This window comes from Vigna angularis, chromosome 10, assembly GCF_016808095.1.
Source record: "Vigna angularis cultivar LongXiaoDou No.4 chromosome 10, ASM1680809v1, whole genome shotgun sequence".
NCBI lineage: Eukaryota > Viridiplantae > Streptophyta > Magnoliopsida > Fabales > Fabaceae > Vigna > Vigna angularis.
The window spans coordinates 5,507,672-5,796,029 of record NC_068979.1 but is presented as its reverse complement, the minus strand read 5'-3'; the positions used below and the strand labels follow the sequence as shown (position 1 = coordinate 5,796,029).

Genomic DNA, 288,358 nt, shown 5'->3' with positions numbered 1-288,358 from the left:
CGGCTGCGCTTAGTGTTCATCAACTTGAAACACATGACCAGTGGGAGCAACGCGCACGTAATGCTTACGAACTTTTTGAAAAGGACGGAAACAAGGCCTTAGTCATTGACGAACTAGCTTCGGTATGTTTTATTTGACTACGATGAATTGATGATAGTTTATGCATACATACCTATTTCAAACTTTCGCGGTGTTGCAGTGTGATTTAAATATATTAATTTTCTTCATTCCTCATGATAACGAGTTACATTTACATAAGGCCTAGTTGTTTCTGAATCAAAAAGAACAGCAATTTCAATATCAGTGCAAAAATATAAGGCATAAAACTAGTTTCAGTTGATGTATGTCCATGTTTGCCTTTTTATGACGGGATAATTTGATTTAACTTGGGTTCATTTGAACAGCGATTTAACTTAGTTTTATCTGAATAATAACCAGGTGCTTGGGCTTGGTCCATCTGTCCCTGTTCATGCTGTTCTCCATGATTGGATTCGGCACACTGATGGAAAATTAAGTTTCATTGGGTTTGTCAAACTGTTGCATGGCCCATCTAGAAGTCTTGCAAAAGCTCAATAGAGATCTAAGAAGTTTAGCAAAATGTCCAAGGTTGCTTGATAAACTACGTGATGATCTATCTGGCTTAGAAAATTGCTAAAAGAATCATTACAACCATATCTTCAGGTGGTTTTCTTTTTTCACATTGTGGCTCAGCATATACCTTTATAGAATTATCTCGTTCTTTCACCACTTGAGGCAAACCTGCTACAGGCTATTGTATTTTCCACTGTAAAGTTGTAGTAGTGTATTGAAAGGCTAATCTCTAATCTGTAACTTCTTAGAAGATAAACAATGGAGGTGTGTCATTCTTGTGATCTTAATTTTTTTATTCATTATCAATATTTTGTTTTTATTTGAATAATTCTCTTTTAATTATTAATGTTATTATGCTAAAGAAATACGTAAATATTAATAAAAATTAATAACATAATGGTTAATTATATTAAAAATATAATTAATTATACTTGTGTACATTGTCAGAGCACATTTAAAACGCATCCAAACTCTCTGAACGGACGTCAGGTGTCAAGCGAAGAGAATTGGGAAATCAGATAGTGGAAGACAGGTGTCGGCAGATGAGCGGACGTTCGTTTGACGTGGGAAGCAAAACTGAGTTATGGAAAAAATTCACGTCACACTCTCTGCATGCACCTTCTTCCTCAAACTCGGATAATTTTCATTTCTCCTCCTTCTCTCTAAAAGCTCTCCCTTCTCTCTACCAAATCTCACATTTTCTCTTCTCCGATCACCGTTCAGGCACCGTAGAAGCACTTCCGGCGTCCAGAGCTTCAGTTTGAACCGATCGGTTTCGAGTTCTGAACTGGTAAGTTCTCATTGTCTTTAGACGTTCATTTTCTGGCACATGTAAACCAAGTTCTGGTTGCATGATTTCATCTCGTCTGAGCCATTGTTGGTTTTCTGTTTGGTTTAGTTTTGGAGAATTGTTGAGTGCTGAGGGTAGAAGAAATTTTAGTAGGACGAACCTTAATTCTGCTTCTAGGACGTTCGTTCACGCTCAGAGGTAAGGGAAGCTTATTAATTTAATTTGTATGATTATGTGTAATACATGAACGTTCGTTAAATTGACTGAATTAATATGATATATGATGGTTGATATGCTTGGATTGTATGAAATATGAAAATTGATTATGATATGAATGTATAAAGTTATGAAACTATATGTTAAGAAATGAGTTTGAATATAAATGATTCTGGTATGAAATTTCCCCTATGATAGTGTATGTTCGTCACTGAACGGTCATTGAACGTTCGGTATTTCTAGTAAAATTGGTTAGAATTGGATTCTTTCATTTGGGAAGAATCTTAGTTGAGGACGAGCGTCTTCATTTCGAACTACTTTGCACAAGCGTTCGGCCAAGCATAGTTGTGTCTTGGTATTTTGTGATAAACTTAAGTATATATATGTATGTAATTGTATATTTTAGTTATTTTTAAACACTATTCCAATAGTATCTTAGTATATTTATCAAGCATCTTCTTTATAAGTTTAGTAGCACTTGGTCTTATATCTAGTGTTCGTACTAAGCAAGTGTTTGGTCTTACACCATGCACTCGTTCTAGTTTCTTAAGCTAACTTCATAATAAGAGCGTTCGTTCAAGCCCAATAGGGTTCGCTCACTATAGTGTTCAGTCTTTGACTGGCATTTTGATGGTTATTGGTGTTTAGTTCCTTCAAAGGCTAAGTATATTTATTGACGTTCGGTTTCTTCATGTGAATTCTTCTAAGTATTATTCTTTGAATGTCTTGAAGTGCTGTATCCATTGGTTCCGGCCTAGAGTCTTAGTACTTGGCATGGTCTTTTCAGTGTTCGGTTGGAACTCTCAAGAGTCAGTTCATCTAATTGGCTCACTTTGTAATTAACGTTCGTTCCCTTCGTTCCTGCGATATCTATTGCACTCGGTTTCTTTCTCAACCTGACAGTAAACCTCTTGGTCTTAATTTATTCTGGAACTAGAGACCTCTCAGTCTCACTCCAAGTGTTCGGTCCCGTTCTGAATCAGTGTTGAACGTTCGGTATTTGGGATTCTTATGAATCTTTGTACGAGGTGATAAGTGAGATAATTATTAATGAAAGATGAAGAGAATATGTTATGAACGAAATGAAGTGGATTATGAACGAGAGTTCCGGGGAGGAATGACTCATGTATGAATATTGGAATTGGTAAAGTATGAATGTGGGCATGCTAAGCTGGCGGTTCATCCTGATGTTCCGTGAGTACTCGTCCTCACGTAGAGGAGGGTAGGTTATGTGTGGGAACAGCAGGAGGTCCTAGTCCTTATGGTTAATTTGGACAGATAGGACTAACCTCGGGTGGCAGCTGTTGAGGGTATCCCAGTTACTACATCACCCGGGTGCACAAACGTCGTAGCTACACAGAATTCATACAGTCCGGACAGTCAGTCTAGTATTAAGCTTTGTATGAACGTATGATGAACTATCTTGTTTGTTTGATTTTTGTGAAATGTATGTTTATACATGAATTAAATTACATAAGCTTACCCTGTGTTTCCTGTCTTGTCTTGTTTTGTACGTTCGTCTTTGTCATTGCAATGATCATCTGTGTGGATGTGAGCAGAGGGAGACGAGCTGCTGGAAGAGGCACTGGAGGAAGAAAACCTAGTTAAGGTTGAAGTTAAGACCGAACAGTAGGACGTTCGGTCAGTAGTTTAGTTTTATAGTGAGGTGGTTGTTCGATCACCTTCCCCTTTTGATTTGTATGACTGTCCGGTATTTGGCTTTTTGTAAACCGTTCGGTCAGAAGTGTACCTTGTATAGTTGAATTTTCTCGTACTGCTTTGTAAGGCCGTTCGACCATAACCGTACGCTCTCCTTAGTGTAAGACTGATCTGAATTATTATTGAATGTGGTTATTCTATTATATAGTTTTAAACTGTATTTTTGGAATGTTACATACATATATACATATATGTTTATATTTATAACACAGATTAAAATATAATTTATCATTATATTTTTCATGCAATATTTTTAAAAAAGCTTAACATCTCAATTTTTATAGTTTTTATATGTTTAAATATTTATACAACTTATTTTTCTAATTTTTTTTCGCTTTGTTTTCGTCTTCAGCACAACAGAGACACCGTTTCTCGAAATGTGCTTAAATTTGTGCATGTTTGTTTGGTAGAAGAAGAAAAATAAAAACTTTTTAAATTTTTTTGAGAAGCTAGTACATAATCGTATTTTTTTTTCTTCAAAAAGTCGAACTTTGGACTTCAATATTTTTAAAAAGTAAATAAAATAATAATAGTGCTTAAAATAAATAATGATTAGTTTGTAGTGTAATGCTTTTCGAGAGGATGTGAATAATTTAAAGAGAATTTATAAATAATATAATAATGAGTTATTAGTATTATGTGTTTATATTTAATATAATGATTATATCAATATAATTAATACGATACTGGATTACAAATTGTGATATTGTCTACTCTTTTGTTTCAATTGACTACATAGTATCATCATTTCTCTCACCTGCACTGTACTTACTTAGCTTATAAATGAATGATAAATTTGGAAAAGAAATTTTACTAAAAAAAAATCGAGAAAGAAAAGAAGATTACAACAATAACATCTCAAAAATTGTGTTATAGCTTTTATTGTCTCGGCCTTTGTTAAAAGTTTGAAAAAACATTAAAAGTATATTTGGAAAACATGATTATTATTTTATCTGAGAAGAAAAAATAATGAAAAAGATAACTATTATGGCCTACTCATGCAGACCACCTTATAATTAAATTCGATATATCTGAATTTAAAACAGTTGAATTTAATTCAGTTTTCATATTTGAAATTAAAATTAAATTAGTTTAAACTATCCGATAATAATTTAAATAAGTATAATTTTAAACACATGAAATATGTATATTGTTATGCGTTTGTTATAATAATGGTTAAGAAAAAAAAACATAATATATTGATTAAAAGCCAACAGTTAAAAACGATATTATGGTTAGATCATATTGAATTTATAAAATCGTAAATCGTAATACGAATCATTAATTTTATTTTTTACTACAAAAATGATAAAATTATTAAAATAAAAATAAGTTATTTGTCAATACTTCATTAAAATTAAGTTTACAAAATTAATCAGTTTGTAAACTTCTTATAATCTTAATCATAAGAGTTTTAAGGATGTAACAGAAAAAATATATACTTTACTTTTAAAATTCAGTAGAGGTGAATAGTATAACAAAATAACACCCTTTATTTTTTATTAGATTTTTAATTTTTTTTTTAATTAAAATCACACTATTTATTTTTTATTAGATTTGAATTTTGTTTTAATTAAAATTTCATTTATCTGTTTTTATTTTATTTTATTTTAATTGAAATTTATTAAGAAAAGTTAATGTTAGATGATGTTGCAACTCACAATGTTAATAAGGTAAATTTTTAATTGTGTTAATTTTAACAAGGTTCAACACAAAAATGTGAATTTTAATTATATTTAGTTTTAATTAATATATATAAAAACAAATTTTTAGTTACATTTAATTTTAATTAGGTTTAAGTTTTATTTGAAATGAATATACTAACCAAAGAAGGTAATCAGGTACAGCAAAAGAAAAAAAAAACAATTTAAAATTTTACCATTTTGTTCAACAAATTTACTGATCTTATTATGTTCTGAGTATACCTATGATTTAATTCGTAAATATTATATAAAATCAAACTACAATGATTTTTTAAAACATCATTTAACTATTTTTATAAAAAATTCAAATATGAATTTTTAAATATATATTTTTTTAAATTTCGTATAAAAAAATTGTGAAAGTTCAAAATTCAGTAGTATCAAACTTTGGTGATTTTTTTCCCTGCACCACATTACTGTTAATTGTACTCTATTAAGATTAAGATAAGATACTTTTCCTTATTACACCAAGTCATTAATGTACTTATTCTCGTCATTATCTTTGTCATTTTTTCATTCGGGAAGAAAAAAGAAGAAGAAGAAAATAGAAGTTATTCTGAAAACTATCATTTATGTTTGAAAAATTATTTTAAAATGTTTTTTCTGAAATATTCATTTTGAAATTTATTATATATATTTTATAAAAATTATTATGAACATTGTATTTCAAAATGCATTTCATTATATTCCAAAATATTTGTTCTGGAAATTGTTTTGAAAATTTTAGACACCTTATTCCGAAATATTTCCAGAACAATGATAGTTTCCCAAAGTTAAGGGGGTTTAGTTGGAAATTATGGTGGTGCAGAAGTAAAAAGCCTTGATTAAAATGATGCCCGGGCTCAAAAGCCCAGCCCTGCGTTTTGTTTCTTTCAATTCATTTTTCGTACCTTTCTCATTGTCTTGTCCCAACTTCTACGGGCTTGTCCTGAACGCTATTACACACTTTCAGGAAATGGATCAGATGAGAGGAAAAAACATTGTCATGGTTTCCTCGTCTGAAGAAGAAGAAGGAGTAGAAGAGGAAGATGACGATGATGATGAAGTAGAAGAGGAAGATGAAGATGATGAAGAAGAAGAAAGCGATTTCGATGAAGCATCCGAATCCGAATCCGAATCCGATGACAATGACGTTGATGATTCCTCTCTCTCCGATAAAGTTGTCTCCCTACTTCGAGGTATTAATTTACTAATGGTAACGAAGTTATTAATATCGTGTTCGATCAGTGCCGTTAAATTCTACGTTTTATGTGTGATTTTTCCAGAAGGAAAGGATATTCAATCTTTGAAACTAAAGGAATGCAAGGCTTATCTACGGAATCATGGCCTGAGAATAGCGGGAAATAGAGATATTTGTGTTGCCAGGATAAGGGAGCATTGGAGGTAAGGGTTTCCGATTCGAGAAGCCTATTTGACTATTGAGTTAGAAGCAACTTCAATACACGGAAGTTTCGTATGAAATTACTGACCTAATAATCATTTGTAGTTGTCTTCATTTTCTCATTGTTCTTAGAAAGAAATTTTTTCTTGTGAATGAGTTTTGCTTGATTTTGTCTCAACAGAAGAAATTATGTTTGTCCTACATAGTTCTAAGAAATATTTGTGCCATATCCATTTAAGAGTAATAGAATGATTCTTTCTTTCTGAAGAAGGAAAGGCTTTTTAGTTTTGGTTTTGAGTTTATGTACTTCAAACATTTTGATATCCCAGGTTAAAATACGGAAGTGGATACACGCTCTACCCAAAATCATCCTTTACCATTAATTGTACCGGTAAATTACTCTTTCCTTTTTTGCTATCATTTGCCTAACTTTTATCGTTCTCTGTTAAATACTCGTTTTCTCACTTAACTCAGGTGATGTCTGCACGGGAGATGTTGTACTGTTCAGACAAAAGGTTTATGAAAAGTAATTTGTTTGCACTGGTTACTTTTAATCAATGATTTCTTCCTATCCCTGAATTGTTCCTTTACGACTTAGTTGTACGTTTTACCAGGTTTAGTAAAGTGACTAGGCATGGAAAAATTATAGGAAACAGAACTGTTGCTGGCAGGGTTGTGAAGGAGAGCTATGGTGCAGCTAAACAACAGCATACCTTCACTGTGAGTCTAAAGTTTGCTGCAATTAGTTGGATGCATGAAAAAGAGTTCTGTATTACACTTTGGTCTTTTATTTGGACACCCGTTACTGGATCATATATGCTCTTGTAAAATGGAGCAGTACAATGGCTATCTTGGTTAGTAAAGTAGAGTTCTGGTTTCTCTCTCAAATTTTGTCTTGAGAATTTCTGTTAGCTTTTATATTTAATCTGGTATTTGCGGTGGTACAATTGTTTTGCAAGTCAATAGCCAATTTCTTGTACTTGAGAACGGAGAAACGTAAATAAAAAATAACACAATTGGTTTTGTAGTTGGATGTTATACCTACAAAATTTAGTAGCTACTCTTCAAATTAATATAATTCAAATTCTTCATCTATGTCTTGCAGGTGGAGGTGTTGTGGAGTACTGGGGTTTGGAAATTGCCTCCACTCTCCCCTTTACTCGTAAAGGGACGGAATCTCTACAAACAGAAAACTTACAGACAGGTATCAGCGTGTGCCAACCTTTATCAATGTTATCTCTTTCAAGTTACAGTTTGTTACTTTCATTGTTCTTCATGATATAGAGATGGAAAAATGAAGCTGATAGAATCGAAGTACTTCATGAGAAGCACAGACGCGGTGCAGCAGCGAGATCTAAGAGAGCGTTGAAGAACAAAAAGAGAAGTTGTTTTGCGAATGAATGTAGAGGTAATTTTGGATTTCAGCAGACGGGTTTGTTGCACTATGTTATAGTTTTTCACAGTATTGGTGATAACTTGTCACTCAACTCTTGCTATTATTAGGTTCCAAACGGTCGCATGAAATCCACAATGAAAAACGGTCAAAATCAGGAAGATCCTCTGTAGATAAGGTCAGGCACCAAGATGGCTTCAGAAGAGAAAATAGCTTTCAACCTCGAGCGGCCACTTCATCAACTCCAGTAACACGGAAGGAGAATGCATCCTCAAGAGCGTCCAGATATACTGGGGGAAGTCATCATTCTGATAAATTTGACCGTTACCAAGTTCCAGTTTATCCATCATATGATAGTTATACGCAAAGTACATACCGATATCATGTAAATTCTCAAAGCAGGAACGTGCCAAGCGAATTCTTTTATCACAACAGAGGTCTAATTCCACCTTCCAGGCCTCCTGTTGGTGAATTCACAACTAGATCGCAACACCTGGTATCCAACCATAATCGTCATACCCAGACAAACCTATACGACTTCGAATTGAAGAATTATGGAGGGAGAAAGTACGGTATATGATGTGATCTATTTTTCATTTGGAAGACTCGGACTTAAACCAGTTTGATTTCGCCTTTGAACAGTTTTAGTTCACATCACAGTGGATGGAATTTAAGCCTTTTTTCTGAAACGTTGGGTTTGGGTTAGGATCTTTAGGATGTACAGATACTTCATCATAGTTGCTGAACCGATATACAATCATGTCAAATAAATGATGCTCCTGATATGCTTTTGGATACTTGTTGTAACTAGTGTCGTTGACTTAAAATTCTCTGAAAACTTTCTTCCATATAATTCATATATCAATCCACAAAACTGGATCCAGTTGGCAAATAGGTAGGCACTTAAGTTTGATTCTTGATTGTGTGAAAAATATTTTTTTGGTCGAAAGATTATGCGAAAGTATTGATTTAATATTTGATGGTTTTTAATCATGATTAATTTGATAATAATTAAGTAATATCTTGATGCATTATTTTAAGTAATGTGTTCATATTATACAAAAAGAAAAGAAAAGAATGTTATTAAATAAATTACTTTTAAGTTCTAAACATAGATAGAAATAAGATGTGACAACTAATTCTTTGTATTAAGACATTTTAGTGATTGTTTATAAGTATAAATGTGAAGTTTTTGAGTCGGTCTGTAAATGAGAACGAAAAATTGAATTTATGAAAGTATTCGACTAGCCTATGAAAATTTAGCTTCCGGGAAGCTTTCATTGCATCCACGGGTGGCCAAACATGACCTTGTAAACAAATTAAAGCCAATGCATCAATAACTACGCTAAAGCTTCTGCATCCCCATAAAATTTCATCTCCCACCCCCATCAAAACCTTTCAAAAAATGTTTTCCCTATAGGGATTTAAGGAGATGATTTGGGGGAGATGATTTGAGTGGATTTGAGGGTAATTTTTTTGTTGTTTTTTTGAGTGGATTTGAGGTTAATTGAGAGTGGATTTGGAAGGAAAGTTTGTGAGAATTAGTGTAGGATTTGATTGATGTGATTGATTTTAAAAATTAGTTTAATTGGTAGAAAATATAGATTACCAAATTGCCCTTCTTATAAAAGTATTATAAAATGTTATTTTGTAATGTTATATTTAATTGTAAAAAAGTTTATAAAGAGAAAAAAAATTATTAATAATTGTTAAAAATATTGTTTAAAAATTATAAAAGTTATAATGTAGTAAAATAAATATATTTTAAAATGTTTAGGGAAATTTGAACATAATTTAAGATCTCAAAGTCACATACAAACCAAAATAAAGACATTGAAGTCATGGAATATATTATCGGAAATAAAATGAACTTAATCATCTAAATGGTGAAGAATGGAGTTCACATTTTGATTCAGGTTAGCAAATTGGCGGTTCATGTCTAGGGAAAAGTTTGCCAAGTTATCTTCAATACGTTGTACCCGCACCTGCATTTGTTCCATACCCTGCATCCTATGTCTCAAGTCTTGTACTCCTTCTCACATTTGAGTTATCATGTTAGCATTTGATAGAGGTGGAGGAGGCTGCACAGGGTTTTGATGAGGGTGTGGTTGGTCTTCTTCTTCATCATCATCCAGATCGTGTTGCCAAGCACCGTTGACATAAACAATTTTCATCCTCTTCAAAGAATTGATAGAAAAGTGATGTCGGAAACCCTATTTGAGTGCTGGGATCGGCTGAGACGTCAACTCCACAATATTGCATGATATGTGTGATAAGGACACCGTATGGGAGGGCTGTGTCACTGACCTTGCATTTAAGCATATGCTGCATGATGTGATGAGGCCAATTGATAGGTATATTATTTTTCAGCACCCATATCATAAAAATATCTTCGTGCAATAACCTGACATATCTTCGCGGTCCAAATATGATAAATCTATATGTTCTTCCATCTATATTTACTTAAACAATTACACATACTACAATAAAAATTTAAAATTCATATATTCATTGAATAAAATACAAATATACATTAATACATTCAACTAATGATTATAAAAAAAATTTAATAACATAATACCACAAAAACATTTAATATCTTTCTTATTAACTACTTACATATACGTATAACAAATTAAATTAATATTTCAAATATTAATACGTTAATATATTTAATAAAATACAAATATAAATGAACATAAAATATATGAAATAAATAATCTTATACTTCTAAGGTACACATGTCCATGACTCAATGATTCATTCAAATAATTACAACATACGGCAATATTTTAAAATACTTACCTCTTCAACACGTATATGCACACTTGAAGATGCTTTCACCAACAACTAATCAACCACAGAGGAACCTCTTTCCTATGAAAGCAAGTGAAAAAAAATTGGGTCAATAACTCATACTTCACTCATCACAACTCATTAGTATATGCTTTGATTTTTAACAAAGAAAACCAAAACCGCAATTCATTTCAAATAATGTTAAATACTTACCTCTTCAACACGTTAAACACCTATATGCACTTTCACCAACAACTAAGCAACCACACAGGGAACTCTTTCCTACGAAAGCAACAAAAGAAAAAAAAAAGGTTAATAACTCATACTTCTCCAATCCAACTCATGATACTTTGCTTTCATTTTTAACAAACAAAACCAAAACAACAATTAATTTCATAATTTCATGCAATAGAAAACGATGTTCTTCCTTCACCTCCACCAGATTTGGATCCTTTTGACTACCAAATCTCCACCACCTTCACGCTTCTTGCTCCACCACGATAAACACCGCAATTCCTAGTGAACACCTGCATCACAAACCCACTGTCAGACCATGATAGATCACCCACTACAATCCACTCCTCATATAATCATGGTTGCTTCTCCATCATTGTTTCAACAGAACTCTATCTTCCCTCTCCACCTTCTTATCTGTCACATGGTCTCCGCCACCCTCACCTCCTCCATAACTCCCTACAATGCCAATCAATAACAACCATTACAACATAACTCTTCTTAACCACTGAAATCCACCATGCACCAACGTCTCTCTCCCACTTCGCGCAACAACCACCAACACTCTTCCATCCATTACAGCAGCTCTGGTGCCCTCCACTGACCAACATACACCACTTTACCTTTACTTTCTTCTTTCTGGAAACTGGTTAACATATAACCATATGTCCCCTCAACCCTTTCATGATGCACACTGCCTGAGAACATTGTAACATGCATGTTCCGAATCATCACCCATCCACAACCACCTCTCTGCACCCAGAAAAAGAAGCCCCTGAACACCCAGCTCTTCAAGCCCCTAAACGTGCACAACCATCTCTTGAAGCCCCTCAACAGCCAGCTCATGAAGCCCCTCAACGTGCACAACCATCTCTCTGCACCCAGCTCTTGAAGCCCCTCAACACCCAGATCTTGAAGCCCCTCAACGTGCACCAGGCACCAGTAAGGAAACAACCACCAGGGAAGCTCTGTAATCGGTTACCACTTCACGTAACCGATTACAGAAATGCATGCATTTCTTCAGTTTTCTGTAACCGCAACACCCAGCCTTGTAACCGGTTACGCGGATCTGGTGCACTGTTCACCGTCTTCTCCAACACGCCCTTGGACTTTCTTCATCTTCAACAACCACGTCCTGCATTCCACCAACACGCAGATCGTGCTTCTTCCTCCTCTTATACAACCTGCAAATCAAAACAAACTTAAACCCTATGATAAACCAGTATGTTACTGACCTATGCACTTGCTGTTGTTCTTCTCCGGAAAACCTTCTTCTCTTGTCTGAGCTTACACTGGACAACTATCTCTTTGTACACAGCTTACAACACTGGCAACCAATTTATTAAGCTTGTTACCACTCAATAAATAACATGACCTACCAACAACCAACCACGTTTGAATTCTCACCAACGGGTCAATGGCAATTCTGCACTGTAACTGTGTGGATGCAGGAATCTTTCCTGTTCAATGGCTGTTTGAAGCTTATCAGCTATCAGGAGTAGCTCAGGAATATTTCAGGCCACGCCCCCACGCCAACTTACTTTCTCGTGCATGCACAGTGCAAAAGTAAATACTTCACTGTATTGGATTTGTTTGATACATGTAATCGGTTACCCTTAACCATAATCGATTATGTGGTGCACTGCTTTTGATTTCCACATGATTCAGATTGAAATTTAATATAAAGGTAAGGGCACACTGGACATTTGAGTCAAAATCATCGCAAATCTTCTCACTTTCGTGGGTGATGAAAAAGGGATATATCCTGCAAATCCGTCCGTGCAAATCCTCGCTAATCATCTCAAACGAACAACACGGGTTGCTTAATTCATCGCTCTGTAATTCGCATGAACAGTAAATTCTGTTCATGCGAACACAGCCTAAAAGATGGGTGATTGAGGTGCAAGAAGTAATTGTCCGATAAAAGCTTTGAAAAATCAAAGAAAAATCTGAAATTGACTTATTAATTACTATATTCTAAATAAAATTTGATACTATAATTAAATTTAAAAACATCATTTATTAACACAAGTGATAATGACTTGTATACTTTGGTCAATAATAACACGTAACAATATTGAAGTTATAAAAAATAGTATACTTTTCGAATTATAAATGATTTAAGAAATGTAAATAACAAAAAAAAATTATATGTTAGTTCACCTTTTGGATCCAGTAATAATATACACGCATTAAAAGAGATGTTGATTTCAAATTTTAGACTTGAGAAATAAACAAAAAACGAATGACTAACTTAAACTATTATTTTCATTGCAATCGATTATCTTTAATAAAATAATAAATTATTTTTATAATAAACTTTTTCCGTTTCAATCCTTCTTAAAAATATTAACCATCTTTAATATTACATAAATATCTTTTATTCAAGTATTTTTAATATATTGGTTTCCTTTATTTATTTTCACATGTGAATCATGTAAAAAGATCCAGGAGTTCAGCATCCGGTGTGGTGGTTCTATCCTTTACGTCATCTAATTGATGAAGTAGTAGTTATCAATTCAATATATCACACCGCTTCACTGTCGCGTCTCTCTCTCTCTCCCTCGCTTTTCATTCTTTTCTGGAACTATTCAACAAAAACATAAATAAAGATATTCATATCTTCAATTTTTGTGCCCCTCAAATGTCAATTCATACTACTAAATATGGCAGGACGTGTCAGCAACTGCAACTCCTACCTTCACTTTCCAAAGGAAGGCAATCAGAATAAAAAACAAAAGTATTTATTTATTTATTTTTATCAATTTTACGAATGAATATCATTTTTCTAAAGTTAATTTCATCCCATTACATACACAATGTTAAGTAAATTCTTACAATAAAGTGAATCTTTTTATTTACCTTTTTTTATGTAGTCGGGATTCCATATATTTATATCACAGAAAATCTTATAGAATAGTTTAAAAGATTTTACGTTTCTCTGTCTAGTACGTCTATAATGTGAAATAACAGATTTGCAATCATAAATCGTATAAATCTCCAACTACTGTTTCGGGAGCTAAAATATCCATGTGAAGGTCAAGGAAATACAGAGTATATGTGTTGTAGGATAGAACACGAAGTTATGCTTCTATCCATACAAAACCTTGTTGTCATCCCATTTCCTTTAAACCCCCTTTTCCAATGCTGGGTCCATACAATGTTCCACTCTTTCCAACGCAATAACTTGATCCATTATTATCCACAAATTAACTATTCATTACCCTATACAATCATTGGGTTGTACACCAAAATCATTTCTATATCTAAATTGTTCATTAATAATTAATTTCTTTCTTTCTATCTCACCACACAGAACATAACAGTAAAGATGATTACCTGATGATCATTATAATCAAAGTTTAGTACAGTGCCAAAAGCAAAAGCTTTTCTCAAACTAGAGGAAGAAATGAAACACTGAAATTAGGAAAGGTAAGAGAGGTAAATTGAACAAATTAAACTACACATCTCACAGAAATTGATTGCAAACTACTTAATTTATTGCAAGAGGAAGAAGCTAGAAGAATGTAGCAGTGTTGGAACGCAGATCAATTTCTTGGGTCCAAGCGGTTCTGTCCTGAATGTGCAAGTGCCAATATGTTTGAGCCACGGCGTCTGGGTCCACTGTGCCCTCATCCTCTCCACTGCGTATGCTTATTTCGTCCCCAACCGAACCTGATTTTCTCCGACAATAACTGTACATGTACGTCCACAACATATCAGATTAATCAAACCTTATGCTAACTCTGTAGCATTGATTGAAGAATCGTTGTCGCATGTTTTAGTTAATTCATGCATAGATTGATTCACACCTTAAGACTTTTCCTTTTTAGGGGTTTGTTATGTTGACGCATGCATGCATAAAGATGGGGAAAGTAGGACTTGAATCGGAATCTATTGACCGACGATGAATAACAAAAACGAACCTGGGTGAGGCAACAACACCGTCAATGATTACATGTGCTATGTGCACTCCGTGAGGTTGAAATTCCCTTGCCAAGCATTGTGCCAGCGCTCTCAACGCGAACTTCCCGCAGCCTGTCAACATTCGTCAATTCAATTTATCAAAACCACTGGTTTTGGTGGAGACAGAATAACAATAATCAATTAATGCTTGTTTATTACATAGTTGGGAGTATCCAGGTATGCCATTCAGTGAAGCAGAACAGCCCGTGAAAATGATCGTGCCCTTCCCTCTTTCCACCATCCCCGTCAACACCTGATTCATTCGTTCCACCCATAAATGTTATATCAAACCTAACGAGACTCGTCAATTTGTAGGGAACATTGAATATTTTGTTACTTACTGTAAGTAAATATAGAAAAAAAAAAGGTTAAGGAAGAGAATAATATTATTAGAGAACCTCTTGAGCGCAGTGGAAGGCACCGACGGCGGAAACAGCGACGGAATTTTGAAAAGTGTCGAGATGGATGTTTTGGAAGGAGATGGGGTTGGGAGAGAGGGGTTGGTAATTAGCATTATAGACAAGAACCTCAATGAATCCGAGGGAATGAACTCCTTCGAATGCATCCCTCACGCTTTTGGAATCGGCGCAGTCCACGCGTATCGCAAACACCTGTGCTTTCTCTTCCCTCGCTATTTCCTCCGCCACTCTCGACAATCTACCTGTAAACACACACACGTATATATATATACATATATCTACATCATCACCATACTATTTATACATACGTACATACATACACATGATATAAGCATATAAACGTGCCTAGGTCGCGAGCGAGAATGGCAACAGTGTAGCCATGGTGAGCGAAGTTGCGGGCGATGGAACGACCTAGCTTGGGACCCACGCCAACTATAGCAGCAATGCCTCGGGCGGAGCTAGAGCTCGCGGTGCTTCTGATCATCTTGAACCAATGTTAAGTTACTAATCAAACCAAGAAACGAAAGCTTTCATTTTTGTTTTGAGGTTTAAACAAGATATATATGATTAAGGAGTATGCTTATGGTGTGTCTTTATCCTGAAAAGGAACCGATGCGATGCAGGGTTTGTCGTTTCCAAGAAACTCTTGTACACTGTTATCTTGTAGGTTCTAGCTTATAATAGAGCACGTTACGTTACATTCCTTTATTAGATTTTGAAGGGTGGAGAATTCCATCAGTGGAAAGGAAAGAAAACATGGAGCACTTTAACAGCAGTTATTCAATTCATATGGCCCAAACTATTATTGTGGTTGCAGCTAGTTGGGAGGGCAGAGAGACATGGGACCCTTTAACACATGCCTCTCTCACTCTCTATATGCTTTCTTTTGCTTGGATGCATATCCAATTCAGGACTCATCCTTCTTAAATTTAATGCCTCTTTTTCCAACAATTTTTTATTCCAGAAAGATATACCATATCCATACACTTTTATATTTATCATGTTAACTTTTATAAAGTACTATTTTTTTTTCTTTATCTCACTCTAATAAATTAGTTTTCAAATTATAAAATTAAGATATAAATATGAGTCTCGTGAAATTATTGTATTAGAATAGAACTTGTAAAATAAATCTTAAAAATGGCATCAATAATATGATTTCTCTAAAATAAAATAAAGACTCTTGCCGTGAGTTTATATTTATAATATTTGTGTAATCGATCATTTTTGTTGTTGTAAATTTTAATAAATTCCTCTTGCTTTTCTTGAATTAAATTATGTCAACTTTTTACTGATCATAGTGGAAAAAGAGTTCAATTTGGTATAGTTAGTTTAGTTAAAATTTGGTTTAGCCCAACTTAATTAAAGGTTAAAATTAGTAAATCTAGATAAAAAATCGAGATAAATTGAATTTGGTTGATGGTCGACACAAATCCATCTGGATCAAAAGTTAAAATTATTACGATTTGGGTTGAAGGTTAATTCGTTTTAGGTTAAAGGTTCACTCGGATTGATCTCGTCTGAAATTTGAGACAATCAATCTAAATCGAAATCGAAAGTATAAACCAATCTGGTATGAATTTTGATTCTGGGTTATTTAATTAAAAGTTGAGATAAATTTATTGAGATTGTTTAATAATATAGACCAACTTAAATTGAATGTCTAATAATATATTTTTAAAAATTGATATTTTTTCATGTATAAAAAGAATGTGTCATAAGACTTTTTTTTTGTGAACATTTTAACTCTCTTAGCTTTTTAATGGGAGTTTTTTTTCTTTATTCTGTGAGCTTTTTCATGTATAAAAAGCATTCCGGAATGAGTTTTGTTTTTTCTGCATTTTCTTTCTTCTTCCTGTGCATCGTCTCCCTCTCTTTTCCTTCCTTTGCAGCAGCGTTGCCACTGCAATGATGATGATAGCAGTGGTGGTGTAGTGTGATGCACTGGTGAAGGATGTTTAAAAGGATTTTCCCAATATTATGGGGGTGCATTAGTAATTGTGGGGGTGAAGGAAGCAATAGCCCAACATTGATCCATTGACCATTGTCCTATTCTTAACTGTTTATTTATTTCTTAGTTTTTAAATGAGACCTGGTCGTTGGGTCGCGCTATTTCGCAGTTCCTTACTATTCGATATCCATTTTACAGTTACAAGTTTTTGTTGCTATCATTCCATTCCTTTTCTGAACCCAATCAAAGTCTGCATCCTCTTCTCCATTCGGTATTTTGAACTCTAAACGTAAGGATGAAGTCGTAGTTGGAACGTTGGGGAAGCGTGTCAATGGAGTGGACAACATTGCAGCATCTTGATCTGCGCCATGTTGGTCTTGGCGTGAGACCTTTGCAGCCACATGCTGCTATCTTCCATCCTTATCAGGCACTCGTCGCCGTCGCCATCGGAAACTTCATCGTCGGTGAGTACCTTCCTGTAGTGGCACTCTCTTGTGGTGTTATTGGATTCAGGACCCGAACCTCACTCTGCTTTTAGAATTTGGAAACGCCTACTCATGCGTCTCGGATTACTACTTATAACATGTGAGAAGTAATGCAGCATGGCAAAGTACGAACCATTTCTTTGATGGAAGAATTGGTTAGCTCATTCATAACCTAAAACAACGATATCCAATTTGGTGCTGCATTTAAAGTTATTGTTCACTACAAAGTAAAAAGCCCGTCTAAAATAAGAAAATCCTAACTAAATACCTTTGTTAACCACCGTAACGTAATGCCTGGTAAATATTACTTACTTATGTTGAAGCTTTCATTTGTAAAGGAATGTATTGATGAGAACAATTCTCTTTGTTGATCTATTATATCCGAGTCACTGGTTTCACTGGTTTCACGCACCTTGCTAATTAACCCGTGTGGAGTAGGCCTGCCTTTTTTTTTCTGCTTCATTATTTTCTTTTCGAATTTTTTTTTGCAAATGTGTTCCTAATTAGTCTGTTTCCATGTATGCAGAGTTCGATGCATTAACAGGAAGCAAGATTTCTACTCTTGAAATTGGTGCTCCAGTTGTCCGCATGTTATATAGTCCTACAAGAGCGCATACTGTGATTGCAATTCTCCAGGTTGGACCTACCGGACTTACATTTTGTGCAAATGTGAATTTTCTTTTGTAGTTTCTGGTAATACCTTTAGTATTCAAAATGCTAGCATATGAGGAGATATATTGATTGGAAACTGATTGAAAACTTGATGCTAGGAAATCGGTTAAGGTGGTTTGACATTTACTAAAAAGGCTACTGGAAGTACTAGCGAGGAGTGGAAATTAAATGGATTTTAGTTTTATGAAAAGGGGGAGTGGGAGACCAAATTAAGGTAATGACGGAAATTGTTCCTATAGATCTTGCGATGAATACATCTATGGGAATTTGGTTGAGCTCAATGACAATGTGTGGTCAAATGTCGTCAATTTTGTTTAGTGAGATAAAACTTGCTGTATGGTAACATTATTTTCTAATGCTTCAGTTCTCAAAGGAACTTGTGAAACTTCTTCTCCCAATAAAGTATGGACAGTGGAAGGGTAAAATACAACAAATATTATACGCACGGTTAATGTGTTTCAGCCTATCGTATTGTTCTCCTAAAATCCTAAAATCCGTAAATTTCCAGAAACGTGTTTGTGCTTTTGTATTTTTGGCAAGATATGTATGCAAATCAGGTCCTCATTGGTATATTTAAGGTAATAAGGACAAGATTGTAGGATGTTGCTGAACCATTCACATGGTTAAGTTCAGTTCAGAAAAAGAAACAATTTCAGGAAAAATATTGGAAATTATGTACGTGTGGAATAATTAGCAATAAAATGGACATAAAGGATTTATGTACTTAAGATTTGGACTGCAATTTAGTTGAATTTTCTCCTTTTTTTCCTTCAAAATAAGAAAAAACTTGTTAGTTAAGAAAGTCTTGCTGTAGTAATATTTCTTCTGATTTTAGGGAAACTGAGATGGGCATGTTGTGAGGTTTCACGTGCCGGGATTGTTTGGGAAGATATTTTACTAATTCATTTTTCTATTTAATTATACCTTGATATTTGGTTAGAGTGTCATTCTCCCTTTTTTATTGAAAGGTATTTCTTATGAGCTTGGTGTTATATATTTTGATTTTGATTTTGATAATTTTAGTTAACGAGGAGAGATCATTTATACCAATGTAACTTAATTCAACCATTACATCATCAATAACTTTACATAAAAAGTGATTTTTGTCTGTTCAATTGTTTAATTATAATTTTATATCATATTGATTGTTTATGTCAAAGTTTTTCCATAGTGAACAAGTCTGTTCAATTGTTTAATTATAATTTTATGATTGTTTATGTCAAAATATTTTTCATATTGAACAAGAAAAAGATAATCACATAATTCATATTTTAGTATATTTTTAAAGACAAAATAATCTTTGATGTTTTTTACTTATGTAAAATTTATCTATATGAATGAAGTATCAAATAATTTGAACTAAAATAAGATTTTGTATGCATTATCTTCGTGAAAAGAACGTAAAGGTGAGTTTTAAGAAAACTTGATCCAATTGTATGTTATTGAATGATGCAGTAGTTGATAAAAGTTACATTGGTGTAATTTGATCTCCATCCTTTTGCCCAAAAGTTGCACACATAGATAATCCAATGTAGTGAATTTCTGTGCCATTTGTTGGGTAAATTACATTTTTCTATACTTTCTCGTTTCTCTAACTTTGGAGAATTTTAGTCTTTGTTTTTTCTGAATGTAATGTTCTGAATTCCTGTTTTTATCGGTTTATGTTTTGAGTTGTGACACCAAGATCTTCTGTACTTATTACAACAGTTGATTTTCCATTTGCAGGATTGTACATTACGATCCTGTGATTTTGACTTAGAGCAAACATCTGTACTGCATTCACCAGAGAAGAAGAATGAGCAAATTTATTCTGATACAGAAGTTCATCTGGCATTAAGCCCACGCCAATCTATTGTGTTTTTTGGATTTCATAGACGGATGAGTGTGACAGGTTGGATATCTGGTTTCTCACATGTTAAGTTAGATGTGTTATTGTCTCCAATTTGACTGCTAATATTAATATTTTTGGTCTATATCTGTTTTTGCATAAATGAAGTTGTTGGAACTGTTGAAGGCGGTAGAGCACCCACAAAAATTAAGACAGACCTGAAGAAGCCTATTGTGAATCTTGCTTGTCATCCTCGCCTCCCCGTTCTGGTATTTATTTGAATATATTTTTAATCACTTTTAGCAGGTTCCTGCTATGCATATTTGTGCTTCAATAAAGACTTAGTTTCCAGTCTCTCTTCTAATGATACTTCAGCTCTGTTCTTTTGACTCCGTTGCTTTTCTGTCCTAGTATGTAGCTTATGCAGAAGGTTTGATTCGAGCATATAACATTCACACTTATGCTGTTCATTACACACTTCAAAGTGAGATGACTCCTGACACATTTTATTCTTGATAAGATGGTTTATATTTCTCTTGTGAGTCATATCCTTACTGTTATTTTATTTTGTTTCTTATTCAGTTGACAATACTATAAAGCTTAATGGTGCCGGTGCTTTTGCATTTCACCCAACTCTAGAGTGGATATTTATTGGTGATCGACGTGGTACTCTATTGGCATGGGATGTATCAACTGAGAGACCTAGTATGATTGGATTGTGAGTAACTGTGTCTATGGCTGAGATTTCCCTTTCCTGTAACTTAGAGACCTTGTATCGTGGAAATATTCATGTTTGTCTTGGGTTCTGATGGTTATATTATTTCATATTCAGAACACAAGTTGGATCACAACCAATAACATCAGTTGCTTGGCTAGCCACATTACGGTTACTTGTAACCCTATCAAGGGATGGAAATCTGCAAGTTTGGAAAACACGGGTTGTAGTTAATCCTAACACACCTCCTATGCCGGCAAGTTTTTTTGAGCCTGCTGGTTAGCTAACTTTGACTCTTTAAGCCTCTACTCTGAATTTCACGTTGGTTTTTGACAGCTTGTTTCTCTTGTATCAATTTTCATGCAAACTTTCTAGTGGTCCCGTCCCCCCCTCTTGTAAAATGCTGTAGAATATAGAAGGATAGAGAGAAGGATCATTCCAGCAGTTATCTTGCTTCACTCATTTTACTAAACATGGTTGGCTAATACTTTTGACATTCGATGCAGCAATTGAAGCACTTGATATCCCTCGCATCCTTTCTCAACAGGGTGGAGAAGCTGTGTATCCCTTACCACGAATTAAAGCTTTAGAATTTCATCCAAGATCTAATTTAGCAGCACTCGTATTTGCAGTTGCGTGAAACCCTCCATTATTTTATACCTTCGCCCGTGAATATTGGATTTATGAATTTGTTGTTTATTTTAATAGAACGTAACAAGTGGAGAAACTTCGAAAAATAAGACCACATACAGTAGAGAAAGGAGAAAGAAACTTTATTCAGTTTTGCAAAGTGCACGGGGATCATCAGGTGATTGATTTTTATTTAACTAGAATCTAAAGATCCTTTAGTATTCGAGTTAACAACTGCCAATTTGTGCATCTAATTTGCCATTATAACATCGATATTTGTCTCGGATAGTGATATGTGGTGACCAACCTGAGAAAAACTACAATAGGATAGTTCATAGTGCAATGGCCTCTATTCGTAAATCTTAAGCGCTCTTAAAATAGTTTATGTTTTAGTTCCATAGCTATTGTGATTGTCAGTTTTGGTCTCAGATTTATATCAAGTTATTTTGTTTCCTTACATTTCTATCCTTTGCAATATGGTCGCTACATCCTAATTCCATTTGATGGAGTTAGTTAGTGTGACAGACTGGCATCACAAAGTAGAGTGTAAATGCAATATACAAGCTAAAACACAAAATACTTGTACTACTATAACCTAAAAAGGTACTTTGTTTGTATAGACAAAATTGTCATTATCACTAGGCTTGTATGTGAATTTTTTATTTTTGACACCAATGAACAAGTGAAGAAATGTCTTTTCACTTTGAACAAACTAATGGCTAAATTACTGAATGAAATCAAGATGGAAGGGAGAAAACTTGAATTATTCAATTAGAAATTAGGAGATTAAAATCTTACAATCACAATAGTTTAGAAATTAAAAACATTTTCTGTTTTCTAAGAGAAATCATGTAAGGAGTAACGAGTTTATTGAGTATGACTCATTCTCTTACATTAGACGATGATTTCCTCGACCATTGCATCCTGCTTGGTTTCCACGACCTCCCCTTCTATAAGTAGATACCATTGTCGAAGATTCAGCAAACTTAGGAGTATCTCCACTATTTTTTAGAGTAGGATTGTGAAGAAGCCTTGCTGTTAAAACTTTCCATTTAAGGAATCTCTTCACTGGTAAGAATTTGGCCACGAAGGTGATCAAAATATGGATTCAAACAACAAAGAACCAGTCGAGTAGAGTTTGTTAAGTTTCTTCACCTTTTCTAATGATTTTCCCTCTACAAACGTTTAAGTTCTAATGCAATACAACTGATTGGGATTGATCAATGTATATGATATGATGTCATGAACGGTATGTTTAAGAGAGACCAAATTTTGTGTAGAATCATGCTATCGTTGAATGTTATTAGCAAAAATACTTTGAACCTCCCTCTAAAATGAACAACATGTCTTGAAAGTTTTGAGAGTCTCCAATATATTGTTGGTTATCCAAGTGTGAGTCCAAGTCCCACATTGGATAGAAATGAGAAAGTAGAGCAGTATATAAAGATGAAAGACCCATTAACCCATTACCTTAAGGTTTTGGGTAAAGAGTGGTGTCGATCCCTTATATAGTTGGTTCAGATGTTATTAGTGTTTGTGTCACTCACAGGGTAATCTCCTCCTCGAAAGACCCAACATATATTTGGTTCCATTGACTGCCACAACAACACTACACACAATTTCATTAGGCAAATTCTTCAATTGACACGGTTTAAATTCTATTTCAAGATTATCATGGTATCCTTGACTAGGAACCACAATTCTATAGAGGTAGCTTGTGACAATTAATTCTTACCGTTTAGTTCCAAAAATTGAACAAACTGGGTCTGCAGAAGTCATTTGCAATTTTTTGCTAAAAACATTGTACACCAAGTTTTGCAATTTTTGTCAAAAAAATTCTACTAGAAGGATTGTAATAATTCTTTTTTGTTAAGTATTTGTGGATGTAGTAGGCCTTAAGGTGCAACCTACATTAATTATTGTGTGTTTTTTTATTTCAATTTTATGCTCTTATTTGTGGGTGTGCATCCATAGAAGAGATTATTTTCCTATTGCGGGACTCCCAACCATTGGTTTCATCAGAGTTTTCCAAGTGACCAAAGTGATAGAGGTTCATTTTACAATCAATAAATAAGGTGTTAGAGTTAAGGTGATTAAGAAAATTCAAGGAAGATTCCCACTGGATAAGAAGATAATTCTTTAGGTTGTCTAAGTGTGAAGGTGAACTTTCAAAGATTCAAGAAGGAGGAAGATGGTTCAATTAAGCAAGAAAAGAGAACAAATAGGAATGAATAATAAAGGGCGTGAAACATAAAGGAGAAACAAGAACATTTAGAACATAAAGGAAAATAAAAAAGAAGATAAGAGAAGAGGAAAGGAAGAGGGATGGTGGCATGCCACTTAGGGATGGTCCAACACAAGCTGAGTAGTGGTTGCCACCATTTAAACCAAGGTTTAAGATAAGACTAAAGAGAAGAGAACACTTACAGAATGCACTATAAACCTTACGGTTGAAACATAAGTGTATAATACTCAAATTGTACAACCCTTTACAAGAAGGGAGGAGGTCCCCTTATATAGGCATAGGCGAGGGACCTAGAGGTATATACATCACATTCTAGAAGCTAGGGCTACAAGGACAACGACTGTGCTAGCCTTGGAGGCCAAGTGTGCGCCTATCTACTTCTAGAAGGTCAAAGATAATACATAAGTTTTTGGTAAAACACTAAATGTTTGTCTCACTCCAAGTCATAAATTAGAACTTTTGGTTATTATGTCTATGTATTCTATTTAAGAGCAATTGCTCCTCCATGAATAATATTGGAAATAATATTTTTGACACTAATAGAAAGCATTGGTGCTGACACGTAAAGGCTCAGATCACTAATTGAGTTCAGAAAGAAAACCATTAGCCTAAGCAAAAATTCTTAACATACTCATTTTTGTGTGCATATTTTGCTACTTACTTTTTTTACTGTGTATTGTTAGTCTTTTCAGTTTATTGCCTATATTAGTGTCATACTTGTCATATTAGCATAATAATTGTTGTTTTAATGATGAAGCTCTTTAATGAGATATATGCTAAAGATAGAGATGCTATGCAGCATCTTTTTTAAAAGAAAAATTATCAGCCTTGGGTTCATCTGGAGTGTTAGCAGACCATCAGCTGCAAGCTCAATTACAGGAGCATCATTCGAAAGGGTGAGTTCAAATCTACAACTGAGAAGAGGAAAATATTACTAGTATTATATGGAAAACCTGGTGATTAGAAACCACTGTATATTATGCTGTTCTGACAAGATCCCATTTTTTGTGGTTTTAGTTTTTAGTCTTGAAACTTAACTGGGTACTACTATATTATATTTTGAATTATGAAAATGAGAGAGGAAGAATCTTAGTATTTCCAAAATTTAATTAACTGATTACAACAGGTAGGAGATCAAGTATATGTAGATGTACAAAACCTGACAAATAACTATGAGATAACAGTAGTTACAGAGTACATTTATTACGAATGTGACAAACCCTGACAAATAACTATGAGATAACAGTAGTTATACAAAAATCTGTTTACAGAGTAAACTTTGCTCTAATAGTAATACCGCCCAAGCTCGTGAATGGAACAAGCTGGAGTCAACCACTGCAATGTTGGTCTTAAGAGCTACAAACCGAGTTGGAGTTATATCCTTGATCAAAATATCGACATGTTAATAAGAACGAAGGATATGCACAACTTGCAGTTGTTTGTTTATTATTCTTTTTGCGAACAAAAAGGAGATCCAATTGCATGTGGTTGGTGTGACCATGAAGAATTAGATTATGAGCAAGAAAGCCACATTGCTCATAGTGTCATAGGCTCACTGAACCTTTTGTGATCAATGATTACCCTCATAAGACACATTTGTATGACTTGGGTGCCAATTTTTCAAGGCCTAAGGTAAGGTTATGAAGAAAGTAGGCGGTACTAAAGACACAAGGAGGAAGCATATAAAGATGTGAATGGGGGAAGAGGACAAAATATTCTAGAGGCAGTCTAGAGAGCCAAAGTTATGAAAAAGGTACTTTGATTCTCCAATTCCTTCTTGGTCTCGGTCAGGATAGAAGTAGCCGGTGGCAGGAGATCATTGAATTCATGGAGTGTTGCATGATCTCGCCCAATATAGGCAACCACAGGGCGATGAAAGCATGGTGGGGCTAAAAGAGTCATTAGGTCTTTATATATGCACATAGTTGTGCTACACTCCAAAGCAATTCACAAATTTCATGTGGAAGAAAAACAGGCTCTTATACCAAGTTACATGAGATAAAATAGAGGTTTATTGAGCATAACACTGTATTAGAATACACCACAGAATCATGATGATATAGGCTTAATTCATTCATTAAACATGATTAGAGGATATTTTATTTCCTTTGAATGAGATATTCATATCAAAATATTCTAATTTGATTCTCAACTGTCATCTTTAACCTGAAACACTTACTGTTAGGTTCCCTTCTAAGAACCCTTCACAAACAGTCTAAAAGGCACACAACACATCCACACCCAGAAGAAAGAATGATATATTCTTGTATTGATAGTAAAAGAATACAGAGTATGTGAACTGTGAGAGCTTAACCTCCCCCTCAGGAATGATAAATTCCTGTTAGACTTCTACAAAACAATCAACTAACTATTCACAGCTATTCAGTTAGCTATTTATACAAACGAATACTCACTCCTCCTAACTGCCAAAACAATTAGGTATTTCTAGTTTTATTCCTTCTCTCGTAAACCCTCCAACTCATAACACTTACAGTGAATGATAGAACGATTTGAGGGTAAGGGAACAAAAGACCTAGTACTGTTACTAAGGACAGCATATGTTAAGCTTTAGCAGCTTTCAGCCAAGTGGGATGCATGACCTGTTTGGTAGGTTTAGGTTCCATGAGTGAGTAATAAAGTGAAATGGAGGCAGGGTTTTAACATACCTTGTTTATCTCAAATTTTTCATAATGGACACTGACAGGGAGGGAGACAAATGTGACAAGGAGGTTGAGAATGAAGGGATCTAAAGGATGAAGTGTTGAAATAACGATATGTATAGAAAGAGAGTAAATCGAGGAGAGGAGGGAGATTGGTTGGGAAAGAGATTTGAATAGCGAAACCAAAGCTTTAGTTTTTTCTAATTGATAATCTAATGCATGATAATTCACTGTGTTTAAACTTATTTTGAGGAAACATTTTCTGAGATTAGTCTTAAATTAAGCAATTTGAAGTTTATAATTGTTCAAATTGCTTTACTACTCATTACTTTTGACTCTTTTATCCTATAGTTCGTTATCCAGTACGTGTAATTATTTCCACTTTATAATTATCTTATGTCCTTGTTGATTGTCTACTCTCTTCCTTGCAGCCACAATCATCTCACAATATTAGACATTGCAAGGAAGGCTTTTCTTTACAGTGTATATTTCTTTCTTGTATTTTCTTTTACTTAAATAGATGAATGATGCAATGACATACATGTGACTCTAATGTTTGACCACCAATTTGGATGGATCAAATTTTCTTACAGCCCCGTGTTTAATTTCCTTAGAGTAGTTTATATAATCTTCTCGCTCCTGACCCATATTTTGTACTTGTACATTTGTTCTTATAGCATTTTATGGAAGGCAATACAAAAATTGCTCCAATATCTCGCTTGCCTCTCATCACTGTTCTAAATACCAAGCATCATTTGAAGGACATTCCAGTTGTACAGGCAAGATTCCTTTAACATTTGACTTTGAGATTGATTTGTTTTTCTAGTACATTGTTATTCAATCATCTTATACCATTTATGCATTCCCAGCCATTTCATTTGGAGCTAAATTTCTTCAATAAAGAGAATCCAGTTCTTCACTATCCTGTCAGGGCTTTTTATGTGGATGGACCTAATCTTATGGCATATAATATATTATCTGGATCTGACAGTATCTACAAGAAGCTTTACAATTCGGTAATGTAGAGACTAGAAAGAGTAGTAAGTTAAACAAATACCATATTGTCTTTTTTTCTATAGAATTTATCGTTTGCACAATATTGACAAAATTATATTTCTTATTATTGATTGAGCAGAATTGCATTAGAAAGTTATATTGGTAGAGTTTAGGGAAGATCCTAAACAAATTGAGTACAAAATAAATATAAGGATAAGATAAGGAGTAAAATAAGGGATCATTAAAGGTTATGTTTGAATAATTTCATCTACAAATTACCTAAATCTTTTTTTATCCTTGTATGATATTTAAAATAAAAGCACATAAGTGAATACTCCCTTAAGTTGGTGCATAGATGTCGAACATGACCAACTTGCTTATAAAGATTTCCAAACTAGGTCCAAGCAGTCCTTTTGTTAGAATGTTTGCCGCTTACTGTGAAGTAGAAAGAAATGGCTTGCAAATTTGGTTGGGTCCAGCAAACTATTTTTCCTCTAGAAGATTGTTTTATGTTGTATGATCACTTTCACATTGAACATACATTAGCTTATTAACAAATTAGGCAAACCTCATATACCGAGCCTTAGATAATTGTTTCATTTTGTTTAGATTTCTAAAGACTAGTTTTTGGAACACACTCTTTAAAACACACTGTTATTGGTTAAAATTTTACTGAAAGTTTCAACATCATGGTAGATGTTCATTAAAGAATCTGTAAGTGTGAGACGTACACAATTTTGTGATTTCCAATAAATTTCAATCAAGAGTGTGTTAGAGAGTGTTTTTAACATTTTCTTGTGATTCAACACTTGGAGATGCATTCATGTAGACTTTTCCCTTCAAATCCCCATTTAGAAAGGTGGTATTCACATCTAGTTGTCGTAATAATGATCAATCTATATTGGTAGCATGACAAAAGAACTCTAACGATAAGTCAAATTTTCCATCTTCTCTCCCCTATGGTTATCATCTTGTGAAAGACAGCTTCGTTCCATTCAAGATCTCTTAGAGAAACTTGTATACCTTTAGGAATTTATGTTTTTTTGTCATTTTTTTATATAAAAGCCTTAAAGGAAGGGTACAAGTTTTCAAGTGACTAAATTTGAAATAGGAGGATGTTCTGTTCATGATTTTTTACCCTTTCTATTGGCAATATATTAGGAAGGGTACAAGTTTTCAAGTGACTAAATTTGATTTTTTTATATAAAAGCCTTAAAGGAAGGGTACAAGTTTTTTACCCAAAGTAGTGTATATAATTGGAGGAAAGCTCATTTTACTAGCGGGTTTTGTAGTATTGGTTAGGCTTAAACCAAATTATAAAATGATATAGAGTCGATTGTTGTTGGGCCAATTGGGTCATTTGCAATTTAGTCATTATGGGGTCATCCTAAGAGGGTGAGTTAGAAGGTCCATATCAATTAGTTATATGATCAAAGTACTATAAGTAAAATACAATCCTATTATGACTTGCACAAGGACAATGTGTGGAGAATAGATAAGAACATTATGTCAAGCAGCCAGTAACTCCAATATCTATGATCAATGGGTTTTAGAATTGTATGTTGTACTCAGAAAACCAGTAGAATTTTGTAGCACTAAGAGAAATTTTAGTTGAAAAGAACTTGCACAAGTGTTTTAATTGTTCCTTAGTGAAAGGAAGGGACTTTCCCTTCTACTCCATGTTTTCTCTATTTGAGGCTTAAAATGACCCTTCTCCATTCAGCAGTTGGATTATAATCTGGGAAATACAACTGAAGAAAAGAGCATTGACCACTAATGAGGATGCAACTTTGTCGCCAACAGAATTCATGGAAGACATGGTGGGAAAACATAGGAACAGAGATACCATGCAATTTTAGAAGAAAATGACATTTGTAGTATTGATTGATCAGAATTACATTAGTTATGGAGGAAACTGTCTTGGAGAGATCTTGACCACTCTCATTAGAAAATAAATATAAGGATTAGATTAGGGGGGAAATTAGGAAGAAAAAGAAGGATAGGATTTGAGTAATCAAATCTTGATTGTATCTACCTAAATCTTCTAAAATTCTTATTCGAAATTTTGAAATAAAAGCACATGCAGCTGTTTGACGATTAGTTTATAACTATTTATATTTTACAAGTGAAAACAATATTCAACCTTCTAACGTTCAACAACTTTGTATAGATTCCTCGGGGTGTGGAGTATCAAGCAAAATACTTGATTTACAGTAAAAAACAGCACCTATTTCTTGCGGTTTATGAATTTACTGGTACTACAAATGAAGTTGTACTTTACCGGGAAAACACTGATGCAATGACATCAAACAGTAAAAGCAGCACAGTTAAAGGTATTATTTATACGCATAGAATACGTTTTATTTTCTCTTCCGGAGTTTGGCCATGCATTGTTGCTATAAGTAATTAATTCTAGTAATTGTCTACAGGTTGTGATGCGGCATTTATTGGTCAGAATGAAAATCAGTTTGCTATTCTCGATGATGACAAGACAGGGCTGTCAGTATATACACTACCAGGAGGAGCCTCACAAGAAACAAAGGAAAATGATAAACTTTTTGAAGAAAATCAACCTACAGAAACTAACGATGGTTCAATTCGCGGCCCAACGCCATTTATGTTTGAAACTGAAGTTGATCGTATCTATTCAACTCCTTTAGGTGCTTGAATACATACATATTTACTTCATCACTTTTTGTTTTTGCGTACATTTTGAGTGATGGGGTCCATTGATACTGCAGTAAATCAAATTAATCTTAAAATAAATTACTTCCTATAGGGTGTAATTCTCACAAAACCCCTTTTTGTATTAAAATTTGTATCATATGCATCATGCACATAAAATTTCACATTGAAGAACTTTCGCACTCCGTGAGGAATTCTTGAATATATTTGTAAACCCTACTTTTCAAATAAATGGAAACATATACCATTTCCCAGTAACTTTTTTCTAATTTAACTTCTCTGATATTTTGCCTTCCAAGTTTTTGATAATATTTACTCATCAATGGTTGGATTGGTCAATATAGTTTTGTAGAAAAAATCATCAAGTTTAAATAATATCAAGTCCTAATTAAACTGGCGACGTTTGATCTTTCCCTTACAACCTAACACATTTTTTTCACCATTGCCATTATTTTACTAGTAGTATTAAGTACTGATTTCTTGTTACTGGTCCCAGATTCAACTTTGATGTTTGCTTCTCATGGGAGCCAAATTGGACTAGTAAAGCTCATACAAGGGTACCGCCTTTCCACTTCATCTTCCAAAGGGCATTATATATCAACCACGGGCGAGGGCAAAACGTCACTCAAGTTGAAAAGGAATGAGATTGTACTTCAGGTATCATTCAATAGCGTGCTTATTTAATTATGACTAGAAGTAGTGGTCGTGCACACCTTGTCTGTGCAGTTAAGTGAAAAAACCCAGGGATGAGTGAATTAAAAAAAAGGAGACTAATGGAATTGTGGTTATTTAAATTCCTTCTTTTTTTCGAAAAACAAAATGAACCATAAATTTTAAAGAGTAATTAAATAATAGAATACATGATTCAGTCCAAAGAGAGAAGAAAAAACTCGAAAACTAAATAATAAACTGAAATAAGTTGTGAATTGATAATGAGAAGAGTAATAGAAGGTGATGACATTCAAGCCTTTATATAGGCTTGTAAACTAGTGATAAGACCCCTGAACTCAAGTTGTATATTAGGAGACAGAAGAGAGGTATCACAGTAAGGAGGGAGAATTGGAGCCTAACTAACTGCTGACTTGGCAGTAGTGGCGTAGGGTGTTCAGAAGTTGCTAGAGAGGGAGAAAGTACAAAAAGGAGGTTGTAGTGAGAGAGAAGGGGACTGGAAACTGCCTCTGGGATTAGGAGCAAATTGGGCACTCTCGAATTTGTCCTGTTATCATTTATTTTCTCCTGCTATTTCTAATTTCTAATTGTATTCTCTATTCCCAGTTCTGAATCACATTGATTCTGACGGAAACATCTATTGTTAATGCAAAACTGATTTGTAAAATAAAGATTGTATTTATCTATATAATACTTTGGTCATATCTCTAATCAACGTAAAATCTCTATCAAATTGTTTGCAATTGTGTTCTTCACACACACGTTTCACAAATTGTTTGCAATTGTGTTCTTCACACACGTTTGTCATTTGGGAATAATCGAAGGCGTTTTCTTAGCATTCACAGAGAAAAATAAGGCTCTTTACAGCCAAGCCTCCCCTTTGGTAAAAGTCATTATTACTCATTAGTTTAGGGTTCCTTGTTTGCATAAATAATATTTGTTGAAATAAAAGAGAAAGAGAAACCTGGGCTGAATCTCTAATGTGTTAAGACCGCAAAGAATTTTGCATATATAAATAGAAAAATATAAAGAGATGGTCATAAAATTATATCTAATATTTCCGTTAATACCAAATTATAAATATAATTAATTTTAGATCTCTTAATGATTTAATAAATCATTGAAGTAATGAAGAGCATAAACTTTACCCAAATATTCGGCCATTGTATCATTAACACTCCTAGGAGCGAAAATATCTTAACGCGAAAATATTTAAGATATTTTGACATTGAGTATCATTGGTCTACAACAATTTGACTTGTTCCCAATGTCTCATATTTGTTTCACTGATTAATGAGTAATAGACTTAAGTACAATCCATCATTGAACATCAATTTTCAACCAAGTAGAAAGCTAACTTTTAGCAATGATGGTCACATTCTGATGAAGATGATCAACATAAAGTCAAAGTCTAATGTCCGATGTTGAAATTTCGATCTAATTTGTCAATAAATAGATGCACATGTACATAGTATGGATAGACGGATCATAAGAGCAACATAAGAGGCTACATATAATTGTAGAGACAGAAACTTATCACCGGGAGAGTGAAACAACCTTAAAAAGGTGAAAAAATTCCAATGAACTCCTATCATGATGAAAGTTATAGATAGAGGAAGGAGAGACGAGTCCAATGATGGTGGTCACCGCCGGAGAAGATGTCGGACGCATCGCCACGTGCAGCGGGACACGGAGGCACCGGCGGGGGCTAGGGCAGCACGTGCAAGGGCATTGAAGCTCCGATCACTACGATTTTTGCGGCGTGGTGGTCGCCTAGCCAGGGCGAGCAGAACTGTGGTGTCGCCGGCGGGAGCACAACAGGGAGACCAGACTGGGTAGTGATGGCATAGTGGTGGCAAAGAAACAGACTAGAAAAAAAAAATATTTTCCGGGAAGGCAAGGGGTAAAAGTGACTTCAGATACCATGTTAAAATAAAATAGAGTGATAGGCTGAATCTCTCACCTGGCTAAGCATGTCTGATTATGCATTTATAAATAAGAAAGTGCAAAGAGACTTTATTGAATGATTTTATTATTGTTCTTCTTGGTAATAAATACATGTTTTTTTTTTCAAAATGGGCAGGTTTACTGGCAAGAGACTCTCAGGGGACACGTTGCAGGAATTTTAACAACACATAGAGTACTTATTGTTTCGACAGCACTTGGCATACTTGCAGGAACTTCGACAAATTTTGACAAAGGGCTTCCTTCAATATCCTTCGATTATTTTTTTCTATTAATATCAAGGAACCATTTATTCTAATTAATCATACACTTGATTAATCAGCAAATACGTAAGATGAGGAGGTGAACATAAATTGTATTGTCACTTTTACTTGTAGCCATTACTTCGGTTGAAAACCATTCTCACTCTATTCTCTATAACCACCTTCCCACTTTCCACACCTCCTCAACCAGGCCATAAATTTCATATTTTAGTTGGATATTTTTTTTTTTGTATTAAAGCCTTAACTGATGCCTACTTTAGATCAATCTTATGGATAGGGCCTGCCTTTCTTTTTTCTACTGCCACTGCAATTAGTATACTCGGCTGGGATGGAAAAGTGAGGACTATCTTGTCAACTAGTATGCCTTGTGCAGGTATTATCTGACTGCATGCTTGCATATCACAATATCTTATTCATCTACTTTGTGTGTTCTATTTTGGAAATTAATTTTTTACTTGAGATATGAGGAAAAGATTAATATTTTTCCCTGACAATTTTGTACAGGCTGGATACAGATATATACTAAGTGACTAATTAATTTTAACCTAGTATTTACATGAATGGAGGAATCTTGATATCATAGTTTCAGGAAATGAAATGGAAACTAATTACAGAGAAACAGATTTGTACAAACAAAAACAGAAACAGGGAAAGTTAAGGATTAAATAATACATACTTTAACACTCCTTATGTTGGTGAGTGGACATACTCTTCCTCAAATTGGTGAATGTGAATGGACATCTTTCATTCATATCTCGTAAGTGCACTCTGCCAAGTTCCTTAGTGCATTCTGTCAAATGATACCCAGATGGACATATAATGTTGTTATAAGCCCAATGTCCAGTTTCTCCATATTGAATTGTCAATCCATCTCTATACGTTTTGTTCTACCATGCGGAACTAGATTACACTATGTGAAATGCTATTCAAGTTTTTTTACACTATTTATTTAGTTTACTTCTTGTACAACGATAGTATTGTAGCTCTTTACTTTTTACAGCTGTAGACTCGAACAGAACTGTTGGTTATTTGAAGTGCAGTATATAACACCTCTTTTATAATTTTTTCAGTTGGGTTGAATGTATTTTCGGAGTAGAAATTTTCTCTCAACTATTCTCTAAAATCTAATGAACGCTAATGGCATATTTGTTGACGCAGATAAGTGCCACAGGGACTTCATACTTTAAGATCAAAAATTATTTTCATCCACAAAAACTCATAAACTCCCTGGGATATGACCCAAAATTCTTTCTTGACACTTGATCTTGTTACTACATTTTACTTCTAGCACTTCCAAGAACATATATATTCTGAAGTGAGTCTTTTTATCTGGAGTCAGTCGCATCTCACAACAAATATATATTGACTAATTAATTCTGACCTTACATCTACATAAGAGATGTCTATCATAATTAAAGGAAATTAAATGGAAACTAACTACAGGGAAACAAATCTGTACAAGTAACAAGAGTAACAGGGAAATTAAAAGACTAATTAACTTGTGCTCTTAGATTTCTTTTCTGTGTATTGTCCTAATGATCTATTTTTTATAAATTCCTTATACAGTCTTGGTTGGTGCTTTGAATGATCGATTGTTGCTTGCTAGCCCTACAGAAATAAATCCCAAACAGAAGAGGGGATTTGAGGTCAAAAGCTGTCTTGTTGGTCTTCTTGAGCCTCTTCTTATTGGATTTGCCACAATGCAACAAAGTTTTGAGCAGAAGCTTGACCTATCAGAAATACTGTACCAAATAACATCAAGGTGTCTTTTTCTACCAATTGCTATCAGAAAATTCTGTCTTCTTTCTATATAGGGTAGAATGTTTTAGGCTTTTAACATTTCTTTATTTATATTAAAGCTTTGTAACAACTGACACGGTGTCTTTGTAAATTCTTATTTCAATGAAGGTTTGACAGCTTGCGCATAACACCTAGGTCTCTGGACATCCTTGCTAGAGGTTCTCCAGTTTGTGGAGACTTAGCTGTGTCATTATCTCAATCAGGTCCACAGTTCACCCAAGTAAGTTCTAAAATTATGTCTTGGCTTTTAGTTTTGATCTATTTGATCTTCTAAGGATGTTTATTTTAACATCAGGTGATGCGGGGTGTCTATGCTGTGAAAGCTCTTCGTTTTTCCACTGCTTTGTCAGTTCTAAAAGACGAATTCCTGCGTTCAAGAGATTACCCACAATGTCCTCCTACATCTCATTTATTTCACAGGTTCAGACAGTTGGGTTATTCCTGTATCAGGTTGGTAACGGTTACTGCAAAACTTAAATGAACCTATGATGCTGCCACTGTGACTAATGGAACTGCTGAAATATGATGATTGTATGTTTCGTCATTATTGATTTTCTTTAATTGTAAGCCAATAGTTAAGCTATTATGTACCTAAAATTCTATATTATATGTGAAAACTGTAGATTTTTTTATTAACTTTTTTAGTGGATGCTTTAATTGCTTGACTATACTGTATAGATATGATTTGCAATAGAACCAGGGGATATTTGGGCTTCGATTTGGCACCAAACTAATGCTCCTCCCACCCGATTGATTCATTTTAGGGTAAAGTAGTACCTATAAATAACAACTCCATGTCCGAGCTGGGGATCAATCCCAATCCTTGGTTAAGGAACCCAATTGCAAAACCACTTGTGCCAACAACTTTTGGTCATTGTGATGTCTTCTGATTCGTGTAGTTTACCAACCTAGAGAGAAAAGGCTTGATTATTGAAGTTTTTTGTGGTTGTTGTATATCATTAATAACATACACTTGGCATTCTTCAGATAAACTTCTTCACAAACACTTATAAAAGGATAAAATGAAATAAGTTTCTCCAATAAGCCAAAACCAACTTATGCAAATTTATTTTCTATAGAAGTTCAATTATTAACTTCTCCATAAAATATGGTGCATAAATTGATTTTAGTGTATGGGTGTGAAACTCCATTCACGCTGTCCTTTTCTTTTAAGTACTTGTAGATAAGTTTATGTAACTGTTGAAAAAAACAGTAGTAGGATGTTGGAATTAATTATTCTCTCATTCATACTTTTGAAACAATACATAGGTGTTTAAAAAGAAACAAACTATTGTCTAATTAAGTAAAAAATCTCCTGAAATAAAGTCTCTAAATCAGGAGATATCTACCCAATAATACCTGTTCTTAATAAAAGAAAATCTGCCCAATAATTACTAATCCTCATCCCTTAATTTTAGGGATTACACATAATTGCTATATTAATTATGTAATAAATTCACATATTCTGACACCCCCCTCAAGCTGAGGAATAGATATTGGTCATTCCCAGCTTGCTTATAAGATCTTGGAAGATAGGGCTATTGAGACCTTTTTTTAACACATAAGCTACTTGTTGCCTGGATGTATGCCATGCATATTAGACCTTCGTCTACTTTTTCTATGATGAAGTGTCTATCTATTTCAACGTGTTTTGTCCGGTCATGTTGAACCGGATTATGTGCAATTTCTATTGCTGATTTATTATCACAGTACAGTTTCATGGGACCCTTCAAATCAACTTTCAAATCATCTAGAATAATTTTTATCCATAATAATTCACATATTCCTTGAGCAAGTGCTCTGAACTCTGATTCAGCTGATGATCTAGACACTACATTTTGTTTTTTACTTCTCCAAGTTACTAAATTTCCACCCAGGAAAGTACAATATCCAGTAGTCGGTCTTCTGTCAATTAGAGATCCTGCATAGTCTGCATCGGTGTAGGCTTCAAGGTTCAATTTGTCATTCTTCTTGAATAGGATTCCCTTTCCGGGAGTGCCTTTTAAGTAATGTAGAATCCTGTAGGCATCTTGAAGGTGAGACTCCTTTGGTTCATGCATAAACTGACTTATTACACTTACCGAATGGGCAATATCTGGTCAGGTATGCGCCAAATATATTAATTTTCCGACCAGCCTCTGGTACATCCTTTTTTCTACTTTTGGTTCATCTCCAGATTTACTCAGTTTGTGATTGGGGTCAATTGGAGTTGTTGCGGGTCTACATCCAATAGTCTTTGTCTCAGCCAACAAATCGGTTATGTATTTTTGTTGGGATATAAAGATTCCTTGGGTAGAGTATGCTACTTCAATTCCTAGAAAATATTTCAGTTTTCCAAGCTCTTTGAGATCAAATTCTTGGACTAGTCTTTGTTTCAATTTTTTCTTTTCTTTTTCATCATTCCCAGTTACTATAATATCATCCACATACACCAAAAGAACTGTTACCTTCCCCTTTTCTGAATGTTTTATGAACAACGTGTGGTCTCCTTGGCTTTGTTTGTAGCCAAATCCCTTCATAACTTTTGAGAACCTCCCAAACCATGCTCTAGGAGATTGTTTCAGTCCATATAGTGCCTTCTTAAGTCTGCACACCTTATTTTGTCTATCTCCTTCAACCCCCCGTGGGATATTCATGTAGATTTCTTCCTCTAGGTCTCCATGAAGAAAGGCATTTTTAACATCATATTGTAGTAGTTTCCAATCAAAATGAGCAGCTAAGGATAGAAGAATCCTTAGAGTATTCATTTTAGCAACTGGTGCAAACGTCTCTTCATAGTCTATTCCATATGCTTGAGTGTATCCTTTGGCCACCAATCTTGCTTTGTATCGTTCAAGTGACCCATCAACATTATATTTTACTGTGAATATCCACTTACAGTCAACAATGTTCTTTTCTTTGGGTTTATCCACAATTTCCCAAGTGTTATTCTTCTCTAATGCTGTCATTTCCAGTTGCATAGCATCTCTCCACTCTTTCTTTGCTAGTGCTTCAGTAATATTATTTGGTATAACCACAGAATTCAAGTTTACAATAAAGCTTTTATGGTTAGCTGATAATCTATCATAAGAAACATAATTTGAGAGAGGATATAGAGGTTTTTTAGTGCAATTTCTAGTACCTTTTCGGATGGCTATTGGAAGGTCAATCTCATTTTCTGGTTCAGGTATTTCTTCATTTTTTGGTGCAGAACTTGGATTGGATTCATGGACTTGCATCATCTCTGGAATTTGCTTTCTCCTGGTGTAAACCTTGTTAAATCTCAGAGGATTGTCAACTTCTATTCGAGTTGCCTCAATGGGGAAATCTGTATCCATAGCTTCTAATCCTCGTTAAGAATTATGTTGTATAGTTGGAGGCTCAGATCTGTTGGTTGTGATATATGGCAGAGTTAAGAACTCAGTATTTTCATGAGGGTCTTCTAGACATTGTTATGTAGGATTGGTTTTGTTAAAAAAAGGTTTAGTTTCAAGAAAAGTAACATCAGCTGAGATATACCATTTTTTAATGATAGGATCATAACATTTATACCCTTTTTGTGTGGCTGAATATCCTAAAAAAATACATTTAACAGCCCTGGGATCCAGTTTATCTCTAGCTTGAACAGGGACATGTGCAAAGGCTGTACATCCAAATATTCTAGGAATCAGTTCATTTGATTTCTTAAAGTGAGGAAAGAAATTATTTAGGACTTCTATTGGACTCTTATTACTTAGGCCATGAGAGGGAAGTCTATTAATAAGATATGATGCAGTAAGAACAACTTCTCTCCAATAATTTTTTGGAACATTCCCTTGAAAAAGAAGAGCCCGAGTTATATTGAGTAAATGCCCATTTTTCCTTTCTGCCACTCCATTTTGTTGTGGGGTATAAACACATGAAGAGTCATGGATGATCCCATTAGATTGGAAATACAAGGATATGGTTTGGTTGAAATAATCTCTAGCATTATCGGTCCTAAACCTTTTAATATTAACTCCAAATTGAGTTCTAATCATTGAGTGAAATATGGGAATGATAGTGCTGACATCAAATTTTTGTTTAAGCAAATAGAGCCAAGTAACCCTAGTGCAATCATCAATAAATGTTACAAACCAGCGGGCCCCATAAATATTTGGTACTGTAGACGGTCCCCATATATCACTATGAATCAATTGAAAAGGTTGAGAGCTTCTATTATTGTTGTTGGGGAAAAATGCACAAGTATGCTTGGCTAACTCACAAGTTTCACAATGAAGTTTTGAGATATCTAAGTTTTCATACAAATGAGGAAACATAAACTGTAGCACCTTAAATGATGGATGTCCTAGACGATAGTGATACAACCATAGTTCATCCTTATTTGTTATACTGTGAAGGGATTTTGCTTGGTTGGTTTGGGATTCTTGAGATACTTCCAAGTAGTAAAGACCATCTTTTTCTTTAGCAAGTCCAATCCTCCTCCCCGAGTCCTGCTCCTGAAAAACACATAGAGATGGGGAAAACATTGCAGAACAATTGAGATCAAATTCTTGGACTAGTCTTTGTTTCAATTTTTCCATTTTCTTTTTCATCATTCCCAGTTACTATAATATCATCCACATACACCAAAAGAACTGTTACCTTCCCCTTTTCTGAATGTTTTATGAACAACGTATGGTCAGAATATGTGAATTTATTACACAATTAATATAGCAATTATGTGTATTCCTGCAATTATGTGTAATCCCTAAAATTAAGGGATTAGGATTAGTAATTATTGGGCAGATTTTCTTTTATTAAGAACAAGTATTATTGGGTAGATATCTCCTGATATAGAGACTTTATTTCAGGAGATTTTTTACCTTAATTAGACAATAGTTTGTTTCTTTTTAAACACCTATGTATTGTTTCAAAAGTATGAATGAGAGAATAATTAATTCTAGCATCCTACTACTGTTTTTTTCAACATGGTATCAGAGTCATGGTCAGAGCATATCCTAGCGATATTTGTTGTTTGCTGGACATATTATTCCACCCGTTATCGGCCGCTATCGGACCACCCATTAAAATGTCTAATTCCACGCTCGAGATGTATATACCTCGGCATGAGGAGGTGTGTTGGAAGTCCCACATCGACTAAAGATAAGGCCAATTCATAGTTTATAAGTGGACTAGTATAGAGATGGGGAAAACATTGCAGAACAATTGAGATCAAATTCTTGGACTAGTCTTTGTTTCATTTTTTCCATTTTCTTTTTCATCATTCCCAGTTACTATAATATCATCCACATACACCAAAAGAACTGTTACCTTCCCCTTTTCTGAATGTTTTATGAACAACGTGTGGTCAGAATATGTGAATTTATTACACAATTAATATAGCAATTATGTGTATTCCTGCAATTATGTGTAATCCCTAAAATTGAGGGATTAGGATTAGTAATTATTGGGCAGATTTTCTTTTATTAAGAACAAGTATTATTGGGTAGATATCTCCTGATTTAGAGACTTTATTTCAGGAGATTTTTTACCTTAATTAGACAATAGTTTGTTTCTTTTTAAACACCTATGTATTGTTTCAAAAGTATGAATGAGAGAATAATTAATTCCAACATCCTACTACTGTATTGTATCCCTATACACTTTGTTTTAGTTCCTTCCTACTGCTAAACTCAGTAGCTTCTAGGTGTACAAATAACAATCTGTATCAACTTATAATTCCATCAACCTTCTCGTATATAAATCTGAAATCAGGGATTTTGATATGCAAATCTCATCCAGGGAAATAAAAATGAGATATGGTAATCCTAATTAGTGGTCTACATTACTATTCTACTTATCTGATGCTATTGATGAGTTGGTGTATGGATGATTATGATTAAGTTTTTCAAATATTGTGATTTAAATGTATGTTCACTTCTGTAATTTAAGATCACTTGCAGATTCGGTCAGTTTGATAGTGCAAAAGAAACCTTTGAAGTTACATCAGATTACGAAAGCATGCTTGATCTATTTATATGCCACCTAAATCCTAGTGCAATGAGGCGTCTTGCTCAGAAGTTGGAAGAAGAAGCTCTTGACTCAGAATTGAGGCGATACACTGAAAGGATTTTACGGATTCGATCTAGTGGATGGACTCAGGGCATATTTGCCAACTTTGCGGCAGAAAGTATGGTTCCTAAAGGACCTGAATGGGGTGGTGGCAACTGGGAAATCAAAACCCCTACTAATGCAAAGGATATACCTCAGTGGGAGCTTGCTGCAGAGGTGACGCCATATATGAAGAATGATGATGGTGCTATTCCATCCATTATTGTAGATCATATAGGTGTGTATTTAGGCTCAATTAGAGGAAGAGGCAATGTTGTTGAGGTAAGGGAAGATAGCTTGGTTAAAGACTTAATCCCTGTAAGTAACGATTTTAAAGCAAATGGTCTTGAAGTATCTTCACTTAAACCCATATCTAATCAAGGGGTTGGTAATGCAAAAGGTGTTCCATTAATGGGTCTGGAAAGGTTTAGTAAACAGGGTGCCAGTTCCTCAACTGATGAACAGACTAAAGCAGAAGAGGAATTTAAGAAATCCATGTATGGAGCTGCTGCTTCTGACAGCAGCAGTGATGAGGAAGGAGTATCAAAAACCAAAAAGCTACGTGTTAGAATACGAGATAAGCCAGTTACCACTTCTGTGGATGTGGATAAAATTAAAGAAGCCACTAGTAAATTTAAACTAAGTGAAGCGTTAACTCCAACGAGGAGTAGGTCCTTTACTAGTGGATCCCAAGATCTTGGCCTATCTCAGCCACCTGCAGCTACTGGAGTGGCTGCTCACACTGTTTCAGCTCCAGGTGACCTGTTTAGTACAATTTCCTTGACTCAACCAGAATCAATTTCACAGCCAACTCCTGGGGTTGCAAGTGGGGGAACTAAAGTAGGACCTATTCCAGAAGACTTCTTTGAGAATACAATTCCATCTCTTCAGGTTGCTGCTTCACTGGCTCCTGCTGGTAGATATCTCTCTAAATTTACTGCAGGAGCTCAAAGTGGCGAAGCAACTCAAAACCAGGCTAGTGCTTACGAATCTGATGTTAGTCATCAAGGTCATGTTTCTCCTCAAGCTGTTCAACTACCTGTGTCTCCTATCGAGACTGTAGGACTTCCTGATGGTGGTATACCACAATCCTCAAATCAGGCTGCAGTCATTCCCCAATCACAGTTTCCGGCACCAATTTCTAGCCAACCTCTTGATCTTAGTATATTTGGAGTACCAAATACTTCTAATTCTGAAAAGCCTCAACAAACTGGTTCTCCACCATCCTCTGTAAGACCAGGACAGGTATAAATACGTATGTGCATGCATTTTCATTTACACACAGGATGAGTAATGCTTTCTAAACATAGTATTAAAGATAAGGGAATACATAAACAGAAATTCTCATTTTATGGTGTTTGCTTTAATCATTTTGTTGATATTATAAATAGAGAAGAAATTAAATAGACTTGTCAGGAAAAAATTTCTGATTGAACTGGTGTGCTTATAAAGAGTGATTACTTCTGATAATGCTACAACCAAGCAGTCAACTTTACTGAACCTAGTGAATCGCATATAACTAAGGTGTATTTTAGGAAGAAAGGAAAGGACAGCAGGGAATTGGAAGGACTAGTTTGGGAGAGTGTATTGTAACAACTGCACAGATTGCAGGTGGGGAAGTGACCTGATTCTGTTAGTGAATTAGAATGAAAAGGGAGATGAATGGGAAGGGCGGAAGCTGAGCCCTTGAAGAGTCTAAGTTCCTCTGTCACTTTCCTTATGTTTGAGTCTTTATCTTTGATATTTAATTTTATACAAGTCCTTATATGACACTGTTACCAACAGCTGAAGGACCTTGTGGAGGTATCTTCAATAAAAACTGTGTTCTAGTTTCTGTTTCCTACTTTGTAGTGTGTATTATTTTTCAGTTCCCAGTCTTATGTCTCCTATGACAGGTTCCCCGAGAAGCTGCTGCTTCTGTGTGTTTCAAGACTGGACTTGCTCACCTTGAGCTAAATCATCTTTCAGATGCTTTGTCTTGCTTTGATGAAGCTTTTCTTGCATTAGCTAAAGAACAATCTCGTGGAAGTGATATAAAAGCTCAAGCAACCATATGTGCTCAATACAAGATAACAGTCACTCTTCTTCGGGTATTACTACTATGCTTCAATTGCTAATAGAAGGGATAGAATGGACTCTGACCAATAAGTAAATTAGGTTGTTGAACTTCTATTTCTCTTGGTCATAATGTGGTCTTGTCGTAAAACAGTAGTTACCGATTTTCCATACTCAATATTTGTTGTGTAGCTAAGTAATCAGTGACAGTTCTATTGAAACTGTTTTTATTGTTACATTGAAAGTCTTTAATTATTTATAACCTTAAGCCTGTCTTCATTACTACAGGAAATTGTTCGTTTGCAAAGAGTTCATGGCCCAAGTGCTATTAGCGCGAAAGATGAGATGGCTAGACTTTCACGCCATCTAGGCTCATTGCCTTTGCTCGCAAAGCACAGAATAAATTGCATTCGAACTGCCATAAAACGAAATATAGAGGTGCAAAATTATGCATATTCCAAGAAAATGTTAGAACTACTATTATCTAAAGCACCTCCAAGTAAGCAGGAAGAATTTAGGAGCCTCATTGACTTGTGTGTTCAGAGGGGTTTGGTTAACAAGTCCATTGATCCATTGGAAGATCCATCACAATTCTGTGCTGCCACATTGAGCAGGCTGTCGACCATTGGATATGATGTCTGTGATCTCTGTGGATCTAAATTTTCAGCTGTGACTGCACCAGGATGCATCATATGTGGAATGGGCAGCATCAAGAGATCGGATGCAGTCGCAGGACCAGTTCCTTCTCCTTTTGGTTGAGCCACTAAAATTTATTTGCTTGTACTGTGTTTCCTTGCGATGCTGTTGTATAGAGAGAAGGAGCTCCATTGTAGGAAGGGATTCGTATAACTGAGAAAATTTCTGGCTATATGGATCTAGGAAAATTATAATTTCTTCATTTTTGGCTTACAGCTTTTCAGTTTTCCATTTCTTTTTTCAATCTCAATCAAGGGGACACTTTCTATGTAATTACAGAATGTTGTTTTGCAATAATTTTGATAAATATATATTATCCATTTAGGAAGATAGGAACACAATTGTTCATTCGTAAACAACTTTGCTTTATAAGAAACTCGTCAGATGCTTATTTCCTATAACAGCATTTCTTGGCGCCTATTACAAAAACACATTGGTTCCATCAGTTCAGCAAAACCAGGGAAATACATAAAAAATATTTTAACCACATCAAGAAAGAAATTTAGTATGTAATGTTTAATAATTCTATTGTTTTTATTGACCCTAACAATGAAAAATGGAGAACTACCAAGCTTTTTAATTTTGTATTATAATGATCTTGTTAATCTCCTAGCTTGTCCTTGCATGTTTGTTCACTTCCTATCCCAGAAATGTGAGATTTTTTTCTGAAAAAAAAATCCAATTTTGATTAAGCTAAAATTGTTTTCACATCACATGACAGATTTGGTTTGGTCATACATTGTCAGACAAATAATTGATCATAAACCAACTTAAAGTTAAGAAAAGCATTACTCAGTGTCTACATAACAACAATACTGTTTAATTTGAGAAACAGATACCACAGGTGAAGAGCAGCTTCCATAGGAACTTGCAAATGTAACCAAAAGCTCTGACCATTCCAAGCCAAAACATACTCTGCACTTTCATCTCGTCATTTTTCACAGCTTTTGGTCAGGTTTGTCTCAAGGGAAGAATTGTAGGTGATAAGGAAATCTAAAGATGAAGTTATCAATTGTAATTACATTTAGCAGCTGGCCCCCCGCTTTTATTGGAATCTGACACCGCACAAGCTTTGAGTTGGTGTACACATTAGTTCCATCAGCCATAAAATACATAGAATGATGATGGGATGCTTTTATTTCATTTTCCTTTCTCAGTATTTTCTTAAATTCTAGCTGCACAAACCAGTCATTGGAAGTTCAGATAAAAGTGCACTGCGACAACCACTCATTTCAACATGGGATGGCAGCCTGGATCAATTCAAGGACCAAGCAACCATCAATGTTTCTGCTTCTTTGAATACTTCTTAGAAGACAATTGTAGAGAATATTGTACCTTCTGCATTAGAACCACAATCATTTAAGGACATTCAAGTATGCCGTATTCTAAATACGCCTAAAATATACCCAAAATAATTATGGGTACCCTTAACATGTTAGGAAAACTAAGATGATATCAAAGAAACTGTTTATCCAAAATGCAAGTTTTGTCTTGATAGTTTCCCGAATAGAAACTCAAATATGTTTATTAGGTTAGATAAACACGTAGTAGCAAGCATCAGCTTAATTACTGGTTTCCTGTTTGATCAATATCGACATTTTAGGCTTTAGTCTCACATAAACTATTATATGTACCAATATCTCTCACTTCAGATTATGAACAGATACCATAGGGATCACGACTGATCCTTTCCTTTCTGCATGCAGATGCAGAACTGGAAGTTATTTTTGATTTCCCTAATTTGTCATTGAATGTGCCTATTCTCATAAATATTCTACAGAAGCACTTGACAATATCCTCTGACTCCTTATCATCTAATGAACTTGAGGAACTCAAAGCTCTTTCTTGGTGCACTGATCTCCTCTCTATCTGAACAAGCAAAGCGAATGACAGCTCAGTTCTTTTTTTGTATTGAACAGTAATAATTGGACACTGCTGCATACCTGCAACTTCAAATGATCTGCATACACCTCATTTAATTCTTGTTTGATTAGAGACTTCTTCCCTGTTGTAATGAATTTGGCCATTTTCTTTTCCAGTGATTGCTTATCCTTTAGAGAACTATAAAAAAAGTGGTTTCTCTTTTGGTACCCCTCTTCTGGGATTGATGATAGCACCTCCTGTTTGATGTGCAGTTGTTTCCTGTTCACTAGCCTGTCAGAGTGATAAGTGACAATGCCAGATAACAGTTTTCTCTTGTAATCACTTCTAGGAAGAGAAAGTTGCGGCCTAGGTAGTTCTATTATGCTCACTTTAGGAAAAAGAATTTGATGTTTGATATTTGGAGCTTCTGATGGAGTTCTCGTCCATTGTGTCCATCAAATATTCTGATTTCCACTTAGAGGAAATGTAGACAGCTTCCTGATATAGAGCTTGGCTGAAATTCACAACATTTTCTTCTAGTCTAACCACCTCCTCCTCCAATACTGCGACTTCAGCCACAAGCTTTAGTATCTAAAATTCAATGTATAAAATAAGTAGAAATAAATTAAAGTTTATTACACTTTAAATACAAATTATATATATGCCTTCATCCGCAGTTTTTCTAATTCTATCAGATGAAACACTTCAATCTGTTTAAAAGAAAAACATGCTTCATTCATTGACCACTTCTGGGTTCCACCTATGCACACAAGGAAAAGCAGAAGACAGATACTAACATGTGGGGGGAGATAAGGAGGAAGACGAGGAAGGGACCCCAAAGGTCTTGTAAATGCTCTTTCTAACACTCTGTGAACATTCTCTTCCAGTCTAAGCTTCCTCTTCAACTTGTCAACCTGCACAGTTTTAACACATAACTACACTGACAAAGGGGTTGTAGAGAAAACACTTTGGGGAATTAAAGCGCAAAAGAAAGATGAATATCATTCACACACATCTTGTATCAATGCCATTTTCCTTTCTCTATTGGACCTATGCCCATTTTCTATGGTTTTCTCCATTGCCTGAGTCCCTCGAGTTTCCATCTTATCCTGCTTTGCACGTTCAATGAAAATCTGTTATGCAAACTTTATGCAGGAAAAATAAAAGGCAGAAGGCCGAGATTTCTTGTTTCTCATTAGAAGAGAAAGAACCCAGATTTGGTAAAAATTAAAAACAAAAATTATGCGTACCGTTTTATTTTTCAACCATTCAGAACTTTTTTAATGAGGTATCCTGTGAAAGAGAAAGAGTCAAGACTTCTATGAAAAAAAAAATTAGTATTTCAGGATTTTAAACTCGAGATTGCTGACTAAATATGAAAAACTCTAAGTCAGTCAGCTGGTTTTGAAGAACTCATTTCAGCTTTGTTTGAGAAGATGTTGCAAGTTACAATTGAACAGAAAAAGAAAGAAAGAAAGAAATCAGCTAAGCTTGTAAAACAGGAAGAAATTGCTTTGTCATCATTTAAAGGTGTTTCATTGCTCTGGGATTCAACCTTTTTGTGATCACTTTCCTTAGGAAAACAATGCAATCTAGTACTGCAAAAAACATGAAACATGTACAAGTTTTATGACATTGATAAAGTAATCCTCCCAAGCCTAAATGAGCAATGATAGCAATGATACAGAGGTTTTATGACACCGGAAGACAAGCTTTTAAAAAAAAGAAGAAGAAGACAGAGGTTTTTGTTTTGCATTACATTAAGAGATCGAACAGAGTGAAAACAAACTAATTCAAACCCACCATAGACGGAGGAGGAAGAAAAGGATGAGACTTTAAGCTCGTTGCCTCATCCATGTACCAATGTAAATGTTCCAAAGTTGTTCCAAACACTGACTTTATATGAAAACCATAATCAAACCAAATATGATCTGATTTGGTTAATGATACTTTTTTCTATTATGCAACATTCATATTGCAACAAATAAACGTGGTTGACAGACATGGAAGATTGAGAGATTCTTTGTTGACTGTGTTACATGTCACAGACTGTGACGTGTAACTAAATACATTTATTTTGGTATTTAGATATGAGCTTCATGCGACATTGGAAATTCATGTTTTATATTTAGTAGTATTTATTAGATTCTGTCCAATTAAAGATGCTTCTGGAGAATAAGAAAGTGGACTCACTGTTGTTATATGAGCTTCATCTTCAATATATCTGGGTTTTTCAGAAGTTTTGTTATTAAATAGGAAATCTGGATTTGCTCCTTTGAAGTGGTCATGAACATTTTGATGCATTCCCAAACATACTCAATGGGATGTGTTGTTGTCTGTAAATTCTGAGCCAAAATATAAGACAAAATTGTGAGTGCACTTCGCTGAAAGTAAGACTAAGAAGCAAGCTTTTATAATGGTTTATTTATTGCGTATAATGCTAAGTTTGTTTTGTTTTGTTTGCAAGTTCTTTCTTTGTTTTTTACTCACTGCGTTCCTTAACACATTCTCAGATTCATCTGTTCTAAATATTATGCTGCTTTAAAATCATGTGTGAGAAAGAAGATGTACTGAGAGAGTATGAGTGGTGAAAAGAGTTCATTTTGAGGACATATTGGTGATAAATAACAACACAGATTTTGCCTTCATCATTCAGCTGCTTCCAAGGATAAAGTTTTTTAATAAAACAGTGAAAAGAAATTATCCCAACACCTCAATATCTCCTACTATCACTATCATACCCCAACAACACACAACATTTTCTGGTTATCAACTTTTCAGGTAAAATACATTTTGTGCATAATACACTTTTAAATTCATTTAATATACAGTATAAATGTAAAATAGTTATAAAATAACAATTTTTTTATGTTTTAAAAAAAAATAAAAATAATATCAAATAAATGTATATCAAAATATATTTTTTTATATGTAAATACATCAAAAGGAATTAACTTAACTTATGGATAACTCTTTTATCATTTTTTTTAATTCAACTGTTAAGATCGATTCTTTTAGAATAATCGAATCTTAAAAAGAAAATAAGGGAATGAATGGTAACTTTGGAGTTATTATTTTTATCACTTCTTGTTATATCGATCATTTACAATTTAGTTAATCACAATTTTAATTTAGCATAATCATAATTATTTTTTAATATATAATTATTCATCAATCCTGTTGAATTAAGATCCAGCCCTTCTTTCATTTCAAGTGATACGATTTTAAGATGCAACATGATTTAACAAATATTTAATTGATACAATTTAAGAAAAAAACATTCCCGAATTTTCACCTATTTTTGTTATAAATTATTCTACAACTTTTTATGTTTTTTCCAACTACTAAATACAAGTAATAATCTATTAGTTTATCCTCTTAGCTATATAGATGTTATTAAAAAATAGCTTCAAATATTTAATTGTTGCTGTTCTGAAATTAAAAAAAGAAGCAATTAAGAAGATTATTAGTTTAAAAGGGAGGGAGTACCAGTTTAGAAGAGTGAATAATAAATACTCCTTTTTTATTTTCTTAAGCTAATTCATGATTTAGACAAAAGAAACTAGAGACATGGATAAAACATAACTTAATCAAATTTCGAGTTCATAATAAATTTAAAAACTTTCAATTAAGATTTTAATAAATTTTTATGACTAATTAAATCTCATTTAAGTGGTGTAACTATTAATTGAATCATGTGATTATTATCTTATTACATCACTTTATTTGTTACTGCATATAATTTTATAAAATTATATAATGTTATAAAATTGTAAAATTAGCATTGGTGCATCTGTACTGTGACAAACCTTCATCCTATTTTCTTATTCATAATCTGATATGTGAAAATCACCATTTTTGTCTGATAGTTCATTGATTTAAATTCCTCCACTTCATGGCTTGTAGAAATGTGCAAGCATTTTTTTATAAAGCTCAGGTTATGATCTCCATGGACAGGAAATGTAAAGATTTGAGAGAATAAAAGCAAAAAATATTCAATAACTTGTATATGTGTTCAAACCAATTTAATGCACAATCAACAAGGCTGCCTTTTACTATTGTTGAAGTTTTAATTTCTTGTGTTTAAAGTGAAATGTTAAAATTATATTGTATCAGACAAATAACTTCAATTTGGTTTTCTTTTTCTGTACGATTGTCTTAAGAATATACTAATTTTTGTTTAAAAAAAATAGACTTAGATTAATCTCAAACATCTTAAAACATTAATCACGAGTTGTATAAACAAGTGAAACAACACAAAATCTTGCCTTCTGAAAGTGCTCAAATATACACACATTTTGCATTTTACATTTTGAACTCCTTAATTCAAATTAAAAGAAAGATAATGAGATTTTACATTCTGAATTGTAAGGCTGCATGAAGAAATAGCCTTCATAGAATTGTGGATATTATTGATTTTTATTTGTCTTTCTGCCTTTTATTTATAAACCAAAAACCAAGAGCTTTTCGTTTCAATTATATGCTTTGTTGTGTTCAACCATTGGAACACAATAATAAACTTCAAAGCCTACACACACACCATCCTTTGCTGTCACACCAAGAAACCAGTTTTGGTGGGACATTGCCACTGCCCAATAAGTCTTTCCAAAACTACCTTTTCATTTGTGAATAATACACACGGTTTAAAAAATATAAGTCTGAGATAAAAATAAAAAAATAAATAAATACTATATAAGAATTAAGATCCATAATTCTAACTTTGAAATCTCACCTATCAAATTCAAACTCAAACTAAATTTACATCAAGTTATTAAATTGAGAATTAAATAACATAATATTGTGTATTTAATAATGAGTATGTTTTATATATTGTTTATATAACAATAAAAGACAATAATACTTTAATATTAAAAAAATTCATTTGACAGTATTTTTTTATTTTTTTTTTTCTTTAAAAATATAAAAGTTTAAGCATATAAGTGGATAAAAACTTCGTCTAACAATTTATTAGATTTATAAAAAAAAATCATTAAAAAAGATACAATAACAATGAAATATGAATATGCCTATAGTTTTTAGATTTATTAGTAGATCTGAAAGGCCCTGTGAACTCTAGTGAATATGCCTGTAGTTTTTTTTGGGTATAAGTGCACCAAAATAAAAATTAAAAAAAAAAAAAGAACTTGTGCGCATATAATGGTAAAGTCAAGAATTGTGTTGGAAGTATTCCTCCAAGTTATAGTGTCGGTTGTGATGTTGGAATGGTGTGGGAAATGGTCCAACACTGGAATTTGGACCACATTTTGCTACATTATTTAACAGCGATTACTTTTTACACTTCTATACTTTCCTTCTAAAGTTCACGTTCTTTTAAAATATACATTTTTTTCCTTTTTGTGATTGATATCCCGTTTAATTTTTGTGCCTTTTTAGCTGAAAATCTTGTGAGGTGATGGTTGATGCAACAAAGGATTAGCATTTTGTCTTCAACCAAAGCTGAAGAACCTCAACATAACGATTCTACCATTCAGGCATTATAGATCCAAAGGTTTGCAAGGATAAAATAAACTTAAGGATTCAACAAGTAGGAAGTGAAAAAAAAAAGGTTAATTTTGAATTCATCAAACCAAAAAATAGTAATAATAAAGTTGATGAAGATATATATATATAGAGAGAGAGGTGTAAGAAGAAAACATGAAGGTAGTGAGGAAGCAATTGCGTAATTGAATTAACATGGGACCAATTGAATGGACTTATAGAGTGAGTAGTCCCTTTCAGTTTTTCTGGAGAGCCCATGATGCCTTAATGATAGTATAACTAAAGTACGGATATACAGCCTTCTCCACTTTATGCAACTTTACACTAACTTTTAATATTTTCAAACTTCAAAATAAAGATTGCAACATGTATCTATCTGTCTTAATATACAAAAAGTACACGATTGCATACTTCAGATTTACTTCTGTGGGTGCTCGCATGGTCAACGTCTGGATTGTGCATCATGAGGAGAGATGGTCCCAAATTTAACTTATTATTATATTTTAATACATTTTATAATATAATAATTTATAATCTAATAACATATAACACTTGGTTATATTAACATAATATGATTAAATATGTTTCTTAATAATCTAGGAAGCTTATAGATATAAATACTCAATCAAAACTTAATACTTAAGTGACACTCAATTATAAGACTCAATTCATACATACTTTCTATATTTTACTTTTTTTTAACATAAGAAAGTCTTGTACACGTCGATCTTTCTCTATTTCTCTTTAAAACTTCTCAATCACCAAGAGACAAAAGCTTAGCTTTTGAAAGTTTTGTACTTCATTTCAAAGACACTATCAAATTCCGGTAAAATAATTATTCAAAATTAACATCAAGAAAAGAAAAGAAAACTTATAATAATCCCTATTTAAGGAAATATATTTCAAAAGTCTTTCTTTATTGCCTTTTCTTTTACTAGTGGCTCTAGCAGATGCCCTATGGCATAGACAAGGAAGAACAGAAACGAAGTGAAAGAAAACTATAACAAAAATTTCCCTGCTCAAAATATTCTTGACTTGTTTCAAAATATGCTGTAAAGGAATCCCACATCTACTTTATCCATTGAAGAAAATTTCTCCGATCTCTCTCTGGCTAAAAAGAAACGCACGTCTACAGTCGTAAAAAGAAAGATCGGATGTTCTCTTGCAACACAAAAAAGTAAACTCCATAAATTCTCATTGCTCTACATCAGCACGTGCCACAATTTAAATTCAGACCAAGCACACCAGACACGTGATTTTCGTTATTTTATTTTCCCCTTAGCATGCATAATTGTTATAGAACTTTCATTCACTAATTTTGTTATAATAGTCACAAAATTAGAGTTACTGTTACACTACTATAGATCAGAGTGAGTGTGCACGTGTGCAGCTGCGACAGCTTTATCCAGACCTTTATTTTTGTTACTAACATAGGCCCGGAGAGGAGGAAAGAACGTTAAATAAAGTCGTTTTTCAACTTATTAACCTTCTTGAGAATTTGTCACAAGGGTTTGTGGACCTCTTACAAAAAAGCTGTCGAAATTATTTTCCACGAGACTTGAATTCATTGAGGTAACACTGTTTGGAACTAACAAGTGAAGTCCAGAAAAATGATCACCCCAAATATCATACGTATACTCATTCGAAAGTCCAGCCTCCCGTGAGTGAACAGTTGTTTGGTTATGAAGTTGGGATCCAGGAGCTCGAGCATGCAAGTTAACAGTAGATTTTGACCCCAAGGGAGACGGAAAAGTGTTTGCAGGAATGGGAGAAGTAGCACAAGGTATCTGAACGGGTAATCTGGTAACACTACTTGAAGTTGATTGCAGCACTTGAGAAGACGTACTATTGCTGCATCTTTGTGAAAAGGCAGGCTTCAATATATCTGACTCAGCAGCCAGGGCAGAAGGTTGGTCATTGGAAGAATGCTGGGCAGCCACCTGTGTCATTGAACTATGAGCCTCGGAAGGTTGCTCTACATCTAGAGACAGTGACCAGTTACATTTAGGAGTAGCAGAGAGTGTAGGGGACAAAGGTGATGAGGGTGTAGAATTCCCACTTTGACTACTTGAAACTTCAGACAGTGCCGCTAATTTGGCACCGAGACTCTTCCTCCTTTTTCTTCTACCCTTTTCTTTACCAGTTTTGACTGTGAGATAAGCCAACTGAGATGTTTTCATTGGATCAAAGCTCTGAACATCTGTGCATGACAATTTCCTATCACTTTGTGTATCAAATGCATGACTAGTCTGTTCATGACTGTCAGAAGTCTGTATCAAATGCTGAGAAATTTCCAGTTTAGATGGATTATCTTGACCATATGAATATTTGCCACTAGAGGCCTCCATTAGATGATTCATCTTGCTAGACATAGAGAGCTTACTTTTTCTCTGGTCATGATGTAACAAACTGGTTTTTCCAGCACTTTTTATGGTGGCGTGGACTAAGTTATCATCACTCTTGCAAGAGAAATCCAAGAAGCCCGATTGAGTGGTTTGAGGAAATAGGAAACAAAATATCAGAAATATTAAGGATGCAATAAGGATGAATCCTAGAAGGGATCTCTTCACTCTCATCCAATACATGGATCTCTTGCAGTTACCTAGCATATCGTAAGGGAAACTTGCTTTCATAGGTAACAGAAAAATACCAGTTGCCAAGACTAGTTCAAGATCTCGACGCACCACAGCTGCAGAAAAATCAGTTTGATGTGAAATCAGAAGTTTGGTTGATTCCCCAGGCTCAAGAGTGAAACCCTTACAAAATAGAATCTTAAAACCATCCAATCCACAGTCTCTCCCAGAAACTCTGATACTTTTAACCTCTAATGGCAAGTCTCCAGTATTTTTGGCATATAACTCTTTCACTAAATGTTGTGAACAGGTAGAAGTTATCTCCTTCATGTGAAGTAAAGTATATGAAAGAGAAAAGTTGAGTGTCTTGGGCATTTTCAAATCAAAATCTACACTGTCAACATGTTCAGATCTCTCCAGCAAAACTAGAGAATGCAACCCTCCATATCCTTTTAAAGGTATCCACTCAACACCTGAAAGATTATTTCTTATCAATGCCGAACCACTCCACCCACACCTATCAGAAGGATAAAAAATTATTGGCCCCAAAGTTACATGATCATGAGGTTGCACAGATGCCTCTGTTACTGCATTCTCTGGTATAGAGAACCCATACCTTTTTGGAGTAGCACCTTCATCAATAACCAAATGACTAGATGAAGAAGGGTGCAATAAATCACTTAAACCCTTACATTGATTAATTATTTCTCCTGAATTCAAGATAAGCTGCATCACAACAGGATGTTGACTGGGATTCTTTACAGTGATCCACCTAGAGACATAACTTCCAACCTGAATCATCGGAAATAACACTTCACGGTCTTCAAGCACAGACATGCCACCCATGGTTCCTTGAGACTTCCAGTTTGCAAGAACCAGTTCGTCGACATTTTCTGTCTCTAAAACCTTCAAATAAAAGTAGCAGAAAGACTTTATTTTAATGGCTACTTGAAACTAGAAATAAACATCAATAATCAAGTAGGCTAAGGCCTTGCTTAAATAAACTTCCCCATGCACATACTAGAAGAAACAAGGTAAAAGGAATTGAACTTCTTTCATAAGATAAAAGTCAACTTAAGCACTTAGTTTTTATAGAAGTTCTCCCATGTAACTTCTCTAAAGGCTAATGTGCATCAGGTAGTTCACGGGGAGCTCAATTATTTTCTTCACCTTCTTATTTTTCTCCCATAATTGCTTACGAAGTAAATTATCCAAAAATGGGTTAATAATTTAAAGAAAACTAAGTAAAATTGTTTCTGATAGTATCTGTTGCAGTGTGTAATGACCACAAATTATTTTATACAGCTAATTGTTTAAAGACAAATGGAAATAAAAGTAGTAGTCAAGAAAAAAGAGAAGGAGAAGACTAGGTTAAACAGAAGTTTCAAACAATGGTAAAGAAGGCAACCAACTATTTGATGCAAACAATTTCTGCATACTGTATAAGTGGACGACAGGGATATCCATTTATTTGTATCACAGGGTAATATAGTTTTAAAAATTAATTTGCTAAACTTTTTCTCATGCCTAAAAATTAATTGGTTGATTATATTGAAATTGTTATTTAAAACCTTTATCCTTGAGCACGCTAGCCATTTTATTTCTCAACTCTAAAGACCTGTAAAACAAAATTCTCAAAGGATTGGAGGACACAACTATGAAAACATTAAAACACAAATATTAACAATGCCCAAAATTGATTTAAATTAAAATTCACCATGCCACATGATTAACTTACAACAATAGAAGCATATATATTACAATAATTGTCAAGTTCAGTATTTTATGCAATAAGATACCAGAGGAAAAACTACATAATAATCATAGGAACATACTTCCAAGGCATTTACAAGATACGTCCTAGATTTAATTAAAATACCCCATTCTTAAAAAATTAGTGAATAAATAAATAATAGACCATATTCATCACTCAATGGTTTCACTTTTATCTATAAAATAAACAGTTCATCAACCTTTGTGCTCAAACAGAATACATGCAGCAAGATCAGAATCAACTTACCTTGAAATTTGGTCGCAACTGCATGCTTCTGCCTGTATACCCTGTTCTCGAATTGTCAGGTTGGGTATCCTTGGACTTGCCTTCTACTTGAACAGATGAATATATTTTCCTTTGATGTTCATAGCAGACATATAATATGTCCTCACATGGAATCTCAATCAGGGAACTACTTGAGTCATTAGTGAGAATCAGAAGTTTGCAGTTCTCTTGCAAGCTGGACTTAGGTGAAAAGTCATGTAACTCCAAGTGCAGGTGGCTACAGTAAATAATGCCAACTTTAGTAACAGTACCAGGGAAAAGCAGTAAACCTTCTTTCAACTTAATACGGAAAAGCTCGGTGTCAGAAACTTCTATGGCCTTAACAAAACTTAAAACATAAGGAGCGTCATTTCTAAGAGAGATAGTGATAGCAATTTCACCACTATCACATGTAGCTAGACCCTCAAGAGTTGCTGAAATGAATATACCAGCAGTATCACAGGCAGAATGGCTATCTGCTTCAGCTTCAATAGGAACCATAATAATATCAGATGTGTCTTGTGAGGGCCTCACTAGATGCAAACAAAATGCACCAAAGATTTTTCCCTCAAATCCAACCATAATATCCATCTCCAAGAGAGTTTCAGAGCCATGTGGAGCAATATTCCAGTTCCTATGGGGTCTGATTGCTACAGTTGGTGAACCAAATTGGCCAGTATTCGCAACCAACCGATCCTTAATAGTTGGGAAGAGCCAAGCATCAAAACCCTGAAAATCATTTATCCTACAAATTGCTTCGGTTTCAACATAATTATGCCCTGAAGAAATGGATATCCAGGCAGTTATTTCCTCCACATAGAGGGTCTCATCAAAGGGATTGAACAGTGAAAAATTCTTGCTCAACCTTCCACCAGGAGAAATTTGCACACCTGATAGGGGTTGAACTCCGAAAGGAGACTCTGTGGCATATCCTTTAGCTTCTACTATGAATCCACCAGAACTTGTCTGCAAAATCAGGCTAGCTGAAGACAAACCAAGACTTTTTGGGAAGAAAACAAAACAAATTAAAGCTGATTCACCAGGTCTAAGTGAAATGTCACTGAAGTTACAAGGATAGAACTGTAAATCTGAGCTGAATGGCTCATAGAGGTTTAATAAGCTATCATTGCACGTATTTGTTACAGTTAAAAAAGCTGCAGAAGAAGAATACAAGTATTTCTGTCCCCAGTCAAGTACAGTCGGGCCAATCCTTACATTGGGTGAGACAGAACCATCAAAAGAATTTGATTTGGAAACCTCAGAATTTTTAGACCAAAAGCGTGTCGTCTTTTGCTTAAGTGATGAAGATCCACAAGAAGAAATATCATATTTACAAGCGACTTCAGTTTGACGAGATGGTACCTCATCTACTCCCTCTCTGGAGTTCAATGAACATGAGACAACCCCTCCATTAAGTAACCTAAACACACCATGTTCAGAAAACCAGCTTTCATTACTTGTCTGCCTTCTATCCTGAGGTAACTCTACACAAAATGGACTGTTGTATTGACCGCCAGATTCTCCTCGAGAAGCTTCCTTCACAATTCTCTCTTTATGAGAAAACTCAGACAATATTGATGGAAAGCAGAACGAATGACTGTTCGGACACACCTTTTCAAAATTATGGGAAGATGAGAAGCCATGGCCTAAACTAGAGTCACTAACAATGGTATCCAAAGAACCCAAATCATATTTATTCTCAAAAGATGCACAACCATCATAATCTGGTGAATTTTCTATCCCATTCAAAGAGCCCAGTCCATGTCCAGCGAGCCAGAACAAGATGCACAACAGAACCACATAAGAAGTGAATGTTTTGTGCAACAATCCCCTGATTGAACCACAAATGCTGGTTAGAACATTTTTTTTCCATACACGTCACACATAAATTATGTGCAAACAACCAAAACAGAGAATGCTTTCAATGCAAATACAAAACATATATACATGTGAACAAATTTTAGCGATTGCAGTTACACCTTGTAGCATTGATTACAGATTCTTGACACGAGCTTTTTGTGTTTCACATTAGACTGATATCAAACAATGTCCAAACAAACAAATATGTAAAGAAAGTAATATGAAGCAATACTAGAATTCAGCCTTCACAAGCTAGAAATAGAAAAGATAAGGATCCTTATCCGCACCGTTGCGCGGAAAGTTTAAACAGTTACCAGACCATGCAAGAGCAAATAATCTATTTATCGAAAAATAAATAAACAAAAGCGTAATAAACACTTAAAGATAACATTCTAAATCTAGCTTCCCCGAACCATCAACCCAAATGTTAAATAAATAATAAAAAATAAACACACACCACGTGCTCAACCTACAACAATCACAGTAATCCCACTCAAAACTACAAAAAGGAAACATCTGTTTAAAGCAAATGCGAAGAAGGATGAGGGAAGACCAAAAATAGAGAGAAGGCGCACAGAAATAGTAAATAAAATAAATAAATAGAGAGAAGAAAGCGATGAAGTTGAAAATCATAGAAAATGGAAAGAAAGTATACCGAAGGCGGAACATGGAGATGAAGAGGAAAAAGGAGAGTGATAGTGGGTTGATGATTAGGGTTTGAAGGTCCATGGAAGAGAAAGTGGTGGGGAACCCATACGACACAAACACCAAGTTAGAGCGAACTTTTGGATGTTCTTACTGTCCACACAAACCCGATGCTTCTACACTATATCAACAAATTTGCAGAAACAAACCAAACCCTTCTGCTATAGATATGCAATATGTTATTTAATTAGGTCAATCAATTCAATTTTCAATGATAAAAATTTTAAATATATTAACTTCAATAATAACTACTTTAAGAAAACATATATGGCAAATTTTATAATTACTAACCCAAAAATTTTAATAAGTCAAACTAAAATGTATATACATTACAGTCATGTCATGAATTTCATAATAAACTATTGTTATTTAATTTTAAAATTATTTTACATTGAAAGTATTTATTAATCAATTAATAACAGATTTTATTAAATATTATTATGAAAATAAAGTAATAGTATGTTATTTTATAAAATTATTTTATTTTTAATTATGCAATGATGGTCTTGACTTTTAAATATGTTTAATAATTATTTTTTAATAATATGTGAAAAAAGTTATAGTTTATCGTATTTTTTTAGTTGTTAACTAACTATATGAGGATGATGTGGATTAAAAAATTAATACAATCAGAAATAAATATTTGATTTTTAAAATAAAATTAATATTCATGAATAAAACCCTTTATTGCTTGATTTATTTATTTAGTGTTAGAATATTAATGAATATTTCGTATGGAACTAAAATTTAATTATACAGGTCTAAAATATACAAATATGTTATAATTAACTTCGTAATAAATTATTATTCCTAAGTGTATAAAAAATATTCTAATTTTATAAAAATATTTTATGTTTTATTATAATGTTATTACTTTAATTACTAATTTTTTGATATTTCAATTTAATTTAAAAATATATTATAAGAAATATCTAAAGGAATTTTGTTTAAAAAATTATAAGATGTTGATATAACTATTAAAAAATTGTGTAAGTTTGAATTTGAAAATATATATATATATATATATATATATATATATATATATATATATATATATATATATATATATATATATATATATTTTTGGTTTACTTACTTTCCAAACAGAATATAGGATGGAGAATGAATGTTTTAAACAAAATAAAAATGGGAAAAGGAATTGATAAGGGAAGAGAGGATAATTTGTTCATTAACAAATGAATGTAAGGTAATTTTGCTTCATTTTTATTTAATTATTTATTATTATTTTAAATGACACTTCACTTTAAATTTTACATTCTATTAAAACACAATTTTGTTTTTCTCACAACTTCTTACCTATTTCTTCCTTACCGCCACAGAGTTAAGAGATATAAATTATCACCATTTATATCAAAAAATATTATTAAAATTTCTTTGGTCAACTAAATATCCTAGGATTGTGTTTGATTTTGCGAATGTATCTGAAGAAAGAAGTGAAATTAAGGAGATTGAGGAAAAATAGAGGTAAAAATATGATTGTTTGAATTAAGAGAAAAATAGTAAAAAAATGATATAAAATATAAGGAAAGTGCATTAATGAGTGATTTTATAGATTTGATAAATTAAAAAAGTTGTTTTATTTCATAAAATTAGATCACTACTATTTTATCTTTAATTATAAAAATAATTTAAATTATTTTATTATTATTATTATTATTATTTATTATTGTTATTATTATTATTATTATTATTAAATTTATTAAAACAATTTATGCAATATCAAGAAGAAGAGTGTAACATCCCAAAAATATAGCTTATAACTATATAAAAGAGTCATTACATAACAATAATGTAGAACGATAAATAAAATTGACTTACAGTTATCCTAAAATACCCATAAAAATTAAAACATTTACACAAAGATCCTATGCTAACACAAACCATGTATAAGACTGAACGATATTATACTAAACGGATAGATCATCTCCTTCCAGTGCTTGCTCCACAAAAACATCTTCTACCTCTGCTCACATCCACCAGATGATCATTGCAAAGGAGAATGCCAAACGGACAACATGACAAGACAGAAGAAGGGTAAGCTAGTGTAATTTAATATTCAATTAACCATACAATTCAAACAAACAGTTAAAATACTCATACACATATATAAAACATATAAACATATCTGAACCGACCACTTGACCAAACCGTCCGGACCAGTATGAATATGTAGCTATGGTCATTCGTGCACTCGCGGGTGAAGTAATTGGAAACACCTTCAGCTGCCACACGAGGTTAGCCCGTTATCTCTCACCTTAGGTCAATGTAAACATACCGCACAGGCTAGGGCCTCCTGCTATTCTCACGACATGCCTCATCATTCTCTACTTGAGAATCAATGACCATTAGAATGTCAGGATGAACGCCAAAACTGAGCTTCCCATATTCATACTTTTACCACATTGAAACCACCACTGAGACATTCCTCCTTGGAATTCTCTTTCACATCACGTTAGAAATATCATACCATACTTCAATACCAACATACTTCCTCATCCATAACACATTTAAGTAAAATCGAACCAAACAGCAAAACAACCACCACCCTTGAGCACGACCGCACGAAAAAGATCAACATAACCTATGAACAAGACCAGACGGAAGAACACTCCCAATATGTGAACATGACCGAATGGTCATTTAAAGAGTAAGACTCAAGCATGAGCCGAACACGATTTTAGGGCCAAACACTAGAACAACCGAATACTAAAGTTAAACCGAACACTTGAATCTTAGACCGAACACTTATAGCTTAGGCCAAACACTATTAGCTTAGACCGAACACTATTGACTTAGGCCGAACACTATTGTTGATACCAGATACTACTATAAGACTGATCACTAAAGATATAACCGAACAGTCATTAACAGGTAAGGCCCACAAGAGGCCGAACGCAGTTAAAACCGAAATACAAGTATGAGACCTAGCACAAATACTAGACCGAACGCTATACTAGAAGCAATACCAAAACATACTCGAACACTATATTCAATTGAATACTAACATAAGGACGATCGTTCATTAACTAAAGCTCTATAAAAGCAGAAGTCAGTTAAGACCGAACACAATAGTAAGGCCGAACGGTCAATAAGGAGACTTCAGCGAAACTGCATAATTCTGTAGAATGTTTGCAGAATTATGATCAACACCAATCTTTACCAATTTCCTTCATTCTTCCCAACTTCTAATCCTCCAAACTTGTATTATACAAACCTATACACTTCTTTAAGAACATCTAAACATTCCTCACAATACACTCAGCCATAAACCAGAAATTATGCAGAAAGACATTCAACATGAACACAATACATTCCAATAATGTCGAACACACAATCATTCAATTTTACATACATGCAGAACCAAATAGTATTTTCATACATCATAAACAAATCTATTAAATTAACTAGCCTCCCTTACCTCTTAATCAGACCAAGAGCTCAACAACTACAAAATTTTTCTCACAACACCATAAAATCTTAGAACCACCTATAGCTCACCGAGATCAACCAAAAGACCAAGAATAAGATCAGAAATAAGAAGAGAAAGCTGATGAACACATGCAACCAAAATCATGGCTTGCATGTGCTCAAAAGTTTCAGAATTTTCACAAGAATGAAAGAGGACGAAACTTACCAACTATAAACTCTAATTTGATTGGTGAAAGAGAAAACCCGTGACTCCTAGATTTCTTAAGCACAATTTGATTGTTAAACAGATAAAATGAGATGAAAGAAATCTAAAGAGAAGGAGGAGAAAAAGAGAGATCAGAAGGTTGGAGAGAGAGATTGTGCATGCAGAGAATGAGACAAATTTTTGAAACTTTTATTTATATATGACTCTGAAAACTGAACGGTCCAATCCTGTGCATACACATGTCTTCTCCAGTTTCTTAAATTTTTTGGTCCTTACAAAGAGAATCAATTATTGAAAAAAAAAATTATCAATTTTTCTCCATTCATATTTTTCAAAATGTTTTTTTATCAATACCAATATATACAATGCTAGAGAAGGAGAAATGATAGTTGGAAAGGATAACCAATTCTCCTCTATTCATGTTAATCCTCTAAACATCTTTTATGAAATGAATAACTTAAAAATTAGTTACTAAAAACATCTATATTTTGTCATATCTTGTGGTTTTCCTTTATTTGGTATATTAACATGTATTTTTCCTTTTTTAAGAAAAATTGTTTTCATTTATTAAGTTTAAAATTATAAATACCACAAAATCATATTGTTATTATTATTATTATTATTTTCTTTTAAAATTATGAATAAATTTCTCTGTTAAAAAAATTTTGGCGAAAATAAATAAGTGAGTAATATAATAACACTTTAATCCTCTTAAGATATTTGATGGAATTTAAAAACAAAGTTCACATCATTTCAAAGAAATTTGAATAAATAAAAAAATAAATAAATATGTTTGGTGTTTTGTTTTATTATAAATCTTATATTCACATGAGGCTGACTAAAAAATGAAACAAGTAAAACATTTATTTTAGGTATAAAAATATGTCAAAATCTGTTTTTAGTAATAATATTTTTTATTAAATTAATTACAAATTTATGTTTAATAAGAAAAAGCTTCAAAAAATAGTAGTAATACACCTCTATTAAATTAATTATTGAATTATCTTTGATAAAAAAATTATTTTTATAGTAATATACATCTATTAAATTAAATAATAACTTTACATTTAAGAATAAAATTTAATTAAATTATCATTAGTGTCTTTGTTAATTCTTTTAGTATTAAAATGATATTTAATAAATTAAAAATTTTATTCAATCAATTATAATTTTGTTTAAAAAAAATATAATGATTACTCATCTTTATTTTCTTATAATTAATTTTTTTTTGTTTTTTTAATGTGACTTCTCCTCTATTGATTTCATTATTTATTTCTCTTTATTTTATTTTGTTATGCATTTTTTTAGGGTTTTGACAAATTTCATTCGTTGAATTTCATAATACATGTGTACAAATTTGTTTATCCTAATTTCTGGTTAGTATATATTTTTTTTATTTGGGTTGCTGTTATTTTTATTCTATTTGTTTAATTTGTATTAAAATTAGAAATGTGTTTCTTTTACTTAGTTTTGTTTCTTTTGTACTTTTTCAATTTATGAATTTCGAGAGTTGTTTTGCATATATTATGATGTCTTTTTGTATATATTATAATGAATAACTGAATTGTTTTTATGAAGAATTGAATTTTATGTTTGGATTGAATTTTGTAACTATTAACTTATGTCAGGCTTTAGCTTAATAGAGATGAAAATCCTAATAAAATAAGAAATTAACACGAGTCGTAATTAAAAAATATTATTAAAATTAAATAAAATTAATTACAAAATTTAACAATTAATGTTGATAAAAAGAATTTTTTTAAAAATTATAAATAAAAGACCTCATTTTTTTTTAATTTGTTTTAGACTTCCCAAACTTTTGAGTTGCCAATTAGATGAAACTAATTTATATTATATAAATTATTTATTGATTGATTTTGTAAGGTTTATTAGTTAAATATAATTTTCAACATCTTAATATTAAAATATCTGTCATACTTTCTTATTTTTCATACTTGTATAATTAATTAAAGAAATAATATTTAACTAACTTATATTATATAAGTTATTTATTGATTGATTTTATAAAGTTTATTAGTTAAATATAATTTTCAATATCTTAATATGAGATTAAAATGATGTGTAACGACAATTATGTTATCTGTTGTTAAACTTTCTTGATTTTCATACTTGCAATAACTAATTAAAAAATAATATTTAACTATATATATGAGAGGTAAAAACTCATACGTCAAAATATGAAAATAATGACAAACTCTTTTAAGAAATTCACAGTAATAATTGTTATTTGATAAATCTTTGAATTAGTTAAAAATATTAAAGATGTTTCAAGTAAGTAATAGGTAGTTTCTTTATTTATGGACAACATATAGTAAATATCTGATGTTAGGGAAAAAAAACATGTTATATCAATAAATACTAATTATTAAACACTAAACACTTCTATCTTACAAAGCAATTTAATATCTAGATAATAATTGAGATTTGACTTCAATCTGAACACTAATAATTATTTAATATTATGTAATGTTTAATGGACATGCAATTCTAACTTCAACATTAAGAATTATTTGAGATTGGAGGATTGTGTATTATTTGGTATATACCTAACATTAACCTATAACTTCAATTTTAATATTAAATGCTACTAGAAGAATATATCATTCAATGTCCTCTCAACTTATAATTTAGGTGATATATTGATTCAAAATAGTTTTAAATATTGACTAAACTCTCTAATAATTAATTAATTAATTAAAACTATGGTATTTTCATAAAGTGAAGAAAAAGTTGCTGCTTTTGAAACTTAGAAAGTAACAAATGAGACTTACAAATTTAATTTCCGAATATTAACAATATTAAAAGGAATACTTAAATGATGTGGTAATGAGAGATGAATAAACGAAAAAAAAATTCACAGAACTTACAAATATGAATAAAGAAACATGAAAAAATGATTACATTTCATGTTTTCTTCCAGTGAGAAAAACCTTGTTAAGTGATGTCTTGGCGGCGCTGTCACATCCCACTGTTGTTCATCCCTCCATGCAATCTTCTCCGTTAGATCATGGCATTGACCACATTCTTCACCGTTAGATTGTAACTTAAGGTCTACGTAAGCCACTGATACGACACGTGTGGGTCCATTTGTCGTCAAGGAAGGTTCTGGAATCTGGACCGGTTGTTGGTGTTAATGCATTCAATACGTGTTTGAATTTCAATTCATATTCAAACCAAACATTCAGTATTTATTTAACACTGTGTTAATATTTCAAAACATAAAAAGTCAAAGAAAAATGTTAGATAACTTGTTTCTATTACTTTTAATTTCGAAAATTTACATCATAAATGATTTTAATAGATTTTATTTCTAAGAATTAAATAAATCATGTATAAACGGGAATATATATCTAAATTATTTACTTTCTGTTTAAAAATTCATTTTTTTCTTTGATTCCAGAATAATGTTAAAGTATATTACATTGATAAATGGCCATAAATAATTATTAATAATTAAGAAACATCAATATTATTTTTTCAATCAATTTTATTTCATGTTGTTTTTCTTTTCACTTCTACATGTGTTAGTTGAAATTGTGTTTTTAAATACTTACCACATATATTTATGTTAAAACTAATTGATATTATTTTTATAATATTGTTTGTTGAATTTGTTTAGTCAATTTTTTTTTTCAGTGAACATTAAAAAAATCATAACTTATTTATGCTAATAAAGAAAATTCTAAAAGATAATCAAAATAAACTAATGACAACAAATAATACTAATATTAGTATGATGAACAAAATTGTAATTATAAAAATGACAAAAAGAACATCCAATTGTATTTATAAAAAATATTGAAATATTTCATTTTAATAACAATATTATTAAAAAAAATATTTTATTTTGAATATTCACAAAAATAAGTAATTCAATGTATATTATAAATTAGTACAATTATCCAATATAAAACTATAATAATATTATACATATACATTTCCAAACTATTATACTACGATTCTATTAAAAATTATATCTAGCATAATCTAATATCACTCATATGTTCAAAGAGTTGACTCTTCAATCATAAAAAGTGTCTTTACTTGTCATTGACTCACACTAGGGTGATCCCGATCATTGTAAAAATAATAACACAACACATAACTTAACAAACAAACAAACAAAAGAGAGTAATCTAAGTTACAAAAAAGAAATATCACATACAAAAACATCATTAAAGTTATAAGATTTTACCAATCATTCATCAATACACACAATTCATAAGTCGAGACTATAAATGATTTAATTATATGGATACATGCATTGATATCAAACAACTTATACATTTGTGGTGGTCTCTACTGCGTTGTAAAATTGTTAATGGATTTGATCATACCACACACACAAGGCTAGTCTGATATGATCTTTGGCCAATGTAATATCCCTAAATTATGACATTTTGTTCCTCTCATCACATACCTTGTCATTCTCTATTTGAGTCTGGATGGTTTTTAGAGCGTCGGGATAACTTGCAATATTAAATTCTTATATAAATTCCTACATTACAAAAACTTAAGTCAAGTCTACCTCATATTAGTGTTCACCATTCTCAAAAGTTTACATGCATAGATAATCACAGTACTAACATTTTTAATATCAGTAAAATTTACATTACAAATACATAAATATCATAAAATGGAATAAATGAAAAACACTAATAGTCTCGCCCAGTGAGAGCATAGCTCAGCCAACAGTACGTGAAGGCTCACTCGTTCAATGATTGGATGTCTCGACGAACAACTCACACTAAAACAATTTATGTAATAACTTGCCTAGTGAGCCATGGATGTACCCAACAAGATCACCTTTGGACCTCTCATGATTTTACATGCAAAAAGTCATCAAACAACTCCTAACAATACTCAACAACAACCAAGTCAACGAGTTATCTGATATTGGAGTCATTCAACGAGAATATTAATGCCTAGCAACCACAAAAGTCAATGAACTCTGACTTTGACATTGTCCAGCAACTCAACTCTCGCCCAACGAATTTGCATAATATAGAAAACTAAACCTTGTGAATTTCATGTCATTCCAACCATATTAAACTAAACTAATGCGTGATACAATTCACAAAAACGTATTAATGAGCTCAATTCATTAAATATAAAATATCATTAATGAAATGTTACAAACTTCATTGCACAAATTTTATATATATATATATATATATATATATATATATATATATATATATATATATATATATATATATATATATATATATATTACTTATAAAATCAGAATTCAACTTAATGATTCATGATAATTAATCATAATATTATAATTTCATAGCCACATTTAGTCAATTTAACACATATAATAACTAAAATTAGCTTCCCTCGCATGTGATATAGTTCAAACAACTTTAAAAACACAAAAATATCTCTAATTGCACACGATGTTTTGTCTACACACAAAAGCATCATAAAAACATGACATATCATTATGATTATCGATCAGAAGGGACTCATATTAATAATAAAAGAGCACATAGAAGAGGAAGAAAACTCACACGCAGGAAAAAACATATTTCAGCATAGAGAAAAGGATAAAGGACTAACTAACTTTATTGAAGATTTTAATTGACTAACTTTATAAAATTCGATGTTGTAGTCACATAGCCAATATCTAATCTTCAAACAAATGAATAAAGAAGAAAAACTTTTAAAGAGAAGTTAAATAACTCTATATTAGTGGTTTATAAAAAGATTGTATATTTTAAAATAATCAAACTCATTTTTAACAAAACTATTTATATTAAATTATTTTAATATTAAAATAATTAAATTTCACTATTTTTAAGTTATTATCAATTCTAAAATTTAATTGTAGAGGTCCTCACAAATAGTCTTTTAGATATTTATAAGAAAACTTTCTCACCACTATTGGCGTGAAATAATATTTAGTCTGCAACTAAAATAATAAAAACAATCCTAACAATTTAAATGAAAATATAATTATTATCTAAATTAATAAAATACTTATAATTAATTAATAAAAAAATCATTTTAACAATATTTTAATATTAAAAGTCAATAATATTTCAATCAAAATTAAATTGAAAAGATATTATGAAGTAAAAGAAACATAAATTTAAAATTAAGTGATTATTATTTTACCTTTTTGAAGATAAAAATTATATAAATTTAAATATGAAAAGTGAAAATTCTATTGAAATGATATTGAAGTTGTTTTTGATAATTAAAAAGGTTAAATTTTAATATTCATTTTGAAATGAAAATTAAATATATTAATTTTAATTTTAATAATAATAATAATAATAATATTAATATATTATACATATACATATATATTATTATACTATTTTATTATTACATAAACTTCTTCTATTTTGCAAAAAGCTTATTCTTCCGCGAACCATCAAAATAAAGGAATTGGCCACTTTCACTGTCTGCAAGAATGCGCGATTTAAAATAAAAGTTATTCGTGGTGTACAGTAAATTATGACAAATCTTTTGAATATTGCATTAAAGTTCTTAATAAAGGGTGTTAGAAGAGTTGGTCTTAGACCATAGAGGAATTAGTACTATCAATAAAAGGAATAACTAATGGGTATATTTTTTTGGACAGAAAATTAAAATGAAGGGGTCATCTAGATAGGAAAAGTGACAGTGTGAATAGCATTTTACTATATCCATAGTGCAAATAGTAAAATTTAATGGTTAATAGGCTCTTTAGGGCTCTTGATAATATTAATTGCTCAAGGCCCATCTGATAATAACGCATTAGGGCCTTGGTCAACGCAGTATTTGCTTGCCCTACTTCCAACTTTCCCAAATTTTAGACAAATTTACTCTGTATACAAATTTGTTTCCATTTATTGATTGATACGATAATAGAATAGAAAAAAAAGATATGATAGGATAAGCAAGAAAAGTTATGATCACTAATTTATATTTTTACAAACTACAAAAATTATAATAGGAAAATTATACAAAATTGTATTTTATTTATACATATAATTTTAAATTGTTAAAATTTATGTAATATTTTTAATTTATAATTAAAATTTTACAAATATTTATTTAATTTTAGTATGTAAAAACTTAATATAACTTAAATTCACGCATCTAATAAATATAAATAAATGTAAAATAGAATGTTAATATTAACGAAGTTGCCTTATTTGAATAGTTACTTTTCCTTCAAGTATAAAAAAAACTATACCAGTTTTGTAAAATCAATATCATGATTAAAAGACTTTTCTTTATAATGGATTAAATAATAATGCAAAATTTAATAATGTAATTTAAATACCGAATCTCAAAATTTTATTATTTCATATTTAATTAATATTCTAATTTAAATTTATGTGAACAAAATAATGTGTTTTATGTAGATAGATAGACAAATAGAAAACAAAAAGTCATATAAGCAGTTTTGGATTGTGTGATTTAAAGTATTGCTAAATTATACTTTGGATTATGTTATAGAATATTCAATTCAAAATAATATATTAGATTATATAATCTATAAATTACTCTTTAAAGAAACAAGCTGCACAAAACATCAAATATAGAATGTATTTTGAAATGGATTATTTGAATATCTATCTACGATAAATACTTCAGAAGGTATTCAGTATATCTAAATAGATTGAAAAATTCCACCTTTAATTTATTTGAATTGTACAAGATTTACGATGAAGTATGTCACAAGGTAAAAAAGTGATTACGTATTGCTCCATTGTAAACTACATATAAACACGCTCCAAAAATGGAAAATCGAGAATGTATACAAACACAATTCCAGTTTTGATTCACAATGCATCTTGTGCAGAAAACACTACAGATTCTACCATGACCTGTGAACAAAATTCTAGCCATCTAGCTAGCTATATAGGACACAGGAAAAATTATATATAAGCACTCCCAGACTTTAGTTAATATTTTAAAAGTTAAAACCATATTCTTTTGTTTGTTTATGATGATTAAGGATGGCTTTTATCCTTTCACGCTCTTCAAAGTCTAAAAAATTACATGTACAAATGTACTAATAACCAAACAAGAAAACCTGTAAAGACCTTTCACATATGCTCAGATGCTCAGTGTCTCAAGAATCTAATAAAGTAATCAACAATATTAAATGCTGTTAAAAGTAATAGTTCAACCCTTGCAGTCTTTAATTGTACTTTTAACTTCTTGGTTTGTGAACAGTATTGTAATTAAGAAAAACAAATTATTTCAATTGAAAGATGTCAAAGATACATCTTTATAATTAAAAAATAGTGCAGAAGTGAAATTGTACTTTTTAAGAGAGCGTGTTTAGTGAAAAGCTTATGGAGTACACAGGCATGGTGCCACTTGCAACTTTTATAAGTAGAAGCACGAGTGTTTGTCTCCGTGTACAACCAAACCCTAAAAAAGAGAAAAGAATTCTGATATGAGAAATCTACAAGCTGGCCTTTCACTTTGGACACCATTTTTTTCAGTCTAATACTGTTGATTGTTAAAAGGGAGTATCATTTGTGGGGTCAGTCAGATTCATACATTTACATACCCTTTACTGTTATGACACTTCGTTACTGTGTACTTCTGAATTGGTTAAACAAAATCTTCATCAATATATTCCAACTTGAGAATAGATTTTGTTGATTGATAGTTTATAATCTTCTACAACAGTAAATCTATCGAGTTATACTAGGTTACTTCTGTCTCTCGTTAAATTTACCTGTGTTATATTTCTTTTCCTTTTTCCTCATGATGTCTGCTTTCTTTCCAACAATAAAAAGAGGGAAGCGGCATTTCGTATTCTTAAGATGTTCGAATTTTGAAATGGTAAGAATAAAAAATATTACAAAACCGTGTGACTTTTTTTTAATATTCTAATAGAATGTTTGTGGTGATTTCAGTCCATGGCAAGAAGGTAACGATTCTAACTAAAATTAATTTGCATGGGTACTCAAACAAGATTGTTCATGAGATCAACCGCCAGACACCTTTTAGATATAAATGAAAAAAAGACTACATAAGATATATATTATTACATAAGATAAGCTTAATTATTATCCTCTATTTAAATACAATGACACTTGAGTGTGTATGTCCGTCTGTATAGGGCACCCGAATTCAATGTAGTGAAAATGAATATTTACACTCATTCATTATAATTTGACTACAGGAAATCTGTGCCTTCTTTTGCCAAATGCTTTAATTGTTGATGGAGTGACCAACACCAGGACTATGACCAGGGGAAGTTGGCCTAAAATCTTTTTCCTCGAATTCTACTCTCCCTTTTCTCCCTTCGTGTGCATCATCATCATCATGCATCCTTCCACGATCACCATGAGGCACAGCATTGCTGAAGTTTTCACCATCTTTCGACCACCTGTTCAACCGATCCTTCAAATGTCTCTTCCCTTGAACGTAGAGATCTTGATGGTGTAAGATAAGAAACAAGAGCAGAACACAGGCAATTCGGATGTTGGTGTTTGCCATGAGCAATATGTAATTTAATAAAAAAGATAATTCTATAAAGGAGTATATAATATGGATAGGCGTGCCTACTTCCAGGAGAGGGGAAGAGGTTAGGTAGGTATATAGTTAGCTGATGCTGAAAGCTATTGCATCTGCGTAGATATTTATATCAGTTTAAAACAAAAGATGAATATAATTTTTTTTTTCTTCAATGTTTAATAGTTTCACATTAATTAAAAATCGATGTCTAATGTTAATTAGAAAATAAAAGACAATTTAAATAGTTTTTCTAAATATATTTTAAAAATAAAACTGTGACAAATTACACATTCAAAATAATGATTTATCTTAAAGATATCATGGACTTAGTATATGAACAAACTTAATTAGACATATGTAATTAATAAAAGGAAAATAAGAAAAAGAAAAGTGTGAAATAACATGATGAATGTAATGAAAAGAGACGAAAGAGGGAGAATGCTTAAATTAATGCAAGAAGTTTATTGTGTAGTAATTATATATAATGAATAATGGTGTTTATAGGAAGAAAATGGTATATGAATTATTATTTAATTTAGGAGCAGAGCACGTGATGTCTTTCACTCCTGATCGTTGGGAAAGATTCGAGGGAGACATCCTATGAACTAAAGCGGATGGCGTGCATTAACTGTTTAAGCCCTACCTCTCGACTAAAATAAAGTTTGCGGTATCTTGTTTCCTCTGTCTCCTTATTTTGTTCTTTCTGTCTATACCACATCATCATCTATTTCCTTATTCTCTTTTTTTTTTCTTTTTCAATTTTTACATAATGCTTAAGTACATAAATTTTTAAAAATTAAAACGCATAAAAATAACATCACCCATAATAATAGTTAAATCATTCTTCAAAATATAAGAAAATGATTGTTTGAGTATATAAAATTAAATTACTCGTATTAATCACATGTTATTTTCCATAATGACTACTCAATTTTCATAACTCTTTTCATTTTATTTATTTATTTTTATTCTAACTAAATAAAAATTTAAAGATTGACTCAAATACTAATGGAAACACTAGTTAGGCTTCATTCGGGATTGTAATAAGTTTTTAGACTTCAATTTGAAAATAAATATATTTGAATAAAATGAAGCCAAAATAGTTTATTATATCTCGATTTGGGCTTAGTTTACAGAGTGCTATAAACCAAGTCTGAAAATTCCAATTTTCTGGACCAACTCTTTATAAATAGTGACTTGCATTGAGCCTATGATTGACTCCTGCAAAATCGACTCGCTGATATTCACTTCTAAAATTAGAAATTTGAGCACGCATTAATTAAATACGATTGTTTTGGTCATTTGACCATAGTTTATCAAGCTTACTATGTGAAAACCCTGTTAATCTAGATTTTTCTAACTCTCTATGTAGCTTGTAAATATTTAACATGTCTACTAAACAACAAAGCTGGTTAGAATGATTCGAGTTAAATATATTTTTGATATTTTAATTTTAAGTAAAAATTGGAATTAATTATTTTTCAAAATTTTGATTTAATTTATTCTCTCAACTTTAAAAATACGTGCATTTAGTCATTTTAATTAAATTATTTAAGTTTGTTTAATGTTTTAAACATATATCATGATAATAATTGAGTTGTTTATATAATTTAATACATTTTTTCTTCAAATTGAGAAACTCATTTAAAACCTTAAATAAATTTAACAAAATTTGATTAAAGAAACTAAATTTACACAATTTTAAAATGAATGATTAAATTAATTCAAACTAAAAATCAAAAAGTCAAAAATATATTTAATCCATTTTAATATTATATTAAAAAATTAACTTTTAAATCTAATTCAATTTCGTAACATTAATTTATAAAATAAAATTTATATTTTAATTAATTTTATTTTCACTTAAAATAGAATATTGATCCAAGATATTTCTTTTGAATTTTAAATGTAAATACTCGTTATCATGTTTTATGCAGGTTAATGATACTTTGATAATATTTTTTTAATAATATTTTAATATTATTTACGTATGATTCTGTGTTTGATTCAAAATTACTCAATAATCAATAATAATAATCATAAATATCAACATGGATCACAGAAAAATACGATAGTGTTAAAATTTTGTCAAAGTTAACGTAGTAGTATTAGTTGTAGCAGTGACCTTGTCCCATCATACATATGAAGAGTCGGTTCTTACCGAAAGGGCACTGTTGTTGACACTGCTTTCGTTCTGTTTCCATTTTATCTTTTTGCATGGGGTTCTGTGTTCACCACCCCAGCCCTTTAATTAATTTCATTTACTCAATTCAATCTTCCTATATACTATATAATATACAAAACACACTCTTTCGTTTACATCACAAACTCTTCCCTGTGCTTCTGCACTCCACCCTATATTTCACACATAATAATTCAACTCTCATATTTAATATTTCTGTCTGGTATTTTTAGAAACAATACATAATTTTTAACTGTCACATATCGTACAAAGCATCCTTTTCTTTACTCACAAATATATTTGGCTTTGATACATCAAGAGTGAATAATATGCACATATCGTAAATTTTAAATTTAAACAAAAACTTGAGTTTGAGAACCTCATTAGAGTCTTTAATTAAAAAAAAAAATTTAAGTCAACTTAACAAATTTGATTTAGAAAATAAATTAATAATGATTCTGATATTATCTCAAAAAATAATTTTTAGATTTAATTTAATTCCACCAAATTAATTTATAAAATAAAATTTACTCATATTTATATTTTTTAAATTCAATTTATTTATAGTTTACGTTAAATTTTGACATTGTTAGTTGTGAATTTAAAAGAGGAAAAGGAAGGAGACAGTTGATTAATTGTCAGCAAACCAACATGAAATGATAGGACCCGTGCATGTCAATTCATCCGTCGTTTAATTAATCTTTTTTTCTTAGCTTCATTGGAAATTTAGGTTTAATAGAATTACTTTTTCACTTCCTCTCAATTATTTCTGTCCGTTGCTGGATAAAGAAACAAATTAGTTCATAAATAATTGCACTTTTTTAATCACAATATTAATTCAGATTATTTATCATTAAATATATAGTCGTTTATAAGATTGTTTTTCTTTCTAAAAAACGGGGTGAGTTTGTCTATATTTTTTTTTTCTTTCACAAAACCAATTTGGATATAAACATTTCACATGTTCTTATGGGAGTTGATAACAAATAATGTAATAGGTTTATCAAATCTTCCTAAAATATAAATTATGATATTGAGATTTTTTCACCTGAAAAATTTAGAATCAATAAGTCACGGAACAAACATATAAAAGAGTATCACACTACTTCTAATTTATTTAACATCAATGAGTCATAGAAGATTATGACATATATGACATCAATGACTTCATAGAACAAACATATAAGACATTATGACACATCTTCCTATTCAAAAACTTTAAATCTAGAATCCTTTTTTTCTTATATACAACTTAATTTTTTTCAATTTTACTTATCATAAAATTCCTAAGAGTCTATTTCCTCAAGTATGAATTAGGATTTGATCATCCCTAATCATTGCTATGATAAAATATAACAAATTATTAACTTTATTATCACATTAAAAAATGATTTTAAAACCAATTCAAGTTCACAAAATTATTTATAAAATAAGATTTATCTATATATAAATCAAATTAACGTTATCATCTAATAGCTGAAAAATATTTATTCTTTTAAAATATATAATTTTATTTTAAATCTTCAAAAACTAATTTTTCATTATACTGGAAAGTTTTAATGTAAAATTGAGGTATATATATTCCCCGGCAACCTTCCTCTTGATGAAAGGGTTTGTAATGTATTGCATATACAGTAACCTAGCCTAGGCAGATGAAACAAGACGACGATGAATCAGCTGATCAAATAATATACTTTTCCAATAAAAAGAATTGCACTAGCTAGTACCAAGATTTTGTACAAAAAAAAAAGTTGAATGATGAAGAGAGGCTGAAAAAGAAATGATTAATATGATGGAGAATGGGGGAAATATAATAAATAAATATTTCTTTTTAATTTGATTCACTTGCGTCATTGATTCATTTCTCCTTCTGAAATAATTAGTGGGCTATGTCATTGATATGATTGTAGAAAAGACATATAATACTAAAAATTAAAGTTTAACAAATTCTTTTATATTTGTACGTATATTTTCTTATTTGTATATAAAAAGTCCTACATTTTACTTTTTATATAAGCAAATTTGTTTCTTGCGATTATTTATAAAAATACTTAATTAATGATTTAAATTTTACATTTTTTTGTTTTGGTATTTACATATTTTTTTGAGTTTTTATTATTTAAAAAGTTAATGTGATACTTTACTAAATTAATATTATCACATTTTATTAAATTTTTTATTCTATTTTTTTTTTATATATGATACATTTTATATAAAAGATAGTCCAGATTTTGATATATTCATTGAATTTTTTTTTTACGAAAACAAAGACTAAGTAAAACAATAATATTAAAACTAAAATAAATCAAATATTTAAATATACAGATCAAATTATTAATTAATCTTTAAAAAATATATTTTAATTTAGATTTGCAGAATACTTTTTTCCCTCCTTTACAAATTTCTATTATCAAGTAACTTTATTGATTTTAGGTATTTTAATATTTCCAGAAAAATAAAATAGACGTTGTAGGGTAGTTATAAATGTTTTGACAACCGTCAATAGTTTTTGACAATTATCAAAGTCATAAAAGTAAAAAAAAATAAAGATGTTTCTAACATTTACAATTGATATTGGGCATTTCTGAATGTTGAAATTCAATTATATAATGATGAAAGATTTGTTCAGTCTGAGTTTTTATTGATGGTATAAGAGATATCATTAAAGTTTTTATAATATGTGAAGACTAAAAAAAAGTGTGCAAAAATAGAGACTAAAAAAACTAAAAATCATGTTAATATGAGAAGATTTGGATTTGACATTTTAAAAATGATTTTAAGTTTAAATATTTTAATTAAAAAAATAATTAAAATTAAAACTCATTAGAAATTAATAATAAAAAAAGTCAATACATATTAACAAAAAGTAAAGGTGTTTAAAAAGAAAAGGGACACTAAGTAACTAGCATTGGTTGAAAAGGTCGAGTAGGCCGGTGTATGGCACACTCCAAAAGTTGACTAGCTAATCAAAGAATTAATAGCTAGGAAGTGTTAAGAACCAGTGAAAATCATTTCTTTCTACTTTTAATTTATGCAAAAGTTCTTTTAACCAAATATTTTTTAGAAGTTCAAATCTATTAAATTACAAATATCCCAAATCACGACTTTCAATTAAAAATTAATAATTGAAAGTTGTCTTCAGTATCAGTAGGAACCGGACAGCGTATAGACCGAATGTTCGTGTGGCCAATGACCACCCAATTACGCGATCTTGCCGCTCGTTATCCGGATGAAAACAACTCATCCGGATGTCCATATGGGTCGGCCGGCTGTAAGACCTAATATCAGGAAGCCGGCCGGTCATACCGGCAATTAACCAGATTAGGATTAGGATTAAGATTAAGGTAAGTATTGGCTAAAAGCTATTGGGCCGTGATTAACTTTTCACTAATCCCAAGTCCATAGCAAAAACTATAAATACAGATCAAAGGTGAGTGGAAAAGAGGGCATTTAGTGCACATTTATTACTGTTCTATTGAAAATGCCATTGTTCTCAAACTGACTTTGGCATAGGAGAATCTTTGACAGGTTCTCCCTCCCCCTGGATGCTGAAGAGTGGACCGAAGAATAGGAAGCGAGACCGAACAACCGAGAGAATAGAAAAGCAAAGTGTGAAGGTGTTTGACGACTCAGACCCTACAACCAAAACATCTTCATTGATCACGATTTCATCTTACAATTTGACACTACATGTCTTGTGATAAAAAAAAATGTTTAATGTCTACATTTTCATTGAGAAAAACGTAAGCATAACCCACAACTTTACTCTTTTTTTTTAATATCATCATCACCATAGTTCACGATTTTTACTTTTAAGTATAATTAATCTCCATTGTTCACCAATTGTTCACGACTTCTACTTTGACAAACTATAATGAATCACCATAGTTCACGACTTCTATATTGACTATAATGAAGCCACTTACTCGTATCACAACTTACGCCAAAATCTGAAATAAAATAAAAAATTGTTTAAAACAAATAGTAAACAAATTTGCTGAAATCCAGCCTCGTGCCATGCAAACACATGCATATGCGAGAATGTTAGTTTAGCTCTTTGCGTTGAAATTTTCATGTATCGAAATCTCACTCATACCATTCTTAAAATCGATACACTAATGTAGATATATATATCTACAGGTTGCTTCTCCCATTTCTTAAATTCCTGCCATCTTTTTCAATCGATACTGAATTTGAGTATTTTAAAAGAATATAAATTAATTGTGCGATCGTAGTAACATGAAATTTATTTGCTCAAAGTGAAAAACAGGTAGACAAACATGACTTTTCAGAACACGTAAGAATATCAATTTTGTTCATCTCCACTTATTACAAACTGCATTAATACAAACATGCATAATATAAGAACCTAATCAAACGTAGAAGGTATATGGATTGCTGCGACCACATAATATAAGAACCTAATCAAACTAACATTATAAGGATTGCACCATACATAAGAGTTGCATTTGCATGTTACTTATTCGTCAGTTGTTAATAGAATGACCAACACCAGGGCTATGGCCGGGAGTAGTGGGTCGAAAAGCTTCAACATATCCATTCAAACTCTTAGCGATACTCTCTAACTGGCTTGGCTTTGCAACAACACCTTTTGTAGTGTAAATGGCAGTGCTCATTGCCTTGACGGAGGAGACAGATTTTGGTGACTTGGTGGTTCTGGTTGCTTTCAAACTCCTTCCTTCTATGCAAAGTAGTTCCCATGATAGGAACAGTAGTACAAAAAGAAAGCAAGTAGTGCGAGCCAAATGTGCCATTGATAAACTCAAAGGTTCAAATGAGGGATGAGAAAGGAAAGAAGAAGAAATTTAAGGAGTTGAAATATGAATGAACACTGCTTCAGTGGTGTACTTTTATAGGCATAAGGGGAGGGGAAGCATGTGCTCCAAACACTTAGGGAAAGACTGAAAAAAAAAATGAAGAGCCAGGAATCAAACTAGGGAAGATTCCATTGCCATTGATATTCGTGACTTCAAGCGTAAATAAATAAGTCTGTGGGGGAAAAGAACAAAAAAAAAACATCATAAAGTAGACAAACTTGGTAGTTGGGTTAAAGGAAAGGCTTATGGCCACAGGTTTTTCTGCTAATGCAACTTTTACAGCTTTTAACGATTAAAAGAGTTAACTGTAAAATATAATCAAGTACGGCATGGACGTTGCAAAGGTAAGATAAGAAATAACTACAAGTTTAGAGTTTCAATTTCCATTGGCTTCTTTTCTTTTTTCTGGTGGCAAGAAGAAGTGGAAGGGATTTTGTTACTATAAGGTTGATAACATGTTTAATGGAGAGAAAAGATTTTAACAAAAAAAGCATATGTACGACCATTATTTGTGCTTACACTATAGAATGGCCAGATAATATATGAAGAATAATAAATATACACCATTCTTTTACGTTTGCGTTTACTGTAAGTGATTAATTGCCTAGTGGTTCATATATTTCAAGATCAGAAGAAACATACGTATCTAGATAAGCTAGATTTGGTTCTACAGTACATTTTTCTCTAGCTATATTTTGCATTCTGGACCCTTCGGGGTGAAATTCCAGCAAGTTTGCGTCTGTGTGTATCAGTAGTGCATTTATGATACATTAAACACTACAGATGGATCAAAAATAGATATCTCTCTCTTTCTTTATAGGCACATAATATATTTAGCTTTACGATAAATACTTTTTTTGTTGAAGCAAGTGTGTGGAATGACTAATTGTTTGAAATATATGGGATTTAATTTTTTTAATATATTTTTTAATAGATTTAAAAACTAATCCTTATTAATTTAAGTGACAAAGCAATGTGGGTCATGTTACGCAACATTGACAATGATATTTAATACATTAAAAGAGTTTACAAAGATTTCGAGAGTTTATACTTAGAAAATTGAGCAGAAAAATTTGTTTATTATTAGATTAACTATAGATTATTCTCTGCCAGTGTACAGAGAAGATGTCTTTGTTTTTTGTGTATGGCCTGGTTTGTGTTTAAAGTTAAAAGTGAAATAGAAAATGAATATATATATATATATATATATATATATATATATATATATATATATATATATATATATATATATATATATATATATATATATATATATATATATATATATATATATATATATATATATATATATAAATGGAGAGCAGAATCTGTGCAGTTAAATAGAACCACAAAGGAAGGAAGGTTTGTGATGCAAGTTGCGTGTGAGTCTGAAACTGTGGTGAGACTGTGAAAAGATGAGAAGTGCACATGCATGGTGCGAAGCTTGACTCTTGTGAGCTGCTGCAAATTGTCGTTCTTTCGATTCCTTTTGTCCTTGGAAACATAGCCGCCCTTTATTAAAGTTAGCATTCTGTTGTGTTCTTAAGAACTGGGCAATAAATTAAGCTATCGGAACATCCTCAAAAAAAGAAAACAAAAGCTATCGGAAAGAACAAATATTTAAACCAATCAACATGGAATCTAGCTTACACAATAGCCTACTAGGATCCACTCTTTCATATTTGCGGCTGCTCAAATTACCACAATATCCCATACTTAATTTTACACCAATATTTCCTTTTTTATTAACCACTATTCAAAGATATAGTTTTTTTTTCACAGATTTTCATAGATATTGGTAAAAAATTACAAAATAAACTTTAAAAATCACACGTGAAGACACCAAAAAAATGTACACCATCGTGACATATCAGCAAAAAAATAAATAAATTCATTAACTAATTTGTCTTAGAATATAGATTATTATTTGTAAAAAAATGAAACTAGAGAGGTATAGAACCAGAAGTATGAATTATTCATGTAAATTTTCAAAAAGAAAATAGTAAATCATAATATATATATTATAATAATAAAAAAATTATATTATAGAGTATACCCTATCCCATATATATTTTCCAATTAAAATATATATTACATACATACATATCTAAAACGGAGTTTATATATACTCAATCAATATATATATATATATATATATATATATATATAATATATATAAAATTTTGAAATGTAACACATGTTTAATTATTAACTGTAAGTATATATGTTGGAAATTTAAATACAACTCTAAGTTTTATATGAATATTGAATAGTATTAAGAATAAAAACTTATAATTTTAGTGTCTAAAGATATTGGAATTCTAAGCTTATTTCACTTAAATATAATTAATAAACATAAAGTGATGTCCACATTTTTTTCACTAAAATACCTTTCTACTTCAATTCTCCAACTTCAATTACCTTTACCTTTATATCAGATTATTAACAAATTTAAAGTTTATCCGTAAAATCTGTTGTATCGGTAAATTTGGTCGGTTGTAAATTTTCATTGTTAATTACCAAATTTCTTATATGCTTAGAATTTAGCCGTAAAATCAGCATTGGTAAATTTTGTCTGTTGCTATAATGCAGTTTTAGCTTTTAAAATCCTTTTATATATGCTTTGGTTTCAAATTAACGAAACATATTAAAATGCAAGGATAATTTTAAAATTTTACGAAATTATAAGTCCAATTTCTTGAAAAAACCAAATACTATCAACTTTTATGCTTCAGTTTTTTTAAAAACCGAAACCTAAATAATTGTTAAAATTTCAAAATTTATTTTGTTTTTAATTACTTTATTTGAAATAAGAGGTATAAGTCATACTTATTGAGAGAATCAAAGTATAAATATCTTTATGTTTCACGTTCTAAATAATTAAGACTTAAAGATTCACCAAAATTTCAAGTTTGACATTAAGGGTAGAGTTTTAGATCATTGTTATTTTAAAACTGAAACCAATTACTTTTTATGTTTCGATTTTACTAATAATTATTATTCCTTTTTTTTTTCGTGATTTCTTCTTCTTCATTCTTGCCATTTCTTTTTCTTCATCATCTTCGTCATCTCTTCTTCTACGAAAATCCTAATTAATGCTTGAGATGACTTCAAATGGCGTTCCATAAATATCTGACATTGTTTGCATCAAATATACAGTTGTTTTCTTGTTCATGGTGTTGAATGCAATATTTTTGGATAACGTCAATGGGATTACTGTTGATTTAACAACTCTCAATTTGACTACTCCATATGTTCTCACTTGTACCCTATTAAGAGTATATACAACTTCTTCTCCACTACTTTCGAATAAACCTCTCATTACTTCTTTAAAATTAGATTCCGAAGAAAAAAATAATTTTTTTTCTAACGTGGAATATCAGACAAAACTATAATCATAAAACATACCATTTGAACGCCTATGTTCACAACTCATTAAAAAGTATTTTTATTTCAATATATATTTTAAATATTTTTATTTTAATGTGTATTTCATATACTTTGTAGAAAATTGTTTATATAACAAAATGGAGATCATCTCAACATACAAAAATGATGTGAGACTAAATCAAGTTTCGTATTACTAACAAGTAACAACTTATCTTTTTAAACACGAGTATTTATTTTTTAAAATAGAATTTTTGCATAATTAAATTAAACATTCACCCATTAAAAAAATTATTAATAGATTAATCAGATTACATTTATTTACTTAATTTATTACCATTCAAACTAAATTTATGTAATTCCCGGTTGGTGTGAAATAAATGACACAATCTTCCCATAGGATGGCTCCTAGGACTGTGGAACTTCTAGTTTTACCATATATCTCAGCATACCACACATAAAGTTAGTTAAGGAGAAAATAATACAATACTTAATCATGCCACTGTCCCACCACTTAATGAGTTATTTATTTATTTATTCATACATATTATATAATGTCTTTTACTTTATAAAATGAAATATTATAATATTGCATTCTTCTTTTCGGAAAGTAATTGTTAAATCACACTATAAATTCCCTTGATTTGTTTCTAAATTCTTTTTTATTTCTATGGTCAGAATGTTATAAAATTTCAATCTTTATTGACATTAAAAACAAATATTCATTAAGGACAAAGTTCCTATACAACTGTTATCCACAATATTTTTTTTAAAGTATTCAATGTATAATAGCTTTGATTTGCTAGTCAAACTTATAATAACGGTGACAATAGGCTCACTTCATTTGTTCAACAATGAATAAGGTTTAATGTAATTCAACTCACTACCTATTACTAGTGGAAACACTCAGATCACGTGTCCATTTTTACCTTACAATTATAAAAAATAAAAAAATTAATTAATGTAATTACTTTTACCTTACAATTACAAAAAATAAAAAATTAATTAATGTAATTATTGACAAAATAAAAATATTATTATATTTATAAAAATATATATAATTTAAAAGATAAATAAATAAATAAAATAATTTATATTAATAAGAAAAATTATAGTGAAATAATTACTAAAAACAATCTTAATATGTGTCAACTATAATTTCTTAAGGACTTTACTATAGTAAAACATTAATTTAAATAATATATGTTATTTTTCATCTACATGACTCATTAATTAATGTATTGTCATATTGTCTCACATTAATCTGATAACGTTAACATATGAATTTTAAGCATAATTTATAAATTAAAAAGAAAATTAAGAGTTTAAGTTATTTCAATTCTTTAGTAATTGAATAGGAAATTAGATTCCATTTCTTAAAAAGTATTATTTCGCTAATGTAATATCTATATTATATAACTAAGCATATTGTATATGTTCACTAACCAAAATATACCCATCAAGATTTATATATTACACCTAATTTTGGATTTAAAAAGTTAAATATTTCAACAAATAAAAATATATTTCATTATGTATGCATAAACTATAAAAATGTAGGTCAAATCATTTCATGGAAGATACAATTAAAGTAAAAGTTAAATAAAAAAAAAGTAAATTATTAAAAATTAAGTTAACATATTAAACAAAGGAAAGATTATTACTTTTAAATGTACGAATCGTTTATATAAGATATCTGATGACACTTTAATACAAATCCTAATATTCAATATTTATAAATACTTTTTTTATATATTACTCGATTTTTTTCATTTTTATTTAATGTAGAATTTTGAACTTATAGTTAAATATTCCTAATTTGATATAAGACCGCAAACATGGAATAACTAACTTCTTAAAAACTAGTATCTATCACTAAAACTTAATCACCCCAAATGTATTTAGTATGTAAACCTCGCCTCTAGGTTTGCTTGAGTTTATTATGCAAATAATTTTATATTGAAGTTGCCTCTTATAGTAGTGGTAAATTTTTTTAAGTTTCACACTATTTAATATTTTAATATTCTATTTGATTTAGAGTAGTGGTAAAATAACAAACATTTCTTTATAGTAATAAATTTTGTGTTAATATATAAAATAAAAATTTTGATCTATATATAACACGAATTCAAATAATCTTTTCAATTGCACACTATTTAATATTTTAATCTTTCTATGTTTCTTTATGGAATATAAATTTCCATTTTCTTTGTAATGTTTTTAAAAGAGTTTTAGAATATAATTTTATTTGAATTCTTACTTTAAGTTAATACTTTTATTTGAATTTATAATATTAAAATGCAATGTTTACTTATTTAGTATAAAAGTCACAATTATTTGAGAAATATAAATATATACTTATGAATATTAAAAAAAATCACAAATAATTTTTAAACAAATAACTATCTACATTAGCACATCTCACAAAATTTACTAAACATTTGTTACTTTCAAATGAAGCGTGTTAACAAGCTACAATTGAATTGCATTAAGAATTAGTAGCACCTCGTGTATACAAAGTGCTATGTTAATAAACATAATATATAATTTTAAAATATATTACAAAATCAATAATTTAATTATTATGTAATGTTGATACAAATTTATCTCAAGTAAAATAATTTAAAACTGTTATTTAATAGTTGAATTGATAATTATTTTTGAAAATTTTTGATACATTAATTAATATTTCTTTACTAAGTTTTATGAATTTATACATTCTGATAAATTTTAAATTTTTCTTTACTAATTTTTATGAATTTATACATTCTGATAAATTTTAAATTTTGTTACAATTAATATGTCATAATTAATAATAATATTTGGCATGATTTTACTTAAAATTGTGTCATAATTTTAGGTTGGATTCAGCCTCTACTATATTAGTGAATATTAATAATATAATTAATATTAAGAGTTTAGTTGCCAAATGATACCTAGTTCAACATTACCATGAATTGGGCAAATATGAATAGTTGTATTATTTCTTAGGAGACGTGATATATATATATATATATATATATATATATATATATATATATATATATATATATATATATATATATATATATATATATATATATATATATATATAAATTAAAAAGTTACACAATTATAATAATTAAATTAAAGGTGAGACATATATTGAATATTACCAGCTACAGTCTTTTTCAGCTTTTATTTCCCTCTTCTTCTTCGTAGCAAACATAAACAGGGAAATTCAAAGCATACACCTACATCTAAACCCAAAACAAAACAGCCACATACATTTAGTTGTGAACAGAGTGTCCAACTCCGGGGCTATGACCCGGTGCGGTGGGTCGAAAATTATCAACATCCCGACCGGGAGCCGCCACAGAGGGTGGCGCTGGTGGAGACACACCCACTTCAAACGGTGCTACATTTGTCTTCCAAATGCGTCCTTGCATTTGAAGGTGGATGGTTTCTTCTAACTTCAGATGCCTTCCCTCGATTGACTGGAATCCCTGCCACAGAATTATTAATGCCATGAAAATCAATGTCACCTTGAACTTGTTTTCAGCCATATTTCTAAGGCTAAAAATCAAAGTAGAATTAGGAAGAAGTATTGAACTATGATTTTCTGATGAAGGAGTGGAAACTGAGTTTTGACAGAATCTAACCAAACTATCCCTTATATAGAGCTCACAAGTTTAGGAATAAAGCGCGGGTGACCTGTGCCACATGTCACTTCCTAAGTAGTGGGCAGCCTTTCGGCAATCTTTTTAATTTTAATTACTTTAGATTGTGAAGAAGAATGTAAATTAACATTGCATTTTTTTTAATGTAATCTGAAGAAATTTAATGTTTATAATAAATACAGAGATTTGAGGCATCATCTCCTTCTTTGTATTTACAAAAGTATAAGAATGAAGAGGAAGTAAATATGTGAGAAAAAGCTGAAAATAAAAGTTATTCAGTGGAATGATATGTAGATGATGATAAAATGTTGTGATTAATTTAAAATTATTTCACAATCAATAATAATAATCATAAACACCAACATGGAATGCATGATACGTAAATGATATTAAAATGTTGTCAAAAAAATATTACTCAAATATATTATTCTATAATTAAAGAAGATATAAAATTCTCACGAGTTTTAGTGTACGTTTTTGTTATAAATAATTTTATTTATTATTTTAATATATAATTATGATTATAAAATACCCATGATCAATTAAGAGTATCCACGTTTAGTTATAAAGACATATAGTACTTCAAAATAATTTTTTATAACAATATAATAATTTATATATCTATTATAATATGCAGTTAATCACTAAAGTTGTTTATAATATATATTACATTATTATATGTCAATTTTTTCTTTTTATTTTTTGGCATTATTTTTTATCAATATTTTACATCTAATTTTTTAATTAATCTTCTTCTCTTCAAATAATTTGAAGCAAGTCAAAAAAAATTTCTCATAATTTTCTAATTGTTATGCATACATAAAACTTAGATTCATTGATTAAAAGTATAGATATAAAAATAAAATTTAAATGATTCATTTTTATTTTTTACTTTAAATATTAAATCTGTTTTTTTCTTATATTACATAAAATTTAAGTTTTTTCAAAATTAAATTATAAAATAATTTACTTTTTGTATTTTATAAAAATAATACAAAACATCATCAGTAACATATGAGAATTATATTATAATTTACTGTGATATTCAGTTTATCATATAAGAGACATTTCAATGTCATTTATAAAATAAAAAGTACTTTGCATACAAGGAGAAACATTTTATAATTTAAAAATAAAATATAATTTTATATGATAACTTAAAATAAAAAAAATATTTAACTCTTATTTTAATAACTACCTGTACTTTTTAGTTTAAAAAAAAAAGCTTCTCTCTGAAATATTAAAACTTATTGTGTACTTTTAGAAAACTCCACCTTCAAACTCCACCTGTGGTTTATATTGGAATGGAATAAATGAATTGATAGAAATGTCGTTTGCCTGTCATATGCATGGGTGAGTGCCAGTTAAGTGGTTGTTATACACTTTTGCATCCTTTAATTTATGGGTCAACACAAATTTACATCACATGACTGCAAAAAGCTAATGTTCTTGGGCATCAAAGCAATTTTTGTGATGATTGTTGAGGCTTCAGTTAAGATGAGATAATTAATATAAAGGGACAAAAGCTGAAACATTGTACTTCAAAACATTATAATATAATGTGTGCAGTGCAGCTAAGCTATGGTGTTTTGCTGTCAGCTCTGTTATCAATAAACAGTAAAATGGCAAGTTGGAAGCTTTGTCTCTATCCTCTGCTTCACTTTACTATTGCTCAACTCTGCTGCAGTTATTTTTACTTTGCAATTTTTAATGCAACTGTCCTATGTATTTCTTTTGAAATTTTTTATTCAGTAAAAATTATGATTTTTTTTCTTACTTTTATTAAACTAATTATATATATTCACGGTTTGTTGAAATTAGATGGTACTAATCAAAATATTTTTTAAGTTGAATTTTAAACTTGATTTGTAAATTAATTTATGAAATGAAATTTATATTTATTTATATATTATGAATTGATTTTTTTAATTTAAAGTTTTTGATTTTCATATCATAAATTTTAAATCTAAATTAATCTTATAAAATTATATTTATAAATAAGATTTATATCGACATGTAAAATGAGGTTATTTTTAATTAGTATGAGATTTTTTAAGTTTTTCAAATACTTAATCCACTTTTAATTATTATAAAATTTAACATTATATTCAATTTGTAATATTTTAAGATTAAGCAATGTTATTAAACATTCATAACTACAAGTTCACATTTTTTTCCCAGATTGGATAAAATTAACAATAAAGCAGAGCTGTTAAATCTTAAAAAACTGAAAGACTTATAATTAAATGTAAATAGGTATTAAAATTATATGTTCAAAAAATTATGGAGAACAAATTCAATTTATGGATTTATAAACTTGAAAAAAATATCAATGTTTACTCAAACTAAAAGACTTATAATTAAATGTGTATATGTATTAAAATTTTATGTTAAAAAAAATATGGAGAACAAAATTTTATTTCCATTGATTCAATTTTCGATTCTAAATATTATATTTTTTTCTCTTTGATCCTATTAAAGAATTATAGGTATTATGACACTCCTTAATATATATATATATATATATATTAAAGATAATTCAATTTAAGAAAAAGATAACCTCTTTATGACCCATGTTTACTTATTTAAATTACTTTTGTTAGATATTTGTCTATACAAATGATTAAGGAAAACCTAAGTATAACTTAATCATGATTTTATTTTTATATCGAGCGTCTAATCCTATGCTTGTTTAAATAATATTTTAATATTTAATACACATTGTGATAAAAAGATTGTCATCTAGTTTAATATTTAATATAACTTATTAATTATATATGAGCTATCCAGGCCAATAAATTAATGCACATTTACATAGTTATAAAATAACCTTACAGTTACCTTTTAACTATACTACCTACTATTTTTTTTTTAGCAAATCGTGAAACTTTTTAGAAAAATATCAAAATTAAAAGATTTGAAAAAAATTACAAAATAGGTAACTCGTATCAAGGCGACATGATTTTCCCGTAAAAAAAATAGTCTCAAAGTGATATGTTTTTGAGTTTAAAACATTTTTAAAGTTAAAGTCATCTCTAGATAACACAACTTTAGTTCATAACATTTTATATTGAAGTTATATCATCCTAATACGACTTCAGTTTAAAATGTATTGAACTAAAGTTATGCCACCTTAATACAATTTTATTATGAAAAAGTTGTGCTAAGATGATTGATTTAACTTGAGTTCAAAGTATTTTTAAAGTTAAGTTGGGTAAAAAAGGCACAATTTTAGTTTAGAGAATTTTAAGTTGAATTTGTGTCACCCTAATACGATTTTTACCAAAATTGAATTAAAGTCGTATTATCTTCACACCGTTTCAATTTAAAATATATACATTGAATTAAAGTTGTATTATATTAACCCAACTTTGCTTAAAAATATTTTACACTAAAATCGTATTATCTTGATATAATTTTTTTATAATAAAGCGTATCAATGTGACATGTCTTACTTATATCATAATTTTTTTCAAATATATTCAGTTTTAGTAAATTTTCTAAAAAAATTCACCACAATCATGTTTTTTTGCCAAATTTTGATTAGGAAAAATCTTTAAAATACGAAAAATTTCATATATATATATATATATATATATATATATAACAAAAGAAAAATTATTTTATTTTGATAATGGTTATTTTTTTTAATATTCATGGCCACATCTGTATAAAAAGCTTCCCTTTTAAATATATTTAGTGTATTATAAAAACGAGAAAAGTGGGACGTAAATTGATGGGTTTATTATTTAATTTCACGATTAATTACATTTTGGCACCCTGGTCATGGGTTCAACATATAATAAAACTGAATGGGTATATTCTTAATTTGGTTAATGAGTTTTAGTGACGGAGCAATTGACTTTTTGTGACAACAAATATAACAGGGTATTCGCAAATGTCAAAAGCAATGCTGATGTATATTTCAACGCAACTTTTTCTTTCATTCACGTTTCTTTAAGAGCTGTCTCCTTTATTCAAATCTATGAATTAGAAGTAGTTACATTTGTTATTGTTTATTCGTGTTTCGGTTTTCTTTATTGTACCAAATGAGATAAATTAACTTTAGAAGAAATTAAAAAGGTAAGTGAACCTTAATTTATAATGCACTGCTTACATTTATTACATTATCACTTTCCAATTGCATAGAAACTCCGATGAAATAAAAGTTCAGAAAGCATACTTCTTTCCATACTATTGTTTATACATAAATTTGAAAAGGATTAATGTTAACTTTGTATCTAAATTCATAACTAACTATAGAATTATAGTATTTATTATGCAGGTATTGTTTTTCGCAAAGTTATATTTTTTGTTTTAGTTTAATTTTGTTTACCTACATAGAGATTAATTAATTTACCATTCCTCTCTTCTACGGAGAGTGGATCTCCGTTGGGACTTCACTCAGAGTCAACTTTCCAACTAGATTTGAAACTGAATGTTAAGGTTAAATAGAATTTGTGTTGTGGTTGGTTAATGATGGCAAGTAGCCATGTTTGTTGCTGTAACTTTTTTTCACCATTGCCAAATGCAACCATAAGATAAAGAACAATCGTCACCCAAAGTCACCATAGTTGTAAGCATTTGCTGACATATGTTCCAATGTCATTAATGTCACTGCTTAATGAACTTTACCTTATGCAACTCGACATAGACAATTACATTTTCTTAAATTTTTCCCATAAAAATGGTTTCACGTGAGGTCACTAAATATATGACGACATTCTTAACTCCAAAATTAGTTTGATTTTTTATCAGCAAACGAACCAAATACTAATTAGGGAATCTTAAATCAAAGCTTTACAATTTGAATTAACCTTTCTACAATACAATGAAAGAGAGTACATGATGTCCGTGACTTCGAGAAGCTAAAAGCGTAAAACAATTAATGGGATGCCATATTGCCATTTCAGAGAGTTAAAATTAAACCAAACAAACAAATCATTGAACACGGATTTGAACAAAACAATAATGATCTTTACTTAAATCAATTAGCTGACAAAGACATGTACATGTTTCACTGAACAAAGGGGAGGAAGAAAGAAACAAAAGAAAACTAGATAGGAAGAAGAAGCCATTCATTTCATCAACCGTGTTAGTAGGTGGGTGACCAAAAAAGGCATAGAACACTGAGGTAATGTTCCAGAGCCAAAGCAAAATTTTTGAACCCTGAGGCTTTACTGGGGCAAAAGATGAGCGAAGTTGGTATGGTATTTACACCTTTTTCCAGCAGTCAGAATAGAAGAGACTACGACTAATAGTCAGCTTCAAGAAAACTCTCGTAAACGGTTCCTTTCAGCGTTTTGTTAACGTCATCCCAGTTCTGAATGTGGTCTGACAATGGTCCTCTATGTATCTTAACATGACGGCTCGTTAACTCCATCTGAGGCAACCCTAAGAACTCTTGAACATCTATTAGTTTCTGCATCAAACACACGGTGAATACAATCATGTAATGAAGAGTGAAAACTAGAAGAAATGATTAATCCTGTTTTTGGTTGTGGAAAAAGAATTCAGAAGAAAGAAGTTGAAAAAATACAGACATGTCATTTTTAGTTCCTTGGTAGAATAGAAATAGGTGAAAAATAGAAAACAAAAAGTTTTGGAAATTGTGTAATTTGAAGTATTATTAACTTCACTCTAGGAGCTAAATCCATTTGTTGTCATATTTTAGATAAGTATTTAGCTAAACTCAAACTATAAGTTATCACTGGCAGATTGTGATAGCATAACATCCAAAAGGATTTTTCCTTTCTATTTTGCAACCTTCAAATGACTTAAGATTTTATGAAGAGGTCCTTACAGTGTGATTTCTCATAAGATCCTCATAGTACACAATCATTTGCCGAGTTCTGTTGAAGTATTCTAAAGCTTTAGCAGATCTCATCTCCATATCCTTCAAGTCATCCAGCAAGGATGTCGAATTAATGATAGGCTTGTACTTTGAAAGAATATCCGCCTAAAATAAACCAACTATGAGCCTCACTACATGACTATAATAAGAGAAATCAAACGAAAGATGGATGAAGAGACCTCTTCTGCAGAGTGTACATGAGCCTTGTGTGTTCCATTCAATAGCTTGGCATAACGATCATATGAATTGGCTAGCATTGATACCATCCTGCGTAGCAAGTTCCTCCGGAAAAGAAATATAACAGAAACACGTCTGCGGTTGAAATACTCCGCTATTTCCTTATGGTGTTCCATCAACCCCTGCAAAATCCAGATTTCTCAGTTCTTTTATTATTTCAAACCAGATCAAACATCAGCATAAACTATATGGAAACAGAGTCTGAGAGCGAGGGAGAAAGAGCAGGACAGCAAATAGATGTCAGGTTAACAACATATGTGAAACTCCAAAAATTTCATAGCCACATGAATTTCCAGTCCATAAATCCATCCTAAAGACGATTGCTTTCACATTTATGTTTCCTGATCCTGAAGTAACAATAGAACTAGAAGTGCATTTTAAACACAAGATGACTCAAGGTCAAAGAAATACAAGTAAAGCAAAACAAAAATGCAGAGGATCTTTGAATTTTAGACTCCTGATCCTCAAGGAAAGAAACTAGAATTCTTCACACCGAACATTCTTAATACTATTTCTTGGCATTACACAAATTCTTATGAGCACTTAAGGAGGATAAATATGTAGAACTTAGTCTTAGGGAATCCAGGAGATGCTACAATTCCGCTCGAAGCATCCAACGTTAATAACTACCAGAGATACTTGGAGGGCATATTCTCATCTTTCTAAAAAATAGGGGGTAGGTCATCTGTATGACAGTCCTTAAATAGTATACAAAAATATTTAAAAAGCAAGTTTCCAACGCAGGCATATAAGTAAAATCATTTTAATATTCAAAGCCAGTAAGAAAATTTGAAGAACAAGATGTTGTAGTCCCCATTCTTTTTGAAAGTACTTTTCTTAATATTTTCATAAAGCTGATCAAGTCTATGAACCCAAACTTAACTAAATTTAACCAAATTTATGTAAATATTAATCATCAGGATTTCGTGAGTCCATTCAGTCTCCTTTGGTAACACTTGTCACTGCTTAGATTGCAATCAGATGTAATACTTGCATCACAAATTTCACAGACCAGATTATACTCATTTGCAACTAGTAGCCCATTTCTATTCAATGCTCACACCTGGCAATAGAAATGGCTGATTCCAGATACCAAGGGGGAAATCGTGATGAAGGTAAAGTATCAAAAGGTTTTCTTTAACTTAAATCCTCTACAACAGAAAATACAAGGAATAGTTATGGGTATAAACTTAAATGCAATCAAAGCCAGTAGCATATATATCGCAATGCAACTATGCCTACTGAAAGAAATAGCATAAGTAGAGTTTTTCTTCTTGAAGCTTCTTAGCAAAACATAAGCTCAAGCGTACTTCAACAGACTCTAGGAGTTCAGTTTGCAATCAGTGAGTTGGTAAATTGTAACATATTTCAGGATTGACATGTGATATTATAGCAAGACTTCAAGTGAATCGGGAACTACTTTCAAACAGTTTTGTGAAATTTTCTAGACAATCATTCAGGCCAGAACACGTTCAAGTGCAGAAAATAGCATAACACTACAACATAACCTCACACAATCCCTTGGCAGATATAATCAGGCAAAGTTTAACAGCAGTCTCTTTAGCAGAAAAAAAAACGTCACAACTTGCCCAAGCAATTAACTAGCATTAATATCAATAAATGTGTGGATCTGTTGACAACTGTAAATACTCAGAAAACTAAACAAAAAGTATGTATACCTGATTAAGCATCCACTTTAAGCCAGTTGCAGCAGAGCACTCGTTCTTCGAAGCACTATTGAACCAGTCCAAATTGTAAACTTTATCTAAAGTCTGCAAAATGGAAGACACATTTTTCCTTCTCTCTCTAACAGAAAATATCTCCCCGTTCGAGCTTACATTAATGTGGCTATTTAAAAGGGTCTCAAACCACCCACTACCTGATCTCTGATTGGACAATATGGCAAAGAACAGTACAGGATTATGATCACACTCGTTCCTGGCAAACAACGTGGCAATCAATGAGCACCTAATTAAAGGCAACTGATAAAGATTTACAGAAACTTCCCAATACCTGCTAAAGGATACAGGTTTAGGATAATGTAGTAGGTGAGGAGTATTCATTAGATTCAATCTACCACGAGAATGGTTGTCAATGACTTTAAAATCCACAAATGTAGTCCTAGCTTGTGTGCTTATCTGCTTTAAACATGCAGAGAAGATAAAAACGCCACAAACCATCGAAAACATCACAACTGCTGCCCTTAACAACATCGGTGATCTCTTTGGAGGCTTCATAACGAGAATTTCCTGCAACCACATACGCGGAAAAAGTTACTAAAATGCAAATAACGACAACTTTCATTGCTAGACGTCAAGTAGGTAAACTGATGGAGCCTCCCCTTCACTCAAAATACCAGAAGAACATAAATGGAAAAGAACACACTGGATATTCTCAAAATGGTGCCCAGCCCACTACCATCCAGATGTAATTTTTCCAACAAAATAAGATATTATTCTTGACTTTGTTAGGATAATAGTAATTAAAAGAAAATAACCAAAAACATATCAACAATGAAAACTTTAGAGGCATAAAGCATCAGTCTCTGTAACGCATGAACCAAAAAAAAATCCAGCAAGGCAAGTTCCTGACAAAGCACAAGAGATGCACGCATTTGCTAAAAATTAATAAATATACACGTTAAAGCATAATGAGCACCCAAATCCAGATAATAACCCAGAAACCTACAAAGGAGCTTAAAGTGTTCTTCTTTTCTTTTAGTGCTAAAGTGTTCCACTTTAAACCCATGTATCAGTGTTAATTATTCTTTACCCGACTTTAAACCACTCTTTCTATGAACACGCGTGACTATTTCATCTTCCCTCGTAATAGCATACTCCCAGAGTGCCAGAATTAGAGGATAAAGTACCAGAAGCCACTCTAAATTGATTTTTTGAACAGAGAGAAACCCCCCAAATGGTAGAAAGTTGAAATGTTTAAGCAAAATAGTACACAGAGAAGCGAGTTAGAAGAATAGGAAAACAAGGGAAGCAAGAGAAGCAACACATTGTGCAAAAAGGACATCTGGGTTTAACAGTAGAAAGGAGCATATAAGGAACTAGAGAGCAAGTACCTTGTAGAACAAACACATGTCTTCTACCATTGTAGTTCTGGAGAGAGAGAAGAAGAAGAAGAAGGTGTGAGTGAGAAGTGAGAGAAAGGGGTCAGCTTTGGAGCTCGATTGCCTGAGAGCGGAACCCCAAATGGCATTCAAAGCCCTAAAGCCAACCCAACCCAATACAGACGACGAGAACAACACCACCACCAACAAGGTGCCATTCTTCACGATTCCCTATGCTTGCTGTCTTGTTTCTTCTCTCTCTTTCAAAATCAAAATACTTTTATTTTATTAATGTTCTTCTTGGTTCGTTCTTTCTTTTTCTTTCTTTTTCTTTTCTTTTCTTTTCTTTCACTAATCTTATTATCATGACAATGGCGATGATTAGTATTATTAGGAGTTAAAATAGCAGTAACAAATCTGGCGTGCATAACGGTGGTTTGGTAGGTGGGTAGAGGCCCACACGCGACTGCAAGAGGCGTGTGAATGATGAAGAAAACGAGAAAAAGAATAAAGCACTCTTTTCTCTGTTTCTGTATAATAGTAGTCTTAGTTATCTCACCTAAATTAAATAAAATATTCACCTTTTCTAGTTTTACTATATTTTTAATTAATTAATTAATTATTTTCCGTTTTTTTATTTAAATAATTTATAATACATAACCATGATTTCTCCGCAAAACTTACTCTTTTTTTTTCTTATTTTGCCTAAAACTATAATTGTTTATAGAAATATAGTATTAAATAAGTAATGATTTGTATTGAGAAAATTTGGACAGGGTGATGATTTTGGCGTTATTGTTTATTATAAAAAGGTGTTACTCCTAACTACTATAAAGTAAAGGAAGGAAATTATGAGTAGTGTGATGTGGTAATTTGATATGAATGATACTACTAGTTCACATGGAACGTTTAAAAAGTGGTGTGTGGAATTAAATCTTTCGTAAAATGGTGCCACATAGAACAAATGTACCTTTTTTACCTAACATACACAACATTAAATATAAATTTACGACTCTTCAAAAGTCTTTAAAAGAAATGGTCACAAAACGAGTTGACTGAATTATATAAGAAAGAAAAAAACATATAATTATTCTTGGTTTGGAGGGTGAGTTTTGTTGTGATTGACTTGTAAATAAGTTTAAAGTATAATGTTTTCTATATGTATACAAATACTTTAAATAAATAAAAGAATTAGATAGACTTTATATAAATTTAAAACTTATGTCAACTTTAAAATTAGTTTTTTCAATTTTAATTTTAAGTAAGGAGTAGTTTAAATTTTAATTAAATTTGAAGTGTTTAAGTGTGATAAAGTTCGACTAAATTTAAAAAAAGAAAAAACTAGAAAGTGATATTTTTTTCACTATATTTAAGAAGTTTAAAGGAGTAAAATTAATATTTTACAAATATGTTTATTTGATTAAATTATATTTTAAATTTAGTTGTCATCACTAAAACGTGTTTTACCTTAAATGTAATTAACACTTCAAATAATCTCATAGTACCACTTTGTCAGGGAGCAAATTTGTCATTAACACTATAAGTAAAAAAGATTAACTTGAACCGTTTTTGTAAAATAATTGTCAAGAAGCAAATTTGTCATTAACACTATAAGTAAAAAAGATTAACTTGAACCCTTTTTGCAAAATAATATAGAACATAAGTGAACTTTTAAAAAAAGGAAGACAACTTTAAACACACTCTACAAACCGAAGACTAAAATAGGTATTAAATATTTTAAGTTTATTTGTTCACCGGTCGCGATTACAATGGGTCATTACCTAATTAATTACAACTGGTATTCAAGAAAGATAATTTACTCTTAATTACTTTTAATGAAGCTCAATTATAACTTTCATATAAATTACTACACAGTAAAAATGCATATTATTTATCGTACTATTTCACATTGTAACGCCTTTTATTTAATTATTATTAGTAAGCTTAGCTTCTCATTGTCCCCAATGAAGCTCTAAAAAGAACTATGTTCACCCCTTCCAACAAATACGCCTCAAAAAAGAACAATACACTAAAGAACAGGCCTCAGCACTTCAGATTTTAAAGTTCAACGGGATTAACTTATTATTTTTTAAATTTGGACGTGTTTTGTGTAACCTCCCAATATATATATATATATATATATATATATATATATATATATATATATATATATATATATATATATATATATATATATATATATATATATATAAGTATACAAAACAATAATAAAAGGTTAAATTATTGAAAATAAACATTTTTATATTAACATATTTCAACCATAATTTTATTAAATCAATATGTATCCATTCAAATCTCATAATCAAATAAAATATAATTTTAAAATAAAATCATTCTTTCAATTAACTTTATTTGAATTAGTTTTGTTTGTAGATAGTGTTTGAAGATTGATATAATTAATACAAAATATTTATTAAACCCTAAACTCGTATGAATGTCTCCTTTATTTATACTTTTGAATGTGAGTTTAATTTTGTAAGGTTAGACTTTGTTAAAAATGGTTATATTTTAGAGCGTTAAACTAGTTTTAATATGCATATATATTAGTTTACACTTTAAATATTCATAGAAAATAGTTAAATTAATTTATAGGCTTAATAGCCTTTTTTTTTGTCCTTAGATTTGCTTATTTTTGTCCCTTCGTGTCAAATTAGTTTTTATTTAATAAATTTTGCGTCAATATTGTCTCTTCCGTTAAATACGCACAACGGCGTTAACTTTTTTTTCTCTCTCCTCTAGTTCTCTGCAACACTGCAGACTTTCTCTTTCTTTTGTCAGATTCTCTCTCCCCTGATTCTCTCACGTCACACACCCTACACACCTCTTCATCTCTTTCTTCTTTCATTTACACTTCCTCACTTTATAAACACCAATCCAGTGTCCAAAGTTACGTAATCATTCCCATGCAAAATCACACACTCCCTTCCTCCTTGCTGCATTGGTCCGAGAATTCCACTCATTCCAATTTTCCTTCCATCATTCACCAACATTATCACACTACTCACTGAACATAGCATTCCACACTTATTTTTTTTCCTAGTTACCATCTTATTTTTCTTCTTCAACTTTAGTTCCTACAACTGATAATGCTAATTTTTACCACTATCTAAGCATCAATTTAGTAGCAAAATCAACTCCTTTATAACTTATAACTTGTTAAATCCTCTTCTTTTGTCTTGTTTTCTAAATAATTGTATCTTTGGCTACTTTGATGTGCTTTCATCAATAATCCCTTATTTTGTAGCTAATAATGAGCTTGGAAGAGTCTCCAATAATGTCTAAAGCTGAACCAAGCATGAGAAGCAAGCAGATCTGCAGAAAAAGTGAAAATGATGCAGTGCTGAAAAGTCAGGCCCAAGCCCCCCCTGGCTGAGGGGCGCCCAAGCGCGACTGCACCAGGGCCAGTTTCTGCACAGAAAAGTGACCAGGTGCCAGTTTTGTGATCTGGTCGCGCCCGGGCGTGAAAAAAGGGCGCTCGGGCGCGACTTTTTGCGAGAAGCTTGCGCCCGGGCGTGAGAAATGGGGCGCCCAAGCGCGACTTTTTCCGAGAGGCTCGCGCCCGGGCGCGACTGAGAGGGCGCCCGGGCGCGACTTTTGCTGATGTGTCAGATCTAGCTTATTTAACCCTAAAATGCGAAGGGGTTGGGATCTTTGGCTGCCCAAACACGATTTCTCTCAATTGGAGCTCTTGGAGGCGAGCTAGGAGCTGTGGAAACAGTCCTTCTTCAACCTTGGGTCTTCCTCCTTCTTCCATTTCCACCATTGTTGTAAGCTTGAGCTCTCCATTCATGGAGAGCTAGTTTCATTATTGTTGGGGGATTGATGTAGCCACTGAAATCTTATGTAAACCACTATGTTTTGAATGAATTTATGCCTCTTTCATTGATTGTTAGTGTTTAATTCCTTTTCTTAATGCTTGTTGTGAAATTGCTACCCATTACATGATTTTAGGGTTTGCTTGATATTGGAAAATGTTGGGTAAATCTGGACTTGGATTAAACACCTAAAGGAAATAGTATCTAGGAATAGAGCTAGGACCTTTGGTTGTCTTCAGATCTCAATTCTTAATGCAGAAACAATTGTTAGGTTTTCCAAGGGATTGGAACCTAATAAGGAAGTCTAGGCTCTCTCTACCAAGGAATTGGGTTTGAGTAATTTAGTAGATTGACATTGGCATATTAATGAAGAGGAAGTGATTTTCTATACATAAGAGTGAAGTAGGTGAAATCATACCCCCAACAATACCATTCCATGTCATTTCTAATCTTTCCATTTCCTAGTGTTTGAGTATCTAAGATCACTTTTATCAATTATGTTTCATGTTTACTTTAATTGCACAAAAACACAAATTATGAAGCATTCTTTAGTCTAAGTTAGCTGGAAATTATACGATTGTTTGGTGACACGAGTCTCTTGGGAAACGATATTCGGTCTTACCGGTTTTATTACTTAGAACGATTTGGTACACTTGCCAAAGTCTTAACAAGTTTTTGGCGCCGTTGCCGGGGACTCGGTGTTAATACTTTACTGTTGTGTAATTCTTAACCAACTTAGGCTTTATTCTTATATTCTTTTTACTGTGAATAATTTTTGTTTTCTTTTATTTTCGGATAACTTGGTGCTCTAGTATTGTTGTCTCCAGTGTATGCAGGGCACAATCCGTACTAGGAGCACAATATCATCTGAACCCCTCCTTTTTGACCCTGAAGTTGAGAAAACTGCCCGTAGAAACAAAAGTAGAAGGAGAAGATATGGCCGCCAATCCAAATGGTCATGGTGATGGCCAAGCTAGACGCACCTTGGAGGACTATTCTACATTCTCAGGGCCTCTTCACTTTAACAGCATTTCTAGGCCAAGAGTTAATGCCGCCAACATGGAGATAAAGCCTGCTCTCATCCATTTGGTGCAGAACAATCAGTTCCAGGGCCTTTCTCATGAGAATCCGTACAATCATTTGGCCACCTTCATTGAGATATGTAATACTGTGAAGATTCATGATGTTCCTGATGAAGCTATAAGGCTGAGCCTGTTTCCATTCTCGTTGGTAGGAAACGCCAAGGTGTGGTTGAATTCTTTTCCTGAGAATAGCTTCACGGCATGGGAGGACGTGGTTGCCAAGTTCCTCAACAAATACTTCCCACAGTCAAAAGTAAATAAAGGAAAGCAGGAAATCTCATCTTTTCAGCAAGATGGTAGTGAAACTTTGAGTCAAGCATGGGATAGGTTCAAGGGCTTACTACGAAAGACGCCCACTCATGGGTTTGATGAGCCTACCGTCCTGAATATGTTTTTGGGGGGCCTTAAATCCCAAACCAAATTAATGTTGGATGCCTCAGCTGGAGGAAACATCAGATGGAAGACACCTGAAGAAGCACATGAGCTGATAGAGAATATGGCTTCTAATGACAATGAAGTGCAAAATGAAAGGGCTCAACTCCAACAAAAAGGTGTTTTTCAACTACAATCTCAGGACGCCTTGTTAGCTCAAAACAAAATAATGACCCAACAACTCGAAGCTCTCATGAACAAGCTCTCTCAACTCCCTAAAGAGCTCCAGAATTTTTCGCAAGCTCAACATCAAGGTTGTGAGCTATGTGGTGGAGATCATATAAATGGTCAGTGTGCCATGCAAGCCAATTTCCAAGAGGTGAATTATATGGGTAATCAAGACTGCTAACACTACAAAAAAGAAGGGCATTACCGAAGGCCAGAAGCCCTCGGAAACAGCCCAAAACCGTCGGTAAAAGGTAATTACCGAAGGCTTATCGACGGCCAAAGAGCCCTCGGTAAATCCCTTGTCGCTAACATTTACCGAGGGCTTTCGCCCTTCGGTAATTACCGAGGGCTTTCGCCCTTCGGTAATTACCGAGGGCCAAAAGCCTTCGGTAATTACCGAGGGTCAAAAGCCTTCGGTAATTACCGAGGGCCAAAAGCCTTCGGTAATTTCCGAAGGGCGAAAAAAAAATAGGGCGCTGGGCTGCTGCAGAATGTGATGCTAGAGTGTTAAACATATGATTGTAAATTAAGAGATATTATACAATAAAATTAAGAGATATAAACCTCAATCTGGATTATTTATTTTACTACTGCAACTTGAAGAGAACTAAAACCAACATCAACATAGGTATATTACCTTCTTACATCATGAATTGGTGTAATGAAATTGGCTGTACTTAAATGTTAAAAGGTTGGGTTGTTGTTATACCTTGTTTACATTCACGTGTTGCCTTCACTATGTCTACAGGAATGTTTGAACCAGAAGCAAAAACACCAATCATAACAAATAATTAAAGTTCAACCTCAATAGTCAAGAATGATCAAGTTCAATAATGCAGAGCTAGAATGGTAGGAAATTCATTATGGATGACATGAATAAAAAAAACTCACAGATTGTATATTTTTGAACTAAAGTTAGCACTTACAGCTGCCATAACCTCTTCTATCTCCTTTCTCTTTTTATTCACACACCATTACTCTACAGTTTCACAACCACACACTCTTGTCTATTCTTCTTCTGTTTTCTTCACATCACCACCACACTGTGGCTCTTCTATTGAAACACATCACCCACACCTTACAGAAATAAAATAAGAAATCCTTCCACATGTATGCTCTTCCCACATGGTCAAATAACCAAGGATTTTTATGCAGAATATACCATCAAAACAACCAGATTTTTATGCAGGTTATACAGCAAAATAGTAAGCTATTTTTGCAGAATTTTACACCAAAACAGCAAAGATTTTATGCAGAATTTACAGCAATACAGCAATGCAGAATTTTATGCAGAATTTTACAGCAATACAGCAATGCAGAATTTTACAGCAATACAGCAATACAGCAATGCAGCAATGCAGAATTTTATCATCATTTTAAAGATATTTAAACACTCAAACAGTTTGAAAACAGATTGTAATGTGAATTCACTGGTTCACTTTCATTTTAAAGCCAATTTTGATGGTTTAAGACATGATTCTACATATAGGCATAAAAATGATCATTTCAACAGTGCACACAACTTTAAAATGGCAAAATAAACTTGCTCAAACATTGTATATGCACAAACACAGCAAGATTCAACAAATCATAGTTACTATAGACAAATATGTATGAAAATGTCACCAAAACTGCATCAGAATTTTGTTGTGTCTTAGGCCATTTAAAATCTCCTAGCTAAGATTTTGTACCTAGATCTGGTGAATTAGGACTTCCTTTAGCTTTGTTTATGCTGTACAGTTTGATTCCAGTGTGTGTTTTCAATTCTAGTGCTAATTTTGGGTTTAAAATGCTGCATAATTGGCTATAGCAAGTGTGATTTGAAGCATCTGGTTGTTTCTGTCCATTGTGAATGTTTGAACAAGTTTATTTTACCATTTCAAACCTGTGTGCACTGTTCATTTTGTCAAATTTGAGCCTACATGCAAAATCACTTCCTAAACCATCAATTTTGCTTAAATTTGGAAGTGAATTAGTGATTTTTGAGTGTAGTGTGATTCCTTGTTGTTTCAATGTTTAAACACCTTTAAATTGATGATATAAAGTTGCTTGAATCATCACTTGAGCTTTAGAAACACTGCCACTCATTTTTGGATTTGAAAGCACACTTTTAAAACCATTTTTCTGGTGCAGTTTTCATTTTTAGTGTGTTTAATTTTGTACATTCTTTAAATTTCAATTATGGGTTGGCAAGAGCTGGTTACATGTTTGAAAATGGAATTATATGATCAAAAAAGTATAATCCAATCATAAAAATCATTTGAAAACCAAGCAATCCAGTTTTGAACCCCAAAAACCGAAAATCACAAAATATGCACTTCTTTGGAGACTTTCATCAAACAGTTGCATTTTTATCAAACACCTTACTGCACTACTTTTGGCTCTTCGTTTTTTACTTTTCTTGCGTGCTTAATCTGATCTAGTGCCTCTCCTAGGTTCCTTTTGTGTCCCTCTATTGATTCAAGGCTTAAAATCATTTGAAATCCACTTGTTTGGCCTTCAAATTGTGCTACAAAGTCTGTTACTTGAAATTAAAATCTGGTGCAGTGCAGATTTTTGCTGTGACTGGTTTAGTGTGTGGTGGGGTGTTGTGACGTTTTGGTGAGGCGTCCAAGGTCCAGAATTCTTGCTCCAAGGGGGTAGCATACTAGGTAATGGAAGGGTTGCTGAATTGGACAAAGAAGTAGCTCTAAAAGTAGCAATTTGGCTTGATTTTCAACAGCATTTCACCAACTTGGAACCACTTTTTTAGGTTCTAACAACTCAAACTTTGAGTTTTACCTAATCCTTTGCTTTTGACTAGTTTCTTAGGTTCATTTCACTACTTTATACTTGTTAGGATGTTGACTATATTAGGTGAATTGACAATTTCTCACCTTATAAGTACACTTTTTATAATCTAAATACTCAAACTTTGAGTTTTAGGTTATTCTTTGCTTTTCACCAATTCAACAACTTTGTTTGGTGAATTGAAACTTGTTAGAACTCAAATTTAACTCAAAACCAAACTGCTACTCAAAATCACCTTTCTACTTCCCAAAATTGACTCAAAATTGGTGGTTTTGAAAGTGATTTTGTGCCTAAGCCATTCTAACACTTTGCTAATCATTTTAACAGTTTTAAGTCATCAAAATACACTTATTTGAACTCTAATTATGCATAAAACAGAAATGCAACTCAGATTCACTTTGCAAGTTCAAAAAATGGCTCAAATATGATGGTTTGACATACTAAATTGCATATAGGTCATTCTAACTTCATATCAATGGTTCTAACAGCTTTAATACATCAATTTGGACTTGTTTAAACTTCCAAATATCACAAAATCACAGCAGAACGAAATTTGACCTGTAATGACTCAATTAGGTACTTTTTACTACATTTTTTAAGGTTTTAAGTAGTGTCATTTTGAGTTTTAGGGAATTTTTTGCTTATGACCACTTTCCTACCATCATTTCACTACTTTAGACTTGTTAGGATGTTAACATTACTTAAAATTACTGTACTTTTGGTGAATTGGCAATTTGTCACCTTTTAAGTGAACTTTTTAGGTTGAAACTACTCAAACTTTGAGTTTTAGGTACTTGTTTGCTTTTGAGTAGTTTCCTATCTTCACTTGACTAATTTAGACTTATTAGGATATTAACATTAGTTAAAATTAGTCTACTTTAGGTGAATTGCAAATTTCTCACCTTTTTAGTAGACTTTTTTAGGTTCTAACTACTCAAAATTTCAGTTTTAGGTACTTGTTTGCTTTTGAGTAGTTTCCTAGTGTCATTTCATTACTTTAGACTTGTTAGAATATTAACATTAGTTATTCTTAGTCTACTTTAGGTGAATTGTCATTTTCTCACCCTTTTAGTACACTTTTTTGGGTTCTAACTACTCAAACTTTGAGTTTTAGGTAGTTTATTGCTTTTGAGTATTTTCCTAGCTTCATTTCACAACTTTATACTTGTTAGGATGTGTAGAATACACATTCTTAGGTTACCATGGGTGAATTCCTAATTTCTCGCCTTTTTAGTACACTTTTTTAGGTTTTAAGTACCCAAATTTTGATATTTAGCTACTTGATACAATTTGACATCTTTCTTAGCTTCATTTGACTACTTTACTCTTGTTAGGATAAGAACATTGCACATTCTTAGGTTACTTTAGTGCAATTTGCAACTTTTGACCTTTCTAGTGCATCTTTCCGATTTTCATAAGCAGATTTTGATTTCTTTCCTATTTTCATTAGTTACCATAGTTTTCAATAGTCTTGTACCATTTAAAACATGTTTAGATAGTTACATTACAACTTCATCTGTTAGTTTAGAGAATTTTTCATGATTTGAGATTTCTAGCATAGTTTTAGGTTCTCAATAGTCAATTTTTGAGTTTTTGTAGAGAGGTAGGTTTTAGGTTGTTTCTTAACTTGCTTTTAACATTTAAAACTTGTTTACAAAGCTGCAGTGCATTTTCTGCACTGCAATTAGTGTAGTCCTCATTTCTATACTAGTTTGAGTGTACTTTTAGGCTTTCTTTAGTGAGTTTTAGAATCTCTTAGAATTAGTGACTTTTGAAGTGCTCTTAGTTTTCTTTAGACATTTAAGACTTTATTAGGAAGTTTCTTTACAAGTTTGTTTCTGTTTTAGTTTAGTTCTTACTTTTACCTTGTTTAGCCTAGTTTTAGAGTGCTTTGGTAGGTTTTGAGTATTGAATTCTTGAAGATTTTAATTTTTAAGTTGATTTATAGCTTTCTTTAGTCATTCAAAATTTGTTTAAATGGATTTTACCTCTGTTTTTGAATGATTTTTATAGATTTATTTTTGAATTGATCTTAATAGCAGTTAAGTATCTCAAAATAAACTTTCATTCTCTTATTAAATAGTCCAAACAAATTAACCAATAGCTTTAACCCCATTACCCAAATATGATACATTCATGCATCAGTATTTAACATTCCTACATATTAACTTAGTCCTCAAAATCACATGCTCATGACCATATTACAAAAACTTCTCTGCATCTTTATTTCCTAAATATCCCTTACAACTACAACATTTGCACTACTTGGTTACATTTAATCTTATCAGCACAATAACTAAGAGTATAACTAAATTCAATAATCACCAGCCATCATACAATATTCTAAACTCAAAAGATACAAATTTGATTTTTAGTTTCGTCCAACTCAAACCAGATTTCATCCATTACGTTTAATCCAAACAAGAAATTAAGAGCTCTTCATACCTGGAAAATGTGTTTGCCCTCTCCGCAAAATGTTTCCTCCAAACTCCGTAACCTCACCCGTCTCGCACTCAACCCGAAATGCTTCCTAGCTTGCACTCGCACCTTTCTTTACTCTTTAGTTTCTACAATCACTTGCATTAGTCTATTTCTAACCCTCTCTTCATGATTGAACTCCAATAGAGCCTCCCAACCCACCACGTTGCGATATACAGCCCAAAACCACACTGGCAGCTGAGACAGGGATGACTGCAAATCACTCCTCCAAGGTTTTGTGCTTAGGATTGATGCAAAGGACAAGGGTTTTGTGGGCAAAGGGTTTCGAGCAAAGGGGGAAGGGGGTTTTCGTGGCCAGCTTTGAGAGGAGACGAAGATTATTACTTTGGTGCGAAATGAATTTGAGAATGGGAATATCCTATTTTTGGCCCTAATTAATCGAACACATTACCGGCGGCTCATAAGCCTTCGGAAAACGTTATTTACCGACGGTCTAAAGGCCTTCGGTAATAAGTCTTCGGTAATTAACGCATTTCTTGTAGTGTAAGGTAACTACAACCAAGGATGGAGACCTCACCCAAGCATGGGCCAAGGACAAGTGGGGCCATCAAACATACCACCTCAACAACAATATCAACCACATCCCTCCGTATCTGACAGGACCTCAAAGTTAGAGGACACTCTTCAGCAGTTTATGCAAGTGTCCATCTCCAACCACAAGAGCACTGAAGCTTCCATTAGAAATCTGGAGATACAAGTGGGTCAACTTGCTAAGAAGCTCGAGGAAAAACCTGAAAAGAATTTTGTGGCCAACAATGAAGTTAACCCTAAGGAGGAATGCAATGTCATTACAACAAGAAGTGGAAAAGAGGTTGGGGTTGATTACAAGAAACAACTGCCAAATAAAGAAAACAGAAGCAATGAAGATGAGATTCAAGCACACAAGGAAATAGATCAAGAGATTGTTGGGAGAGAAGAAGAAAATAAAGGAAAAGAAAAAGAGAAAAAGCAAAAAGAGAAAAAAATAGTGAAACACCTCCCTTACCCAAAAATCCCATCTACTAAAGGGAAGGAGAAACAGTTGGCTCGATTCAAGCAAATATTTGATCAACTTGAGATCACCATGCCATTGACCGAAGCACTGCAACAAATTCCTGCTTATGCGAAGTACATGAAGCAAATCCTCAGCAAGAAGAAATATTTAGATGAGGAAACAATTGAAGTACAGGGAAATTGCAGTGCCATCATGCAGAAGACTCTTCCTCCAAAATTTAAAGATCCGGGGAGTTTCACCATCCCGTGCACCATTGGAGACCATGATATAGGGAAGGCTCTCGTTGACTTGGGGGCTAGTATCAATCTGATGCCCCTATCTATGCTTAAGAAGATTGGTGGTCTTGAAGTCAAGCCTACAAAAATGATGCTGCAGCTGGCGGACAGATCCATCAAGTATCCGTATGGTGTCGTGGAAGATGTGGTGGTCAAAATAGATAAACTCCAATTCCCGGTGGATTTTGTAGTTATGGACATGGAAGAAGATGCAGAGATACAACTCATACTTGGAAGACCTTTCATGAAGACAACAAAGGTTGTCATTCATGTAGAAGAAGGAACAGTGAAATTAAAGGACCAAGATGAGGAAGTAACTTTCAACGTCTTTGGAGTTGAGCAGCAAAATCATGAAAAAGAGACTAGTATTGAAGCCACTGATGAAATTTTATCAATTACTAGTCTAACAGAGAAAGCTGCCAAGTTGGTCAAAAGGAGCCTCAGCTGTTTATCCCCAAGAGTAAAGGGAGAGGAAGAAGAAAAGGAAGAAGAACTAGTTCACCAAAATTCTGTGAAAGCAAGCGATGAGCCCAAACATGGCAAACCAGTGAAATTCAAGAATAGGTTATGGGTCATCAAGAGCATCAAGATAAATGGAGTACTTGAGATCGAGGCTCCATATTCTAGGAGAGTCAAGTTGGTGACTAGGAAATTACTGAGAGGATGTTGGTGTCATGACAAGAAGAGGCACTGCAACATCAAGAATCAAACTTGAGCTTAATGATGTCAAGCTAATGACGTTAAACAAGCGCTTACTGGGAGGCAACCCAGCTTTCTAACCCTCTCTCTTTGTGTGATTTTGTTATTTGAGTGTGTTTTTATTGTTTGAATTTGCTTTAGAATGTTTTGATTTGATTTTGTTATTTTGGAGCATGTTAGTTTCAATTGTAGTTTTTGTGTTGTTAATGGTTAACTAGTGTAATGTTGAGTTTTATTGTGTATTGATGTGTTTTAGAATTGTTCAATCTGTTTTTATGTGTTCTAGTGTGATTGTGTATGTTGTGAATGGTTATGTTGAGTTTAGGTATGTTTAAAGTGTAAAATTTGAAGCCTTGAGTTGTAGAAGAAAGCTTTGGAAGTGTGCACCTAAATTGGCATTCTTGCACTCAATTTCAATCCTTATGGATTTGATCAAGTTTGTATAGTGAAAACATGTTAATCTGGGCTGAATTGAGCATCAAGAAGTGCCAAATTCCAAAAATCGTAGGTGTAGTTGTGAAATTCTGCAAATCTGCAATCTGGTATGGCGCTCCAGCGCCCTCTGCTCAGGGGCGCTCCAGCGCGCTCAGCACGAATCCAGTTTTCTGGCATTCTGACCCATAGCTAGCTCCAGCGCCCTCTGCTTAGGGGCGCTCCAGCTAGCTCCAACCAGACCAGATTTTTCAGCAACTCTATTTTTCTCTTCTGCTTCAAATTTTTCATGCTCCAGGCTGTGTTTTGTGATTTTTCTTGTGTATTCTGTGTGCGTTTGACCTTGTGAACTCATGATCATGTGATCTAATGATTGTTTGTTACAAATACATACATTGTGAGCTCACATTTGCAAACTTTATTTTCAATCTTTTGTGCAGAAATGACTTCTTCATCCAACTCCAAGAGAATAAAAACAAACGCCGCCACAAAGTAGAGATGTAAACAGAGGAATATGCGACCCAAGTAGCATGGCTTGGGGACCAACCCAATTTATTGGGGGAGGTGGTGCAGAAAATGAAGGAGTCTAACAATGAGCTACAAATCATGAGTCACAGGACCTTTTATTTTGCTTTCTTTTACTTTGGTTACTAGTTAGCTTTTGTTTTTCAATTTTAGTTAAGTTGTTTTAGTTATCTGGCTTGATAGACTGTGCTGAACCATGATGCTTATGCTTGAATATGAAATGATTTTTGAGATGGTTCAAGTTAGTTCAAATTGTGGTTGCTTTCTTCATGAAAATTATGAGAATGCTCTATGTTTAATTGCGATCAATATTTATGGCAGTTGCTTCATGATGTTGTGGAACCTTGAGTTAATCTTGTGAGATGTTGTGCCTTATATTTTTCTTGTAAATGCTATCATGTTAGATCACAATTGACTTTGCCTGAGTTTCTCTGAATTGAATCATTTGCTTGCTTGTTGGACATGATCAAGGCCATCTTACTCTTCTACCTCTTTTACATGTTCTGAGCCAAATAAGCCAATACTAACCCCTTCAACCTTAATGAAAGATGTCTTCCCTCTTTGAACCTCAAGTCTATTGAAAATTCCTTGATTTCCTTACCTTGAGCGTAATAGAGCAATCATTTGTACTACATGAGAATGTTTTAAGTTTGGGGGAGTTTGTTTAGTATGGGTGTATTGAGAAAAATAGAAAAGTAATGAAAAAGAAGAAAGAAGAAGAAGAGGAAGAAAAATGAATTCTTTGAAAAAGAATTGGGAAATGAGTTGAGAAGTGGTTTATTCAATTGTGAAGCAAAGAGAGAGACTAATAGAATATCATGAAGTAAATTGTTTTATCTCTTAAGCTCAAGGTGCTTATTATTCAGAAAAACCATGTTTCTTTCTTAGCCCAACCTCAATACAAGCCAATCAAAGTCCTTGTGATGCTAACTTGCTTGTGAATGTGTTTAATTCGGTTGAAACGAAGGGCAAAGTTGATGTGTGTGACATTGTGATAGTAGAGTGATAGATACACATCCTTATACACTAGAGCATTAAAGTAAAACACTATCTTGAGTGAGGATTGGTTCTACATAATTCAATAAAGCATTCTGCCATGATTGTTGATCTCTTATAAACTGTGACATTTGATTGATTCAATGTATTGTGAGCACCACAGTGGAAGACTAATTTGTTATACATTTCCAGTTGTTTCAAGTTAAGCAAGCATTGTGAATTCGGTTGTGCTTTTGAAAATTTTGTTGTGTTAAAGACAGATACCTTTTGCTTGAGGACAAGCAAGGTTCTAAGTTTGGGGGTATTTGATAATGCTAATTTTTACCACTATCTAAGCATCAATTTAGTAGCAAAATCAACTCCTTTATAACTTATAACTTGTTAAATCCTCTTCTTTTGTCTTGTTTTCTAAATAATTGTATCTTTGGCTACTTTGATGTGCTTTCATCAATAATCCCTTATTTTGTAGCTAATAATGAGCTTGGAAGAGTCTCCAATAATGTCTAAAGCTGAACCAAGCATGAGAAGCAAGCAGATCTGCAGAAAAAGTGAAAATGATGCAGTGCTGAAAAGTCAGGCCCAAGCCCCCCCTGGCTGAGGGGCGCCCAAGCGTGACTGCACCAGGGCCAGTTTCTGCACAGAAAAGTGACCAGGTGCCAGTTTTGTGTTCTGGTCGCGCCCGGGCGTGAAAAAGGGGCGCTCGGGCGCGACTTTTTGCGAGAAGCTTGCGCCCGGGCGTGAGAAATGGGGCGCCCAAGCGCGACTTTTTCCGAGAGGCTCGCGCCCGGGCGCGACTGAGAGGGCGCCCGGGCGCGACTTTTGCTGATGTGTCAGATCTAGCTTATTTAACCCTAAAACGCGAAGGGGTTGGGATCTTTGGCTGCCCAAACACGATTTCTCTCAATTGGAGCTCTTGGAGGCGAGCTAGGAGCTGTGGAAACAGTCCTTCTTCAACCTTGGGTCTTCCTCCTTCTTCCATTTCCACCATTGTTGTAAGCTTGAGCTCTCCATTCATGGAGAGCTAGTTTCATTATTGTTGGGGGATTGATGTAGCCACTGAAATCTTATGTAAACCACTATGTTTTGAATGAATTTATGCCTCTTTCATTGATTGTTAGTGTTTAATTCCTTTTCTTAATGCTTGTTGTGAAATTGCTACCCATTACATGATTTTAGGGTTTGCTTGATATTGGAAAATGTTGGGTAAATCTGGACTTGGATTAAACACCTAAAGGAAATAGTATCTAGGAATAGAGCTAGGACCTTTGGTTGTCTTCAGATCTCAATTCTTAATGCAGAAACAATTGTTAGGTTTTCCAAGGGATTGGAACCTAATAAGGAAGTCTAGGCTCTCTCTACCAAGGAATTGGGTTTGAGTAATTTAGTAGATTGACATTGGCATATTAATGAAGAGGAAGTGATTTTCTATACATAAGAGTGAAGTAGGTGAAATCATACCCCCAACAATATCATTCCATGTCATTTCTAATCTTTCCATTTCCTAGTGTTTGAGTATCTAAGATCACTTTTATCAATTATGTTTCATGTTTACTTTAATTGCACAAAAACACAAATTATGAAGCATTCTTTAGTCTAAGTTAGCTGGAAATTATACGATTGTTTGGTGACACGAGTCTCTTGGGAAACGATATCCGGTCTTACCGGTTTTATTACTTAGAACAATTTGGTACACTTGTCAAAGTCTTAACAATAACTCCTACAACTCTAACACCTACTATCTCCTTCTCCTCAACCTCTCTTCACTAGTACTGCACCCTTTCTCTCACTCTCCTTCATTTTCAACAACCCATTCTCTTCCTTTTTCTCTTCTCCCATAATACTATTTACATATACCACTTCTCCAAAAACACATACTAACGTTCGCACTTTATCACCATCGCACTCCAATTCCCACATGCCTTCAAAATAAATCTTTCAATAACAAAAACCATGCATTTTAACTCTTACAAAAAGAAACTAGAATCAAGAGATTTGATATATGGAAATCAATTAGAATTAATGTCTTCTAATGTATGGTAATAATAATAATAATAAGATTTGATGTAACTAGAGTTTTTCTTTCGTTCTTTTTAGCTAGAACAGTTATAGGAGTAAGTGTTTTCCTGATTTTTAAGCCATATTAATGTACAAAATTATTCTTCTACTTTTATTTATACCTTATGATTGTATCAGTTCTATTTTAGGGAAGTATATTTAGTTTTCAAAAATTCAAACATATATTCAGTGGCAACAAAAACTTCTTACAGTAACAAATTAGTAATAAAGTATCACGGAAGTATAACTCACAAGTTGGCGCCTATCTTTTTTGGACCTCCCATCAAATCGTAAATTTAATTCCATGAGTCCCTTAGGTGGTGTAATATGCATTTCTCTTCTTTTCATATCAACATCTGGAACAATGGCTTCAACAAAAGGTACCAAAACAAGTTGATCAGATACATCTGTTCTTGCAGACTTTGACTTGCCACTCTTATCAAGCATATCAAAAGATGAATCAAGTGCAATTTGTAGTAGGTCGTTGGCTTCACTATTGAAAACATTTATAACAGTTCCCACAAGTGTTCCATTTTCCTGATAGGAACAAGCATGGTCAACACCTTCAAAAATTGCATTCAGGATTAAAAACTCATTATAAGGTGACAAAGATAAAAGAGTAGAAAATTCAAAGCTCATACATATCAGCATAACAATATCTATAAGTTATTTATAGTAGCCTTTTTCATTATTTTTATCACTATATTAGCACTTGGCATTTCATTTGCTGGATTTTTGGTACAACTGGGCACCTAACACTCAGATATGTATCTAGAAAAGAGCTCAATAGAAAAGGAACAATCCTATTTTATGGAAGAGTATAAATTATATTGCAAACAGTTTGCATTTCTATCATAAGAGCACACAACTAAGAGTCACAAAATTACAGAGAAACAACTGATCAATATGAGAGGGATAATGCACTTATATTGTCTCTTTCTTATTGTCATTTTGGGTTCTCTCTCTCTAAATAAATCTCTTAGCCACCCTCTTCACTGTCTGTGCCCTACACTCATCCTCCCACTCTTCCAATTCTCTTCTCAGTTTAACCTTTCCCTCACTCCATAACCCTCAACGCATCACCACCGAAGGAGTTGGCCAAATTCCTTGATAACTACTGAGAGACGGAGCTCGGAAGCTACGGCCTAATCGTGAACAACTTCGCGGAGCTTGACGAAGAAGAATACATCCGCTAATACGAGAAAACGACGGGGCACAAAGCTTGGCATCTGGGGTCGGCCTCTCTTATACCCAGAACCCCTAAAGAGAAAGCAGAGAGGGGCACGAAGAGCGTGGTGAGTATGCATGAGTGTGTGAGTTGGCTTGACTCTAAGGCGGAAAACTCGATGGTGTACATATGCTTTGGGAGCCTTTGTCATTTTCCGGATAAACAACTTTACGAGATTGCATGCGGGATGGAAGCGTCGGGTCATGGGTTCATATGGGTGGTGCTGAAGAAGAAGGGGAAGGAGGAGAGTGAGGAAGAGAAGGAGAAGTGGATGCCCGAGGGGTTTGAAGAGAGGAATGCAGAGAAGTGGATGGTTATCAGGGGGTGGGCTCCACATTTGATTATCCTGAACCACGCCGTTGGAGCATTCTTGAGCCATTGCGGGTGGAATTCCACCGTGGAGGCTGAGTGGTGGCGTCCCCATGATTACTTGGTCGGTGCACGGAGAACAGTTCTACAAAGAGAAGCTGATAAGCGAGGTGCGGGAAATTGGAGTGGAGGTGGGCACAACATAGTGGAACTGCTAGGTTTTGGTGAGAGAAAGATGTTGGTGTGCAGAGACAACATTGAGAGACAACATAGTGAAACTTATTTTGTATCACTTTATGCAGAGGTGCAGAATAGTAAAAAGTACTGACAAACTGCTTTGTACAGAAAAGTAGAAGAGAGTGAAGAAAAACTTAACGTCGTTTTTGAGTATTTAACGGAAGAGACTTGATTGAGTCAAATTTTACTAAATAGGGATGCAATTGACACTTTTTTAAAAAGAAAAACCTAATTGACACAACTCACCATAACTGGGGACAAAATAAGCTATTAAGCCTAATTTATATTATATGTTGTTAGTTATTTAAATTATATTTTTAGATGTTTTCACTAACTGAACTTAGTTTTTGTTTGTGATTTAGTTTAAATGGTTATACTTTAATAATTTATATTAAATATTGAATTGTTTGAGTGAATAGTTTAAAAAAATATTGTTCATAATGTATACATTATAAGTTTATGTATAAGTTTATGTATAAGTTTGATAAAGTTTTGATTTGAACCATTTTGTGTTGTTATCTTTATACATGTTTGATTGTGATATTGAATGACAACTTTTATTTCATATATTTTAGAGATTAAAGCAAAATATTGATAATTTTTCCTTATTAAATTTATGATAGATTACATGTTAGTAGTTATGAAAAATGTTTTTTTGAATGGGTAAACCTTATCTTATGAGAATAATAGAGTTTGTTACCAACATATCTATGATGCATGTAAAATAGTAACGTGTCTTCTATGTTTACCATGTTAAAACTATCACACTTAACATATAGTTCATTGTTTTAGGTATAATGACACAATGAGAATGGAACAAAAGTGGTGTATGGATTTTTTTATCCTCAAGCAATTCAAAAGTTTGGTAACACAAATTCAAATCTAACAATATGTGCAAAACATGGATGATTGACTCACAAAGTATAGTATTTTATTTTTAAATTTATGGCAATTATTGAACTAATTATTTCTTTTTCATTATAGGTTCCATTGATAATTACTAATAATCATTCATGAAAATTGTCAAGTTATCTAGTTTTGTTCCAATCAATTGAAGAACTTGTTATAATGGTGAATGTTATAACTTTCATATAATTCATTTAGTATATAACAATTATTATTAACATATCCTCAATTTAACCAAGATTGTGATTGACACAAACATTTTATGTGGAAGGAGCAGAAAAAAAAACAAGTTTAAATTTTATATATTGAGGTTGGGTATCATTTAATCCTTAAATTATGTAGAAGTTATATGATATTAGTTTTTTCTTCATATATTTTAGTGTAATAAGTAAATCAGTTTATTTAAATATGATTAATATGTCGGGCATTGGATGAAAGTTATCATTCATACAAGAATTCATGATCTATATAAAGGTAACATTTCTAACTTGTTAATGTTAAATGTTGTATCATTGTTTCAGGCCTTCATGTTATCTATCACATATATCAAAGGAGAATATGATTCAAATAAAACAACAATAGACAAACTATCTCCTCTAATACGTATGTTAGATTTTGATCAGTTTTTTGTTTAAAGTTAAATTACTCTTTTTATTTAATAGAAGGGTCTAGTTTTTATTTTGACTTTAAAAATGTATATTATGTATTGAAAATATTCTATTTGAATTGTATATTTTGATTTGGATAAATTTTTATTTACATGTTTTTGTTTTGTACTAAAATCAATTTAATTAAAAAACATATAAAATTTACGTCTAACCATTCACAGTTGAATATAAATTTACATCTAATTGTATATGTTACATATAAATTTATATTTGATTATATGGTTAGACATAAATTTATATATAATTATACACTAACAAGTATAAATTTACGTCTAACAAATTTGTTTTAAACTATTATAAATTTATGTTGAGATGAATAACTCTAATGTGAATTTATATCAAGTTATTAACCTTCTGGCATATTTATTTCAAAGATATTATAAAATATAAATCTATATCTTTTTAATAGACAGAAAAAACATAAAATAACAAATTCAATTAAACACAAATAACATAAAATGTCTGATCTTTAATAATAAGTTATTATGTTTACTATTAAAAAACACATATAAAATGTTTACTATTAAAAAACATATATCAAGTTATTATATTGCAAGTATATGACTTCAAATAATTCAATTCAACATAACAACAATAAATTCAATTTATTTTCATATAATTATTCAAATCGACTAAATATTATAATATTTATATAGAAGTACATGTCACATAAGTCGATTTGGACTTAAATGTAGATTTTAATTATTCACTCGTTATTCGAACAACATATTTCCCTTATGTAGGCAACAATTTTTTGTTTAGGCAAATACAACCTAACGATTTTAAAAAATTAATTTACAACCCAAAACTATTCATTTAAAAATCTTATTCACTTTTTAAATATAGAAAATATTATTTTTCAATTAAAATAATACGAAAACACGATCTGAAGAAAATATAATTAATCAACAGTCAAATTGACCATCATAAATCTAATATCCAAATTATAAAAAAAAATCATAAAACTGTGCAAACCTTTTCAAATCTTTTGAGGATATTCTTAATACATAAAATTGCAAGTAATACAATTGAATTTGATTACCCAATCAAAATCTTATTTGAAAAAAATTTCAACATAAAATACTTCCTACATCAACATTTGAAGAAAACTAATTTATCTTTAAAGATTTGTTTGAAATTGAAGAAAAAAAAAATTCCAACTTACTCATAAAAAATCTTGATCAACAAACAACACGTTATAAATTTCAACTAACAAAAAATACATCTATTTAACTTAGAAGTCACATGAATCCCCAAATTTGTGGATAAAAAATACAAAAAAAAAAACAAGTGTATGAAAAAATAAAAACTTACTCAAACTAAAAATTTAAGTTAAGTATATATTACTTTATTTTTGTGCGGTCTAAACAAAGATGTGATCTAATGGTGGAAATTAGTATGAGACCGGTCAAGAAAAAAAAAGTGGAAAAAATGAAAAAACTTTAAAAGGAATGAGACAAGAAACGGTCTTTTATTCAATTAATAGTTAATATTAGAACTAAAGAAAATAAAAGATGCAAGGTGACTTTGTTTTATAGTTTACCAAATAATTGGCAATGTTTAAGCTGTTACAGTTGCAAAATTAATTAGCAATTATTGTTGTTTATGGCGAGATCAGACTTTATTTTCACCATATGCATCATAATTTAATAAAAGTGACTTTCTTTTATCAGTTTCAATATAACTAATTTATTTAATTATACGTTAATAAGTACTTTAAAAAATAAAGAGTAACTGTCAAGAAAATTCGTAAAAGAATATTTTAACAAAGTCAACAAAACAAAGAGAGAGAATGAAGAATAATGACCATCTCTAAAACTAAAATGACCTCATGCTATTATAAATCAGTCAAGTGGTAGATAATCAATTCAGATAAACTAATATCACCATCAAGACAGACAATGTGAGTAAACCATAACAGCCATCAAATCCTAGAGATATGACATAAATAAAATGAATTTATTTATTTGTCTTTGAAGGAAAATTATGATTAGAATCTGATTTAGACAAAAACTATGAAGAAATAAAGTTTATTCTTTTGTGAATAAAATAAATCTAGTTTTTAAAAAAAATTATTTATACCGAATTATAGGACAAAAATTTATTAGGATTAAGTTTCTTGATTCAATTAAATGTAAAATAAATTAAGCAATATATATTTAAATTTTATTCTAAGCATTCAAGTCACTATTTAATATACACTAATTTCTTAAAATTAAGTCTAAATCTTAATAATGAAAATTTTAATCTTACATATTTCTATCAAATTTTCACATTAAGTATTAATTTCTTATGTTTAGAATGATGAATAATTAAATCTTCATTTTTAAAGTTGTGTTCTATTCTCGTTCTTAATATATATATATATATATATATATATATATATATTAAATAATAAAAATAAATATATTGAACAACAGAAACTACATATTACATCAACTTTTTGTATAAGAGAGTTGATTATTTCAGTACATTCATTATCAACTCTAAAAAAGAATAACCATGAATGCTCCCAAAATAAATCTCTACTCTCATTTTAGATCAAGTTAAAGAATTATTTTTAATTGTCTAAAACCTTTTATTTATAATTTTTTTAAAATACATAACTCGTTAGACTGAGTTGAAATTTGTATTAAAATTTGTACTTAATTTTGTATTTGAAATAATTAACTCTATTGATATATTCTTTAATTTTTAATGATTTCAAGTTATCAACAAAATTATAAATCAAATACTTGTGTTTTTCAAATTATTAAATAAAACTTTAATTATTTTAGAAAAATAAAATACTTATCTTTCCGAAAATGATTTAATAAACCTTTATTTATTTAAAAAATATATATAATAGAAAGACATAATGATGTGAATTATCAATTTAGACAACCTAATATCACCGTCAAGACAATGTGAGGAAAGCATAACAGCCATTAAATCCAAGAGATATAACATAAATAAATTTATTTATTTATGTCTTTGTAACATTAATTAATGTATCTCTCACTTTTCTTGTGTTTTTAATCATAAATGAATTAAACATTTTCTTTATATAACTATATCGTGTTGTACTTCACCATTCTACAGTGTTTGGAGTAACGTGCACTACAAATATAACAAGTATATATAATGAAGTTAGTCAAATACTCGAAATAGTTGATTAATAAATTAAAAATTGAAACTAACTACTAAACTTCTTATTTACAACTAAACATATTTTCTGTATTGTCAGAGAGTTTTATCATAGTCTAACCCTTGATTAGAGTCTAAGTTTATATTAAGTCTATTTGTTATTATCCTTGATGTCCTTAGCATGATGCGAATACGTCAAACTAGTTTTATAAAATTAAGTAAAATGTTTTTTATTATTTTATATTTTTTTTTCATTTATTATCATTGCGTGGTAATATAACTTATAGTAAAAACTAAAAAACTAGTTTAAAAGAAAAATAATATCCAAACTTAAGAGTGACTTTACAAATAGTGTAAACAAATAAAGTCCTCCTTCTCCAATAAATATTTTAATACCGATAGTTTGGATTATTAATCCCATTGGACAGAATGAATAACTGAGTAAGGAAAAATAATATATAGTTTTTATATTTGTGATACACGTAAATCCGAGTATGGCAGTTAGAAAGAGGACCAATCAAGGACATTCCACGTGCAATTAAAATCCATCTCCAATATGGTTTCGTTTTGGTAGTTTTTGACAAAATAAACACCGTTTAATAAATACGATTATTTATTAACTTTACGATTAACTGTTTCATGACGTTCTTTCATCGTGTGTATCATTCTTAATTAACATGCCATGTTGAAATTCATAATTGGATGTACTTGTAAATTAATTTCACTTAATTTATTTGTGCACAGCAAGTATACATCTCTTATACTCAAACTTAGAGAATAAATTAATCATCATCCATTTTTTTTTATTATCATTTAATACTATTTTTACAACAAGTAAATAATAATGCCTCCTCTTTTATGTTATTTTTTTTCTCTTCATAATTCCTAGTTTTTTATACGAAAATAGGCAAATATGTCTTTTATATTACAAAATTAAATAGATTTTTAAAAATTATAAAAATAGATAAATTGTGTTGACTCTACATGACTTTATATGAAAAGATCAAACATATCTAAATAACTTAAGCTCTATCATATATGAAAAATTAAAGTCGTGCATCCTATACAGTTTTAACGAATTGTAGGAATAAAATTATTTATTTTCACATGACTTCATTATTGAAGTTGTCTATCTCCAAATGACTTCAACAATACGTAATCAATTATCAATTTTCAATTAATTATAATTTGTTGAAGTTGTTTAAAAGATGTACAATTTCAACTTTTCAGATATGACAAAACTAAATCGATTAAGGGATGCATGTGACTTTTCCTATGAAGTCGTGTAAAACCTACAAAACTTGACTAAGTTTGTATTTTTTTTAAAATATGCCTATTCTTATAATTTAGGAAGCAATATTTGCATAAGAAAACTTATCATCTTCTTCAAAATAGAGTAAAAATACTATGATATTAGAATGAATACTTGAGTTCCTATATTTTCTTATTCATGTTTTGAAAGTCCTATATTTTCTTATTGATGTTTTGAAAGTGCATTTTGATCCATTTGTTTAAAACTAAATAAATAGTTAATTTAAATGTAAAATAATCTAGTGGTTATTTTGTTTCCGAGATTTTAAAATTAAAATTTAGTTCATATTTGTTTAGAATAAGCAAACATATCTCTTTTAAGAAAATAAATATTTTAATGAGCCGCCGCTAAATTCTTTTATGGTTTTTTATTGGTGAGAAGTTCTTCCACGTTTCTGATTATTTTAAAAAATGTCTTAAACTGGCAATGATAGAAAACTGTTACTTATATCAAAACTAAAATTGTTTACTGGAAACATAAATGTTTAGTTATATATGCTAAAAATAAATATACATAGCGTCATATTTTAGAGTTTATCAAAATATTATAGGAGGAAGCTATATTTTAATTATTATTTTTACTTCTACTTCAAAATAACGTAAGACTATTCAACATATCAAAACAAAATCTTAAATATAAATAAGTAATATATATATATATATATATATATATATATATATATATATATTTAATTTGTACATCTTTATATTTGTGTATTATAACATATGTCGAGATGAAGATCTTTGGGAATCATCCACTTTCATCCTTGCGAGGCTTATGAAAAGTACATTTTCATTTATCCTTTCCTAAGATTTTAACGTAATGAAATTAATAAGATATATTATCTTAATCGAGTTATACGTAAATTATAAATTTAAGAATTTTCAATTGAGTTTTTATAATAAAAAATGATTTTATTAAATATTCAATTTTTAAAAAATTATCTAAGTATTTCATGCTGAATTTTGTTCTTATAACTTAATAACTTAATGACAGCTGTTAATTTCATCTTTCCTTCTTCAACTCCTACCTTTTTTTTTCTTCAAATTCCTTCTTCGTTCCTATTAACTCATTCTCAAAGAGAGGACCAGTTGATTAGTGAATTTGATACCATAAAACATAAATAACAATCACGCTGTATTATTGGCAAAAGTTAAATAACAAAATATTTAAAAGAAAATAAAAAAAATATTTTGAATAATCACTATAACATTTTTTAAATTAAAATTAACTAAAATATGTGATATACTGAAAATTTATCAGATTTTATTAGTATTATTATTATTATTATTAAACTGGAGGCTAATTATACTTGAAACGATTGTTTGTTTGACTCTGACGGGTCTTACACAGATAAAACTCATATTTTCGAATGTGCCTAAACCATAATTAGGCCACATTAAAGACTGGTTAATAGCGTGTATGTATATAACACTTGTTTTTTTTTTTCACGGGATAATATTTTAAATAAAGTTGAAGTCAATGACTTCACATAATCAAGTTTTTAGAAGATACTTATAAAACTAATTATTTTATAAGTCAAAACTAACTTATTTATATTTTAATTTTAAAAAATCAAATGAAAGAAAGTTTATTTTAATTTATTTTCGTTTTCCACAAATATGTTTTTTGTTCGTGATTGAGATAAACATGTACCTGAAGAGTCCAGTCATTAAATTTGAATTGAGAAACAAGGTAAACCTAATTGAGAAGGTTTTTAATAGCCACCAGCTACGTGTTTTTGCGTGAAATATAAATAATAAAGTCTACATATAAGGAACCTCTGAAGTTCTTCATATATCCGTATCCACACGGTTGTTAATCATTGAGTCTGACATAGGATTCCAACCAGCCATGGAAAATCCATCTTCATCCGAAACTCAGCCTCCAAAATACGATCTCATTACGGTTCTCAGCATTGACGGTGGCGGAATCCGAGGAATCATTCCCGGAGTTATTCTTGACTACCTTGAGTCTCAACTTCAGGTTAGCACAGAAGCAAATATTTGCCCTATTTAATGCTTCATTAACTGATTATTCCTAATGTGTAATATATGCAGAAGATAGATGGTGATAATGCAAGACTTGCAGATTACTTTGATGTAATCTCTGGAACAAGTACAGGGGGTCTCGTCGCTTCCATGTTAGCAGCTCCAGATCCAAAGGCCAATAATCGCCCTTTGTTTTCTGCCAAAGATATAGTGCCATTTTACCTCCAAAATTCTCCACAAATTTTCCCCCAGACAGGGCACGTCTACCGCTACTACTGTTATTATACTGTCACACACATACATACATATATATATATATATATATATATATATATATGATCAAACTATGCTATATTTATATGTCCACATTATTATTTACCTGCGTAGACTAAAGAAATTATATGATGAGTGTTTATATATATATTGGTTAATCTTTCATAATTTCACGTGCATGCAGTGGAATATTCGCTCCGCTGTTAAACATAGGGAAAGCTTTGATAGGACCTAAGTACGATGGGAAGTATCTACATGAGCTGATAAGGAAGAAATTAGGGGACATAATGTTGCACCAAACGCTGACAAACCTTGTTATCCCCGCTTTTGACGTCAAGAAACTCCAACCTACCATGTTTTCATCGTTTCAGGTCATTAGTTAAGTCTTATATTATAGATTGTTTTTGGTTGAAATAGTTATATGTAAATCCAGTGATGTTGTTCAGTTGGCAACGGAGGCGGCTTTAGATGTACCATTGTCGGATATTTGCATAGCAACTTCGGCTGCTCCGACCTATTTGCCGGCTCACTATTTTACAAAAGAAGATGGTGAAGGGAGAGTGATAAAAGAATTCAACCTGATTGATGGTGGTTTGGCTGCTAATAATCCGGTGAGATTCTCGAAGGAGTTTTTTGTGGATGTTATTAAGGTTTAAAAGTTGGGTGTTGTTGACATATATATATATGCAGACTTTGGTTGCAATTAGAGAGGTGATGAAGAAAATGATAAGGAAGCCAGATGAAACACCTATCAACCCTTTGGACTATGATCGTTTTCTTGTTCTGTCATTAGGGACAGGATCAAACATGAGCGAGCAGAAATACAACGCAAAGGCGGTTTCGAAATGGGGAATTTTAACTTGGTTGTTGAACTCTGGGTCAACACCCATTATAGATTGTTTCAGCGAAGCAAGCACTGATATGGTTGATTACCACAACGTTGTGGTTTTCAGTGCTCTTCAATCTGAAGACAACTACCTCCGCATTCAAGTAAGTTTTACCTTCTATTAACCAAATAAATCGCCAACTTAGTCACTATATATTATATTTTTGTTGGGCACTTTTTTTTACAGAAAACCATGTCTCTGGATATGAAATCTACTACTTTTTTAAAACTATATACAATTTTTTATTCAGAATTTTGTAAGTAGAATAAAAATGTTTCAACATTCTGCTTTCTGGGGCCAAATTATGAAAGTCAACCCAAAAATATAATCTAACGTTAAAGATGATGAGAAAAAGCTTAAATAAACAATTTTTTAAAGCTGGAAATTAGAATAGGGAACTTTTTCTCTTTCCCTAAAAGTAAGTTAAAATAATTTAAGAACTGACTTAAAATAGTTTAAATTTTGTGTGGTTGTGTATTTAATAATGGTGGTAATTTATTAAACAATAATTATAACGGTTGGTTAAATCAGGACAATACATTAAAGGGAGATTTAGCTTCTGTTGATATAGCTACTAAAGAGAATTTGGATAATCTGGTGAAAGTGGGAGAGGAGTTATTGAAGAAAGCAGTGACGCGAGTGAATCTTGATACAGGACACTATGAACCAGTTCCAGATCAAGGCACCAACGCCGACGCACTGAAAAGGTTAATTTTATTTCTATAATGTTTTTAAGTTTAACAAAACTTTAAGTTTATTTAAGTATTTTTAATTATTTCTTTATTCATATTTTTATTTTTGTTGAATATTTATAATTTATATATATATATATATATATATATATATATATTTTAACTGAGTCTTTAATTAAGTAATGTGACTCTTATAATTTATTTATTTGTCTACATGTATTAAAAAATATGAAATTTTGTATTTAATATAAAATAATGTTGTTATTAATATAAAATGATAAATGATTTGTATTTTCTTATTAAAATAATGTGTTATATAATAGTATTGCCATTTTTGCAATAACTTTTAAGTCATTATTTACAATAACAAAAAAAAAACTAAGATTGTTATTGTCATCATCAATGATATAGATAATGAAGATGAAGATTTATTGTTATCTAGCATGCTTTTAATTAAAACAGTAAACATTATTTATCATGTTATATTAATTATAATATTATTTTATATATATTACAATATTTAACACTAAAAAAATAAAAAGAAAAAAAATAAAATTACAATATTTTTTTAGTGGAAAAAATTAAATACCAAACACTTAAATAAAAAATAAAATGTTAATAATTAATAAACAAAAATTTCAATAGACTCAACTGAAAATTCTTAATACGTAATTAACGCGAAACTTAATCAAACCATATATACTTTTAATTTGATTTTTGTTTGTTTGCAGTATTAAGACTAAACAAGTTGATTATTGTTTCCAGGTTTGCAAAGTTACTCTCGGATGCAAGAAAGAAGAAAAAGTCTAACTCACAAGATGGAAATTAAACATAAGAATCCATGGTTGAACCTTCGCATATATTTGCCATAATTCCTATACCATTACAATTGTTAAAATTTCTACCATATTATAAATGTTAAAAGAAAATACTCCCTTAAATGTTGTAACTTTTTTAAATTGTTATTTGTATTTAATTATTTTTTTATCAGTTGTATTCTTATGTATTTTGTAATCTTTAAATAATATATACATGTGTTATATTTGTGTGTGATATAGAGAAGAACGTATAACAAGAAATTGTATACTTGTTTTATTCGAATGTAAAATTTCTTAAATTTTTTGCTCTAAAAAGAAAGAAAAGATATAATAGAGAGAATAATTATTGTCACTTTTAAACTTAAAAATAAAAGTAAATTTTATTATTTATTATTCTGGATCAAAGGATAGGCTTAAACTCTAATTTCTTTTAATTAGCACGTTCTCTTGACAATAACTCCATATAATTTTCAATATAATATTTTACATTAACTTCCACTTATCATACGTCAAAATATGGATTTTTTTAATAAGAGGTTTTGTAATAATTTAGTTTTAAAATCTTAAAATAAACATATTATTTATATTATTTGAAACTATTTTTTTTAACTTACTATCATAAATTTCAACGTGTTAGATGCTATAAACCGGTAACATCGTCTCATTCAAAGACTAAAATTCTCTATTAACTCATCTTTAACGTTGACTTTATTTGATTATTAGAATTAAATGTCAACACCTTACAACTTATAACATGAATAGGGATTATAAAGAAAATTATTAATCATTTACCTTAATGTTTAATGTACTTTATTGAATAATTGATTTCATTTTTCTTAATTAATTTAAGTGTTTTGTTCATCAAGGAATAAAATAAAAATCAATTTCATGAATAGTTAAATAATCTGTTGACCTTGATAATAGGAATTAATTTGGAGAGGATATTACAATTAATTTCCAATGGTTCTTCTATCATTTCATATTTATTTATCTTTATTGTTATTTTCAACTAGTCATTTGATTTATTTTATTCTCTTATTCAAAATATTTAAATCTTTATTTAGTCATTTATTATTTTATTCTAAAAGATGTGTTTATTGTACTCTCTTATTAGGAAAATCTTATAATTATTTTTTATTCTAATTAAATAATTACATGAGCAAGTATTTTTGGATTGATAATTTAACTTCTATCTATTTACTACAGTTTTACTAAAGAGTTATGATCTCTTCTTCTAGTAATAAATTACGTACTTCCATATTTTGAATGATAAATTGCATTATATATCATATATTCTCAAATATGCTATAGCAAAATATTTTGAATCAGCGTAGCATGCAACATTTAAATTAGAAATTTTCATATGAAATATTAATATTCATATTATTAAACATGTGGATAATCTTTTTTAATAAATTGAGAATCACACAATTTAATTAATCATATGGTTGCACACATTGTAATTTCACGAAACACAATAAATTTATTTGATCTGATTTAATTTTGTAATTCTTCTTAATTACTCCTGAATTTGAGATCAATTGAGTGAGACACTTAAAAATCCGTTGAACAGATCAAATTTAAAAATGATGTTGACTCTCTTCAATGGACGGTAAACTTAAAATTTTGCATAATTCTCCTAAAATCATTTCGAATTCCAACCAACTCAAAATTTTCATTCTAAAACATCTAAACTGTACTAAGAGAACTTATACAAGACACGATTAACAAATAATAATCAATAATTCTCAATTTAAACTTCTCAGAGCTATTTTTAATGTAATACCTAATAATTTCAAATTTAATCAAGAAAATACCACAGATGTGCTAATTAAAATAAGTCCTTCTACTTCAAACACATTTTAGACTTGTTTCCTAATTTAGCATGCATATATCTCAATTTAAACACATTTTTAGACCATCTATTGATCTCAAAGACCAATTAACTTAAGTTTTATATCTATATGCATATACTTCTAAGTAATCAATACAAACTATAAAAAAAATCAATTTCAATTTCAGCCTATCATAACAAAACATTCTACTATGAAAAAATAAAAACAAAACAGTCTACACATCAACTAGTCCAAATAATAACATATCCAAAACTTCATTCATTAATGCTTCAAAATAACCCTTCTTCTTTGAAATTTACTCGAGTCCAGACAAAAGATTATGCTAGCTAAACAAATTCGTAAAACTTATAAGTTTAACAAAAAAAAAAATAATTCAAAAACATAGTTTACAAAATGTTCTAACTTGATCCAAGAGGTATATTAAAGAGTGTGGTTGAGGATGACAACAGATCGGGTCGGATATAGATATTTCAAAACTCGCAGGTATATACGGATACCTACAAATATTCAAAAATATATATTTTATACATTTTTAAATAAAGTTTAAATAAAATTGAAAAAATATATAAAATTTAATATAAATAAAATAAAATATAAATTAAACTTTAATTTTAATCTAATAAAAAATAAATTAATTTTATTCTAAATTAAATTAAATTAAATTAAATTTTTTTTTTTATTTTTTGCGTGTAAGGGTACCCTCAGGTCGGGTAGTACACTACATGCACCCAATCCTTTTATAAGTTGGTATTAAAATATTCGCTACCTGCACCCTGCGAGTACTGCAAACATAGATTTTTTGTCATCTCTGAGTGTGGCTCAATAAGACCCTCCAAGTCTCTTCAGTCTAAAACCTACGCCTATTTGGATCATATTTCCATATTATAACTAAATATCGATAGTTTGATGTGTTGATTATTATTTATCATTATCTTACTATTTGTCATGTTGTTATTATACACCTCATGTAAGTATTATCCAATAGAAACATAGGTTCAAGGCCTATGTTGATCCAATAAATATAACTAATATTCCCTAAAGAATACTAATTCCTAAAACACTTATACACACAATATTTACAAAGATCTTAACTCTTTTATTGACTTAAGCGTTAAAAAGTCTTCTGTAGGTAGATCTCCTCTTAGGAGACCCTTAACGAGAGTTTTCAAAATCATTGCTAGGATATTGTCACCTGTCAAAGTGCATGCTCAATATGACAATAAGAACATTGAAATCCACCCTGCACCTTAGTAAAACACTTCCCCAACCTCGCGTTCCCATGATCACCATGCATAACTTTCCCACAAGACGAAGTCCAACCTAAATGGTGATCATGGGACATCAATATAGTTACAAATCCAATAAAGCAATAACATAACAAAAAATGCAGGAGATCGGGATGGTATGGGATGAACGAGTTGACGGTATAATTGGGATGGGTCAATGGGATTGTCGGGATGAATGAGCTGACATGATTGTCGAGATTCTGTCGAGATTAATGGACTGACTGAATACTTAGAATAGACTTCGATTGAATAAGATGAACGCATTGACGTCGATCTCACATAATCGTTAATCTGATGTTGATTCTGGAGTCTTGTTTCGTCACGAGGAATGGGCCAGTGGGAAGTTACTACAAGTTTTCTAGTACATTAATTATATAGTTAAGTTAAAGAGATTAAATTAATAAATATTAAATGATGCAATAAAGAAGAGGGAACGAAATATGAGTGAAAAAGAAAGAAAGTGAATGACTTATTAGCGTTTTCCTATTAATTGACGAGAATACCAGAACTCGAATGTTAATGTATTGTCATTTAGCGAGTAATTCTTGATCATTGTTTCACGTAAACATATAACCTGTGAATCAAGAACAACATCTGACGTAACCTATAATAGTTCTAAACTAAAATGCGGGTTTCTGGGAAAGAAACAAAAATAAAGTAAAACCCAATTGCGAAATCCTTTCACTGCCACGAACTAACTCATGGTTTGCGTCAAATACATATATACAATTTCCTCAAGACTTCTCCATTCATTTCAACGCTAGAGTTGCTTCTAGTTCCAAACAGCCATGGAAAACCTATCTTCTCCCGAAATTCCGGTTTCAAAATACGAGAATTTCATTACGGTTCTTAGCATTGACGGTGGTGGTATTCGAGGAATCATTCCCGGTGTTCTTCTTGCCTACCTTGAGGCTCAACTTCAGGTTAGCAAATTGCAGTGTTTTTAATTTTAAGTTAGATTCTAAGGCTTCTGAATGTCTGTCTATGCATACATATGTAGGAGTTAGACGGTGAGAATGCAAGGCTTGCAGATTACTTTGACGTGATTGCTGGGACAAGTACAGGGGGTCTCGTTGCTGCCATGTTAACAGCTCCCAATCCAATGGCCAACAAACGCCCTTTATTTGCTGCCAAAGAAATTGTTCCTTTTTTCCTCCAAAAGTCTCCACAAATTTTCCCTCCTACTAGGTCCAATAATATATACACTATAACATTACTATTATCACATACACACACACACATATATATCTAGTTCATAACCAATTATATATGTTATGAGTATATATGTATATATATATATATATATATATATATATATATATATATATATCTTTGCTTATACTCTTTCATATTTCACGTGCATGCAGCGGACTATTTGGCTGGCCGAAGAACATAGCGAAAACATTGACCGGACCTAAGTACGATGGGAAGTATCTGCATGAGTTGATAAGAAAGAAGTTAGGGGAGACAAAGTTGCACCAAACCTTGACAAACGTTGTTATTCCCACTTTTGACATCAAGACACTTCAACCTACCATCTTTTCCTCGTTTAGGGTCATTATTCATATTTTTAGTACATAGTTATACATTGTTAGCTTTTGTTGTTGAAATTGCAGTGAATTGAATCATCTTGTACAGATTGCCACGGAAGCAGCTTTGGATGTAGAACTGTCAGATATTTGCATAGCCACTTCGGCTGCTCCAACCTTTTTACCGGCTCATTATTTTACGAAGCAAGATGAACAAGGAAATGTCATTAGAGAATTCAACCTCATTGATGGTGGTGTGGCTGCAAATAATCCGGTGAGACTCTTGAGAACAAAAAAGAGATAAATGAAGGCTTGTTATACATAGCTACTAAAAATAGTGAACTGATTTTGATTGATGTTAAAAAATTTAATTTGGCTCTTGATATATGGATGTGCAGACTTTGGTTGCAATCAGAGAATTGACGAAGCAAATCATAAGGAAGCCAAATGAAATAGGTATCAGCCCTTTGAACTATGATCGTTTTCTTGTTCTGTCATTGGGGACTGGATCGAACAAGAAGGAGCACAAATACGACGCGAAAATGGTGTCAAAATGGGGAATTTTAAGTTGGGTATTCAAATCTGGATTCACGCCCATTATAGATTGCTTCAGCGAAGCAAGCAGTGATATGGTTGACTACCACAACTGTGTGGTTTTTAGGGCGCTTCAATCTGAAGACAACTATCTCCGGATTCAAGTAAGCTTGATGAAGTACTAACGTCTGGTTTTATTGCTGTCTGTGTCTTTAAAAATGGCGGTCGTAATAGTTAATTAATTCGGTTGGTGCAATCAGGACGATACATTAAAGGGGGATTTAGCATCTTTGGATGTAGCTACTGAAGAGAATTTGAATAATCTGGTCAATGTTGGGAAGGAGTTACTGAAGAAAAAAGTTACGCGAGTGAATCTTGATACAGGTCTCTATGAACCAGTTCCAGATAAAGGCACCAATGAGGAAGCACTCAAAAGGTTAGTTTTATTTGTATAATATATTTAATTTAATTTATTTTGTAGCAGTAACAAGACATCTAAATAAATTGATCGATGTTTGCAGGTTTGCAAAGTCACTCTCGGATGCAAGAAAGAAGAAAAAGTTCAACTTACAGTATAGGAATTAAATGATCGTAAGAATGCATGCTATTGACAAAACCATGGTTGAAGCTTCCCATCGATTTGCTATAATCTGTATACAATATAAGGGTTAAATTTGCTACTATCTTCAATGTTGAAGAGAACAATTGTTGATGCTTTTGAAACTTAAAATTAAGAATTCATGGATGATGTAAAGATTATTCTATTGAATCTAGAGGTGTTGGGTATATATCTTTAGGACGCTGATATGTTACCAATTTTTTTTAACAAATCACGTATCACTATTTTATTTGTTCGCTTGAATTTATTTTAAAAAAAAAAATAGTTGACAGGAGATTGTAAAAAAATATTTTACATATCTTCACAGGAGATTGTTGCAACCTGCATACTTTAGTTGGAGAAACTTCTTAACACTTACTTCTATGACAAAAAATAAAAAAGAAAAATAAATTAAAATTTATATAAAATAAGTTTATTTATAGGATTTTTTGAAAATATGATTTTTGATTTATGTATAAATTAGTTTTTAACTTATAACATATGTAGCATTTTTTCTTGAAGTACTTGTAGAAATGGCAACTCCCTGTCATCTTTAGTGCCACATCTTTTTTCTGCTAAATTAAAACATATAACATACGTTTTAATGTTAAATAAAACAAGTACTGCTAAATTCATGTGCTATTTTCTTACCACGGTGAGACCGCTGCTCACTTTTGTCCAACTTCTAGTTTCAATTTTCATAAAGCAGTCTTTATATTTAAGCCGAATTAGTGGCAGTTGTACAAAAATAAAAACGACACCATAAACTTATCCACTCCCACACACAACAGTTTTAATTTTTAAACGCTCAAGTTTTGTGGATATTTATGCTTCATAGCTATGCTTGTGAATACTTCCTTAAAGGCAGTTGAAAATTTTAAAATATTGAGTCAATGTTTGCAATAGTTCTCAATGTTTAAAAAAAATGCAACGAAAATAAATGTCTTCGTAAAATTATCTCCCCATGTTACAGAATTTAATAGCTTGTTAACCTCATTATCATTAAGCTTTTCTTAAAGTCGTCAAACCAAATTTGGCTCAACCAAACCCACTCTCAACTGGTGATTGTCGAGATTCGTGTGAACCTCTGCCAGCTGCTTTATGCATGCTGGCCTCATTTCAACAAGGATCTTTTAATAGTTTATCTTCTTGCCTGCACATAACCCATGAAACCCTAGCATCTAGACCTACAGCCACTGAACAATCCATTTTGTATAAGCTTTTCCAAGAGCACCACCATCTCATTTCACTAAATGAAAGTGGTTCCTCTCCTCGTCACCATCCCTGGTAAGTTCCAGCAAAAAAGAATTGATCTGGGACTAGAAGGAATTAAATCAATTGCATCTAAATAATGAAGTTTCTCCATGTGGTTTATCCAGAATTATAAAATGTTGTATCTGTCAGCATTGAGTCATAATCTCAGCCCCGTCAGGGGTAATGAGAATGGTGTGCTCAAACTGTGCTGAAAGGCTTCCATCTGCCGTTACGACTGTCCAGTCGTCATTCCACTTCACAGGATTGATGCTGCCAATAGTCAGCATTGGTTCTGTAAATTTTACCACATACACAAAAGAGTTACCACATAACAAAAGAATGATGATAGTTCACAACCACACAACTTTATACCACCAATTTACAATCATTTTTATTATTTTCTATTTGAATAATTTAGTTTATATTTTAATTAAAATTTCAACATATTTTTGTTATTAAAAGAAGTTGTAATATAATTGTATATCAAGGTGGTTGTCAAAATACATTTTTTCTGTAACAAAACCTATCTCAAGAAACTTGGGCCATGTTAACGTAAATTTTCATCAAACACTTGCAGGAAAATAAAATTAATTTTCACATAAATTAAAAACCAAATTCTAAAGAAACTAAAGCGAGAAAGTTTTTATAAATAAATTCAAACAAGCAAATCTGGGATTGGAAGTGGACTGTTAGTGAGCTCCAATGTCACTTTAGGTCAACAATTTCATTCCCCTCGTCCTATAATGTGAGTAAGCTGGAAAGAAGTGCTTTAACTGCAGTCATTTTCATCATTGTCTACAAGTTGAGTTTTTTTATACTCCATGTCCATAATTTTTTTAAATGTTGCACTAACGTATTCAGAAGGGATACTAGAAGCCATTCCACGCAACATAATCAAAGGGTCGAAGGCATACACAGTTTATAATTCCTCAAACAACAAAACACAAAAGTCGATAGCATTCCATATTGTACAAAATAAAATTACCAATTGTAAACGTTTGATTCAGCACCATTCGTCCACTTTCATTGTTTCCTGCAGAAATAACAGTAATTGTTACAGAAACCAATAATAGGTAAGCTGACAGAAATATTAAACATTTTAAATATAAAAAATAGGGTTGCAATAAAAAAACCTTCGAAACACTAATGGGTCATTAACAAACTAGTAGCTCAAAACTGAACAGGTAATTTAGGTAATATTTGCAAACAGTAACGGAAGTCAAGTGAAAGTTAACATGGACCTTCTGTTTTGGCATATTGTTTTACAGAAAGGGAGCAACAAGAACATAAAATATGTTTTATTAATTATATTGTTTACAACAAACTTTTTTGAAGAAAAAAATTAACTTCTGACCTATTCAATTCATTAATCAATACACAATATAATTTGATAAATCCAAAATCTAAACTTAAGTTCTCAATAATTAATGATAATCACTTTTCAGATTAATGGACACAAATTGACTTCAATATTCCTTAAGCCGAAATGAGATTCACAAAACTAACCACAGGTTTGTTGCTTTGTAGCATCTACGTGGAGCTAATAATGAAAAAAGTATACAAATAAAGTTAATTACTAAAATGAAGAACAACTGGATCGGCATGAAAAACACGTCCAACTCCATGGCCAACAAACTCTCTGACAACACCATAACGATATTTATCTGCATGATCACTAAAAAGGAAAGGAGAAGACGTAAATTATGAATCATTATATAATTGAGAATAAACTTTTCTGAGTTACAATTGTCAAATACTAGTTCAAATTAATATAAATCAGGTAATAGCTTAGATACTGCTTAATGAAGGAGCAGTTCAAGGTGGATATAGCTTGAGGGAACCATTCATGGAGGAAGTAAACTCCTGCCAGCTTCTCGTTTTCTATCAGAGATATAAAAGATGTCACAAGAAGACACGAACTAAATTCATTTATAGCTCATCTTGCAACTTTTTCTGATTCTACCCTTACTATTTAAATGTATTTCCCATTGGATCATATTTTTAATGATTTCTATGTTACGCTCTAACTGTTTTATTAAACTAGCTATTCGATCTTAAAAACTTAAAATCAATAAAAAAAAATATAAAAATAAAGTCATACAAAATATAAAAATAAAGTAAAAAAAATAAAGTAAAAAAAAATATAAAACTCTATTACCTAAATTGTTTTTCTACGAAACAAGTAGAATTTATACAAAAATCATAAAAAAGTAATTCTATATCGTTTTACGTAAATCACCTACTTCAACTAATTTTAGCAAATACATGTAATAAAAAAAATAAAACTAAATTACCTATATTGTTTTTTCTACAAAACAAAGTAGAATTTACACAAAAAACATAAATAAGTCCTTTTATATGTTTTACATATATCACCTTATTTCAACTAATTTCACCAAATACTTCAAATTCAATCAGAGCTAGCTCAACTTTTACCTTCCAGTTTATTAGATTATCACCTAATTTCGTTAAACTAAGTGGAAAAGTGGCTTTTGGGAACCAAAATTATTCTTGACACGTTAAATTAAAATAAAAAATAAAAAATAAGGGTCACGAGTCTAAAGCTATGCAATAACTATTTTATTACATCGAATCTTATTGCCCAAAGATTTCTGGCTTTCTGCGGTATAGGGAAAATAAGGGAACAAGAGAAAGAACAAATGGAAAAGGGGGTGGCATCTTACTGAATTGTCTTGCCAATTGTCTTGAATTCCACTCCCGGTGCACATATTGATATTGCTTTATCTAAGCATTCTTTAGTTATCTGTATTAACATACAAACAATCCGATCAAGCAAAAACATGACGAGGACAATGTCGCAATTCTCAAGAACAAAATAAAACACTTCACAAAATCAAAGACACATAAGAGACTTCTAGAACACTACTCAACTAGAAGCATAACAAAATACGTTGAAAAAAGAAAAGTATAAACAAAATTCATAATAGTAGATAAATAATATTATGGGAAAATACCACTTATAAGAATAAATAAGTGGCATGTCATTAAGTGATTAGACAATTCAAAGCAATAAACAAATAATAGGGAGAGTCTTCCTTATCAATAACATCGAAAGATAATACTATTTGAGTTAATAGAGTACATTCTACTGGATAATTTGCATCTTCAATAATATGAAAAATTTAATACCGTGGGATAATCTAACATACAGCTTTACATCTTTGTACCTATGGTTACTGCTCTGCTATGGTAACACATGCAATGTCCTCAAATCCAGTAAAGTAGCTCTCTTTCTCTGCTAATATTACAGAGTTGTAAAGCAAAACTTAACATTATTTCACCAGTTATCTGTGCCTAATGAAATCGGACCACTTCACAGTCAGTCCTTTCTTTTATACAATGAAAACCAAAGCAGGAAACAGTAAGCATTCCAGGCGAACCAGTTTAGAATTAAAAATTGAAATTCCAGTTTCCTACCTAACCCAGAAACACCAGAATCGAAACATGCAAGCTTCGGCCTTTGTTGTTTGTCACAACTCACATGTCATTTGTTAGATATATTAGTTTATCTTGTATATTTTGTTCTTATTCTTTATTTGTATTTTGGGTTTATTATAAATATAGAATCTTATGTGTATTTTCTACATAAGAGAAAATAATCTCATACATAGTTTTTCCTTATATTTAATATGGCATCAGATGCAAATTCCGATCCTAGGACCTAGGGTTATGGGCCCACCAAACTTATGCCGCTCGTCTCAGCCAGGCGACTACCATGCTATCGAGATCGCCGCCATTGGAGTCCAAACGTGCTCCCACATATGCTGGTTGAAGTTCGCAGACACCGTCTTTTCTAGCCGTGCATGGTGACATGTGCACAATCTTCTCCGGCTCCAATCACCCTGGTCTCCTCTCTTTGGATTTTGCCTAGTTGCCTTAATTGGAGAAACTTGGATTTTTAGAGTTTCTCTCTCTCGTTCAGATTGATCCTCCCTCCCAATCACCTCTTTTGGATCCTCCTTCATCTGATATCATCGACAAATTTGTTATTATTATTAACTTTCTCAAATGGTATGAGGATCAACAACCTTATAGTTCCATTGTTTATGTAGCACACACAGGTACATCATTTGTTGGTCTAATTCAGTCTTCTTCTTTTAGTCCTTGGGTTCTTGACTCAGGAGTTACATATCACATTACTAGTAACAAATCTTTGTTTCCCTCTTTTATCCTCTCTCGATAATTTACCTTTTGTTACAATGACTGATGGAGCTAAGGCTTTAGCTTATGGTATTGGGATTGTCAACCTTTTTCCTTTTTTATCCGTTTATAATGTTCTATATATCCCTAAGTCTCCTTTTAGTTTATTATCCATTAGTCGTCTAACTTTTTCTCTTGATTGTGTTATTTCTTTTACCAAACATCATGTTTGTTTACAGGACCGGAGTTCAAGACAAGTGATTGGTATCAGATGTAAGTCTCATTATCTTTATCATCTCCGCCTTTTACACATGTTGGCGCACTTATAGAGTCTTCATCAAGGTTGTCAAACTCGAGAGTTTACGTAAACTCGTGAGAGTCCAGTAAACTCGACTCGTAAACTCGTAAGAGTTTACTTTGTATGAAAAAAATAACTTCTCCTGAATTTTTACTTCTACTTCTACTAACTGATGAAGATACACTTGGATTAACTTTTCCTGAATTTGATGCGTTTCCCGACATAGTGAGGTAAGCTTTTTCACTACAAATATAAAAAATAAAATGTGCAAAAGTTTAAAAATGAAATAAAAACTTGCGTAGCAGTGCAGTGCCGTCTCCCCTCTAATGATGTTGTAAAGTGGTGCAGTGCCCCCCACTATATTTCTCCCCTCTAATGTTTTCAAGGGAGTCACGAGAAACTACCCGAAAGCCATATAGCAGTGCAGTGCCCACTATATTTAGTCTAAAAGAATAAAAAATTCATTTCCTAATAAAACTGAAAAACGTAACTCACGGGTTATAATTTTAGAATGACAAAACGTCACCCACCACCAGCGGCTGGAAGAAGAAGAGCAGACCAGAAGTTGCGACGCGAGGAAGGCGGTGAGGATGGCGGCGAGGATGGCGGCGATGACGGCGGGGGACGAAACGCGACCACGCACGGCGACTGAATGAGCGACGACGACCACGATCTGCAACCGGACCAAGCGCGATCACGAGCGGACGACGGGGACGAAACGAGCGGACGAGCGGACGAGCGGACGAAGATCAGTGGTGGAGTGAAAACCAGGCGGACGACGGGGACGAAACGCTAAACAGTGGTGGAGTGAAAATCAGGTTTTAAACCCTAAACAAAACGATCATTCTTTTCTTCGTTTCAGCTTTTTTCAAACTCGCTAAATCGCTGTGCAATCGCGATTCCGAACGATTCCAGCGAGTCCATGTCCGATTCTACCGAGTTCAGTCCAAAAACGAGTTTGGTACCGAGTTAACTCGGCAACCATGGCTGAAAACGTAAACTCGGACGAGTTAACGAGTTAACTCGCGAGTTTGATAACCTTGGTCTTCATCTCTTATTCATGCTCAGTTAGGTCATTCCTATCTTGTCAAATTGCAACAATTTGTTCCCGACTTATTCAAGTTATCTAGTTTGGTGTGAGTCGTGTCAATTAAGCAAAGCATAATTGCAGTTCCTTTTCTTGTAGTGTCTCCCAACGTGCTTCGTCCTCTTTTGCCTTAGTTCACTCTAACATTTTGGGACCTAGTCGTGTTAACTCTTATTTAAGTTTTCAATATTTTGTTACTTTTATTGATAATTATTCTGAATGTACTTGGTTGTTTTTAATGATCGTTCTATATTATTTAAATATTCCAATATTTTTTTAATGAAATTAAAACTATGTTTGGTGTTTCTATTCGAACTTTGCAAAGTGATCATGGTCACGAATATTTTTCCCATTCTTTTAAACAATTTATGGCTTCTCATGGCATTCTCCATCAAACTTCATGTGCTTATACACCTCAACAAAATGGGGTGGTTGAGCGCATAGACATCTTATTGAAACAACTTGCACTCTTTTAATTCATGGTAAGGTTCCTCAAGATTTTTAGGGTGATGCTATTCTTAGTGTATGTTATCTTATTAATCGCATATCCTCTTCGCTTTTAATGAAATTAAAACTATGTTTGGTGTTTCTATTCGAACTTTGCAAAGTGATCATGGTCACGAATATTTTTCCCATTCTTTTAAACAATTTATGGCTTCTCATGGCATTCTCCATCAAACTTCATGTGCTTATACACCTCAACAAAATGGGGTGGTTGAGCGCATAGACATCTTATTGAAACAACTTGCACTCTTTTAATTCATGGTAAGGTTCCTCAAGATTTTTAGGGTGATGCTATTCTTAGTGTATGTTATCTTATTAATCGCATATCCTCTTCGCTTTTAGATAATAAAATACTTCATTCTATTTTATTTTCTCATGAACCTCTTCGTCTCTTACCTCTAAAAGTTTTTGGGTCTACATGTTTTGTTCATAATTTTAGTCTTGGTCTTGATAAGTTATCTCCTCGATCACACAAATGTGTTCTTTTTAGGATTTACTAGATCACAAAAATGATATAAGTGTTTTTATCTTTCTCTTAATCGTTATTTTGTTTCTCCAAATGTCACCTTCAATGAATCATCTATTTACTTTAAAGTTCATTCTTCTTCTAATATGTCTCCATCTAATACCGTCAATATTCCTAGAACAGTCAATATTCCTTTTATTTGGGGTCTTCCAGTTGTGCCTTGTCCACCACCACTATTTAGATGTAATACAAAACAAATATAAAATTATGGCCTCAACCACTTGTGAGCTTGTTTAACTTAAACAATTGCTTAGAGAGTTACAATTTGGAGATGTCACTCAAATGACACTTGTATGTGACAATCCGATTGCTCTTCATATTAGTTCTAATCCTGCCTTTCATGAGAGGATCAAACACATTGAGATTAACGGTCATTTTATTTGAAAGAAGACTGTATTTGGAGACATCAAGACTGAGTTCGTTAACTCAAGTGATCCATTAGCAAATATTTTCACTAAGTTTTCACGATGACAGAGAATTGATTATATTTTTAACAACCTTGGTACATACAATTTGTGTGTACTAGCTTAAAAGACAAGTTTTAGATATATTAAATTATTATATATCTTATTGTTGGAAGTCCCACAATAGCTCTGATACCATGTTAAGATTAAGCCTAACTCAACCCCACAAAACCGGCTTGAAATGTGAGGTTTGCATCCACTTATATATTATAAATTGGCCTTATCTCTAGTCGATGTGGAACTTCCAACACTTATCCTTACCTTTTATCTTGAGTTACTTTGTTATTATTCTTATTTATATTTTGGGCGAAGTTCATATTTCCTTTATTATAAATACAATACCCTATGTGTATTTTCTACACAAGGAAGATTAATCTCATACATAATTTTTCACTATATTCAATACCATTCATAGAAAATAGTAAATACAATAGTGTAACTTTTTTCAATCTTGGTAGGAAAGAAAACATAAATTCTACTTAAAAAATATAGGAACAAAGAAACAATGAAAGAAGTACATTACATTGAGAATCGGATTGAAACAATAAAGTTCAGGATTACAAAGAGTGTATGCTAGTTGAAGAACAAAAGCAACAAATCACAGCGATTGATGGCATGAAAACAAATCGGTACCTGAACTAGTTTCTTAGCCTCATCATCAACACTTCCACAATAGAAAGTTGCTGATGTGTCCCCGTGATAGCCCTGCAATTCAAATCTTTACATTTCATTCACCAAGCTATAGCTTAAAATATACAAATATATTAAAAGATGTAATTGCAAAACAAATGGCATAATAACTGATAATGCAGTATGCTCAACAGCTCAAATATTGAGATGCAACACAAATTTAAATTTTCACATAAATTGATACAGTACAAAGTTAAGTTAAAGAAACTAATTATGTACGAGGGTATCAACATAGTAAACAGAGATGTTGATGATATCATCCAGATGGCTTAATAAAAGAAAATTGTAATGGGAATAAGCCAAGTAGCAAATGAAATTTTATAGCTATTCCATTCTCACCATCTCACAAAAGCAAAATCAGCCCCATAACCCACCCCCTGGAAACAAAAACACAAAACTTACATTTAGATAAACAGTAACATCAATGTTGATTATATCACCATCCTGCAAATAAAGAATGCGTCAACAATTTTTTAACACAGGATTTTAACTAAGAAAAAAATTGCCCAAAAGGACCTCAAGGGGGCGGGAATCTGGTATTCCATGACAGATGCATTCATTTACAGATGTGCAGACACTCTTTGGAAAACTACCATAGCCAAGAGGAGATGGGTATGCACCATTGTCAACTATCATTTGGTGAACTGCTTCGTCAATTTCATCCGTTGTTATGCCTGGCTGTCAACAGAAGTACAACTTTCTTAGATAAAAACATAAAATAGGCATTATTATACAAAATTATGATTTCGTAGATTATGTTATACTACTCTCTATGGGACAATGTTTCATTCCTAACTTCCGTTGGTAATGTGGACTTAGAATCCTCATAATATAAGCAAAGAGTAAGGCCAGGGAGTGGAAAGGACAATATATCATCCAAAAAGTATTAATAATTTTTTTCTTTACGTAAATATTTCATAGTAAACGGTCAAGCTTTTGTGCAGGATCTGTAGAATAAAAGAATGTGCAATTCAATGGACAAAAAAATGAAAGGAGCTCACCTTGACTAGGGTGCCAGCATATTGAAGAACCTGAGCTGCAAGCCTTCCAGAAGCTCTCATGCATTCTATTCCTTTCTTGTCATGCACTTGAGGTCCACTCACAAGCCCTGCAGGAATCATAGAATTCACATAAGGAGGCCTCGGTATATGCTTCGGCACCTGTCGCCGTGGAGAAACTTTTCCAGGCCTCAGTCGTTTACGACTGCTGTTAGGCACTTCATCCACATTTCTGCAAAGCCAGTCATCACCAAAAACTTCATAACCAAAAGGCACGCATTATGAATTGCACAAAATGTAAAAATCCTTTCATCCAAGAGTTCAATAAATTAACTAGCATAAACTTCTGAATGGTATTACTATTTAAATTCTACAGCAAACAGAAACAGTAATCGAAAAACATAATAGCTGTTCTGTAAAGTTATGAAATAAGCAACGCACGAGATGAAGGGTTAGAATCCTTGAACAATATGAATTATACTACAGCACAAACATCATCAGTTGCGTTCATTCCTTTTGCAGAAAGCGTACACGCGCAGATACCTTCTATTGAAAAAGAGATTGGTCAGGCCAGAAAGCGTTCGAGATAACTGCATCGAAACATGCTTGTTTCCTGTTAAAATAAATACACAGCGATGTTTAAAATAAAAAATAATAAACCTAGAAACCAAATGAAAATGAAAATGGAAGAAGAAGCAGAAGGTCAGGGAAAAGGGAGAACCAGGGTTGAAACGGAATAGTTGAGGAAGTGGTTGGTTTCTTGAACTCCGTAAGAATCGATCTCCAATGAAAGAGGATTTCAACCTCATTTGCAGTTGCGGTGACACGCCGCTCGTCATTCTTCCTCCTTTCTAGTTTCTTCCCCTGCTGCTCCTCTTACTCCATTCTTGTTATCCGTTACAATGTGTTTTTTGGTCCTTGAATTTTCTTTTTCACATTTTTCATCTTAATTTTATTGTATTTGATTGTCCAGAATAAAAATATCGTGGCTCAACCATTTTGGGGTCTCCGTATGGGGCCTTACCTTAACCTTAGGGCAAATAGGCCCTGCACCCCTTAGGAAACTGTAGGAAAAAGAAAACACATAAAGGCATAGCTTTTTCTTCTTGCACCCTGTTATTACTAAATACAACATTATATTAACAGGCTATAAAATATTTTATTTGTACGCTGTTATCTTCGTCATTATTGTTATAACTTCGTTTTCTTCTATGAGTTCTTTTGTCAATTTAAAGATAAAATTTGTATGTTTCTTTAAAAGAATTTAAAAGTAAAAACAAATGAATTTAAAAATAAAATTTATAAAAATTTGTGAGTGATTTAATTTGATGTGATTTATTAAAAATAAAATTTTAGTAAATTAAAATATAAGAATATTATTTTATTCTTGAAATTAATATATTATTATTTATTATTATTACTTTTATTTAATGATGATAATAATAATATTAATATTTATTATTATTATTATTATTATTTTGTGTACTTTTACCTAACTTTTACCTGTAAGACTTTAAAACTTTATTCATAAATATAGAAAATTGCAGTTGGAAATGAGAAACGGAATATAGTGGTTTAACGGAGAGTATGGTCTGTTTGCATGAATTCTGGTAGTGAAATGAGGAAAGAGACATTGCAGTAAAGGACAGGGTGGTGAAGGTTAAACAGTTGGTAGTTTGAAATGTATGAGAGTTAACAAAAACTTTTCTCCTTTTCTCACTAAGGTCCCCCGCTCAAAATGCGGCCAAGCCCATACAACAACGACAAGTCCTTTTCTCCTTCCTTTCCTTTCATGGCCACACTTTTCGGAATCCGATGCCCCTATCCTTTTCTCGATCTCTTTATCTCACCTCTGTTTAACACTTGTAAACGCTTACGTGCACCAAAAATCTAATTGAGTATATTCCTTTAGGATTTCTTTACGGTATATTCTGTAAGTGCTGTGGGAGGTTACATAAGATCGATCATAGAGTAAAACTCAGAAGGATACATTTCAGAGGAGAAATCAAACTTTTCAATGTAGAACGTGCCAAACAAGGCTATATGATCTTATAATAGAATAATCTCAATTTTCCGGAGAAGTGTGTTTGGAACAATCGAGTAAAAATAATTTTTGTTTATGAAAAAAGACAATTGAATTTATTTATTTATTTATTTAAAGAAAAGTTTATCCATGAAAATATGATATGTGGGACCAAAGATGAAGATCATGATGTGCGGGTTTTGAGTTTTGAAGTTCGTAGCTGCCTTCATTAGTGCGCACTTCCAACCTGAATGAGCTTTTGTCTGCATGCAACTGTATAAAAGTTCACGCACTGTACAACAATAAGATTTTTATACTCTTTTTAAAAAACTATGCTAAGTATCAATACGATCTTTGACATCGTAACTATACGGCAATCATTTTTTATCACAAATAGAAATTTACTACAAGTCAACAAGAAAGAAATTAAAAAAAAAACACGAGGCCAAATTCATGTAATATATATAAAAAAACAATAATAGAAGAATAAATAATTCTAAACATCGTAACTGAAACTTATTATGAATAAAAAGTTGCACCTTGGAAAACATTCTAACATATCATTTATACAAAATTTGATTTTTCAATGTCATAGTAGTCACCCTATCCGAACACTAATTATTTTTCTAATAAATATATAAATATTTAAAGTTCATGTTTCTACAATATTCTTAATATTTTCAACACTCCTTTAAAGACCAAGAAACAATTTAAGATGAAGAAACCTTTTATCATTTTATTATTACAAAGTTTAATAAACTATCCGAATTTTAAAACAACATTTATAAGTATAAACATATAACACTATATTGTGAATATATACAAAATAATATTCAACTGATAGTTTCGAAATTTGTTTACGTGTACAAAAATTAATTTAATTAGATTATAATGATTATATTAATTTAATTTTAAAATTTAATAAATCAATTATATTAAAATTTTAAATAATAATAATTTTCAATCTCGTGTTAAATTTTTAAACTAAAAACATTTGTTTCATCCAAAATTGTTAACTATTAGTCAACATGATCATTTGTAATAAATACTTAAAACGATGATGATCATTGCTCCCAAAACTCTTGACCCTTCGTCTTTCGATGCATATGAGTCGTCAATATCTACAAAATCAAATATTCTATATAAAAAAGAAAGTATGATAATCAATCAATACTTTTAAAAACCATAAATAAATCTTGGGTATTTATTAAAACTTAGAAAATGTTTTTTAATATTAAGAAATATAAATTTCAGTGTCTTGTTTTAAGAATGATTTTTAGTTGGATGTATAGATATTACGTCCATCAAACAATCTCATATAAATTCTTGAATTTTTTTTTAGATGTTTTTTCCTTTCTCATAACTGAAAACTTATATTACATACTAATTTTTTCATTAAAAAATCATTCTAATTAATTTTCTATCAAACGATAGACATAACAAATAATTTTTAATATTACTGAATAATAAATTCATATTTTTAAATTTATTAGAGATTTTCTCACACATATAAACTGTAGTCACCGAGTAATATTCATTTTATCAGGAAATTGCCGTCTTATGATTTGTAATTGTTCCTTGCATGTCATGGAGCCAAACACTCCACATGCTTCAACTTCAAACCAGATTAATGATAGTGCTCTAGAAATTAAAATGAAAAATAATTCAATTCAGAAGTTTTCGGAGAAATAAAGAATACGTGAAACAAAACAAAAAATGTTTGCTTTGATTTTTGAGGAAAATATGATTACCTGATGATGGAAGGACAAATTCCTTTTTGTTCCCTTGGGTTAACATCTGTTCCCCACTCACCAGCAGAATGCATAGGTTTTCAGAGCCTTTTATTTCAAACACAAGTATACAAAAATTTAAATTATGTACTATATCTTATACACGTGTATATTAGTCAATGTATCGGTTGAAAAAAAATCTTGAATAAAAACCAGTAAAATTTAAAGTAATTGAAGAACTTTTGCAATCTCAAAACTTTAATAACCAGATCATTAATTTTGGTTTCGGTTCACGGTTTGATGGTCATATAAAAATCAGCTTATTCCATTTTGATTAGATGTTTCATTTCATTTTAATATCTGCAGTTTTATCTATTTTTGTATAAAATTTGGGATGAGCATAAATGTAGGTCCTATATAGGTAGATCTGGACTGAGGGATTTGTGATTGTTTGGTTTAATTTCCAGTAAAAGTCATCTAAATCAATACTTTCTTTTATTCAAATTAGCTACGCAATCAAATCAAATAGTTTGAATTGGTTGAAATAATTTAATCATTTTAAAACCTTACCTTCGGGGTGGCTATCGAAGCAGAGTGTGCAGCGAATGGACGAGCCATCATTGGGCACAAAGAGAAAAGTGCAGAAGACACTACTGCTACGGGTAGTTTTTTTTTTAATAGAACGAGTTAATTTGTTTTTAAAATTATTAATTTGAGTTTTTTTAAAAAGAATTCTGAAGAAATCATCATGTTTATGAATGATTTTGAACAATAAAAATAAGTTGCCAAAACAGACGATTTTTGCGTAATTTTTGTATAAATTAAATTTTGTATCCTGAACATTTAATTTAGTTAACGTTAATTGTATTTAATTAAAAAAATTGTCATTTTTATGACTAATTGTTATAAAATTTGTTGAGTACTTAAATTTTAAACTGAAATCAGAATTTTATGTGACAGTTTCAATATAATTTAATTTATATTAATTTTGAACTGCAGTGGATATTTCTTTTAACAACTTCATAATCAATTACATAAAAATTGTCTGAATAACGACTTCATAGATTACGAATTCAATTCAAAATTTAAACTACTAAAAAAAATTAACTAAAATCATTATAAAATATATGACAATTTATTTTGATTACCATTAATTAAATTAGTTGATCACGAATTTTAATTTGCATGAAAATCATCTTATTTTTTTGACAACTTCATTTTCATATTTCAAACTCCTTCGTTTACATGATGACCTTTTTAAAATAAAGTCGTATTTACACGACATGACTTGACCTTAGAGATACATTTTTAAAAAATAACCTAATAATTTTAAAAAAAGATTAATCAGTTAGATTAAAAAACCAGTTTTACATTATGTACGAAAACAATTCCAAACAACCATTTTTTTAACTGTAGGTGAAAGTGGAAAAAGCGATGGATCAAAGTCAAACATTGTCAAAAAGTTGGAGCTAATTTAAAACATGTCATCCACCATTTTTTACGGCAGTTTTTCAACAGCTATCATCGAAAAATACTTTTAACGGCGAATTCTGCCCTAGAAGAACACTCACAAAGAACTTGAGTAACAACTACAAAAAATTAAAAATATATATATATATATATAATACATGGTGAGATTGAATCCTATATTTCCAATTCTTAAACAGGTAATAAAATCAAACCACAATTTTCTGTAAATGCACTATGAACTTTGAGATTTTGTATTTACGATTTTTTTTAATTCTATTTTCAAATTTTAAATTGGGTTGAATTGGTTTTGCACATGGTGATATATAGATGATGTATGTATACTTAGTTGCAATTGATCTTTCTGACCCACGTGTATGTGGATGGTCATTGATATTCCATCCTACATTCATATCTATTACTTACCTCACACATAGAAATCCGTATGGTCCTAAATTAAATTAAATGACCATGTGTGTCATGTCCCCTTGCTCTTTTCTCCTACCATAATTTCTTGTATGTCACCATTTCAAAATTTATTGTCATCAACTAAGAATGTAGCATTCGAAAGGAAATACTAACATCAAGAAGCAAAATCCCCTCCCAACACAAGGAACCCAAAAATATCGAGGCAAAAAATTAAATTAGAAGTATTTTTTTATCTTTTTTTTATCAACAAATAATATTATATATATATATATATATATATATATATATATATATATATATATATATATGTGTGTGTGTGTGTGTGTGTGTGATAATTAGCCAAATGTAGGTTAATTGTATGAATTTACTCAATAGCGGCCACATTTTATTTATCAACAAATATTTTATATACCGACAAGCATACTACGAAGTTGGTTGATAGAATTGAAACAAAACGCGGTGTATTCATGACAAAGTCTTAATTATATAGTACACACGAAGTAGTAATAAAATGCTAAACTACAATATTTTTTTATTTCTCAAATTAGCTTCAAGCAGTAAAAAGTTGAATCAAATTATGGTCAAAGTAAAAATTAATTAGTTCTGAGTTAAAAGTAGCATTGATTTGAATTAGGAAGAACTAGCACTAGTAAAAAAACTGCTTTTTAACTCGCGTTATAGGCCTCGGTTTAGGTGCAACCGAAGTCTATCAAACTTATACGCCTTGGTTCAAAATCAACCGAAACATATAAGTCATATTACCTCGATTAAAGTAATGACCGAAGCCTAAAAGCTCACCTACCCCCTGACAGTCTCTGAAATTTCTGAAATTTGAAATAAGTGCAGAGCCTATGGCTTCGGTTCGTTCAGAACCAGTGTAGAATAGTGTTTATGCCTCGGTTTAAACGCAAACCGAGGTATATAATCATTTCATTTTTTTTTTTTAAGAACTATAGGCCTCGGTCAGGTGTAGAACCGAGACCTATACGTATGTATGGCTTCGGGCCAGCAGAGAACCGAGACCTATTCATTTTCCAGATCTCCCTCGCTCTCGCTACCTCAGTCTCCCTCCCTCTCACTCGTTCTCCCTCACTCTCCCTCCCTCTCACTCTTTCTGCCTCACTCTCCCTCCCTCTCCCTCCTCGGTTGCTCTCTCCCTCCGTCAATCTCTCACTCCCCTGGCTCTCGCCTCGCCATCCCTCCCCTGGCTCTCGCCTCCCCTGGCTCTCGCCTCCCTCCCCAGGCGCTTCTTCCTTACCCCCACGAACCTCCCACAACTAAACCACACCACACCACCCAGATCTGCCACCGTTTCCGTAAAGAGCACCCGATGAAGAGGAAGGAGAGGCATCGCGCAGTCGGCGGCGGCGGAGGAAGAATATCGGAGAAGAACGGTGCGGGGATGGGGGCCTTGTGGCGGAGGCAGATGTGGAGGCTGCGGGGGTGAATGCGGAGGGCGCGGAGGGTGCGGAGGGCGCGGAGGGCGCGGAGGGCGCGGAGGGCGCGGAGGCCACGGAGGGCGCGGAGGCGAATGCAAAGGATGTGGCGGAGGAGGAGGAGAAGCGACAGAGGCAGCGGTGATGGCAGAGGCGGAGGCGGATGCGGCGATTGAGGTTGCGGAGGCGAATCCAGAAGCGTTTTTCTCCAGATTTCTTTTATTTTTGTTTTGAATTGAATCTGAGATTGAATTTGACTTTACTTGTTAAATTGATTGCTTGAATTGAATCTGAGATTGAGATTGATTTGTTGAATTGAATCTGAGATTGATTTGTTGAATTGAATCTGAGAAGCTTGAGGCACCAAAATGATTTTTGTCAAGAAGCTTACAGAAGCTTGAGGCGTGATACGAGTGGCTAAAGAAGAAAAAAAAAATAAAAAATGGACCATACTGCCTCGGTTCAGCCTCCAACCGAGGCAGTAAAGGGAGTGAAACGATTTCGGTTGTTAGAACCGAGGCCTAATCGTATCATTATATGTCCCGTTTCAAAAACCGAGGCATAAAGTCCACCGCTTTTTACCTCGCCCGAATATGCCTCGGTTCAGGAACCGAGGCCTATTAGCGAAAATAACCGTTGTCGTATCCCTTAACTGTACTAGTGTAGAATTAGTACCAAGCTCAATACATGTTTCTGCAACTTATTGTTTAAAGAAAAAACAAATATAGTAAATTAAATGAAGATAGAATGTCGTGTGATCAAAGACTCAGACGGAGAATATTAATCCAAAAACTTGCTTGAGATTCTTTTATTTAATATCTTTTAATTAGTGTCCGAGAACATGTACTTGGATATCTACATGTAGTAAAGATTGAACTTTTGTTTTTTTTTTTCTTCTAGAAGAATTTTATTTATTTATTTTGGTATAATAAGTTGGTGTAGCATAGTAGGGAGCAGTGACCACTCACAAAACGTACTTCACGACTAAGCCAAGGAGGAGAATAGATAAATAAATAAAAAATATATATAAAATATGCATACGAATTGTTGAAGGAGGAGAAAGCGCAAATGGCAGTGTACTTGACACTCAAACAAGATAATGGTGGTGGGGAGTATTAAATGGCATTTTCTTGTTTCACTGTTTATAGGAAGGATATATCCGTAATTGGGTTTATAACACAATTATTTTGCTTGAGACGGTTCTCCACCAAACGGAATTTTGGGAAGAAACGCAGATGATGGTTTCATTAGAACCGCATGATTCTTATTTTTTACTACAAAATCAACGTTGCTTTGTTTGTAGTGAGTAATTTAGAGGGTAATCCCAGCTCATCCTTCATCTGTCTTAATCTTATTCCTGTTTGGAAGCATGAGGTGTAAGACGCGGATATGGCCACCCAAGGGCGCAGGGTACAAACTTGAATAACGGCGCGGTCAGATTCCCCGTCATTGTTAACAGAAACTAGGCCACCACCACACTTGCCAGCAGCACCACTAAGAAAAAGCAATTACCTAATCCCAACCGTTGAAGCCCTTTCGTCGTTATCACAATTTCGTCGTCTCCGTACTACACGCGCGCACCAACTTACTACGCTCACTCACGCCACACCTCCTTCATTCCCTCACTCTCTCTCTTACATTACCAAACTAAACCCCAAAAAACCACACAACGCAACGCAACATCGCGCACACCAACACCTGAATAGGAATCACCTCGCGAGAGGACGCAACATTAGTTGTAGTACTTAAAGGGACTCACAGTGCACATCAATGCTTGCTCAGGTCGGTGTCAGGACACGCGCTCCAGCCGCATTAGCCATGGAACCTGACACTTCAGCTCGACCAACTCCCAAGAGAAAGACCATCACCCACACCAACCAAGACCCACCTAAATTCTCCAAGTCTCCCAAAACCACTTTACGCTGCCTCAGCCCTACCTCCGCTGAAATTCCTGCCTCTTGCTGCTCCAACAATGGATCCACCAGCCTTGATGAGGACATGATCAAACTCTCAGATCTGGAGGTAACCAATTTATTATTTCTTATCTATTGCTGTCTGTCATACAATTTCTGATTCAACACTCCTCTTAATTCCTTCCTTTCGCTAATTTAGTCTCTGTATAGCCTTTCATTCACTCATTTTTTATCACCTAAATTAATGCATCGCATTCAACGTTTCCTTACAGGTGGAGAGCGCGCGAGTTGAAACGTCGACGTTCAATGGTGCTGCACAAATTGAAGGGTCTTTTAATCAAACTCATTTTATTTAAATTTGAATTTGCTTCCAGCTATAGTTCCATATCCAGACGTTTTTCCTCCAACCCATTTTTTCTCCATAATCAAGCCCCCTCAGTTCAAAACAGCACGACATAAAAAATGTATCAACAGTCATAATAATTTCCTCAATTCAAAACTCAAACTCGTTCTTCTTCTCTCTCTATCTCGTGTGTGAGTGTTTGTGTTTTTTCGCGCACTACGCATTCTATTCTATCTATATATAATTCTGAACCGTAATAGTTTTCGTGTCCGAACATTGCAGGAAAGAGATGAATCGTTCCGGCAAGCTTCTCGAAAATTCGGAGGAGACAGAGTCAGTGGAGATGATTTCTTGTCGTGCCTCGTCAAAGGCTCGAACCATGCCAACCGAGTCGGAGCTGGAAGAATTCTTCGTTACCGCCGAGAAAGACATTCAGAAACGATTTCAAGATAAGTAAGTTATAATTGCTAGAATTTTCTTCTTACTCTCTCTCTCTCTCTCACTCTTTTTTATTTTTTCCTTTTTTTCTAGTTTTAGTTTTTGACACCAAAATTAGTATATGATGTAGCTCTGTCATTCCATTTTAATTAAAAATTTATTTTGCAGGTACAATTATGACGTTGTTAAGGATATGCCGCTGGAAGGACGTTATGAGTGGGTTCAGTTGAAACCATGAAGGTGTGGGTCTCGCCATAAGAAAAAAAAACTCCGATCAATTTGAACATGCCATTTTGGTCTCTTTAATTATAATATCGCTAAGTCCGGTCTAGGTCTTTGGTTTCTTCAATGTTAATTATCATTTACACCAAACAAGACTCTTTTCTCTTGTGTACAACTTTTTTGTATTTGAGTGTGGTTAATGTAAACAGGTTGAGATTCATTTGTTCCTTATACTGAGAAGCAGCTGAATGCTCGCTTGTGCAGAACTAACGCTCCCTTTACAGGTTCCAACTTCTCTCATTTTTTTCCTATAAGCGCTCCCCTAAAATCCCTGTCCATTTGTGTTTTTAAACTTCGCTTTTTAGTATAGAGTACACAGAAGTCAGTGACTGTATGATTGTGTCTAGTTTTTCTATTTTTTTGTATATTGTTTTGAAGAAAAAAATAAACAAAGAAAAATGAGAAGGAAGAAGATTAGCCGACTTATAGCGAAAATGGGGAAATGAAAGGAGTGGGAGTTGGTAGTAGGAAGAGGGGAGGCCATGGGAGGGGGCAAAGACACGCACCATGCGGTGTAAGTTACGGGCACGTGTTAGTGAGGATGAGAAAGATGATCTTATTATCCCCGCCCCGCCCCACCATGTGAGAAATTGCAGCAAACACTTTCACAAGTACAACAAATATAGGGAAGGGAGTAAAAATTGGAATATTGTTTTTATTGTTGTTTCCACACGTTACCATTCTCGCTTCTTCTTATCCACCAAGATACATAAAACGGAAAGTATCTGGTCTTGATCAGAATTTGAAATCCATAAAGAGAGACACACGCATCATTAGTTAGTTTGGTAGTTTTGTTTAATCATTAGAATTCATGGCAAAAGTGGATTCATTTGAAAGAAAGCGAAGTTAATTGGAGAGAGGAAGAGGAAGTAGGAATGAGAACGGGAATGCGGTGATGAAGATGAGAGGAAAGGGTTGAGGTAGCAGAAGAGTGGTGTATTGTTGGGTTGAGAATTTGTGGTCCCGATGCTGCATAGCCACAGTGGACGTAGAGATGGGAGGTAGGTAGTGTGACCTTATTCGGCCGTCGTTTGGTTTTGCAATTTTTAATTAATTATTTTGCCATGTTGCGCAGGAGGACCGTGTTTGTCACGTCGTACTAGGTAGGCACTTATTAAAGCGCTGAGATAGTGCAACAGTACTACATGGTTGTGGATTCCGTGATGTGCCTTCCCACTGCTGCTTTCCGTTATGTTATAATCATTGCCCTGCAAATCAAACACCGTGTTTCGGATGAGATATCAGAATATCAGAAAATCAGATATCCTTTGACAACACAGGATCTTCATTCTTACAAACTTTTCAAATCTCCCATCGGGACGTTTCCCTTTATTCTCCCTTTTAACCCCTGTTAACATGTGCACACTCATATAATAAATACACTGCTGTGTTGTTTTCTCCTTCCCCCCAACGTGGAAACCAAACACACATTTATCAATCTAGGTCAATAATTTTTCAAAATTAAATAGATGGGTTCGATAATGTCAATAAGTTTATCTCCTTAAGACGATTTTGTTGTAAATAAGTCTTCATTCTATCGGACGATTTTGTTGTAAATAAGTCTTCATTCTATCGGACAATTTCTTACCTCTTAAAATGAAAATTTAGAATCACATAACCACCTATCACTGATATAAAAATAACATTTTGTAACAATTTTATATAGTTTACAATATATTTGATATAAAAAGTAACCGGGATGACAGAACTATAAATATTGTAAAATATTTTATATGGATTGAAACTAAAATTTGTATAAAAAGTAAAAAGTTTACATGTATTCTAATTATAATCAATATAAAAATAGGCATGGTATTCTTTTTATAATAAAAAAAAATTATATATCAGTTCTAGTTATAATGGATATAAAAAATAGTTTCTTATTTCTTTTATTTGTAAATATATTAGCACAAGATTTTCAAAGCCTTTTTTTTTATTACATCAATCAAATCATACACTAATTCTCATAAACTTTACTTATAAATCCACTCTCATTTACTTCTAAATCTACTCAAATAAACAATATTTAATTCATCTCAAATCCATTCATTCATTCTTCCCAAATTCTCTCCCCCAAGTAAACAAAGCCTAAAGGTGGTGATATATTTCTTCCGGACAGTTTTCTTCATGATGTGTTTTCGCGTCGATCTTGGCGTGAGAGGTGAGGCCACCACTGATTTTGTTGGGGTGTTAATAATGAGATTAGTGATGGAGATTGACTGGGAGGACATGAGAGTAGCGATATACCGACTTTCGTGGTTTTAGGTATGTGATTCTCTAATAATGTTCCCAGTTTCTTATTTATATATCAATTTTACAACTTTCAATTCTTTTTTCAATACCAATTCTTATTTATATTGATGTATGTGTAAATATTGAATTCGTATCGGTTAAGAGCAATTTCAATTAATATTAATTACAAAAGTCCTAAAACTAATATATGACTTGTTTTTCAAAAATAAAAATATAGAAGTCGTGCATGGCTATGTTTTTAAACAACATATGCACTGATATCGTGCAAGTGAGAACAACTTTGAGATATATTTCTTTAAACAATGACTAATGAAATAAATAAATAAATTATAATTTTTTTACTTTATAAATTTGTTATACTTTTCTTGTATAAAAATATTATTTATTAAAAATATGGAATTTTTTTAATGTTTTAATTTTAATTACCTAATAAAATTGTCAAAATAATTTTAAAACAAAAAATGTATATCAAAAAGTTTAAAAAATGGAATTTGTATATTCATATAAGAACTTCTATAAAACAATAAAAAAAGTAATTATTTTAAAATTAAGAAGGGATAAAAAATTTAATTAATTAAATTGATACAATAAATTTAAAATTAAAATATGCTTACATCATTTTATTATTATTTTATTTCTGTAGAAGTGACGCAGTATAAAAGCAAGACTTCTCTTTCTTCGTTCTTTTCCTAACCTTTTTACATTTTCTAAATTTTTGATACATAGTTTTATTTTAAATTAATTTTTAATAATTTAATTAATTTGTTTTCAGCCTCGTCCATACATTAAATAACCCACTACAGCCGTAGATAAATAATTTATGAATTTAAAATGATGTTTTTTTATTTCTTTTATCTTTGAAATTTGTTGTGATTTTTTCTTTTAAATTTCATATAAAATATTTTTTATTTCAAAAATTTCAGATAATTTTATTTTTGAAATTATATTACAATTTTCTTAAGAAAAATAAATATATGTACTTTTAATTTTAATTTATTAATGAAATCATTAAAAAGTGTTATTACATACATTTAATAATATAAATTTTAATTTCACATTTTTTAATAATTTGATGAATAATTTTATATGTTATTAAAGTTATATAATAATATTTTCTTAATACTTAGATTAGTAAGTTAAAATTAAAAAGATAAATTTTTATCCATTCAAATAAATTAATTTTGTAAATATAATTTTCATAATAAAACTATGAAAATTTTCAAAATAAAAAATATTTTCATATAAAATTAAAAAACATAAATTCTAAAAACTAAAATAAATGAAAAGTAATACTTACAGTTCATTAGTTAAATTATTAACAAATATTTCAAAATAAAGAATATGTTAAAAAAATGTGATTGTATAAGAATTTAAAAAAAGATAAAAAAAATTAAAAAAAAATCATTAATTATATTATTAATAAAGAATTTAAAATTAAATTATATGTTTGTTTAAAAATTTTAAAAGCATAAAAACTTAAATCTAAAAAGATATAGATAATAGAAAAAAATGGTTTAAATGCTTACTTCGTCCTCATGTTAATGGGGTGAATTTTTGTTTAGTAATCGGTTTAAAAAATGAAGACATTGGGTTCCTATGTTATGAAAAGTGTATGAATAAGGTTCTGTCCGTTAAGTTGACAGCAACAGTGTTAAGTCCATGCTGATGTGGCCGTATTTTTTCTCTTCTCTATTCTGCTGTTCAGCTTTTTCTCTCTCTTCTTCAGTTTTTTCTTTGATGATTTGTTGAACTTATTTTTTCTTTGTAGACCTTATTCATATATTTTTCATAACATAAATTCACCTCTTCACATGAAGGCAAAATAAGCATTTAAGCCAAAAAAGAAAGAAGAAGTCAAATATTAAAACAAGGACTTCTATAAGTTAAAATAAAATATATATAAAACTGTAGTAAGTTATAAATATGAAATAGGACGGACTTTCATGTAAAATAGTTTAGGCAGAAGTTGCCAAACTATGGCAAGACTTCGGTACTAATTTATTTTATATTGAAGTCACCTCTACCAAACACATTTTTATTTTAGTGTAAGTAATATTTAGACAAAAGTCAATAAGTATTAGTATGACTTTTAGTTTAACAAATTTTTTAACGAAGTTGTTCAATAAAATTTACTTTTAATTAAAATCGTCTAGTTCTGTAATGACTTTTGTTTTAAGCTTAATTTATATTAATCTTTGCAAAAATCGTGTTTGACTAATACAACTTTAACATTGTTAAAAAGGTCGTTATCTTATTTGATGATTTTATCTTCAAAAATAAAAAACCATACATATATTTACGAATTCTTCAAAATAAAATAGTACCCACGAAACTTAACCTTTGACTAGAAATGAGACCCATATGTAATTTTTGAGACTATATGTAACAGGAAACCCAATCCAAATTAATGAAAGATACAACAACCCCTCTTTCTCTCTCTCGTATATATATATATATATATATATATATATATATATATATATATATATATATATATATATATATATATATATGTGTGTGTGTGTGTGTCAGTAGGTCCCCCTAGATATTCTTTTATATGACACATGTCACGACAAGCGGATGATGCAAAATGTAATTCACAGATGAAATAGAACATTGCTTATCCACACTTGCAGTTCGTGTTAACCAATAATTAACAACACAATTGGAAACCTCAGGTACAATGCACGTAAAAAACACATCACAAATTAGTAGCAGTACTGATTTACTTTTTCAACAAATCCACGAATACTAATTATTTTCTTTTGTCTCGGTGTTTTTATTTATGCTGAGAGAAGGTATGTCATAAGTCTTTCGGTTTAATTGAGATTCGAGGTTATCCGTTTTCAATCTTACCTTCTTCTGCTTGCAGATATAATCTTCATTATGTCATTCCGTTCGTCCAGTATTTAAGTTGTTCTTCCAGCTAGGAGTAATCCTGCAGAAAATATTTCGACGCTCAAGTCAGAAAAAACTGTCCCTTGTGTATTCTGATAGTAATTTGGAATAAGATGATTTTAACAGAACATTAATATTGTATTTATTGGCCTCATAATTGTCCAGCCCGTTAATTATATTAATTATTCATTAATACAATATATTTGTGCAATATAATCTACCAATCACTCATAAATACCATATAGTTGTCTTTGATATGGTCATTAAATATATTAACTGGCCATTAATGACATTCATCTTACCTGGCTCGCGATCACTGGATTACCGGTTGGTGCGGATGACACTCCCCTCGAACGGTCGACTACCTGGATACATTACAATAACAATCTAGACAACACGTTCAAGTAATAATATTTGGTGCAATTCAGGCATAACATAGGCATCAACACTATATTGACATTATTATTTATAATATCGATGAAAAGGGAGCGAGATTAGAGTTTCATGACATAGGATCCAATTATTGTATATAGAGAGAGAGAAGACAATGCATGGTTAATATATATTATGTTTGAGTTGAATGGATCAAAAGACAGTCTTTAATAGATATGTTTTGGAAGGACGAGGCATATGTAAGAAATAAGAGAAGGAAAGTACGATGGATGTAAAGACGCAAAGTGTGGTTAAAATGGTAAAGCTAAAAGAAAGATTGAAGGTAAAAGTGTGAAAAAGGAAAGTGGCAATAAATTAAACCCAGAATGATGAATCATAGAAAAGAGAGAGGAGTTAAGCTTGGTGGCCCTACCAGCATTGAATTGGGTGGTGTCTGTGAAAGTATAAGGAGAAGAATATGAAGTTGATGGAGAGGATGAAGATGAAGAAGAAGAAGAGGAGGAGGAGGGTGATGATGTTTATGTTAGTGTCAGAATATGGTTGTGGGAGTTGAACGAGTGATGAAGAGAATGGTGGTAGGTGGGAGGAACAGGAGGACGTGGGTATTAAAGAAGGAAAATGTTTTTTTTTACTTTGTCGTGGTTCTGTTTTAAATATACAGACTAATAACAATGACAAATAGTATATTATTAAAAAATTGTTAAAAAAATTGTTAAAATGATCAATAAAATAGTGATATATAATGTATTATCAAAATATTGTAAGAAAAAGCTGTTAATAAAGATTAAGGTATTGTTGAAAAAAGAAGGGAAGTGGCAGAGTAGATCTATGTAGTATTATTCATTCTTCACTTCATTTAACTTCTGCTTCCTTCTTTTCTTCTTAGTTTTGCTCCCACGTGGAATTTTGACTCACCATTTATGCTCTTTGATTATTCTTCACACCCACTTTCTACAGTGTGACATTTCTTACCTATTACAAAATGCCTTCAATCCAAATTATGTCAATTTATAATCTTATCATTTAGTGTCAGAGATAATAGGTCTTGCAACTTTACACCTTCTTTAATGAAAATTTGTTATAAAAGACAAGTTAATATTTTAAATAGTTTAAAAGCATCTTTTTTCCTTACTTTACAAATATTATGAAACTTTTTTTAAAGAGGAAACCTTCTCATTTGAAACAAAGCGAATGCATTAATTATAATGCAACGAATTTAAAGCTCCCACAAAGGATTAATAGTTTTTATCATTTTTATTTGCTGTTATGATCCTATTAACTAATGAGTTAATACCCAGAAGATTCCCTCAATTTAACTTTAATAAATCCAAAAGTTAATTAAAAATGTATTCATTTTATGTTTGTTTCCAAATCAAACATGCTCGCGTGTCTTTTCCCTTTTTTTAGTAAATGCAAGAAAAATAACAATTAAAATTAATCATTTTCCAAACCTAAATCATAGGAATGGGTTAATTTCATAAAAGATTCTTTGTGTTCATATTAAATGAGATTCTTTGTGTTCATATTAAAAAGGCCATTTCTAATATTAAAAAGGCCATTTCTAAACTTTTTTTGTTTTTCCAAATTTATACTATAAACTGGTGAAAATAACATTTATCGTACTTGTGTTTTTAATTAAAAAAATTAAATATGAAATTAAAAATAAAATGATATTTTTTCTTAAATTTCATTAAAAACAAGAAATAAAATAGAAACAACTTTTTCTCAAGGAGTGTTTTTCCCTCCACCACCCCATTTTTGTTTTACCCCTCTCTTTATTTTTTCATTTTTATTTTATCCTTAATAAAATTTTAGGGTTAATATCTTTTAGCCTCTAACAACTCTAATCATTTTTAATCTCTACCACTCTAATCATCCACTCTAATCCTCCACGCAGTGAGAACTCTTCTTCCTCCTCTTTTTGTTTCATGTTCTTCTTCTTCCTTTTCACACTGTGGTATGAGAGTATGATGGACTTTCATTAGTTAGTGTGCAAGATTGTAAGTGGTGGTGGAAGCAATTGATCAACGTGCAAGATCGGTGTGGTGGGGTGCGGTGGTGTGGGAAGATTCGTCATGAAGGAGGTGGGTAATAAACCCTAAAAAATAATCTATAATCTTTAAATGGATGTGACCATCCGTCAACGGATGTCAACATCCGTTTAAGGAAAAATAGATGTCGACATCTGTTTTGCCTTAAACGGATGTTGACATACGGATGTTGACATCCGTTGACGGATGGTCACATCCGTTGACGGATGGTCACATCCGTTGACGGATGGTCACATCCGTTTAAAGATTATACATTTATTTTCCAATTATTTTTATTAGTTTATTTTTTACATTAATTTTAAAGATATTTTAATAATGTAATTTATATGTTTTGATGTATTATTTTTGAGAAGATGATGTGGTAGAGTTGGGGGGTGAGAATCTAAAAGAAAGAGAATAAGAGTTGGTGGTGAGGCTGAGTGAAAAGTGAGTGGGTAGAAAAATAAGGTTTGAATTCAAAGTAAATAAATATGATTAAAAATAGAATAAAGGTTATTTTTGTAATTAAAAAAAGTTATTTTTGTAATTAAAATAAGTTATTTTTGTAATTAAAATTTTTTTAGAGAAGGTTGGGGAGGTGGAGGGAGAAGTGGTGGTGGTGGAGGGAGTAACACCCTTTTTCAAGCCGATGCGCCAATATATTATGGTCCATTACTAATAAGGGCTTCTTCTTGCACCCCACAAATTTCTTCCTGTATCCCAAACTTTCCTATGTCCCTAAATTACCCCTATCTTTCTGGGCAAACATTCTAGAATTCTTGGAATAAGATTTCGTGAAAGAAATTTTCCGAACAGAATTTTTGGAACATATGAAATGCATTTAGCAATAAGATTTTTGAAAAAAACTATTCAGAACATATATAATACCTTTCAAAACAAGTTTTCTGAAACATACTTACATGAAATATGTTTTAAAAGTAACTTTCCGGATTATCTAAAATGCAATTCGAAAAGAGCTTGTCGGAATAAGTTTCTTATGCCAATAGCAAGGCTCCTAGATCTTGTAGAGCACATTTGAGAAAAAAAAATTCTTCAATTTTAAGCTCTTGGTGGAGGAATTTGACCACATTAACCATAGTAAAAAGAAAAAAAAACATTAACCATTACCAGAGCACAAAATAAATTGAATTTTACGAACATCATTTTCGTTTCTTCATGCACATTCATAATTTCTAATTACAACCCCATAATTTTTAAAATATCCAGTTTATCTTTTATAAAAGTCACTTTTGCCAAGTTTTCTCGAATTTCTAGAACGAATTTCAAAACAAACTTTTCGAAACACTTACATCTTAGAATGAATTTTTCAAAATAGAATTTCTAAACTAAGTTTGAACATATGATATCTTTTGAAAAGATTCTGGAACATATAAGATATGTTATGAAACATGATTTCTAGAACCATTTTCTAGAACATATAAAATGTATTATAGAATAAACTTCTCCTCTTATTCCTCTTTTCTCATAATGCAACGATTATAGCTAAAAAATGTGATTATGGGTATTCAAAGATAAAATTTATTATGAATATAGATACTTCAAACAAACAGATATTTTCAGACAATAAATAATATATAACTTATTACTAACTTATAAGTAAATTGGATTTAAGTATTATATTATTTGTATTCGAAAGTATAATTATTTATAAAAAATTAAAATTAAAATTATATTTTATTATATTAAATTTAATTAAAATTGCAATTTAATTTATATTTTTTAATATTATTTAAATTTTGTTTTAAAAATTTATATATATTTTTAAAGTATTTATATATATTCAGAGAGTTTTAAAAAAATTATTAGATATTTTTTAAATAACTATTTAACAAAACGAAACAAATAACAAGTTAGATTTATTATCATGACAAGTAACAAATAAATATATTATTTGTGTCGGATTTAACCCGTTTTCATTCTAACCATAAAAGAAAAAAATTGAACAGTAGTAACGATGGAAACAGAGATAACACGGTTCAGAAAAAGATATTTAAGTCTTTTCAATATTAGAATAGGCGTGCAAGTACAAATCATAAAGGTACAGAAAGAAGAGAAAGCCCAAAACCAAATAACAGTATAGGCCTCTTGAGAATTTTAAGTTTACATTATTATTTTTTTTTTTATTTTTTATATTTATCTTATTCTTATTTTAGTTTTAAGATTATTACAAAACATAATACTATAATAAAAATTAATATCTAAAACATAACGCACTAAACTTCAAACATCAAAATATAACTACTTTATAAAATATGTTGAATAACCCCTCATTTAAATTTACTCTGAAGTCTAATGGTAATTTCTCATCAGATTCTTGTTTTCATAGTCAAATTTTTTCTTTTCATCGTTTTTCATTTTCTCAAACCCAAACAAAGCTAGTGATGTAAAATTTACCTTACCCTCTACAATTTTTTTAGCCATAATATTAATACTAATTATTCTTCATATAAAATAGTGACTCACGTTATTTGAGACTTTGAATGTATATAAAGTATATTTAACATACTTTATTACATATCTATATTAATGATATAGTCAGGAATCAAACCCTGCAATTACCTTCCCCTCTCCATAAACTACTTTTTACAATCTAATTTTATAACTCATGTTTCTATTTTTCACTTGTCGCATGCTAAAAAATCTGTTATAAAAAATATATTAGTTGTTTTCACATTATATAGCATGTTAAATCAATTTTTTGTTTTCCAACTGGGATACCAATATTAGTTGCTATTATTTAAGATAAAAGTTATTTAACTTTAACTTTTTCTTTGTACGTAAAATTTAACATAATATAATAAATGGGTTTTGACAGTCTTGAACTGATTGTTTCAGAAAAAAGATGCAGAATATTGCACATGTCTCTTTCACACTCAAAAACTACAGTTAAACACAACAAAATCTTGCAGCAGTAATGATTTTATATATTTCTACAAAAAATATCGTGAATGAAAAACTAAACTGGAAACAAAAGCATTTCTTGGAAATGAATAGAAAGGAGAAGGAGGAAACACTCTTGTGAGGAACTAAATTAAAGAAACAGTGTTTTTGTCCTTTCTTCTTCTGTATATGCATCACTTAGCACAGCATACTCTAAATAAATTTTGATTTTGTTCGTTTGAATGGATTTTGAGAGAGTGATGAAGAGGATTTGAAGGTAAATTTTGTTGTTATTATTTGAGTGAATTTAGAGGTAAATGAGAGTGAATTTTAGAGTAAATTTTTTTAATGTGTCATATCAATCAAATCCTACACTAATTCTCACAAACTTTAGTTCCAAATGCACTCTCACTTACCTTCAAATCCACTCAAATAAATAACAACAAAATTTACTTTCAAATCCTCTCAAATTTTCTCAATCACTCTCCTCAAATTTATTCAAGTGAATGAATTTTCTTCACTGTTGGAGCAAATTTATAGAACAACAGATTTTGTTCCACTAGTACATTCTACAAAACGTATTCCCCCTACGCCGACAGGTAAAAATAAAGTTTCCCTTTCAATCGAAAGAAAGAAAAAACAAAATATCAATAATGATAACTGAATCAAATTGGAGTTATATATATATATATATATATATATATATATATATATATATATATATATATATATATATATATATATTCTAACATTTTTAATTTGTAACATTTCTATAACACTATTTTCTTACTCTTTATCCCATTATACAGTGCACTTTCTTTTCTCTCTTCCCTTTGTAGACATTTATTACAGTGATTTTCTCAATCTATAGGCTGCTCGCATTAGATTTTCGAGCATTCATGATATAAGGGACATTTATTTCGTAGTGATCAAATTTATTTTCCTTAAATAAGCCAAATGTAGTGGTTAGGGGAAATTAATGTCGATGAAAATATTTGTCAGTGAAACATGAAAATGCAAGATGCAAATAATATGTACAGCTAATAGGCAAATTCTACATTCAAGAGAAATTACACAAGAGAATAAAAGAAAACAGCCAAATCCTAACACAAACAAACTTACTGAACTCATCATCGCAATGAAGAGAAAAACAAAAAAGAACACGACCCTTTTCCTCCTTCCACCTTGACAGCAAAGCAAGAAAAGGCAAAAAGAAACAAAGAAGGAAGGAGAAAAAAAGAGAAACTCCATTCTCTACAAATATTCAACACTGTCACCGACCCCATTTGAGCCTCCTTCATGTAGCTGTTCCTGGATTACACCAAAAAACAAAGCCATTTATTAGACAAACACCTAGGTAGTGATTACATCAAAGAAAAACCAAAATAAACACAACAAACAAAGCAAGTCCCATAGGTGAAGATTGTTGTTTTATATATCATATGACAGTATGAGTTCGTTAAAGCTAAAATCTCTAGAGATAGAAAAACCGAAATAAATAAAATTAAATAGAGAGAGAGAGATATTAGTTTATGACCTGAGAAGAAGTGACATTAATGGGAGGAGGTTCATTGAGCAATGCAGACCTTGGTTCTGAAGAAGGTTCAGTAGTCTTGTGAGGCTTCTTGGAGCCAATGTGAGTCTTTCGGAGACCCAAAAGGCCCTTCCACCTTGTTGAGGAGGCCTTGGGTGGCCTGAGAGAAAAGCCCTGATCATATTCATCATCATTTATGAGGAGCTCTTCCTTGAGAGTGGTGGTGGCCCTTTGCTGCATCATGTGGTTGTTGCAATTGTCCTTGTACGACAACAACCTGCCCTTGAAGAAAAGCTCATCAGCACTCATCATGGAGTAGTTTGTGACCGAAAATTCGAAGTCAGAGGACACTGCAGGCGCGTCTGATCTTGAGCCTCTTTGTTCTTGTTGCTTCATGGCCTGCTGCACATCTACAAAATCATTTGAGAAAGAGATTCTAGGGCTCATTGGAGCGCACTGATGATGATGTTGTTGATGATGGTGGTGGTGGTGGTGGTGGTGGTGATTATCATCACGCTTGTGCTCGGAGTTGTTGTACATGTCTAAGCATGCCATCAGATTTCACAACACCGCATCTAAAATAAAAAGAAAACAAAATGGATGCATGCGAGAAGTAGAAACAATGAACTCCACTTGGGACCCCCTCTTTCACACTGTTGCAACCCCACTTACAGCAGATGTTTGTATTTATATGTGTCACAGAAGGGATCTTCCTTTGGATTTTTCTTCCTATCTTTGCTAATAAATACTATTATTTACATGCATGGCATGCCTTGACATGATGCTTTGTCATGACATGTCAATTTGGCCTTCAATGACGGTCAATCTTCAAGATTTGTACTGTCTCCAGTTTACACTGCTCTTCTTGGACACATGTGAATTGTGAATGCCTGGAACTGCCAACAAATTAAGTATTTTAACTGTTTATTTATTTTCCTTCTCACCTTTTACCCCATCACCATTGGCTGGTTGCAACTGATGCAAAAGCTCTCCTTTTTAGGCCTATCCCTTGTGTTTCATGTTGTAATATAAACAAAGTTTTGGGAAGATTCGAAGAACTTGCACTTTTAGCTATGCCATCTCATCATCCAATGCACAGTAAAACAAAACATACATTATGCTTTATCCATTATCCCTTTTCTTTTCTTTTGAATAACAACCAATGCATAGACAAAGGGTTTTGCTTGCTTGTTGTTCTCCTCAAAGGGTGTCAAAATTAGTATAGAGGTTATGGAGAAGGAGAGTTGATATATAGCAGTTAGCAAGCCTGCATTATATATCATTTGAGTTACAGAAAACAACTTTTAATTAAAGAAATAGGGTATATTGAGATTATGCAGAGTTAAATGGTTGGAATATTTTGAATGTATGAAAGTTTGAAGGCTCCCACCACCACCACCAAAGTGGCACAGTGGCAGAGTTACAGCTTACAGTTACAGAGAGGACCGGCATGCGCAAGCATATATGCTGTATTCATGCACATTTCATCTCTCATAATTGACCCAACTTTGACTCTAAAATCAAACAAAGCCAGGGAATGAGCTGGCGACATTAACGGATCAAAGTGACCACGTGACTCCGGATTGTCTTTCAATTACATAATCATATTCAACTTCAGGACACACATTTTTTAATTCAAATTCAACCTACTAAATCCTCAAGAGCCAACACACATACATGGCTGAGGAAGATACAACATTTTAGTACCATCACTTACTAGATCCAAATCTTCAAATAAATAATATCTATCACTTAAAATAAGTTATGAATAATGTTCGTTTACTTTTGTTCTGAGTTGAACTCAATTTATTTAATTCGTGCTGGTTAAAAAGGATAGCCAAGTTGTGTTAACTTTTCCCAGATGGTTTGGTTTGGGAACATGTTCAAGACTCGAGTTTTAACTAAAACAAATAAAAAGTACACAAAAACTACAAATGATAGCAGCTGCACAGACATAAATCCAGTGTAATGAAACAGACAGCACAATATATATATATCAGAAGAAAGATAAACAGACTCAACCATTTTTCAACAGCATTATTCCTTAATGAGTCCAACCATAATAAGTGAAGTTTGCTCACTTCAAAACCTCTATTCCAAGCCAAAGCCCGCAAGGCGATGTTTTAATATGTTCAAGGTGTATACATACATACATATATATATTTGATGTCAAAGTTTTAACTGTAATGTCATATTCAAGTGTTGGATGTATCACTATATATCTTTCTCTAGCCAGTACATGAGTTGCTTGCACCAATTCATATATGAGGTTGAATCTATATTGTGTACGCACCAAATGGCTTTGCATCCTAATTGCAACTTCTGTTATGCGAATCATAGGGAGGAAACAAACACAGCTAGCGTCCATGAATCAACAAATGTAATCAATCATACAAATTGTTACTAATAACAAAATATCATTATCTGTTTTGTAAATGGTAGAGAGAGAGAGAGAAAGGGGTGAGAGGGGTCGTAATCTTGAACTCTTGGACTATTGTTTAGAAGTAGAATTACTAGTCTTCAGGACCAAGAAAGCCTGGTAACATGCAGGGAAAGGACACAGACCACTAAAAGTTTATTAAAAAATTTGAAAAATTAAGCTGCAGCAAAGGACAAGGTTGTCACTCACGTGGTTCAGTTCTTTTGAAGTGATTCTGCTAATGGGGTTATGACATGTGTCTGATTCCCACAAATGAAAGCCCTCGAACATGGACCAGTCAAACACAATCGGCAAATTCTTGGAGATTAAAAGGCTGTTCAATTTGTCCTCATCCCGGTTATGGTCTTCCATTTCCATTTACTTCTAAAACTACTTCCATCTTATATTGTCTGTGATACCATCTAAACCTAACTTAATTTCACATTAAAAACTTCTTCTATATTTAATGTCTATGCTCCTTTCCCAATGCCAGATCTCAACAACGAACTAATTTCTAGCTAGATCATTCTTTTGTGTCTATTTTCTTCATAATAACTTGCTTGTGCACAATTTATGTAAGTTTTTTCTTAAACATAAACTAATTTTGGTTGAATAACAGGAAGATTATTTCATGTAATACGTAAAAAATAACTCATTGGTGGTGTCTTAGAGATGAATTATTCCCACCTCGTGCTATAGTTTCTAATGATAAAAACTTTGGAGAAATTCAACAATAATGAAAACTGAACCAGACTTAAAAAATATAATACCACATTCAACTCAAAATCTTACTAAATGGATTTATTATTTATTTATCTTATAAAATGCTTGATTTTCAGAAAACTTAACAGTTTTTTTGTAATATACATAGAATGGTTTGGAATGGAAGGTCGTTGTAAAATTCATGCAAACTGTTTGATCATTGAAAATGGGTACTGTTGAGCATGGTTGGAGGCAATAGTATATAAAAGACATGTGTGAAGAGTAATGAATGATTGTTTGGGAGACAGGTATGGACCTACATTTGAAAAAACACCTTCCAAAAGTGCTCATGCTGTTAAGAGCCTTTCTTTCAGCCAGTAGTTGCACTGTGATATAAGTTAAAATAGGGCAAGTCACGCCTTCTAAATCTATTCATTAATTATCCTCACATTTTGGGGCTCTGATATTCATTTATATTTTTTGCTAACTTCGCAATAATATGTCCGATATATATAAAACATTTTTCAAATTTGAAAAGTTGATGGATATAGATTATTATCTCTATTTTTATTTTATTTATTAGTGTTAGAAATAGATAATGTGCTAGTGTCGATTTTTCTTTAATTCATAATTTGATAATGTCATTATTGATTTGGACGTGTCATTTATCTACTTTGATGTGTTTAAAAAATAAAATGAAACTCTAGAAATTCACTAGGAATTGAATTTACCAATTTGCCAATCATGATTTTGGCACTTTAAAAACAATATACATTTTATGGAATAGGCTAGAAAAAAAAAATCATATGATGTATATCAAGCCATTAATTATAATATAGCATACCCTTGCTTATTATTTTTAAGAAATTAAAATGTGAGAATACACAACAACTTTTAAATTTATCATGGATAACTTGATCCTCCGACTCTCTCTATTTTACTTTATTTTATAATATGTCTAAGGTTAAATATATAGTATTTGTCTCTAATTAATTACTCACTTAGGAGTATGGATTAAGGATTTTCTTGAAAAAAAAGTATTTCATGCATGTGTTGTTTTTGTAAAAAGGATAATTAGTGGGAAACAATTATGTCTCTCTAAAATTTACTAGTACGTGGAAGATATTTGATAAGATTATTTTTGCATTTTTACTTTGATTCTTAAGTCGAAGAATTAAGCATATATAGATGTAAAAAAGATAGAATTTTAAGTTTCGATTTTTAATTGAAACATATTCTTCATCGATTTTTGAAGAAATCAAAGTCTATATATAAAATAAAAAGAAATAGTCTGAAAATTTAAAATATAGAACTGACTGCAAATTATTTAATAATTAAAAATAATATATGAAATTATTTTAATGCAGGACGAGGAAATGAGAACAACCTTCGCGTGGCAAGGAAGGAAAGAGAGTGCAGCAACAACGAATTCGTGTTTCGCAATTGTAGAGGAATGACGTTGGCAGTGACCATATTAAGCAATGGTAAAGTGAAACAATGTGTCTTCCGTGAAGAACCTGGATATAAAATGCTTGAATTAATAAATAAGTCTTACGAAACAGAACCTCGTCAGGGAAGATACAGTGTTACGACATTTATGTTGTAGCGGCAAGAAAAGGGAAGAGAACACAAGGAAAAAGAATGACGTAATGCTCACTTTCTCAATGAAAATGGTAAAAGGGTTACGAATGACAGTAGCGTTTGCGTTTTTCAGTTGTAAAGGAAAATAAATAAATTCACAGCAATACAATGAAACAAATATTTTTAGTGAGGATATAAAGTATTTGAAAAATTAACCTTAATAAAAAAAATAGACTTGTGTTCTTTATAAAATCTAATTCTATTATCTGACATAAAAAATAACTATAACAATTTTAAAATTTGAAATGATTTTAGATTTCTATTCTAAAATAATTTAACTTTTTTTAGAGAGACAAATTATGCATCACTTAACCCACCAATGGAAAGGGGAAAGAACACTTTCAATTTTCAAGTATTTTAAGGTAATAGTATTATAATCTATTACCAAAGTATTATTTCCTTTAAAAATTTGAAATATCCTTAAAAGATGTTTGAAAAAAAAAGATGTATTTAAATTTTAAAAAAATGATATTTTGATATAGGTTTTTTAACAATATTTTAATATAAAATGTCATTTTTTCACTTATTCATTATTTATTTATTATTATAATGTATTCTAAACTTAATAAAAAAAATAACAGTATATTAAAACATTGTCAACAAAAAAAAATTATAATAATGTATCATTTTAAACTGGATATACAACTTCAAATGTAGAAGATGAAAATGCAGATTCTGTATGCAGTTGTTTCCTTTGAATTTCCGTATACACGATTTGTACATAGATAGAATAAAACGCCGCAACAGGCGATACATGCTCTCAAAGTTCAAAACTCACACGAGCAGCTGTAAGCAGATAACTTTTTTAATTATAACTTCACAACACCAATCTCATCACTTGCTTATGCTTTTCCAAACTATTCTTTATAAATTTGGGCCTTGGGAACGCTAATTCCAACTCCATTTTATATTTCCTTCATTCTAAGCCTCAAAAACTGCAACCAAAACTCCATGCACCTTTAGACAGTGCAAAGCCAAATGTGCATTTCAGAAATATCCAAGTCCCACGAACCTCTATCCAAGACTTATGCTCTCCCCATAATACCTCCAACCCCGGTAATAAATAAATACCCTCTCTAGGAGTTTTTTTTTCTAATTGCAATGGAAGTTGAAGATCTGATTCATATCGAGTGAGATTACAACTGGGCAGAGAATCAAACACAAAATAACATTAACATTTACCATATACATTTACATACGAACCATTACATCTGTTACTAAGTTAATCTCATACATAGGACCAACAAACTACTCTAACCTCACTAGCACTTAAGAAAAGGAAAAGAAAGAAAATATTTCTTAAGACACGAATGACAGAAACACTGAACACTTAGCCTAGTTTCTGCCCACTCATCATCATCCTCGTAAACTCGTTCAAGTCAATGAAACCATCTCCATTTCCATCCACTCCTTTCACCATTTTTTTGCATGCACTAAGGCTGCAACTCTCTCCTAGCCTCTTCAGAACTTGGGACAACTCCTGAGCACTGATCTTCCCATCACCGTTCAAATCAAACAATTGAAAAGCATTCTTGATATCCGCTTCTTTAATCCTACCCTCTCCGTTGACCATCTCCACGAACTCTTTGAAGTCAACGAAGCCATCCCCATCAGAGTCCATCAACCTAAAACCCTTCACTGCTTCAGCTTCCCCAATGCCCCTATCTAAAGCCCTTGCTGCAGCCTTGTATTCTTCTAGTGAGATCTTCCCATCTTTGTTGGTGTAAAATTTCTCGAACACCCATTTCATTTCCTCTTCTTTTGGTTGGAAACTTTGTCCTTCATTATTCGATCTCTGTCTTGAAATGAAGCTGTTCTTCTGGGCTAAATGATTCCGTGAAGAGGAGGGCTTCCATGAGAAGCTATAGTTGAACTTGAGGAAACTCAAATTCGACATGTATATGTTTCAGGGTAAAAAGATACACATATCAGGCTTTAGTATGATTATGAAGGCTACTGCATCATGGTTTATTTATATAGATAACCTTCCTCCTTTGGATTCCCTCGAGGCTCAAGATATTGTTTACAAAGAAAAGCAGTAGAATCTGAATAAAGACTCATTCCAATGCCCGGAGTTTAAACTCTAGCTGATATATATGTTTTATGCTACATTCTTTAGGAATATTGTTTCTCCTCACACGCTCACGCTGTTTATTGATGAACACTAGTTTGGTGAAGTTAGAATATTTTTTTGATTGGTCAGAGTTGACATAGGTGGGTGTTGTGTTAGGTTGAAATGCAATCTACGTTAGACGATTCCCTTCGATCTTTTTGGTAAAACCGTGTATTCATCACATACAGAGCTGAACGAATCCTATTCTTTTGTCACTTGTTAATATTTGTGATGATGTACATGAACCTTTCTTTCTTTTCGACTTGATGATTGGAGAGATTCATTCCCGTTACGTAAATTTTTAATGTATATGCAATTTTTTATTTCATTCGTATGAAGTTCACACTGGATGATGACACTCATCTGAAGCTCGCCCATATATTCTCCTTACCACTCAACTATTTGCAATTGAAAACTTTCTTGAGTATATATTAACTCAATTTTAGTTGAGCCACGAGTTGTATAGATGCAAGCATCAAAGAAAAAACATGACAATGACAATAACAAGTGGCAGAGAAATATAAGGTCATGAAGAGACCTAATATCTGTCACAGTTTTAAACTGATCCCTCACAATTCTTAATCGAACAATGTCTTCTTCCTATTCATTCATGGATAGAGGAGCGTTTAATTTAGTATAACTGATCATGACACAAACCTTATCCTAGGTAACTGCGAAGACCATATGATATTTCTATTTTCAGTTTATTTCAACAATATCTCTGGAAATTTTTTACTTTTAAATTGTATAATTAAAAAAAAATAACTTTTGAATCACCATTTTCTTTCATGAAAAAAAAAACTTATGAGCTGCACAATCTTAAAAATCTTTTAATTTCTAGATTATGTAATCCAAAAGTTTCTTTGAGATTACAATTTAAACGGTTTTTGTGAAAAAAAAAATCTGAGATTTCACAGAATAAAAGGCTTTCTTCCTTAAATCTATTCATGACACGGCACATGGATAAGAGTGACGCTGACAAGGTGGTGATGGCAAGGGGGCAATTTGGTTTTTTACCATTTTTATGGGGCTGCACATAGAAACTGTGAGGGTGCAGAAAGAAATGACCATTACAGTTTACATGTACCAGGCATGCTGTTCGGGCTACAGCAAACCCATCAAGTGGCCCATGAACACATATTTCAAAGAAATGCTCATCCAAAACAGTTATGGGTAATCCTACATAATAAGGGACAGAGTTTATGTTGCCGCCCAGAGTTGGCCTGCTATTAAATACCCTCACGCACCATCCATCGATTAGTGCTTATTTATTAAAATCTTGCATGATAGGAGCAGATTGATGGCTTCAGTTATTGATTAAAGTAGTAATGTCGGGTGATATTACGAACAAGCACAAATGCAGTTTAGATGAAGGAAAATAAAAATAAAATCATTATTTTTTCAAACAAAAGTTTCAAAACTTTATTTGTACAAAATTAAAAGAAATAAAATCTAATAAATTTCGAAAATTGTTTCCAAAAGAAACGTTTTAGAAATTTACAAACAGAAACAGTCAAGAAATGTCTTCTCAATATTTTATCTTCTTCAAATATTCTGTTCAAGTGCTTGTTTGTATGACATGAACGTCACTGCCTGGACCTTTCACCAAGACGTTTCACTATACTATTACGATTTATGATGTTTTTTAAGATGACTGTCACTGCCTAACTTCATCAACGGGACAATTTGTGTCCCTTTCATGTTTTATGCACAGGAAAGCTGTGCGGTTAGAATTTTAGCCAGAGTACAGACTCCATCTCAAAAAGGTGCTTCAGAAAATCAACCTCGTACATTGGTTTTCATTTCTAATGCATAAAAATGCCCCTCATGTTTCTTTGCTTGGAAAATTACTTTTCTTCCTATTTTGGTTTACGTGGGGTCCAAAGTCACCTGCAAACTTTAATTTGATTATTTTACTAGTCAATTTAAGATCACCTGCATATGCTCCTCACTTAATAACCAGACATATCAGACATAACGTAGGAATAAATATTTACGAAATGATCTAATAGTTAAGCTAGCAAAGTCTGATAGACATAAAGTTGATAGGACTAAATGTTAACAAATCCTCTAACAATAGAGAACCTAACAAGCTCGAATAAAATAATTTTCGATATTACTTTTAGAATTTAGCATTGTATTGTCGTTCCTATAAAACCGATTTATAAGTTGAATATTATCACTCACTTTTATATTAAACTTGATCATATCACTAATTAGTGCAGAATCTTCAACCTCCCACAAGAAATTGTCCAAATTCGTGGAAGCCTAATTGAAAATCGCACAATCCCTACCCTGCAAGAGCTAGGCTAATTAGCTCATAGCAGGGTGATCTCATCGAAAACTGTACACAGTATTAGCACACTTCTTGAATCTGTCTGTGTTTCTATTGCTGCAGTGTTTTCCCAAGCAATAGTCAGCACAAATACAAGGCCTATATTTCAGACACTTTTATGCTATAAAAGGCCTCTTATTTTTGGCAAAAACTAAGCACATAAATGGCACTGTAAAATTTCAGGGCACTTCAACTAGTATTTTTCCTTGGCATAGTCTACGTGTTAATGTCAGTGTTCCACTGTCTACATTGCGATACATGCACCACAAATACGCCATGTCAGCATGATCAGTGCTTAGTTGTCAAATGATAAGTTTCCTTCTACACGTTGGGCATTTTACCTCGTGTTTAGCATTTCGCCTCATTCTTAAATTTCTCCCGAAGATATAACCACAAAAGTTATTTCCATTCATCTTTCCTAGAGAGAGATGAAGAGAAAACTGAGTCTCAACTGCTTCCTCCCCTCAAATACCACTTTTATAATATTAAATTATATATTACAATTATATCTCCAAGAAAAGAGAAGATTAAAAAGTTTGTCACTTCTACCAAATTTCTGAGTTCAAATTTTAAACATGCAATAAAAGATGTAACCTAGAATGAAAATCTACACATCCAAAATAGTAATAAAAAATCAGTATTTTTTTTGCAGCACTGGCTAGTGAGCACTCCCAGAATATTCGAAGAAATGAGCGAGCCTCATGTCTTCAAACATTCATGTATACAAGCAATCAAATTTTGCTTTCTTCAAGAAAGAGCAAAGACTAAAGATCTTCATAAAATGTCAAGAATCTGCAATGTTATAAGATATGTAATTATAAGACCACTGAAGAACCAAAAAGACGTTTATACAATAGTACTAAACTAACTGGACAGGAGGACCAATAGGAATGAGGAAAAACACAAAAGAGTGTTTCAACCAACAACGTATAAGACAGAATTTCATGCTCTGAAAAAAACTAATAGGTATGAATATACTTCAACAAATTCAGAGTGAGATGACGGTCATGTGATCTTCCCATAGTCAAACTTGACCAAAAAGAGTTAGAAGTAAAACTTACTCGCATAGGCATCTCTTGCATGACAATATTGCTGCTCTCTTCAATACTTTTTAGGGTCACCACTTCCCCACCAACTACCATATTTATAACAATCCCGTCTGCACATTACTCAGGAATGTTAGCCGCAATGCAAAACTACAAACTATCACATACTTGGACAAAAGTTAAATACAGTTCCTTAACTCTTATTTGTGTTGTTTTCAGTCAAAATTGAAAACTCAACTCGATAATAAAGGCTTACTCTAAAGGATTATGCAAAATTTCGAGATAAAACTTCAATTTTGACAAGGAAATAGAACAGATAGCATCTAAGGAACTGTATCTATGTTTTGGCCAACTTTAAAAAAGTACACAGAAGTAGGGCATAAAGAAAGGACCGGCTGTTAAACAAGTTGCCAATCGCCTAGCGTATGTCTCCTGCAGGAAACACAAAAAAAACGAGGAACATAAGAGAGACGATACAGATACTCGGGGACACCAATTTCAAAATACATAAACAACTAAATCTGCATTCTTCTGGTGGTAAACATGACACATACGAATGCACACAATGATGTTGAATATTAGCTGCATAAATTAAAATTTGTAGTAAAGAGAGAGAGAAGAGGAAAACCTTCTTTGCCGGTAACTCGTAGTTAATGAGAAGATGAGCATTCAAGGGAAGTTCGCCAGAAGAAAGGAGAGGGAGGCAGGCGTCTGTTACAATGATCATATGAGATCTCTCGTCTTTCCTAATATCATCCTCGTCCGGCGCTCCACCGTGATTCGACTGGCTCCACCGTGCTGTTACCTGTCGAAATTTCTCTAAAAGAGAAGCGCGTTCATCTTCAGCGAGATCACTGTACTGACACGCGGAAAAGGGAAGCGGAGGACACAAGAGCGAATTAGGAGAAAAATTTAGTGTAGCGCGTGGGAATTGGGAGGAAGTGAATGAGTTGATGATGGGAAAATAGGAGAGACCAGAGCAGAGGAGGAAACGAAGGGGAGAGTGGAGAGAGAGGAGCAGAGAGAGTCGAGATCGTCGCGCGTGCTGCAACAGACCACGATGGGCAAGGATGGACGTCGAGCCACCAGATCCACCAGTTCGATTACCGTTTGCTGCGATATGTCGATCGTTTTAGATAATCAAAAATCTGAACAAAAATTGAAAATGAGAGAGAGAGAGAGAGAGAGAGAGAGAGAGAGAGAGAGAGAGAATGCCATTTTGAAGTGGAGCCTGTCAACTGCGAGGTAAAAATGACGCGGGTGGCTGAAAATGAAGGAGAGGGGAGAATGTGTATGAATGTTAAATGGAAGTTAAAGGGGAAACGGGAAGGAGAATGGAAAGAAGAGTACCCAAACGGTGCCGTCTGAAATGGCGGAGACGAACCGCAAACGCTGTCCATCGCCATACTACAGGAGAGGGGATGCTTCTTCACCCTGCACTCTCTTTCTCTTCCACGCTTTTAATGTTTTCTTTTATTATCATTTCTTTTGTTATTCAAGTTTTAAAAATGTCTTCACGGCTATCATTTTTATTTTATGTTTGTTTTTCCTTAAATTACTTTTTTTAACACAAAATGAATATGTTAATTCTAACAGTTAAATTTTAGGAATGTTAAAATTGAAGTTGAAGTATATATGTGGCTTAAAATTTGATGACAACCTAAACTTTTACAACGACATGAACAAAATTCACTCCTGATAATTTTTTGGTAATAATATCAAATTGTTCAAGTAATACAGTGAATTAAGTTAAGAGTATCGTTCTCTTGAGAGAATTTGAATCACGTTATTCAATTAAAATTATTTATCAAGATATGATGATAACACTTGAAAATTCAAATTGGCAATTAACATAAAATTAACAACGTAAACAAAATTTAAGATTGAAAAATACGATAATAAATCACTGGAATGTTTGACAAACATTACACTAAAATCCTGGAGAACATATATTTTCTATTGAAGCATTTACATAAGAATATATTGGTTTAATTCCTTAAAACAAGTTCTAAAATTATGTATTGAATTTTAGTTACTTTTAGTTTCTTTTCTTACGTTGGTTCTAAAAATACTTCTCAGTACAAAAAAACTTTTAAAGAGAATTATACTTCTGTATAATCAAAAGCAAGTCAAGAAAAGAACAAGAAGAGAAACATATATTGCAAAAAAAATTTACATTAATGTGTTGTCATACAACAAATTCCAATAATGAATAGAAAATTTAGCATATCATGTACTTTTTACATAAATTCCTCGCAGAAAGTGAAGTCTTGATGTCTTGAAAGGTCTCCTCATCGTCTCCTGAGTTCTCCAGTATTTTTCTGACTTTGTTCGTGTGTCAGAAGATCGTTTCTACTTTTTTGTCACGTTTTTTTAAGTCAGTTAACTTAATTAAGTCGCTCATCCAAATTATACATTCGTACAATAATTTACATAACAATCTACTTCCTATTAGAACTTTTCATTGAATAATAACATGAATAATTATAAGATTGAGATCATTTATAAGTTTAAAAACAATTTTTTTTACACTTATCAACTACTCCAGCACATGACTTATTATTTAGTGCAACCTTTCTCTCACATAATCAACGTGTTTAATTTTAGGAAGGGAATACTATTCTTTTTGACCAGTCTTCATCTGAATCTGTATTTCAATGTTCACATACGGTGGTGTCTTGTACTTTTTCATTTAGTTTGTCGATAGTTTCACCAAGTGAAGTGAAAGTAAACCCAATAATAATAATATTTAAAGGAAAATAATCATAAATATAATTTCTATGAAAAATTGAGAAGATATTCGCATAAATTGAGTAACAAATTAAAGAGTAAATAGAAAGTTTGGTGAGATATTGTTCAATTAAATTTTGAAAAGAAGAGATCTTTATTTTGGTCTCTGAATGTATATAACGTTTTGAAATTATATTCTATCGTTAAATTTCATCGGTCTTTTCACTCAAATATATAAATCAAGGACTATTTTTGTTACAAAGTTATGATATTAACAACCAATTTAAACTCTCTACATTTGAAAGACTAAATGAGCAAAATTTCACAATTTAAGAATTAAATTATTAATTTTTCTAAATTAAACTATCTTAGTAAAAGTATAAATCAATTAAGCTAGATCCATCTATCACGTTGATGTTTTGATTAATTAAAAATAAATTAATGAAAATGAAAATTGATTTATTAAAAAACCACATTACTGAATTGCTATCTCTCCTATTAATCATTATTATTAGCGTGATGATAGCAGGGATTGTGCGGTGATAGGTTAAAAGTTAATCGGGCTTTATGATAGACAAAGTACTGATCTAATAGTTTAAAAGTTAATGTGGCTGATAATAATAAGGGGGTTAGATATAGAAGCTAGAGGGTCAACTAATAAAAAGGAAACATTGGGAGAGTTGATCAGGGAAATTAAGAACGTCCAAACATATATATCACATTTTTTAATTTCTCTAGCTCATCGGTTTTGACTAGAAGAATTAAAAAAAATATATTATTTTGAAAACTTTAATCCAAACATAATCGTTAACATCAACCAAGCTACAGAATGCCTTACATAAAAAAATAAAAACATATAGCGTACATGTGCTTTCCAATCATACAAGGATTGACCTAGGTATATACATCATTAAATTTAAAATTAAATTAACACAACCTAGACACGTGGAGGAAGTAGAGCAGAGGCTGTCGCATTTGGTCTTTTTACCCAAACATAATTATCGCTCAGCCTTTTACTTTTTCATTATCCTATTCCTTCCTTAATTACCTAAAAGGAAAAAATCAATTGTTCTTTGTTCGTTGATTGGTCAGTTGCAAACCTTATTGCTAGTCATGATGAGATTTATAGGTTCAAAATCAACAACGGGCTTGGACTTCTTGAGGCGAGGCCCACCGAAGCCCATTTGGTCTTCGCGCGCTCTCTTGTTCTTGTTGTTTCTTTTGTCTGCTAGTGTATCCTCTTTCAACCAAACACCAAACAGTTTCAAACACTCCCCACCACCTTCTTCACCTACCGCCTTCTCAGATCCGCAACTTCCTTGCCGCATGATGCGATCTATCTGATCAGGACCCACCATCAGACGGTTCTTGAGAAAAGCAACGAGCTCATCGCACTGCTTCCTCGCACGTGCCAGCTCGCAACTCAGCGTTTCGTTATCCTTCTTCAGTTTCTGGTTCTCGCTCGATAACTCATGAGAAGCTGTTGTGTTTGTTTCCACCAACCCCGTGTTCTTCGAACCGGAGGAGGAGGACGAGGTAGAGGTGGACCCAGCGTCATCTCCACCGCCGGAGTTTAACGGAGAGTTACCACCCCCGCTGGATTTTCCGGCCTCCGGTGGAAGCGCATGCAATTGCGGCACGGTCTTGCGGCGTTTAATGTCGCAGAGAAGCTCCTTGTGCCCTCGCTTGAAATGTTCGTTTGCGAATTCCCATTTATCTGGCACAATCTTTCGGAATCCCTGCAATCTCAAAATCGCCGATTTGTTATTATTATTTTTAATGATTGGCTGTTAATCATCATCATCATTATTAATAATAATAAATGGTAATCATATTTATTGATTGATGTTTTCATTTCCCTTTTTCTCAGAATAATTATACATTTCAAGCTCATTAAATTTGCTCTTCCCTATCATATATCGGATAAAGTATACCATACTTAGATATCAATTTAACTCAAGATTTTTTGCAGGCTAAATGTTGTACTCCAAATGTTTTCGAATATAGTAGAAATTAGTAAGAACTTAGTAGAAAACCATTTTTTTTAATTCAAATGTCTGAATAATTAGTATTAAACTTTCAATAACGATCACACAACCACTTATTAAAAAGTATTTGTATATTTTTATTTTAATCATTTAAATGAATGAAAAACCCGATAAAGTTTCTTTAATCAATACAAAAAAATTGATCGGTTAAAAAATGAAATGAAAAATATGATCATACTAAATAATTCTACATTCTCAGTAAACAAAGTAATCCATATTTATTTAAACCACTTTATCTCCTAACTGGCAAGTTTTAATCCCTGTTTTTAGTTTCTAGGATTTGCCTGTTTACACAGAAAAAGGCAGAGTAATTGATGATCTCACAGGTATAGGTGGAATGGAAGTAGATGTAAGGAGAGAAAGAAAGAAGAAACATACGTAGGTGTTGAGCTGGCGAACAAAACTGGAGAAGTTATTGTGCTTGAAACATTTAGGAAGCAAATCCTTGGCAAATTCCGCATGTTTCCACACAACAAATGTGTTCCCACTGTCACTCCACGATATCACCTCGTTCGTCCCTGGATCATCCACCAACTCATACGTCTTCGTCAAAAACGGTGCCGGCACAGATCGTTGCGACATGATTTCACCCTCACAAATCTCTTCTTATTACAATTATTCTAAATAAAAAAGTATAGAGAGAGAGAAAAAAAAATAGAGTAAGAGGGAACTTATTTAGGAGGAAGAACTGAAAAGGAGGAGAGCTGTCAAAAACTCCCAATCCCAGCAATAAAAGCCAGAAAGGAAAAAGCGAGAGTGAAGGAAGTTTTTGGAAGGTTTTCTGGAATGATCAGAATCCATGAGTCAAAATCTGAAAATCAATTACCATAATTTCACGACACAAAAGGATAAAGTACCGTGAATACTTTTGTTATTCTCCTCCTCGAGGATTCTAGGACGAGAAAGACTCTTATATAATACGGAACCAAACATATTCCAACCCATGTGACGTGTGGGTTCTAGAATTTTTTAGAAACTTACACAGATAAAAGAAATGGCAATGTTTATTTTGGACCAAACCAAAACTCAATCCACACGTACGCAATAACAGGGAAGAAACTTTGCTTTACACAACAGTGGATTGGATAAGGAGGCAGCAGAAGAGAAGCATTACACACGCTTTTCACAAGGGTCGTCTTTGGCTTTCTCTCGTGCAAATTGCGTTTTCACTTCCTACATTTTCTAAACTGAACTTTCTAATACGCTTACATGCTTGAAAACTTTTCCATTTTAGTTATTGCTTATCATGACATAAAATATATTGTTTTAATAGACGGACGCGTGCGCTTGTAAATATTTGTAAAAATTACAAAAATTAATTAATTTAAAAAATATTATATTCGGTAAAGTTAATTTTATATTTGTATTTATTTTTTATTGGAGGGTAAAGGCAAGTGGGAAAGAGGGCTTTCTCTCTGCTCTCACCTAACTCTGCATTCATCGTTATTGATATTTTAATTATTATTATTACCAATGTTGTTATGATTAACTTGTCATGTTTCATCAATTGGTCGCCCCATCCACTTTGTCCATTTTTTTTGTTAGACCTTTTCTTCCTGTTATGACCGCCCAACAAATATATAATGAACTATTGACAATGGAAGAAAAAGAAGACTAATGCGATACAAACACACATATGCCTTTTATTTGTCCTCTTACTTTATTTGGACTTTTATGTTCTTTCCTCACAAATTCCTCCCATGTAGTTTTCACACTAAATAATTAACACATTTTAAACCATGTACTTCCTGTCGCACTTTCCTTTGTTTACACTGAAATTAATTACAGTTGGATTTTTGTCTCTTCAAGCAACTCCACTTAAGTATAATTAATACCTGATTGCCTAAGTTAACTAATCTCATTTATCAGTCTTATTCAAACCACTTATGTTTCAAAATAAGAAAGATAAACCTTAGGACTTAATTAGTCTAGGTTAATGATGCATTTGACTCTGACAAGACAAACATTTCTTAGATGATACCCTTGTTTTTAAATTGTGTTTCAGGACACTGTGTTTGTATCTTCAGAGAGAAAAATAGTCCTATCAATTCTTTCATGAATAACTTTTTTCCACTTAACTTTAGTTAATTAAAGTCATGAAAATATCCTATTATAAATGTATATTAGGATGTGTTTGATATGATTAATCTTGACATTTCATAAGTTCAGGAGGAAGTAAGAGATAACAATCCCTTTTATATAACTATTTAAAAAAACGTGGTATATAAAAAATATATTCCTGATTTCATTAAAAAAGTTATGTTTTATTATATTAAGTTTCGGTTGAATTGGTCCGAGGATCGATCGTCCTTGTTCTGCTCTCTTTTGATCTTCAATCATCTTTGAGAACGCGATCCACTCAAATGGGTTGTTGGCCTGCAAAAGACACTCCACGCTCAAGTCAGATATGTTTCATCTATATTTTATTGGGATAGTAAAAGATGATTGTACCTGAGATCAGTTGTATTATTTATAGAGTTTGTGTCAGTCAAGTCCATTCATTAGTTATGAGTGTATTTTTAGGGAATCAAACCCAATAATCAATAATTAATAACATATATTTGTAATGTGTAAGGTAATCTAACCTATTAATACTTGATAATTGTCCATGAATAACCATTAACTCCGATCCGTATATTTCATATAGTACACATTATATGAATAATAAAGCTTTAATATCATAGGTTTCATTCAAATTACTCATTGTCTACTGCTCAATTTACGGCTAAAATAAGTTCACACTCTGTTATAAATGTTAATAATCGATGCCGTATACAACCGTACTAAGAATATTTTATTTTCCAAAAGGTTCTTATAATTCTGTGTAAAAAAAAAACTAAATCATAACATATCGCTTTACCCGTCATGTTATCTTTTTAAGGCAATAATAATTAATAAAAAATTAAGAATAATTATATTTTGAATTATTGGAATGAAAAGAAAAAAAAAATGTCGTCACTATGTTAAAATGTTTCTAAACTTTGACATTTCAAGGTTTGTTTTACCAATAGTCATATACCACATATTTGAATTCACATATGTGAATTCAAACTGGTAATTTCTTGTATATTATTATTAATTATGTCCAAGTGATAAAAAAATCATAAAATATCTTCATTTCTGAAGTAAATTATAATTAAAATAAGATAAAAAATGCTAATAATGTGTTCAATTGCACAACAGTAATTTACAACGTTTAAAATAGCAATAAATAATTATATAGAAAACAAAACAAAAAATTAAAAAACAAGTAATTATTTAAAAAATTGAAGAACACAATATCTTGAAAAATAATGTAAAAGATATATATAATATTACTTTAAAGCAAAAAAAAAATCATTTTTCATGAAAACAACAAATAGAAATTGAAAAATAAAATCTTATCTTAAAATTAAATTATTATATTAATTATATTTTCTTAATTATTAATTTAAATGTATTTAATTATTAAAACAATATTCAATCAATTTCTAATTAAAATTATTAAAAAAATTACCATAAAATGGAAATATAAAATTAGTCCAAAATTGAATACTTAATTTGTCCAGTTACTTCAATTGAAAACTAATTAACTAATTCATAATTATGAATTAAATGAAAATATCATTTAATTGAATTCATATTTAATTATTAAATTAAAATTCAATTAATTTCTAATTTAAATTAAAAAAAATCATAAACACAACTTAATACCATTAATTGTAAATACAATTTTTTTAAAAAAATGAAACATGCAAAACTCAATTATTGTATATTCTTAACTCTATGGATTGAACTTTAAAATTTAATTATTCATCGTTGAAGAACAACTGATCCAAAAAGAAAAAACTTATGGAAAGAAAAATTTTAAAGTTAAGAGAATTTTTAACACTGAAAAATTAAAAAATGAATTAAGTGTTATAAATTAGAGAGTTCAATATATACTATATATGTATAAAGCTCTTGTCAATGTCAAATATGTCTAAATATAAGCTCCAATTATAGGTTTAAACTCAATTATAAAAAAAGCCCAAACCAAAAGTAAAATGTTAAACCCGCAAAAACTCATACACAAAAATATAATTTTATCTTAACTTTCAAAAATCATTACAAAGAAAAAAAAAAATCAAATTTAACAAATCATGTACTTATTTCAAAATCCAAAAAATGTAAATTTCAAATGCAAGTGAATCAGTTTAAAGTAATGAGTAAGCAAATATCATATTAACTAAACATATAAAAATTAATATAATTATGTACATTGAATTCAATTTATTACAATTAATTCAGTTTATTTACAATTGAGATAAATTATTCAAAAATTAAAAGGAAAAGAAAGATATTTTGAATATGTGATAAAACTATATAAATATGTATAGAAAACAGGTGTTCTCAGTATTAATTAAAGAAATATACGGAATTTTCTAATTTTTCTAATTCAAGGTAGAGAAAATATAATTCAATGTGGCAAAATATAATTGCATATAGAATTATCATGAATTAAGTGCGTAAATCTCTTTGATTTCTCTGGCTTTTCTTTCTGAACATCCTCAAGAATTATATCCTAAGCACCAAAGGCTTTATCTTAAATGGGTGATATAGTTAAAAGGAAAAACAATTTGACTGAAGTCAATTACTTTGATACAGAGGAAATGTACTTGTTAAATCAGTATCAACTACAATATTCCACAAGTTCATTATAGTTCCACACCACCAAACGAATTACGATACACACCTTTTGCGTGAAAAATGTGAGTCAAACTTTAGGAATAAATAATCATAAGAGTTTCTTCGCATTAAATAAAGGGTATGACTTTCCGACCACTGCTTTACCGTAACACATTTCACGCTTTCTATCACAGTTAAATTTTAATAATGTGTTTGGATATTTCAACAATTATATGAAATTAAGTATTTTAATTACTTATAACTAATTTCTTTTTTATTTTTTTGTTGGGATTGAAGAATTGAAATATTTTCAATTTTAATTTTTTTTATGAAATAATTTAATTTTTAGTCTAAGACATACTCAATTTTATCTTTGAATTTGAGATGGATTAGTTTGATTTTTTAATATTAGATTACTCGACTTTTGGTTTAAATCGACTCTAACATAATCAATTGGGGTCGATTGATTTATACTTTTAGTACACGATAATTTATTTTAATTTTCGACACGAGTCAACTTGAATTGACTTTTAACATTAGTTGACTCAGTTCAACTTTTGACACGAGTTAACTTGAATTAACCTTCGATTCAGGTCGACATGACAGTAATTTAACCTGAGTCAACTCAAATCGACCTTATGCTAAGGTTGACTTGGACTGACCTCAACTTTGGGCATCTTGACCCAACTTTTTGTTTAGGCAACTCAGTTTGACCTTCCCAACTTGGTCAAACCATCGGTCCATACTGAATCGACTCAAGCTTTAGACTAGGCTAACTTAGCCCGACCATTGGCCCAGGTCGACTATACTCGATCTTTGGTCTAAGGCGACTTAATTCGGTTCAGACCAACCTTTAGTTTGAGCTGACTGGGCCAAACCTTTGACATGGGTTAATTCAACTAGATCTTCGACTTTGACTGGCTCAACTTGACCTTTTTTCGAGTCGACTTCGGTTAGACCTTTGACACGGGTCGACTCGGCTTGAACCTCGACTCGGACTAACTCAACTCGACCTTGACTAACTTGACTCGACCATCAGCCCAAACCAACTTGACTCAATTCGACATTTATGCTTGGATTGATTTGACTTAACCTTTGAATCGAGGTGACTGCCCTCGACCTTTGTGAGTGAAATGAAAAGGAATGATAAATTTTCTATTTTATTCATTTGAAATACTTTTTTTGTAAAATTGTGAAAATTTAATTTTTTTTGTAATTACTTTATCCAAATATGTCACTTTAGTGTAAAGATTTTTTAGAATTTTCAAATAAATGCATTATCCTTCTGACGTATCTGAAAACGAAAAAAAAAAAATCAAATGCTTTAACTATGACAAGTCTTATGTGTATTTAAATTTACACTAAACCTAACATTCTATTTGTACTTGCAGTTTTCACAAAAATGTCAAATATTTTAAGTGTTAACTGTTGAAAAAATGTAAATAAATTAATGGCATATCTTTGGAAGCAAAGAATTGCATGCTTACACACTAACACAAATAACAAATTATAGGTAATAGTTTAGACTTCATATTGTCTATGTTGATAAAGAAAAACAATATCTAGATACATTTTTATGTTAGCCAGACGAACTTATATATTGGAGTAATGTAAAACAAAACCATCCTCTTAAATTTTATAATTAAATATTCATATCATATCAAAATAAGTTGATATTTACTTTAGACTCCATCTATAGTCTAAAATCCACCTATGTATTCAAGGTTGCGCGTTAAAATCAATATTTCATAATACATCGAATATCTTGATTAAGATTAACATAAATGTATATAAAATCAGTTTTTAAAATAATCACGCATTTAAGAAATAAAAAAGTTTGTTCACTAAAAAAAACCAATAAAATTGCTTATTTTAAATTAAGTGGATTAAGTAAAAGACATGAAAAACTGAAAATAATTCACTTTAAAAACACTAATTGTTTAAAAAAAATGCACAAACAAATTCATCCATAAAGAACTAGTTGTAGCTGCGTCTCTGAAAAAAGCACCATACTAACAAATTCTTTCACGTGTTTTTTCTTCTTGATACTCTTTTTCTTACCATGTTCTTTGATACTACTATACGCGATAATACTTGGCAACATACACGTGTAAAGTTGCATGATTTTAGTCTTTCTTTTTAAGAATATGAGCACCAATAGTTGAGACATGAAATGATAAATTTTTTGATGAAGTTAGTTTGTTAAATTTTACTTTTGCTTTTCTTATAGTTCTTTCAATTTTTAATTTCATGAAAATGTAATTTGATTCAATTACTTGCCATTAAGTATAGGCGGTGTGAAATAATACTAAAGTTAAATTACATTTTTTTTTCTTTTATAATATTTAATCTATGATTTTTATTTTTACTCATAAAATTTATTTATTTTTATAGAAAAAATAAAATGGAAATGAACCTCACTTCTTCTTTACTAACTAAATAAATTATTAAGTCATTTGCGTGGTCTGAGTAACAATGTTTATATATTATATCAAAAGTTAATTTTAAGGAAGAATATTTACTTAAAGTAAAATTAAAGTAAAAGAAGAAGAAATAGGTGAGTAAAGAAGTTAAACGATGAGGTATACACAATAAATTACAATATTCTTATTATACATAAAATAGAATATAGCAATGGTCAACTGAGATTGAAAATTAATTAAGTGAATTATGTAAAGGACAAACTTCCGAGAGTAAGAAAATGTCAAGAAATAATTTAAGTTTGTATTGAATGGCGTATTCCAAAGTTCTATTTTCCAGTCACATATATCTTGTCAAACTTTATAAACATATTATAGTCAGGTGTTAGGAATGACACAAGAAAAAAATCAATGTAAAAATGTTATTTTGAATATTTTGAATTATTATAATTACATTATTAATGTAGACTGTACTACTGCAGTCATCGATAATTTCAGTTCAAAAATAGAACTAATTACAAGGCTGAAAATCTTGTACACACGAACAAATGAGAAAAATAGATATACAACAATATCCATGTTTTAGTTCACTGTTCAAATCCTCTGCTATGCCAGAAAGCATGAATTCGTAGTTTCTTTCTTTTATGTTATATACGCCCAAGTGATTCATCTAACCTAGCATTTTCCAGCTACACTATGTTAGTCAAGATCATATAGTCAGACATTTGGTTAAGAGATATTTCGTTTCTCTTCAGGTTATAATTTTACACTAATTTCAATGTATTTTCTTTATATCACTATTTTTTTTATATTTATAAGAATATTTTCATTTTTTTATCTCTCTATTACTATCACTCATATTCACCTCAAAAGGATGCAGGTCCAGCATTTGCCTTCATCCTAACCCTCAAATTTTCATGTATGGCACAGTTCTTTTGACATAGGTGTCCAACACACAACTGCCACTGCAATTTCCGTTATGTTAGTAGGGTGGATTGATTGACTGCATCCTCCGTGTAAAAAAGTCAACACTGGAGACTTTCCATTCCTTTCCACTGCCACTCTGTCTCTGGAAAAATGGATGGAAAATAAGTGATGACAGAGGGTAGCTAGCTAAAAGTACAAAAAGTAAGAAACACGAAGTAGTCATTGCCAGCAGCGCAATATTCTCAGTGGATGATACGGAGAATGTTGAAATTTGAAGCTTGTCTGTCTTACCTCTCACGAAATACATAAGTTGAGTCGTACTGCTACACAGTCCATGTTAGAAAGCAAGCTGTATCCCTTGTTCAAGTTATATTCTTCACTTCTCTCTCCAACCTTTCCTTGTTTTGCTTTTCTACAGAGTACCAAGCAACAAGGCAAACCGAAGAGGAAAGACAAACTACATATACCAAAAATGAAGAGAGCAGAACAGCACACAGTACTTGATTCAAATACACTAGTAGACCCAAGACCTTTTCACTTTTCTTTTCACACACCCAGTACAAACACAGAAACAAAGATAAAACTAAATGTACGTAAGTCTACCACATGACATAGGTAATAATACTATAATAGATCTAACTTAGTCATCACATATTCCACAAGTACATTACAAAACAAAGTTCTGCCGACACTCCCACATGTATTAACTAGTTTGCTTCCCTCATAATCGGGTGGTTAAATAGGGTCCGCATCGCTTTGCTTCGGTGGGAAATAGTTGTCATTTATATCAATCACACACAGCTTCTATTGCAATGGTTTAGGTTTAACAACTCGAATCAACAATTATCATCTCATCACATAACCCATTCAGCTAGAACTTTGACGCACCGCACATCCAACAACCTGAGCCCACTGCCTCAGTCTCGTCTTCACGGTCTGAGGGTTATCACCTTCATAATTAATTCACATCAAACAACCCAATAATTCAGAAAAAATATCATCACATCTTAATCCACTTCAATCACAATCAACACAAATTAAGTATAGAAAGACCAAGATTTAAATGTCCTTATCTATATTTCTCAAAGAATTTGATAACCTGAGTTTATTTATGCAAACTTTATAATTCTGCCATTATTATAGAAAGCAAACAAGAGATCAGCTAAGTGTTAAGTACCTGTGGTGAAGATGGCAGAGTGGGGACTGCCATGCGGGGAAGGAGTGCCTTCGCAGTCAGATGCGGCAGAGGAAGACGGCGTGGTCGTGGTCTTGGGAACGAGGGATTCGTTGTAGTGTTTATTGACTGCGTGGTAGAGGCCGAGAGCGGGAAGTGTATCGGAGAGGCGGGGATCAAGCTCGACTTCAGGAGAGGAATCGAATCCAAAGCCCAATTCAATACAGGCTTTGAGTTCGTCCACGTCTTCGTCGGTGACGCTCTTGCTGCGACGGTTTTTCCAGTTTCCCTTGCGGCGGAGCCAGGCCTCATCACGATAGGCGTCCGGCGACCACGATCGCTGCTTGAAGAGCGGCGGTGCGGACTGCAGGAGCGGTGGGCGCTGGAGCAGGAAGGGTGGCCGCGCATGGACGTCCAGTTCCAGTTCCAGTTCCGACATGGGCGTGGAAAACATGCACAGCCCCTTGGAGTTGGGGTTGTGCGGAGGCCGAGGGACCTCGCACGATGAGTTAGGGAAGGCTATGGTTGTTAGGTTTCTCTCTTTCGGCGCTTTTGAATGCCAAGGGACACCACAGCCTTTATTCTTAGCTGCAGGATCAAATCCACACCTCTGTCCTATTCTCATTGGCCCACGTCATTAATATATATATAATTTTTATGTCCTATTTTCTTGCTTGACTTACAAATATTTTCATTTTAATCTTCTATATCTATCAATCTATTTATTTATTACTTATTTTATTTGTCCAACCAATAATAAAATATTATTTGCCTTTAGTCTCGTTATTATTACCTTCCCCAGAGGTATAATAATATAATAATGCCTTGTTGACTAAGGAAATAATAATAAGCTCCAGATACTCAGATTAATTGATTCCTCTACCGAGATTAACTATACGTTAAGTTAAGCATAATACTCGATTATCTTTTAAATTATATTTAAGAGCTTCAATTTTACGATATATGGGTCTTGTTATTTGCATTATTGATGGAATCCTTTACCTTAAAAGCAATATCTGGCTATGACGTGTTGGGAACTTGGGATCCAGGAAATTTTCTTGTTAACCATGCATGTTTCCATTATTATAATAATAATAAGTGACAGAAATTATATTTTATGTTTAGCATAGTTTGAATGTGTGGTCCACTAGTAAGATTACATTAATTAAACTATACACATGCATCATTTTACTTTGTCAAATTCAACCACAATTAGGCCATAACTTACTCATGTAAACATCAATTTCGATTTTTATTTTATTTTATATTTATTATCAACCTGACTTTGTACTCTTAAATATGAACATACTGTCTCTTTTGTTTTTTTTCTCTCCCTCTATGTATCATTCTTAATTATACCATTTTTAATAAAATTTTAGCTAAACTACTATAATATTTTGTTTTTAAATTAGATATACATTTAATTTATAGTGGTATTATTTTTTAAAAAATTTCTATATTATATTTACTTGAAATTATTGAACCGACAAAATATTTATGAATTATAAACACAACTTCTAATATTTTATAAATAAAATACTAGTACATCGTTTTTTATATTTTAATATGTATTTGTATTGTTGGGAAATTTTTCCCTTTTAATGTTTTTAATATTTCTACTTTTTAATATATATTATCGCATTTGTGTGCATGCATTTTCTAAATATATATAAATATTTATATTTTAAAAATAGTAATTAAAAAGATAAAATTAAAAGAACAAAACAATATATAGTTGTAGATAAAAATATAGATAAAATAATTTTTATTAATAAGTAATATTTGTAAATAAGTTTTTATTATGAATACTTATTTAAATTTTAAAACATTTACCAAAATAATAAAATAATAACTAATTTTTTATAATGAATAATTATTTGAATTAAAATAATAATTACTAAAATAGTAAAATTCAAAAATAGTTATTTTATTATAAAGAATTATTTAAATTTAAAATGTAGTTATTAGAATGATAAAATAAGAAAAATAGAATAGAACACTATAAATTCTTTAACCAGAATTATCCTTAGCCAGTCTGGTCAAACTAAAACTTCTCTAAACTTTTATATCATTGTTCACACACATAAAGTGAAAATAATATTTATATTAACAACATGTGAATTATAAAATTAATTAATGTGACTGCAATTTAATGATATTCGTAAAAAGCTTCTGATGCATGAGTTAAAATTTTGATCACACCATATAGTTTTAGTTGAATTATTATATAATAAAACGTTAAATAATTTTGTACTGTCTATGTTTTAAAGTAAAATTAAAAATTATTTTATATCAAATTTAGATATATTTTTGTTTTCAATCTTTAATAATAAATATATATATATATATATATATATATATATAATAATAATTCTCTTGAGGTAATTACTTTTAACTTTTTTTTTCATGAAAAGCAACATTTTAAATTAGATATGAGCCATAATATGTTTAATAATAATTCAAATTTTATTTTGAAATTGATACAATTAAAACAGTTACGTAATGTTTATTATTTCTAAAGTTTAAAGCATACATAAATTTTAATTTTGTATCAAAATTTAAGACTTCAAAATATATTTAACTATAACATAAAGTTAACTAATAATCTCATTAACATTTGAAAAGCTAAAACATGTATTTATAGATTAAGTTTTGAATTTTATATGTTATTTGGTGTATGTTTATTTCTTAGTCATCATTATAATAACAAAATAAACTTGCTTGACACCTTCTTTTGATTTGTATATCAAATATTAAATTATATTACAAAAAAGTAAAAATTTATACTATCTCTCAGGTAGCAATTTTGTATCTTTATATTTATATATATTTCATACTTTTGTGTTTATTATATTAAATATTAACTAAATATTGTTTTTACAAAAGATAAAAATAGCATATAAAAGTTGTATTATTAAATATATAGAGAGAGAATAGAGTAAAATTTTGTAAATGAAAAATTATTTTCACAGAATATTTTATAAGCTGCCTGTTAAATTCTTTTAACATCCCAAATTTATTTATTCACAAATCAAACTTAATTGGTATATAAAATAATTTCAATTTGTAAAAGTTATTTTATTTTTTATTAAAATAATTTTCTTTCAAAAATTGCTAGAATAGGTCATGTTTTTTTAACTAATTTTAGTTTGTAAAAATTATTATAATTTAAAAAATACTTTATTATGACAAATATACCATTAATATATTATCAGAAAAATCACATAAAAACATCTAAAGTCATTGTTATATGTATATATTGTTCCACCATCTGCTATGAGTGGGGTTTGGTCCATCAAACAAACCACCTTAAAATATATATATATATATATATATATCAGTATAAATCACGCAAGAAGGTATATACGCAATATTCCCATACTTAATAAAAATATAAAAATGACCAAATTGCGAAGTGATAATAATTGAAAATGATATAAGGTACACAAAAAAAACACTAATTTTATTTAGAAGACTTTAATTTAGTGGTGCAAACCGACAGAGTGGTAGTTTAAGAGAAACGTCAGTAAACCATGAAAGCCACATGAAAGAAATAATATCTATTATTAGGACCTACATGCTCCATTCTTATTATTCCTGTTGCTGATTAATTTAGCATATGTGTACGGATATCCCAATAGATGACATGTCATAAGAAAGTGATAATTTTGTGTATATATGTTATTTAAAAAATATCATTTTATTTTGAGTTATTCATAATTAATTATCTTTTATTTTTAAAACTGAATTATTTAATAATATTCTTTTAGTTACCAATTGTCAGATTAAGTTATTTTAATAATCTTTGTCATTTTCATATAGTTCATATAGTTTCTCAATTTACACTTTTCTTTTTCTTTTCTAAAGTTTCTAGTATAAAAATAACAGAAAAAAAAGTTGAATATTACTTAAATACTTTTTATCAAGATAATGAAAACTCTGATAATCATGAATATACTTTTTAATCTTTATAGTAATTATTTAAATTCTGAAATTAATTATTCTTAGTATATATATATAAAGAACTTGTTATTGTATTTATATTTAAACATAAAAATAAAATAAGAACTTTTGAAAGTGCTTTTATACTGTGTGTACACACTTAACCACAAAAAGAGGTAAACTTAAGGAGCATAACCTCCCCCAATCCTCCAACCTATAGGTAATGGAGCAGTTTAATTTAATTTATTTGGTTCATCTAATATTTTGGGATAAGCTTTTATGGGTTATATTTACAAGTATTATTTTATCTGGACGTGATGTTTTATGGATTATTATAAGCTTTATATGTTTTATTATTTCACTTTACATTTATTTAACTAATGATGATAATTCTTAAAATCGTGCCATTGCAAGTTAAATTCTTATCACAGTAAAAATATGTTCGAAATATTTATATTTTACTTTATTTATAATAGATCTATTATGTCGTTTCAAAAAAATACCAGCTGTGTTTGGATGAACATTTTTTTTTTAGAGAAAATTAACTTTTATAAAAAAAATTGAAATATTTTACAATAAAATATATTATTTAGATGAACACTTTAAAAGAAATTATATCTTTGAAAAATTATAAAAAGTAGTTTTACACTCATGTTATTTAAATTTAAAATATAATTTGATCCTTGATTTATTTTTACCTTATAAAATTGAGTAGTTATTTTAAAGAACAAGACTCGCTTATCGTATTATTTTATTTTATTCACATTATATAATCATCTCCAGACACAAGTTAAGAAAATGTATTTCTTTTACGATTTTCTCAAAATTTTATTTTTTATCATGATTATTTTATGATTTCAGATTCAGATTTAAATGAAAATAATTATTTTTAAATTATAGCAATTACTATTAAATTTAAGTAAAAGGTATTCATTATTATTATTATTATTATTATTATTATTATTATTATTAGGCAAAAACCTCCAAATTCAAATTAAAGATAAAGTATATATATTTTCTTAAAAATATTAATTTAAACTTTAAATTAAAGTTAATTAATTATTATTACCAAGCTAAAGCACTGAATTGAAATTAAACATTGTTTTTGTTTAATATATATACTATTTTCTTAAAAACATCATCAGTATAATTATATTGGTATTCTTAAATAAAGTGATGCTTTAAGAAAAAAATTAAATAAATTTAAATGCCATGTTTAATTTTTACATTACACTTCCTTCAAAACTATAATAAAAAATAATTTCTATATCTAAATGATCACACATAAAAAACATTTATCCCATAAGTTTATAAAAGTTATAAAACAGTAATTAATTATTAAGAAAAAAAGGGAAGGTCATGACAACAAAGGGAACCAGGTTCAGTAAGCTATGGTATTTTCATCCATTGGGCCATTCCTACATTCATAAGTGGGGGACTAAGTTCCAGGATCAAAACCGCGGAAACTGTGTGAACACGAGGTGCAAGACCGCTGTCTGTATTGCAGGAATCAAAATTAGGGTTCCAAACTGCATTGGAGAGAAAGAAGAGGAAGGATGTGGCACGAGGCGAGAAGGTCGGAGAAGAAGGTCCACGACATGATGGACGCAGCTCGGAAGAGAGCACAACGACGCGCCGTCTACCTCGCCAAGAGGCGAGGCGATCCGCAGCAATCCATTCAGCTCGTAGGCTTCCGCTGCCGAACCTACCGAGACGATGCTCTCTATCAAGCCACACAGGATCAGCAGGGCCTGTTCGTTTCTTTCACTCTTCTCTTTCAATACCTTTATTTTTATCCAGTCACCGTTGCCAAAGCTTCTAATCGATTCAGTTGTGTTCTGGGATTAATTAATTTGCATAAGGTTGATGTGGTGAGTTTTTTGTATGTCAGGATACCTTGGAATGGGAAACAGGATGTATTGATTGACAGGTGCGAGCCATTTCTTCTCTTATGTCTATTTCATTGATTAATTAATTGATCACGCTTACTTCATTGCATTGAATTTTATTAGTTGTGCTTCATTTAATGTGAATCCTATGAGTGCATTTGCAGATTTGATGGCCGTGCTCTCCTTGATTTCATTCGCGATTCTAGTCATAGACGTGCTCCAGAAAAGTCTGAAGAAGAAGAAGAGTTAGAAGAGTTTGTTAATTTTGAGCGTTATCGGGATTTAGTAAAGCATCGCCGTAGAGGATGTCGGTACTTTTTTATTTCTCGACAATGTGTTTGATTCTCTTGTAATGATGACCTTTGATGTTTTTGTTACTATTATTGATTTTTTTTTGTCTTTTAATCTATTTCATTGATGTTCATTCATGATAAAGGAATAAGATACAAAAGGTTTCCAGGGTGGTCTGATTTCTAGGTTTTGATTTTGAGGTTGAATTTACAAACTAGGTTTTTAATGTTAACAGTTACTGACGAGGAGGCTTTGCAACATGTAAATCAAGAGATGGAAGCCAAGGCTGCTGCCCCGTTTACATCAGACAGGTTGGATGATGTTCCTTTCATGCATATTCAACTATTTTTTAGTCACTTGACATCATATATGCGACATACTAATTTTTAAGTTCCTAATCCTTAATATTATATGTAAGCAATGTCTGCTGACAATATGTTGCTTGAGTTATTTGTAGCTTTTTTACTGTGGATATGCTGATTGTTTCTATCTTTTTAGATGGTGTTTTGGAATATTAGTTTTGTTATATTGTTTATGCATAATTTTTATTCCATTTCTAAAACTGAATCTTAGCAATTAGTAACAACAACTGTATCCTTATATGATGTTGAGTTAGTATACTTCATAGCAGATGATCTTACTTTATTTATGTACACCTGTAGATCTAATTTACCACAGCCTTCTGCAAGTAAAGGATCTTACTCACAGGTTGGGTTTTCTTATGATGGGAATGGAAAAGAAGAAACCCATATTTCAGATGATGATGATAATGATAATGATAATGAGGAAGATGAAGATGACGACGACGACGAAGATTTTAATAGTGATGATAGCAATGATGAAGGAATGGAAATAATTGCTAAAGAATATGGGGTTAAAAGGTATGGTTGGCTTGTCTACATGGATAAGAAAGCAAAGGAGGAAGAGAAAAGGCAAAAGGAGTTGATCAAAGGTGACCCTGCAATTGTAAGTGCACAAGTTCATAGTAAGATGTTTTCGTTCTTCATATTTCTAGATGACCTTGTGGATGTTTTACGGTGATATATTATAAATTTTGTAGAGGAAGCTAAGTCGTAAAGAGAGAAGGAAGGCTTCTCAGATTGAAAGGGAGAGAGAGAGAGAAGCCACACGGATATCAGGAACTCGTGTGCTGCATCATGACCCCTACCGGTAGAAAAACTGATATTTCCGTCCTTCAGATTGAGCGAAGAATATATGAAATTGTGCTCCTACTAACAAATGGGATTGCTGATTATTCTTCCATGCTACTCATAATGTTGAACTGAATATATACATGCAGGGAATCAAGGCAGAGTCCAACATATGAAGCCTATTCTCGATCTAGAAGGTATGCCACGTTTCTCCATTTCTATCTGAATGATGGCTGCACATATATCCATTTTCCCTATTACTCGTACTTATTGGGAAGGAACTTATATTGAGTGTTTTTGTCAATTTCTTTGTGCAGGTCAAGGTCCAGATCACGGTCCTACTCTCCATCGCATTCAAGGCGTTATTCACGGAGTAGTCATTCTGATGATATTCACCGAAGCAAACCAAGGACACCTAAAATAGAATACATAACTGAATTTGGGAGCTCTGGAGCAGCAGATGAACCCAGGCTTGAAGGATTTTCTCCACCAAGATCTCCTACATCTCAAGTTGATATGTTAAACCGGTCGGAGCACTGGACCTTTAATTCTTGCCAAGATAGATTGGACAGTCTTTTCTCTGCGCAGCATATCTCCCATATTGTTGTCTGAGGCAATTTTTTGTGGTTTAGAATAGATCAGGACTAGGTTTGTTGGGGTAACTTCCAAGAGGAGAAGGGAGGAGGCTTCCTATTTGAATCTCATTGTTCCCTGAAATGAATTTTGCATAACTAACTCACCTGTGAACTGCATGGAAATCTTGCAAGTACTTTATCTGATACCTCTACTGTTTTTGCAGGCCTTCATCTGGTTGCATACTCGAGGCATTGCATGTTGATCCTGCTTCTGGTGTATCAATTGATAAGGATAAGGGCACTAAAGTTGCGAAGCCATCAGTAAGGTATGCCATCACCCAATAGTGTACATTCAAATGGACATTTATATTGTGGATGGTTTTTGCAATACCATCTTCTTTACCGATCATGAAATTTTGTATAAAGTTTGGTCTGCAGTCAGTTACACTGTCAGCTGGTCAAAGACACAATAGAAATATTTATTTTTATTATTAATTTCTTTCAGCTTATTTTATCTGGTTTTAGAAAGGGATATTTCACTTTTGTTAAAATGTAAATATTCTGAATATTTATTTATTGTTTTAATTGTTGCTCTCTTTTCCCCATCCACAGTGCTTCTTCAGCATTAGCAAAATTAAAGGCTGGTGGGTCTGGTGGGCCCTTAAAACAACAAGGGGAGAAGAAAGAAACTCCTCAAGAAAGACTTAAAAGAATCATGAATAGACAACTAAACAAACAAAGTATGTCCGCTTGCACAATTTATTTTATTTACAGATCAAAGAAGTCTTCTATATGCATTCTACTAATTCTTTTAGGCTCTGTTCATTTTAAAGGATGAATTTGAGAGAGAGGAAATTGATGGATTTTAGGAGATTTGAAAGTGAATTAATTGTTTTTTTTAAAAAGATTGGAAGGGGGAGTGAGTAGATTTAAAAGTAAAGTTTCTGAAAATTAGTATAAAATTTCACGGATGTGATAGATAAAAAAATGGTTTAATTGGTAGAAATTAAATATTATCAAAATACCCTTAGTAATAAAAATAATATAAAATGATAATTGTTAATATTATATATAGTTGTAAAAATTATTATAAGAAGAAAAAAAAATAAAAATTATTTTTTAACATGAAAAAAATTGTGTTATTATTATTATTATGTTTATATTTATTATTATTTTTATTATAATAATAATTATGTTTATTATTATTACTATTATTATTATGTTTATTATTTTAATTTTCTACCGCTATTTATGAAACGTATGATTGACTCACTATGAAATAAATGAAAACAAAAATAGAGTGATTTTAACCTCATCCCATCTCGAAATAAAATAATAATCTACATGCATGAACAACAACCTATATGAATGAATGGTATTTAAGCAGTGCTGAAAAATATCCTAATTTATAAAGTATGACTTAGTTAATAAAAAGTTTGTTCTTATAAAGATTTTACCTTTATATATAAAAAGGTTAATTTGATAAATATGGTTACTTTTACATCACGTGTTTCCTTGGATGCTGCTGAGGCATTCATAAGTTGCGATTGGGTGAGTGCCAATCAGGGATAATATGGGATAACATGGACATTTGATCATGAATTATTTCAAATCCTAATATCATCAAAGATTGAAAAATTCACTTATCTCGCCATTCTTTGCTTTTACTCACTTGCTAATCATTTCAAAAGAACATGAAATCAGCTTAAAAAAATCCATCTTCGCAAATTCATGTTAATACATACTTGCGTTAAGGAGCAAGTATAGCAGTTTTTATGTGAATTTTGTATCAGTTTCTAATGTTAAAAATTGTTTGCCTGTGCAGTTAAGAAAGATACTGCTGCTGAACTAGCCAAGAAAAGAGAACAAGAACGGCAGAGGCAGGAGAAACTTGCAGAAACAAGCCGATTGAGTCGGTCTAGACGGCACAGCCGCAGCCGAAGCAGGAGTTTCAGCCATTCCCCTCCAAGGTATTTTAAACTCACTTTGCACATGTTAGATGCTTTTGTACTGTTAATGGACTCATAAAATAGCTTACCATTGTATTTAATGGAATGGTCAGACTGCAAGAATTTGGTCTAATTGCATGAGTTTTTTTTTATCAGCAAAGAGTTTATATATATATATATATATAACAGAGTACTTGGGGTACTGTAACCCGTATATATTGAATTTACACAGTAATCTCCAAACAATATTTATGATGCTAATTTACACACAGTAATCTCCAAAGTTTCTATTGATACTCTAGTTGTTGCTGTTTGTCCTGTTTCTGCTTCATGTGGGACGTCTTTTGTCTTATGCTTGCTTAAGGTAGTGTGCCTATGGTTAGACCTGCCAAATAAGCCCCAATTATAGGATTTGACCCTAGCCCACATGGGTTGGGGCCAAAAAAGCCCACAGGGCCAAAAAAGCCCCTTATTTAAAAAGCCCACAGGGCTAAATACCCCCAAAGCCCTCTGGGTCACGGCCAGCCCATGGGCCTTCTTTTTTACCAAATTTTATGTAGAGAAAAAAAATTATGATCCAGAAACAAATACAAAAACCGAGAAACAAAAATTTTATGCAACAATTGGTAAATACCCATACAGTGAGATAACCATTGGTTAGTCCCAAGAAAGACACAAACATAATCATCCATCCCTGGTCATCATATTTTGCTGTGAAGTAAAATGCTGGAATCAACAGGAATCTAGAAAGCACTGCAATGAGTAAAATAAGATTGCAAGTCTCTGCAGAATACACATCACGAAGAAGAAATAAATCAGCATTAGAAAAACATAAACACAAAACAACTCTGCTAACCCAACATAGTTGATCAATTCAAATACAACAGATAACAACCACCCAGCTGTGACAAATGTTCTTGAATAGCCAAAGAAATTTTTTAAATGCTAAATCATTAAGTTGTTGTAATTACAGGTTGAGTACAAGTGGTAACAGTTGCACTTCCACATTTTCCAATTGTCCCACACGATATATTATTCAAGATAATATGACAATCTAAACGCAGTAAGAACTGAAAAATTACATAAAGAACTTCGCCAAAAACGTTCCTGATCCATTGGCAATTTTCAGAAACCAGAAAAATGCAGGTAAACTGGCAACAGAGTTCAGAACATTACGATATTTTCTTTAAAAGATCAGGAATACCATTTGTAGTTGACTGTAAAACAGCATCAGTGAACTCAAATTTCATACACAAATATATCCAAAAATAAATAAAAAAGATCAAACATTTGATAAGTAAAACGTCAGGCATTTGATAAGGGGAATATATCTGGATATTAGATCAAACACATTGTACATTGAGATCAAAACAAGAGGGTACCTAAAAGAACCTCAGATGATGAACCGTGTGAAAACGCATTTAGATGACCAAAAGATTGGGAATTAATACACGCTTACCATGTTCCTAGCTGGTGAGATCCAGTATTTTCATACAAAAATCCAGGGAAAATTGATAGTGTTAACACATATATTAGAAACAAATCAGCATCGTTACTAGACTAATTAAAATAATGTATTTCTCCGGCAAATGACAACGACTAAATTGATCTCTTCCTCTGGTATTCTATAATCTTTTCCCTGTAACTTCCATCGCTTATCTTCTCTTTTGAAAAAAACAGAAGATTAAATTTAATTTTACAGTTTTTTCTTCATTCTTCAAATAAGGGTTGAGAATTTCTCAAAAATCACAAAACAGGAGCGATAAAGAAATTATGATGATAACGAACCTGGATGAACTCAGGACACATAAAAGACAAGTCTCCGACCATAAATTATGATGCCTGGGGTATTTTTGCTGATCGTACAGATCGTCGTTGTCGGGGAAATTGAGGTTGTTGGTGGGGGTGTTGAGGTTGGTGGCGGTGTCGGTGTGGGGTTTGTTGGGGCCTTTTTCCATGGAATCCATGGATTTGAAGTGAACCCAGGAGGAGGGTGAAGCGGTGGTGGAGTTGTTGATGAGGCGAGGGAGAGGGAGAGAGCGGAGGCGTTGGATTTCGTTGTGGTAGCGTTTGCGGAGTTTTTCCATTTTGTGGCGGCACTAGACGATGATTTTGGCAGTGGGGGAAGTGTTGGGGCATTGGGCAGTGACGACATCGGCGACCTCTTGCTAGTGGGTGGCTTTGAGGTTGGTGCGGCCGAGGGAGTACCACTTGTTGTGGTAGGCGTCCATGAGGGCAGAGGTTTCCTCCGGGGTCCAGCATGGCAGGCGAAGACGGTAGGAGGAGGTGGAGGGAGGGGCGGCGAGAGTGAGGGGGAGGGAGGCCGTCAAGCTTAGTGAAGTGATTGTTCAGACGAAGATGGGAATAGTCGCACGTTTTGGGAACGGGGGGCTAACCCGGCCCTACTTCATTCACAACCCATCTGGATGGGGTTTTGGGGTCAGGGGCTTTGAAAAATGGGGCTAAATATATAAAGGGCCAGGGTCAGCCTTGGGGCTTAAAGAAAAACTGACAGCTCTACCTATGGTTGCTTTGCCTCCTACATAATTCAGGTTATGCCCAAAGGTTGTTCCCTTCCAAGAGTTTGGTCTAATTGCATGACTAACATCAGTTTTCACCTCTCCTTTATATTTAGACCAACTAGGCAACTTTTTTTGGTTTGAAGTCAAGGATGTCGTTTTCAAGTAGATGTAATTCTTGTCGTTTTCAGCTGTCAAGTTATCTTTTAGGTATTTCAAATCCTGTTATAGCAAGTGTTGTCGCCAGTTCTAATCTGTACTAATATTATATTTGTGCAAAGTTGATGTCGTGTCTTGACATTTAAGAACAATTTTTCCTGCCCAATATTGCTGACTAATCTATACTGCTCATCAGAATGACTTTCTTTCAATCAGAACTGCCTTTTGCCTTTACTTGTGCACGGGAATTGCGTCCGTTCTGTAATACATCTTAGGACCTTGTATACTCAAGGGATCTGTAATTTGTTTGTAGCTTTTAGGTAATATGTGAATATATTGGACTTTGAAGATTAGTAATTATTGGAATGAGTACCCATCAGTAGAATTTTTCTTTTCGGTAAATGGAGTTGTATTGCGTTTTCCTATTGGTTTACTAATACTGAGATGATATGAACACTTGCAGAAGGTACAGGCGCAGTAGAAGTCCTAGTAGAAGCAGAGGTTCCAGAAGATATTATTCTAGCTCCCGATCTCGGTCCCCTTCTCGCACCCGTTCCCGCTCACGTTCTCGGTCTCCTTATTCTCGATCTCCTAGGTAGTGTTTTGTTTTTCATTTGTCTGTCCCCTGAAATTTATGCTAGATCTTCTAAATCATGAAAAACTGACTTAGAAGATGACATTTCAGGATAAGAAACAGATCAAGGCACTGAGGCAAAGCTGTATGCGTGTAGAAAGGCTGACGAAGTTTGTGTTCATTTGTTTATAGTATGGATATTATTAATATATGGCGTGAAACTGTCTTGGTTGAAGCAGCGGTATGCTACCTTTCTGAACATTTCAGTATTTGCTAATGTATAATAATTTGCATCATGAATCTCGTATCAGGTGCATATTTATTGAATCAAATTGTACAACGTAGGTTCCTTGAGCAAAACAGAATTATTTTAACTATAATATAACATAAGTTAGAAACCCTTTTAAACCTTAAACAGATATATTTTCCTATTATCATTTAACTTCATCCGTACGTGCCACTGGGGAAGACGAGCAGTTTCATATCAGATAGAAAGAATTCATATTAGAAAGTCATGAATTCAGGAAATTCTGCTTCTTTACTATGGTTAACTTTTGTTTGGTTAGTAAAAGGATTAATAATATTTATTTAGGTTTTCTGAAAATCAGGCAAGTGTTTTATTTTTATTAAAATATTTATTGAAGTTACGTTTTAACTTACGGAACTTAAATATTTGGGGAAAATTAAGGCTAAATCATTTTGGATAAACAGTTTCATGGAAATGTTATCCTTTAGAAAGAAAATCAGACATGAAAGTTTTCCTTTTGTATCTTAAAAAGTTTTAGGATACAAAACTTGGGGTATTGTATCAAAAGATTGAGGGAAACGTCAAAAATATGTATTGACTATGGGTAAACTTGGGGTATTGATAGCAACCGAGCCCTGTACTACGAACATTGGGCCTATTGCCGTTGGTGGTCCAAAACCTCTAACGAATAACTAATTTGAGAGAGTTGCTCCCTCCACCACCATCAACCGCTCCCTGCACCCAATTTATGCCTTTTTCCTCAATCATCTATACATCCAAACAAACATGCAGTAACACCAATACTTCATAATCATCAAATGACCAAACAAACATACAACCATTCAAAACAAAGAAAATATTCAAATTATATAAGTTTCCCTTACCTCTAAACGTAGCCGAACGCTCACAGATGCAGGATATGGTTCACCACTACCAGTCTTATACACTTAGAGCTCACCGATTTAAAAACTAAACCAAATACAAGACCAGAGTTTCTATCAGAATGAGATATTACACTCATGCAACCAGAATTTGGGTTTGCATTTGACAGAAAAACGAACGGTCTAAGAAGAGAAGTACTCACCAGCTTAAGTCACAACTTGATCGGTGCAAAGTCTAGCTCTTAGCACCAGAAATACTCAGGCGTTGTCTGAATGATGATCGGAAGAAGAAAAGGATGAGAAATCATAGAGAGAAGATGGAGAAAAAGAGGAGAAAATAGAAGGTTCAGAAGATTGAAGATGAAGGGTGCATGCAGAAAAGTGACATGAAGTTTGAAATTTAGCCTTAAATACTACCGTCACTAAAATCGGTCAGCCATTCAGTGTTGCACACCTGTCTTCCACTATCCGAAGCTCTGATACCCTTCCACTGACACCTGGCTTCCACTCACACGAAATTTAAGGGTTTTGACATCCTCCCTAACTACAAAAATTTTCGCCCTCGAAAATTAAAACTTACCAGAAAACAGGTGAGGATGCAACTCCCTCATGACATCTTCCAATTCCCATGTAAAGTCACCTGTCTTCTTGTCCCATACTACTTTAACCAAAATGATGGATTTTCCTGTGAGATTCTCAGTTTGGCTCTCGACAATCGTGACTGGCTGCATCTCCACTCAACAGTCTTCTCTGATTTGAATATCTTCTACTTCCAACACATGGGAAGGATCAACTATATACTTTCTAAGTTGAGAGACATGGAAAACGGGATGAAGGTTGGATAATTGAGGTGGTAAAGCCATCTCATACGCAACTGGTCCTATATGCCTTAGAATTTGGTAAGGACCAATAAACTTGGGAGACAACTTCTTAGACCGAATGGCTCTGCCAACGCCAGTTGTTGGATTCAGTCTAAGAAAGACATGATCTCATGCAACAAATTCTTCTTCTATCAGCATACGATTTCTGCCTACTTTGAGACGCTTTCAACCTTTCTTAAATTAACTTCACCTTTTCAGTAGTTTGTTGAATGACTTCCGGTCCAGTTAACACTACTTCTCCCTCTTGAAACCAATAAAGTGGTGTTCTACACTTTCTTCCATAAAGAGCTTCGAAGGGTGTCATTCCAATGTTGGACTGAAAGCTGTTGTTGTAAATAAATTCCACTAACGACAAGACTTCATCCCAAACTCTCAACTTCATCCCAAACTCCCAAGTGACATTAAAATTAAGGGTTCTGACGTTAAATTTCTGATTGTTAAATCAAATGTTCTTGTTGACTAAATTAAGAATCTTTTCTTTTTTATAAATAAATTTAATCAAACAAATTTTTACCAATTCATCTTATAGATTATGAGCTGATTAGTTAGTCTCACTCACTTTCTCGTATGTAGTGAGGCAATAGGTTTTTAACATTATATTGACTACAAACAATTCGAAAAACAGAAAAATAATATTCATAACTATTAAAACAATACAATAATTTATTTAAGGTTTACTCAATTTATAAATGCATTCTATATTACTATAACACAGAAATTTAAAAAACTTACGAAATGTCTAAAATAGATTTTCGGAGGATCTAACTCATCATAGATTTTTAAATATTTTTATTCATCATAAGATCTTATATGACACGCCCCATCAAGAATCACTGTTCGACGTCTAAAATACACCCCTATATAACATCAAGATTTTTTTCCAGATACTACTTACTTTGAAAAATAAGATAAAAGAGAGAATAAAATATTGTTTAGATGGATAAGAATAAAAATAATTTTTTCCCAAAATATTAGTTACATTTAAAAGTCAAAATAAAGAAATTAAATGTAATGAAACACAATTTTCCCCTAGAGTTGAAAAAAGTGAAATTGCAAAACCTTTTTTTCTTCCTCCTTTTTATTCTGCATCCTGTCCTGTGATTGAATGTTGACAAATTTGTAGCCATGGACCCATTCCCTATAGTCTCTTTTTCCTCCTCGGTTTGGTTTGCTATTAAAACGAGTGAGGAAATGCCATTTTCTTCTGTTTAATTCTGCACATTTCTCTCATTCGTAATTGATCCTGATTATAGCGTATGACCTTTGACCAGCCACAGATGCGACGGTTAGTCACAGATCTTTCACTAGGATTCATAAGCGAGCCACCATCAAAATGGTTAGAGACTAAACCAGTCCCGTGTAGGTTATGTGAATTTATTGTAATATTAATACTTAAATTGTCAAGATTAAATTGGTTTTTGCATTGGATGTCTTCTGTAAATATTTTTGAACGGTTTAGATGAAGAATTACATAGAATTTGCATGTAAGACAACTATTCAATATTAGACAACCGACATCATATACTTTTAATGACATCGGTTCGAATCCAATCGAGATCTATACTATCAAGAAAATTTCAAAAATATCACTGCATCATTTTATGTTTCGGTGATGAAATGAAATATAACGGACGCGATAATATATCTTTTTTTTAAATAGTGGACGACTTATTTAAAATTGAACTGTTGACCTCGATTCTACTCACTGAAACACTCCATCTGAACTGTCATTGATGATATTTTTTTTAAAATAAACATTATGAAGATTTAAGTTCTTGAGAAATTAATTTGGTGATTAAAGTTTTTAATGAGTTAGCGTAATACTATGGCATATATTTAACAAAGAAGAAATTGAATTATGAATATCTAAAATTCTGCGACGTCCAATAGTTTTGCACTTTCTGCTGTGGAACACATCATTACATATATGAATTTTCACATGACATCAGTCTTTTTATGCAGTAACAGGGAATTTGACATGAGAATATCATGTGGGTATTCAGTATGAATTTATTTGTTCACGGTCTTTAAATTAGTGGGTGGAACCAAATGTTTCTAATACTTACAAATGTTTGAAAGAAGCAGGTCTTGTTGAGAAATTTACGTAACAGAGTTCATTCCCAGTTGCGTATTTGTGTACAGTTCTCAAAAGCAATACACAGGAACCTCGCAGTCGAAGTCATGAGATTTCCATGACTTAGCTTTTTTCGGTGCCACTGCCATTATCCATAGTTATCTGTTACTATAAGGAATTGCATCAGCAAACATATTGTGAGTTTTACCGCATATTTAATTCAACTTTAAAACAATAATTAGATGTTCTTATTTTTCTTAATTGAAACTAGACACTATAAATGGGTCGGTTGAGTGTTTGGAGATGACAATTGCGCGTAAACTTTTCTGATATATTTTAGTTTTTGTGCTATCAATCTAACTGTTGCACAGAATAATTGTACCATGAAATCATTGGAATATTTACTATAAACCTTTGGTTGGATTAAGAAATGTTAATAATCGAATTCAGTAGGATTTGGTCTTGTCTTCCCCTCCTCGTTTTGTTGGATGATATAGTAAGTTGATGGTTGGGTAAAATTGACGATGACAGTTAACAGTATCTGATGAAAACCAATTGCACATTAACTTAGTGGCTACTTTATGTCAGTGTCCACTGTCCAAGATAAGCCGAGAGTTCTTATTTCACCATTGAATTGTGGATGTTCATTGCGCCATGCCATCCAAACAAAAGGCCATGTAATTTGCTTTTGACCAAATTACCTGCGATAAGGATTGGAATTGATTGCAGGTGAAAGAAAATAAAACTGTGGCAGAGATTGAAGATTGAAGCAGACTAAAGAAGATGTGAGGTGGGATAGGGATATGAAAGCCACAAAACTAAAAAGCAGTGCTTTTGCAACAGTTTGAAACTGCCAAGATGATAATCATTTGAGTTTAGGCACGCACTGTTATAGGATCACTGATTAGAGAAATCACATAATGAAAGAATTGATTATAAATATGAGATACGTGATAAGATAAAAAGTGTAAAGAGTGTATTGTTTACTCTAAAAATTTCACGCAAGCTTCTACCTTTCCGATAGCCCTCAATGTTGTGTGCGTGGACCAAGTTGTGATATTATTGTTAGCATAAAAAAGGCAAGTGGGGATGCATGCAATTGAGTAAACTGGTTCCATTCTACCTCTACCGTGAATAGTTGTATTGTAGGCCAAGGAAAAGGAAGTCTAAGATATTTGTTTATATATGGAAATACTAATGAGTTACCGAAAGCTATAGCAATTTGCTATGGCTACTTTCCTTTTCTTTGTCCTTGGCATCTCTCGAGCATTTCTTGAACCTCACGGGATTTTCCAGTATCTGATAGATCGATCGATCTTAAAGCTATGCCATCAAACTCACGTCTAAAACTTCACTTTATTCTGTCCTTTTCACGCCCCACGCCTCTTACCCTTTAACCTTCTATTCTCACCTTTACTTAATACCCTTCCCTACTACTTTTTTTTCACAGACAACACTTTGGAATATCTAACACTATCTTTACTCTCGCACGAGGGCTCACAAATCTTGTTTAAAACACAATCTAATCTTAGCAACTATGGCTAGACATCACCTAGGTAGCTACCTAGCTGGGCCACCACCAACATCTAATTTCCCTATTCTCCCTATCTCCAACTATACCTATAAGCTAACATTTCTCTTGGACAAGGAGAAAGCCTTAACTAAAACAAACCTATATTGCATCTTTAGCCACTTTTCTTTTACTTCTTCCCCCCACTTGAAATGATTAAACCTTTTTGTGGATTATATCAAATATACATGTACCTCAAACAGCTAATCACGATCCACTAATTATATGTTTTCAAAAACTTTCTAACTTTTATTTATATTCTTTCACACCCAGTTAATTAACATAAAATATAGGTCAAGATTTATATAAGTGAAGCACATGGCGTGATGTATCTTTTCTTGGACGGCTTAATTAATGTATATTTGGTGTCCCAATTGGTACGTATGTGTGTGTATATATATATATTCTGGTATACTGTTCAATAATACTGAAAAGTAGGTCAAGGCTCTTACCCTACACATTATATTCTCTTTTAGGCATGCACTCACATCTGATGAATCTCCTATCATCACATGCTTGTACTCTAAAACTAATAAATATATTACACTGTACAAGCGTGTAACAAATAGAAACTACATTTTCCATGTTTATCTGTTTCGAGAAAGAGAGAGTCCTTTTGATGGATGCATATATATCTCAATTATTTGGTCTGTGTTAACCCTTGTTTCAAATTACCTTCCCTAATATTAGTGCACGTTTACATCATTCTGGCGTCATTTTGGTTTTTCTGTGAGTGTGATATAAGAGGTGAGAAGCCTATGTTCTTGATTAATAATTGCAGTAAGCAGAACCTATTTTCATCCTCATCATTTCCCTTGCTAGTTTGATATTGGTCTATGTTGATGTTTATGATTATTATTATTAATTCTGGACTAATTTTGAACCAATAACAAAATGATACATAAATGATGTTAAAATGTTGTCAAAGTATCGTTATACTTAATATCCATCCACCAACTTTGTTGAACACTTACTTTATAACCACAGTAATTTCTTTAGTTCAGAAAATTTCTATAAGTAATACTTTTAAGTGATGCATTATACATAAATAAATGTATATTTTATTATATAAATTATAATATAATCAAAACTTATACATACTTTGTTTAAATATATAAATTATAATCAAGATTTTATAAGTAACCATTTAAATCGTTATATAATATTCTGAAAATTTTTGACGTGTTCAAAAGTTTTAGCATATGTCTGAATATTGTGGGACTAAAACTATACGCATAGAAATTGAGAAAATGTGCATTTCGTACATAAAGTAGGACACCTTTGCTCTCAAGTACCAGCTTTGTCACTGTGACGTAGCAGTACTAAAGTTGTGAATTACACTGAAAATGTCATCAGTTTTTTCATTCTCAATTCACCGTTCCGATCACAAGCCGACAGATGTTCAACTCCAACTTTTTTATCTGTCTCCAAATCACATTACTTACCACTTTGTTTCTTCTTTTTTCTGGATGATTCAATACAACTTTTCTTAATGGTAAACAAAATAGACATAGAAAGAAGGATTAGTGGTATGTATGAAAAGCCTTGATGATTGTTTGGTAGTTAATGGCTACAAATTCTCCCGACCCACGAACGTGGTTAGACTTAGACGTGAACAACAGAGACAATAGAAAATGAGAGCGGAACACACATTTTGGAATGTTACTGAGAAATTGGTTGTCATTTGTTGACAAATCGGTGATTAAGAAGCAAAATGTTGGAAGTTGTTGGTTAATTTGAGAAAGACAAAGAAACAATATAGCCCACAAGCCTCAACCTCCATTTGGTAGAAACATGGACCCCTACGTTGTTCTTTGTGCCCACCAAATCCACTTACATGAGAAGATTTGATCTTTCTCACGACAGGTGTGGAGAATCTCCAAACGGTTCCTCACTCACTCAACCACAAATCGTAGACCTTTCCTTCTACATTTTCTTCTTTTGTAGCTTACGATAAGGTCAGTGACCATGCTAAATGGTCCATGCCTTCCTCAAAAGTCTTTCCCATCCCATCTAATCCTAATCTTTGTGGCCACGGTTCCATATATGTGTTCAAATTCAAGGACCATGGAACCTTGCATTGTTGGCCAAGAACAAAAATATCACCTCTCTCATTAAAGACCCTCATTAATTTTTATATTATTATTTGAAAGTTGCACATGGATCTCCATCCACAAATTAAGAACAGTTATGCATAATATATATATATATATAGTACTAAAGGCTGTGAAAGTGTTGCTCTCAAGAAAAGTACAATGAGGAAGCAAAAACAGCACGGTGGTTCCCAAAGGAGGGGGCTTTTCTTTTAAAAGCAAGTGTGAAAAATGGGCCATCAAAACCCCCAAAAGTCCCACAAAGTCAGATTCTTCACAATAGGATATCAAGAGAATGAGTGGCCTTCAAGTTGCTTCCAAACTAAGACGGTTTCAAGTGGGTTCCCGTTTTGCTTATTACACTGCCCATTATTTTATATATCATGCTAAATAATATAATAACACTAACCATTTTTTTTTATATATATATTTTTTCTTTTTAAAGTGTCAAGAAATATCATTGAGTCATGCAAGGAATACATACATAGTCATAATACCATAATGGTCAAAATTAAAAATTGTTTGCCATTTTAAAAAATCACGAGTTGACTATTGAAATAAAACTGGATTATCTATGTCTATGTCTTTTATATCTCGTTAAGAAAGCGTTTTTAGTTGATGTTTTTCAATAACTGAAATTCCAAGAACATTAAACCAATTCTTGGTACAAACGGGTAAAAAAAGCATTCAGTAATAATGTGCATGTTATTAATAGGTAACACAAAGTCGTTGACCCAACATCACCTTTATCAACGAACGATCATGTAACATATGAAACCGGTTTGGTTTTTTTTTTCTTTCATGGAAATGGTCCAAGTTTTTGGGCCAAGTTCACATGACAGTTGTTTTGTTTTACTTACTTAATTTCCTCTGTTTGCGCCAATATCTTTGGTGGCTTATAGCTATTGTATTAGCGTATTGTAGTTTGGTGGAAAATGAGTGAATCGGTCACGTGCTCAGGCTCAGAAAGTGACCGTTAGTATGCAATTTGGCATCTTATTTAAATCAAAACAAACAGCCATGAACACAATTCTTCACACAAAATCTATTTATTTAGGGCACTGCACGCATATAGTAAGAAAAAGTAGAAGATGGGGATATGACTTTATCCAAAACTATATTCACCTTTTGCAGTTGAGATTTAAGACGATAAAACCAGGAAAAATAACAGGATGCATGTGCTTTTTTCTGTTCTTTCTCTCTTTCTTCGCTCAAACGTTGTAACATGTCTTAATAAATGCATCTTCCTTGATTTCTCGACACGTAACTGTGTTTGACCAAAGGTTGTTCTCTAATCGTTGATGATGATCCTTAAACAGAACAATTAAGTAGAAGCATCCTTTTTTTTCTTTTACTTATCCGACAGAAAATCGATCGACAGTGGTGTGGGCGGCCATAATCAAAGTTTTCACAAATGCTTGTGGGATGCCATCATGTGCTTGCATCCAATGCTATAAAGAGACGTTAAGAAAAATAACAAAAGGAAAATATCAGTGCCGGCTTTTTTATCATAAAACTAGATAAATTGATCGCTTTTTCTATTTTGAAAGCCATTTTCTAGGATTCCCCAAACTTTTTGGGTACTGCTTGGACAAAAAAAACGTACCAGTTACACGGTCAATTCCTTGCAAGTTTGACAACGTAGTTCCACTAAACTCCACAGAGTAAGCCCTCGCATATTATTCCAACAAACATGGATGTTATAATTATTTGAAGTGTTTTATATTGTTCTTTAATTAAAAATGACATCAAAAGAACGTAATTAGTTGTCTGAAATTTTGGAAGGGGAGGTGATTTATTAGGTTGTGGAGACTTTGAAGATAAAAAAGAGTAGGTCCACGTGAATGCACCAACCAACCCCATCCTCTAGAGTGATAGTAATGGTTGAGGTTACTATTCTCCCTAACCTCCAAATCCAAATACAATGTCACCTTTTAGGATGAACCATCACATTAATAGCGAGGCTGCGTGATGCTAACTTCTCACCGATGCTTTTAAATCGGTGAACTTCTTGGAAACGGTAGCAGACGCAGCTACCTTCTGACCTTAACCAACACTTTACTTCTTTTATGCCAAATTATTACATTTTCTATATTCAATATTTCTAAATTTTTATATTTTTTTAATTGCTTACCAAGGATAGGTCTTTAAAGACATTACTGTTTCACAATTCAAAAGTTTTTACTACAAAATAATTACAAAACCTTTTACTATCAGGGTATATATAAAACCCTGTTAGCACTCTGTGTGAAGGTAGTGTAAAAATAATATCCAATCTCTGTACTAGATGCTTCTTGTAAATTTAAACCAAAAGAATTATGTTACTTATACAAAAATCAAACTACCCAAGAGTAATTTTTAATAACTACTTTTGATCTTGACCTTTTTTTCTTAATATACTGACTACACTATAAATAAAAGTTGACCATTAAATTAAAGAACATAAAGAAGAGTAACTATATAGGAATAGTTGAATCACTTTGTTTATTAAGATATAAGATATTTTTATAAATAATTAATCAAAAGTTTAAATTTATAGATTTTTTAGTCAAATACATATTTTTTTTTAAACATAAACTTTAAGATATTGAATTTATGAATATTTGATATGTTAAATTTATGGATCTGGTATTTAATTTTCTGTTTCTTGAAACCTAAACTTCATTTGGTTTGCTAATAAATTATAATTTAAGACCATACAATAAAGAGAAGATGGATGGCAATTTAAGTATTTCTAATACAAAATAGATAGGAAAAAAATACTGAAGTGTAGTCAGAAACAGAGCATAAAAGAATTTAAAAGAAGTCAATCTCGGTAGCATAAGTAAAATATTTGTTTGCTAAATTGCAAGGAGTTATGTTTGACTTAAAGGAGGCTGAACTTGAAAATGAGAATGGTTATTGATAAATAATAGGTATGACAATTAATTTGGATGGAGGCAGAGGAAAAAGAGGAGAAAATTTGAAGAGAAAAATATTCTTAATCACTAATCATTAGTTGGATATTACTTTTTTTTCATGTTTCTTCGACCATGACGGAAAGAGAAAAAGATTGGAAGCAAGAAAAAAAGAAGAAGAAAGGGAAGAGATTAACGTTAGAGTACAACACACCAATGTGTCATGATGATTGTGTGCTTAGCTTTAAGTTCCCCGGCCAAACATAACCATGATTGCTAGTGGGCCAAACATTAGTCATGTATATACTTACTAATAATCTAAAACTACAACTTAACCATCCCATAACAAAAAACCTAATAGTAAAAACAATAATACCAAATCTCTTTATCTCCATCACTAATCTAACTCAAAAAGGTTAAGGGATTACCATCGACAAAAAACCAGCCGCGAAAATTCGCGTTCCGTTAATAAAGGAATACATACATACACAATTCCACAGCCAATAATAATAATAATAATAATAATTTATAATTATAAAAATAAAGTACAATCACTCACAGGTGTTTCCTGAATGAACCGTTGCTCAACAGCTATTATTCATATCACGCCTTGCAATTTGGAATTTCCTATTTACCATTCACGACAAAACATGGGTTATGAGGAAGAAAAAAAAAAAAAAGAGAAAGGAAATCTGGAAGTGGGGTCCACCGTTTTGATGCTATAAATTGAAGAGGCATGGAAGTTGAAGTCCTCTGTGTGGAAAGGCACCAAAGAGAAAGAGAGAGAGAGAAACACACTAATTATCACTACACTTCGATATAACCGCAATGGTGGACGTGGACCGGAGGATGACCGGTCTAAACCCGGCCCACGTAGCCGGTCTACGCCGTTTATCGGCCCGAGCAGCGGCAGCTTCGTCTGTCCCGGTCCGTAACGGTGTCGTTTCATTCGCTTCCTTGGCAGATAAAGTCATAAACCACCTTCGGGACTCGGGCATACATGTGCAGCATGGTCTCTCCGACGCGGAGTTCGCACGTGCCGAGGCGGAGTTCGGGTTCGTCTTCCCTCCGGACCTCCGCGCCGTCCTGGCTGCGGGGCTTCCCGTTGGTCCGGGATTCCCGGACTGGCGCTCCGGCGGCGCGCGGTTGCATCTGCGCGCCTCGCTGGACCTTCCGATCGCGGCGATTTCATTCCAGATCGCAAGGAACGCGGTGTGGTCGAAGTCATGGGGTCCGAGGCCGTGCGAGCCGGAGAAGGCCCTGCGAGTGGCGCGGAACGCGCTGAAGAGAGCGCCGCTGTTGATTCCTATATTCAACCATTGCTACATTCCGTCCAATCCCTCCCTCGCTGGAAACCCCATCTTCTTCGTCGACGAGAACAGAATCTTCTGCTGCGGCTTGGATCTCTCCGATTTCTTCGACCGCGAGTCGCTCTTCCGGAGCTCCGAAGCGGATCCTATACTTCTGAAGAAGCAGCGATCCGTAAGCGAGAAATCAACCGGAGTTTCTGTTTCCGCCGGGTTCTCACGGCGGAGCCTCGACTCCGGCGGAAGGACGCCGCGGTGGGTGGAGTTCTGGACTGACGCCGCCACGGATAAGCGGAAGAGAAACTCTTCGTCGTCTTTGTTGTCGTTATCAGCGTCTTCGTCGCCAGAGAGGTTTTTCGAGATGCCTAGGAGTAAAGTCCCGGGTTGGGTAGAAGAATATATAGGACAAATCGGGTCGGTTTTGAAAGCTGGTGGTTGGAGCGAATCAGATATAAAGGAAATGGTTGAGGTTTCAGCTTCTGGATTCTTCGAGGGAGAGATGGTGGTGTTGGATAATCAAGCCCTGTTGGATGCTCTGCTTCTGAAAGCAGACAGGTTTTCGGATTCGCTCCGAAAAGCGGGGTGGAGCTCCGAAGAGGTTTCCGAAGCTTTGGGATTCGATTTCCGACCTGAGAAGGAGCGGAAACCGGTTAAGAAGCTGTCGCCTCAACTTGCGGAGAGGATTGAGAAACTGGCTCAGTCGGTTTCCAGGTCAAGACACGATACTTGGGAGAGGGAAACTGGATGAATAAATTTACCTACAGTTTTTATTTTTTATTTTTCCTGGTTTGCTTTTCCCTCTTTTGGGTTGAAAACGAAGGATTGGGGAAACGCGTTGTACTATGAAACAAAGTGCACAAAATAGATCAAAGAGGTTTAACATTACACAAGTTGATGATCATCTTTTATTTTATATATATATATATATATATATGGTATAAGTTGATAATAAATGTTGAAGGATTTAGAAGTTTAATGAATATCTTGATTTTTGTATACTTGCTCTTGTTTCGAAATGAGCACCACGGGTGCACGTGTGAATCTGCCACTCACCACACTTGTACGTGTTTTCTGCTGTATGGTTATTTATTTGATTCACCACACCACAGGGGAACCATTCAAAATCAAATTTCCTCTTATCTCTCACTTTAGGATTAGGAGGAACTTCTCATCTTTTCACTATAATTTTCAACTTCAATGTAGTTCACCCTTCTTTTTACTAAGCTCAATTTCCTTGGAATTTGGAAAAGGACATGCATGCAATGTATGTATGGGCTTGCACGCTCAAAATACTGACACAAAAAGAAATAGTACAACATAATACACAGAAACTTTGGCACGGCCATTCGTTATACCATTCACAGTCATATTTTAGAGAAGGAAATTAAATAGTATTACTATTCAACTAAATTATCTTAAAACTGAGGTTTTATGACAAAGTAACATTTCAAAAATGGATATGGATTTTGTTGGCTTCCCAACGATATCATAACAACAACAAAAAAATGCACTATTATATTGAATCAAATATCATAGACATTAGACATTATCGAGTCTCTTGAACTCCAAAAGAATTTATTATTTATTATTTTTTTAACATTTATCAAGATAGTTGCACTACCATCACAAATAACTCTCTAACAAAAAACAATTATATGTATGACCGTTTAATAAATCATAATAGACTGTCAATCAGATATATAAACAAATTGTCATTAAGATTAAATGGTACGAAATTTGATCGGTCAATTACTAGAAAATTAGTTCTAATACTGAATAACTTAAATAAAATAAGATTATTATTAATTGGATTATAATTAGATAATTATTAATTAAAAGTTTATTCAAAATTTTGTAAATATAAGTTTAAGATAAAAGAATAGGTGATTGCAATTAATGCATAATTAATATCTAAATTAAATTAACTTTGATATCAAAATATTTTTAATAAATATTCTTTAAAGAATTTAGATGAACCATTACAAAAGACTTAGAAATAAAAAATAATTTTTGAATATGTTAGACTATTCTCTAAAATATTAACATTGATCTTATATCCTGAAACAAAAATCAATCATTTTAACAACAATTGAATGAAAAGAACCAGTATACAAAACTTTTGCTGTTAACATATAAAAGATCTAAACTTTACCGTTTTAAAACTTGTTTTGTCTGAAAAAAAAAAGCTAGGAAATTTGGAAATAGAAATTTGGAGAGGAGGGACGGAGTAAAACGGGCCATGTGATTATGGCCTCTGATTCCTCAACCCAAGATGTTCCGTACAAGTAGTAGCAAGGTGTGCACGAAGCAAGTCAATATAGAAATTCTATATCGATTTAAAATTGAACGAATTTATTGTAAACAAGTAAGTGTAAAACTTATTTTATAAAACAAATTTAACTTTAAAATCCTTTTAAAAAACTGATACTAAAGTCATCCGAATTGAGTATATGTACATCCATCATGAGGGTATTTTGGAATCATCCATAAATATTGTAAAGTGAGAACGTTCCTATTGTTTGTAAACTTCGTGGGTGCTTCCAATGAAATTTGAAAGACGTTAGTGTAATTTGTTGGGTGATGAAAAATGAAAGAAAAGTGATATATATTTTGTATTTTTTTAGTTAGGTGTTTGTCTTAATTTGGTTGTTTGTAAAGATTTTGGGGGAGCATCTCATCTTAAGCAGACAGAGGGACAGGTCCTCATGTGGAGGAGCCAGGCAGACATGTACGGGAAACAAAACTATGCATTTCTATTTCTATTTCTATTTCATTGCCACTTTCTAACCACTTTTCAATTCAAATTGCTTTTGGTCTTTACTACATATTATTCAAAGTTAACATTTCCACATTATTTTGTAATATCTGTCACATAAATTATATTTTAATATCATAGCAAATGTTCAATTAATCCAACACATTATAGACTACTCTCTCTCATCTCCAAACACAACTAGTCTTGGAACATCAAAGGAACCCCAACTAGATGGTACAGAGAAAAGGTAAATATTACATGATGAACCTAGATGACATTTTACTCATTTCTTTAATTGAATAAAGCAAATAAACTAAAACATAATAATTAAATAAGAAATATTATCATTTATGTACTATAGACCTACCGATCTACGTCATCATTTATGTACTATAGACCTACCGATCTACGTCATCGGTCTAGAACGACCTGTCTACGTCACTTAATCGATCAATTTATAGAAAGTCAATTCCGATAATCTTAAAATAATGTTAGTCGAACGGTCATTAACTGACTTGGTAATCGTTCAATATCTTAAATATTAAATATTTCACAATTTGATTAACAAAGTAAAGTTATGCTTAGATGATATTGGATTTTGATTCTTAATCAAAAGCTTATTTTGAAATTAATAAATACAAGAGTAAAGTAAAAAGGTAGGTGATTTCATTTATTGATCATTTACCGATCAGTATAACTAAAAAACTTATTTGAGCGTAAGGGGAAATAAATAACTAGTTAAAAGTGTGAAAATATAGTTCTTGACTCTATGTAGCAAATAATTTATAATTGGTTTTAGTATTCAATTAAATAAATAATAAATTAGGCTAAAAAATAACAGCATATCTCTTATGTTTGAATGATTAGATTTCTTTACAATAAGGAATTCATGTACATATATTATAATGATTAATATAGTTGGAAACTTAAACACCTATAAGGTATATAATCTCTTTCTTACGAGCCCAACATATATACCATGCTTAAAAATTTAGTGTCTTTCTTTACTTTTTATGTATAAATAAAATATATCTTTTAAATAAATGTACATAAAATATTTTAAATTAATATACGTCTTTTATATATAATCTATGTACTAATTTTCTAAACCAAATATTAATTTTAAAAAAATTAAAATTGAATAAAAATATTGTTAAACAATGTAATTATTTTGAAAATAAGTTATTAAAAGGTTGGATTTATGATCCCATTTTCTTAAAAAAAAAGACCAATTACATTATTTTTACACATCAAAATAATCCCAATTATCAGTTAGAAAAAATATATTATAGTTACAGAAAAGAAGACACATAAGAAGTACCTTTTACAATTAAAGTCCACTGAAGAATTGACATTAGAGATGCTCTTAACTTACTATGTTCACTTTGGATTTCTCAAAACCATGCACTAAATAGCTCCAAAGGGTACAACTCACATCATCACACATTAATAGTGTGTCAAAATCAAATCAAGTTATTAAGTAAAAAACTTAGGAGCTAATAGTTCGAATTAGTATAAATAAATAAATTATAAACAAAAAATCTTTCTATAAAGTTATAAGTGACTTTTTTTTTTTCAAAAATGGCGGTGTTTCATTTTCATCTTTTTGTAGAAGTGACAGGTTTTCTAGTTGGAGCTAGAATGGAATAAACAGTACATCTGATAATCTGATAATGCACCATAGATAAATTTTGGGGTCACAACTTCTGGTATTTCGTGCTGTAAATGTTTTTTTCTTACAAATAGCTTGCGTATAATTATTATATATATATAGTTTTTGAAAATGAACATTTTTAGGTTTCTGTAATGCCATAAATACATGAAAATGTAAGAGGAAAAAAAGTAATGAAAAAACAAGAATAGATGAGAGTTGACAGATGATAATTATGGAAAAGTTATGAATGGGAATCCAACATCCAAACAATGACAACTAAAAATAGTATTCTTAATGAAAGACCCATACTAAGTGGAGAGTTTTCAGCTGAAGGCCACAGTAACACAGAAAATGGAAAAGACAAAAGATGTAACTACAGTAACACAAGACTTACATCTGCAACTTAGATAACAGAATGAAAACATTTTCTTTGTAATACTGCAATCAATAAATGCATCCACCAACGGCCATAGCAGTATAGATATTGGATTTGTTTATTTGTCTCTATGTGATCTCTGAACTTGACCGTTGATCTCTTGTCACTTCTCTCTCCCATCATTCATGTGACATGCCAAGACTGATGAATTTACTCACTCCATGTGCCTCTCTCATGATAATGCTAAATATTCGGAAGGAAAAAAATGTTGCAAAGTTGTATCTTCCTATGCTGCTGCATTTATTCATTCAAACGTCTAAACAAATAGTATAACAGGAAGAGTGATTAGAAAGACTGAGAAAAAAATGTATAGAATTATTGTTATATATTAAGGTGGCCCCATGATGAATGTGTATGGTGTTAACCCTAGAGTTTGGATCCTTTGTAGGGTCCACATACCCTTTAGCCATGCCTATGAATACACATTTGAAAATTGAAGAGCAGAAAGGAGTGATGTGATGGGGAGGGACGGTGGTGGTGGTGAGGCTGAATCCAAGTTATCTTGTCTGGGAGAGAGGGTGATGGTAGTGGCCACCACTTCACCCCCTCTCACATTCCTAGTTTGAACTTTGATCCTTCACTTCCGTTTTGTTCATGCAAAGGGAGACAACACTACACAACGTTAAGAATTGAGGGATGGTGACTACGGCTTGTTGACATTAAGGCAACCTTGTCGAATCTTCCAACATTGTCCTTTGCTATACGGTTTGTGTTTTTACCATGCCATGTCTAACCTCTTCGACTACTCACTCTGCATTATTGATTGTAGGTCCAGCTCCATGCTTCAATCCATCTCCTACCTCTTACTTTGCCCTTCTCCTCTCTGCTTTCTCCATCTCATCACACCAAACCAAACCAATCTCAGACCATTATTAAATCATCAACACATAAATTTGTGTACTTTTCATGTGTGTCCATCGGGGGTCCTATTCAATTCATTACCTCGTCTGCGTTACCATAATTATTATTTCAAAACTTTATATTCACTTTACATATTATATGTTTACCATTCCAAAAACCTACTTAGTCTTTACGCCAATTCCACGTCAATTATACATTTCTTCAAACGTGACTGTGAACTCGATATTTACACATGTACAAAATGAAAGACGAGTTGCTTTGAGCGTTTAAGGATGTGTGAATACAAGTTTTGAAGTTATGAGCATTTTAGGTTTTTCTGAACAAATATTTTTCAATATGCATGAATTTGAAATCAAATATTTGATCAAATGTTTAAAAAGCAAGATTATCTACAATATTTCAACCTTTTCTTATACTTTTATCCTGTTGTTGTGGTTATGATATTATTATTTTGCTGTTTCTAATGTTATCATGAGAATATAAAGGAAAATTTTATGGGGAAGAGTGAATTTGAGAGAAAAATAGCAGGGGTTAAATGAGAAACTTTATGTAAATCAAAAGGAGAGAGGGTCTTGGCATTAAAGATCTAAAACCGTTTAATGTGTACTGAAGAGAAGGGATTATGGAAGGATATTTTAGATTCAAAATATGGATTAGGGGAGGAGTTAGGATGATAGAAAGTGTGGACAAAGGAAATGTTGTTGGTGGAATGTTCTTCGAAAGATAAGTGGATTCGATGAAAAGAAAACTTGGTTTAAGGTAATATGATCTAGAAAAGGGTGTGAATGACTATCATATGAAATCAACAATTTAGTGTTCAGGAACGCCAAACTCGATGTAGAAGAAATATTTAGCATAGCTATAGTCCAGGTTTATTCTTTTGCTTAGAGGTGTGGATACATATGAAGGATTAATTAGAAGAATGATGAAACAAGAGTTGTTCACTACTATAGAAAGGCCATAAATAATATCTCAAGGATAAATGTTTACTATCCTCTGTTTAGAATTAGTACTTGAATGTATAAAATCCAGATTCAATGATTTTAGATAGAGATATTTGAATCTTATTTGTACATGTTAAATTATATGGACACCTAACGACATAAAACTCTATACATACCTTTTTTGTTTTATATGATTGAAGTACCCCAAGTATTTCAATATATATAAAAATTGTTTTTAAGCTGACTACCAAGATGAACATCACCAATGTTTAACTTTGTCATTTTAACTTAACATAGGACTTTCACTCATCATACATGGATTACTTCCACTACAATTTTATACAAAATTACACCATTTATTGTACTTTCCTCATTCCAATATCTTAAAGTTAATATTCACTAAAGTTAAAAACTAATGATGAAAATGTTGAATAATGCATGAAATAGAACTATTTCACAAATAAATAATAATAAAAGTGTGAACTAAATATTAATAACAAATCCTACTAATCCGTCTATCCTAGGTAGGAAAACAAAGATGGGTATGAATGTATTTTTAATATCTAATTTAACCAAAATTTGTTTGCCGACAAAGTCAAAGTGGAAAGCATAATGAAATTACTCTGCAAAATAAGATAAAAAAAGAACAATTCACAATTTTGAATAATAATTTGCTTAAATAAAATTTTGTACTATAAGAATATCTAAAAAAGAAAAAAGAACTCTCAAAACAATAATTATTTACATAATTGCCAAAAAGTAACCGAAAAATAAAATTTCAATCCTAAAAGCACACTCAGAGTTAATTGAACTAGAACTGCTCATACGTACATGTAACACTTTTCTTTGTATGAATTGACGAGTACAAACTTCTCTATGAATATACTGTTTCGTGTAAGACTTTTAGTAAAGATATCTATTAATTGACAATTAATTTTATACTTCAAACACATTACAATTTTTTTTAATAAGAGAATTCAAAAGCAAACAATCTCATTTATTAGCAATTGTCAGCGTATTCCTTCATTTTTAACGTCTCAAATTCTTTAACAAGATTCACTCATTCCATTGAGACTGTTACACTAAAGAATCTCATACTACATCTTCAACTTTCAAAAATAATCTCACATATTTTTTAATTTTTTATTAGATTTTAAAATTTGATAAATTGTTTTTCAAAAACTTCATCAAATTTCAAATTTGATAAAGAAAATAAAAAATCTTAAAGAAAAAATCTTCACCAAATTTTAATCTTGAAAAATCTTTTATCAGATTTCAAAATTCGATAATGAAAAAATTCAGCTAATTTTGAAATCCAATTAAGCACAAGAAATGAGATTATGGATTTTTAAATTGTTAAGAACAGTTTTAAAATTTTAAAATTTTTTGAAGGTACATAGTAAAATTATTGGAAATCGAAGGTAAACCAGCCTTCCATTGATGATTTTATCTCTGCAATATTCATCCTTGAAAAAAAAAATCCATATTTCAATTGTCGATTTAACTGTCCATGACTTTTGTGAAAATATATTGTGAGACAACAAGAAAGAAAAAAGTTCTTATCTTTGACTTTGTTGCTTTGCTTTGCTTTTGATTTTAATCCGGGCCATTGTTGGATTGGCACAAGAAAAACTTCAGTCCTCTCAATCGTTTTCCAAATATCATTTGCCTAGATATGATAATTGTCACCATCAATCACAATGCTAGTGCAATGTAGTGAGTTTAAGTGAATTGAAGCAAGATGCTAATATTTTTATGGTGAGTTTTACTCGTCCAGCCATAGTTGCAGAACAGATCTTTTGATACAATCGCTAATAGAAAAAACTTAACTTACCAAGAAGATATATTCAGTAATTTAGATGTCTAAACGTTGCTTGTGCACAGTATGTGACAGATATGTGAATATGAATACTTGGTCCTTGTTTATCGAATAATTGGCCTTTTAACAGTCTCTAAGAATTTATAGCCGTACACGTTCATTCAAACTTTGCATGTAATCCTATTCTCTCATAGCAAAAATGGTGCATACGTGTGAATATGAAATGAAATCATGATATAAATGACATTCCCTATCCAATAAAGTATCCGAGAAACTGACATCTCGTTCACGATAAAATTCTAGTGTCTGCCTTTTGTCTGTCAAGTATTGATGTGGGAAATGGGAATCATACACAACGCTTGCTCGTGTCAACTCATGAGATGAAAGAACATTGCCAACAAAATTACATTGCAACATACGACCAGAATTCATGCTACAATGAACTAACCATGTAATCATCTGTCATGAATTTAGCTAATGTGTTCAAGTAAAAAGTGTCGGATCCAAATCAAGTTGGCAACATTTTGTTGACATGAAATCAATTTCCATTCATTCTCTTATTAAGCACAATCAAAAGTCGTATAAAATGTTCAAATCATTAATGATTGACATTGTTGTATTATACCCTGCACTATAAGAATGCAGTTGTTGGCCCTACGACTGCGATTTTTGTGCTGTACAACTTTTCTGTAACTCTCAAAGACAAATGGTGACTCAACATATTCATGATCATTCTTTCTGATAAAGTTTTGTTCCTTTCTTTTCTGACTCTCTTGGAGCAGATCTTGTCACCTTAACACGAAATGAAGCCTGCAAATAACTTCGATAGTTAGACACCATAAAAATACACCATTTGGAAGCAAATTCTCATTTTGTCAGCCAGGACATTGAAGTAATGAAAAAAAGATTTATGTCGGGATAGAAGACCGCGACCATTCATGCGTTGGATAGAGAAGGAAAATGTTACTTGACGAACCTTTTTATACTCAAAAAATCAGTGAAGTTAAAGTATTTAACTATTGAATTTTGTGTACTTATTGAAAAATACAATGAAAGTGACTACTTCTGTTCTGAAAATAATCGTTAGTGATAAAAAGGTGTATTTGAGTAACACTTTTCAAATGATGACCCTTGGTAACAGGAAAACAGACAAAATATAAATGAAAGTAAACATTTCTGTATAAAGCTAAGATTGCATCAGTAACATTGCTGTGCAGGTCTTATTGATTCTTTCAGTATGATATTTAGATTAAAGTATGCTTTTGCAGTCACATAAACCGCCTCCTAACTGAATCAATCAGATTAATATATAAACTTAAATACATACCACAAAAAGAAATCTATCTTCTGAACCCAGATTTGAGTCCAGCCCAAAAGACCTCTTCAGAATGTCCCTGCATATAAGAGTGTTTCTCTCTACACCACCCCACGTTTCTTAAAAAAATTCAAAACTATTCCCTACATTTCAAAAAAACCACTTTTTTAACGGATTTCAAAATCCATTTAAGAAAAATCATTCAACGAATTTCGAAATCTGTCGAAGAAATTTTCAAACTTTCAACAAATTTCGAAATTTTTGAACTTTTCGAAAAATCCTTCAACGAATTTCAAAATTCGTTGAAAGATTTTTTTCTTTAACGGATTTCAAAATCTATTAAGAATTTTTCAAAAACTTTAATGGATTTCAAAATCCTTGAAGAAGATTATTTTTAGAATGTGGAAATACAAGGAAAAATATGGAGAGATACAGGGAAAAACACTCTGCAGGGCAAGTCCAGGCCCAAAAACATGAGCATGGCCATGTAGGAACTTTACCCAAGACCAAGGTGGCTTGTGGGTCTTGTGATACTTTACCATTACGAATGTACAACTCTATGTAAGGACAATGACCCTCCTATGTTTAGGTACACACTATTCTTTCCTATTTCCTCTATATTTTTTCTAAAGAACAAAGAATACAATCCTTGACAGCATTCATTTCCTTGTACACAACGTAATAATTGCTTTTTGAAGAAGGAAAAAGGGATATGAAAACACCACCTCATCTGTCTAAACTAATTTTGCATGAACATGTGGGTTCGGTAGTATTCAACATAGATACTAATTTCCCCCAAAACATAAAGTTATGGATACGTCAATTTAAATTAAAGGGAAATTAACAAATTTGCATCTCACAGACAAGGATGAATGGTTTTGATTAGATGAACAAACATGGGAAAATTAAAAGAAAGACCAAAAATCCCAAATTTACCTGAAAAAACTCTTATTTTTTCCATGAAAAATGATCTAACTAGTACCTAAGGCATACCCTGCTATACCCCTAGTCGCTCATAGTTCCATTAGAACCATAATCAAGGCATGTACAATTTTAAAATAAAAAATGTTGACAAGTGTTCTCAAGTGAACCTAACTTGCACCAGTACAGGATATGAGTGGCCTAACCTAATGTTTGTAGGTTACAAAGAATGTTCAATTATTTAAATGTTATGATGCTGTTTCGGGAACTATTTCACCTGAGGCATACCTAGCTATAGCCCTCATACAATTTTCTTTTGTAAAATAATCTTGATAAGTGTACCTGACGTGTAACAGTGCTCGATTTGTAGAGGCTTAAAAACCTTCAATTATTTACATGTTTTGCTGTTTCCGGGACTATTGCACCTGAATCAACAATGATTAAGGCATACCTAACTATACCACAAGGGATGCCTAACTTTACATGTCAACCAACTTAAGGTACACCACAATTTAAGGTACCCAAGTCAAAGTGTACCGGTAGTACTGGATATGCAGAGGCCTAACCTAAATGTTTTGCAGGCTACAACTTACAAGAATGTTCAATTATTTAATGTGATGCTTTTCCAGACCTCTGAACATGACATGAATTAGCCATGACTAAGCTTTCGCTAAGTATAAAATCTGGTTGTGTTTAATGCAGTCAAGGCCTCAAAGGTTTGGCTACTCTTACCTCTCAAAGCATGCACCTATTATAACTTATAAGCTTTACAAAACAATAATATGCAATATTTATGGAATGAAAGTACTTATTCTATAGGGAAGTGTCTATTACCTTATCAGAACCAAACTCAATCACATCGGATGGACGAACACGAGAAGGATAATTTGAATGTATCCTGTATCGTCTTCCTTCATTGCTGAAAATATGAAAGGGAAATTAAATATATATATTTTAAATAATTTAAACTTAGAAAAAAGCATTAGCCTTATTTGTTTACTTACTCAGTAATCCAGGTGCCATGTAAACTCCTCAAATCAGTCAAGAAGAAGGCACCATCCTTATAGTTAATTCTTGCATGCAATGGAGAAACCTTTAAAATAGAAAGGTTGTTGTTGCATGATGTTTGAGCATTGTGTTTCAAACCAAGTTCAGTTAATGATAAATTATTTTACCTTGGGTAAAGGTATTATGATTGAACTGCCCGGATGATCTTCATGCTGTGAACTCCTGCAGTCACAAAAGCCTGTCAAAGCATGGGTTGGTTGAGAGAAAAAGGAAGCACATTACTTACAATTGTAAGTAGTGGTTAATTTAATCTCTGAAATTACAAACATGTTATTTTATGAACATGTAACACGTTGTAAGTAGGAGTAACTGAAGACCTACCCAATTATGCAGGGTTTCATCTCATCTTGACTTAGAGATATAGGTTTTATAGAGCCTGCTTCATCACATGGTAATAAAATCCACCTATATATCATACAAGGATGGACACAACAGATACGTGATTTATAGATACGAAATACAGTATCATAAGGATAATATTCGTTCATATTGGAACATGGACATACTCTCCGTTAATGGCACGCTCGAGTGCATCGTTGTCTTCAAACCATGTCTGTAACTGGTCGTTTGCCTTCATAAATAGTCACACCCAATGTCTAGATCAGAAAAAAGAAATCTAACAGACATGACCAATGAAAGACAAGCAATCAATTGTTAGTAACAAAGTACAAAAGTAACTTGATTTGAGCGACATACTTTGTCTGAGAGCCTGCAACATATAGGTCTACCTTCAAGCTTGGAGCTGCAAAGTAGCATCATTATTCGTGTAAGAAAAATGTTTCCAATTCTTGCCAGCACCAATAAAAAGCAGCAAAACATTTTTGCAGGATTAAAACGTAACTAAGAAACTATGGGCGGAGGAAGATACCATTTTATTTAATAATAATAATATGGTTAAATACAAAAATAAAAAACTGTCTCCTACCATAATACCCTTAATATCTAGTAAATAACAAAAATATAAAAAAAACTGTCTACTAAAAACTTAATCAAACTAATCAGAAGATATTTAGGAATTTAAATTAAACAGCTACAGATGCAAACATTCAACGCTCTTTATTGCCTCAATAGGAACAAACTAAATGTTTTTCTCTTAGGTTCTCAAACTTTCCTTTGGGGAGTACCTTCCCTGTGTAACAATATTGTAATGAAACTTTCCCTTCCTTCTAAAATAGAGCTTGACATTGAAGTGTTTAGTCTTTCAATGAGAAACTGGGTTGTTAGAGATTGTGATTGTTGCTTGATTATCTACAAACGACTTGGTTAAATCCATTTGAACCAGCTGTAGATCACCCTAGAATTTTCCTTATTCATAATGCTTGATTAAGGACCAAGTGTAAAAGCGATATCTAGAAGTACTCTTCATGGAATTCTCCATATGAAAATTATTTAGTATTTATTTTGCATATTTCCTTTGGCAAATAAATACTCCTTTCTCATCTTGCTTGACTTTTATTCCAAGAGAAAAAAGTCATATCTCCACAATCTGTCATTTCAAAAACCCTCATCAAACTTTGTTTAAAATCCTCAATAAGTGCACCATTTCTTTCAGTCACCAAGAAGTGATCCATCCACAGATACAATCAGAATTCAGCATTTAGACACTTAACATTAGGAGTTGATTTACTTAGGCTTTTTGTGAAACCAAAACTAAGTAAATACAAATCAATTCTAGAATACCAATCCATTGGAGCTTGTTTCAAACCACAAAATTCTTTAGCAAATAGACTTTGTCTTCTTGTCTTGTAATAGCAAATCCTTCAGGTTGCTCAAAATATATCTCCTCTTATAAATAGCCATTCAGGAAAACAGATTTTACATCTAACTGAAATAATTTCCAACCATTTTGTGCTGCCAAAGCTAGAACCAACATGAGCGTATCAAGCCTTGCTATAGGAACAAAAGTTTCAGAGAAGTCAACTCCAAATACTTGAGCATATCCCTTCACAACAAGCCTGGCCTTGTTCTTATCAATAATACCATCAGCATTTAGCTTTGTCCAAAATATCCATTTAACACCAATAACATTACTGTGTTCATGTCCATAATTAATTTCAAAGTTTGGTTTTCTCAATCATCTTAAGCTCCTCTTGTATCGCAGTTGTCCACTAAAATTTTAAGGGCTCAAACTATATACGTCTTTCATAAATGTATGAAAGCAGCCTAACTGGTGGATCATCTACATTTTCATCATGTACTAATGAGAAATTAGGATCTTACCTCTTTGTTATTGAAAGACTCTATAAGCTTTTGAGGTACACTCTCCCTTGAGAAGAAACATTTTCATCAACATTGTTACTCTCTCCCTTGAGAGAAAACATTCTCAACCATGAGTACCTCAAGGAATCCTCACATTTAAAATTCTTCACCCATGTTGTTTGAGACTAACCATGTTGAAATAAAAGAGAGACATAGGCTAAAGCCCTTGTGTAAAATACAAAAGCAATGTATTTATAGTAAAAAAACATACTACAAATATGGGCTAAAACCCATTTCATAATTAATACAAATGGCATTATATCTAATAATACCTAATAAAAAACATTTGTCAAATCTTTGGAATGTTCAAGAGAAGAAATGATGGATTCAAACTTCTGAGGAATTGTTGCAAGGATGTTTTGAACTATCCTTGTGTCAAGAAAAATCAGTTCCAATCACCCTCACCTTGTTAAGGATGCTTTGAAGTCTCTTAGAGTACTCCTAATTGTTCCTAACTCCTTTGCTCGTTGCATTTCAAAGTCCTTGATCAGATTCAGCAATTGCATCGCTCTGAACTTGTCATTGCCTTCATAATCCTTAAGAGCATTCCAGATGGCCTTTGCGGACTTTAATCTCATGATCCATGCAAAGATTGCCGGGGATGCAGCAGAAAATAAGCATGACTTTGCATTTGATTTCTGCCTTTGGCTTTCCTTGTGATTATTGATTTGAGTAAGAGTTGGATTGTCTAATAATGGAGGAATCTTATAGTCATCCTCAACAGTCTCCAGAGATTATTTTCATTTGGATAAGCCTCTAATAATCAGTTTCATTATCAGATTGGATTTTGACCTCTACCTAAATAAGGTGTTTAAGATTTGATATTTAACTTTAAAACTCACCAGGTCCCTCAAGAATAATTCGGCTATGTGATACCAATTGTAGGATTAAAACGTAACTAAGAAACAATGTGAAACGGAAGATACCATTTTATTGAATAATAATCTGCTTAGATATAAAAACTGACAACAGAAAAGTTACACACTTTCTAAACTTTAGCTACTACCCAACTTCCTGTAACTGCTAGTAAATAACAAAAGTAGGAAAAAATAAAACTAAGTCTCCTAACATACTTTGCCAAAACTAATCAGCAGATATTTTGGGATTTTAAATCAAACAGCTACTGATGCAAAAGCTTAACAATCTCTCACTATTGTCAGTTTCTTGAGCATCCCCTTTTCTACAAATAACCCTTTGGCTGAAATTTCTAACGTGCATGTTGCATATCCCCAGATATAAAAACTCCACTAAATCATGATGAAATTTCTAAAGCAAAGAAATGCGAGTTTTCATCATTACCTATTGCCACCTAAGACCCAGTTCAACATCAAAGGCATCATCTTGTCAATCAAAAACCTTCCTCCAACTCTTCCAGGATGCGGTATCCGAAACTTGGTCAAAAACTGCAAATGAGAGTAACCATAAATTTGTGGACAGGATTGTGTTTGATAAGTCACCTTCACTATATTCTTCAGTATCTCAATTTTAAAACTGAAGTTCGTACCTCAAATGGTCCAAGACCAACACCAAGATATGCCCTGTAAGTGGAAGCCATCAAAGCTGCCATTCTAGCCATTCCATGAACAATGGCAACTCTTAATCTTCTTTCTCTTTCATAGCTTAAAGCAACAATGGAATACAGGGTAAGATACATACTGAGCCAGTAAAAAAGATTTAAGATTTACTACTGGAGTATAGGCTGCCATACGCAAGCCTTTCTCTGTTCATATCAAGTCCAAAATTTCATTATTTTTTATTTCCTAGTGCTTTGCCTCCCTCTCATTTGTTCCAAAATTAAAGTAAAGGAGGTAGCTTTAGATTCAAATTCAGCATTCATTAGCATGTTCGGTTACCTTTTTAAGGAAGAATCAATATCAATAGGAGAGCCTGATTTGATACTTTGTTCCCATGCATTGCCTAATTCCAATGCAAGTTGATAACTGTCCTGTAATAATGAAAGAAACTAGTAAGAAATACTTCACCTAAGCATTTGAGCGTTCCATAGATAGTTTGACTTTGTTGATGTCCATTGCATCAACTAGTATGAAATATGTTCATTTTATACATGTTGGAAAGTTTTTTAAACAGCTATAAGGAAAATAAGCATAAAGACAAAGTCAAGAAAGCTTGAATATCTGTATTAGGTTCATATATGTATGAAACTGCTAAAGTTATGAAGAATACAGGTAAATTAATGTTTCACTGAAGCCCATAAGACTTGGACAGTGATATTTATTAGGTCTAAATATGTATGAAATTGCTGAAGCTGGCTGAAAAGTAAAAAAAAAATTCATACTTCACTACTTGGTTTAATGGAAATAACATGGGAGAGAGAAAACAAAGTTGTTTTGTTGAGTGAAATAGTATAGTAATAGAAAGGATCCCATTAATACTTTTTCACTCTATTCTTATCCCATTTTCATTCATCTCTCTATGTCTTCAATCAAATACTTCTATTTTCTACTTTATTTCTCATCAACTTTCATTCAATTTTTCTATTTCCACCACTCTATTCATTTCCTCTATGTAAGTTGACAAGCATTCGTTTCTCAAGCCGTGCATTGGATTGGATTTTAAAAGACTATTTTGAAATAAATAAAAAATCTCTGTGAATTTTAAAAGACAATGAAAGAATGTCATTAGTTATAAGGTTTTTTTTTATAGTTTTTCTGGATTTTAATAGATTTATATTGTTAGAACTCTGCAGATTTTAACAGAAATTCAAAACTACAGTAGTTAATGAAAATCCTCAGAAAAAAATAAATAAATAACTTCAATGCAATTTTTAAAATTTTTTAATTGGTTCTGACTTTATGTCCTCTGTGCATTAGCATCTTCTTCCTGCCCTTGGTTTCACAGAATAGACTCAAAATTATTGGAATAGCACACAAAAAAATGTTCAATCATTTAAAAGTGTTATAGAATACTCATGACCTTTTTATCAAAAAAATCTTTCATAATCCTTTCACCTCCTAGAAAAACACAGTCCCCCTATTTTTATAACAAGTATTTAAGATATATCAATTATACCTCAATAGCCATGCATCCTCCTTGGCCCATATTTGGCTGCATGGCATGGATAGAATCACCAAGCAAGGTGACACGGCCCTTTCCCCATGTAAATGTTGGGGTCCTGTCATATATGTCTCTTCTAAGAATCGCCTCTTCTTCTGTGGCAACTAGTACATCAATTACGTTATCACACCAACCCTCAAACATCTTAAGCAACCTTTTCTTTTTTCCTGCCAGATAGAATTCAAAAGTAAGACATGATAGCTTATCATTTTTCAGAGGCAATCATGTAAAAATAAGGATCCCTTCTTTTCTTTGCACCATCACCAAATTTCTAAATTTCCAGTGCCACGGTTACTGTATTATTTCAATTTATATTTGTAGAGTTATTAGGACAGAGTCACAAACGTTGTGATGTCCAACAAATTTCAGCCAATTAAGAGTGTCTATAAGAATACATTAGACAGAGTGAAGTTAGCATTTCTCCTTGGTATGTTATGTCTTGCTTATAAATGGAGCACCGAGGAAACTTAACAACAGGAGAAGCTGTGCTCTGACAGATGTCAAATCTCAAACACAATAAGATCACTTACCATTGGGGATATCAGAACCACCAGCGGATTCTTGATGAAATGCATACCATTGCGTCTTTCCAGCACCAACATCCGAAGATACAAAGTATTGCTTATGTCCTAGGAATACTCGATACCTTGCAACAGGGAAATTCAAGTAAGCTTCTCAACATGATAAAGAGAACACTAAAAAAGAGGCAGCAAGGCATACAAGACATTATTCACCGCCAACTTACCCAACAGATTCAATGTCAGCAGGCACAAAATCTGCAACACCAGTGTAACAAGTATAGCCAGAGTAAGTAGCTTCTCTTTCACCAAATAACTTATTCCTTACCTATTCACAGAATAATACCATTTAAGATTGTGTTAAGAAAGAGTACATGAGTTAGGACCATAAAGACTCTCTACAGAACAGAATGACATAAAAAGTTCAGCATTTCTAAATTCTACTTGGAAGAACAAAGCTGAAAAATAGGTTGGCATGCAGACATCAAACAGGATATGACTAACTTTTCTCTAGAAGGATACTCCTACCATAAGCAACTTTGTAAATTCCACTGATGCATTCGGATAAGTAAACATTCATTTCTTCAAGGGAAAAATAATCAAAGAGAAATTAATAAGACCTTGGACCATATCCCATCTGCTCCAACCAAGAGATCTCCATCATATTTCTGACCATTCTCCAGCTCCACAGTTACCTGATAATGTGAAATGCAGGATGACACAAGTTATAAACCAAACATTGTTCAATAACCCCAGATTTCCATTTCATGTTCTTGAAAGAAAACCTTCAAAAACACCTATGATAGCAATATGAGGAGAATCTTCAACTTAAAAGCTTTCTTTAAGTAATTACCTTGTCTCCATGATCAACAAAATCAACAACATTACTTTCATTCATAATGGAATCTTCCCCAACTGCACGAGCAAGGATTTCTTGTAAAGCCATTCGACTAATAACTCTAGTGACTGGAAGCCCACGCTCTGCTGCAGGAGTGAATGTATCAAACTTGATGTACCTAATGCCAAACTAAATATCAATTCATGGTAGGCACAGTGCATGCTAGAATTTTATTAAGTAAACCTTTAAAAGTATATTCAATTTATGTAAGCAGGATTCTTATTTTAGAAAAAAGTACTGTTTTACACTAACTGAACAACCCTGTGCTTATATATTCTGGAACCTGATTTATCTTATTGTCTCATGCTAAACGAATATTAAGATATTACAAATGAGGGATATACTCATCAGATGAGATTTTTGTATCATTTACAAATTCTACCACCAATTACTTGTTCTTAGAAACTGCCCAGAACTTCTCATAGATTGTCACAACTACACCAAACCCTGAATAATCTCAAACAGCATTAATCAATTTTTTTAAGCGTAGTTTGTGCAAATGAGACAGAAAATAAATGTTAACCAGTCTCGTGCAATGTATTGTAGAGCTAAAGTATCATCATGCATAAAACTCTAAATAGTTTAATCAATCCCAACAGCAAACATGATGTTAATAGAAAAAATTTACTAGAAACACTGACATAATTATCACAATTTGTGTGGCAGTGACATTTCTGAATAAGCCAGCCAGTCAAGCATCAGAGTTTACAGTGAATCGGTACCTCTGAATTAGAGGACCATTCATTTGATACAGTTCATTTCGAAATATCTGTTTTACCACGTCTTTCTCCCAAAGAAGACGCCACTGTAAAGGTTGGATGAACACACAAAAACAGTAGTAAATTGAAACTAAATAATTTAGGATTTTATAGTCTGATAATTCCCAAATCCACAAATCATAAACTAAAACCAGTCAGGTATCAAATGCAAAAACATAAAGAGGAAGAAGAAAAGCAAGGTACTCAAATCAAAGATTTTTAACCAGTTTCAAATTCACACTTACCAAGAGCCAGAAACCCCATCCACTAGCCCATTGATCCTATCACCTGTGATGCAACCAACTCTCAAAACTTCTTCCGCAGCCTCAAAGTCTATAGCTTCCAAAGCAGCCAAAGCATTGCTTTGTATCTGAATTGGACCCCTATACTGCCCCTCCCCTCTTATAGCACTCATATCCTTCTCAAACACCACCACGTCGAACCCTTTTCTCTTGGCAGCCAAAGAAAATACCAACCCCCCAATCCCTCCACCAGCCACAAGCACCCTAAGCTTCTTCTTCTCAGGGACACCATCCTCTCCATTTCCAGCCACACTTCTCCAAACATCAGGGGGTGCCTCCGCCACTGTTGCTTTGATCCGCATCAGCTTCTTCCATTGTTTTGCTGTTCTGCTTCCATAACTGTCACAAGGTAATGAAAGCTCTTGACACATAGGAATTGAGAAAAGAGTTCTTGAGAAAACTGGCATTGCGGGATGGAGAGAGCAGCAAGTCAAGGTAAGAGTCATTGTGGAAGTAGCAGAAAGTCAACAAGAGAAGGACATGCAATGAGTGGAAGATTAGATCGTGGGTACGAGATGAGAAAGTGAAGGCAAATGCATGAATATAAAAGAAGGAAAATAGACTCCCACTTAGGAAAGGTGGTTGTGGCAAAAACAAAACACAAAAACATAAAATGTTGGACACGTGTAGATCAACATTCACCAATGATGATGGAGAAGTCAAAGCCAGGTGGCACTCTGTGGATGAACATATGGCAGACATATTAGATTTTGGAAATTCAGTTGGAACAGGTGGCTCTATCCCGTAAGGTCACCCACATATCAATTATATGATACATCAAAACCCACCGCCAGATTATAATATTCATCCCTTTAGCACAGATCAGTATTATACTGAATAATAACTTGATCCGTATATATCACTTCACTTATGCAATGTTTTATTGGAGTTTTTTCTCTATATTATTCTTCAATTACTCAGGTTTTTTATTTCATTTTCTGTTCCAAATTTATAAAAAAAAAAATTCAAGAAGTAAACAATTTTATTCCCTGTTTTTTTAATAATTTTCTATATGGTGCAGTAAATAATCTTTGAAAGTTATATTTGATTTTGTAACAATTCACTATCATATGTGGCAACAACAAAGGTGTATTAAGATATAATTGATTTATACTCAATGAAAAAATATTTTTTTTTTAAATTATATAAAAAAATTATACAAATAAGTACATGTACAAATTAATGTTAGTCTACGAATAAATTAATTCTTTTCATATGTTTTTTAAAAAAGTTCTCATAAAAAATGTTTAAATATATCCTAAATGACTTTGCCTATTATTCTGTATGTTTATTCTGTATGTTCTCAACTCAAATATTTCTACTGATAGGATGAAAATTAATTGTTCCATTCAATCATACTAGTTTCTTCCTAAAAAGAAAAAATAGATATAAGAAAATAAAATCTCAATGAATAAGTAAAATTTAGAAAAAATATTATATAATATAAAATTAATTAAGTTTACTTATGTTTTAAATAACTAGTATGTATGATTTTCTTTTTTCATATTTAAACCCCTACCGCGCCGATGCTGTTCGTCTTCTTTTTAAACTTAAATTATCTTCGTTTTCATTAAAACATTTTTTAATCTTTGTTGTGTTTATTAATTTGATTGATGATTGGTCTTTATTTAAACATATTAATTTTATTAATTAAAATATTGATTATCTATTTGTAATAAAATTTATCTTCGCAATCATATCTTTTTATCTAGAAAAAATTAAATTAATAATCTTAATTAATTTTACCTTAATTTTATATGTACTAAAAGAAGATAGGTTGATATAATATTTTTCCTTTTGTTACATATGCCAGTGTATGTTTTTTATTTGAATTGGTACTTTTTTAGTTATCTTTTTTTATTTTACCTATATGTTTATTATTTATGAATTAGTTTATAAATGTCTCTTTATTTATTTTGAAAATTTTATTTTAATTAAAAAAAATTGTTTTCATTTTATATATATACAATATATTCATATTGAATAAATTGTTATCACCAAAATAAAATTATTTATGTTAATTAAACTCTTTGTACTTATTAATACACTTGTAATTTTTAATAATCATATTTATTATTTTGTTATTAATACTTTCTGAAGTTATTATTTATATTTTAATGAATAATTTATTGTTCTTTATTTACATTTATTAATATGTGTAATATCTCTTTATTATGCTCTTATGTGCTAATTAATAATAATTCGCTTATTTAATTTTATGCATTTATTTATATGTTATATATTTAATCGGTAAATCAATGCCTCGTTTAAATTCATTTATGGCAATTAAATAGCTAATTTTTTTCGTTTATATTTATTCTGAGATTGTTGTGAATTGATATTTTTATTGTGGTGATTTTTTTTACTGATGTGATGATATTCATGTATATTAACAAGGGTTGTGGGTAACATGTATAAATTTGATATTAATGTGATTATTTTAAAGGCTGTCTTTTTTATTTTAATTTAATACGATATTTTATTTATTTATTTCTTTATTAATATGGAATGTAAAAAACATTTTCTTTAACTTTATATTTTATTGAATACATTGATACTAAAAAAATTTCAAATTGTATTTAGATATTAATTTCGCACAAATTTCTCAATTATTGTAAAAATATTACCTTGTCACTTCTTTTCATTACATATATATATTTTTTGATAAATTTTAAAAACATTATTCCTATATCTTATAAGAAGTGGAAAGGTGATTAAGAAAAAAATTCAATTGTAGTTTATTTATTTTATTTGATGTTAAGTTTGTTTTTAAGTAGCATTAGGCTTAACTCATTTATTCATATTGATACAGTTAGTCAAGGGTTAGTTATGTTTTCTTTATATAAGTATTAGTTTTCTCTTTAATTACGATATTATTGTTATTCAACATGGTATTTGAAGATTTCTATAGAGTATATGCTAACTTTCATTGTTAAGATTTGTTATCTTTTTTTTTTCTTTCTTTGGCTTCTTTAATTATGAATTTTGAAGCGGATCAACGTTTGACCTAAACGAAAAGAACGTAAAATCTGTTGATAACTCATTCTCTAAATCAAATTTGAATCACTTTTTATTTTAATTTAGAGAATAATGCAACAAAATATTTGTCTTATGGTTTGTGAACTTTGATTCAATTTCAATTCGACAAAGTATATCACGAATGGATTCTGCAGTTGATATTTGAAAATATTTAAGATTATGATATTCATAAAGGGACTTTTGTGAATTTCTAATCTTCAGCAATAACTAGCATCAACATCTTGTCAATGTTACCTGAGTTTTGTTATTTTAATCACATTCATCTCCCAATTTTTGGTCTTGTGCTTGCAAACCTTTCAAATTGTTTACATGCATCTTTCTTTATTTCTCCATATAAAATTTTTATTATGTTGCATGTTTTTTATTTATTTATGTTAATCAAATACTTCTGAAAAAGATATTGATTGATGTTTTAAAGAATATGATTTACCATGAAAAAGCATGTTCTTTACTATAATTTTGACAACAAAAGAGTATTTTTAATATATCTTTCATGTTTTATCTAACATCAATCAATTGAACATTCATTTGATATTTTTTATTTTACTGTACCCTCTACTGAAAATACACCTAATACTAGGAAAAAAAACATATTACATCAAAACATATTACATCAACTTGCTTTTATGTTCAAACACATAAGGTGACACATTAAAAAGTATAACAACATTTTTATAAATAATATGTCAAAATTTATGTTTCATCTCTTATCTTATTTAAAAAGTGGTTTTTTTAAGCTAACTCAACCCCCACAAAATCTGACAACGGGTGGAACAGAATGTCCATATAGATCTTGCTAGGAAAAGCTCCAACCATAGCTCTGATACCATATTAGAAAGTGAGTTTAAGTCTAACTCAACCCCCACAAAATCTGACAACGGGTGGAACAGAATGTCCATATAGATCTTGCTAGGAAAAGCTCTGATACCATATTAGAAAGTGAGTTTAAGTCTAACTCAACCCCACAAAACCGACTTATAAAATAAGGTTTGCACTCCACTTATATATTATAATTTGGTCTTATCTCTAGTCGATGTGGGTCTTCCAACATATCTCCCTCTCCATCTCCATCTCCCTCCTCCTCTCTCACGCGCTCCTTATATGTAACCCGCCATTTTTCGCAATGAATAGTGCAAACATCCTACAAACATTGGGTTGCATCTATTAATGAGTGTTTTTTTTCTTCTTCTAATATGAAATTATCTCTCACTTTGCTTGCATTTCTCTTTCTTTTTCTCAACTTCTGAACCTCATTTGAAGTTGTCGCGAGCACTTTCGAACCTGCGTGAGGGGTTTTACATTTGAGATGCGAAAATAGGATTCATAGCCACCATTTGCCGCCACCATAATGCTCTCACTGAAGTTCTCATCAATGTCATTAGTGTCGTCGAAGAATGCAAATGCGAGCCACTGCAAACTCAACGCAACGTAGATGCGCACCTATTGCGCCTCACCTTGCCAGAAAGTGTTAGTCACAAATCGCGAGCTCCAACGTTACGCAAATCCACGTGTGCTTTATTGGAAACCAACAAAGATGAGACACACATCATCGAAGAGGTTTAGATTGAAGAGGAATATGAAAAACTCACATACCTAGGGTTATTATCTTATTTTTTTATTCTTACTACACATTGTTCTTATGTTGAGAAGGAGAAAATTGCTGAAAGAAATCTGAGGTGCAACCTTCTTTGAAATGTTACTCATCACTTCATAAACAATAGAGTGAATCTTGAAATACATATCCTTGTAAATTTACGCATGTTTTTTTATCACTAGACATAAATTTATGTTTATTATTTTAACAGTATCTCGAATCTAATTTAAAACATATGTAAATAGACAAAATCCTCTTACCTAAAAAGCATTTTTTGTGTTAGTGTGATAGTTAATATTTTTCTTTACCCACTGTTTCTCCTTTTCCTCAAACACAAATTTCTTCCTCTTAACAAATTCCATTGATTAATTATCTCATCAAATTTACATATTTTGTCACTACTTATTCTCCAAATATTTCTCCAAATATTTTATATCATTTATCTTTAATAGTATTTTAAGATAAGCTTTCTCCCAAATTTCACAGTTTTATTGTCCATCTTTTCTTATATTAAGCCAAAGTCATACTCAAAAGCATGTAAGTATGATCATTATTACAAATGAAATATAATTTTTTTTTAGAAAAGTAACTCTTAGAATATTGTTTATTTACCTTTTAATAAAATAACTCTAGGTTGTTTAATTTGTTCCGGTTTTGTCCTTACTGAACAAACACATATTATGGGCATGAGCTTTTGTTTTAACAAACGGTGTCAATCATTTGCATTGAAAGTATTGTCCACTTTTAAGCTGATACTTTGTGATGATTTTATCCTTGAATAACATCTCAGAATTAAAAGAAAAAAATGTATTCAAATTGTTATTAACTTTAACTTTTAAATTATGTGAAATTATTAGAATATCATATAATAAACTTTTGTCAATAAAATTATTGATATCTACATTAAAACTCTACCTCTTAAAACTTTCTATTTTTTATATTGAAAGTTCATAATATCAAAATATTTTTTTCTTTTATCCTCTACTTAATAAGATATAATAATTATTATGATGAAATTATTAAATCATATGATCTTTCTCGATATGATTTTCTTTTAATTATTTTTATTTTTCATATAAAGAAGTGTCATTAATTAGGAGAGGAAATATATCCTGTGACATCGAAACTATATAGTTCTGATATTATGATTGGGTTTTTTTCATATAAAAAAATGTCATATAATATATATATATATATATATATATATATATATATATATATATATATATATATATGACATCAGTCTAGTCTAATAGTGTTCAACATTATTTTTAATTTAAAATATTAAGGAAATAGATTTATGGATCCTTCATTTTATGTACTGTTTCATTTTGTTTTTTCTATTCCATATTCAGAGTTAAATTATTCTCAGTACTTTTTCAATCTTATTTATGTATACTAACACGTAGAAAGAAAATAATTGAAAGATAAAAATAAGCTACAGGGATCATTAAAACTAACTCCAACGTAAACTCTTCAAACAAGCTGATTCAGAATTCAAAACAAAATATTAGACTAATCATACAGCAAAAAAAAACAATAACCAAACTCAAATCAGAGAATTTACCGATAATAACCAACCAAGTCGTAATATATTAAGTAGTTTAAGTAAAGTTTATTAATTCTACAGAATCATATTTCATGAAGGGCAATTCACCTAAATTACTAAAAAATAGACAACATCAATGAGAGATGAATTGGATCTATATAAAAAATTAATAAATATTTTTTAATATATTATTGATGTTTAATATATTATTGATGTTTAATATGATATATAAATTTAGATTTTAATTGTTAACATTATCTGATATATTGAGTAAGAGAGGTGGATGGGAAGAATAGTTGAAATGTAAAAAATGACCTAGAAGTGTCTGATTTACCTGATGAAGATGGTATTTGGCAAGGGTGGCCTGCACAACCATGTCAAAAGTACAACAGTTTCGACAGACGAGAGGACAGAAAACATTTGACATTATGTGCAGGTATGCTGATATTTTCACAGGATCTGCCACACAACGTTAACCTTCTGTAGGAAAATAGGCTCAATTGCACAGACTGGGAACCACCAAACAACTTTCATTCATCGCCTGTCACAACAACACCACAAACTCTAACCCTATACGATTCACTTTTTCTTGTTAATCATTACACAGCGTTTAATGAATCGGCTGAACACCCGCAAATCAATCTTCTAGTTAAATACTTCCGAAACAAAACACAGCGTTTACAATGAATGAAACACGTCATTAGACACTGATATTCACAATGTTTCCATCTCCCTTTTGTTTCAATGTAAACAAACAGTCACTGTTATTTCTGTAATAATAGACTACACTTCCCCTGTACAGCTGGCAGGTGCCCCTGTCGTTGAAAAGTGTGTATATCAATTATCATGAATTTAAGATATTTTTATTATGTAATTCATATATTTTTTTTCAGGTACAGTGTTTGTAAAACAGTGTTATACTGATTTTTAAATACCACCTAATACAATGTCTTAGCTTCCGGCCCACACCATGTGTCTGACTGACCTCGGGAGTCCCAAGCAATTTTACGGAAAAACCACGTGACAAATGCAAGGCTATGTTTCATATAATGCCTCCCAGAAAATTATTACACGATGTGGAACCCTTCTACACTGATTTTCATGAGATGTACGATCATTTTTTTAACTTAAAAGAATTAGCAAGTTAAATTATGTGTTATGTAAACATTGATTGGAGGAACGATCATGGTTTAATCTGCATCATGAAATGATTTGTGATGTCTCACAGCTCATGTCTTCCTTGTCCTATTATCGTTGGTAAGACCATACACAGCTTCTTATCTCAAGAGAATGGCTTGGTTCAGTGTTATTGGACTTATGCGTTAAGTCTCAACCTATAATTGTCCACACATATGTGTTGTACATATCCCTCTAATGTCGATAGAACCAGAAAATGTTACTTAAACCATTCCATCATTGCCACTCCACAAACATTGATGACAGCATCTCACGCTTAATTAGCGATTAAGTCAGTAATACCCTCACATTCAAGGGTCTAATTTCGGCATTTGGTGTCAGAGTTTAACGCGCAACACCACAAATCGTCCCCTTCAAGCCTTTGTTGCTTTTTGTGTGACCCGGATTGAACCATACCAACTGATTGAGTAATGAGTGGTCAAAACCTACAGCAAGTTCTTTTTTTTTATACTGCCAACATAAAGCTTTGTTTTCCTCTGGAAACTAGTGTTTTCTTTTTCTTCTTTGTTTCAGAATCATCACCTCCGATATTTGTTTCAGTATAAACAAGATTTTCCATATTTGAAGTGACAGAGGGCTTGCTCAAGAGGCTTTGCCAACTGAAAGTACCTCCAAAAGGGGTAGATAAAGTGTCATGAAGAAGAGTTCTGGTTCCTCTCAGAAACTTGGTTCGTTTCTAAGTCCAGGGGCACCACACTATAGAGAGAAAAACACTGCGGGCCAAAACGGGTGGAGCTCGGAGAGGGTGTTGCAGCCATCGAGCAGCAGCATAAGGCATCAAGCTAGTGTGGCTAACTTGACACCCTTCAACAGTGGAAGAACAGTACCCTCAAAATGGGATGATGCAGAGAGGTGGATTTGTAGCCCCGTTTCAGGCTATACTAATCACAAAACTAATTCCTATGTACAACTTCATCGGCGACCCAAATCAAAAAGTGGTCCTATTGTGCCTCCAGGAAAAGGCTACTACTCCAATTACTCACCCACAATTCCACTTCGCCAAGGTTTGGCAGTGAAAAACTTCATGATGGGTGGTTCCCCTTTTTCAACGGGAGTGTTGGCACCGGATGCTATTTCTCTTCACCATTATTATGCACACGATGCCGTTTTTGGTCCCCGTTATGACTTTGACAGTACTATGCAATGTTCTAGTCCTCTTCTCAACGATAATAGCGAAGCTCTACTCCCATCAGTGTCTAGTGCACCGGTGTGGTCAGAACTTCTGTGTGACCCATCTTCGCCTAATTCTCAAGGTATGAATACTGGAGTTCCTCTTCAGAGGTATTAGCCTTTCTAAACTCACATTGCATGCTCCATTTAAGATGATGAATATGTATCAAATGGATTTAGATTGGTGAAAACTGATACGTTGATTGTAAGATATAGTTTATAGCCAAATGTATGTGATGTGACTGACTGGTTTCAACTCCAAGTATACTTCACTCAGAACACCTATATTCATAAATAAGAGATGCGTGTCAAGTACAGAGTGGTTGGTGAGACATTCCTTGGTTCAATTTGGTAGTATAGTTAGTGTCTTGGTCTATTTGTGGGAGATAACTCGATCAAAGCGAGGATAAGATTTTCTGTTTTGTGTGCAGTCACCATAATGAATATTGGGTTGATAGTCGAATACGAAAAATTATATGGCTGTGTATTGACATGCGAGAATTCACATATTTAAAACGTTTCAGTTATTTTCCTTTACAGATGAGAAACGAAATGGAACTACGAATGAGGACGCATTGACATGTCTCTCTCGATGTGATAAAGGAACTCAAATGAGCCCTCCTGAAACTGAGAATGATGCAGCAAAATCCTCACCCACTTGGACCATGAATCATCAAAATAGCCATGCTGCGAAGTTAGAGGTGAGAGATGTAGAGGTAGACAGTGAGGCTACTATTATTAGGTGGTCTAAGAGCCATGTACCTAAGCTGAGCTTGCTACCTGGTAAACACTCAAGGAAAAGGAGTAGTACGGAAGCCCAACCTTCAGGTTTGGATATTGCAGAGTCAACGTTGGACTCTACCAAGTATGTTCTTTAGATGCTCAGCTGATTTTAGTCCTCATATATTTGAGTTCTTGGGTTACGAGTTATCCCAGACATAAAATAAATTTGGAATATTTACTGAATTAATCCAAAATTTCTACTGCCATTCATTCTTCTCATTGTCCAGTATCATTATTATCAAGATATTTGAACCTCTCCAACATTCATTCAGCGATAAAAACAGATTTGATGTCATTGTTTTTGTTCTTGGAGCAGGTTTCAGAGGGAGGAATCCAAAATCATTGCATGGGAGAGTTTGCAAAAGGCCAAGGCTGAAGCTGCAGTACGAAAACTAGAGGTTTTTTATTCATCCCAGCTTGTGTATATATTGAACTTTCTCATATCATGTGTGTCCCTATGCCAAGTCAAATTCGTAAGCAAAATACATTCAACAAGGCTCCATCGCTAAACCGTAAAATCATTGTCGTGTCGTGTCATGCTGCATGATAAAACTAAAAACATTATATACAGAGTGTATGTATACAATGACTACATCAGGGACATCTCGAGTTTTTCTTTCCCTAATGATGGAAGTATTTTACACAGATGAAATTGGAAAAGAAGAAATCGACATCGATGGAAAAGATTCTAAACAAGCTGAGAAGGGCGCAGATGAAGGCTGAAAAGATGAGAAACCAAATAACTGTAGAAGAGGATCAGCAGCAGGTTTCCAAGACTCGGAAAGTATTTTCATTCCAAAAATATGTCCAGATATGGTCTCCAAGGAGCTGCTTCGGCACTCATGCTTCATGATTAATATTTAGTCCAATATACAAATTATTAAGGTTTTGCCCCGATAACCACAGAAAAATAATATTCAAGTCATAGGCCATTTTCATTTGCCTTTTCTTTTTTTTGTACTTCCCAACAACGTCAAATAGTGAATTACTACTGCATTCTTACTGCCTTTTGACATTTTAGGCATTATGTACCAAACCAAATCAGGTTTATTTCTGGATGTTACCTTTACCTTTATTTGTCTTCTATATTCTATTTTTGGAAAAAAAAAATTCTCTGACACTAATGTAAAGATAAAATAATCATAAAAAAACAGTTTTTTGTATTTATAAAAAAAAAGTGAAGAATCATGTCAATAAGTAGAAAAAAATTTACAATCAAAATACCATTGTCCATTCTTTTTACATCTATGTTAAGCTAAGAGCATGCTTGGAGGCACAACTAGTCACTAACATTAATCCATGCAACTGGTGATTCGGTATTAAACACGACTAATAACCACCAGCAAAATTGCATTTTATGTGATGTTCAAAATAATTAAGCGCATAAGCTCGTATTGTTTGTAGCTTCGCTTGATGCGATCCGAGCATGCTGATATTATTGATTTCAGACGGAACCCTTTTTCGTTACGTACATATAATATAACAGGCTTGCCCACCAAAACATAACGGAAAAGTGTAGCCAGGTTCGTTCGCAAATATAATATGGGCATATAACTTCATAATTTATTATGGACCATACATCAGCATCCTGTCTGACAATAGACGAGGAACAAAATACATAGTAAGAAATGTGTAGGCATTGTTCTAGAATATAACATTTCCATCATCTTCGCTTAGTACAAATCGATACAAGATAATATGTTCAAACGAAAGTATTTTCTGGCTTACGATGGATTAAAAAATCCAATCCATAGTTCTTACAACTTTATAAATCATGATTAAATAACAGTACCACAGTTCGCTGTCACAAATAAGCTGTGTCCCTACTAGTATGGTCTATACCTCCAATCTGCTCTTGATGGTCTCCCAATTCCATAACCCCACTGCAAAAGAAAATTTATAATCAAAAGCAGAAACATGAAACTAGATTATACTTCAATGTTTCTTGACATATTGCCCAAATTTTGATGTATGTATATATATGTATGCATACTGCTTATAAAATTATTAGATGTAAATACTCACATCGTCAAAGTCTAAGCTACCATACATCCTCCCATAAGATCGCACAGGACCGCCATATCCCCCAAAAGATTCCATCATGAAATTCCCACTGGGCCCTGCATCATCAACGGGTGTAGCCGAATCTATTGCAACCTACAGGTGAAAACCACTAATCAGTGTAACAGAATTTAAACCAAAAAATATTATCAAATCGCATTCACATCATGATGACATGTCATAAGGAATTCACACTGGAATTATATTTGTCTACTGTGCATATATGTTGTTTAATGCCATTACAGGAGACAGTCACGTTATATCACAGAGATCTCGTTAAGAAATAACAGAACAAATCCACTAATTACATGTTCTCTCCTGATTTGAATGGACTATGTAGTTAAGGTACTAAAATTTAAACGGGCATTTTAAAGCAGAGGAGTTAATCTCCACCCCGTACCTACACAGATTCCCTCCCACCACATCCATTCATCTAAATTTAAATCACAGAAAAATGAGCAAACAGAAACTTATAGCAGATGAAAGTCGGTAGTAATGCAAGCCAGTAGCGAATTTAAATTAAAGTACCTGATGTCCACAAATCTCATGAGACCTTCGTGAGACACGATCTGCTACACCATCTTCAGCAAAAGTAACAAATCCAAAACCTCTGTGGCCTGTTCTCTTAGGATCCTACCCAAAAATAGACAATCAAGTTAGCAAAGCTTTGTCAAACTCGTAGAAGCATTTTTTTTAATATCTTACCCTTGCAACATAAACATCTAACATCCGGCCAAGTATATGCCTTTAATATCTTACCCTTGGAACATAAACATCTAATATACGGCCAAATCTTCCAAAATATTGACGAAGATCCTCAGAAGATGCTTCTGGGGGTAGACGACCAACAAAAATCTTTTTACTAGTTCTACGAGCAGGTTCTCCCCCTATTTTATAAAATATGGCAGTGAGTCACTAGTTAGTATGAAGCCACTTAAGTCATTTAATTGAACACTGGTGCTTGCACTTACGTCCATAAATTGGGCCAGGATGATCATACAAAGTAGGAGTACCAAGTGCTGCATATCTAGTGGCTGCAGAAATGTAAGCATTGTATGCACCATATCCTCCTTGTGGTGGCATTCTGCTGCCAATTGGCTTAAAGTCTTCATCCTGTACAAAGAAATATATAATCTTATTTAACTAAAAGGATAAGGAAATTTTAAATTTTAAAATATCCTTTTAATCATAAAACAGTACACTTGGGTAGCAAATGAAATTCACTTAATATTTAATTAATTTGAATAAAAATGTCTTGGTTATTACTCTGCAATTTCCCGAAACTATTCTACAGTAAAATGACAGGCTATAAAAAATAAAAACTCTTGCCTTAGGTGTTGCTCGATCAACCACCACCGCAGAACCTCCCAGTTCATGGGTTTCTGACATCAAATTCTCCACAGAATCTGTACAAGAAAACATGTTCCTTAAAGTGATCGGGACATCCCATCCACAATATTTCAAAAGTCCAAAAACCAAAATAGTAAACAAAAATAGTGCAGGTATGTAAAAATTCCAAGTGATACCCAAGATCCCAGATGGCTAAAGTAGATTAAATATGCAGAAACTTAAAATTAGAGCACACAGGCTGATATAGATTTCAACCTGCACTAGCAAAAGTGATGAAACCAATTCCACGATGTGTTTTGGAGCCTTGATCCTGTAGGAATAAATGGCAAATTATCCATAATTAAGAAAAATGTACAGCGCACGAAACTCTGCAATTTATGTGCACAGCCATAATGTGAATTCAACGGCGAGCATACATACAAAAAAGAATTAAATATGCATACAAGCTGCATTTAAATTATGCATGGATAACAATCAAATAGGAGTAACGTACCTTTGGCATGTACAGATCTGTTATATCACCATACTTCTCAAAATGACTGAAAGAAAAAGAAAAGAAATATAAGAAAGGTGATACTATTGTATAAATTCAAGTCAAACAAGAATATATTACTAAAGAAAAAAAGTCCTTAGTGGATTATCATAATGAAGATGCTACAAACTCAAACCTTCGGAAAGCAGCTTCTGTTACCGATTGTGGGATCCTGGCTACAAATATTCTAGTAACCTTTTTGACTGGTGCCCTCATTTCCTCCTTTAATATAGAAACATTACAAGAATAAGTAATACTATCATAAGATATGGATATTATATTTCGTATAAAATGCAAACCAGGCATGAAGCAGACTAGATTTCAAGTTTCGAATTGAAATTTGGTTATAACCTTCGGTGTAGCCACTTTGACTTCCAGTGTCCTATTACCAAGAATGTGTTCACTTGATAATACTTCCTGCAGCCAGAAGGTCATCCAAACCATGATATAGCATGTAGACATTATATAGGGGTATATCAAATAAGAGGTAGAGAGATGAGAGGAGCTAATCTTGACCGTACAACTCTCCCTCTCTGTAAAGGGACTACCTTAGCATCATCCACTGAAGCAAATGTAACATATCCAAAACCACGAGACCGTCCAGTTGACCGCTCCTAAAATAAATAAGGCAGATTAAAATGTACCTCCAGAAAATTTAATAGTATATATAGAGGCAATCTAACATCAATCTGTACAAGAAAATTATATTTCACACCACTAGAAGCCATAAAGCATAACCAGCTGAATATTTCTTCTCTTTTTTTCTCTGTATTTGTGGCACCAAGGCCAAGTATGTTACTTTTTCTCTACCACAACCTTTTGACATCAAATTTGGTCAATGAAGGGACGTTTTTTATGTATTTACTCTGATAGTACCAGAACACTAAACTAATTTTATTTTTGAAGGATGAACAAAACATATTCAAAAGCAGCATAAGGAATTTATCCCCTCTTCCTTCTTAACTTTTTTTTTTTGAAAAAAAAAATGTAAGCACCAACGACTTACAGAGGGGATAAAGTAAAATTACAGCGGATAATTGAAACACACACATATTGTTTATTAAATTTAAGTATCGATACATTAGACGAGTATAAATAGAACATGAAATAACAACACTACAGAAAAATGGAAAGCAACGGCTAACCTTCATTACAATGCAATCTTCCAGCTCGCCAAATTTGCTCATATATTCCCTTAATCCTTCAGTATCAACATCCCACGGAATTCCCAAAACCTAATATGCGATTTAAAAGGATACGGATCGATAAAAAAGATCAAATGATGCCATTTTGATTGTTATAATGAACATATAAGCATACGAATAGAGGAACAAATATGAAAATTGAATGAGCACGACTAACCACAAGCTTTCGCTGCTCCATCATGAACTTCAAGAAATCACAATTAAAGAGACGGAACGCTGCAGAGGGAAATATCCCTGTCCACCACTCTGAGAATAAATAGAAAAACAGAAAAAAAAGGGGGGAAATAATCTATCCACCTCCTCCTCCTCCTTTTCTTGGGGTAATGGAATCTCTCAGCAGGGCACTCAGCGCTCTCAACCCTCTCTCTCTCAAATTCTCACACTCGCCGCCTGCACATAACAAGCACACTTCTTTCTCACACACAAATATCGTCGTCATCATCATCATCATCATATACTACCAAATGAAAATCAGCTTTTGGGGGTTGGAGTTCTACTGTAAAGGAAAACAAAGATTTATTACAAATTGAAAAAAAATCGGTGAATTAGGCGCTCACTGACCTTGGTGAATACGAAATTGAAAACCCTAAATCGAAGATCTTCCTCTCTCGCTAGCCCTCCCTATCTCTCCACCTTCCTCTCCCGCTCGTGACGCTTTTTCGCTCCCTCCCTTCTTTCGTTTACCGGGCCATCATAAACATGCCCACTTCGCAATCTCTGCCTACGAATTGGGCTGGGCCGAGTCGGACCCGGTTTAACGTGGAACCAACTATAAACCAGACCATTTAAATACATCCTTTCCTTTAAATTATTTATTTTTAAAAATCGGTAATTATATACATTACTACGATAAATTCAGTAGTTTTGTTTACAATAAAATATTCTACTAATAAATTATAATTTAATCTTAAACTTATTTAAATAGTTAAGTAAAATATCATTAAACTATAGAATAAAAAAATAAATTAATTAAAATAAAATATTTTAGATAACATACAATTTGTGTCAAAATAAATATCAAATACGAATTTGGCATGCAATGTAATACAAACTTAAAATATGATGAATGTGTTATTGGCATGCAGATCATCTTGTGGGATAATTCTCAAATATGGGAACGAAATTTTTATTTGTGGATTTTCTCAATTTCTTGTTCTTTTGTTTTTTTTTTCTGAGTTGTTGAGTATCTTCTATGGCTTGTGCTGCCGAGTTGAGGTTTAAGCTATAGATTATAATTCCTTTGAATTTCAATTTTCTGATGGATTTTTTTTATCGAAAGATGCTATCTTCCTTCCTTATTCTGATTTAGGGGTAAAGATATTCCTGGCCTTCATATTTACCTTATTGTATAACGAGTATAAAATTATTATAATAATTTTCTGGAATTATTTGTAATTAAATAAAAAATTATTATATGTAACGAGAATATAAATCCGTAACTGTTGCTCAAAAGTAATGTCATAATATCATAATTTTTCTCCTAAAAAATAACTACTGTAAACATGAAATCATATACAGAAAAGATATATGTGCTGATTTATCTTGATAAAACAATTTATTTATATATACAATGTCACGTTGTTAATATGAATCCATATTTATAATTTAACTTTCAATAAGGGCAACCCTGAGCAATTGATTGTTTCAATATAAATTAACTACTGTGAAATTAAAATTCAAAATTATTTTTTTAACATAATTCAAAATAAACCTAAGCCAAACTATGATTAACTATTGCAATCGAGTCCCGCTTTGAAAAGATTTCCTCCATGCCAAAGTCAAAATATAGAAAGAGAAAGATGATTATGAGAAAGGATATAACATTTCCAAACACTAATATATATATATATATATATATATATATATATATATATATATATATAACTAGTGGCATTTTTGTGTCTTCAAGACGTGGAACAGGCATTTACCAGAAGAAGAAAAAAGGTGAAATGGAGAACTTGGCATTAGCCTCATTAATGATAAACCATGCAGCAAATGAAACAGACTTTAAGGCTGGGTAGCTTATTAAGGAAATAGTTGTAGTAAGTGACTTGCATGGACGCATCCATCAATCTGCTTTAAAGTGCTTTTCAATTGATCCGAGAAGAGTGGAATTAATATAATCTTGTGTAGCATGAGCAGATAAGCCAGGTAGCACCAAACCAAATAATCTGAATCCAAACAGAAACCATCCTTCTCTATAGTGAGCTCCATGTTTGCGGGCAATGGTAAAGCTCCTTATTAGTTCCAAAACAGCATTGAACGCCATTGGTATCACACACCATGGCGAGAAATAGTTCTTGTTCGGCTCTTCTTCCATAATCTGCAATAATCAAACAACTTTTTCATTCTTCGGTTCACCTTGTTCTTCTGATCCATGCATGTTGTCAAAAATCCTTTTGCAATCCAGATTTACTACTTTCTTTTAATAGTATTTTAAGGATATTGTTTTCATTTTTTTAATTTAAAGTCTTACTGCATATCATTATATATTATTAAAATGGAATGGGTTGTTAAATGGATTTCTTTAGTTTCAAATAATCAATTTTCTTTAGTTTATAAGTTCAACTCGAGTCGATTTTTTTTAAAATAATAAATATATAGTTCAAAAAAGGAAAAAGTACTTACTCTGAGTTCATATCGCCTGTTAAAGAAAAGGCAGACCCCAAAGTGCTTGAACAGCAAATCCTTATCATCGTAGGGCAACCTCGGAACTATGTCGTTGCAATAAACAAACCTGCAATACCTAATAGAATTCTCCCTCAATTTTTGTCTCATGAAGTCTGCATATGCTCCGTCTCCAACTCTAGGTTGCCCAAACGTGTAGATCCCTTCCAACCTCTCTATCAGCAACTTCTCATTATGTAAGAACATGATCGTAGGGTACAGAATTGCGAGTGCTCCTCCCAAACTGTGACCCGTAATAATGAACTTTGCGTTGGGATTTTCACTCAAACCTTTCCTTAAAATGTCTCTGATAACATAGTAAGCCAATGGGGGAAGATTTTCGTCCCTTTGGATCTCCTTTGGCCACCCCACGTTTTTCTGTAACCCTAAAGCTTTCATAAAGCCGCCGTGCATTTTTCCGACGCCGGGAATCCCATACCACGAGATGTCAAGGTCGGTGCACCATGCATCTGCATCAAAGGGTTCCGTTCCTCGGAAAGCCACAACGTAAGTATCGCGCTCCTCGTGCTTGTCTAAAAGAATCAACACTTGGGTTGTGGCCTTTCCTTGAAAATCTGCCATGTCAATGTAACCAAGGGTTGAATACAAGAGTTTAGTTAACGCTAAAATGTGTGAATAGACTTCTAAATTTTCAATTAAATTTGGTATTTAGTTCTTATCTTTTCCATTGTTGAAAGATATATTTTTTTTTAACAAATTTGTATCCCATAAATTCTTTTTTAATAATTTAATATTGTCAATCGATTGTACAATTAATATTAATTGTCAATTTACTTCCATCGAAACATGTTTACCCTTTGAAAAAAAAAAAAATATATATATATATATATATATATATATAGTAGACAGAGGAATTGAGATGGTGTATGTGTAAAAAATAATAATTATCTTACATTAATTCATTAATTATTTTTAAATTCATAAATAACACGTTTATCTTTTTTATTGAAAACGTATAATCTTCTTCTGTATACCTTTCATTTAGATCCTAATCAAGATGGTAATTTTTGAGAGATTTAAAAGTCATTTTACCTTCAACTAATCAATCTTCCACACAAGTGCTAAGAACTAATTAACACTCACTGAGTCAGTAAATTTTACTTTTACATCTAATTTCAACCAGTTGTTAAGCCAATTAAATATGTTCGTTTACACACAACATATAAAAAATATACTCTTTTTAAATTACCTTTAATTATGTTTATTGATAATGACCGTTAAATTTAAAGATAAAAGCATATTTTTGAAATAGTAATATCAAATAATGTGATATAGGAAACTAAAATTTCACATTTGATATTTAAGTTACCATGACTTGTTTCTTTTACCAGTACGTTAAGACATGCATATGAGATTGGTTAGTCGCAGTTCTTACCATTCCAACAGTCAAAAAAGCCCACGAATTCCATCTGTAAGAGGTCACAAGTCACAAACAAAATCAATTAGGACTGCATCTAAACGGAGGAAAAAACAGATAATGTAAAGAGAGAAAAAAAAGTCACTTTTCTACCTTCCATTGAGTTTTGACTAGAGCTCTAAGATAAGCTGCATTCTCGTAGGAAGCCTTTGAAGCCATCATAGCTAATGAAACATAGTACCTACAGTCATCACGCTTGATAGCATCCAACTTTACTCGTGCATCCAAATTTCCGATACAAGACAAATAATTTGGTGCATTACGATCTGGGACGACCAAGTGACCTGTTTTGTTTCATGAGATTTCATACCCATCAATTCTCTGAGCAGATAAATACTAATGTTTGATTACAACGTAATGCTTTTTTAATCGACATGCGTTAAAATGAACAATTTAAGAGAGTAAACAATACGTGAATATCAATCATAACTCGAATACAACTTATTCTGTATTTTAAATATTATTTTACTAATAGTGTTTTTTGCCCAATACTAATATTACACGTGGATATGAACAAAAAACAGAAAACAATGGAAGGGACTGATGGGACTGGATTGCGTAGCAGATTTGTTATTCTATTTTATATTAAATCATGGCTTTCACATAATTTTCACTATTTTATGAGTGGCCCCACCCGCTTTTTATTAAGTATTTTTCAATTTAATTATTATCAAACAACTGACTTTTTTTTTGTATCTTTATACTTTCTTTCCCTTAACAAATTTAAACTTTAAAATAAATATATAGTAAAAAAACTGAAAAGAAGTATAAAAGTTGATGCGTTGGTTATAAGAAACGTGAGAATGAATAAAATAAAACATATGAAGCTTATATCTAAGAAAATATATTCATTATGAATTGTTAAGTGATTGAAGTGGTGGCAAAACAAAACCATTTATTTATTATTCCAAGAAAGTTCTGGCACGTGGTCCATCAAACGCTCCCCAATGAGACTGCGACAAGTTGGGGTGAATTCGGCATGTAGTGTTATTTCTACCCAACCAATCTCTTTTATGTAAATAAAAAATATTAGAAATGGAGATTGGAGGTTCAGCAATTGGTCACAATTTTTTAATTGAGAAACTTATTGAATTTTAATTTAACCTGATTTTTTAAATATATGAGATAAGGTTATATCAACTTCAATTATCAATATAAAAAACAAATATGATATCATTTTATACACACATTATTTATATATATATATATAATTAACGCATAATATATAATTAATTGGTTACTTCATAAATAGTATGAACATAGATCCAGCTAGAATGAATAATCCACTATTTCTAAACCCAAAAATATTAAATCAGTAGCAAAGAAATCAGAACTAGCCATGAAGAAGCTAGGAAAAGGACGCTTTTATTTCTCTTTGGGTTTTCCAGTGTGTCCTTTTTTTATGATTTCAAAATATAATATTATATTTTTAAAATATCGTACAAAGATAATACCAAAAACTCAATAAAAAAAACTGGACTCGAAAAGCATAACAAAAATAAATAAAGAAATCTGAAATTGAAAACGACCTTGGAAGACTATATGATTGACGGAGTAAGTGCAGGCACTACGATACTCTTTCTGAGACAAAGAAAAACGATAGATGGATGCAGATTTCTTCAAAAAAATTCCACAGTGGAAAAAAGGAAGAGACTATAGTAGGGGTTTTAGCTTTGCACAAAACAGTGGATGAGCAAATGGATCTGATCGATGTGGCAATCATTTTTGTTGAGTTAAGAAGCTAAAACACCAGAAAGTGTAAAATTAAAGACAAAATAGCCTCAGATCTATGGATTATACATTCAAACAAATTACCTGTGAGGAAGTTCACGACAATCATGATGAAACCGCCGTTGAGGTAAACGAGGTTGATGAGGAACTCCATGAAAGAGCCGAATAACGAAAGTGGCTTCGCGACGAGCAAGAGAAACTTCTGCAGCACGACGGAGACGAAGATAAGCCATCTGTGGCGGAAGCTTCCCTCGTAATCTCCCTCGGCGTTGCTGTCCACAAATTTTCGGTTTCCTAAGTTTCGGGAATACAGCACATGAAGAAGATCGAAGAAACGAGCGTCGTTTGGGTTCAGCAACATATAGCTGTCAGCAAAACCCTTGTTGCAGCTGCCATTGGGTTCGCTCGCCATGGCTAACAACAAGCTCCACAAGTTAACAGAAGAAGAGGAAGGGCCAAATGATAAAGCTCGTGTCCCTTTAATTATTTATAATTATGATTGTGAGAATGATAAAGCTCGTGTATATTTTGCAACTCTTTTTTCTATTCAATTATTAGTTAGTGTGAAATCAAATGGACCGGTAACCCTAAAAATAAAAATACAGTTTGTATGTGCAAAGAAATTAAACTTTTTTTTTAATAATTTGAAAAAATAAACAATAACTTAAAAGATAATTTATTCAATCATTCATATATGATGCCTTTGAACATTCCATCAAACAAAATATTATAAGATTTTTTAATTTTAATGTTCTAAGATTAGATAAACTAATCCTATACTTTTTCTCTAAGTATAATATCCACACAGATAGTACTGTGTAGGTGACAAACATGAAGCACGATAATACTGTTCGCGAATACCTCAAGAAGTGCACAGAGGTGATATTCTTTTTATATCTTTATTATTGCCTTTTATTATGAGACTTTGATTTTGTGTATTTAAAAAAGAAAACTAAAACATTAGTATTTTTCATAAATCAAAATTTAGTTTATACACGAATTAAAAATATAATTTTAAAAAATAATATGTAAATTATATTCTATAAATTGATTTATAAATAAGATAATTTTATTTGTTTCTTTGTTTATTTTAAAACATCTATAAAAAATCCTGTATTATATAACTTTAAATAGTATCAATATGTTTGTGTGTAAATGATTATGGCTTATATCAATAATTTTTTGTGTAAATGAAGTATGGCTTATAGAAGAGAAATTTATGTATTTACTAGCTAAATCGGCTTATAAATCTCTTATCTTTTTTTTTATATATAGAAAACATCTTATCTTATTGATACTTTTTGTCTCTTTAATTTTAACTTCTTTCACACTTTTTCATACTTGGGTGGCCAAGTGCCGCCAAATAAATCAATCCTTCCGTGCAGAAGGCAAGTGATTAGTTGCAAAAACTGGTTTTTTAATGACTAGGCATAAAAATATATTATCTTGTGAAAAATGAGCTTTTTTTTTTAATATATTAGTTTCTAAATATTTTGATGCGTGTAAATAAGTATCCAATAAAATAATCATTTTTAAAAGAATAGAAGTTAGCTTGTGAGTATTATTTTGTCGATTTCGACAGGAATTTTTTTAATACAAGATACTTCCAAAAATATACATCACCTTGCATAACATCATTTTTTTAAAGTTTAATGACTTATTTTGTTTCATTATTTTATTTATTACATTTTTATATCCTACTAATTATTAAAAGTCTAAGCGAGTACACATCTCATCTTACAAGCTGATTTTGTGGGAATTGAGTTAAACTTACAATTTACTTCTTAATATAATATTAGAGTTTGGTTAAACTCTATCCTTGTATGAATATATTGCTCCACCTACTACTATTGAAGAAATAAAATAAAATAAAAACTCTGAAGAATAACTTTAGTTAACTGGAAGAATTTGAGGACATTATGACTGTTAATTAACTTTTAAGTACGGTGTTTTTTTTTATTTGAATTTTATAAGCTGTGAAGAGTACATGCAAGGGGATCATTGAACTGAAAAAGAAAGGAAACGACCTCATAAATGCCAGAAACTACAGTAGGGTCAGGATAATGGGAACATGGAGAACATACAAATGTGAAGGGAGAAACAAAGAAACTACCAACTGCAACAACTTTCACTCGTGCTTTATTTGAATTAAATAATAAAAGAAGTAAGAAAATGAAAAATAAAATTATTGAGATGAAAATGACTAAAAAGTTAAATATATTTTTTATTTATTTTAATAATATTAATTTAATCACTCCTTTCATTATATAAAAATAATAACATAATTCATTATATTAAAATACAATAAAATATTTTCATAAAATGTTGAAGAAATTGAAAAGATAATCCATTAATTACTATACAACCAATCTAAGAAATGTTGATTTTTTTCACATCTTTTATGTTTATAATGAAAAGTTAAAATGTTACTTTTCAATTTTTATTGTCTTTTATTTATTTTATATATAATATTTTTTATTAAATATAATTTTTGTTTCTAAATTATTTTAAAATATTATATTTCATTTTTAATTAAAATAAATATAAGTGTACAAAAACAGCGTATAACCTCACGCATTGAACATCCAATCACTGAATAACAAACATTAAAAAGTGACCGGTGGCTTTTTTGTTGAAAGGTTAGTGAATTGAATAAAACATTTGAGCGGGAGATTAAAAATTCATTCACTTCATCTTAACGCGCAAGACTCTCTTCTCTTTTCAAACTTTTCTCGAACGAGTTTGACGACCATCACAGGTAATCTTTCTTTCATTTGATACAAATGCATGTTAATTAATTACTTTATGTATGATTTTCGTTTGTTTTGACCGATTATTTTTGTGCTCTTGTCCTTCATAAGCACATTTTGATATCTCTGTCACTGGTGACGACACTTTATTCCGACGAACCCAACTTTTGAATGTTAGTTTTCGTTTTCGTTTTGAAGAACTTATTTGTTGAACTTGTTTTGTTGTTTTTTTGTAGAACTTGTTTGTTGTTGTTTTGTTGAACTTGTTTGTTGTTTGATTGAACTTGTTTGTTGTTGATTATTGTTGTTTGTTGTCGATACTACACTACACTTTCATAGTTCTTGTTTTATAAAATACCAAAAATTGAAATTTGTTGTTTTTCTATTTTTTTTCAGATATGGTAGAGTTGTAAAAAAGGATCACAATTAATTAAAAAAGCCAAAAAAATTGTTTAACTTCGTATATTGACAAAATTCGACATTAAGTTAAAGTTGTATATTGACAAAATTCGATGTTAATTTAACGTCGAATTTTTTAAATTCGACGTCTCCTGAAATGACGTCGTTCGCAAATTCTCCGTTAAAATCCCAAAATATTTGATGTTGTACGCGATTTTTGTATTAGTGTGTACACATGTATTATCTTTGTATTTTATAAAAACCATATCAAATATTTCTTCAATAAAAAGCATATAAAATATTTTATATATAACAAATAGAAGTATATAATAAATTATAATATGATATATACATATTATTTGTTGGACACAATAATTTATATAATTTTAGTAAAGTATACAAACAAAATAGATATAACAAACATACTTTTTTTCAAAATATATAATCTTTAATATTTTAAATTTGTGGTCTATATTCCAAATTTTATACTTTCTAAGCCTTTATATAAACAAGCTGTGATATTGATGCATGAAATTTTGAAGTCCACATGGGATGTTTCGCACCAACTAAAATTAACATTATTATTAAAATTAACAGTATGATATGAATTAAAGAAACAAAAATCCAATAAAAACAACGATATTTGTATCAGCGGTTGACATTCTTTAAGTTTGATCGATAAAAAATGTGAAGAATAAAAACAGTTATCCCGATTTTTGTGATTTAATTGCATGTTTTTCAAATCATTTATTTCAATTAATAAAATGTGTCAACATGTCAGTGTAGGGCATTTTATTTCATGATTATTATAAAAATGGTAAATAAATCTACGCAAGCTCTGTGTGGAGTGTGACGTGGGATTTATGATATTTTACATTACAGCTGTCAGAAAGGTACCATAAGTTAAGAACATCTTTATGTCAGTAATGAAAAACTCGTCCCACAGAATTCAAATGACCAATCAACGCAAAGGGTAAAAATTTGACAAATGTTTAACAACTTCGAAGCATGAACCTCGTGTTTCATTTTTTTAATATTTTTCCTAACCAAGTCATTAATGTCACTTTCATCACATGTTAAATATGTATAATCTAAATGTTTCGATAGTTTGGGCTGAATAACTATATACAAATATTGAGATTTTACGAGTAAAATTATGTTCCAATTTACATATTTAAAAACGAGAAAAAAACGATGATGTGTGGGATAAAATAATTTTCAAACCTTTTCTTAAGTGTGTGGATTTGAGGACATTACGTGTATTGCATGGTTATACGTTCGTACATGAGATCGAATGGATGAGAAGTCAAGAAGGAACAATCGGCCGAATAAGTTGATATCAACCACCACACGTCGTGTAATCCAAATAAATAGTGTATCAATCGCGCAATCATAAAAGATTGAGGACCAAGCGAATAACTTCTAACAATAATCATCCTTAAATATCATTTCTAATCAAGATTATTAGTAAGTGTTACTTAGTGTGTGATGGACCACGATTAGATCATGATTAAGATTTCACTAATCTTAGATCCATATCAAAATCTATAAATAGAGGTTAGATGTAAGAAGGTAGATGATTGCATTTATTGCTAATTTAAAATTTCACTATGACACCCGATCAAATTGATCACTGACTTGAGCGTTGAAGTGTCTTTGACAAGTACACTCGAACAGTTTTGAGAGCTAAGAAGGCCTCGAACTAAGAACATTCATAATTACCTAAACTGACTTTGAGTAAAAAGTGTGAAGGAGTGCTTTGTGGAGATCATCGACCCTACACCTGAAATATTCAAACGAAAGAATATGAATAATGAGTCAAAGGAGAACAAGCAATGCAATCAAGCTCAAGGAGCTCAAGGAGATGAAGGAGATGAAGGAGTTGAAGAAGACTATGAAAAAGAAGCCAAAGGAGAACCAACAATGCAACTAGGAGTTGAAGGAGATGAAGAAGAACATGAATAAGGAGTCGAAGGAGAACAAGCAATATAACCAAGAGCTAAAGGAGATGAAGGAGTTGAAGAAGAATTTGAACAAGGAGCCGAAGGAGAACCAGCAGTGCAACAGGAGCTGAAGGAGCCGAAGAAGAGTCTCAACCAGTAGCTGAAAAAGAACACAAGAACACGAAGAAAAAATAAAAGAATATATCCACATTGATGTTCCAATAGGAGCACCTAAAGTTCAAGCAAGAGCACCTGAAGTTTAAACAGGAGCACATGCAGCAGTTTTAAACGCTGAACATCCTCCTTATTATTATTAAAACCAACTTTGGTTAATTTATTTATCAGGACTCTTCTTATACCGATAAATGAATTCATTATTTACAAGTTTTGAACGATAGAAGGTGAAAGAAAAAAGATTCATAATGCTAATATGATCGCATCTTCCCTAGAGTATCTTTCGACTGGTTCATTGGTGTATTGTATGGCCTTACGAACGTACAATGGGGCCGACCAGATGAAGCCACCAAGAAGGGACAACCAGCTGAATAAGTTGGTGTCGAAAACCACACGTCATGTAATCCAGATAAATAGTGTATCAATCGCATGGTCGTGAAAGATGGAGGACTGAACGGATGACCTCTGATAATTGTTGTAAAAAGCTGACAAAACAGTATTTCCTGAGGCGTGTAGAGTCATTGTCCTTAAGGACTTATCCACGGTGTATTGCGTAAGCCCCCCAAGATACAACAGGAACTTCTCAGAATTTCTGAGAATCTCAGAACTAGCAAGGATCTCTAAACGGAGTATCAGAATAACCCAAAATAATTTTAGAAGAGAAAAAAAGCTAAAGAATGAAACTCAGAAAAGAGGAGAATGAGAAAGACTGAATTTGGTGTATTTTGGAGTGGAGGAGGAGCTCCCTATTTTATAGAGCTAGAAAGAATCAAAAAAAATAAAAGAAATTAAAAATCATAAATGATTTAATTAAAAAAAATTGAAGGTTGAAAGAAAATGAACTGTTTCTACCCAATGTTCCAAAAATCAAGCTCACAATTTAATGTTTTTAAACCACACATTAACTTTTTGCAATAATATAATATTAATATATTATAACAGCAATAACCATCCTTAAATATCATTTCTAATCAAGATTACTACTAAGTGATACTTAGTGACTAATAAGCAGTAATTGGGCCATGACTGGGTTTCACTAATCTCAGGCACATCTCAAAATCTATAAATATAGGTCAAAGGTAGGTGATTGCATTTATTACAAATTTAAGATTTCACTATGACCCTCGATTGTATCGATCTTTGAGTTGAGTGTCGGAATGCCCTTGGCAAGTACACCCAGACGGTTTGGATAACAAGCAAGGAAGGACTTGAACTAAGAACATTCAGAATTACCTAAACTAACTTGGAGTAAAAGTGTGAAGGAGTGTTTTGTGGAGATCATCGACCCTACACCCGAAACATTCAGACGGAAGAATATGAATAATGAGTCGGAGGAAAACAAACAATGCAATCAGGAGTTGAAGGAGCTAAAGGAGATGAAGGAGCTGAAGAAGAATCTGAAACAATGAGTCGTAGGAGGACAACCAGTGCATCAAGGGGCTGAAGAAGCTGAAGAAGAATATGAACAAGGAGTCGAAGGAGATCAAACAACGCAACCAGGAGCTCCATTAAAAAAAATATTCAAACTTTACTTCTAAATTTATTCCTTATCACTTTCGAATCCGTTAAAAAAAATAACACATTATTTTTAACTCTACTTAAATCTATTTACTCAATTTCATATTCAAAAGTAAACAAAAACATAAGATTTCATCTTAATATCTCTTTGTTTATAAAATAGTGTTACTCATTCATGAATGAAAGTTAAGAAAATAAAACTAAAAAACATTATATTTTTTAATTGAGAAATTTTCCACAAGTAAATTTGAATATTTATATATATATATATATATATATATATATATTTATATAACAATTATATTTTTTCATAATCAATTATACATAAAAATGATAATAAAATATTTACCCACGTAACCAATTATGTTTATATTTATAATATTGTTATTTGTGTTTACATAACTACACGAATCATGAGTAAAATAATTAAATTATTTATATTTTATTAAATTACACTCTCTTTTTTCATGTCTCTTTAATTTTCACTAATTTTCTCAATCTAAATATTTCTATGTTTGCCTACTACTCCACATTTAAAAGAATATTATTGTCTATGTTATTTCCTGAAAAAGACAAGTGTTTAAGATAAAAAAATATCCATTATAGAAGAATGAAAAAATAAGTGAGAAATAATGATTAGACTTGTGATTAATGGATGGTTTGATATTTGTAATTTATTACTTGTAAGTGTTTATGAGTATTCGTCGGGATTCATTTAAGAAGTTTTGTAATCATTGTGTATTTATTTTAAGTGATATGTGATAACAAAATTTTTTTAAATTTGAAAAGGATATATATGATTAAAAAAAATAATCTTTTAATGAATTGTTACAGTTGATTATTTATTCTTTAAAGTGTGTCTCCTTCTAACTAAGCTAAACCATGTAGAAATATAGTTTGAAATAAGTGAATGTGAGGTGTAATAATTGAGAAGGAGCAATATACATACTCCGAAGCTGTTCAAAAGTTATTATATTTCATAGATTGTGATTAAACTTATATATTACGCATATTAAATAAAACACATATTTCCTTATATTGACATGTAAGATAACATTTCATTTTCTTTTAATAAATGGGCCAACAGTGTTCTCGTCCACCCAGCAAGTTCTGACTTTTGTTTCTGGTAAGGCCAGTCCATAAGTTATATTGTTAGTTTTGAGAATTGTATTGCTTACACCTTCGGAATTTATTAACACACCCCTTTTTTTATTCATCTTCTCTTTTGGAAATTGAGCCTTCAAGGATTATTCGAATGCAGAAAAAGGCAAGGATAGGACGTTTCCTAAACGAAAACAAGGTTTTTTATTTATTTTATTTTATTTTTTGTAGGCATAGCAATTTATGTGCGTATTGTGACCGGCGTTAGAGCATGAATAAAAATATTTTAATATCTATGCATTTAATTATTTTTTAATTAGGAATCAATTTGTTTTTTTTTTTAATATTTTGATACTGTTTGTTAATAATTAATTAAAGGTTTTTCTCGTGACTTTTTTTTTCAAATAGGTTTCTCATTTAATTAGGTTTCTATTTTAAAAAAAATTAAAGCAATTAGTTTTGTTGTTGTTAATTTTATAGTAACACCCTTAAAGATCATGTCACATGTTACGTTATTTTTTTTAATATTTTTAATTTTTTAATTTTTTTAAAATATAAAAAATTGGCACATGTAATTTTTTATGGTGTCACTTAACAATGACAGTGTAAACAAAACTATATCGAATTGAGTCGAGCTGAACCAAATCAAGCTGAGATAAACCAAACTAACTTAGTCAAACCGAACTAACTTAGTCAAGCCGAACTACCAAAATAAATCAAATCCAAATGAATTTAAATAAAAATAATTAAAAAAATATTTAAAAATATATAAAAAATCACGAACTCACACGTGACCCTCTTTAACGGGTGTTAGTATGAAGTTAACAACAATGACCTATTTATTTCAATTTTTCAAAAGTAGAAACTCAATTGAAATAAAGAATAGATGAGAATTTAAAAGCCAAAAAAAAAAATAAGAACTAAATAATTCATAAATTCATTTGTGTCAATTATAAATTAATTTGTTTCTTCAAAAATTTTAATATTATTTTGCGAAGAAAAAAATTAAGCAGTTCATAGATTTATTTTTTCTTACTAATTTTATATTATAAATATTTTGCGATTACAAATAATAATTATTTTAAATATCCTTATAATTATTTATAGTGGAAAACAATAATGAAAAGCATAAAGTCATTTTTTATTTTATTCTATCAGTTTGTAGTTCTTATTCCTAGTTTCATGGTCTCGTCTATGTTCTTGTTTGCGATCTTGATTTGTAGTTTCCTTCGTCGTTCGGTTTGTGGTTTCAAGCCCCATTCTTTATTGCGAATTTGTTCTTGGTTCCGAATGTATTGCTTTTTGCTCCAAAAACACTGTTGCACGTTATCTCATACAAAAACAAAATTTTGTGTTGCCTTCAATAATGAAAAATAACAATAGAAAATGAGAAGCAACAACAGGACGAAAAAACACTAATAAATTTAACCTGAAAAAAATTCTCTTAATATGAAAATAAAAAACTTTCATGACAGGTTAGTAAATCAAGTTATACTAAAATCAAATATAAAAATAAAGAGTCAAATCAAAAGTACAAAAATGCTATTAAATTCGATGAACAAGAAAGAAAAAACTAAAAATATTACAACAATTCGAAACTTATTGATCTAAACCATAAACCTTAAAATGACAGTTCCAAATTGGTAAAAAATGAAGAAACCAACAAAACTATTTTCAAATTACAGTTTGATCCAATGACAAATGAGATGAGAATCACACTTTTATTGAGATTGAGTTTTTTTTGTCTTTTAAAACAACAATTTTTTTCACTCCCTACTCACTTAAAAGACCATTTCCATTTAAATAAATGGGACAAAATAAACTTAATTAATTTAAATATTTTATACACATAATTGAAAGTCTAGATTAACACTATAAAACTAAACACGCATATAAATATAAAAATCAGTGAAAAAGTTAAGAATTGGTTTCACTAGCAATACACGGCAAAAAAAATCTTTTTTTGTTTTGTTGTTATATATGTGTCTCTTTAATATATAAATTATTTTAAAATATGTAAATTAAATTTGTGAAAAAAATTAATGTGTTGTTTCACAAATTTATTTGATCTGGATACTATGGAAAACAACAACACAAAAATTAAAAGTATAAAAAATAATTCCTCCAAATTTGTAAGAAATAACAACATAATAACAAAAAATATCAAGAATAATTTTTTCAAACTTGCAATTGAGGAGAAGGAACCAGGACAAAAGAAAACACCATATTTTTTACATGAAAAAGTTTTCTCAATGTAATAAGTAAAAATTGAGTGTATAATATAGTCAATCAAACTCTTTTAAAATAAAATATGTGTATAAAAAGGTCAAATTAAAAACACAAACAAAATATTTACAATCAGTACATATATCAAAATAATACTACTCTAAAATTTAAAGAACAACAACAAAAGAACCTAAAGATATAAAACTTATTTATCTAACCATAAACCAATTGACAATCTCGTTCAAAATAAAAGATCACGAACCAAACATAAATCACAATTTATTCCGATGAATATATTAATATTTTTTTCTCTGATAGTGACTTTTTCATACACTTCTCAATTAAAAGACACTTTCCACTTAAATTAAACAAGACAAAAATAAATTTACAGATTTAAACATTTTAAATACATAATTTGGAAATCCAAACTAACGCGATATATAAAGCTAAACACGGAGATACATATTAAAATTTTAAATCTCTTTTATATAATTTCGCACCACCGATCTTTTATAGAGGAGAGACACCATGATTATGATAACCAAATAGAAAGAAAGGAAAGAGAAAATTATATACTTTTAAAGAACAAAATATTAATTGGAGAAAGTGAGCAAAAAAAAGAAAATTATTCAAATAGAATCTATGAAGTCAACATTTTCTCTACGCCACTCAGACTCAATCAAATCCGAATTTTGTTTCTATTTCATTTCACTGTATACTTGCCGTAGATCTCTTTATTCACCAAAATTTTCAAATCTATGTCCAGAATCATTTTTCTTGTTTTCCATGACAACTTGTTATTTCGTCAAATTCAATGTCTTATTCATAGAAAAATAATGTCTAAATCCCACTTTTCCTTAAAAGAAATATGATCATCCTCATAAATTCTTCAAATAATCTGTCAAAAAAATATAATAATTGAACCAGATTTCATTAATTTAAATACACGTTAACAAGAAATTTGGACTTAAGAGACTAAGATGGAGATAAAAGTATTTTTTTTATAAGAAAAAATTATTCAGGTGATATTTAAGTAAAAGTTATAGCCAAAGCTTGTAGTTTGTAAAGTAAAAACATAGCTGGTATATATTCTGATATTTCTGGTCTCTCATAATTAATACATGGGAATTCAATCATTGTTCCTCTCGATCATTTATTCTTTCTTATTCTCTATCACCTCCTCCATGTCCTTTTTCACCAAAACACCTGTTACTCCATCCATTATCATGCTCGCGACATCTCAATTACATCTGCGCAGTTAATTAGGTCAAATATATATACATATATATAACCTGATAAAGAACATCAATATAACGCAAAGCTTTTAAAACAATTTCAATTATGTACTTATTAAAATATATTTTTGAATTTAAGATATGAGTAACAAAGTAATTTTAATAATATTTCTCAGCCATTCTATCACTTAAGCATACCATTACGAAGTTCAACAACTAGTCGCTGTCATATAGAATATAATATTGTAATATCCAAATGGATAGATAGGTAGATAAGGAAATAAATGCTGCAGTCCCTGTCTCTGAAATTTCCTTGCATTTTTCACCATTATTCACCTCAGTTTGCTACAAATTTTGAATGTATTCTCACTGGCCTTTTCTGTTCTTCTTCTTTTCCTTCTGTTACCTGTTTATTGACCAATAAATACAAGAACGTACATATATATATATATATATATATATATATATATATATATATATATATATATATATATATATATATATATATATATATATATATATATATATATATATATATATATATATATATATATCGACTTCAGTGCAATGTCGGTGTAGATATATGAGAAATGATGAAGGAAGCTTATCTCATTTTCATCGATCTAGGACAATATCTGCAGGTGAATTACAGATAGGGCTAGTGTAAGTTTGTGAAAGAATTATTGATTAAGTGTTTAAAATATTAATAAAATGAAATATGGAGAATGGTGTATAAAAAAGAAATGAAAAGTGAAAGAAAAGATGAAAGAATACGATAAGGAATGTGTCAGAGGAGGATACAATGCACTATAGAGAAGGTGGGAAGGTGCAGAGATAATGCATATGCTGATAGCAAGGTGCTTTAGTTCATATTCACCAACACATAACAAAAATAATAATTAAAAACCCTATCTCATTGCCTCCATGGGACCCTATTAGTCTATTTCACATGGCCTCATTTTCTCTATTCACTTCTCCATATTTTTCTCACCTTTTCTTTCACTTCCTTTTTCTTTTCTAATGCACACTCTGATAGCATATATAGGGTAAGAAAAAATAAATGAGACATTTGTGAAGCATGATCCTTGAGACACGAACAACCAAATTATTCGACCTTGCCGTGGGGGGCAACCTACTTCGTTTAACCTCAGGGGCCCTTTCCTCTTCTAGAATGCCTCAAATGGATGATTAGGTGTAGAGAAATTATTAGGTCTTCCATGAAAGTCTGTTCATATCTATATAATATATGTACTTAAGTCTTCAAATGTTATTAGGGCATATTTTTTTAATGAAAAAAGACTTCTCATTAAATGTAAACTCGGATATGCACATGTTTCAAATTTTTATTAGATATATCTAAATATTTTACTTACTCTAAATCTGTAAACTTTTACTTTTTTTTTCTTTAGATATAATGTACTTCATTATCTGACATTCCTTGTCTCTTATTATCTCTTTTGATGGATAAAGTAATATATCATTAGTAATCTTAACTAAGGTTCCAACCAAAAATAGGTTACCTTAAGTCGCATGAACTTAACAATTTGTTATTAAAACAATGTTTTACAGGATTAAGAACAAAAGTATATTCATAAATTATTATCTTTAAGTTCAATTCTAAGTAATATAATAAAATATTCATAGCCTTTAAATATTCTTTCCACCCATGATTGGGAACTAAAATTTCATTCCAACAACAGTATTTTAATCCTAAATCAGTTATTGCCACCCATAATTGTAATTTTTCTCGAGACATCTAAAAGAAATCACACGGTTTCCTTTAGAAAAATTGTATGTATAAAAAAAGTGTTACAACAAAACAATAATTGAAAGATGAGAAAGAAGTATATGTTAAATAAGAGTGTCAGTGTGATTTAAGATTAGGAAAAGCTATTTTGGACCACTGTTCATAAAACAACCATTTGGAACTTATTTTATTAATAAAATCGTATATTATAATAAAATATTAACTTACTTGAGTGCAGGATGGGAGTAGAATAAAATGTGATGTCAACGTGTCATGCTCTTAAGATTATTAGAAACTGTATTGGTTAAATCGATAAAATGAATATAACTCTTTTCTTTGATCTGGTTTCTTTCTTTCATTGCGACAGCTTTTCAGGTAGTTTTTCCAATATTCACAATAAAAAACATACAGTGTGATTATTGGATTTAAATAAATTTGTACAATTTTTCGTATAACAAGGAAACAAGAAAAAACAATAAATAAGATGAGTTTATAACAGAATAATAAAGTTTATGAAAAATAATATATTTTTGTAATTACTATGAGAAATAAACAATAATTATGCATGCATGCATGCATGCTGGTTGCGCCGTGTATTGGAGTGTCTATGGTTAAAGTAAACCTCTATATGCCATTGCATGTGATCCCTCATAAAGATACACACGGATGGCCGAAAAACCGAAAATGGCCCATTAGAGTTGGGCATTTAGAAGACCAAAACAAGATCGGTCAAACTTTTGTTTTATATATTTACATTTTATTATATTATATATTTCAGTGATTGCTGCAAGAGTCTAGATCATTCATAAGATTTGCTTGAAATTATTCAAACATTTTTCTGACATTCGTTCTCATTAGATATAAACGAAATTAATTAAGGAGATTGATTGATTATAAAAATACAAAAAAGAACAAAGATGAAGAAAATGATATTCATTCATATCAGTTTTATTGATTGCTTTCCCAGTTTAGGTATGAAAAGAGAAAAAGAAATTCTTAAAACAACGAAAATTACACTGGCGAAGACTGTCTTTATAACCCATGCACCATCGATGACAAAAAAAACTATGATGAAGATCAATATACAGCTCATATATAATTCATTGATTTTCATTTTTCATGCATGTATGAAGCAAACGGTTCTTCTGAACTCAACTCAACTCAACTCAGCATGTGTTTAGAAGCTGCAGAACCCAGCATATGACACGGTTGGCAACTCTTCATGAAGGAGGAATAATTAACGTTATTATTGGACACAGTACTAGGAAAGCCAAAAACGCTCAAGGGTCTACTTGCTCCGGCTTGTTCCAGCGTCTGGACTTGTTTCTTCAAGAACTTTACGTAGTGTATGGCTTCGTCCAACATAGAAGCCGTGTCCATTTTGGTCCCACCAGGGACTAATCTCTGAAGGATCCTTATTCGCTCGCTAATCCTTTCCCTTCTGTGCCTCGCTGCCACACTCTGCGGATCCTTCGAAATCTTCACGTTCCTTCTCTTGGGAGGCTTGATAGATTCAGGGTCTATATGAATAGGTTGCATCACCGCTACGCGGAAAATCATCTCCCTCATGGCCGCCACGGAATTCTTCTTCTCCGAGAACGAAGGGTTGGGTTGTAGAGGAGGTGTCATGGGTTGTTGGAGAACAAAATTAGAGGAAGGTGGTGGCGGTGGATTGATCAAAGTGGGTGGTGGAGTTATAACGTTTGGGTTAACGTTGGAGAACACAGGTAGTGAAGTGGTGGAGGTGGTGGAGTTTAAGAACTCGTTTTCTGGGTAGAGAGGAGTGGTGTTGTTATAAAAAGGCTCACATAACTCCGGGAACTTTTCCATTTGCATCATCATGATCATGTCCATGCTGGTATCACTCGTGGAAGTTTTGAGTATGTCCACGTCCATGAGTTTGAAACTGCGAGAGACACGGAGGAATGGAAGAAAGGGAGAAAAGTTGGGAGCAGAGTATGGGAAGGGAGAGAGAAGGAGATTTGAAAGTAAGTAGGGTTTGCACTTTGCAGAAGAGAGATAGAGAATAATATAAAAGAGTGCAGAGATTGCAGAAAGTGGTGCAGGATTATTATCTCTCTAACCGACCAATGCAGCAGGTAATGGAAGGGCTTTTTATAGCAAGTTGAGAGCAATGTGTTTTTAAATTTATCTAAGAATGGAAAGGGAAGAAAATCTATGATGGACTTGACATTTTTATTAATTGGAGACCGCCCATGACGTGTGGGGCTGAGTATAGGAATAAGGGTTGATTTGTGGAGCACCGTTGATGTTTATCTTTGTGAATTGTCAAAGCTGGGAGCATTTAAGATCAATGGTTGACGATGAGAAGGTGAGGGACCACAGGCATTGCGGTAGGGTTGGGATGGAGGATATAATGGTTGAATGCTGGTGCAAGGTGCATGAACCGGGTTGAATTCCTTGCTTGAAATATGCCATGGATGGATCCTTTTTACTGAAATGTAGGTTGGTGTTGTTTGGGTTGAATATGAATATAATTATATTTTAGCAGTTAGTGAGATAATAAAGGGAGGGATTGGTAGCCCCACTGTCACATGAGAGTGGTCAGAAGAACAATGGGAGATAAAATTTAGGGTTAATTAGTCCTCTCCCACAGTGGCGAAATGAAGGCAGAGATGATGAAGGAGATAAGAGCGTGGGGATAGTGGTCCCAAGTATATATAGAGTAAGAGATATGCTTTATTGGTTCGTGGAAAGATAGAGTTAATGGAAAGAAAAGGAAAAACAGTGGAAAAGGAAAGGGAAAGTGAATCTGAAACAATGAGTGTAGGAGGGTATCTGGAATTATGAACTCAACCCATTTATCTCTGGGAACGCCTTTCGAGGTGGATTCAGAAGCCTAGTAACTCCCCTATGCTTCATGCTTCTCCACTTCACTCAACTCACTCAAAGCTTCCATTGCATTGCATTGCATTGCATGCTGTTTATCCTTTTCTCTTAACCATTTCACCTGTCGTTTTCCAATACATGACATCTTCTTGGCCAGTGCCAAGTGGTGTTCAGTATTTACTTTTCCTGGCATATGTTTTTATGTCAACTAATTTCTGTTTATTTTAAAAATATGTTACTACACAGCAAATTAATTAACCTGTTTCATATTGGGGTAAGCATGCATATATTAACCTGCACAATGTAAAATCATGTGAAGGGTACCTCATCAGACTTCAAATATGTAGCTCTTCAAATATCTAATTTTGTTTTTTGGATTTATCCTTTAATTCTTTTCCTTGATTCACATATATATGTTAATTTAGTCGAGTCTAGATACACATTTTGAGGAAGATAATTCTTCAATGCAAGAAGCAAGAATGATTGTTAAGTGGAACTAAATTCAATCCCCAAAATTTGAGAGAGGTAAAAATAACATAACAAATTACCAAAAATAGAATATGTCTTTAGTGTAATACATATTAAAAAATGATTTTTTTTATCATAAAGATGACTTAATATGAAAAAAATTCATCTAAGCATAGTGAAAAATATTTGAATGTGAAATCTCAGTATGATTCAATATAAAACCAATATATAATATATAAATGAATACAAATCTCATAACTAATTTTATAAGATTGAGTTAAAGTTTATTTCTTAAAGTGATATCAAAGTCATGAATTAAAATTTATCTTAGAAAAATTAATTTTTTGTTCACTCTATTGTTTCATTCGCTATTGAATCATCCGTAGTTCCATATACAAGATGCACTTTTATCTTGTGTGAGGAGATGTATTGAAAGTCTTACGTCGATTAAAAATAAGTACAATTCAAAATATATAAATAGATACAAACTTTACTTTATTATCCAAATTTTTAAAGTTGAATTAAAATTACAATTTACTTCTTAAAAAAATAAAAATTTACACTAAAAAAATGGTTTAAATCAAATCGTTGATGAGCATCCAACCTCAAAGATCTCAAAGATCTTAACGACAAACTCATACAAAAAAAATGTGATGGAACATATTTTATGTCCACATTTATAGGATTTATTATGTATTAAAAACAAATTTTAAATTTATACAATTGTTGTTTTTTAGATAATAAATTAGATTCAAAGTACATAATTATTTAATGTTGTATTTTTTTTGTTAATCTAGCAATTTGGTTACCTTTTGTCATAACTTTTTCTCCTAACATTATTTTTTACTAATTCAAATTGCATTGGCTTTTACATTTTCAATGTTTCAAAATGAACAAATCGCTTGTTGAGCTTTGAGTCTTTTGCTATTTTTTATGTTTTTTGAAAATTGAAACATATTTGTTTTGTTTTTTTTTTTCTATAAACTCATTAAAATTTGAATTTCTTCATCCATAAAGAACTAATTCTTGAAGTTCAATTTAGAAAGACGAGATCACGTGATCCAAATTGAATTTTGCACGGAGTGTTTAATGTCACGACTTTATAATATTAAACCGCATTCTGATTTTAGATTCTATAGGAATTAAATCAGGAATGGATTAAATTATGATTTGATCATTATAAACAAAATTAAAATGAATGATGTTTTGATATGATTCAAAATTGTAATGACGTTTTTCTATTGAATTAGTAGATTAAACTAATAATTGTTTTAAGTATTTTCTTTCGATCTTTAAAGAATTATTATGAGAATTAATGAAATTCGTGTGTGTGTGTGTGTGTGTGTGTGTGTGTGTGTGTGTGTGTGTGTGTGTGTGTGTGTGTGTGTGTGTGTGTGTGTGTGTGTGTGTGTGTGTGTGTGTGTGTGTGTGTGTGTGTGTGTGTGTGTGTGTGTGTGTGTGTGTGTGTGTGTGTGTGTGTGTGTGTGTGTGTGTGTGTGTGTGTGTGTGTGTGTGTGTGTGTGTGTGTGTGTGTGTGTGTGTGTGTGTGTGTGTGTGTGTGTGTGTGTGTGTGTGTGTGTGTGTGTGTGTGTGTGTGTGTGTGTGTGTGTGTGTGTGTGTGTGTGTGTGTGTGTGTGTGTGTGTGTGTGTGTGTGTGTGTGTGTGTGTGTGTGTGTGTGTGTGTGTGTGTGTGTGTGTGTGTGTGTGTGTGTGTGTGTGTGTGTGTGTGTGTGTGTGTGTGTGTGTGTGTGTGTGTGTGTGTGTGTGTGTGTGTGTGTGTGTGTGTGTGTGTGTGTGTGTGTGTGTGTGTGTGTGTGTGGTGTGTGTGTGTGTGTGTGTGTGTGTGTGTGTGTGTGTGTGTGTGTGTGTGTGTGTGTGTGTGTGTGTGTGTGTGTGTGTGTGTGTGTGTGTGTGTGTGTGTGTGTGTGTGTGTGTGTGTGTGTGTGTGTGTGTGTGTGTGTGTGTGTGTGTGTGTGTGTGTGTGTGTGTGTGTGTGTGTGTGTGTGTGTGTGTGTGTGTGTGTGTGTGTGTGTGTGTGTGTGTGTGTGTGTGTGTGTGTGTGTGTGTGTGTGTGTGTGTGTGTGTGTGTGTGTGTGTGTGTGTGTGTGTGTGTGTGTGTGTTGAAATTGAGTCATGTCATTCTCAAAACTTTGTATGTGTGTTTGATTTTATAGAGGTTTTTAAGGTATTTTATATGTTAGGAATATTTTTTAAGTTGTCTTTGACAATTATATATGTTATGTATATCGGTATTACAACTTTGATTGTTTGGTTGTTGTAATAAATTTTTACTTTTATTAAATTTGAATATATTTAACATGTTATTCTAAGATTCATTTTTAATGTTTTTAATGTTTCCAGTGTTTTCGTCATAATAAGTCGTGTAATCAAATAGAAAATGGAGAAGAAAAAACCTTCCAAAATACTATTCAACCTTAATATGTAAAACTAGAAGAATGGGTGTTTAAGAGTTTTGTAGGGAAGTGACATGACTTTTTCAAAATGTCAATATTTTTAGGATAGCATACAGTTAAAAAAGAGATGATTGTCGCCTAAATATTTACATTTAGGAAAGTTTGAATACCCCTCATTAACAAACATTAAAAACAGTCCTCCAAAAAATTATTCATTTATATAAGTATTAAAGATAAACTAATATCATAAGTAAGCAGAATGATGCAAGCCAATCACTGTTTCTGATGCCATAAGACCTAGCTTTCATAAGATTCGCGTATCAAATAATAGCATGTAGATAAAACCATAATTTCAGCTTGTGTTGCAGGGACCCATTTCAAAGTGGGAGACGTATTGGAAACTCAAAAAAGAGAAGTCTGCAAACATTTATCAGATTGTAGCATGTTATCACATAAAAAAAAAAAAAAAAAAAAAAAAAAAAACTGATAAAAAGATAAATTGTATAACTAAATTCCACGGAAAAATGTGGTCCCTTTTATCTTATTTGCGTGTGCTTTTTTAACTATGCATAAATTTCATGTTCATCATTTGGTTGTAGAGTTAGAACAAGGTTTCTATTTCAGAAAAAAGTTTAATCTTTCCGGGATTTTCTAATAACTATAACATTTAACTTATGTATTGGAAGAATATGTTTACTTCTAAACTATTTTATTTGAATACTGATCGATATGACTATTTAATTTTCTGTTTGTTAATGGCCATAGTATTAAGGTATAAATATCCAATATCTACTGATAGTTATTAATAAATTTTATTTGAGTATTTTTTTTAAAATTCAAATAACAATGAAATAATGATTTAGGATGTGATTAATAATGAAATAATGATTTAAAATTTAATTTCATATATTTTTAATTTTAGACTTGTGAAGTTATTTTGTAAAAGATTTTTTTAAAAAAAGTTATATTTTAAAACAATTCAATTTTAAAAAATATCAAATTTATTTTCATCATTAATGTGATTTGAATTTTGATTAATTTTTTTTATGAAATTATATTTTAAAGATTTTTTAAAAATAATATATTAATATTAAACTAACGTGTCAACATTTTGCATTTCTCTTTAATTAAGAAAATATTTACCATTTCCTTGTTATATTGAATTTAAAATCATTTTGAAATATTATCTTATTTTTAACATGTGTATTTTAAAATCGCATAAGCTTGTGAGGCAATATGAACAGAAGAAAAGTTCATGATTCTGACAAGGATCTTTGTATCATAAAAACATGGATACCATTAGTGGCTTCTTCCTGTAACCCAATACTTCCCCTTTTGTTCTTACAAATTATATATCAAATAATTGAATATATATTATTTGTATTTTCCTTTCCCTCGTACTGACTTCGTGCAAGCCCAAACCTTGGGGTCGGGTGGGCGGTTGTGCACCGGATTACGGTGTTTTTTTTTTTCAAATTTTGAAATCTGATTATTGTGTTCCAGATTTGGTGGTGTTGAATTAACTTCTGTATTTCGGTGGATTTTTGAATTGGATTCCAAAATTTGCTGTACGATGTGATAGTAATATCGGATTTCAAAATCATTAATGTATTTGACAATGGTTGAAAGTTAATCGGATTGTATAATATGATGAATAATTATCAGATTCTATGCATAGGATCTGGCAATCAAAACCGAAATTCAAAATTCAATATACATGATTTGAAACAACCGGGTTTCACAGTCCTGTACACACTTCTAACCGGATTCCCCACACAGGTCAGATTTCAGTATTGCAGCCTTCTTAATAGTCACTTTGATCTTGAGGCTTTGTAACTGTCCTTAGATAGAGGGTGGAATATTTCATAACATAAGCAGTGGTTTCCTAGGAGTAGAAAACATTGAAAACCAGCAAAACCCTACCATTCTCATGGGTTTTCTCAATTGCATAGCACTTGTCATTATCATGCAACAATTATTATGTACATGCATGGAGGAGGAGGTGGGTGGAACGTAAAGCTTGTGGGGAGAGGGGAAGAGAATGAAAATGGAGGAGGTTAATGGAACGTCAAGCTTGTAGGTTATGTTGACTCTCTCACCCTCACATGATAGGCCTTTGCTGCCATGGCATTCCCATAATGGTGGGGTTTGTGAGCATGGAGTTGTTGAGTTGTATGTGACAAAGGATCCTGTGAGAGGACATTTTTGTTTACCCAAGTTGCAGAATCTGGGTGAGGACCAACATGTCCTGTTGCACCCATGTAATTTATCCAAATCGTAGTACTTATTCCTCTCATGTTACATGTAACACTGAATATCTTCATCTTTGTGGCGTAAGTTGAAAATGGCGAGAGCGTTTGAGTACTTATAGGTTGGACTTTGATAAGTACGAATATATATTTCCATGAATAGTACTTTAAAAAATAATTATTATGGGCCTGCTTTATAGGGACTACAGCCATGTAATGTGATGGGTTGCTATTTGGGCTTTAGGAATGAAGTGTTTGTGTATGCAAAATTTGCAAAAACTCTAATTTTGACTGTTCTCTTTTCCTTATATTTAGAATTGCCCCTTTTTGTATTTTCAATCCATGATCCACTTTTTTCACCAAAAGTAATGTCACAACCCAAAAATGTATGTTTGTGATTCTGAAACAAATTTTCTCTCTAATACTTTGTTTAGTAAGAAGCAAAAACTAGAGGGAGTGAAAAGAAAATAAAAAGGATAAGAGGTAAGAAAAAAAGAAGTCTTTTGTTGAAAAGAAAAATATAATTGTTATTTTTTTTCTTATTATTAATATTGTTTTTAACTATTTGTTATTATTACAATAACAGAGAAAAAATGCATTTTATTAATGATCAGGAAATTTAGAAAGCGGAAAAAACTGGACTGAAGTTAAAATTGCTAAATTCAAATTATTTTTCTTTAAATGGCTTTGTTTCTGACGACTGTGACTATAATATAATTTATGAGGATTTATGATGTTGCACCGTCGTGGTTGTTTTAGGTTAGGCATTGCAGCTGATTGAGCTACCAGATTTAGTTACGAACAATGGAGCCAGTGATCCACATTTAATTCAAATCACCGTTCGTCGGCACCACCGCAGCGCTTTTACTACGTACCGTTGCGCAGTGTAACACGACACGACAAGAAACATATTCTACCGTGCTTTTGATTAAAAGTTCACGAACACGTTCTCCACCGTCAGATGGAATCTAAGGCAAAATGAGGTGGGGGCGCACGATAATAGAGGAGGACACGCGTAAATTGAGGCATTGATGAGCACAGCTGTAAACCAGTAAGGTACCAGCTTTGGCGCTTACACCATGTGACTCTGTGTCTTCTGTCCCCTCCCTAACACCAAATTATAACTTCTTCTTCACTCTCCACACTTCACTCTCTCTTCCCATGGCTTCTTCTCTTCCTCTTCTCACCCTCTCCTTCTCCCTCGCTCTATTCCTATGCTTCCTCTTCACCCACCACGGTGGCGTCCACGCGCAGATCGAAGAGTCTGGCCTCAACCTCATGTCCGACGCGTTGGACTGGCCGACCACAATGTCACTCTACGATGATCTTGACGAAGACGAGGAAGAAGATGTCGAGAGCGGTTTTAGTCGGAGATCATTGTTCTGGCGTCGAATGAAGTACTACATCTCCTACGGTGCTCTTTCTGCCAACAGAATCCCGTGTCCTCCTCGTTCTGGAAGATCTTACTACACTCACAACTGCTACAAGGCGCGTGGACCCGTCCATCCCTACTCAAGGGGCTGCTCTGTCATCACGCGCTGCCGGAGATGACTTCGGATCTCATCACACGCGCCTCAGATCGCAAATAAAAACCGCTGTTTAGGATGCTCTTTGTTTAGTCTAGTAAGCTTGGTTAGTTGTCTAAGCAAGTCAATTGTTGTCGTGTTTGAGTAACGGTTGGGATTGGGGTTTTGCATCATCTCGTTGCGCTGCGCTAAAGGATCTGCTTGCATTGCATGCTCTTTTTCTATTGCTTCTTTCTATTTATTCGTTTGTATAAACCCTAAAGTAATGAGAATATTGCAACTCTACACGTGGTGGAACCTTAAATGTGCTGTCCTTCTATTTCTATCTTTTTTATTTATCCATCGTTAATCAAACTCGTTGCGTTGCCAGTTCTGTATCCTGTTTCCCTTTCTCCTTCTTCTTTTTGTTTAATTTAAATTTGTTTTAGTTCATTGCTTTTAATACACGTTATTCAGGCACTAAAAAGTTATTGTTTTAAAACAGTTTTGGAAATTGATCCCAATGTTCTGATATTGTAATTTAATCATAAATTCGAGATGACACATACCTCCTACTCTACCATTTTCTTCTCATGTGTATAAACTCATTTAATAAACTTAATTGATATTTATAATTTATAATCAATATACAATTACATGAATATTTTTTTGTATTCGAGTCTACCAAAAAAATGATAAAAACAACTCATTAAAATATAGTTTTTTTTTTGTCTTGTGATAATTCATTGGATATTGGATAACAACAGTAGTGTTGATGAATAAAGTAAAAAGAAAGTGCAATGAAGAGGATGATTGAAGTCTATCCAATTGCTATCTGGTACAGTTGGGTACTTTTCTAGAATTGCAGTTAAGGGACCAAGAATTTTAAATTATTTGGCAACAACTTCCCTAACATTTATGATTTATCAATTCACCAAAATTGTCTATAACACCACTACTCCTCATAAATGCCACATCTTTCCCTTCATTTAACTGTCTGACCACACTCTTTTGGTGTTTGGTCTAATCTAAGAGTATGGTCTGCTTCATTTAACAAATAAAGAAAATAAATGTAAACAAGTTTATGTAATTATTTAAAAAGTTTACTGCGCAGTGTCTTCATACTAAAAACATTCTTATTTGAAGACATTAATCGATGAATGGATAATAAAAAAATGGGAATCAAACCTCTATAAGTAACACTTTTTTTTTCTTTCATGGTTTTGATTTTCTAAGACTCAAATTACGTAAATGTTTTCTTGAAAGGATAACAACCTATAAAAATAGGAATTCCTTTTAGCACATTTATTATTTTCAAATGAAAAAGAAATGTCTAATAATAGACTAAAAAGACATTTGACAGCCGAAAAGTATTTAATTTTTTTAAAATTAAATATCTCACGATTTGTATTTCATATGTATTTTACATTTCAAATAAAAAAACACTGTTAAAAACAATATTTATTTGGAAATATTTTTAATAATGTTTTTACAAAAATGTATTTATGTGGGGTGAGAATTCTGTAGTAAGCGAAAAATTACCGCTTAAAATAGCCCGGTATTATTATTAAACAATTCAATATAATAAATTATTAAACTTTTCAATAAAAGTCTAGTTATTTTTTACTTTAAAAAAATAATATAAATATTTTTGTAAGTATTTATGACTAAGAACCCAAAGTATAGTCATTTATAAAAACCATGATTTTTGGGAAATATATTTTCTGAATATGAATTTTAGTTCTCTTGAAACAAACACTATATACAGGTAGTTTTTTTTCAATCATATTTACTGTATTAATTTATATGGAAGTTTGTTATTTATTGTAGGGTTAATTATGCTTTTACTCCTGCATGTTATTTTAGATTTTTCGAAAAGTTTGTTTATTTTCTTTCTCTTAGTTAGAAAATTCGTATTTTTAGTTCTTAAAAAGTAAGGACGTTAGATTTTTTGTGAGGTGACTAATGGTGAGCCACATGGGATGCTAGCTTTCCTGCTAAGTATGTGTCACGTTTCTAATTAGGGTTTTGAGGGTCCACGTGGCAGTCCCTTCCCCACCCAAAAAATTAGGGTTTTTGATTTTGAGGCAATGTTGCTTCTGCTTATTGCGGGAGAACATGGTTTCTCCCTCTCCTTCACGGTGGCTTCACTTAGTTTAGGGAGGAATTCATGATCTGATTTTTGTTTTTGCTTCTTTGGTTTTCTTGCAGGATTGTGTTGGCTCTGTGTGTGAAGGGAAAACTTTTGTGTCGCGAATAAGATGAACGTTGCGTGAGAAGATGAATTCATAATTAGTGTACCTGAATTGAGATTCTCGGTTTCTCTGTTTAGGTTTCTACATTGAACTCCCCGCTGTTGATGGCAACCTAAGGTTGCGCGTTAGAAACGACGTTGTTTGCGATATGAGTTATTCTTCTACACGTTTATGGAGGTCGAAGCTTGCTGGAGAAGGTGGCTATGGCGCATTCGCGATGGCTTTGCAGCGACCATGATGGTTGCACATGATGGCAGCTGGCGGTTTGTTAAGGCTTTGCGGTTGTGGGTTAGGAATGGCAACGGGTCGAGTCGGGCACGGATAGTGCCTACCCGCAACCCAACCCGCCCGATAAAATTGTACCTGCTATCAAACCTGCTACCCACGCGGATACCCGCAAAAAATAAAATATTTATACATTTTTAAAATAAAATTACATAATATATATATATATATTAAATTAAATATAAATTAAATTTTAATTTTAATTAAATTTAACCTAATAAAATATAGTTTAATTTTATTTTTAATCAAATTTAATTAAAATATATATAATTTTTTTTTTTTTGCATGTAATGGGTACCCGCGGGTCAGGTAATATACTACCCGTACCCGACCCGTTTAGGTATTAAAATACCCCTTATCCGTTATCCGCGGGTAGTAAATATTTGCGGATAGTAACTATCCGCCATAGATTTTACCCATGGATACCCGTATCCACAGATTTTTTTTGTCATCCCTATTGTGGGTAGGGATGGCAACGGGTCGGGTTGGACACGGGTAGTGCGTACCCGCAACCTAACCCGCCGGATAAAATCGTACCCGTTATCCGCCGGTTACCCTGTTTAAAAAATACCCGCGGGTATTTTAAAACCCACAGGTACCCGCGAATACCCGCAAAAAAAAATATTTAATACATTTTAAAAATAAAATTTAAATAAAAATACAAATATATATATATATATATAAATATATATAATGTAAATTAAATTAAATGTAAATTAAAATTTAATTTTAATTAAATTTAAACTAAAAATATATAATTTTATTGTATTTTTAATTAAATTTAATTAAAAAAATATATAAATTTTTTTTTTATTTTTTGCGGGTAACGGGTACCTGCGGGGTGGGTAGTATACTACTCGTACCCGTTTAAAAGCGGGTATTAAAATACCCGCTACCCGTTACCTGCAGGTAGTAAATATCCGCAAATAGTTACTATCCGTTGCGGATTTTACCCGCGAATACCCGTGCCTGCGGGTAAAATTGTCATTCCTAATTCTGGGTGGTGGCGACACAGTTATGGCGCGGTAGCAAGCGGTTTCGCTTTTCGGAGACCGACGTGGTGGTAGCCAGTCGCGACGGCTTGCATGAGGTGGTTGCCGGAATTTGAGATTCCGATGTTAGAGGCGGTGGACGTTGCTCCGTTGGAGAGTAGTAAAAGAGAACAAAAGAGGAAAAAAAAAAAGAGAAACGTGACACACACTTGTCGGGGAAGTTGCATCCCACGTGGCTCACCTTTAGCCACTTCCAAAAAATCTAACGTTGTTGCTTTTTAAGTACTAAAAATATGAGTTTCTTAACTAAGGGGACGAAAATGAACAAACCTTGTGAAAATGAACAAAACGACGAAAATGAACAAAACTTTCAAGGAATAACGAAACCCAAAATAGCATGTTTAGGGATTAAAAACATATTTAACCCTTTATTTTAGAGCGTTGTTCCCTCCACCACAACGGCATGCTCCCTGCATCTCCTCAAATTATTTATTTCCAAAATTATCCTTAAGTTAATGGTTAATATTTTTTTACTTTTACCATGAATTTTTAATTGATTTTCCAAACCCTAATTTTACCTTATTCATATCCCCTGAACCAGCAACTGCACCCCCACCCCCACCCCCATGTCAACTCAATCTTCTTCTACCTAGTTGTATCCACATCAGATATGGATATTTAATTATCTTTTGCTGATGAAGTACATAAAATTATCATGTATTCGATTATACCTAATAATTATTATTGAATTTTAGTTAATTAATCTTTTAAATTTAAATGATGAAAATAAAATTAATAATGAAAACCTATTAATTATTTAACAATAATTTAAAATTTGTGTTCACATATTTCTATTTTTTTATTTAGACCTATAAAATTGAATTTATTTTATAAGAGATTAAATTTTTAGAATTTATATTTTGTTGCAATTCATTTAAATTTAATTTCTAAAAAAGTTCAATTTATTTGCACTAATTTTTGATATAATTTGATTTGAATTGTACTTAAGTTTTTTTAATATAATCTAAGTTTATATTTTATTTTTTTAAAATTAAAAAATATAAAATATATACGTGAATATCCAATGATATAAAAAAATATAGTACAACATTTTTTAAGATACTCAACTGATAACATGGTGACTAATGAATTTGTCAAATTAGGTACAACTAGGTAGAAGAAAATTGAGTTGACATAATCTAGGAGTACAACTCTTGCGTTCAAGAAATATGAATGAAGTAAAATTAAGATTTAAGAAATAAATTAAAAATTCATGATAAAAGTAAAAAAAATTTAACCTTTAACCTAAAAATACTTAAATTAAAGATAATTTTGAAAATAAAAGAATTTAACGAACTAGAGTAAAAATGTGCTGGTAATAGAGGGAGCAATGCTCTTTATTTTATTATGAATAAAAGTTTTGCATGTGTCCAACTAAACAAACAAAAGTAACTCTTTCACTTCCTGCACCTTCACAATTTCTTCGCCCACCACCTCAAATTTTGAAATGATAATTTTACCCTCCATTGTCTTTTGGAATACATATTTCCAAAACTTTATGAAAGAAGCATTTCAAAAGTTTCTAAACAAGATTTTTGGAACACATTTTTGGAATAAAATTTCTAAAATGTAATTTTGGGAACAAAATTTCCAAAAAGCATGAAATATATTATAGAATTAGTTTTTTGGGATAGGATATCTGGAATCATTTTTTCAAAAAATAAGTAATACTTTTTGGAATGAGTATTCCGAAATAGTCCTACATAAAATATGTTCTAAATTACTTTTTTTGAAAAATACGAAATTTGTTTAAAAAAAATTTTAAAAGAGTTATTTTTCTGCATTTTATGTCTTCTTCTTAGTCTGCAACGTTCTCTCCCTCATCTTCTTCGTCTGAAGCAGCATATGATGGTTGCGGCGGCGACAATAATAAAGAGTGTTTGAGTCTTTTTCTTATTATTGTGGGGATGCACTTAGTAATTGTAGGGGTGTACGATGTAATAACGGAAAAGTAAACACCTTGACCCAACACCATCAAGCCCAATTATACAAACAAATGAACAATAGTCTTTTTAGGGGGCGTTGCTCCCTCCACCGTGCTCCTCCACCTCTTCACTATTTTTTTTATTTTAAAAATACTCTACATTTCTTCATTATTTTCTTTTATTTCAAAAATACCTTATACTTCCCCATTATATTCAACAATCTTTCTCTTTCTCTTTCCACATTAATGGAGCATTCAGATGGCTCAAATTTAAACTTGTGATATATTGTAAAATTTTATTTACACTTTTCCTTAAATAAGTTTGATTCAATATTATTTTCACTGATCAATATTTTTTTTTTCTTCAAATTATTTAATAAATGATAAAATTTTGTTCTAAATTTCTAGAAAAATGTTTATATATGTGTTTTTTTTTTACATTTAATATCTATAATTTTTAACATTATATTATGTTTTAACTTACTGACATGTTTGACTCAAATAACTTGAATAATATAAAAATATTATTAAATACTTAAAATATAAAAAAAAAGTTATTTGTTAAAGATTTGGATTTTATTTTGTTCTTTCGTCATTATAAAGTTAGTATATAATAATAATAATATATCATTTATTATTAATATTATTATGTTTATTATTTTGTATTTGCATCTAACTTTTAAGCTTATAAAATGAAAGTGGTAGAAGGACTAATATTGAAGTTTCCTCTGAATTTTATATTTTGCAATATATCAAAAGTTTAAATTTAACCCATATAAATGCTCCATTAATGCAGAAAGAGAAAGAGAAAGATTGTTGAGGATAGTGAGGAGATGTAGGATATTTTTGGAATAAAAAAAAATAGTGAGAAGATGTAAAATATTTTTAGAATAAAAAAAATAGTAGAAAAGTGTAGAAGCACTTGGAGTGATAGAGGGAGGAACACCTTTTTTCATATCGTTTTCTATATATAATGAGCATGGATTGGTTATCCAAATCAAATTGACACCTCATTCATTATATATCATTGCCAAGTCATATAGCATTTTAAAAATATAATAACCCATTCAATTGTTTTGGCAATTTACACTCCCTACTTGATAAGTTCAGCCCCCCCCCCCCATTTTCCTTATATTCTTCTCTTTCTTTGTTATGTTTTAGTGACATCATCACTTTTTATACTTAAATGTTAACAAAAAAGATTATTTTGTTTTTAATTCAAAAATTTATGTGCGGTAAAATATATATTACAAAAATAAAAGTTCAGAAAACTGGCATTACTTTTCAAATTTTCTCATCCTCACACGCGCGCATATATAATATATTTTACGAGCTATATTTCATGGGCAATTATTTAAGTTTTGTCATTACAAACTTCTCTTTTAAAATTAATTATCTTTTATACACTTTTTATATTTTTTAAAATAATAAAAAACTGAAAACTTAAGCAAATCGTTATAGCAAAAAATTACAACAAAATAGAAAATCAAGTATTTTTTTTTAAAACAGGAGAACACGAATTGACCTTTTTAAAGAAATTATAAAAAATAGCCACTGCATTGTTTAAAAACAGAGTCCTTATTATTTTCATAGTTTTATCACTACCCAACCTTAAAACATAAAAAAAATTACAATAACGCGTTTTCACTTTCTCTTTTTTAAACATAATTAGGTTATGTTCTTTGGTTAATCTATTCACCAAACATTAAAAAACTTCTTCATTTAATTTTTGTTTCTGTAAGATCCATGTCAAATCTTCTTCTTAATAAAATATTCCAACTTCAAGTCAAAACTTTTTTCTTACTTATTTTATATCATTTTATCAAACTGAGAGTTATTTGCAAAATGTATTACAATACTAAACTTAACGGTTAATAGTTAATGTGCAATGAATATAACCAACTTATCACAATACTAAAAACGTGTATTTATGGATTTTGATATAAGTTTTATATTAATATTAAGTTAATTACGGTACAATTAATAATAGTGTAGCTTATCGGGTTATAGACTGATTGAGCCGTATGGTTCTTAAATAACCCGATGATCATAACCTCTAATAAATATTATTTATTATATTTTTAAATTATATTTTTAAGTTCGTTAAGTTTTTGTGAGGAAAAGTATTTGAAAAATTCAACAATAAAGAGTAATGAACCTTGCATGACGCTTTTGAAAAAAAAAAATAGTAATGATATTTGGTCTATTCAAGTCAAACTGAAAATTGAATATTAAAAGAGGTTGGTTGCGCTGTTGTGTGGGATCCAAAAACAACTACAGTTCTATGCATCTGCCCGCTATACTTTTTCTCTTCTGCAAATATTGAAAGCCAGTTTGAACAGTGTTGACATTTTCTCTATCAAGTGTGAACATTGAATTCAACAACGACCTTTCTCACATTAAACCCAGAATTTTCCTACCTTCCTCCTTCGCTTCTATTTGAACTCGACTAATCAACCCATATGCAAAAAAATTGTCATCTACGAAAACACCAACCCTTCAATTAGTCGTAAGCCATGACAACATTTTTTAAAACATCATAACCTTTTTCACTGTTGTTGTAACAACATGTGTGCAAGTCTTTCTGCGGAAATTCGTTGCCATTTTCGCCGTTCATAACATGCCACAAACTGCTTTTTAACATGTGCATAAAGAAATAATAATAGTGATTTGTTTGATCCTATATAAAGTTTAAATATTTATTGTTTATTTCATTCAAAATGTTCTTTCTCCAAATATCATTTTATTTAAAGTTTTTCTAAACATAGAGAATAATTAAAACTGGGCCATTTTGCTTTATCACGGTGATGAGAAAGTAACATGAAAATAGAGTGAGATCCAATAAAACAATTATATCTCGATTAATATGATAGTTGTCACTATGATAAGTTATAAACTAATTTATTGATCATTCTTTAGATTAAACATTTATATTTTAAATCATTAGATAAAAATTAAGCAATATTTTTTTCTATAAAAGAAATATGTTACGTATGATCTAAGATAAAAATTCAATTTTTAACGTTATTTCATATTTAAAAGTTTTTCTAATTTCAAAAAATATACGTGTAAGACGTGAGAAAATACCATTTTCATGGGACATTTTTAATTTTAGTTTTTGAATAATTATCACAACAAACACATACTTATTTCATCAAAAATCTTATATTTTTATTAAAAGGGAAATTTTTTGTTTTCTTATAGCGAACACTTACATCCTAAACCACCATTTAGTAAAAGAAAAATCATTAAAGATATTTTATAAAATTTTCACATCTCAATCCGTTAAATCACTACAAGGTGACAAAAAATCACAACAAACCATTCACTTTTACAGATTCTCGTTAAATCTGTTTTTAAATAAATCGAAAAACATTAAACTATAATTATAATACAATAACTATAATGAATATTATTTAATACATACATTACAAAAACAGTTGTCAAGTTGTGGTATGAGTTAATGAACTGTGAATAATATATCGCAACTTATTAAGAGAGATTAGAGAGAGAGAGAGAGAGAGAGAGAGAGAGAGAGAGAGAGAATTGGTTATTTTAAAGGAGATAAAAAAAATCATAAAAACGGTTGGTATTATTTTCATTCATGAAGTTTTCCATATTTATATTCTTCAAATCTAACATTTATTATATGAGAAGTTAAATCAGACAACATCGAAGTATAAATTTGTTAGCTTTTCCTGATGGAATTACATGTAAGGACAGCCCCATAAGTAACACAGTTATTAACGAAATGAATCCTTAATCTTTATTCTGTGATATCAGTTAATATTATCACAAAATCCAAACTACGGAAATATATTCTATGATTCGATAAAATAAAATCTAATAGATTTTAATAAAAGATCAATAGAAAGTAATCATATAAAAATCTGTATATCTTGAATAATATTTCTCTAACTTTACCGAATTATGTATCCTGCGTGTTATTCTTTAAAAAAAATGCAAAAAGAATTAGTACAATATATAGTTAAATTAAAGAAATGTTATTTTCAAAAGGTTTTTCTTAATATCATATTATTAGAGATAAGATAATTCAAGAAGATAAAAAGAATTATATGAGAGTATATCGCTTGATAAGAAGAGAGACGACGATTTTATAGATGGGTAAGATACTTCTATTATTCAAAAAAGATTTAGGTCCTTTCAACAATAGGTGTTTGAATATATGTTACGGATTTTATTTGGGATAAATCGAATTAAAAAAAAAGATATATTTTGACTTTCAAAGCGCAGTCAAATGATAATCTATAATCTATTGTGATATATTATAATTTATAATAGATATGATAATGATAATCAATATCTAAATTTTGGCTTATAAAAAGAAAGCAGGTGAAGGCTGAAGCGGTAAAATTAGGAAAACGCTCAGAAAATATCCTCAATTATCACGTGTTTCAAATGTTTTGATGCCGCCAATCTCACTCCCTCCCATGCTTTGAGTCTTGAATCTTCAACGACGAGTTCTCGTTCTTTATAAGGGAACGCAAGTCATTTGTTGTCTTCGTGCTTCAAAACTCAATTCATCGTACACTGTTCTACCAACATGAACTGGGTTCGCGGAGAATCACTCGGCAGTGGAACCTTCGCCACCGTCAACATCGTCGTCCCTGCTAACGGCTCCACTCGGTTCCCTTCTCCCGTCGCCGTCAAATCCTCTGATTCCGACAACGCGGGTTCGCTCCAACACGAAAAGGAGATATTCGATCGCCTTGGCTCTTCCCCTTACATCATCAAGTGTTTCGGCCACGATCACACCGTCGAGAACGGCGAGGAGTTCTACAACGTATTCCTCGAACGCGCCACCGAAGGGTCCCTCGCCGACCAGGTCAAGAAACACGGTGGAAGCCTCCCGGAGCCTTTCGTCCGGCGATGCACGAGGTCTATCGTGGAAGGGCTCAAACATATTCACGAGCAAGGTTTCGTTCACTGCGACGTGAAGCTTCAGAACGTTCTCGTTTTCGACGGCGAGGTGAAAATTGCGGACTTCGGGCTCGCCAAGGAGAAGGGGGAGAAACAAGGGAAGTGCGAGTTCAGGGGAACGCCATTGTTTATGTCGCCGGAATCGGTGAACGACAATGAATATGAGCCGCCGGCGGATATTTGGGCCCTGGGATGCGCCGTCGTGGAGTTGGTGACCGGAAAACCCGCGTGGGATGTTAGCAACGGTTCCAGTATTTGGTCATTGATGATTCGGATTGGAGTGGGAGAAGAATTGCCAAAGATTCCAGAAGAATTGTCGGAAGAGGGGAAGGACTTTTTGGAGAAGTGCTTTGTTAAGGATCCCAAGAACAGGTGGAGCGCTGAGATGCTTCTGAAGCACCCTTTCATCAAAGTTGACTCATTTTCGTTCGAGAAAGTTCATCAACCGTTACCGTCGCCGTCGCCGAGGTCCCACTTCGATTTTCCTGACTGGGCTTCCACCGTAATGGCTTCACTCCCGTCGTCCCTGGATTCCGATGAGCACTCTGGGTGGTCGAGTTCTTCGGAGAGTCGTCTCCGGCAGCTTGTCACCGATAAGACACCGGAGAATTGGTCAGAATCGGATGGCTGGATCAGCGTTAGGTGAAGTTCTTGGAAGTGTTGCTGGTTCTGTGGTTACAAACAAAATCCATCACATTCGTTCATTCTTTTTAATTCATTTAATTAGTTTGTGAATTAAGCAGACACATGATACGATTACTTCCGCCACCTTTGACAAAGTGTAAATATATTTTGTTCGGAATCTCAAGTCGATTTTGGATCATTGTGAATAATATTCTTTTTATGATGATTAAAAGTATAAATATATAAATATATAAATAAATAAACATTTACACTAAAATATTGAACACTAAAAATAAAAATCAATTGAACGTCGCAAAATTATTTAAACAAAAAACATTAATTTCATAATTGTAGATTCATGAATTTTTATTTATGTACATTTAATTCTTTACCTTCAACAATTATACAGTATACCAATATAAACCAACTAGGAGCACTGCACCAACATGGAAAAGGGTTTAAAAACCGTTCATATTGAGAGATTGACTTCCAAGGAGAAACCTACCGTTTCCAACATCTCCCACAGATATTTTTGTGAAAACCGTATATATTTGGTTCTATCAAATGACAACATATGTTAGATGTAATGTTGCAAAACCAAGATTAATTATTTTTAACTCCTGGACACTGCAATACAAATTTTACATTATCATATGTATAGTCTATATTTCAATTACATATATAACAAAGTCTTCATTGATTTGTTAATGGTTGTGTCATCTAGTTTGCGGTCACGACATCAAGGAGCACTGTACCGGTTAATAAAAACATTTAATTTTTTCAATTTTTTAAATAAGATTATATGAAGATCAAATTAGTGAAGACAGTAGGATATATGTAAGAAACTAAATTTTACATCGGTATCTGGGTACAACAATTTAGGAAGAAATTGATTTTTCCATGTTAAAGTGAATTATATTACTTTTTTTAATGATAGTAAGAATTATATGATATTTTTTAAAATACGTTTTGAACTCTAGATTATATTTTGTCGTTAATTTGACTTAGACAGGTTATCAGTGTAATTTTATTTTTTCTTTTGTTACACATTTACGTGATTTTTTTTCTTTTATAATTAACGTGGATGATGATGTGTTTAGTTGAATTTTATACGATACTAACGTGTTTTTCTTACAAAAATGTTAAAAAACTTTATGTGGATTGGAGAAATTTGTTTGGATTAGATATCATGATACAAGCTGAAATTTTTATTCTTTTTGAAAATTATTGTATGATTGTTTAGTTATTATTGTGAATGTTCAAAAAATGAGAGTGATTTTATATTTTATGTATTTTTTTGTGTAAGAGTAATGTGTAATCTTTATTTCATTTTGTTTTTTTAGTGTTCTATTACTGCACGGTTTTGGAAATGGTTGATTTTTTTTTTAAGAATTTGCAGTTTTTTTCTTAATTTAGTTATTCAGATTTTGAAATCTTCTTTTTGTAGTCCTTTTGTAATATTTTAAAACATAGCATTTAATTGTATAATAGTCATCACAACATGATACTATAAAACAGTTATATACTAAATTATAAAGTGGAATTTATAGTTATCCAAAAAAAACTATAAATTTTTAACTTTATATACACACTGGATAACCAAAACTATATACAGAAACTAAGCTAAAGCTAACTAAATTGCAGTGTCTTCATCTCCAAGAGTATGCTTCACTGATAGTTCATCTCTCTCTGTTCACACTCACAGGATGATCATAACAAAGAGAGAAAACAAAACAAACATACAACACAATCAGATAGAAGGGTAAGCTAGAAGAAAACAAATAATGATATACAATTACATATTAAACATTTCTATAAAAGTTCACACACAACATATCAAATAAAAATAAACTTTATATACATGACCACTCCTAGACATGACCATCCAGATTAGTATGAATATGTAGCTATGGCAATTCGTGCACTTCTGGTGAAACAGTTGGCCCACCCCAAGCTACCACACAAGGTTAGTCCGTTATCACTCACCTTAGGCCAAGGTAAAACCTCTAGGCTAGGACCTCATGATATTCTCACGACATGAATCACCCCTCTCTACTTGATAATAGGTGACCATTAGAATGTCAGGATGAACTCTAAGACTGAGCTTCCCATATTCATACTACAACTTTTTGAACCACCACTCAGAAATTCCTCTTTGGAATTATCTTTCACACCATTTAAAACCATAATTGAAACCATATACTTTTACTTTGATACTCATATAAATTCATACACAATCATATGTCATCCACAATTGAATTAATGCATATCTCAAACAATTCAAAACAAAGAAGAAAATAATACATCACAACCTTGACCAGTCGCTTAGTGCGTACCCTCACTGAGCAACCACAGATTCCTCTCGCACAGCAAGTTGGGTCGTTGTGTGAATCCCACAAACAGTACCTCCAGACTCCAACCCATTCGCTTTACGACCTAACTCGTTGAGCGAATAAAACTCACAATGCTCACAGACCTAAACCTCTCCCTCAAAGACCATACTCGTTGTGCGAATAACATTCTCAGTGCTTTCAAACACAAACCCCTCGCTTATCGACTTAGTTCGTTGTGTGAATCCTCTAGAAAGTGATATAGACCCTCTAAGCACTCGCTCAGCGACACCACTCGTTAGGCGAATGTCCAGACAGTGTGTCCAACTCCTCCATCACTCGCTAAGTGACTCCACTCGCTCAGCGAGTCTGCATAATTTTGCAGTACCAAACTGCAGAATTATGAACATGCACCCAAAATGACCAATTGTAAATATTTTTCTCAATTTCTAACTCTCATAGATCGTGTTATACACTTAATTATGCTTGACTAAGTGTGTCTAAACCATTCTAACACCAATCTAAAGTATTTACTAACAACATTACACTCTAAAAGCTTCTCATTCTCAACTTATAGACCCAAGATGAACTTTGCCACTTTTGACACAATTTCAAGTAACTTAGGGACTCTAACAATTTCTAAATGACTTATCTAACCTATGTCAACTGACTAAATGAGCACCTAACCCCTAAATCACGTTTTCACTACATAACTTCCTCTAAAATATCCTTAAACCAAGAAAAATTGCATCTACTCATACCCAATTCATACTCACAAATTTCTAACGTTTTATACATTCAAATACAATCCAAACCTCATTTCATAAAAATAGTTCCTCAATTCTCACTCAAAACAATCACATTACACCACATCCATCTACTCTAAAACATCAATTCAGATCATACAATTCAAGAATCATGTCCATCAACAGTCATACACAAGTAATTATTAAAATTAAAGAATTTTCTAGCTTCCATTACCTTAATGAAATCAACACAGCTCTATAAACCCCGACCGTGGCTTACACCGCAAGGAAACTCTAGAAACACCTACAAATCACCAATTGACAATTGAAAACAAACCTTAGAACCTAATTGGAGTTAAGAATTGAAGGAAGTAACCACTTGACACATGCAAACAGAAATTCCTTGCATGATCAAGAATCTATAAATCACTACGAAAAGGGGAAAGAAACTTATTGACTCTAATCAAGAAATTAATCGATTATAGAGGTATTATCTTTATAAAAATGATTGAAAACTAATTCTAGAAGCAAACGTGCCACTTAATCATACTTCCATCTGTTTAAACATCCAAAAACAGTGAAATTGTAAATAGAAACACAATCTAACATTTATGTAATAAGTATATTCGAGGTTCCAAAGATTAGATACTTAGTTTTAATATTTTTTATCGATAAAAACTTAGTAAAACAAATAACATTCAATTTTTTTTAATTACTTTTCCTTATATATGAGGTAAATATTTATTTAAAAGAAAATGAGATTATTTTACTAAAATATAGAAAAAAACAATAAAATTTATATCATACAGTGTTGTCAAAATGGGTTGTAACCCACGAGTCAACCCGGCCTACCACGTGTTTGAGCCGGGTTGAGTTTGAAAAAAATGTATTTTATTATGCGGGTTAGTTTTCATCCTGGCTCACTTAGAACCCGACTCACTGGGTTGA

General features: G+C 31.9%; 25 protein-coding genes and 1 pseudogene across 36 annotated transcripts in view; 12 read left to right on the top strand and 14 right to left on the bottom strand.

The window, feature by feature from the left end:
- The window catches only part of LOC108334552 (CDPK-related kinase 5), a 5,244-nt gene extending 4,347 nt beyond the window's left edge, over positions 1-897 (top strand). For both annotated transcript variants that reach the window (XM_052869820.1, XM_017570388.2), the window contains 2 exons: positions 1-122; positions 439-897. The exon at positions 1-122 is cut by the window's left edge and continues 46 nt beyond it. In XM_052869820.1, coding sequence (XP_052725780.1) covers positions 1-122; positions 439-576 — 260 coding nt within the window. In that variant the 3' untranslated portion in view covers positions 577-897. The remainder of the gene's footprint in view (positions 123-438) is intronic.
- A 5,024-nt stretch (positions 898-5,921) lies between these two features.
- On the top strand, positions 5,922-8,590 carry LOC108335105 (zinc finger CCCH domain-containing protein 62). Its single transcript, XM_017571045.2, has 8 exons — positions 5,922-6,197; positions 6,285-6,402; positions 6,730-6,791; positions 6,875-6,926; positions 7,015-7,120; positions 7,506-7,604; positions 7,685-7,808; positions 7,904-8,590. Exons 1-8 carry the CDS (start codon positions 5,975-5,977, stop codon positions 8,371-8,373), a joined length of 1,254 nt encoding a protein of 417 aa, XP_017426534.1. The 5' UTR covers positions 5,922-5,974; the 3' UTR covers positions 8,374-8,590.
- Positions 8,591-14,143: 5,553 nt separating this feature from the next.
- Positions 14,144-16,101, bottom strand: LOC108335279 (uncharacterized). Its single transcript, XM_052869739.1, has 5 exons — positions 15,550-16,101; positions 15,188-15,446; positions 14,949-15,042; positions 14,750-14,861; positions 14,144-14,518 (listed from the first exon to the last, which is right to left on the bottom strand). The coding sequence occupies exons 1-5, from the start codon at positions 15,690-15,692 to the stop codon at positions 14,341-14,343; spliced, it is 786 nt and encodes a 261-aa protein (XP_052725699.1). The 5' UTR covers positions 15,693-16,101; the 3' UTR covers positions 14,144-14,340.
- Positions 16,102-17,450: 1,349 nt separating this feature from the next.
- On the top strand, positions 17,451-43,896 carry LOC108334784 (uncharacterized). The gene is made up of 24 exons (XM_052870147.1): positions 17,451-17,623; positions 18,171-18,280; positions 20,042-20,207; positions 20,313-20,413; positions 20,556-20,628; positions 20,727-20,862; positions 20,977-21,137; positions 21,366-21,490; positions 21,568-21,667; positions 24,534-24,630; positions 26,826-26,877; positions 27,072-27,173; positions 27,264-27,410; positions 29,561-29,723; positions 29,820-30,050; positions 30,572-30,732; positions 32,828-32,956; positions 33,228-33,345; positions 34,539-34,734; positions 34,881-34,992; positions 35,068-35,222; positions 40,676-42,068; positions 42,719-42,913; positions 43,167-43,896. Exons 1-24 carry the CDS (start codon positions 17,491-17,493, stop codon positions 43,635-43,637), a joined length of 4,827 nt encoding a protein of 1,608 aa, XP_052726107.1. The 5' UTR covers positions 17,451-17,490; the 3' UTR covers positions 43,638-43,896.
- A 458-nt stretch (positions 43,897-44,354) lies between these two features.
- LOC108334782 (uncharacterized) lies at positions 44,355-46,820 on the bottom strand. The gene is made up of 9 exons (XM_052869486.1): positions 46,688-46,820; positions 46,451-46,546; positions 46,235-46,351; positions 45,835-46,028; positions 45,518-45,728; positions 45,361-45,443; positions 44,843-44,912; positions 44,637-44,749; positions 44,355-44,489 (listed from the first exon to the last, which is right to left on the bottom strand). Exons 2-9 carry the CDS (start codon positions 46,538-46,540, stop codon positions 44,363-44,365), a joined length of 1,005 nt encoding a protein of 334 aa, XP_052725446.1. The 5' UTR covers positions 46,541-46,546; positions 46,688-46,820; the 3' UTR covers positions 44,355-44,362.
- Positions 46,821-52,392: 5,572 nt separating this feature from the next.
- LOC108335825 (uncharacterized) lies at positions 52,393-58,269 on the bottom strand. Its single transcript, XM_017571999.2, has 3 exons — positions 58,063-58,269; positions 55,530-57,378; positions 52,393-54,415 (listed from the first exon to the last, which is right to left on the bottom strand). Exons 1-3 carry the CDS (start codon positions 58,134-58,136, stop codon positions 52,418-52,420), a joined length of 3,921 nt encoding a protein of 1,306 aa, XP_017427488.1. The 5' UTR covers positions 58,137-58,269; the 3' UTR covers positions 52,393-52,417.
- Positions 58,270-90,292: 32,023 nt separating this feature from the next.
- On the bottom strand, positions 90,293-94,986 carry LOC108334604 (uncharacterized). Its single transcript, XM_017570474.2, has 6 exons — positions 94,502-94,986; positions 93,442-93,677; positions 93,108-93,366; positions 91,371-91,550; positions 91,141-91,296; positions 90,293-90,759 (listed from the first exon to the last, which is right to left on the bottom strand). Exons 1-6 carry the CDS (start codon positions 94,529-94,531, stop codon positions 90,592-90,594), a joined length of 1,029 nt encoding a protein of 342 aa, XP_017425963.1. The 5' UTR covers positions 94,532-94,986; the 3' UTR covers positions 90,293-90,591.
- Positions 94,987-99,261: 4,275 nt separating this feature from the next.
- LOC108334781 (scopoletin glucosyltransferase-like) lies at positions 99,262-113,137 on the top strand (annotated as a pseudogene).
- Positions 113,138-120,794: 7,657 nt separating this feature from the next.
- Positions 120,795-123,895, top strand: LOC108335564 (patatin-like protein 3). Its single transcript, XM_017571599.2, has 7 exons — positions 120,795-121,044; positions 121,119-121,306; positions 121,507-121,693; positions 121,769-121,933; positions 122,013-122,312; positions 122,741-122,916; positions 123,667-123,895. Exons 1-7 carry the CDS (start codon positions 120,913-120,915, stop codon positions 123,728-123,730), a joined length of 1,212 nt encoding a protein of 403 aa, XP_017427088.1. The 5' UTR covers positions 120,795-120,912; the 3' UTR covers positions 123,731-123,895.
- A 3,625-nt stretch (positions 123,896-127,520) lies between these two features.
- LOC108335356 (patatin-like protein 3) lies at positions 127,521-129,704 on the top strand. Its single transcript, XM_017571361.1, has 7 exons — positions 127,521-127,784; positions 127,862-128,049; positions 128,229-128,415; positions 128,500-128,664; positions 128,789-129,088; positions 129,185-129,360; positions 129,446-129,704. Exons 1-7 carry the CDS (start codon positions 127,650-127,652, stop codon positions 129,507-129,509), a joined length of 1,215 nt encoding a protein of 404 aa, XP_017426850.1. The 5' UTR covers positions 127,521-127,649; the 3' UTR covers positions 129,510-129,704.
- Positions 129,705-130,489: 785 nt separating this feature from the next.
- LOC108334600 (methionine aminopeptidase 1D, chloroplastic/mitochondrial) lies at positions 130,490-140,441 on the bottom strand. Its single transcript, XM_017570468.2, has 10 exons — positions 140,226-140,441; positions 140,048-140,117; positions 139,508-139,736; positions 139,023-139,184; positions 138,909-138,950; positions 138,450-138,521; positions 133,461-133,540; positions 132,354-132,451; positions 131,762-131,809; positions 130,490-131,068 (listed from the first exon to the last, which is right to left on the bottom strand). Exons 1-10 carry the CDS (start codon positions 140,341-140,343, stop codon positions 130,923-130,925), a joined length of 1,065 nt encoding a protein of 354 aa, XP_017425957.1. The 5' UTR covers positions 140,344-140,441; the 3' UTR covers positions 130,490-130,922.
- Positions 140,442-147,992: 7,551 nt separating this feature from the next.
- Positions 147,993-150,965, top strand: LOC108335224 (cyclin-dependent kinase inhibitor 7). 5 transcript variants are annotated; one of them, XR_008245819.1, is made up of 6 exons: positions 147,993-148,611; positions 148,775-148,830; positions 149,128-149,298; positions 149,452-149,523; positions 149,715-149,789; positions 150,641-150,965. XR_008245819.1 is itself a non-coding variant. In XM_017571193.2 (5 exons), exons 1-4 carry the CDS (start codon positions 148,360-148,362, stop codon positions 149,519-149,521), a joined length of 549 nt encoding a protein of 182 aa, XP_017426682.1. In that variant the 5' UTR covers positions 147,994-148,359; the 3' UTR covers positions 149,522-149,523; positions 149,715-150,965. The 5 variants fall into 5 exon arrangements, 2 of the variants coding, with proteins under 2 accessions (XP_017426682.1, XP_017426681.1); XM_017571193.2 differs by having other exon boundaries at positions 147,994-148,611; positions 149,715-150,965; XR_001832712.2 differs by having other exon boundaries at positions 148,005-148,611; positions 149,452-149,789.
- A 10,110-nt stretch (positions 150,966-161,075) lies between these two features.
- Positions 161,076-162,334, bottom strand: LOC108335550 (uncharacterized). 2 transcript variants are annotated; one of them, XM_017571586.2, is made up of 2 exons: positions 161,578-162,334; positions 161,076-161,345 (listed from the first exon to the last, which is right to left on the bottom strand). In XM_017571586.2, the coding sequence occupies exons 1-2, from the start codon at positions 162,127-162,129 to the stop codon at positions 161,295-161,297; spliced, it is 603 nt and encodes a 200-aa protein (XP_017427075.1). In that variant the 5' UTR covers positions 162,130-162,334; the 3' UTR covers positions 161,076-161,294. The 2 variants fall into 2 exon arrangements, with proteins under 2 accessions (XP_017427075.1, XP_017427074.1); XM_017571585.2 differs by having other exon boundaries at positions 161,076-161,351; positions 161,578-162,333.
- Positions 162,335-166,990: 4,656 nt separating this feature from the next.
- LOC108335328 (calmodulin-like protein 30) lies at positions 166,991-171,103 on the bottom strand. The gene has a single exon (XM_017571323.2). It carries the CDS (start codon positions 168,231-168,233, stop codon positions 167,667-167,669), a length of 567 nt encoding a protein of 188 aa, XP_017426812.1. The 5' UTR covers positions 168,234-171,103; the 3' UTR covers positions 166,991-167,666.
- Positions 171,104-171,239: 136 nt separating this feature from the next.
- On the bottom strand, positions 171,240-173,319 carry LOC108335164 (ATP-dependent RNA helicase eIF4A). Its single transcript, XM_017571115.2, has 7 exons — positions 173,181-173,319; positions 173,046-173,094; positions 172,806-172,943; positions 172,459-172,689; positions 172,223-172,262; positions 171,846-171,943; positions 171,240-171,576 (listed from the first exon to the last, which is right to left on the bottom strand). Exons 1-7 carry the CDS (start codon positions 173,234-173,236, stop codon positions 171,559-171,561), a joined length of 630 nt encoding a protein of 209 aa, XP_017426604.1. The 5' UTR covers positions 173,237-173,319; the 3' UTR covers positions 171,240-171,558.
- A 2,048-nt stretch (positions 173,320-175,367) lies between these two features.
- On the bottom strand, positions 175,368-177,507 carry LOC108335261 (heat shock factor protein HSF24). The gene is made up of 2 exons (XM_017571240.2): positions 176,987-177,507; positions 175,368-176,299 (listed from the first exon to the last, which is right to left on the bottom strand). The coding sequence occupies exons 1-2, from the start codon at positions 177,188-177,190 to the stop codon at positions 175,649-175,651; spliced, it is 855 nt and encodes a 284-aa protein (XP_017426729.1). The 5' UTR covers positions 177,191-177,507; the 3' UTR covers positions 175,368-175,648.
- A 7,595-nt stretch (positions 177,508-185,102) lies between these two features.
- LOC108334573 (uncharacterized) lies at positions 185,103-186,342 on the bottom strand. Its single transcript, XM_017570433.2, has 2 exons — positions 185,780-186,342; positions 185,103-185,552 (listed from the first exon to the last, which is right to left on the bottom strand). The coding sequence occupies exons 1-2, from the start codon at positions 186,228-186,230 to the stop codon at positions 185,470-185,472; spliced, it is 534 nt and encodes a 177-aa protein (XP_017425922.1). The 5' UTR covers positions 186,231-186,342; the 3' UTR covers positions 185,103-185,469.
- Positions 186,343-191,112: 4,770 nt separating this feature from the next.
- On the top strand, positions 191,113-199,152 carry LOC108335884 (uncharacterized). Its single transcript, XM_017572077.2, has 13 exons — positions 191,113-191,471; positions 191,610-191,648; positions 191,772-191,914; positions 192,134-192,209; positions 192,561-192,864; positions 192,959-193,068; positions 193,199-193,246; positions 193,367-193,576; positions 193,849-193,950; positions 194,237-194,364; positions 195,450-195,594; positions 198,715-198,846; positions 198,937-199,152. Exons 1-13 carry the CDS (start codon positions 191,275-191,277, stop codon positions 198,959-198,961), a joined length of 1,659 nt encoding a protein of 552 aa, XP_017427566.1. The 5' UTR covers positions 191,113-191,274; the 3' UTR covers positions 198,962-199,152.
- A 10,885-nt stretch (positions 199,153-210,037) lies between these two features.
- LOC108335107 (uncharacterized) lies at positions 210,038-211,771 on the top strand. Its single transcript, XM_017571047.2, has one exon. The coding sequence runs from the start codon at positions 210,297-210,299 to the stop codon at positions 211,521-211,523; it is 1,227 nt and encodes a 408-aa protein (XP_017426536.2). The 5' UTR covers positions 210,038-210,296; the 3' UTR covers positions 211,524-211,771.
- Positions 211,772-219,625: 7,854 nt separating this feature from the next.
- Positions 219,626-230,911, bottom strand: LOC108335973 (zeaxanthin epoxidase, chloroplastic). 5 transcript variants are annotated; one of them, XR_008245840.1, is made up of 18 exons: positions 230,302-230,910; positions 229,254-229,416; positions 229,021-229,095; positions 228,628-228,728; positions 228,413-228,528; positions 227,838-228,049; positions 226,661-226,752; positions 226,312-226,426; positions 226,107-226,210; positions 225,213-225,455; positions 223,245-223,290; positions 223,055-223,119; positions 222,870-222,953; positions 222,656-222,710; positions 222,485-222,573; positions 222,315-222,399; positions 221,823-221,905; positions 219,927-220,054 (listed from the first exon to the last, which is right to left on the bottom strand). XR_008245840.1 is itself a non-coding variant. In XM_052870134.1 (17 exons), exons 1-17 carry the CDS (start codon positions 230,802-230,804, stop codon positions 219,974-219,976), a joined length of 2,229 nt encoding a protein of 742 aa, XP_052726094.1. In that variant the 5' UTR covers positions 230,805-230,909; the 3' UTR covers positions 219,626-219,973. The 5 variants fall into 5 exon arrangements, 3 of the variants coding, with proteins under 3 accessions (XP_052726094.1, XP_052726095.1, XP_017427711.1); XM_052870134.1 differs by lacking the exon at positions 221,823-221,905 and having other exon boundaries at positions 219,626-220,054; positions 230,302-230,909; XM_052870135.1 differs by lacking the exon at positions 221,823-221,905 and having other exon boundaries at positions 219,626-220,054; positions 229,254-229,384; positions 230,302-230,909.
- Positions 230,912-237,780: 6,869 nt separating this feature from the next.
- LOC108334698 (uncharacterized) lies at positions 237,781-240,765 on the top strand. Of its 2 annotated transcripts, XM_017570612.2 has the most exons (5): positions 237,781-238,144; positions 238,251-238,990; positions 239,448-239,772; positions 240,007-240,088; positions 240,337-240,765. In XM_017570612.2, the coding sequence occupies exons 2-5, from the start codon at positions 238,372-238,374 to the stop codon at positions 240,541-240,543; spliced, it is 1,233 nt and encodes a 410-aa protein (XP_017426101.1). In that variant the 5' UTR covers positions 237,781-238,144; positions 238,251-238,371; the 3' UTR covers positions 240,544-240,765. The 2 variants fall into 2 exon arrangements, with proteins under 2 accessions (XP_017426101.1, XP_017426102.1); XM_017570613.2 differs by having other exon boundaries at positions 237,781-238,990.
- Positions 240,766-241,218: 453 nt separating this feature from the next.
- LOC108334650 (uncharacterized) lies at positions 241,219-245,556 on the bottom strand. The gene is made up of 14 exons (XM_017570546.2): positions 245,400-245,556; positions 244,996-245,228; positions 244,779-244,868; positions 244,182-244,247; positions 243,985-244,050; positions 243,770-243,855; positions 243,595-243,640; positions 243,357-243,411; positions 243,081-243,157; positions 242,723-242,864; positions 242,511-242,638; positions 242,280-242,384; positions 241,716-241,847; positions 241,219-241,573 (listed from the first exon to the last, which is right to left on the bottom strand). The coding sequence occupies exons 2-14, from the start codon at positions 245,017-245,019 to the stop codon at positions 241,517-241,519; spliced, it is 1,074 nt and encodes a 357-aa protein (XP_017426035.1). The 5' UTR covers positions 245,020-245,228; positions 245,400-245,556; the 3' UTR covers positions 241,219-241,516.
- A 1,227-nt stretch (positions 245,557-246,783) lies between these two features.
- Positions 246,784-251,169, bottom strand: LOC108335060 (triacylglycerol lipase OBL1). Its single transcript, XM_017570985.2, has 5 exons — positions 250,759-251,169; positions 249,037-249,227; positions 248,902-248,935; positions 247,467-248,080; positions 246,784-247,161 (listed from the first exon to the last, which is right to left on the bottom strand). Exons 1-5 carry the CDS (start codon positions 251,084-251,086, stop codon positions 246,907-246,909), a joined length of 1,422 nt encoding a protein of 473 aa, XP_017426474.1. The 5' UTR covers positions 251,087-251,169; the 3' UTR covers positions 246,784-246,906.
- Positions 251,170-264,699: 13,530 nt separating this feature from the next.
- Positions 264,700-265,860, bottom strand: LOC108335513 (transcription factor HEC1). The gene has a single exon (XM_017571538.2). It carries the CDS (start codon positions 265,661-265,663, stop codon positions 264,929-264,931), a length of 735 nt encoding a protein of 244 aa, XP_017427027.1. The 5' UTR covers positions 265,664-265,860; the 3' UTR covers positions 264,700-264,928.
- Positions 265,861-272,804: 6,944 nt separating this feature from the next.
- On the top strand, positions 272,805-273,578 carry LOC108335376 (protein RALF-like 34). Its single transcript, XM_017571389.2, has one exon. It carries the CDS (start codon positions 272,910-272,912, stop codon positions 273,297-273,299), a length of 390 nt encoding a protein of 129 aa, XP_017426878.1. The 5' UTR covers positions 272,805-272,909; the 3' UTR covers positions 273,300-273,578.
- Positions 273,579-283,169: 9,591 nt separating this feature from the next.
- Positions 283,170-284,518, top strand: LOC108335576 (mitogen-activated protein kinase kinase kinase 20). Its single transcript, XM_017571610.2, has one exon. It carries the CDS (start codon positions 283,334-283,336, stop codon positions 284,354-284,356), a length of 1,023 nt encoding a protein of 340 aa, XP_017427099.1. The 5' UTR covers positions 283,170-283,333; the 3' UTR covers positions 284,357-284,518.
- Positions 284,519-288,358: the final 3,840 nt, after the last annotated feature.

What these genes read in the sequence shown, in the direction of transcription:
- LOC108335105 (XM_017571045.2), top strand. Translation starts at nt 5,975, where the DNA reads ATGGATCAGATGAGAGGAAAAAACATTGTCATGGTTTCCTCGTCTGAA. An exon ending in AGACAAAAGGTTTATGAAAA is followed by an intron (nt 6,927 to 7,014) that starts GTAATTTGTTTG and finishes ACGTTTTACCAG; the next exon opens with GTTTAGTAAAGTGACTAGGC. An exon ending in AACAGAAAACTTACAGACAG is followed by an intron (nt 7,605 to 7,684) that starts GTATCAGCGTGT and finishes TTCATGATATAG; the next exon opens with AGATGGAAAAATGAAGCTGA.
- LOC108335279 (XM_052869739.1), bottom strand. Translation starts at nt 15,692, where the DNA reads ATGATCAGAAGCACCGCGAGCTCTAGCTCCGCCCGAGGCATTGCTGCT. An exon ending in CTCGCTCGCGACCTAGGCAC is followed by an intron (nt 15,447 to 15,549) that starts GTTTATATGCTT and finishes GTTTACAGGTAG; the next exon opens with ATTGTCGAGAGTGGCGGAGG. An exon ending in CCTTCCACTGCGCTCAAGAG is followed by an intron (nt 15,043 to 15,187) that starts GTTCTCTAATAA and finishes CGAATGAATCAG; the next exon opens with GTGTTGACGGGGATGGTGGA.
- LOC108334784 (XM_052870147.1), top strand. Translation starts at nt 17,491, where the DNA reads ATGGAGTGGACAACATTGCAGCATCTTGATCTGCGCCATGTTGGTCTT. An exon ending in CTGTGATTGCAATTCTCCAG is followed by an intron (nt 18,281 to 20,041) that starts GTTGGACCTACC and finishes TTCCATTTGCAG; the next exon opens with GATTGTACATTACGATCCTG. An exon ending in CCTCTGTAAGACCAGGACAG is followed by an intron (nt 42,069 to 42,718) that starts GTATAAATACGT and finishes CTCCTATGACAG; the next exon opens with GTTCCCCGAGAAGCTGCTGC.
- LOC108334782 (XM_052869486.1), bottom strand. Translation starts at nt 46,540, where the DNA reads ATGGAAACTCGAGGGACTCAGGCAATGGAGAAAACCATAGAAAATGGG. An exon ending in AAATGGCATTGATACAAGAT is followed by an intron (nt 46,352 to 46,450) that starts GTGTGTGAATGA and finishes AAAACTGTGCAG; the next exon opens with GTTGACAAGTTGAAGAGGAA. An exon ending in CAGATCATTTGAAGTTGCAG is followed by an intron (nt 45,444 to 45,517) that starts GTATGCAGCAGT and finishes TTGCTTGTTCAG; the next exon opens with ATAGAGAGGAGATCAGTGCA.
- LOC108335825 (XM_017571999.2), bottom strand. Translation starts at nt 58,136, where the DNA reads ATGGACCTTCAAACCCTAATCATCAACCCACTATCACTCTCCTTTTTC. An exon ending in ATCTCCATGTTCCGCCTTCG is followed by an intron (nt 57,379 to 58,062) that starts GTATACTTTCTT and finishes TGGTTCAATCAG; the next exon opens with GGGATTGTTGCACAAAACAT. An exon ending in AGTTGCGACCAAATTTCAAG is followed by an intron (nt 54,416 to 55,529) that starts GTAAGTTGATTC and finishes TTTTATTTGAAG; the next exon opens with GTTTTAGAGACAGAAAATGT.
- LOC108334604 (XM_017570474.2), bottom strand. Translation starts at nt 94,531, where the DNA reads ATGGTAGAAGACATGTGTTTGTTCTACAAG. An exon ending in ATGTACACTCTGCAGAAGAG is followed by an intron (nt 91,297 to 91,370) that starts GTCTCTTCATCC and finishes GGTTTATTTTAG; the next exon opens with GCGGATATTCTTTCAAAGTA. An exon ending in ATCTTATGAGAAATCACACT is followed by an intron (nt 90,760 to 91,140) that starts GTAAGGACCTCT and finishes TGTTTGATGCAG; the next exon opens with AAACTAATAGATGTTCAAGA.
- LOC108335564 (XM_017571599.2), top strand. Translation starts at nt 120,913, where the DNA reads ATGGAAAATCCATCTTCATCCGAAACTCAGCCTCCAAAATACGATCTC. An exon ending in CCATGTTTTCATCGTTTCAG is followed by an intron (nt 121,694 to 121,768) that starts GTCATTAGTTAA and finishes GATGTTGTTCAG; the next exon opens with TTGGCAACGGAGGCGGCTTT. An exon ending in ACAACTACCTCCGCATTCAA is followed by an intron (nt 122,313 to 122,740) that starts GTAAGTTTTACC and finishes TGGTTAAATCAG; the next exon opens with GACAATACATTAAAGGGAGA.
- LOC108335356 (XM_017571361.1), top strand. Translation starts at nt 127,650, where the DNA reads ATGGAAAACCTATCTTCTCCCGAAATTCCGGTTTCAAAATACGAGAAT. An exon ending in GTGTGGCTGCAAATAATCCG is followed by an intron (nt 128,665 to 128,788) that starts GTGAGACTCTTG and finishes ATGGATGTGCAG; the next exon opens with ACTTTGGTTGCAATCAGAGA. An exon ending in AATGAGGAAGCACTCAAAAG is followed by an intron (nt 129,361 to 129,445) that starts GTTAGTTTTATT and finishes CGATGTTTGCAG; the next exon opens with GTTTGCAAAGTCACTCTCGG.
- LOC108334600 (XM_017570468.2), bottom strand. Translation starts at nt 140,343, where the DNA reads ATGACGAGCGGCGTGTCACCGCAACTGCAAATGAGGTTGAAATCCTCT. An exon ending in AATCTCTTTTTCAATAGAAG is followed by an intron (nt 139,737 to 140,047) that starts GTATCTGCGCGT and finishes CTGGCTTTGCAG; the next exon opens with AAATGTGGATGAAGTGCCTA. An exon ending in ACAATTGGCAAGACAATTCA is followed by an intron (nt 132,452 to 133,460) that starts GTAAGATGCCAC and finishes TTTCCTTTTTAG; the next exon opens with TGATCATGCAGATAAATATC.
- LOC108335224 (XM_017571193.2), top strand. Translation starts at nt 148,360, where the DNA reads ATGCTTGCTCAGGTCGGTGTCAGGACACGCGCTCCAGCCGCATTAGCC. An exon ending in GGTGCTGCACAAATTGAAGG is followed by an intron (nt 148,831 to 149,127) that starts GTCTTTTAATCA and finishes CGAACATTGCAG; the next exon opens with GAAAGAGATGAATCGTTCCG. An exon ending in CAGAAACGATTTCAAGATAA is followed by an intron (nt 149,299 to 149,451) that starts GTAAGTTATAAT and finishes TTTATTTTGCAG; the next exon opens with GTACAATTATGACGTTGTTA.
- LOC108335550 (XM_017571585.2), bottom strand. Translation starts at nt 162,129, where the DNA reads ATGGCATGCTTAGACATGTACAACAACTCCGAGCACAAGCGTGATGAT. An exon ending in TTAATGTCACTTCTTCTCAG is followed by an intron (nt 161,352 to 161,577) that starts GTCATAAACTAA and finishes GGTGTAATCCAG; the next exon opens with GAACAGCTACATGAAGGAGG.
- LOC108335328 (XM_017571323.2), bottom strand. Translation starts at nt 168,233, where the DNA reads ATGTCGAATTTGAGTTTCCTCAAGTTCAACTATAGCTTCTCATGGAAG.
- LOC108335164 (XM_017571115.2), bottom strand. Translation starts at nt 173,236, where the DNA reads ATGGCGATGGACAGCGTTTGCGGTTCGTCTCCGCCATTTCAGACGGCA. An exon ending in TTTCAGACGGCACCGTTTGG is followed by an intron (nt 173,095 to 173,180) that starts GTACTCTTCTTT and finishes CTTCATTTTCAG; the next exon opens with CCACCCGCGTCATTTTTACC. An exon ending in ACGAGTTACCGGCAAAGAAG is followed by an intron (nt 172,263 to 172,458) that starts GTTTTCCTCTTC and finishes TGTTTCCTGCAG; the next exon opens with GAGACATACGCTAGGCGATT.
- LOC108335261 (XM_017571240.2), bottom strand. Translation starts at nt 177,190, where the DNA reads ATGTCGCAACGATCTGTGCCGGCACCGTTTTTGACGAAGACGTATGAG. An exon ending in TTCGCCAGCTCAACACCTAC is followed by an intron (nt 176,300 to 176,986) that starts GTATGTTTCTTC and finishes TTGAGATTGCAG; the next exon opens with GGATTCCGAAAGATTGTGCC.
- LOC108334573 (XM_017570433.2), bottom strand. Translation starts at nt 186,230, where the DNA reads ATGTTTTCCACGCCCATGTCGGAACTGGAACTGGAACTGGACGTCCAT. An exon ending in CTCTGCCATCTTCACCACAG is followed by an intron (nt 185,553 to 185,779) that starts GTACTTAACACT and finishes TTAATTATGAAG; the next exon opens with GTGATAACCCTCAGACCGTG.
- LOC108335884 (XM_017572077.2), top strand. Translation starts at nt 191,275, where the DNA reads ATGTGGCACGAGGCGAGAAGGTCGGAGAAGAAGGTCCACGACATGATG. An exon ending in CAGGATGTATTGATTGACAG is followed by an intron (nt 191,649 to 191,771) that starts GTGCGAGCCATT and finishes GTGCATTTGCAG; the next exon opens with ATTTGATGGCCGTGCTCTCC. An exon ending in TCAAAGGTGACCCTGCAATT is followed by an intron (nt 192,865 to 192,958) that starts GTAAGTGCACAA and finishes TAAATTTTGTAG; the next exon opens with AGGAAGCTAAGTCGTAAAGA.
- LOC108335107 (XM_017571047.2), top strand. Translation starts at nt 210,297, where the DNA reads ATGGTGGACGTGGACCGGAGGATGACCGGTCTAAACCCGGCCCACGTA.
- LOC108335973 (XM_052870134.1), bottom strand. Translation starts at nt 230,804, where the DNA reads ATGACTCTTACCTTGACTTGCTGCTCTCTCCATCCCGCAATGCCAGTT. An exon ending in GATGGGGTTTCTGGCTCTTG is followed by an intron (nt 229,417 to 230,301) that starts GTAAGTGTGAAT and finishes GTTTGGCATTAG; the next exon opens with GTACATCAAGTTTGATACAT. An exon ending in ATTGATTCTTCCTTAAAAAG is followed by an intron (nt 226,427 to 226,660) that starts GTAACCGAACAT and finishes TGTTGCTTTAAG; the next exon opens with CTATGAAAGAGAAAGAAGAT.
- LOC108334698 (XM_017570612.2), top strand. Translation starts at nt 238,372, where the DNA reads ATGAAGAAGAGTTCTGGTTCCTCTCAGAAACTTGGTTCGTTTCTAAGT. An exon ending in ATCTTCGCCTAATTCTCAAG is followed by an intron (nt 238,991 to 239,447) that starts GTATGAATACTG and finishes TTTCCTTTACAG; the next exon opens with ATGAGAAACGAAATGGAACT. An exon ending in TCAACGTTGGACTCTACCAA is followed by an intron (nt 239,773 to 240,006) that starts GTATGTTCTTTA and finishes TTCTTGGAGCAG; the next exon opens with GTTTCAGAGGGAGGAATCCA.
- LOC108334650 (XM_017570546.2), bottom strand. Translation starts at nt 245,019, where the DNA reads ATGATGGAGCAGCGAAAGCTTGTG. An exon ending in CTTCAGTGGATGATGCTAAG is followed by an intron (nt 244,051 to 244,181) that starts GTAGTCCCTTTA and finishes TTCTGGCTGCAG; the next exon opens with GAAGTATTATCAAGTGAACA. An exon ending in TCCTGGCCCAATTTATGGAC is followed by an intron (nt 242,639 to 242,722) that starts GTAAGTGCAAGC and finishes TTTATAAAATAG; the next exon opens with GGGGAGAACCTGCTCGTAGA.
- LOC108335060 (XM_017570985.2), bottom strand. Translation starts at nt 251,086, where the DNA reads ATGGCGAGCGAACCCAATGGCAGCTGCAACAAGGGTTTTGCTGACAGC. An exon ending in CTTTTTTGACTGTTGGAATG is followed by an intron (nt 248,081 to 248,901) that starts GTAAGAACTGCG and finishes TTGACATGGCAG; the next exon opens with ATTTTCAAGGAAAGGCCACA. An exon ending in ACAGGCGATATGAACTCAGA is followed by an intron (nt 247,162 to 247,466) that starts GTAAGTACTTTT and finishes TGATTATTGCAG; the next exon opens with ATTATGGAAGAAGAGCCGAA.
- LOC108335513 (XM_017571538.2), bottom strand. Translation starts at nt 265,663, where the DNA reads ATGGACGTGGACATACTCAAAACTTCCACGAGTGATACCAGCATGGAC.
- LOC108335376 (XM_017571389.2), top strand. Translation starts at nt 272,910, where the DNA reads ATGGCTTCTTCTCTTCCTCTTCTCACCCTCTCCTTCTCCCTCGCTCTA.
- LOC108335576 (XM_017571610.2), top strand. Translation starts at nt 283,334, where the DNA reads ATGAACTGGGTTCGCGGAGAATCACTCGGCAGTGGAACCTTCGCCACC.